General features: G+C 42.3%; 5 protein-coding genes across 23 annotated transcripts; all 5 read right to left on the bottom strand.

Annotated features, from left to right (window-relative positions):
* Window positions 1-16,559: 16,559 nt before the first annotated feature.
* Window positions 16,560-18,299, bottom strand: LOC139574473 (fibroblast growth factor-binding protein 1-like). The gene is made up of 2 exons (XM_071399092.1): window positions 18,210-18,299; window positions 16,560-18,060 (listed from the first exon to the last, which is right to left on the bottom strand). The coding sequence occupies exon 2, from the start codon at window positions 18,043-18,045 to the stop codon at window positions 17,374-17,376; it is 672 nt and encodes a 223-aa protein (XP_071255193.1). The 5' UTR covers window positions 18,046-18,060; window positions 18,210-18,299; the 3' UTR covers window positions 16,560-17,373.
* An 831-nt stretch (window positions 18,300-19,130) lies between these two features.
* LOC139574472 (fibroblast growth factor-binding protein 2-like) lies at window positions 19,131-22,052 on the bottom strand. The gene is made up of 2 exons (XM_071399091.1): window positions 21,001-22,052; window positions 19,131-20,804 (listed from the first exon to the last, which is right to left on the bottom strand). Exon 1 carries the CDS (start codon window positions 21,987-21,989, stop codon window positions 21,009-21,011), a length of 981 nt encoding a protein of 326 aa, XP_071255192.1. The 5' UTR covers window positions 21,990-22,052; the 3' UTR covers window positions 19,131-20,804; window positions 21,001-21,008.
* A 2,481-nt stretch (window positions 22,053-24,533) lies between these two features.
* LOC139574471 (prominin-1-A-like) lies at window positions 24,534-138,348 on the bottom strand. 12 transcript variants are annotated; one of them, XM_071399078.1, is made up of 29 exons: window positions 137,758-138,347; window positions 87,512-87,570; window positions 86,855-86,881; window positions 79,512-79,717; window positions 60,712-60,832; window positions 60,410-60,473; window positions 60,020-60,109; window positions 58,751-58,980; window positions 58,574-58,648; window positions 58,397-58,460; window positions 57,944-58,103; window positions 57,071-57,223; window positions 56,624-56,747; window positions 55,888-55,991; window positions 53,949-54,033; window positions 52,423-52,569; window positions 48,182-48,253; window positions 47,119-47,211; window positions 41,733-41,750; window positions 39,822-39,875; window positions 39,579-39,659; window positions 39,423-39,491; window positions 38,639-38,728; window positions 32,080-32,195; window positions 29,257-29,280; window positions 28,761-28,829; window positions 27,365-27,468; window positions 26,763-26,795; window positions 24,534-26,240 (listed from the first exon to the last, which is right to left on the bottom strand). In XM_071399078.1, exons 1-27 carry the CDS (start codon window positions 137,993-137,995, stop codon window positions 27,399-27,401), a joined length of 2,703 nt encoding a protein of 900 aa, XP_071255179.1. In that variant the 5' UTR covers window positions 137,996-138,347; the 3' UTR covers window positions 24,534-26,240; window positions 26,763-26,795; window positions 27,365-27,398. The 12 variants fall into 12 exon arrangements, with proteins under 12 accessions (XP_071255179.1, XP_071255184.1, XP_071255181.1 ...); XM_071399083.1 differs by lacking the exon at window positions 38,639-38,728 and having other exon boundaries at window positions 137,758-138,348; XM_071399080.1 differs by lacking the exon at window positions 86,855-86,881.
* A 4,534-nt stretch (window positions 138,349-142,882) lies between these two features.
* On the bottom strand, window positions 142,883-173,494 carry LOC139574470 (transmembrane anterior posterior transformation protein 1 homolog). 5 transcript variants are annotated; one of them, XM_071399072.1, is made up of 15 exons: window positions 173,268-173,494; window positions 168,624-168,754; window positions 163,956-164,074; window positions 163,364-163,429; window positions 158,230-158,392; window positions 157,739-157,874; window positions 157,366-157,463; window positions 157,215-157,284; window positions 156,495-156,575; window positions 155,489-155,598; window positions 154,402-154,461; window positions 154,216-154,284; window positions 153,869-153,945; window positions 150,067-150,233; window positions 142,883-145,448 (listed from the first exon to the last, which is right to left on the bottom strand). In XM_071399072.1, the coding sequence occupies exons 1-15, from the start codon at window positions 173,458-173,460 to the stop codon at window positions 145,135-145,137; spliced, it is 1,854 nt and encodes a 617-aa protein (XP_071255173.1). In that variant the 5' UTR covers window positions 173,461-173,494; the 3' UTR covers window positions 142,883-145,134. The 5 variants fall into 5 exon arrangements, with proteins under 5 accessions (XP_071255173.1, XP_071255174.1, XP_071255176.1 ...); XM_071399073.1 differs by having other exon boundaries at window positions 163,364-163,396; XM_071399075.1 differs by lacking the exon at window positions 163,364-163,429.
* A 1,299-nt stretch (window positions 173,495-174,793) lies between these two features.
* LOC139574468 (LIM domain-binding protein 2-like) lies at window positions 174,794-283,829 on the bottom strand. 4 transcript variants are annotated; one of them, XM_071399070.1, is made up of 9 exons: window positions 283,532-283,829; window positions 255,413-255,515; window positions 220,920-221,092; window positions 208,726-208,848; window positions 205,802-205,885; window positions 201,573-201,696; window positions 197,900-197,953; window positions 196,366-196,502; window positions 174,794-179,469 (listed from the first exon to the last, which is right to left on the bottom strand). In XM_071399070.1, the coding sequence occupies exons 1-9, from the start codon at window positions 283,661-283,663 to the stop codon at window positions 179,239-179,241; spliced, it is 1,161 nt and encodes a 386-aa protein (XP_071255171.1). In that variant the 5' UTR covers window positions 283,664-283,829; the 3' UTR covers window positions 174,794-179,238. The 4 variants fall into 4 exon arrangements, with proteins under 4 accessions (XP_071255171.1, XP_071255172.1, XP_071255169.1 ...); XM_071399071.1 differs by having other exon boundaries at window positions 196,372-196,502; XM_071399068.1 differs by having other exon boundaries at window positions 196,366-196,515; window positions 197,901-197,953.
* Between the last annotated feature and the right edge of the window lie 4,529 nt (window positions 283,830-288,358).

Here is a 288,358-nt window from a genome sequence, read left to right as displayed (position 1 = left end):
AGGGTTTGGCCGGCAGGGATGTCCTTGTCCCATCGCACACTAGAGACTCCTGTGGCGGGCCGGGCGCAGTGCACGCTGACACGGTAAAACATTACCAGGCTACTAGATACCTATAACATGTCAAATTACTTTAGTGTTTTACAGGTTGCTAGACACTTTCATAGTATGACACCAGCACACTCAATCATTCACTTATTCCTGCAAGGTTCAAGCTGTGAACATTCTTTCATGTTTTGGTTTTGCTGCAAGGCTGGTAGTTTTTTGTCTTTTCAATTTCTTGTAGCTTCTGCAACTGGCTGGTAACATTCTTTCACCCCTCATTCTGATACATGCTATTCTATTCTGAAAGATACGTATACAATAGTCCTGTGTTGAAGTACTGTTTGTCCATTTGTTGTGGTTTCGAAGTTAGCCTTCACAGATTTGTTTTAGTTTTGTTACATGCCACATTATTTGTGGTAGTTTTAACAAAAATGGGTCTGATACAGTCGTTTCTTGTCATGCGTTGAGCAAGTGGGAGAGGGAGGCCAGCGACATCTGCAGTATTATATATAGCTCTGTATGTACGAATAAGGCTCTGTCAACAAATTAGCACTATCTATAACCATATACCAAATGCCATTTGCGATCGGGTGATAGTTGTACCCTTTTCTGACACCATTATTACGTAGGAGAGACTAGGGTCAGTGGTCCTAGCAGTGGCTTGGGGAAGGGGACTTGAATGACGGTTCAGGAGTCCAACTGGAGAAAGGTCCAACTGGAGAAAGGTTGGCCTGACTTTGAGAAGTCTACTGTCTGGATTATGACCACTGAGGAATTCATAGGTTTAGCACAGTGGTGGTCAATCCTAGTCCTGGAGGACCGCCTTGTGTATATGCTTTTGTTTCAGTCCTGCACTAATACATCGGATTAGAAAAATAATAAGTATTCCATTTAGACCATCCTTGAGCTAGCATTTTGTAGTTGCCATTTGAATTGTATTATGAACAATTGATAGGCCTATCGTCATTATTGAAATGATCAATTTAGGATTGCATGATTAGTTTACGTTTCATTAGTTGTTTACTTGTTCAACTGATTCAATCATTCAAGACGTCATCACATGCCTAATGCCCTTCAACAGATACCCTCTCTAATCCACATTGTATTGTACTACCCTACTCTGGTATGAACACATTTCATTGTACACCTCACACACCAACAATGAATTGTTTGTAGGCTGTAATAATTCCTGGTAGTCATGAGTACAGCGGCCCCAGCCCTAAACCTATTTATTAACCAACCAACCCCCTGGCTGGCAAACGCACACACACACACCATGCTCCAAATCTCCTGCTTGGGTGTGTTCTTTATGTTTGGGGTTGCTCGAGGCCTCATTTGTCAGCCAATCAGGGACCAGGGGGAATCAGGCCACCTCAGTCCAAACCAATTATGTATATAATCCCACACAGGAACAATACAATATGCTCCGCCCACCAACAAGCACAGCAGGAAGTGGACATGTCCTGGGTTGGTGGGCAGCACGTGAGATTTGGCAGGCGGTGGGTAATGTTCCCAAATTTCAAGATGTGGGACCGACACGGAAAGGGTGGGAAGGAAAGTGTTTCTTAATCTCATTCTGGTAAATTGTATTATGTGGAAGTATCTAAATGTTTCCATGGTAGTTCAGTATGAAATAGACAATATAGAAATATATCATTCTGTGAATATATGCCAATGCCGTTGGGGTATAGGACTAATCTCCTTTATTTTAAAGAGAACGAGTAGGCCTGCACAAACACTTGTTGAATGAAGTGGCTCTGAAATGATTTGTTGAGCAATGGTAGCATGTATTGATAGTGAATAATGTCACCTTTTCATATGATCAGTTATGAGAGAAATGTGAATACACTGTGATATACCATACAGCCAGGAATGTGAGCCCACCTGTAGAGATTTCTCTATATGCGTGAATCTCTAATCCGTGCTTTAGAACAGCCTGTCAAGACATTGTTTTGATGACTAACTACATGTACTGTACAATGTACAGAATCAAAGCACTGCATGACTGAGGCAGCAGACACTGTAAATAAACAGCTGTGCCAAGATAAAAGAGTTGGGTGGGACAGTCATAGTACCGCATCCATATATATATATTTATATAGCCTATGGCTCTGGTGGTTAGAGCAGGCATGTGAGGTTCTTACTGTAGATCAAAGGCATGAGGAAGGATTCATGTATAGCTCTATAGATCTGAGGAGAGGAGAAAGGGATGTTAATGTTAGGTGAAGCCATGGATGAAGTAAATGTCTACTTAACTTGTGTACTGTGAAACAGGTGGGATATGGACTCTATGGGAGGCATGGCATTGCGGTCACATCATGTCTCACAACATTCTGTTCCTCAGAAAGAAAACATTGTTCACTGGCTGCTATTGAGTTTCTAGATGCATTATGGTGCCCTGTGAGGCATAACAATGACAAAACGTTACCGTTGACTCCCGGTAAATGAACCAGCTTGGGACTCTGAGAGATCAGAGGGAAGGATTTCTATCCAAATCTATTCAATTTTATCTGTATCCATAGTGAGGGAGTATCCTCACGGATCTGCCTTACAATTAGGTGTGCCAGCTGTGGTTCAACTACTGAGGGAATGTGCTTCCTGTGTTGTGTCATGCCACAATGCAATCGTGCGTATCAAATCAAATTCACTGGAACATCCTCCTCAGTCTTTCTTTCTATAAAGCATTGACAGGTCAAACAAACTTTACAAGACCAGACGACGTTCAAAGGCACTTGGGTACACTGGTGATATTCTACCACATTACTGTGGCATACATATATATTTTTTAATCTGATTTCCGCTAAATCACGATGACATTTTTTTTCTGCAATCCTGAAAAGGAAACTATGTCTCATCGTAAAACAACGTTATTTGTTTTGGTTAATCACTAACCTAAAGGTGGTTTCAAAGCAAAGACTAACATTGATTTAATTGACTATCAAGATGGATGAATCATATTGCAAATAGCACGGTGATAAAGAAATCACACTTGAGGAATCTCCTTTGAAGAGATTGAATGGGATCTTAAGCACTTACAAATTCATAACATATCATCCGAATTGCAGGAAAACTACATTTTTGGGCAGGACGTAACATATCATACAAAATGGATGACATTGTACAATTGTGCAACATTTTCAGGGACCTGTTTTGGCTCATACTTTCAAAACTACCGGCAGAAATGATCCAAAACCTTTAACGCATATTTTTCATTTTTCCATCCTCTCAGCAGCTATTTACCTGCTGTTTGAAATCATGTGGCACCCAACTTCTGCTTTTCAACAAAAGTGGTATCTATCTGGTGACAAATGGTACGTAACTGTGTTTATTTTAATTAATCATTAATAAATAGAGTAATCACTTAATTATTACGTAAATGCCCTTTTACAATTTGATGTCTAGATAAATACCAGATTATAAGTAAAACAACAAATAACAGAGTTGTGTCCAGGACTAGTCTGTATGATTCGCCTTATCCTACTCTTCTTTTTTGCATATCTGATTCCAATCAAATCTTTTTCCTGCATTCTGAAAAGCCAAAAAGCACATGGAATCGGATATTTTCCAATCAGATTCAAACCACATTTATAGGTGGTTTGAAGTCAGATACAAATCCAATTCCTGGCAATGCGACTTGTGTTTGAATTGACAAATCGGATTTATTTTCACTCAAGTGTTTTATATTTTCACTCAAGTGTCTATTTGGCATATCTTGTTGCATGCTAACTACTCTGTTGACAGTTTGACAAGAAAATGTGGCAACTAAATAGCTTGTTTACAAACAAAGTACTAAGTTTCTCGTGCTAGCAAGCTAAACAGCTAGCTAGCTTGTTGACTACTGAGGCTAGCCAAAAAGTATTTGTTTTGAAAGTTGGATCATCTTATCCTTATCCTTATCCAGGTACAACCCCAAATGCGTAAACACGGGCACCCTCATAGATATCATCCTAACCAACTTGCCCTCCAAATACACCTCTGCTGTTTTCAACCAGGATCTCAGCAATCACTGCCTCCTTGCCTGCATCCGTAATGGGTCCGCGGTCAAACGACCACCCCTCATCACTGTCAAACGCTCCCTAAAACACTTCAGCGAGCAGGCCTTTCTAATCGACCTGGCCGGGTATCCTGGAAGGATATTGACCTCATCCCGTCAGTAGAGGATGCCTGGTCATTCTTTAAAAATGCCTTCCGCACCATCTTAAATAAGCATGCCCCTTTCAAAAATGTTGAACCAGGAACAGATATAGCTCTTGGTTCTCTCCAGACCTGACTGCCCTTGACCAGCACAAAAGCATCCTGTGGCGTTCTGCATTAGCATCGAATAGCCCCCGTGATATGCAACTTTTCAGGGAAGTTAGGAACCAATATACGTACACAGGCAGTTAGGAAAGCTAAGGCTAGCTTTTTCAAGCAGAAATTTGCATCCTGTAGCACAAACTCAAAAAAGTTCTGGGACACTGTCCATGGAGAATAAGAGCACCTCCTCCCAGCTGCCCACTGCACTGAGGCTAGGAAACACTGTCACCACCGATAAATCCACTACAATTGAGAATTTCAATAAGCATTTTTCTACGGCTGGCCATGCTTTCCACCTGGCTACCTCTACCCCGGTCAACAGCCCTGCACTCCCCACAGCAACTCGCCCAAGCCTCCCCCATTTCTCCTTCCCCCAAATCCAGATAGCTGATGTTCTGAAAGAGCTGCAAAATCTGGACCCCTACAAATCAGCCGGGCTAGACAATCTGGACCCTCTCTTTCTAAAATTATCTGCCGAAATTGTTGCAACCCCTATCACTAGCCTGTTCAACCTCTCTTTTGTATCGTCTGAGATTCCCAAAGATTGGAAAGCTGCCGCGGTCATCCCCCTCTTCAAAGGGGGAGACACTCTAGACCCAAACTGTTACAGACCTATATCTATCCTACCCTACCTTTCTAAGGTCTTCGAAAGCCAAGTTAACAAACAGATTACAGACCATTTTGAATCCCACCGTACCTTCTCCGCTATGCAATCTGGTTTCAGAGCTGGTCATGGGTGCACCTCAGCCACGCTCAAGGTCCTAAATGATATCATAACCGCCATTGATAAGAGACATTACTGTGCAGCCGTATTCATCGACCTGGCCAAGGCTTTTGACTCTGTCAATCACCACATTCTTATTGGCAGATTCAACAGCCTTGGTTTCTCAAATGATTGCCTCGCCTGGTTCACCAACTACTTCTCTGATAGAGTTTAATGTGTCAAATCGGAGGGCCTGTTGTCCGAGCCTCTGGCAGTCTCTATGAGGGTGCCACAGGGTTAAATTCTTGAGCCGACTCTCTTCTCTGTATACATCAATGATGTCACTCTTGCTGCTGGTGATTCTTTGATCCACCTCTACGCAGACGACACCATTCTGTATACTTCTGGCCCTTTTTTGGACACTATGTTAACTAATCTCCAGACGAGCTTCAATGCCATACAACTCTCCTTCCGTGGCCTCCAACTGCTCTTAAATGCAAGTAAAACTAAATGCATGCTCTTCAACCGATCACTGCCCGCACCTGCCAGTCCGTCCAGCATCACTACTCTGGACGGTTCTGACTTAGAATATATGGACAACTACAAATACCTAGGTGTCTGGTTAGACTGTAAACTCTCCTTCCAGACTCACATTAAGCATCTCCAATCCAAAATTAAATCTAGAATCGGCTTCCTATTTTGCAACAAAGCATCCTTCACTCATGCTGCCAAACATACCCTCGTAAAACTGACCATCCTACCGATCCTCGACTTCGGCGATGTCATTTATAAAATAGTCTCTAACACTCTACTCAACAAATTGGATGCAGTCTATCACAGTGCCATCCGTTTTGTCACCAAAGACCCATATACTACCCACCACTGCGACCTGTACGCCCTCGTTGGCTGGCCCTCGCTTCATACTCATCGCCAAACCCACCGCCAATTCCTACTTCGGTTGCCTTTCCTTCCAGTTCTCTGCTGCCACTGACTGGAACGAACTGCAAAAATCCCTGAAGTTGGAGACTCATATCTCCCTCCCTAGCTTTAAGCACCAGCTGTCAGAGCACCTCACAGATCACTGCACCTGTACATAGCCCATTTGTAAACAGCCCATCCAACTACCTCATCCCCATACTGTATTTATTTATTTATCTTGCTCCTTTGCACCCCAGTATCTCTACTTGCACATTCATCTTCTGCACATCTACCATTCCAGTGTTTAATTGCTATATTGTAATTACTTTGCCACCATGGCCTATTTATTGCCTTACCTCCCTTATCTCACCTCATTTGCACTCACTGTTTTCTTTTTTTCTACTGTATTATTGACTGTATGTGTAACTCTGTGTTGTTGTATGTGTCGAACTGCTATGCTTTATCTTGGCCAGGTCGCAGTTGCAAATGAGAACTTGTTCTCAACTAGCCTACCTGGTTAAATAAAGGTGAAATGAAAAATAAAAAACAATAATAATAAGTCCTCCAAAGCAACTGGGAAACTTCCATGGCAGCCATTGTTGTCACCTTACAGTAGCTTGCTACACAACAACTTCTGAGTGAAAGGAAGCACCACCCCCAATCATCCTACAGTACACCACCGTGCACACACTTGTCATTACTATGACAACTAGCTTAGCCTTGTTAGCGAATGACTGCTGTCTGAACACACACAAATCTAAATTGGCCACTTGTAACTTGCTAGTTTGACAGTCAATATTCCAAAACGGATTTGAAAAACAAAACTGATTTGAGTGCAGTTTGAACAAAGTTTTACTCCTACTATCCTAATCCTCTTCAGATTGTATTGCATGATCACAAAAACAAATGCCCCCAACAAATACCCACATATTTTATTCCATTTGACATTTTGTCGTATGATCCCATGCTAGAATTAATTGCACAACCACCATTGACTTTATTCCAAGAAACCCATTTGAACCAAATCTAGAATTGTTATAAAAGTGTGACCGATTTTCACTCAACAGAACACATTTTCCCAGTGACAGAATTAAACATTCAGTTTTGATAGTTCATTTAGCACATTTGATCATGATGCTAGTTACTCTGTAAAAAGAGTAAAAAGAGACTTTCCACCCGCTCACCTGATGCATGTTGAGTATTAGCTATGTGTTGTGATTGACTTCTGCTTATTGCTCCTTCAGGTGCTACACAGTAATATTGCCATGAATGACTTATATGTTGCTAGATAAATAAAGCCTTGGCGTGTTCCTATCTACATGTACCTTTTACCATGTGTCCCTCCAACATTTCTGGAATGTTTTGGGTGGGTCAAACATGAATTATCTATTTTAGTGAAGGGTGACTGGGTACTCCTTCATGTAATTACATAATTCACATCCAAGGTATATTATTTGAATGCAGGAATCCGTTTTTCCTGAAGAACATAAGCTTTTTATAGATTTGTGAAGTACAGTTCAAGCTCAGGTCAGCCTGATAAACAATAAACAACCATCTATAAGGTTATTCCGTTAATAGCTAGTAGTTCGTAAATAGCTAATTATAGGCCTGGCCTATGGCCTACATGGCTTGGACAGTTAACAGAGTTCCATGGTAAAGTACACCAGTGAAGAACACCTTGTGTCCGGGGGGACATAGGTGGAAATTCAATCCAACAAGGGTAAACAATGTACAACCGAAATAAACCTTTTGCCGTTATTCAAGAGGAAGGTAGCAAACTACTGTACTTCAGGGGTGCACTAAAACATTTTGTGTGACAGATTGCTTTAATTACTGATAAAGAGATATGGAACGTCCTCCTTAAGAGTCCATTGACGCGCCTGTGCATCAATCTAAGTAACCTTAAAAAAATATCCATCGAAATGCTAGTTTAACCTAGAGATATGTCTCGATCCACCGCATTGGCCTTCCGCATCTGCGGGGGAAGGTGGCCGAGCTGCAGACCATGAGACAACCTGAAAATCGGTCTTCTCATGAAAATGTCTGTAGCATCTGAATGGTTTGTCATCTCCCGTCTGGATTACTGCAACTCGCTGTTGGCTGGGCTCCCTGCCTGTGCCATCAAACCCCTACAACTCATCCAGAACGCCGCAGCCCGTCTGGTGTTCAACCTTCCCAAGTTCTCTCACGTCACCCCGCTCCTCCGCTCTCTCCACTGGCTTCCAGTTGAAGCTCGCATCCGCTACAAGACCATGGTGCTTGCCTACGGAGCTGTGAGGGGAACGGCACCTCAGTACCTTCAGGCTCTGATCAGGCCCTACACCCAAACAAGGGCTCTGCGTTCATCCACCTCTGGCCTGCTCGCCTCCCTACCACTGAGGAAGTACAGTTCCCGCTCAGCCCAGTCAAAACTGTTCGCTGCTCTGGCACCCCAATGGTGGAACAAACTCCCTCACGACGCCAGGACAGCGGAGTCAATCACCACCTTCCGGAGACACCTGAAACCCCACCTCTTCAAGGAATACCTAGGATAAAGCAATCCTTCTGCCCCCCCCCCCCCCCCCCCTTAAAAGATTTAGATGCACTATTGTAAAGTGGCTGTTCCACTGGATGTCATTAGGTGAATGCACCAATTTGTAAGTCGCTCTGGATAAGAGCGTCTGCTAAATGACTTAAATGTAAATGTAAATGTAAATGTTTGGCCTACTAATATGACCACTCTATGGAAACATGACTCTCAAGAACGTGGTGTTCTCCATTTTGCTGTACGATCCCCCACAAGTGTCACTAGACTCGTCTGCAGTTGGTATCGCCAATGAGCCAAATTTTGTCTGTAGCGTCCGAACGGATTTAGCTACAAACTAATATAACTACGCTTTGATAGATTTCTTATATCTCCTACAGTGGATATAGGACAGATACTTCAAAGCCTTATTCCTTCTGATAAATGTTTTGACTAACACCCCTTCCCCATTGATCCGTGGTATGACCATCTTAAAACAATTCCATATGTTAGCTTAGTAGAACCCCCCCCCCCCCCCTGAAAGACTTTGACTTTTAGAGGTTTAAAGCAAAATAGAGCTATGGAACTGTATCAAAGTGTTTTATTACAGTGGCACCAGAACTGCCTTATTATAAAACTATCTGGTGGGCCTACTGTTTGAGGATGGCCACAATGTTAGCAGTGACTGAGAACATGTACTGTAAGGGCATTGTAGAGCTTTCAGACTAAGCTACAACTTACAGTTTAAATTAAAGTCAAAAAATGGATCAGGCACATCACTTGATAGATCTTGGTGTCAAGTATAATATTCCTCAGCCTTGGCAACAGTTACCCAAAGCACTGCAAGGAATGCAAGTGATGCAGCAAGTAGCCTTGTTGGTTTAGAATTTTGTAGGCTTTTTGATGGGTCTCAATGGCCCTCTTATTCAGATCTTATACGAGAGACTACCTTCTATGGGTTTCCAGTCCTACTATCAGTCTTTTACTATCTGGCTTTTTATTTTATTACCCATGGTTTTTCTTTTGACACATGAGTCTACACATGGACACCATTACACCAACTATTTTGGGGATCAATTCAACACAACTTTCTCTGCACCCCTGTATAATTCTACATTTGTTGGCTCATTTCCATGTATACTAAATAGTGTACCTACCATTCCTCTCCCATCTAATGAGCCCAACATGCTGGGAGAGGAAATGTGGACAAATATCAGAATCTCCTATAGTTTACTCATGCCTCCGGTCCCAGACATGCCCGTTAAAAGTCTGTTGAAGATTGCCAAAAGTTTTACAATATAAAAAGGCACAATCTGTAAGATGTTGTGCTGGTCATTTAAACAAGGTATGTTTATCATGTTGATCTCACAGACCTTGCATCCATAGCTCCTTCTAAGAATTTGAGAGTGGTTATATTTCCCCCGTTTCCATTTCTCTGCTTACCAAACAAAGTGACTGGGTAAGGCTGCTGAAATTGCAGATTGGGCCTTTAAGAAATTACACAACTCTGGAGGGCTAATTTGAACCACATCCTAAAGTACACATGTATTATATACTCATGTCTACATGAAGCGCTGTACTAGATTAACTTTTGTACCTTTTCTATGTTTTTCCAGGGAGCATGACAAGGGATTGTCAAGTGCTGGTTGTGGGTCATGTAGGTGCTTGTCTGAGTGTGTGGTGCAGTGTGGGAGTACCTGTAGTGAAAGAAAAGTCTTAGAGATAATGACTCCTAAAGAGAGAAAGGGTCTCTGCTTCACCTCTGTTTTTTTCTGACCACATTTTTGGGGGTTTTGTTATTTTTTGTAGGGGGGGTTACAGATACATGATGCATTTCAAATAAGTTTAGAAAACCTCTACCCGTAGGCTGACACTCAAAAAAAATAAGAGTAAGTGGAAAAAGTAGTTTAATAATCAATAATACATTCAGTATAAACAGAAAAAAAAAGAAAAAAAGTGGACCTCCACCCCCAACCCCACCCAGCCAACATGTCTTCATCCAACCCTCCACACTACACTTCTGGTAACCATGTCTCCCACCCACCCCCTAGCAACCAGGGTTGCTCATCTGCCCTCCCTAACCCAGACGACGCTAGGCCAATTGTGCGTCGCCCCATGGACCTCCCGGGCGCGGCCGGCTACGACAGAGCTTGGGCTCGAACCCAGAGTCTCTGGTTGCACAGCTAGCACTGCGATGCAGTGCCTTAGACCACTGCGCCACCAGGGAGGCTTGTTTTAGAGAATTTGACAGTATGTCCATCCGGCTTTACATCCGCAGACCACGTGTAATGACGCCAGCCCAGGACCTCCACATCCGGATTCTTCACTTGCGGGATTGTTTGAGATCATGCACCCAGGCAGCTGATGAAACTGAGGAGTATTTCTGTCTGTAATAAAAGCTATTTTATGGGGAAAAACTTCCAAGTGGGTGGGCCTATGCCCTCCCAGGCCAACGCATGGCTGCGCTCCTGCCCAGTCATGTGAGATGCATTAGTGTCACATCCTGATCTGTTTCACCTGTCCTTGTGATTGTCTCCACCCCCTCTCCAGGTGTCATCCATCTTCCCCATTATCCCCTGTGTATTTATACCGGTGTTCTCTGTCTGTCTGTTGCCAGTTTGTCTTGTTTGTTCGTGTCAACCAGCTTTTTGTGTCTCAGCTCCTGCTTTTTCTAGTCTCTCTTTTCTTGCCCTCCCGGATTTGACCATTGCCTGTCCTGACTCTGCGCCCATCTGCCTGTCCCTCTGGCTCCCTCTGGATTACCGACCTCTTCCTGCCTTGACCTGTCTACTGCTTGCCTCTGTTGGAACTTGAAACCATTGTTTATTCGACGTGGTCTGCATCTGGGTCTTCCCTTCATACCTGATACATTAGAGCCTAATGAATTTATTTAAATTGACTAATTTCCTTATTTGAAATTTAACTCCGTAAAATTGTTGCGTTTTTATGTGTGTGTGTGTGTGTGTGTACACACATGTTTGTATATATGTGTTGGGCTTTAGCCGAGATTATTCTTTAGAGTCAAGTATATTTGTCCAGGCCTCAATTTTTCCTTAACTCGTACCATTCATTCTTGCTGTTGATAATTCTGTTGTAACTTCTAATAGTAACTGTATCCACTGGTGAATTGGGAGAGAGTGAGGTGATTGCCAGCTAAGATATATTTTTTTAAATCTTTTTTTGCAGCAGTGCTGCCTGCCAGCAGTAATCGCCTCTGATTGAGAGATGCAAGGCGCTATCATCGTAAAGTTGCAAAGCATTTAATATTTATATTCATGCACTTCAAAAATAATTTTGTAACTTTGCCCAAGAAGTATTTAACTGCAGAGCACTCCCATCATGTGGAGGAGTGTGCCTACCTGATTTAGGGGACACAGTGAACAGTTGGGAGTTGGGGCCAATCACATAGTAAAACGTTTCCTTTGTGTTAAATACAGTCTGTGAACAAACTTCAAATGTATAAATTGATGTTTTGGATTACGGAATGCCAAGGTCATATTTTTCCATATTATTTTCCAGTTAAAAGGTTGTTGCAATTCAATTAGTATTGTGGACCATACTTTAATAGCTAGCTCAGAATCTGAGCTTTCCAAGAGTTGTTTATATATTATAGAGATCAGTGCTTTTGGGAGCCCAGATAATGTATTTATTATTTATAAATCCCATCATTACATAGTTCGGTAGTTGGGTTTCCCGAGGGACTTCATAGGCCAGCATAGCTGACCTAAGTTGTGCATAAATAAAAATAGATTTGTCCGGTAATTTGTATGTGTCTTTCAAATCTTGGAATGTTCTTGAACCATTACTGTCCATGATATGAGCAATGGTACGGATTCCACATTTGAACCATTGGGGATGCAAAATACCACCCTCCAGATCACACGGCATTATTGTGAAATATTGGAGTGGGCATGCCATTTTGGTTCCCAGTTACATTGTTTTTTAATTTTACAAGTTGTGTGAGCAACAATAGGACCAACGCTTAGCAGTGTTGAAGAGATACAATATATCAGTGAAGATCCCCTCTTCCAGGGCAATAGGAGACACCATATTTCTCTATATACTCAGCCAGAGTGTGGAAAAATCATGTATAAACCAATTTAGGATGGGACGAAATGCTACTGCCTGAAAATAAAATTTTAAGTTTGCTACTGGTAGTCCTACGTCTTTCCCCCATTTGCAAGTTTGTTCATTTTAATTTTGAAACAGTACTATGGATTTTATCCCAATAGCCAGAAGGGGGAGAGAAGGGAAGCATTGAACTACAGAAATTCAGCCGTGGCAACATTCATTTTGACATTAGATATTCGGCGGGTTAAAGCAGCTGGGATATTAGTCCATCTATTGAGGTCGAATTTAATTGATTTGAGCGTTCTGCTAAAGTTTCTGGCAATGGTTTTATCTGAGGGAGGAAATATCTATTCCCTAATATTTCAAAATGGGAAATGATTGGGATTAGATAAGTAGAGATTGAGTCCTCCTTCAGGGTCTTGAGAGGCAGTGGGGCAGATTTGGTTAGAATAATTTATTTTATAACTTCAGACAGAGATTAATTTGTCTACGATCTTCAGGACAGGTCAGTACTACTAAGATACTGACCGGTTGCATCCTCTACAACCAATGTGATCATCTTGAAGAACAATCTGGCCTTAAATGGCCATGTACTCTTATAATCTCCACCAGGCACAGCCAGAAGAGGACTGGTCACCTAGTGCCTGGTTCCGTCTAGGTTTCTTCCTATGCTCCTGCCTTTCTAAGGACTTTTTCCTAGCCACCATGCTTTTACATCTGCATTGTTTGGGGTTTTATGCTGAGTTTCTGTATAGCACTTTGTGACATCTGCTGATGTAAAAAGGGATTTATAAATATATTTGATTGATTTTGAGGGTTTGAGATACCTTACCTTATCCAGACAATGTATCGTGAGCGTATAACAAGATAACGTGATTTGTTGAATTGAGAGATATTGATGGAATTTCTTTCGATTGTTGAATTGCCTGGGCCGAGGGCTCCATAGACAATAGAAATAGCAGAGGTGTGATTGGATCACCCTGCCTCCTACTTCTAGTTATTCTGAACAGAACAGAGCAGGTATTGCCTGTATTCCTGCTGTATCCCCAGCAGGAATACCAAACTAAAAAAAGAGTCTAACAAAGAGTCACTGACCAACAACCAAAACGAAACAGGTGGGGTTTTAGAAGGGGTTCTGAAAGACACTCATGGGGGTGTCCACTGAAAGTTTACTAGCAACAACTGGAACATAAAAAGACACCCACCATGAGCGCTCACTAAATTTGCCCAAGAAGAGGCAAACAAAAGAAAAGCCCACACCAAACTTAAAGACAGGAAGCAAACAAAAAGGGTGGAGAAAAACAAAAATCAGGGAAATCAGATAAAGGATTGTTTGTCTAGAACACAAAATGGGGAGAGCCAACTAAAGGTGTAAAACCTCCGCATCTATCAAGAGCACTGGGCCAGCCACTCTTAAATAGCACCTGGGCCAGCACAGGTGAAACACCTTCCCACTAACGAGACGGCAACAAGCACAGGTGTAACACATACTGACTTACGAGCTGACACCCATCGGTGCGCCCTACGTGCTAATGAGCTATACATCCAACCTCAAAACATAAATGGAAAAACCAAAGCCTGTAACAACTATGGCTGAAGGACTGGCATATAGTACTTTAATCATATTAATAAAATTGGAGCCAAGTCCCATATGTTCCAAAACTGACCATAGATATGATCATTCAAGTCATATCAAAAGCTTTTTCTGCATTCTTTATAGAAACGAGAGAATCTTTGGTTAATTCATTTTGGTTCTCATAGTAATTCACCTGATTCAGACTCAATAGTTGCAATATCCGCTAATTGATCATTACTCCGAAGCTTGTTAGCCAGTAGACGACTGGGTTGATAAACATTGAAGCAATGGTTGAGTCTAACTCGATGGATTGCAAATTCTGCTGTCTGTCATATCAATAGATTTAGTTGTGTCTTGACTTTGAAAAGAGTAGTCGCTACCTTGTCTGAAAAAAGTGTTTGTTGAGAACACTGTCGTCAACAACTTTTCCAATTCTAATATCTTCTTTCATTTTGACAAACATTTCCAAACAGTTCAGTTAATCAGTAAAACCTTTCATACATTTATTTAAAATGTACCGCCCACATAATTTTGTGTTTTTGTCAAGCAAGTCTTTTCTTGTTTGGTAACCTCAATATTTGAATGACCCTTTTGACAAGCTGGGTCAGAATGATGATGGCTGTCAATGTCTTAATAATACAGGTGACACACAGGTGTGCCCTCTACTTCTAGCCCCATATTAAAACATTGGTAATAATTCCACTACTGTTTGGGTCATTATGTGGGTGGAGACACGGCTTCAAATACTATTTGAAATCATGTTAATACTTTGAGCATTTGTTTTAGTCTGCCTGGAGTGCTAGGTGGGTGGGGTTTGCATTTTTGGGACTTTTCTATTGGTTCCATTGCAACTGGCAAGCTCAATTGAGCACAGCTAAAGTTTTTGAAATCATTTAATATAGTATTTGAACTCAGGTCACTGTGGGGGATGTCTCGTCAGCAGTTTTTCACATGGCAGTGACCATTTGACCTCCAACCCATAGATCAGTCAAAAAGAACAGCTGGCCAGTAGCAAGAAGCCAGTTAAAGAAGGCCAGTAACTGGAAAATTACATGTTACATGTGGCATGTTTGTAACTGGCTTTGTCAATAGACCTAACTAATTAACTTTATGGACCCAAGTTATATCACTGCACTCTATACTCCTCTGTAAACTGGTCATCTCTGTATACCTGTCGCAAGACCCACTGGTTGATGCTTATTAATAAAACATTCTTAGGCCTCACTCCCCTCTATCTGAGATACCTACTGCAGCCCTCATCCTCCACATACAACATCCGTTCTGCCAGTCACATTCTGTTAAAGGTCCCCAAAGGACACACATCCCTGGGCCGCTCCTCTTTCCAGTTCGCTGTAGCTAGCGAATGGAACGAGCTTCATCTCTTCATTCAGACTCAATAATGGACACTCTTACTGACAGTTGTGGCTGCTTCACGTGATGTATTGTTGTCTCTACCGTCATGTTTGTAACATGTTTTGTGCTGCTACCATGTTGTGTTGCTGCCATGCTATTGTAATGTTGTCCCCGCAGGAGGCCTTTGGCCTTTTGGTAGGCCATCTTTGTAAATAAGAATTTGTTCTTAACTGACTTGCCTAGTTAAATAAAGGTTAAATAGAATATATGCATATGGGTTTATGAAAATACTAGGAATCCGAGAACCTTGTAGTATAATGACAATAAAAATACCAAGAAGGATGATTAATGAAAAGTTATTGGACCAAGACTAAAGAACCATTGAAGAGTAAATTATATCGTCAATGAATAGGGTTGGGGTTCATTCCATTCAAATTCCTCTCAGTTCAAAGAATGATTGAAGTCCAATTAATGGAAAGAAAAATGTATTCAAAGTATCTCCCCTTGATTGTCTGACAGCAATACTATTATAGTTATATCAAAAAGATCCATTAGCTATCAAGCACAGTTATGTAATTTCATAGACCTCATGATTGTGTGTTGTTGTAGTGTTCTATATGAAAGGCGTAGCTAAGTGTCATGGACCAGTATTTAGAACATGTAAATTGTATTTCACCTTGTAAAAAGACCATGAAAATCCAGTAGTCAGTGAAGGAATGTAGGAAAAATCTTCTAAAGGAACACTCTAACTGACTTGGTATAATTACAGAGTAATTACCCAACATGCTCAAACTCCTTATCTTTGGGCAAATGCAGTGGAGTTTGCACAACAGGTGTGTGTGTATGTGTGCGTGCGCGCATGAGCATGCGTGCATAAGTGAGTGCATTGCAGGGTGGTACGGAATAATACTCTGTCTGCCAAGTAGTAGTAAATTATATAATAAGCGTTGGTCATTCGAAAATAATGAGTAATGAGTAATGCTATACAGCATTGAAAATAATAATGACCTAACTCCTGTCCACCCCCCTAGAAAGAATATGCTGCAGAAATGCTTCAACTACAAGTGCATATAAGATGAAGAGAAGAGTTGAGTACATAGTATACAAAATATTTATTAAGTAGGCTACTGTAGCTTTACAATGAATACAACACATAGCAAAAACATTTCAAAGGAAAAAGTGGTATGGATGATATGAGTGCGGTTACATGCACACAATAATGTGATTATTGTGGTTAGTCATATTAATATAATGGTTCGATTAAACCGTTTACATGCTTTGCAAGAAGAACGAATTCCCTAATAATCCTGTTTACATGGACACATCTGAAATAGGGCTATCCGATGGCACTGATAAATGCAGCATATCGCCAATCAAAATAAACGTTCTACCACAGCGAACATTTTATTTTGGGGAATCATATTTGATTCTGAATTCGAACGTATAAAGTTTGTATGTGAAAACTACTTCTAAGATACATACATTCAGTTGTTCCAAACACACTCCGCTCACACTAAAAAGGGAGGCTCGATCGGCCTGGTGCTAGCACATTCTCAGATCAAATACACCGCTGGAACACCGAGTAAAGGTGTTTACATGTCCTAATAATTCGAAAGATTGCTCAGAAAACAATGTGTTTTAATTGGCGTATGTTGACTTAGATTTTACGGCGACTAAAACAAACAGAGTAAGGGGGTTGAGTGACTATTGCAAAGTCTGCCTACTGCCATAATCAGTTTCATATCGAATTATTAGTGTGCATGTAAATGTACTCAAAATCTGTCTTTAAACTCCCCTCACAATCCATCAAAATGCATTCATCTTCACCATGAGAAGTAGCAACAAGCGCTAATTAATTTGTTTATGACAACCAATGGGGAGAGTGGAAATGTAAACGCATTTCTTTTACGTTCAACAATCATCATTCTGGACCATGGAGAAAAAGAAAGTACACAAACTCGACCACGAACCCGCGCAATATTCTTCCGCCAGTCTCTTCTTATCAACTGTGCAAGATTTGGCACCCGATGGGGAGACATAAGGAGAAGAATGTGTCTGAATGGTAGTCCTTGGAACAATAACATCTCTGGGTGTATTGTTAAGTTTGAAATGGGCGTCCTTGGGAGCTTTTCTGCACATACCTGCTTTAATCAAAGCGGTGGAGTCCAAACATAATGTCTTCTGTTTCTTTAGAGCACGCGCAATCTGTTTCCAGTAGGCTTTGGCGTTGGACTCGTACCCAGGGCAAGTGGCTGGTTTGGCCACATATTTGCAGTCGAAACTTGTTTCCCCTTTTTTGCAGTTCACTCCAAGCACAAAGGAATCATCACCTGTCGCAACCCAAGTGCACTGCGTATTGTCTTTGGCGGAGAATTTGCCCTTGACCACACCCTTTCCTCTGGGGCTGCTGTCTTTATTCGCTGGAGACGGGATGGAGGGCTTTGGTTGCTCTCTGTCCTTTGGTCCCTCTTTTTCTTTCTTCTTCATCCCGCTTTTTTTGGATCCTTGACATTTAGCAACCATAAGCTCCTGAGATATGCAGGCAATAACCAGCAAGACGGCTAAATTGGTAAGGAGCGCCATGTCCCGCTAAAATATCTGCAGAAATGGCATAGTTATTAGTACAGTAGGCCTCCAATTCAAATAATTGGTACTGTAGCCTGTTACAACATGACAGCAGAAGATTTATGGAGGATAATCGCAGATAATATTTAACACAACATTAGTGGTTATTTTAGTCAGCTCACCTGTGGATTTGGGAAGATGGAAATGATTCAATTTCGTTATGACACCTGGGGAACGTGCATGTGGCATTTATAGAGCACAGACACACCCACCACCCCCTTATTTCCTCACGCCACACACATGGAACATGGGCCTAAACACGCACGCACGCACGCACGCACGCACGCACGCACGCACACACACACACACACACACACACACACACACACACACACACACACACACACACACACACACACACACACACACACACACACACACACACACACACACACACACACACACACACGCGTTTGTTTTACAATTGATTCCCATTCAAAATCCTATTTTTCCTAACCTTAACCCTTAACCTAACCATAACAGCAACCCCAAATTCCTAACTCTAATTGCAACCCTATCCCTAATTGTAAACCTAACCCCTAAACCAAAAATAGTAATTTTACCTGTGCTGTCTGGTTTGCCTAATATAAGGAATTTTGAATTATTTATACTTTTATATTTTAACAATTAAATGTACTTTTAAAACTTAAGTATATTTAAAACCAAATACTTTTAGAATTTTACTCAAGTAGTATTTTACTGGGTGACTTTCACTTTTACTTGAGTCATTTTCTATTAAGGTATCTTTACTTTTACTCAAGTATGACAATTGGGTACTTTTTCCACCGCTGGTATATGCACCCATTAACTGTTCTAGTAAAAGTGCAGTGAGCAAAAAATTAAAATAAAAATATATTTTAATGAAGTTGATACAACAGCGTCACTTACTGGGGGAAAAAGAGACACAGCACCTCTAAAAGGGTTGTATTTAAGACAAAGACAAACATTGTAGTCAAAAACGTTTTGCCTGCTGGTATTTAAAAAATAGTGAGAGAAAGGCTTTGAACCTAAAGCAAGGCATTAAGGAACACAGACACACAAAAAATAATTAAGAACACACATTTATTCATTACATACACATGTCGACATTCATTCATTGATTGTGACCTTTCAGTCCAATGAACCAGTGGCAGAGCTGAATATGCCACTCTACTATGTAAATGACACAACCTTATGCATTTCAATACATGGTTTATGGTGATACAAACATACACATAAACAAACATACAAAAAAGGCAAAACCAATGGCGTATCTGCCTTAGGAGAGTCCATTATAGGGTATCATAGGTTTGTCTGACACAAAAACCAAACTGTAAAAAAAACTGTCACCAACAGTAAAAACTGTCACCAAAATGAGTACCATGTGAAAGACGATGGATTTAACTATCTGTCCATACCCGTGCTTTTAGTTGTCATCGTGACCCTTGGAATTATGTTTTTGGTATTGGTCTCGATGAAACTTAATATTAAGTAACTGGTTTCACAAGTTTTTTGTTGTTTACAAAATGTTTTGGTCAAAGTGTTACCTGAAATGAATTTTTTTAGTTGGCACAAACTTACCTCCAAAAATTAATCAATTTAAGATTGTGTTGCTCAAATTGTCTCATATCTTAATTCAACTAGAACTTATTATTTAGGTATCTTAACTAAAAAAGGCTGTGGAACTATTTGCAACAACTTAGATATTTGACACACATGATGACATTGTGCATGTTCATTTATACAGTAATTCATATTCAACATGTGGGATTTGAACTCACAACCTCTTGGTTCACAGCATGCCAATCTTCCTGCTATGTCACCATGCCTGTCAATGACTGATTTCACCTGTATTGGAACACTTTGCACTTCAGTAAGTAAATATCAGATCTGTTAAAAGTACATTTGAGAAAAAATATTTTATTTATCAGAGTGATTAAGGAGTAACTTGCTCCAGAGTGGTGCAGTGGTGTCTGTTGCCATTGTAAATAAGAATTTGTTCTTAACTGACTTGCTGAGTTAAATAAAGGTTAAATAAATAAAAACTTTAAAACAGAGTAACATGCACCACCAACATTAGACAACTATACAGAAAAACATACAATTGCTGAAATAACTAAGTTAAATCAATGATGAGAGAAAAGTCAGATGAACTGATAACTGACATTGACATGGTGGCAGAGCAGGAAGATAGGAATACCAAGAGGTTGTGAGTGCAAAGCCCAGGAGAGGACATGTTGAATAATAATGACTGTACAAATGAACAATGTAATGATGTATGTCAACGTGCATCAGATATGTAAGTTGAAAACATTGTATGTTAAAACGACTGTGTGTAACCAGTTGCACACCTTTATTAGTTAAGATTCACAATAATTTATACTTGAATGAACATATGAGACAAGTTTTCTAGAGTTGGAGCTAAGTTTGGGCCAACAATTTTTTTGTTTCTTGAGGTAACACTTGGACTGAAAAGTTCAGTAAACTAAAAAAGACTATGTAACTAGTTACTTAATAATAATTTGTTGAAACAAGTAGATTTTTGTATTACAGTGCACAAATCATGGTGAAATGGCAGGCTGGAAAGTTGTTTGATTGACAGCAGTGTCAGCATGATCATTTCCACGAAGAGGGTGTTAGAACTCTCTTCTACCATTTATCAAAGTCATTTTCTGGAAAACCACTCTGAGCACCTCTTTAGTCAGACTTTTGAAGTAATCTTCAAAAGAAATCTAAATCTGGGAAAGAGGGAGCAAAAAGTAAATATAGTGAATAGGTTTACGTTTTCTACACTCAAAATACTTTTTACAGACCTGAGTTAATTTCAGATATTTGATCGACAGACATACCATTTCATACAAATGATCATCATGATAATATACAATGCTATGACTACAATTAAGAAAATATCAACAGCCAACTTTTTAAACTCACCTTCATTATTAGTTCTGAAACCAATCAATGACATAGGAACAGATGCCTTGGAGTGACCGCCAACAATACTCTTGTGCCAGCTGTTTGGCATTGCTCTTGACAGTGGGCTTGGTTGGTTTCAGAGCGGTTGGTTTGGGGGTCAGAAGCTTTCTTAGTCCAGCTGTCTTGTTCACTGCTGGCTTGACTGGTTTTGCGCCTGCTGGTTTTGAAGCTGCTGGTTTAGCTGCTGCTGGTTTTGCAGCTGCTGGTTTTGCCTGCTCAGGTCTAGATTGCTGTGGCTTTGTAGGTGCTGGTCTTGCTTCTGCTCTGGCTTTTTCAGGTTTTGTAGGTGCTGGTCTTGCTTCTGGTTTTGCTGGCTCTGGTCTGGCTTTCTCTGGTTTAGTTTGCTCCGGCCTTGCCTGCTCTGGTCTTGCTGATTTAGCTTCAGGCTTGGTTGTGGCTGGCTTAGCCTGCTTGGTGAATGGTACCTTGGGGGTCTCTGGTTTTGCCTGGTTTGGCTCTTGGGCTTTCTCTGGCTTTTCAGGGATTACTGCTGGTGCGGCTTCTGGCGTGGAGGAAGCAGAGAACACCATCTGGGCGTCTTCCGGTGCCCTCTTGCACATTTGAGGCTTGATAGCTTTGGGTGCCTGGCAGGCGTTCTGGAGTTTCCTCAGGTCCCACATGATCTGGGTGAAATAGTGGTGAGGGTTGTTGTTGTAGGGACGGCACATCTGGGGCTTACCCGTGTACTCGCACCAGTAGGTTCTCTCGGCACCCTGGCACGATATCCTCAGCCTGGTGACATTTCCCTGGCCAGTGACGCTCATGGTGCAGAAGTCCTTTGCCTTGTTGTTGAACTGGATGGGGTCCTCCCAGACACTCTTCCTGTTCTCTGCAGCAGCAGTAGCAGCACCACCATTGCCTGCCCTTGTGTTGCCATTCTCATTCTGTCCCTCCACTGCCCAGAGACAGCAGGCGAGGAGCAGCAGTGCACTGGCCCGAGTCCACATGGTTATACCAGATGCTTGAGTGTGAGAGAGGGAGTGAGATTGGGACTGTAGAAGCTGAGGGTCCCTCTTGCTATTTATGGGCTTTGCACACAAAGAGGGCATTCAGGTGAAAAAAAGTCTGGGTTACAAGAGCCCTCATGAAGAGGGGAGGAGAGTAGTGCCCCCCTCTGCAATGTGACTATAATTTATGCTTGTCTAGCCACTGTCAATGAAAGCCAGGGCCACATGCAAAACCAATTGGGATGAAGCAAAATAGGCCGGGAACATTGATGCCCACACGTTTAACCAGGTTTTATATAATCACCCATACTACAAATGTTTAATTGAGAAATATGTCAAGCACGACTTTGTGGACTTTATTGCTTGAGAACAATTCCCCAGACTGCCATTAATTTTGAGAAGCTTGGCGCACTGATGCCAACATAATATTTATCTAATCGTCCACCACGCCACTTTAATCATTCACCACGCCAATTTTTCCCCCTCAGTTTTAGATACTGTTCAACTCAATACCACAACGTGTCTTAAAATGCTATCCTGCAAGGACATGTTGAATTGTTCAAGGTTCATTGCTGTTTTAAAGGTAGTTGAGGTTTACAACCATACAGCACAGCCTATAATTTCCTTCCAAATATAAACACAATAAAATCTGAAACTGGAGACTGGGGAGAAACTTGAGGAAAAAAATCCAAGAAGTTCCAAACAAATATGCATGTGGGTGGCGGTAGGTCAATCTAGCGTGTCACACAGGAAGTAATTACTGTGCCAGTTAAGAAAGAACAAGAATAACCCATAATAGAGTTGCTGACTCGAGACAACGGTATGTATGTAACATGGCTGTTCAGCGAGTGTGTGTGTCTGTGACATAGCAAGGGGGTAGCAGCACATGCCTCTTGCAGCTTTATTTTCCTAGCAGTCAATCCTAACGGGGAAGAAAGGGCTCCTTGTGAGTGACGCGGAATCTGTAATGTAAACATCCGGTGCAGGTTCGCTTCACTTTGTGGAATCAAAGGAAGGGTCAGGCATTTATCCATCCCACTCTCTCCCTCTGCATGTCAATGGCTAAAGATGGGGTGGCAGGTAGCCTAGTGGTTAGAGTGTTGGACTAGTAACCGGAAGGTTGCAAGCTCGAATCCCCGAGCTGACAAGGTAAAAATCTAAATAAGAACAAAATAAGAATTTGTTCTTAACTGACTTGCCTAGTTAAAATAAATAAATAGATCCTTTGCAGAGAGTACAAAGAATTGCAAAGGTGGTGAACCAAAATCACTGCAGACAGCCTGAGGAATGATGACTTAGGGTTGTAAAGGGAGGGTATATTACTGGGAACTTTTGAAGTTTACCAGTAAACTACCAGAATTTTGGTATCTTTCAAAGATTTCATGTAATCTATCACAATACATCTAGTGGCCCTTTTGGGTACTTCAGATTATAACAGGTGTCTGTCATTATCTCTGGACCTGTGTGGCCTTATCACATCTAAAATATATGAAATAAGATTTTTAAAATTATTACGACAAAGCTGTGAAACATTATCCTAAATATAAACCATAAACTAAGGGAATACCATTGCTGTTTAATATGAGGGTTTCAGCATTAAATATCCTCTACTTAATTTTTTACACTTAATTATTTTACTATTTCAATATGTATTTGTTGTCAATGTTTTGTTGTCAAACTGGTGGCAGTTCTGAAGAAAAGTGGCTACTGTAGTTGAAAGAGTTGCAGAGTTAATTTAAAATAATGCCATTGTTGATTAGATGCTTTTTCATTAATTAGGCTATTTTCTTTTGAACAATATGGTCTCTCTACTAGAAACTCATGGACAATATGGACACAGATATAAAAAATGAATACTATATATACTTTTTTTAAGTTATTCAAGTATAAATGACCAAAGTTACGATAGATTACCATAGATGTTCTGTTAATAACAAAATTATAGAAGATTCCAGTAACTTTCGTAAATTACCAGTAGCTTTGCAACCCTAGCTACAGTTAAGAATCAAAATACAATTCCCTAAGATTTTAAATAGAATCAGCTTGAAAGTATCCAATGACTCCCTCTAAAGTATAAACGCATTACCCAATCTTCTTTAACCAGTTGCACATTTAGGGTGAGGGAGAAGTGGTCATGTGGTATGTGCAGACTAGAAAATGTATATCTGGTCTCCACAGATGTAGGTGTGGTTGCCAAATGACTGTGAAAAATGTCCTCCTAGCCCACTGGAAAAGATGATAATCTCCTTTTCAAAATAGCGGGTACGTAATGGAGTACGCCATGTTCTATATCCGACAATGGAAACATATAAGACTGTGGTCTTTTTGGTAATATCTCAAATGTGTCAGCCCACTGTCTCATGTCAAATGTTCCTGATCATATGTAGATAACGTTTTACATAAGACAAAGGACATGGTGTCCAAAATAGGAGACCCCTTGCCCTTAAACACTTCCCGTAACCTGTGTTTTTTCAATTCGAGAATGTTTGGTTTCTCCAGCAGTCACTTGGTGAGACACATTTAAAAAATAATTGTGTACAAGAATGAAATTGAATGTTTTATTCACAATTTATACACGTTCAGATCACCATCATGGACACTCATTTCCAATGGGCACCAGCAGTGCCCCACTGTCCAGTGCCAACATGACAGTTTTACCCTTAAAACAACCAGTAAACATTGCACCCACTATCTAACCAGATGGTGCATACAAAATGTCTGTCTTAAGCACTCAGTAAAATAGCGTGTGATGTAATAATCATACACAGGTAAGCAGTCTGCAGGCATGTACTTAAGTAATAGTTATTGGGAAGTGAAGCTTCTGTCTGAGACGCAATGGGCAAGATCAGTTATGCAAACCATTAAGAAGTCCTCACTCCTCTCATCAACAAACCTCTACTGGCTTAATGCCATTTGATTGACAGCAAATAGTAGTTAAGTAGGCTAATGACCCCCATCTTTACGAGGCAGACAGTGGTGGAGAAGGAACATAACCTGTAAACAGTTAAGAACAGATGGGTGATATTATCGGGGTGGCATGTACAGTACAGTATGTTTTTCAGCATAATCCATCCGGGTGTCATCATTCACTTTAAGCAATACATCTCTTATATACAAACAACTCTTCAATACATTTACCCTTCTGTAGTTCCATAGGTACCAATAGCTATTGTGGGATAAAAAAATTATAATATTGAAACAATATATTATGCATAACTGTTAAACAACTAAAGACCTGAGACCTACAGTAAGAATAGAATTTGGCTTCAAATAGCAGTTCTCCACTTTAAGGTTTGACCACTACAATAGCCTAAAAAATATCTTGATTAACATGCCGTGTTAGTTTACTCAACATGATACTTTGCATTATTGTTAATAAATTAACAAACTAAGGAATGTTATAGTCTCCTGACATTTCTGTTCAGGTTCATGTGATATTCCACCTGTTATGCACTGATATGAGATATTTCCTCATATCTTACAAAATGGTGGTCATCAGTCAAAATGCTATGGTTAAACAGGTCTAACAGTCATCTGTCAGTATGCCTCAGCAAGGACAACAACCTCTGTCTGTCTTCTAATGTTGCAAACATACAAAAGTCATGCTATTTTGTAATTGTCCTTATATTATTCAAGCACAAACATATAGGCCTACGATCCACGACCTTCAAGTCTGTTTCCACACCGAGGTTGTGTTTCAAACATCTCTCCCCATCAGTTAGTAAAACATTATTCAACTATGACAAGAAATGGCAATGTTCTTGTAACAGCTCTACATAACCTTCAAAATACATTTTCAGCTGCTTTTTACAAAACACAGAAGAGGTACAAAAGGTTTGAGAGTACACAGCCCTCTGAATTGTTGTTGTGTCTGCAGTTTGAACTTAGCCTTGGCTCAGACTAATGTAAACACAGGCACAACAGACAGCTGTGTGTGGTGAAGGATGAAGGTCAACCGACACTGTCTCAGATATACACCTTCCTTATTGTTCCCCAGGGAAAATCAAAGGAAGAGTTGATGACAACACCTTGTGTAGTGTCTGAGGGGGTCCTATTGGACACTGGATATCCAGAAGAGGTTGTGACTGGGCAGGGCGATGTTGTCAGTAAATAGATCCGTGGAGATTGAGGAAGAGAGGGCCAGGGGAACACATACAAAAGACATCAGCTTCTTGTTAGGGGCTTCTTCTGCCAGTAAGGACATATTTTCTGAGCTTTGTCTTGTTCAAGGGGTGGGAAGTGGATGGGGTCCTAAAAATAGATTAAATATAATTCAACACTGAGTAATAATGCACTGATGTAAAATTATCTACATGGATAGCCAATAATGTGGTATATTTCTACACGGATAGCCAATAACGTGGTATGTTTCTACACGGATAGCCAATAACATGGTATATTTCTACACGGATAGTCAATAACATGGTATATTTCTACACGGATAGCCAATAACGTGGTATGTTTCTACACGGATAGCCAATAACGTGGTATGTTTCTACACGGATAGCCAATAACGTGGTATGTTTCTACACGGATAGCCAATAACGTGGTATATTTCTACACGGATAGCCAATAACGTGGTATGTTTCTACACGGATAGCCAATAACGTGGTATATTTCTACACGGATAGCCAATAACGTGGTATGTTTCTACACGGATAGCCAATAACATGGTATATTTATACATGGATAGCCAATAACGTGGTATATTTCTATGCTAAAAGTGATCGTAGAAAAGACTAACAGTATATAAAACATATAGTGGAAACGTACAATCTAGTGTTTCAGTTCCAGTTTCTGATGGCCCTGTAGAAGAGAAGATGCTGTATCAGAAAACATTTACATTTAATTGCATCAGATTTAATTGGATAATTCAGAAGCTTATTGCTTTAGCCATTGCGAGACTCAAGGGAGAAATGAAAGCAATGAAATGTGAGTTTTGAAATGAGAGAAGTGAGACTTTAGTCTTAAACTGTATAAGTCAATAGGAATAGCAAACACACACAGCGGGTCTGGTCTACAGTAAATTTACAAGTGGTTAGACACAAATACCATCAAACCATATGCGGTTTAAGGTTTATAAGTGATTCCAAAAACAGCAATCCTCACCGTGAAGACTTTCTGCAAAGTCAGTGAAGCAGACATGCAAGCGCTAAAACAAGCTGTGAAGAGGGGGTAGCATAAGAAAAATAAAGAAGAAAAAAATTATAGTGTCAAGCAAAGGATGAGACAAGGGAGAAGAGACTGTGGAAGCTCTGGAGGTTTTTCAGAGTGGCAATGCTATGCAGACAACCAGCAGGTTATGGCATGAAGAGAGAACAAGGCGGGGAGGTGGCTGGAGAGACGTCGTCCCAGTGATCAGTGGTTCTCAGTACCTTTCTGGAGCCGGTCAAAAAGCACGGCCTTCTCTCACCAGTCGATATGCCTAGGGGGAGCTGAGGCCCTTGGGAACCTAGTCATAGTGTCATAGGCAGGGATGCTAGAGGCACAGGGGTACAGAGATGGGGGACAACATCAATGGCAGGAAAAGGGAATATTCGAGGGTCGACCATTTTGTAAGGCCCTGCCTCTCGCTTCCAGGTCCTTCACTTGACGAGAGCAACGGGGCAGGCATTTCCCAAGACACAGAAAGCAGAACCACTCCATCGACACTTGCTGAGGGCTTGAGGCCAACCAGGGATGGCATGATGCATGCAGTCACCATACACATGCTGCATATGCACTGAACTGGAGGAATAATAACCACTCTATCCAAAATTATTTTCTATTGACTTTGAGACAAGACAACCATGGTGAATTGCTGATTATTGGGTCGGTTGTAATAAGACAAGCCAACCATGGCGAATTGGTGATTATTGGGTCGGTTGTGATAAGACAAGCCAACCATGGTGAATTGGTGATTATTGGGTCGGTTGTGATAAGACAAGCCAAACATGGTGAATTGGTGATTATTAGGTTGGTTGTAATAAGACAAGCCAACCATGGTGAATTGCTGATTATTGGGTCGGTTGTAATAAGACAAGCCAACCATGGTGAATTGCTGATTATTGGGTCGGTTATAATAAGACAAGCCAACCATGGTGAATTGGTGATTATTGGGTCGGTTGTAACAAGACAAGCCAACCCTAATAAGACAAACCCTAGGTGTCAGGTTGGTTATTGTTCTTTTCCCTTTTCAGTCATTCTGTGGATATGCTCTCTGTGTCTGGACACTGTTATAGTTTAAATATGTTGGCTGTCCACATTTCAATGAAAACCATGCCGTTAGAACGAAGTTAGTCACATGAGCAGTTGTCTCAGTACCACACCAAAGCAGACATGCTTGCCTCTCTTTTAGCCTCTCTTTGAGCAAAAGGATCACGCGTACATTCACAGCAGTTTTCCCAATTCTAAAGAAGACAAGACATGCAAGGAATTTTATGTCACTTGATCAAGTCATCGTGCACAGAGCATGCAGTGGGTAAGTTAGTAATGCTCCAAAGGTCATGCCGAACCCAAAACACACAAGCCATAAACAGTGGCCTAGCTACCTTGCTCACAACCTCCCAATGCTGGAGCCGCAACAAAGCAGAAAGAGTCCAGCTGACCTCCAGATGTGTCTGAGGGGCTAGCCAAACCCCTAGGGCATGCAGTGTCCCATCCACCTTATTTAACCATCCCACTGGGTGACTGACTGCCCCCAGGCCAACATGCCGCCCCTGCCCCCGTCCCTCCCTGAAACATGCCATGCAAATTGATTATTTCCGTAGGCCTGCTTTATATTTAGTTTACCTTGTCATTACAGGGTTTTGGATACCTTGTAAACACTCATTATGATAACCATTATTACCAATTTCCATACTGAAACAAAACATTGCATAAAATAAACATGAGGTAAGAGACATGGCATGCTATCAACCCTCGGCAATAAAAGGCTTTTCTCTAAATAGGAATAGGATTCTAGACATAAACAAATGTTTCCATATAGAAAGTTGTGAACGTATAAACCACAGCATTTTATCTTACATCTTAACTTACAAAAACAGAGGTGGAATTTTGCTTTTGTAAGATAATGTTGTAAGAGCCCTTAATGATCAACAAGGGTCATTTCTTCAAGATAGCACACAAAGGAAATCCAAAATGATCCACCAAGAGATGCATTTCATAGCTAAAAATGTAAAACCAGCACCATGAAATCTATGTACAAAATCGACAGAAAAGCACAGATGTACCAATGAGATATACTGGAAGGAGAAAGGAGAGGTAAAATGGGTAAAATGAATCTTACGTTTTCATGGGAATTGTCTCAATGCTACAAAGATACAAAAAAGCAAAAATGTTAATGAAATGCTCGGTAATTGAAATGCACTAGAATGTTTTGGGCACAATAGTACTGTTCAGGTGACATCGATACACGTCATTGATCAAGACACTTGGTGACTTGTCTATGGCCTTTATTCACTACTGTAAGTGCCTGGGCGAGGCGAGGGCGACTGAAGGATGCATAAAACAACATGAATAGCATTCCACAACTCTTAATACGCTGTTTGTTTTCTTACAGTGCAAAGTGCTTGACAGAGAGAAATTAAATGAAAAATAAGGATGAAGAATATGGAAATAGTAGGAATGGTTATCACAAAGTAAAATGCCAAGTTCCAGAAACAGATGAACTGCAAGGGAAAAGAGAGCGAGACAAAGAGAGAGAATGAAGCAGTAGAAAGAGTTAAGTTACTGTAACTTGCTACTCCTATTAATACTACTTACTACTAAGTTACTACTATGTAGAGGTCGACCGATTATGATTTTTCAACGCCGATACCGATTATTGGAGGACCAAAAAAAGCCGATACCGATTAATCGGCCGATTTAAAAAAATTGATTTGTAATAATGACAATTACAGCAATACTGAATGAACACTTATTTTAACTTAATATAATACATCAATAAAATCAATTTAGCCTCAAATAAATAATGAAACATGTTCAATTTGGTTTAAATAATGCAAAAACAAAGTGTTGGAGAAGAAAGTAAAAGTGCAATATGTGCCATGTAAGAAAGCTAACGTATAAGTTCCTTGCTCAGAACATGAGAACATATGAAAGCTGGTGGTTCCTTTTAATATGAGTCTTCAATATTCCCAGGTAAGAAGTTTTAGGTTGTAGTTATTATAGGAATTATAGGACTATTTCTCTCTATACGATTTGTATTTCATATACCTTTGACTATTGGATGTTCTTATAGGCACTTTAGTATTGCGAGTGTAACAGTATAGCTCCCATCCCTCTCCTCGCCGCTACCTGGGCTCGAGAACCAGGAACACATTGACAACAGCCACCCTCGAAGCAGCGTTACCCATGCAGAGCAAGGGGAACAACTACTCCAAGTCTCAGAGCAAGTGACGTTTGAAACGCTATTAGCGCGCACCCCGCTAACTAGCTAGCCATTTCACATCGGTTACACCAGCCTAATCTCGGGAGTTGATAGGCTTGAAGTCATAAACAGCGCAATGCTTGAAGCATTGCGAAGAGCTGCTGGCAAAACACACGAAAGTGCTGTTTGAATGAATGCTTACGAGGGTGCCTACCATCGCTCAGTCAGACTGCTCTATCAAATCATAGACTTAATTATAACATAATAACACACAGAAATACGAGCCTTAGGTCATTAATATGGTCGAATCCGGAAACTATCATCTTGAAAACAAAACATTTATTCTTTCAGTGAAATACGGAACCGTTCCCTATTTTATCTAACGGGTGGCATCCATAAGTCAAAATATTCCTGTTACATTGCACAACCTTCAATGTTATGTCATAATTACGTAAAATTCTGGCAAATTAGTTCGCAATGAGCCAGGCGGCCCAAACTGTTGCATATACCCTGATTCTGCGTGCAATGAACGCAAGAGAAGTGACACAATTTCACCTGTTTAATATTGCCTGCTAACCTGGATTTATTTTAGCTAAATATGCAGGTTTAAAAATATATACTTCTGTGTATTGATTTTAAGAAAGGAATTGATGTTTATGGTTTGGTACACGTTGGAGCAACGACAGTCCTTTTTTGTGAATGCGCACCGCATCGATTATATGCAACGCAGGACACGCTAGATAAACTAGTAATATCATCAACCATGTGTAGTTATAACTAGTGATTATGCTTGATAGATTTTTTTTTATAAGATAAGTTTAATGCTAGCTAGCAACTTACCTTGGCTTACTGCATTCGCGTAACAGGCGGGCTCCTCGTGAGGCAGGTGGTTAGAGCGTTGGACTAGTTAACCGTAAGGTTGCAAGATTGAATCCCTGAGCTGACAAGGTAAAAATATGTCGTTCTGCCCCTGAACAAGGCAGTTAACCACCGTTCCTAGGCCGTCATTGAAAATAAGAATGTGTTCTTAACTGACTTGCCTAGTAAAATAAAGATGGGAAAAAAAGAAGGAAAAAAATCGGCAAAATCGGCGTACAAAAATATCGATTTCCGATTGTTATGAAAACTTGAAATCGGTCCTAATTAATCGGCCATTCCGATTATTCGGTCGACCTCTACTACTATGTACTACTAAGTTACTACTATGTACTACTAAGTTACTATTATGTACTACTACTGTAAAGCTATAGACATAAGAGGGGGAAAAAGATAGTAAACAAGAAAGAAAGGAGTAGCTAGCACCACAGCACAGAAGAAATCCTATAACCTCGTATTTAACTTGTCGGTTGTGGGACTGAATCAAATTGTGTTAATTACCACTTTGTAATCCTGACTCCTCCCCATTTCAGTCTCTTTAATGCGTATAATAAGGGTCTAAAAAGTCAGTGTTTGCCCTAGATTATTTTCGAGGTGGGGCGCAAAGTCCTCAAATCAACTGTATGGCCTCTTTAACCAAATAGGCAGGGGGAAAGTGCTAGGTGTGGTGGGCCATTGGCAGGGAAGAAGGCTGTAATAAGGATCCCCATACATCAAACTAATCACTGGGTTGCACTACAAATTAACAACAGGGAACTTCCAAACCTCAGCTATAGTTGAATTAAGGATGATCCAATGGTTCTTTCCAGATATGACAAACTGTTTGTGATAGCATAATATTAAAAGTGGAGTAGAGATACTCACTCATCGTAAACATCCTCTGTGTCCATTCTACGGTAAAACTTTGCCAGTTTTACTGACAGGATGATGCTAGGAAGGAGGAACAGGGCACAGCAGCCTAGGCCAAACCAGAATGTGTTCTGAGAAACAGAGAAAACAGAGATAATGCCGTGTCAGTGGATCCGATATCCAGGCATAAAGCAGCCCTGTGTTCGCTTCATGTTCTCTTTAGATTTACCACCACCAAAACGTTGAGTAAATTATCAAGACATATGGTATACTGGTTTATGAAATAAAGTATAGCAATGGTTAGGTAGAACAAAATGTTAAACATATGAATAATTGTATATTTCATTACTGGGTAACTTTTCAACACTGGAGCCTTAGGTATGAAGTACAGCACCATACACTGCCTACACTTCTCAGCCCTGTAGATTCATTAAGGACTTTCCATCATTTTGGACATCAATGTCTGCAGAGTGTGTATCTGTGTGTGACTGTGCATGTTTGTGTAGAGGGGGCAGTTTAGCCAGCTCTAAATGAGAAAACCACTGAGTCATAAAGTCATCATAGCTATGACATAACAGCGCGTAACAGCCTCATAGTCTGTTTTAGAGAATGAACACTGTCATGATACATTTGGCTCCCTTCCAATCCCACTGATAGTCAAAGCGTCACAGCTTTGCTCTGTTTCCATGTTAGGTAACCAGCTCCATTCCTCCATCCTTACCAGATACACTGTGCTGTTGACTCTTCTCTACTCTATAGACTCAGTGTGTAAACTATTGTGGTGCGTAGCTATTGTGGAATGACTAGAAGCACTAACTCTTTCCTGTGTTCCTGTACCTTTGTTTCCTTGACACTAGTAAAATTACCCATTGAGCTTTAACAAGCGCTTTGGTCGGTGCTGAGTGTCCAGAAACATCCTGTTCCTAGTCCAAGTCAATTAGCTGGCGCTGGAACCTATGGAGTTCCTAAGTGGCTATTTGTTCCACTTCACTAGTGGAGGCAGAGATGCTTCCTGCCATTGGGAGTGTGTTAGTAACAAGGCCCCATGCCGACAGGACAGATGTCGGGATTATGTAAGGCTGGTTTTATTTCCTTCTTCTCTCTTTCTCTGTCTCTCGCTCCCCATCTCTGCAGCACTCTGTAGGGTGCCCCACTGCGCGCTGCCAGGTCTAACTAGCTCTCACTGATCATGTGCTGGAATTCGGGGCCTGTACGTTCTAAATCAGGCGAGGTTGGGGGTAATGGTGTGTAGGTGTGTGTGATTGGAGGGGGGTGAGTAGTCAAAGTACTGTAGCCATCTTTTGCCTTAATGACAGCTTTGCACACTCTTGGCATTCTCTCAACCAGCTTCATGAGGTAATTACCTGGAATGCATTTCAATTAACAGGTGTGCCTTGTTAAAATTTTATTTGTGGAATTTCTTTCCTTCTTAATGCGTTTGTACCAATCAGTTATGTTGTGACTAGGTAGGGGTGGTATACAGAAGATAGCCCTATTTAGTAAAAGACCAAGTCCATTGTGACCCGAGGCGTATATCGCAAGTCATGAATTCACAGGAGAGCCTTTTGAACATATTTTTAAAATAAAAAAAAATACGTGCAGAAATGCCTTCTTGAACATGTGAACTTTCATGTGCCTTAATATCAAACTTGTATGTCATCTGTAAATACAAATACAATTGTTAAATTACGAGCCTAGTTGGCTTTGCCACAGAAAAAGCGAGCAACCTTCCAGCTAGCCGTGATTGGCTGAGATAATGAGTGGGCTGGACATTGAGATGAGTTTGGATTGGTCGGTGTTGCATCTTGTGTCTATAAAATGAGCTGCTCGTAATGCGTAAATAATCGCTTCTACTGCAGTTTTTGTTCTAAAGATATTATGTTAGCCATGGAGAACTGCAAATATGTTGCTACTGCTCCCAATAACATTGCTGCCCTGAATTTATCAGGCTCTATCGACAAAGGTCAGTGGGAAAAGGTTATGATGGACTACTTTCTGGATGACGATCGTGCCATGCAATGCTGACTCTCTCATTTCATAACACGTTTTGAAATCAGTGGAACACAATGGGTCAAACAAGCTGTGCAAACTAAACGGAAACAACACATGATGTCTTATGAAAGGGGTTCCAGTCTGCCATGAAGCTTTCATCCATGTATACAGGTAAGAATCTTGCTACAGATTCAGATATTATACGGTTCTAATTTTGTCAGAAAGTTGTTTTCATTGCAAGCTAAAGCTTGCTGTTAGCTAGCTAATGTTAGCTGAGGTTAGGTGGCTGGCTTGGTAGCTAACATTAACTTATGTGTATGAAGTGTGTGTAACGTTAGTGATGTTTTCTCAGAATGCCATTTCGCATTGCTAGTTATAGCCTAATGTTAGCTAGCTAACATTGAACTTATTGCTTAACTTTAGCTAGCTATGACAATCGGTTTGTATTGCTAGTTAAAGCTTGCTGTTAGCTAGCCAGCTGACATTAGATGGCTGGCTTGTTACTGTAGCTAACATTACCTGTATGAACTGTGTGTAGTAATGATATCTCAGAATGCCATTTTGCATCTATTGTATAATAATGCTAAAAAATTTGTATCTGGAATTTGTCTTTCAACATTATTCAGTACACCATTTCTCCAACTACGGATTTGGGAAAACACGTGTGGACCTGAATTGTGATAACTGCAGTGGCCAAAACAAGAACAAGTTTGTGCTCTGGTATGTGCCTGGTGGACCATGCACAAGCTCCACCACAATCTGGACCTTCACTTCCTGATCACAGGCCACACCAAGTTTACCCCTGTCTTGTGCTTCGGCCTCATCAAGCAGCGATTCAGAAAGACCAGAGTGAACACTTTGTCTGAGATTGCTGGTGTTGTGAAGGACAGCACTGTGGCAGGGGTCAACATCCCACAGCTGGTTGGACTAGATGATGGTACGGTGCTGGTGGAAAGCTATGGCTGGCAACAACACCTGACTCTGTACTTTAGGCCGCTGCCACAGATCAAGCAGTACCAGCACTTCAGGTAAAAAATAATTTTCTTTGTATGAGGTTATTCTTATCTAAACTTGGGATGTCAATTGATGTTGTGCAGGGTTGTAATGTCTTCAGATTTTTTGTTATTCCCTGTTTTACAGCTTCGATGCTCTGGAGCCTGGTGTTGTCGCCAAGGAGCGTTCAGACTGTCAAGACCAGGTTTCAGCTGCTGTGCAACGCTGACATCCTTCCTCCCATAGATGGTCTGCCTGTAAAAGCACCACCTGGACTGGACACAGCTAGACAAACTATCTTTTTGACAAGATCAGGGAGTTTTGAGACTAAGAGGCTATGGACATCACATGTCCTGCACCAAAGTCAAGGGCAGGACAGAAACAGGCTCTCCATATATAGACTCACTTGTTCATGCATGGTTTGGATGGTCCAGTCATCAGCACTATCTGCAGTGCCTCTATTCACATGACTCTCTCCTAACACACACGCCATACGTTGCTGCTATTTTCTTTTTTATCCTGCTGCTCAGCCATTTTACTCCTGATTGTATGCATATAACTACCTCGTCTATCACTGATATCGTTATTGTACATACTGTATATTTTATTTATAGACACTAACTATTTCTGATATTGCTACTATGCAAGTAACCATTTGACTGTACAGTTTACACCTTCTGTATAGACCATCCACTTAGCAAGACTTAGCAAAATATTGCTATATAAAATTAATATTGATATGTGTGGTCGTAACATGATTTTGTGACATACCACAACAATATCATGTGACCGTATCAAGTGTCCACCACTTAAATATATGGAGCATGCATCTGTTTATGTACTGTACATGTGCACCTCACTCAGGTTTCAACTCAGGTTGCATGGCCTTAACTTATGTATGGAATACTGTGTGATAAGTGCAAGTGTAACGGTATATAAAGCATGCTAATGTACTGGTGTGAAGGCATTTGGGCAGTGATGTAAAGTACTTAATTAAAAATACTTTAAAGTACTACTTCAGTAGTTTTTTGTGGTATCTGTACATTACTTTACTATTTATATTTTTGGCAACTTTTATTTCACTACATTCGTAAAGAAAATACTGTACTTTTTACTCCATACATTTTCCTTGACACCCAAAAGTACTTGTTACATTTTGACAATGAAATTGTCCAATTCAAACACTTATCAAGAGAACATCCCTGGTCATCCATACTGCCTCTGATCTGATTTGTAAATGATGTCTGAGTGTTGGAGTGTGCCCCTGGCTATCCATCAATAAAAAATAATACAATTGTTTAGTCTGGTTTGCTTAATATAAGGAAGTTGAAATGGTTTATACTTTTACTTAAGTACATTGTGCCCCTGGCTATGCGTCAAATTATATTTTTATACAATTGTGCCATCTGGTTTAATATAAGGAATTTAAAATGATTTATACTTTTACTGAAGTATGACAATTTAGTACTTTTCCCACCACTGGATGTGTCTGACGGTTATAACATTTTTCACATGACCCATCAATTTAGACAACTGTATCTGGGTAAGCGTCATCTAATATTTATAAATATTTTTATCTGGACACTTTCTGTTTACCTGGAATTTTTCCTTATTGTGTACTACCACTTTTAGTCTTCAGCACATGACCTTATGTGAATCCTTAAAGAGATGGGTGGGGCTGGCTTAAGAGGGTGTAAACAATGCTGAATGGGTGTAGACAAAGGAGAGCTCTTTAGTAGGTACCAAAACATTCAAAGGCCCCTTTCTCAAAAGTGAGTTTACAAGTGTATCAACTTTGAAAGTAGAATTACGTTCCTATTGTTTCTCAAAAATGCTATGTATGACATACCATTTTGTAGCTCTGAGTCTCTAATTAAATCCAATGTAAAAAACTAAAGTAAAAATGTTGCTACATAAGACTAAATCCAGGTGGTGAGTCACATATTATGGCAAGAACAGCTCAAATAAACAAAGAGAAACAACAGTCCATCATTACTTTAAGGCATGACGGGCAGTCAATTCGGAAAATGTCAAGGACTTTGAAAGTTTCTTCAAGTGCAGTCGCAAAAACCTTCTAGCACTATGATGAAACTGGCTCTCATGAGGACTGCCACAGGAAAGGAAGACCCAGAGTTACCTCTGCTGCAGAGGATAAGTTCATTAGAGTTAACTGCACCTCAGATTGCAGCCCAAATAAATGCTTCACAGAGTTCAAGTACCAGACACATCTCACCATCAACTGTTCAGAGGAGACTGCGTGATAAAAAAAATAAAAAAAATTCAACCTTTAACTAGGCAAGTCAGTTAAGAACAAATTATTATTTACAATGACGGCCTACCCCAGCCAAACCCTAACCTGGACGATGCTGGGCAAATTGTGTGCTGCCTTATGGGACTCCAATCACGGCCGGTTGTGATACAGCCTGGAATCGAACCAGGGTCTGTAGTGACACCTCTAGCACTGAGATGCAGTGCCTTAGACCGGCTGCAACTAAGGCGCAAACACATCACTACTAAAGGACACCAATAATAAGAAGAGACTTGTTTGGGCCAAGAAACACGAGCAATGGACATTAGACCGGTGGGAATCTGTCCTTTGGTCTGATGAGTCCAAATGTGCGATTTTTGGTTCCAACCGCCGTGTCTTTGTGAGATGCAGAGTAGGTGAACGGATGATCTCCCCATGTGTGCTTCCCACCGTGAAGCATGGAGGAGGTGGTGTGATGGTGCTTTGCTGGTGACACTGTCTGTGATATATTTAGAATTCAACGCACACTTAACCAGCATGGCTACCACAGCATTCCGCAGCGATACGCCATCCCATCTTGTTTGCGCTTAGTGGGACTATAATTTATTCTTCAACAGGACAATGACCCAAAACACACCTCCAGGCTGTGTAAGTGCTATTTGACCAAGAAGGAGAGTGATGGTGCTGCATCAGATGACCTGGTCTTCACAATCACCCGACCTCAACCCAATTGAGATGGTTTGGGATGAGTCGGACCTCAGAGTGAAGGAAAAGCAGCCAACGAATGCTCAGCGTATGTGGGAACTCCTTCAAGACTGTTCACCTGGAAAGTATTCCAAGTGAAGCTGGTTGAGAGAATGGCCAAGGGTACGCAAAGCTGTCATCAAGGCAAAGAGTGGCTACTTTGAAGAATCTAAAATCTATTTTAATTTAACACTTTTTTGGTTACTACATGATTCCATATGTGTTATTTCATAGTTTTGATGCCTTCACTATTATTCTACAAAAAATAAAGAAACATTATTGAATGAGTAGGTGTGTTCAAATGTTTGACTGGTAGTGTATATCAAGCCATTAGGGGCCGCTAAAACCTGGGGCCCTCAGAAAGAACCCCGCCCTGTCTTCCGGGCCTTGGGAGCTAGTGGGTTTTGGAGGTGAACACTGAGGGGGCTGTGTGAATCCATCCCGGTAGAATGCACATGGTTGTGTGAACATAGTGTTCCGGTATAGTAACGTGATCCTTCTCCAGAGACCAACCTGCCTGCCTGTCTGTATACCAACCACCCAACTGACGTTTCAGGCATGTTTTCAAAGGACCCCTTATATTGCTTTTTTATTTACCAACGAGTCGACCAAGAAGCTGCAGGCTACGATCTCCACTGTGTCCACGATGTTGCTGAAGGGTTTGCAGGCTGCTACCTCCATGGTCAGCTGGGTAAACCATGCAGACAAAGGGCAACTGTTACAGTTATACCATTGGCGAACAATTACGAAAGTTGTCGGTTGGAATTTCTGGAAAATGAATGGATGTTATAGCTTTACACATGGACGATTGATGACTAAGTTGATTGCAAACAAGTCAGCAGAGCTGTTATTTTTGGCACAATTCAATAAAGTTGTGAAAAGCAGTCTTTTCAAACAGTACAACAGTAATTTACTAGCACTCAGTACTGCTTTATCTAATTTCCTCCTTATGCTACAGGGTTCAAGGCTCAACAGGGGAAAACAAGGTTCAAGGCTCACAGGGGAAAACAAGGTTCAAGGCTCACAGGGGAAAACAAGGTTCAAGGGTCACAGGGGATACTAGGTTTAAGGCTCACAGGGGGAAACGAGGTTCAAGGGTCACAGGGAACATTTTGGTTCAAGGGTCACAGGGAAACCAAGGTTCAAGGCCCAGAGGGAAAAAAACAAGGTTCAAAGCTCACAGACGAAATTCCAAAGTTGGTTTCCATTTGTGTTCTTTCTATTTTTAGACCCCAAAGTCTTAACATTCTCAGAGAATGAGCAGTTGATAAGCTGTATGTCAACATAGTTTGGGAGCTAACACTAGTTTATCGTCTACGTCATAATTCTAATATAAGAACTGTAATAGGCATTCAAAAACTGTTGGGACACAAATACTTACGGAGGTCCTGACCCACTCTATGTATTGCCTGAAGTAACCAACAATGGTTTGCTTGTACTTTTCTGTTTCCTAATGGAGAAAGGGATAATATGTTACCTACTGTGTTTTATCCTAGCACTGAAATGTAAACAATGACTGGGAAGCCATCTTAGTCACCTGGATGGCGACATGTGTTGCATTCTGGGAGATGAGATACTGGGCCGCTTCGATGGTCTTCAGCACATCAGTGATTTTGTTCTGGACAGGACACAGCATGAGAATGCTCAAGATGCTTTCATAACAGTCTATGGAGCTGTTACGTAGTCTTTATTCAGTGTTTATGGATGCATTACGAATGCTTGATGTTGATTGAGACAGTGTGAACTGTTAGGGTAGATGGTTTGTAGGAGGCCCACTTACCGGCAGATCTGAGGCAGTCCTTTCGAGTAGTCTGATGCTCTGATTCAGCGTACTCTTTTAAGGGGAAATGCACAACACAAGTTAACACCCCAGAGATAAAAGGTCAGGGATTAGAGACAGTAATAACTCCTAAAACACACAACACTGAAACACAGGGGAGACTAGACAGGCACAAGCATCACCATGATGCTTGAAGACACGGTTCTAGTTTTATCACACATGGGGAAAGAAGAGCGGCATGGTTCCCACTGGGAGGAAAATGCTTCATATGAAACTACAACAACAACAACAACAACAACAATGGCTATTTCATGTGGATTTTGGTCATGAGGAATGTGTTGCAAAATACAGTACTAGACCAAAAGTATGTGGACACCTGCTCGTCGAACATCTCATTCCAAAATCATGGGCATTCATATGGAGTTGCTGCTATAAATTCCTCCACTCTTCTGGGAAGGCTTTCCACTAGATGTTGGAACATTGCTGCGGGGACTTGCTTCCATTCAGCCACAAGAGCATTAGTGAGGTCGGGCACTGATGTTGGGCGATTAGGTCTGGCTCGCAGTCAGCGTTCCAATTCATCCCAAAGGTGTTTGATGTGGTTGAGGCCAGGACTCTGAGCAGGCCAGTCAAGTTCTTCCACACCGATCTTGACAAACCATTTCTGTATGGACATTCCCCAAACTGTTGCCACAAAGTTGGAAGCACAGAATCGTCTAGAATGTAATTGTATGCTGTAGCATTAAGATTTCCCTTCACTGGAACTAAGGGCCCAGCCCGAACCATGAAAAACAGCCCCAGAACATTATTCCTCCTCCACCAAACTTGAAGGTTTGGTTGGCACTATGTATTCGGGCAGGTAGCCTCATCCTGGCATCCGCCAAACCCGGATTCGTCCGTTGGACTGCCAGATGGTGAAGAGTGTTTCATCACTCCAGAGAAGGCGTTTCCACTGCTCCAGAGTCCAATGGCGGCGAGCTTTACACCCCTCCAGCCGACGTTTGGTATTGCGCATGGTGATCTTAGTCTTGTGTGGCTGCTCAGCCATGGAAAGCCATTTCATGAGGCTCCCGACAAACAGTTCTTGTGCTGATGTTGCTTCCAGAGGCAGTTTGAAACTCGGTAGTGAGTGTTTCAACCGAGGACAGGCTATTTTTACGCGCTACGCGCTTCAGCACTCAGCGGTCCTGTTGTGTGAGCTTGTGTGGCCTACCACTTCGCGGCTGAGCCATTGTTGCTCCTAGACGTTTCCACTTCACAATAACAGCACAATAACAGCAGCTCTAGCAGGGCAGACATTTTACGAACTGACTTGTTGGAAGGGGTATCCACATACTTTTTTCCATATATTGTATGTAGAAACCACAAATACATTTTTTCAATACTATTTGAACAAGTGATAACCAATACGTGGAAAACATGACAAAGGATTAAATCCATGCTGGTATACGTACATGGTAATTAGTCAGCACATGCACCAGATTTGAAGTATAATTGCAGGATTAACAAATTACACACAGACTAATCTACAAATCCTAAAGACTGATTTATTTTTTACATAGCCTGTAAAGGACCTAATCTTGCAGTTTTTACAATCATGTCATTCGGGTCTGAATCTCATTCATGAATCTCTACCATGGCCTGAAAGAGAATGGAAGTTCATGGTAATGGTCAGGGCATGCCAGGGAAGCCCCTTGGATTCGAGGTACAAGGAACATGTATAACTTATTGTGGGCACCAATACTGTAATTTGATATGATATCGATATCGTTTGATATCGATATTAGCAAGGCATAGGCTTTCATTTATTTGAAAATAAAAAGTCAATATGAGCTTTACATGATGGGAGAATGTAGCAGAGCCCTCGACAGTACAGACGGACAAAGATACATTTTGGAGACACATGCTTACCCTCGCTCTAACATATTTCTTGGCAGCCATTAATTGAAGTAGAAGAGTTACAGGAGAAATATAGAAAGAAAAAGATAAGACAGATCTCTAAAACTCAGCATTTCTACGTGATATGAATGTAGTACTAAGAATGACTTTGAATATTTATGGGGATATTATGGTATTTTGGGAGAAACATATGTGCGCTACTGTGATGTCATGTATATATATGTACAGTCGTGGCCAAAAGTTTTGAGAATGACACAAATATAAATTTTCACAAAGTCTGCTGCCTCAGTTTGTATGATGGCAATTTGCATATACTCCATAATGTTATGAAGAGTGATCAGATGAATTGCAATTAATTGCAAAGTCCCTCTTTGCCATGCAAATGAACTGAATCCCCCAAAAACATTTCCACTGCATTTCAGCCCTGCCACAAAAAGACCAGCTGACATCATGTCAGTGATTCTCTCTTTAACACAGGTGTGAGTGTTGACGAGGACAAGGCTGGAGATCACTCTGTCATGCTGATTGAGTTTGAATAACAGACTGGAAGCTTCAAAAGGAGGGTGGTGCTTGGAATCATTGTTCTTCCTCATTCAACCATGGTTACCTGCAAGGAAATACGTGCCGTCATCATTGCTTTGCACAAAAAGGGCTTCACACGCAAGGATATTGCTGCCAGTAAGATTGCACCTAAATCAACCATTTATTGGATCATCAAGAACTTCAAGGAGAGCAGTTCAATTGTTGTGAAGAAAGCTTCAAGGCGCCCAAGAAAGTCCAGCAAGCACCAGGACTGTCTCCTAAAGTTGATTCAGGTGCGGGATCGGGGCACCACCAGTACAGAGCTTGCTCAGGAATGGCAGCAGGCAAGTGTGAGTGTATCTGTACGCACAGTGAGGCGAAGACTTTTGGAGGATGGCCTGGTGTCAAGAAGAGCAGCAAAGAAGCCACTTCTCTCCAGGAAAAACATCAGGGACAGACTGATATTCTGCAAAAGGTACAGGGATAGGACTGCTGAGGACTGGGGTAAAGTCATTTTCTCTGAAGAATCCCCTTTCCGATTGTTTGGGGCATCCGGAAAAAAGCTTGTCCGGAGAAGACAAGGTGAGCACTACCATCAGTCCTGTGTCATGCCAACAGTAAAGTATCCTGAGACCATTCATGTGTGGGGTTGCTTCTCAGCCAAGGGAGTGGGCTCACTCACAATTTTGCCTAAGAACACAGCCATGAATAAAGAATGGTACCAACACATCCTCGGAGAGCAACATCTCCCAACCATCCAGGAACAGTTTGGTGACGAACAATGCCTTTTCCAGCATGATGGAGCACCTTGCCATAAGGCAAAAGTGATAACTAAGTGGCTCGGGGAACAAAACATCGATATTTTGGGTCCATGGCCAGGAAACTCCCCAGACTTTAATCCCATTGAGAACTTGGGGTCAGTCCTCAAGAGGCGGGTGGACAAACAAAAACCCACAAATTCTGACAAACTCCAAGCATTGATTATGCAAGAATGGGCTGCCATCAGTTAGGATGTGGCCCAGAAGTTAATTGACAGCATGCCAGGGCGGATTGCAGAGGTCTTGAAATAGAAGGGTCAACACTGCAAATATTGACTCTTTGCATCAACTTCATGTAATTGTCAATAAAAGCCTTTGACACTTATGAAATGCTTGTAATTATACTTCAGTATTCCATAGTAACATCTGACAAAAATATCTAAAGACACTGAAGCAGCAAACTTTGTGAAAATTCATATTTGTGTCATTCTCAAAACTTTTGGACACAACTTTACACTACTGGTCAAAAGTTTCAGAACACCTACTCATTCAAGGGGTTTTCTTTATTTTTACTACTATCATGTAGAAACCAAAAAAGCGTTAAATCAAAATATATTTTATATTTGAGATTCTTCAAATAGCCACCATTTGCCTTGATGACAGATTTGCACACTCTTGGCCATTCTCTCAACCAGCTTCATGAGGAATGCTTTTCCAACAGTCTTGAAGGAGTTCCCACATATGCTGAGCACTTGTTGGCTGCTTTTTCTTCACTCTGCGGTCCGACTCATCCCAAACCATCTCAATTGGGTTGAGGTCGGGGGATTGTGGAGGCCAGGTCATCTGATGCAGCACTCCATCACTCTCCTTCTTGGTCAAATAGCCCTTACACAACCTGGAGGTGTGTTGGGTCATTGTCCTTTTGAAAAACAAATGATACCCCACTAAGCCCAAACCAGATGGGATGGCGTATCGTTGCAGAATGCTGTGCTAGGCATGCTGGTTAAATGTGCCTTGAATTCTAAATAAATCACAGACAGTGTAAGCATCCCCACACTATCACACCTCCTCCTCTATACACACTCCTCCTCCCCACACTATACACATGCGGAGATCATCCGTTCACCTACTCTTCGTCTCACAAAGAAATGGGGTTGGAACCAAAAATCTCCAATTTGGACTCCAGACCAAAGGACAAATTTCCACCGGTCTAATATTCATTGCTCGTGTTTCTTGGCCCAAGCAAGTCTCTTCTTATTATTGGTGTCCTTTAGTAGTGGTTTCTTTGCAGCAACTCGACCATGAAGGCCTGATTTCACACAGTCTCCTCTGAACAGTTGATGTTGAGATCTGTTACTTCTGTTACTTCTGTTACTCTGTGAAGCATTGATTTGAGGCTGAGAATTCTAATGAACTTATTCTCTGCAGCAGAGGTAACTCTGGGTCTTCCATTCCTGTGGCGGTCCTCACGAGAGCCAGTTTCACCATAGCACTTGATGGTTTTTGCGATTGCACTTGAAGAAACTTTCAAAGAACTTGAAATGTTCCATATTGACTGACCTTCATGTCTTAAAGTAATGATGTACTGTCGTTTCTCTTTGCTTATTTGTGCTGTTCTTGCCATAATATGGACTTGGTCACCAAATATGGCTATCTTCTGTATACTCCCCCTACCTAGTCACAACACAACTGATTGGCTCAAACACATTAAGAAGAAAATAAATTCCACAAATTAACTTTTAACAAGGCACACCTGTTAATTGAAATGCATTCCAGGTGACTACCTCATGAAGCTCGTTGAGAGAATACCAAGAGTGTGCAAAGCTGTCATCAAGGCAAAGGGTGGCTATTTCAAGAAACTCAAATATAAAATACATTTTGATTTGTTGAACACTTTTTTGGTTACTACATGATTCCATGTGTTATTTCATAGTTTTGAAAAACCCTTGAATGAGTAGGTGTTCTAAAACTTTTGATCGGTAGTGTATACAGTATGTCTTTTAAGGAGCCAAATACAGGTGCGAGGTATAGCTAAAGATATGATTGATTTGCCCTGGTGAATGTATACATATGCATATATAGTGCCTTCGGAAAGTATTGAGACCCCTTGACTTTTTCCATATTTTGTTAAGTTATAGCCTTGTTCTAAAATGTATTAAATAAAAATCTACAAACAATACCCTATATAATGACAAAGTGAAAATAGGGTTTTAGAAATGTTTGCAAATGTATTAAAAATGTAAAACAGAAATACCTTATTTACTTAAGTATTCAGACCCTTTGCTATGAGAGTCGAAATTGAGCTCAGGTGTATCCTGTTTCCATTGATCATCCTTGAGTTGTTTCTACAACTTAATTGGAGTCCACCTGTGGTAAATTCAATTGACTGGACATGATTTGAAAAGGCACACACCTGTCTATATAAGGTCCCACAGTTGACAGTGCAGTCTGTAGAGCGCCGAGACAGTATTGTGTCAAGGCACAGATCTGGGAAGGGTACCAAAGAATGTCTGCAGCATTGCAGGTCTCCAAGAACACTGTGGCCTCCATCATTCTTAATTGGAAAAAGTTTGGAACCACCAAGACTCTTCGTCGAGCTGGCTGCTGAGCAATCGGGGGAGAAGGGCCTTGGTCAGGGAGGTGACCAAGAACCCAATGGTCACTCTGACAGGGCTCTAGAGTTCCGCTGTGGAGATGGGAGAACCTTCCAGAAGGACAACCATCTTTACAGCACTCCATCAATCAGGCCTTTATGGTAGTGGCCAGACGGAAGCCACTCCTCAGTAAAAGGCACATGACCGCCCGCTTGGAGTTTGCCAAAGGGCCCCTAAAGGACTCTCAGACCATGAGAAACAAGATTCTCTCGTCTGATGAAACCAAGATTGAACTCTTTGGCCTGAATGCCAAGCGTCACGTCTGGAGAAAACATGGCACCATCCCTACGGTGAAGCATGGTGGTTGCAGCATCATGCTGTGGGGATGTTTTTCAGTGGCAGGGACTGGGAGACTAGTCAGGATCCAGGGAAAGATGAACGGAGCAAAGTACAGAGAGATCCTTGATGAAAACCTGCTCCAGAGCACTCAGGACCTCAGACTGGGGGTGAAGGTTCACCTTTCAACAGGACAACGACCCTAAGCACACAGTCAAGACAACGCAGGACTGGCTTTCAGGACAAGTCTCTGAATGTCCTAGTGTGGCCCAGCCAGAACCCGGACTTGAACCCGATTGAACATCTCTGGGAAAGACCTGAAAATAGCTGTGCAGCGACGCTCCCCATCCAACTTGACAGAGCTTGAGAGAATCTACAGAGACTGGGAGAAACTCCCCAAATATAGGTGTGCCAAGCTTGTAGCGTCATACTGAGTAAAGGGTCTGAATAGTTATGTAAATTTGATATTAAAGTTTGTGCAAACATTTCTATGTGGCATTGTGTTTAGATTGATGATTTAAAATGTTTTTTTTAATCCATTTTAGAATAAGGCTGTAACGTAACAAAATGTGGAAAAAAATCAAGGGGTCTGAATACTTTCCGAATGCACTGTATGTCAGATATGCTGCACTTGGTTTGGTTTGCCCGGCACAATGCAACCAATGGAGTTAACCATCAGGAGGGTATCTCTCCAGGAATAAGGTTGGAGAGCCCTGGTCTAGCTCTATATTCTAGAGGCTTGAGTGAGAGATGAAAGCTACACTGAGGTTGCATCGATGTCTGACAATGACGTGTCAAATTCCTCCCGCATGTAAAGTTCAGAGAACACACACACACACACACACACACACACACACACACACACACACACACACACACACACACACACACACACACACACACACACACACACACACACACACACACACACACACACACACACACACACACACACACACAAGCATGTATGTATGTACATATTTGTGCACACACGCACACACACACACACACACGGGTTCTCTTATGAGGTCAGCTGAAGAGCCCTTTTAGGTTCTAGATATAGCACCTTTTCTTCTAAGAGGGTAGAGCATGGCCATGGCCATTTCTGCTAGTCGGGTGAAGCTGAGCACTGATGGGCCCAGACATGGATGTTAACCTAAAAAATAATGATTGAAGATAGTTGATTACCATGGCCTGCTCCATAGGGATGACCAGCTGACTGTGGATCTGACGGAGACTGTTGGCGTGGCCCTTCAGAGAGGTCTGGAGGGGCCCTTTGGGCTAAGGACACACACATAGACAGAGGTTCAGACACACATACAAAGAGGTAATAATCATTATTAATTTGGGGGGGTGCTAATATTTGTCCTGTTACACACTTGTGGGTGTTCCTTGTACAAGTGTGTCACAGAAATGTGTTTATTTCATATCCAAAGTGCCCCCGAGACACCCGCAGGGAGTGGGGTCACTACCAGGGTCACCATTGTCCAGAGTCCCTGGACATACATTCATGTACAGAATGTATACATTTACAAATATTTAGAGCAATGTGCAATCAATCTGTGTAAAACTCTATAGTACACAGGCCTACACACAGCAAACCACTTAGTATAAGAGACTGGCTTAATTAATGAATGTAATGCAGCATAAAAACTACATATTGAACCCATAGAATTACATGTAGAATCAAGTCATTTATATTATCTATATATGGGTGAACCATTCTCAGTGTCCACCGTGTGTGTGTTCCCAATGCCAACAGAACATGGGGCACCAGGACAGATGGGCACCAGATGAATACTAGGGGGGCACAGGCAGGGGCACATATCACCCCACAGAAGACCACTTTAAACTGGCTCCAATGCCTCCGAGCCCATGGCAAGTGGTGGAGGACCCAGAGGTGGCCCAACATTTTGGGCCATGAATGGGGAGCTTGTGTGAGCTTCCAACCACTAAAAGCAAGGCAGAACATTAAAAAGTGATTTCAGAGACGGCTTCAGTGTGTGTTTGTGTGTGTGTGTGTGTGTCGATAGCAAACCGCCGCAAGGCTATGCAGTTGATGAAGACACGAGGAGCTTTCACATAGTTTTAGATCTGAACTCCCATTCCATTGGCTCCCTGTCTTGGATCGTGGTGTAAATAAAGCTTCAATCTACTGGTACACTGAGAAAACATTGTGTGGTTGGTTGGAGCCGTGTTGTTTTTTCAGTATGAGGTTTTTATTGGACGGTTGGTCATATGTTGTTCTCACCATAAGGTCTGTCTGTGCCTCAAGCTCATTGGCGTACGACAGTAAGTCCACCTGAGTCACCCCTTTGTTGACCTGCAAATGAACAGAAATAGGATTATAATGTATTATGATGGTGTTATAATGCATTATAAGACTTGTCATAAGCATGTATGACCCCCTTCGGTCTTTTCATCTTATAATTACAGTTGTGCAACTGTGCACATAGAGACATAACAACAGTAACCTTAATAAGCCTTATAATATCACACTCTAAAGGCTCATAGAGGCTTATAACAAGTCATAAAACATTATAGTTGTCGGTTTTAAGTAAAGAGTTATACAACCTGCAGTAAGAGGCCATAAGACAATCATGTTCCTTAGAAAACTTAATGTCCTCCCCCATTCAACAGATTATGATAGAGAAGACGTACAGTTGAAGTCGGAAGTTTACATACACTTAGGTTGGAGTCATTAAAACTCGTTTTTCAACCACTCCACAAATTTCTTGTTAACAAACTATAGTTTTGGCAAGTCGGTTAGGACATCTACTTTGTGCATGACACAATACATTTTTCCAACAATTGTTTACAGACAGATTATTTCACTTATAATTCACTGTTTTACAATTCCAGTGAGTCAGAGGTTTACACACACTAAGTTGACTGTGCCTTTAAACAGCTTGGGAAATTCCAGAAAATGTCATGGCTTTAGAAGCTTCTGATAGGCTAATTGACATAATTTGAGTCAATTGGAGGTGTACCTGTGGATGTATTTCAAGGACTACCTTCAAACTCAGTGCCTCTTTGCTTGACATCATGGGAAAATCAAAAGAAATCAGCCAAGACCTCAGAAGAAAAAACTGTAGACCTCCACAAGTCTGGTTCATCCTTGGGAGCAATTTCCAAACTCCTGAAGGTACCACGTTCATCTGTACAAACAATAGTACGCAGGTATAAACACCATGGGACCACGCACCGTCATACTGCTCAGGAAGGAGACGCGTTCTGTCTCCTAGAGATGAACGTACTTTGGTGTGAAAAGTGCAAATCAATCCCAGAACAACAGGAAAGGACCTTGTGAAGATGCTGGAGGAAACAGGTACAAAAGTATCTATATCCACAGTAAAATGAGTCCTATATCGACATAACCTGAAAGGCCGCTCAGCAAGGAAGAAGCCACTGCTCCAAAACCGCCATAAAAAAGTCAGACCAAGGTTTGCAACTGCACATAGGGACAAAGACCGTACTTTTTGGAGAAATGTCTTCTGGTCTGATGAAACAAAAATAGAACTGTTTGGCCATAATGACCATCGTTATGTTTGGAGGAAAAAGAGGCTTGCAAGCCGAAGAACACCATCCCAACCGTAAAGCACAGGGGTGGCAGCACCATGTTGTGGGGGTGCTTTGTTGCAGGAGGGACTGGTGCACTTCACAAAATAGATGGCATCATGAGGATGGAATATTATGTGGATATATTGAAGTAACATCTCAAGACATCAGTCAGGAAGTTGGGTCTTCCAAATGGACAATGACACCAAGCATACTTCCAAAGTTGTGACAAAATGGCTTAAGGACAACAAAGTCAAGGTATTGGAGTGGCCATCACAAAGCCCCGACCTCAATCTTATAGAAAATTTGAGGCAGAACTGAAAAAGCGTATGCGAGCAAGGAGGCCTACAAACCTGACTCAGTTACACCAGCTCTGTCAGGAGGAATGGGCCAAATTTCACCCAACTTATTGTGTGAAGCTTATGGAAGGCTACCCAAAACGTTTGAGCCAAAGTCAAACAATTTAAAGGCAATGCTACCAAATACTAATTGAGTGGATGTAAACTTCTGACCCACTGGGAATGTGATGAAAGAAATAAAACCTGAAATAAATAATTCTCTACTATTATTTTGACATTTCACATTCTTGAAATAAAGTGGTGATCCTAACTGACCAAAGACAGCGAATTGTTTCGAGGATGAAATGTCAGGAATTGTGAAAAACTGAGTTTAAATGTATTTGGCTAAGGTGTATGTAAACTTCCGACTTTAACTGTAGTCTGAAGTCTATATCTCTGTGCTTTTGGAAAGAGTAGCTATAAACTAATCAACCTCAAGAGATCCATCAGTGTTTCCCCTATATTCATTTAGCAGCAGCACATCGCCACTGCTAAATTGTTTCCGCCACTGAATATTTTTTTTTAGCTATCTTGTAATCCTGAAAGTATAGCCAATCCTATTAATAGATGTATAGATGTACAGTACCGGTCAAAACCGGTCCGCAGAGATCATCCGTTCACCCACACCACGTCTCAGAAAGACATGGCGGTTGGAACCAAAAATCTAAAATTTGGACTCAAGACCAAAGGACAAATTTCCACCAGTCTAATGTCCATTGCTTGAGTTTCTTGGCCCAAGCAAGTCTCTTCTTCTTATTGGTGTGCTTTAGTTGTGTTTTTTTGCAGCAATTCGACTGTGTCTTCCATTCCTGTGGCGGTCCTCATGAGAGCCATTTATCATAGCGCTTGAAGGTTTTTGTGACTGCACTTGAAGAAACTTCTTGAAATCCTCCGTATTGACTGACCTTTTCATTTTAAAGTGGTGGACTGTCGTTTCTCTTTGCTTATTTGAGCTGTTCTTGCCATAATATGGTCTTGGGCTTTTACCAAATAGGGCTATTGTAACGGTATTTGTCGTCTGAAGAAGAGGAATCATCGGACCAAAGCGCAACGTGGTAAGTGTTTATGCTTGTTTTATTAATATAACTATAACAAAAATAAACAAGAGAATAACCGAAACAGTCCTGTAAGGTGAAAACACTAAACAGAAATTAACTACCCTCAAAAACCATGTGGGAAAAAGCTACCTAAGTATGGTTCCCAATCAGGAACAAAGAAATACAAAACATAGGAAAAAAAACATAGCATGCCCACCCAAATCACACCCTGACCAAACCAAAATAGAGACATAAAAAGCTCTCTACGGACAGGGCGTGACAGCTATCTTCTGTATACCCCCCTACCTTGTCACAACACAACTGATTGGCTCAAACGCATTAAGAAGAAAATAATTTCCACAAATTAACTTTTAACAAGGCACACCTGTTTAATTGAAATGCATTCCAAGTGACTACCTATTGAAGCGGGTTGAGAGAATGCCAAGAGTGTGCAAATCTGTTATCAAGGCAAAGGGTGGCTTTTTGAAGAATCTCAAATATAAAATATATTTTGATTTGTTTAACACTTTTCTGGTTACTATATGATTCCATATGTGTTATTTCATAGTTTTGATGTCTTCACTATTATTCTAAAATAATAATAAAATAGTAAAAATAAAGAAAAACCCTTGAATGAGTAGGTGTTCCAAAACTTTTGACCGGTATTGTATACCCTAGGAAAACCCTTGGAAGACCTCAGGAAGACCCAAGGAAGACCCTAGGAAGAACCCAGGAAGACCCCAGGAAGACTCCGGGAAGACCCCGGTAGGACCCCGGAAAGAAATCAGGAAAACCCCAGGAAGTACTCAGGAAGACCCCAGCTAAATCCTGGTTAGCCATAACAGAAGCAAATCCTAAATCCATCGTGGTATTTCATCTTAAATGTACACTCCAAAATTAGATAATATATGATTTGACAGTTAAGTTAGGATGTTCTGTAATACCTACCCTGGTTAGTATTGTATCTTCCATTCAAAGATAAGTCACTAATGCAGGATATTGCTTGGAAGCAGGTTAGTGTTTGAAATTATAACTATCTTCAGTGATGTGTCATACAAGTATACTAGTGTGTCTTTTGAAGGTATATCTGAAAAGTCTACAGTGGCTTGAGATGAAGGAGAGGAAGCCAAAGTAGGCTATTAAGACGAAAGAGAGAAGAAGAGTCAAGGAGAGGAGGCCACCTTAGACTATTGAGATAAGGAGAGGAGGACACTTTGAACTATTTAGATAAGGAGAGGAGGACACTTTGGACTATTGAGATAAGGAGAGGAGGACACTTTAAACTATTGAGATAAGGAGAGGAGGACACTTTAAACTATTGAGATAAGGAGAGGATACTTTAAACTATTGAGATAAGGAGAGGAGGACACTTTAAACTATTGAGATAAGGAGAGGAGGACACTTTAAACTATTGAGATAAGGAGAGGATACTTTAAACTATTGAGATAATGAGAGGAGTAGAGTAGAGGAAGTCACTTTAAACTATATAAATGAACGATAGGCGACCAGGGGGGAAAGTATTTATAGATTGAGATGTCCCCTCGATGCCAGTACTCTACCTCCTCCAGATACGCTGCATAGTTGATCTCCGCGACGCCAGTCTCAGAGAAGTCAATGAGGCTCTGTTTCCCCTCAGACTCCAGCAGGACAATACCTCTCAGGTTAATCTTCACACTGTCAAACATATTCGCCACTTCCTCGGTGTACTGGAAACACAGGGAGAATTGTCAGCTACATCGATAAAGATAAGCAATAGCTATGAATGTGGTATATATTGGTAACAAATGTGGGTTTATGAAGCCCTTATGTCAATTTTACACATTCAAACATCCTCACCACCACGTTGTACTGGAAACAGAGAGGGAGCCTAGTTACATTTCATATGTAATGGATGGGTTACGAATGTGTTATGATATCCTTATGTAGGTACCCTTCAAGTTACAGGCGCAAATCTGTTTGTTTACACCAATCTTCATTGCACATGGTTGTTACAAGAGCAAAAATGTGTGTTTGCATTTGTGCAAATGGTTTGTTTTCCAACACTATTTTAGTAGCCTCTACTTTAGTAGCCTCGACCTCGGTGTTGAGGTCTGGTACCGCGAGAGTCCAGAACATAGAAATAGAATTCTATGGTCAAGACTATTTAGAGAGCCTAGAACAAAATGGTAATCAAAACAAAGTTGTTTACTTTCATCGTTAAGTAAACAGATGGGTTTGTTATTGATTTCCTTAGTGGTGGTGTGGGGTGGAGCGGTACCATAGACCAGGGACAGGGTAGGCCCCTCTTAATTCAAAGAGGGTCTTCCTGCTTCCTAGGTAACCCCATTCATTGATACAAAGTACAGATTAAGACGGCCTGTTTTCTTTCCGTTATGTCTTCTACACACTCATATAATAGAAGAACAGTTCGAGCTAAAACACAACAAATCCTCACTAGCTAAGAGCCACATTGAAAAACAATAGATAAACTGTAGAACAAAATAAATAAAATGTCAAAAACATAAACCTTTTTGTATTTAGTCTATATAAAAAAAACTCCTAATTTGTGTAACCTAGCTAAACTTATGCTAGCCAGCTCTATCCATCCCTAACCCTAACCTAGCCTAACTTATGCTAGCCAGCTCTATCCATCCCTAACCCTAACCTAGCCTAATGTATGCTAGCCAGCTCTATCCATCCTTATTTATTATTCAATAAAAGAGGCGAGCTAATCTTGCCAGGAGGCTGGCTAATGCTACAGTTCACTGGCCTGCTTTTTGTTTTGGCAATAACTCATTTTGTTAGCTAATGCTCATGAATCTAAATGTGGAAATGCAGAGTGTTAGCTAAACACTTGATTTAGCTTGACCGGTGTGAAGTATAGGCATAGTTGACACTTTTGGGATTATTCCACTGGTTACATTGTTTTTGGCAAGTAAAATCAAACATATCTCAATTACTTGAAAAAAAGGTCTGATTCGGTGTGAGTGTGATTACAGTAACTAAAGCGTATTATATCCATGTGCTACTATGTGCAGGTATGCAGAATACAGTAAGTATCCTACAGTGAGTGAGTGCACACTGCACAATGCATGTGGATACTGACCAGGCTGGAGTTTAGCAAGGTTGTGACATTGAAGACTTTATCCAGGCGCATGGCAGAGTAGAGACTTCTGTTATTTTTGCAGTTACTGAGAGAGAGAGAAATGTCAATATTATCACTTCCATTCCATTCAATTCCTTGGTTAGTTAGCTCTCTCTGCTGCCACCCAGTGAATAAAGTTGTAACTCTATTCAGCTCTGTATCGCTGCCTTCCGGTCATTTTATAAGCAGTGTTCTCTCAAATCACTTTTAGAAAACTTATCCAACACAAAGTATTAAGTCAGCATGCATGACTCATATTTCCCATTTAGGTCCATTGTTTGTAGTTACATAACTGAACACATTCAATGGTCACGTGGGAGAGTGAAGTAAGGGTAAAGGAATGGTCATGTCTGTACGCACTATGTCATGGCTAACTCCCTGACTAGGCAGTAGCTGAGGCGACAAGTCTCTATAAGGAAACATAACGCGATGGTCTTAGAACAAAGCTTTGCTGCCTGTTCTAATCGAGAGATGATGAAAGTTGATGAAATCTGAGGCATAAAAGATCACTAAGCAATTCACGTACTCCTCTCCCTAGTTTCAATCCTTTACATCATTTATTATAAGCAATATCGGATGGAATGTGAGGAGGTAGAATATTGACACAGACATTAGCCTGTGACATTTATTTAAATCAAACGCTGCCACAAAACAGGAATATCTAGAGTTATGACCTGGTTCTATCCATAAGTAATCAAGTTAAATTCTAAACTCAGCAAAAACAGAAACGTTCCTTTTTCAGGACCCTGTCTTCCAAAGATAATTCATAAAAATTCAAATAACTTCACAGATATTCATTGTAAAGGGTTAAAACACTGTTTGCCATGCTTGTTCAATGAACCATAAACAATTAATGAACATGCACCTGTGGAACGGACACTAACAGCTTACAGACGGTAGGCAATTAAGGTCACAGTTATGAAAACTTAGGACAAAAAAAGAGGCCTTTCTACTGACTCCGAAAAACACAGAAAGAAAGATGCCCAGGGTCCCTGCTCATCTGCGTGAACGTGCCTTAGGCATGCTGCAAGGAGGCATGAGGACTGCAGATGTGGCCAGGGCAATACATTGCAATGTCCGTACTGTGAGACGCCTAAGACAGCGCTACAGGGAGACAGGATGGACAGCTGATCGTCCTCGCAGTGGCAGACCACGTGTAACAACACATGCACAGGATCGGTATATCCGAACATCACACCTGCGGGACAGGTACAGGATGGCAACAACAACTGCCCGAGTTACACCAGGAACCACAATCCCACCATCAGTGCTCAGACTGTCCACAATCCCTCCAGCATGACAATGCCACCAGCCATACTGCTCGTTCTTTGCTTGATTTCCTGCAAGACAGGAATGTCAGTGTTCTGCCAAGGCCAGCGAAGAGCCCGGATCTCAATCCCATTGAGCACGTCTGTGACCTGTTGGATCGGAGGGTGAGGGCTAGGGCCATTCCCCCCAGAAATGTCCAGGAACTTGCAGGTGCCTTGGTGGAAGAGTGGAGTAACATCTCACAGCAAGAACTGGCAAATCTGGTGCAGTCCATGAGGAGGAGATGCACTGCAGTACTTAATGCAGCTGGTGGCCACACCAGACACTGACTGATACTTTTGATTTTGACCCCCCCTTTGTTCAGGGACACATTATTCAATTTCTGTTAGTCACATGTCTGTGGAACTTGTTCAGTTTATGTCTCAGTTGTTGAATCTTGTTATGTTCATACAAATATTTAAACATGTTAAGTTTGCTGAAAATAAACGCAGTTGACAGTGAGAGGACGTTTCTTTTTTTGCTGAGTTTATATAGACGATCAAGTCTATGTAAAACATAGGCCATCATTAAAATACACAGAAATGAATCCCCAGTAGTAAGTGCTACATCCATACATCCAGCACAGTATTACCTGTAGAAATTCTCCACTGTCAGATCCAGTTCTGAGTCGTTGTACATATACCCTGGGATGAAGTTCCTCCACTCAGGGTTCACCAGGTGAGGAGTGTCCAAAACCTTGGACACAAATGACCAGTAAGACCATTATACTGGTGTAACTCTAGACCATGATTGTACAGTAAGACCATCATACAGTTCTAGACCACGATTATACAGTAAGACCATCATACAGTTCTAGACCACGATTATACAGTAAGACCATCATACAGTAAGACCATCATACAGTTCTAGACCACGATTATACAGTAAGACCATCATATAGTTCTAGACCATGATTATACAGTAAGACCATCATACAGTTCTAGACCATGATTATACAGTAAGACCATCATACAGTTCTCGACCATGATTATACAGTAAGACCATCATATAGTTCTAGACCATGATTATACAGTAAGACCATCATACAGTAAGACCATCATACAGTTCTAGACCACGATTATACAGTAAGACCATCATACAGTGCTAGACCATGATTATACAGTAAGACCATCATATAGTTCTAGACCATGATTGTACAGTAAGACCATCATACAGTAAGACCATGATTATACAGTGAGACCATCATACAGTTCTAGACCATGATTATACAGTAAGACCATCATATAGTTCTAGACCATGATTATAGAGAAGGACCACATACACTACCTAAACATTGTCACCTTAAGAGTTATCACATCATAACTTGCCTTGAAGAGCTCCTTGGTGTGGAAGGGTTCACAGACCAGCTTCTCCACGTTGCCTCCGACCAGGAAGGTGGCGGTCACCACTCCCATCAGTATCCAAGAAAAGAGGAAGCTGAAACCCACACCGCTGTGGAGACACACATAGATAGAGCATTCAATCAATCAATCTACACACTCACACTCTTAGTGCTCTATATACTGCAGAAAGTGCAGAAAGTGCAGAAAGTGCAGACAGACAGACAGACAGACAGACAGACAGACAGACAGACAGACAGACAGACAGACAGACAGAGTAGATAGACAGACAGAGTAGATAGACAGAGTAGATAGACAGACAGACAGAGTAGATAGATAGATAGACAGACAGAGTAGATATATAGACAGACAGAGAGACAAACAGATACCCAGCCAGCCAGAGAGACAGCCGGCCAGCTGGCCAGAAATACTTACGCCATGAGAAGGGTGCCGCCGGTGTTGGAGACACAGCCCCGTGTGGTGGGGGAGGCGTGCTTGTCATATCCCATGGTGCCACACAGTATGGCCAGGAAGTTGAAGGCCAGGATGAGAACCACCATGCAGCAGAGGCCAGTACAGCAAATCCACCTGTAGAGGAACATTGGAGTCAGTACACCATTACACCATAACAAGTTACAACCAACCACTACGTTAGGATAAGATGCCATAACAAGTAACAACCAACCACTACGTTAGGATAAGATGCCATAACAAGTAACAACCAACCACTACGTTAGGATAAGATGCCATAACAAGTAACAACCAACCACTACGTTAGGATAAGATGCCATAACAAGTAACAACCAACCACTACGTTAGGATAAGATGCCATAACAAGTAACAACCAACCACTACGTTAGGATAAGATGCCATAACAAGTAACAACCAACCACTACATTAGGATAAGATGCCATAACAAGTAACAACCAATCACTACATTAGGCTAAAATGCCATAATAATGGAGACTACAGCAGGTCTGTCTCAGGGCTCAATCAAATGTACTGTGTAATAATCACAGCTGGAGGGCCATACAGGGGCCATGTATGCAGGGTCAGGTCCAGGGTACACCTAAAGGCTTACTGACTGATTATACTCTTTATTCATTATTACATTATGTCACAGTGACCTGTGCTGATGAAATAACTCCAGATGATATTCAGTAACAACAGATTGTACTCTCTTTACGTAAATCTACCACAGACCAGGCAGGTGAAGATATTTATTTATTCTAAACCCTGAGCACATCATGGGCCCTGGTCAAAAGTAGTACACTATATAGGGAATAGGGCCCCAGTTCCTGATTGTACCTGTAGAAGTCTATCTGATCGATCTCAGGGTAAGAGTCTTCTATCTTGGACTGTGTGTGACTGATGAAGTTGGTGAAGTTGGCCAGAGAGCTGTGTACAGGGAACACCTTGGAGAAGCTGCTGATGTTGGTGCTGATGACATCCAACATGCCCCGGGCTCCTGGGAGGGAGAGAGTGGATATATTCAGGGGCATTAGTGAAATAATGGAGTAATACAACGTTATATTTTGGGGTATTGGGGTACAACAGTTCAGGTGTAGGTAGATAATTGGAATATGGCCATTGATCTTATTTGGGCGTATAAGACATTACCGTCAATGAGTATTCATACCATATTGAACATGACTGACTTGGCAATGCAAAGTTGAACACTCAAAATGATATAACCCTTCATTTAGTGTATTTTGAAACCTTTTGGGGAGCATTAAATGAGGTTAAAGAGATGCCACTCACCCTCGACTACGTTCCTCATCTGGTCACTCACCATGCCTGGAGTGTCATTGAATGAGGAGAAGCCCTGTTTGGAGAAGGAAATACAAAGGCAACATTGATGATACAGTATCACAAATATCAAAGAAAACCTCACAACTTATACAGTACCTAAAGTTTATGCAACATTTCTAGACTCACCTTTTGAATGATATTGCTGAGGTCCGTTTTCAGCACCTGATTCACACTTTCCAGCTGATTGTTCACATCAGGTAACTGCAACACATCACATACAACATATACTTATATTGTGCTATATAAATCTAATTATTACAGTATGACTATTATTATCATCTTTAATGAAGTGTGACAGCATACCCGGGTGAAGTTGGCGCTGACGTGGAGCTGTGCCAGGGAGCTATGGATGGAGCGGCAGAGCTGGGCGGTGGTGGCATCCGAGTCCTCGTCGCTGCAGCCCGGATCATTGAGGGTTCTGTTCAGGCTAGAGCGCACCAGGCTCAGGTTGAAGTGGAGCTTCCCTGTCGCCTCCTGGAGAACCTCCAGAGACACACTCACGTTCTCCAGGGCCTCCTTGGTCTCCCGCATGGCTGGGGATGGGGATGGGGATGGGGACGGGGTAGGATGGACAGGTGGTGAGTATTTGGTATTTTATTAGGATCCCCATTAGCTGTTGTGAAAGAAGCAGCTACTCTTCCTGGGGTCCACACAGAACATGAAACATGACATAATACAGAACATTAATAGACAAGAACATCTCAAGGACAGAACTACATACATTTACAGTGTGTGTGAGAGTGCACATAGTAAAGAAACACACATGTATGCACACGGTAGATTCACAAAAACACTCAATGTATGCACACACAAGCACGCACACACAAACCAAATACACACACATGCACATCCATACCCTGGCATTGATAACACACAAAATAACACACACATATTCACATGAGGGAAGCTTTTAGAATTGAACAGGTGAACAATAGTTGCAGGTTCAATCCACTGTTGGAGCAAGGTTGGAACTTGGGAGGCCATATACTTAATATATCCATATCGATTCATAATTAAGATGGCACACAAGGTAGGTTTGGACAGTTCCAAATAGAGGCAGGTAGTGTATTGTACACACACAGGGATGTTTAGCAATTTAGCCTGGTCCCAGAACTGTTTTTGCTGTCTTGCCATCTCCTATAGTCATTGTCACGCCAATGGCACAAACAAATCTTGGACCAGGCTACATACAATTGGCTCAAGAGCCAGGAGAACCACAAGGGGACCAATCACAAGAGTGACACGAGGGTGAAGTCTCAAGGTCAAGGGGTCACCGGTCAAGGTTAATTTACTGTTACCTTTAATGGCCCTCTGAACTTTGACTTTATGACAACAAGTAAAAAGGAAAGAGAAGGATGTCTACTTAAGCCATTAAAGTACACCTTGTTATGAGCTAATTAACAAGATATTTCTGTAAGAACTACAATGCTACTGTACTATATACAGTATATTCTTAAAAGATCCTTATAACTTGTGTCCAATTTGAGGACAGTATTGTCAGTGTGGTAGAGAGTAAAAACAATTACAGCATCTGCCTGAAAGAGGAAATGACATCATAAGGACTGGACTTACCTCCAGCCATACGGAGCACCCCGTCCAGTGCAGGACGCACCTCTGTGCCCAATTCCACATGAATATTCCCTCCAAGCAGAGGACCCACATCTGAGGATGGGGACATTGCATTATTATGTATCAGGGTTGGGGTCAATTACATTTCAATTAAGTTAATTCAGGAAGTAAACAGACGTTCAAATTCCAATTCCAATTTCTCTCATAGAAAAGCAATAGAGAAAAATTAGAATTTCAGTTGACTTCCTGAATTGACTGAATTTAACTGAAATTGACTCCAACTCTGTTATGTATCTAGGGGACCTGATATGGCCATAGATTCATAGTTTTCTGCAACAGACAATAGACTGAACAGAGACAATATGGAGATGTGGCCTCAGGCACACTACTTACTATCTAGGTCAGAAATGACTGTGTACTTGGCAGTGGCGTATTGTGCTATTAGGTAATCAATTTGCTGTGAAAAGAAGAGCAGAATAAAGTTACTGAAACGCAGGACTCTTTTTTTAGTCAGAGATTGTGTTACTCTGTCAGCCTCTCTCTATCACGCACGCACGCACACACGCACGCACGCACGCACGCACGCACGCACACACACGAGGACGTTTAATCTATCCATCTCTTACATTCTCTACTTAGCCTTGTGTGCACACCTACAGTTAACTGTCATTGAAGCTACCGTAAAAAGGCTGTACCGTTGGCGTCTCATTGGCAAAGGTCTGCAGGTCGTTCAGGTTGCTGCTAACCAGTCTTTTCATGCCTTCCAGCTGGGAGCTCAGGTTCTGGTTAGCTGCATACGCACACAGTACTCCAGCCCTGCAGACAGACAACAAACACAGCCACACAGAACATTAAAAGTGATATAGGCTAGCACACACTAAGCTAAGAGCGTTTTAAATATTCTAATCCAGATATTTTAAGCTTTATGGCTACATTTATACAAATCTAATTTTATTGGTCACATACACATATTTAACAGATGTTATTGCGGGTGTAGCGAAATGCTTGAGGCAGACCAATTCTGATATTTTTCCACTAATTGGTCTTTGGAAAAATCAGATCAGCTCTTTTGCCAATAATTGGGCAAAATATCAGAATTGGGCTGCCTGTGTAAACACATTCTTATGATTTTATTGAAAGAGAATTCATGTCAAGCTTTCATTCACATCTTCTGTCAGTTGTGAATACTACACAGTCCTCTAATCAGTTTACAAATACCACAACTAATCATTGGCGTTTAGTTGTAGTTGTTACTTTGAACTAATCCATTTAGCCAGCCAATGACTGTAAATGTAGTTTTATGCTGAATGGACGAAACGACCCAATGTGTGGCATTCCACTCAAGACCTCGTCGTTTGATGGGGAGACCATGATTGGTTAGGTTTTACCTGTTCTGACCTGTTCAAACTCGGTTTGTGTGTCAGATATTATCTATCCGAACTGCAATTGGTAATAGAACAGTGACTGTGTGTGTATGTGTTCACAGAAACATGTATGGAGCCAGCACATAGAGACTTGCAAGATGATGTGATGAAGTCCAGACTGACAGACGGGCTTGATACTGATGTCTCTAAATGGAGGGAGACCTGGCACTCAGCATTATTATTTTACTAGACACAACTTTTACTTGTATTGTCTTTTTAAATTATTGAATTGAATGGTATCAGTCAATATGTGGAGGGAGAAACCCTGTCTATTCTGCAACAGGATCAGGGAACTCCTGTTGTATACGGGACACCACACAGGAAGGTATGACCACTCTGACATGTTTGCCAATGTAGCCCCATTACGACCAGACAAAATGCAGATAGGCACAGTATCTGTATCAGCTGGGAATGACAATGGAAGTAGAACATTGTTATATTAGCAGAACACTGCTTCTATGGTATTATGTAAAAGGTTATGTAAAAAAAAGTACATGGACCTGTTACTACATTTGAAATATATCAAAATGCTTAGTTTAGAATATCTACATAAATTCAGCAATTGCATTCTTTTCATATTACTCTACAAGCTACTGACCTATTCAAAGCTTCCTCCGGCATCTCACCAAACATCTGCCTGTACTTATTGAACTCAACCTGCAGGAGGTTTGCTAGTTGTGATTGAGTGGGGGGAAACCGCTGCAGGCAAGGTTCTGGCAGATGGGTGTGTCTTTGTGGTAGCAAGGACACACCCAAGAAACACCCACAACAAACCACACCCCCAAGCCAACTCACGTTTGGCTTCTGTCATGGCCGCCAGCATTTCTTGAGGAGCAAGCCAAAAAATGAGGCCAAATCAGTGGGTGCAGTTCCCCTTTAATGGAAGCCTTGTATGATCACAGCAATAACATGAATGCCAGCAGGTGGCAGTACAAGGTGCTTACAGAAAAACCCTTATCTGTTCCACAAGCATCATAGGAATAGCGTATAGGGCCTTCAACTGAATACAGTCTAACTGACCAACAGAACCTGCTTATGTTCCCCCTTTCTCTGGTAAAGTTAACTAACAAAATATGAAAAATGAAGACTGAAATGGTTGAATGTGATATGCTGTGGCTCACAACTTGTATATCACACTCTTAACACAAGTGAAATGATTTGAGATCTATGCCTTACACTCTCTCATGTAGCCCATTGTCTGTAACCGTTCAGGCAGTAAACATGCAAAACACATTACTGCATATTATTAATAACTTACACATTTAAATAAGTCACTTCTGTAATTCAAACAGTCTGTACAGTGGCTCTGTGTGTTGTTCTAGTGTTAGTTAGCTCTAGGAACATCAAGTGGAATCTGTCCATGTATTAAGTCTTAATTTCAATGACTCATTCTATTCCTCCTGAATACTAATACTACAGTAGTTTCTGAAATGGTCAGAGTTGATGAATACTAACACTAGTTTCTAAAATGGTCAGAGTTGATGAATACTAACACTAGTTTCTAAAATGGTCAGAGTTGATGAATACTAACACTAGTTTCTAAAATGGTCAGAGTTGATGAATACTAACACTAGTTTCTAAAATGGTCAGAGTTGATGAATACTAACACTAGTTTCTAAAATGGTCAGAGTTGATGAATACTAACACTAGTTTCTAAAATGGTCAGAGTTGATGAATACTAACACTAGTTTCTAAAATGGTCAGAGTTGATGAATACTAACACTAGTTTCTAAAATGGTCAGAGTTGATGAATACTAACACTAGTTTCTAAAATGGTCAGAGTTGATGAATACTAACACTAGTTTCTAAAATGGTCAGAGTTGATGAATACTAACACTAGTTTCTAAAATGGTCAGAGTTGCTAGGTACTGTAGTGAGAGGGGTGCTAATAAGTAAAGGACTTGAGAAAAGATAATGGAAGTCTCTCTCTATGCAGGTTGGACTACACAACCTATGTGCTTTTGGGCAAAATGTTAACATATTTTTTTTTCTTTCTTCCAAAAGGGATTCTATTCCCTATATAGCCTAGTGCAGAGTAGAGCATAGGGTGCCATTGCGGACGCCTGGTCAAAGTGCATTACACAAACAATATTGTACTGTATCTCATCTGTAGAAATTGTAAATGTTTTCTAATAAATAGCAAACAGTTAAATAAACAGACATTCTGACACATTTCTATGTGAGTCTGTTTTCCTATGGGTTTTGAATGTTTGATCTATTGAGAAGAATCAGTGCATATTGTAAAATTTGGAGTGTGAGCTTCATGTCTGTGTTAGGACATTGAGAGCAATTAGAATGGATATTTTGAGTCACTCATAGGTGTGTACTGTACAGTGTGTTTGTGTGTGAGTGTTTTTGTGTGTGTGTGTGTGTGTGTGTGTGAACATTGTACACTGAACAAAAATATAAACGCAACATGTAAAGTGCTGAAATAAAAGATCCCACACATTTTCCATATGCACAAAAAAGGCCAGTTTTGTCACAAAACACAATTCCACAGATGTCTCAAGTTTTGAGGGAGCACGCAACTGGCATGCTGACTGCAGGGATGTCCACCAGAGCTGTTGACAGAGAATTGATTGTTAATTTCTCTACCATAAGCCGCCTCCAAAGAAATTTTATAGAATTTGGCAGTACGTCCAAGTGACTATTGGCTAACATGTAGGTTGTATGGACATTATGCTACTGTACTAGGGCAAGGCAGTAGGCATGGAGGCATGCGGATCAACGGAGAATCAAAATGGCTACCAGATGACAAAAGCCTCTTGTGCAACTCTCTCTCGATCCTTCCCTCATTCTCTCACTCTAATTTCCCCTCTCACGTTATTCTCTCTCTCTTTCCGTCTGTCTCCCCAATTCATTCTAACTCTCTAACTCTCTTTCTCTCTCCAGCTCTCTGTCAGCGTTGTCCAGCAAGGTCAGCGGAATCTCTACCGATGAACAAAGGGGCTTTGAAGATGGCAGCAAGTGAATTCCCAACTCATTGTGAGTGAGTGTGGAAGAGAATGGACCCTGATCTAGTGCCTAGATTATAATCTGAAACTGTAGCTCTCACCAGAGCAGGGAAACTGACAATAGACTACATGGTGCTACCCCATTCAACGAGTCAACAAAACAAATATTTCAGTCGGAATGAGAAAAACGGAAACTCATCTTGAGATAATTAGCTATACAGCAACTTGACAAAATATGCTGTGTGAAATAAATGCCTACAAGAGCAACAAAGTCAATGAGACATGAAAATATGACCACAGGAAACAAGTTATGATAACTGTGAAAACAAACAGTGTAGCGCTACCTATTAGCCTATAGAAATTAATATAGGCCAGTACTCTGAGCAGTGTAGCATTACACGGTCTAGTGGCTCCATGGCTTTGCTTGGCCTAACAATGGCCTGTATTCAGCTGTGTTGTGCTAGGACAGGACAGTGCTTTCTCAGTCCTCTCTTTATCTCTCTCCAGTCTCTAGAGACCCCATTCCCTATTCTCTGTGAATGACAGGGGTGGTCAACACTCAGGATATGAAGCCCTATGCTCCAGCTAATTGAGCCAAACAAGATACTGACGAATAGCTGATCAACTGAATCGGGTGTATTAGAGCAAGGCTGGAGAAAAAGCCTGCATACCCAGATAGTTCTCCGGGAGGAGGGTTGGCCATTGTTACTCTACATGTAGGACTTCTTAACAGGAACTGACCCATAGTCTCACAAACTGGTCTACAAGATGTAGCACAGAGTAAGATGCACCACGGAGTAAGCTGTAGCACGGGGTAAGATGTAGCACGGAGTAAGAAGCAGCATGGAGTAAGTTGCAGCACGGAATAAGATGCAGCACAGAGTAAGATGCAGCACGGAGTAAGATGCAGCAAGGAATAAGATGCAGCACGGAGTAAGATGCAGCACGGAATAAGATGCAGCACGGAGTACGAAGCAGCACGGAGTAAGTTGCAGCACGGAATAAGATGCAGCACGGAGTAAGATGCAGCACGGAATAAGATGCAGCACGGAATAAGATGCAGCACGGCGTAAGATGTAGCACGGAGTAAGGTGTAGCACGGCGTAAGATGCAGCACGGAGAAAGATGTAGCACAGAGTAAGATGTAGCTTTTTCATATTGTGCTCAGAGGTTAGAGTACCCACTAATAATAGGCCATAAAATAACAGCTGTGTAACGCAATACAAGTTAGATTGAAATCAATAGGTCTTGGTTTTGTTGATGATGTGATGTCTGGTATTTTGAAGCCGGATCACATGTATAATAAATAGCCAATAAAGTATTCTTCTTCTTCAATGTCACATGTACTGATATGACCTTTAGTCGAAAGGGTCAAACAAACAGCAAAACAGTGTAGCACCATGCTTTGTGGTGGTATTTTTGGACACCGATTTTGCCGGTGTCCAAAAACTAGGCAAGTCAGTTAAGAACACATTCTTATTTTCAATGACGGCCTAGGAACGGTGGGTTAACTGCCTCGTTCAGGGGCAGAATGACAGATTTTCACCTTGTCAGCTCGTGGGATCCAATCTTGCAACCTTACAGTTAACTAGTCCAACGCAATAACGACCTCTCGTTGCACTCCACAAGGAGACTGCCTGTTACGTGAATGCAGTAAGCCAAGGTAAGTTGCTAGCTAGCATTAAACTTATCTTATAAAAACAATCAATTAATCAATCATAATCACTAGTTAACTACACATGGTTGATGATATTACTAGATATTATCTAGCGTGTCCTGCGTTGCATATAATCTGACTGAGCATACAAGTATCTAAGTATCTGACTGAGCGATGGTAGGCAGAAGCAGGCGCGTAAACATTCATTCAAACAGCACTTTCGTGCGTTTTGCCAGCAGCTCTTCGTTGTGCGTCAAGCATTGCGCTGTTTATGACTTCAAGCCTATCAACTCCCGAGATGAGGCTGGTGTAACCGAAGTGAAATGGCTGGCTATTTAACGCGCGCTAATAGCGTTTCAAACGTCACTCGCTCTGAGCCTGTGGTTGTTTCCCTTGCTCTGCATTGGTAACGCTGCTTCGAGGGTGGCTGTTGTCGTTGTGTTCCTGGTTCGAGCCCAGGGAGGAGCGAGGAGAGGGACGGAAGCTATACTGTTACACTGGCAATACTAAAGTGCCTATAAGAACATCCAATAGTCAAAGGTTAATGAAATACACATTGTATAGAGGGAAATAGTCTTATAATTCCTATAATAACTACAACCTAAAACTTCTTACCAGGGAATATTGAAGACTCACTTATTTGAGGCTAAATTGATTTTATTGATGTATTATATTAAGTTAAAATAAGTGTTCATTCAGTATTGTTGTAATTGTTATTATTACAAAAAAAATAAAAAAATCGGCCGATTAATCGGTATCGGCTTGTTTGGTCTTCCAATAATCGGTATCGGCGTTGAAAAATCATAATCGGTCGACCTCTAATATGAATGGATACTACTGGTTTAGAGACACACACAGCCTGCCCTACATACCACAGAACTGGGCTGAGTGACTGCTATCATCTTTCAAAATGATTTAACCTTTAATAGCATTATCCATTTTGTTTTCATTAAAATACACTTTACTGTATGAAGGACCTGTATAAAGTGGTGCTATACTTCATGAGCTAGTAAACTATCTACTAGGCAAGAGGTTTTATGATTAATGGAGATTAATAAAATTACATCGTGAATGGCACAGTATGTCACTATTATCACTACAGACAACTATATATAAAGGCAACAAGCACTCACACACATACCCACACTACAAATTATATCAGGGGCCGGGCTACAGGCGGCCCGCGGACTAAAAACTATTTTGATCACCAGGAATTCAGTTTAAAATGTGTTAATTCAGGAAATCTGTTCCCAAGTATTTCCACAAATGAAAAAAAGAGATATGTGATCATGTCTCAATGTAATCAAGGTGTGAAATGATGGTTATTTTCAAATACATTCTCTTTTTGGGCTTAGTTGTGGTCAATTTTGTAGTGTACACCCCCGAACATCCGTTCCGATATAAATCAGCCCGTAGCTGTATCTAGTTGCCTACCCCTGAATTATATCAACTATATTCATTTACAAAACATTTATTCTTTACTTTTGAGCACATTACTTTGGAATTCCAATTTCGAAAATAACAAAAGGTCACACTCAAAACCTGAGCGCAGCTCAGCAACATCTTCAATAAAGAATTAATCAGCTAGTGAATACATAATTCAGTGTTATGGTAGCTAAAAAGCTTTCACACTGCAACATGCAATTTAGCCCCCTAGTGTCGTGTCATGTAAGGACACATTGTCAGTTCAGAGCACCTAACACAAAGTAAAGTACACAGTAAAATAGGTATGTGTGTGTGTGTGTGTGTGTGTGTGCAGTGCACCTACAGGAAGCATCACATTCCTTACCCTACAAGGACCCTGGGTAGTCATACTGTATAATGAAAGACAATGGGCATTTCAGGCCTTGATATATAGTCTTAGACTGCAAGACTGACACCAATGCTAGCATCCATGACTCCATACCAAGTATCCTTGGTGGTTGGTTGCTCAAGGTTGTATAAGAGTTGTATCAACTCCTGTCCTAATTACAAATCCACTATTGCATATTGGTACCATCATAATGCATTACTTACCAGACTTGTCATAAGCACCTATGGTTCTCTAATACTGTCTTACTATCATAGTGAAAAGGGGCTTTAGTGTGGACATGGGGTGACCAGACTATTTACTTAGTCCTTATTAGGTTATTATCCCCAGCTTAACAAAGCTAATTTTGTGCAGACATACAATAGCAGCTGCTAGCTTAGCTTGGTCATGCGTCTTCTCTATCGGTAAGTCTAATGGACAACACACAAGCAAAAGTAAAGTAAAGACTTCTTGAAACAATGGTGTTAACACTGCCGACACCACATGTTACAATAGGGTTAACACTACCAATACCACATGTTACAATGAGGCTACTTAACACAACTGACACCACACGTTACAATAAGGTTAACACTACTGATACCACATGATATAATAGGGTTAACACTACATGTAACATTGGTGTTACTTAACACTACCAACAGCACATGTTAAATTAGGGTTGCACATCTATCACTCCAGTGTTAATGCTAAATTGTAATTATTTCGCCTCCATGGCCTATTTATTGCCTACCTCCCTACTCTTCTACATTTGCACACACTGTACATCGATTTTTCTATTGTGTTATTGACCGTACGTTTGTTTATGTGTAACTCTGTGTTGTTGTTTTTTTTAAAACTCTACCTACACCACATGTTACAATGAGATTAACACTACTGACACCGCATGGTATAATGGGGTTAACACTGCCGACACCACATCTTTACAATGGCGTTAACACTAATGACACCACGTTACAATGGCGTTAACACTACTGACACCGCATGTTACAATGGTGTTACTTAACACTACTGACACCACATGTTACAATGGGGTGAACACTACTGACACCACATAGGACAATGGGGTGAACACTACAGACACCACATGTTACAATAGGGTTAACACTACTGACACCACATGTTACAATTTTTTTATTTTTTTTATTTAACCTTTATTTAACCAGGTAGGCTAGTTGAGAACAAGTTCTCATTTACAACTGCAACCTGGCCAAGATAAAGCAAAGCAGTGCGACACAAACAACAACAGAGTTACACACGGAATAAACAAACATACAGTCAATAATACAATAGAGAAAGTCTATATACAGTGTGTGCAAATGAGGTAGGATAAGGGGGGTGAGGCAATAAATAGGCTATAGTGGCAAAATTATTACAGTATGGCAAATTAAACACTGGGGTGATAGATGTGCAGAAGATGAGTGCGCAAGTAGCGGTACTGGGGTGCAAAGGAACAAAATAAAGAAAATAAATAACAATATGATGATGAGGTAGTTTAATGGGCTATTTACAGATTGGCTATGTACAGGTGCAGTGATCTGTGAGCTGCTCTGACAGCTGGTGCTTAAACACCCCATGTTACAATGGGGTTAACACTACTAACACCATGTTGCAATGGGGTTAACACCACCTACACCACCTACAATAGGGTTAACACTATTAACACCACATGGGACAACGGGGTGAACACCACATGTTACAATGGGGTTAACACTACCAAGACCACATGCTACAATAGGGTTAACACTACTGACAGCACACGTTACAATGGGGTTACTTAACTCTACCAACACCATATTACAATAGGGTTACTTAACACTACCAACACCATATTACAATAGGGTTACTTAACACTACCAACACCACATGTTACAATTGGGTTAACATTACTGACACCACATGTTACAATGGGGTTAACACTACTGACACCACCTACACCATGTTACAATAGGCGTAACACTACCAACAGCACATATTACAATAGGGTTAACACTACTGACTACACATATGACAATGGGGTGAACCCTACTGACACCACATGTTACAATAGGGTTACTTAACACTACCAACACCACATGTTACAATAGGGTTAACACTACTGACACCACATGTTACAATGGGGTTAACACCACCTACACCATGTTACAATAGGCTTAACACTACCAACAGCACATATTACAATAGGGTTAACACTACTGACTACACATATGACAATGGGGTGAACCCTACTGACACCACATGTTACAATAGGGTTAAACACTACTGACACCACATGTTACAATAGGGTTAACACTATTAACACCACAGGTTACAGTGGGGTGACCATCACTCACACCACATGTTACAATGGGGTTAACACTACCAACACCACATGTTAGAATCCAAGATTCTATTTCAATGGAGCAGATCCTCTGTGTGCATGAAAGGGTTGGGAATTGTGTTTATAGAAAAGCCACAAATACACACTGTCTCTTTAAGACTGTATTATAAAACATAAAGAATAAGTTAGCTATCTAACTTACAAAGCCCAAGACATAACTATATTGCTGTAATTCCAATAGCACTGTAAATTAGATCAGAAATCACAGCATGTAGCTACCGTAGGGATAGATCGGTGGATTGTAATGTAATAACTAGTGCACTGTTCTGAAACATGCAGTGTGCTGACAACCAGATAGTGTACGGTGCATTTAGTGTGAAATGTCTCTTTTCATAAGAGAAAGCACACACACACACACACACACACACACACACACACACACACACACACACACACACACACACACACACACACACACACACACACACACACACACACACACACACACACACACACACACACACACACACACCACACACACACACGGTCCCTAAGGTTCCCTCTCTCCAGTGAGAAGTCCCTCCTAGTCAAGCGGAGGACTGGTGTCACTGTGATGTGGTCGATGGTCATTCACTGGGCCAGCCAGAGCCCAGTATAGCCGCACGCAACCACACATACAGGCAAACATGCAGGCCTAATACATTCACGTTAGGAAATTCCTGCCACATACAGTACCGTTCAAAAGTTTGGGATAACTTAGAAATGTCCTTGTTTTTGAAAGAAAAGCAAAAAAAATGTGTCCATTAAAATAACATCAAATTGATCAGAAATACAGTGTAGACATTGTTAACGTTGTAAATGACTATTGTAGCTGGAAACGGTGCCCATTATCAGCAACCATCACTCCTGTGTTCCAATGGCAGGTTGTGTTAGCTAATCCAAGTTTATCATTTTAAAGGCTAATTGATCATTAGAAAACCCTTTTGCAATTATGTTAGCACAGCTGAAAACTGTTCTTCTGATTAAAGAAGCAATACAACTGGCCTTCTTTAGACTAGTTGAGTATCTGGAGCATCAGCATTTGTGGGTTCGATTACAGGCTCAAAATGGCCAGAAACAAAGACCTTTCTTCTGAAACTTGTCAGTCTATTTCTTGTTCTGAGAAACTGAAGATCTCGTACAACGCTGTGTACTACTCCCTTCACCGAACAGCGCAAACTGTCTCTAACCAGAATAGAAGGAAGAGTGGGAGGCCCAGGTGCACAAGTGAGCAAGAGGACAAGTACATTAGAGTGTCTAGTTTGCGAAACAGATGCTTCACAAGTCCTCAACTGGCAGCTTCATTAAATAGTACCTGCTAAACACCAGTCTCAACGTCAACAGTGAAGAGGCGACTCCGGGATGCTGGCCTTCTAGGCAGAGTTGCAAATAAAAAGCCATATCTCAGACTGGCCAATAAAAAGAAAAGATTAAGATGGGCAAAAGAACATAGACACTGGACAGAGGAACTCTGCCTAGAAGGCCAGCATCCTGTGGTCACCTCTTCACTGTTGATGTTGAGACTGGTGTTTTGTGGGTACTATTTAATGAAGCTGCCAGTTGAGGACTTGTGAGGCGTCTGTTTCTCAAACGTCTTTATCTACTATACAAATGCTGCTATTTCAAGATCACAAGTCCAACTACCCATCCACCAAGAGCTACTGTCACAGTCTTGGGTGCAAAACACAGGAAACAAATCATATCTGTATTTTCTTAATAACATTACAATATCTCTATCATCCATAATGCTCATCCATTTTTCTCCATTCCCTCAACTTGAGAGTGTAAACAAGGGAACATTAAGCAACAATGCTTTTAAAACCATTATAACTTGTCAGGACATGACTGCCTCATTATTTTTTTATATTACCTTTATTTAACCAGGTAGGCCAGTTGAGAACAAGTTCTCATTTTCAACTGCGACCTGGCCAAAATAGAGCAAAGCAGTGCGACACAAACAACACAGAGTTACACATGGGATAAACAAACGTACAGTCAATAACACAATAGAAAAGTCTATATACAGTGTGTGCAAATGTAGTAAGATTAGGGAGGTAAGGCAATAAATAGGTCATAGTGGCGAAATAATTACAATTTAGCAATTAAACACTGGAGTGATAGATGTGCAGAAGATGAATGTGCAAGTAGAGATACTGGGGTGCAAAGGAGCAAAAAATAAATAACAATATGGGGATGAGGTAGTTGGGTGGGCTATTTACAGATGGGCTATGTACAGGTGCAATGATCGGTAAGCTGCTCTGACAGCTGATGTGAAAGTTGTGTGAAAGTTCAATAGTTCAAAAGCTAGTGATGTTATAATAATCATTATCACACCATAATACACTATCATTTAATAGCAGTAATAATATCTCTCCTCAGTCTCCTGTGATGACCTGTCTGGGGCTTATCATTTTGGGCCCTGATATTATTAGCTTGGGTTTTGAAGACAATTTGCGCTAAGATGTAAACATTAGGTCCGATGTTTATTTTTAGGCTTAACTGGATCTGAAGTTACTTTGAATATGGTTCTTATTTTGTTAAATTAATTCAGGGACATCTCAACTCCATACAACGGTCTCATTGTGTAAATGTTGTTTCAATAGTCTGAGCACTTTCCCAGGTTAATTTCAGGTCTGTAGAGCAGTGTCCCAAAAAATGGTGGGTCAAAGCCAACTCTTAAGCGGTTGCAGTTCAAGATAAGCCTGATATTCTGTGCTTCAATATTTGTCTGATCTCAGTTTAGTTCATGATTGGGATAAGGCTAGAATGAGCCTCTCAAACTCCTGTCCTGGAGAGCTACTGGGTGAGTACAGGCTTTTGTTCCAGTCCAGTGGTAACACATCTGTATTCCAACACATACAGTGGTCCTGTTCAGCCCTTTATGTGACCAGGGTGTTACCGTTTGGAACATTCAGTGGTCCTGTTCAACCCCTAGCCTTATTAGCTTGGGCTTTAATGACAATCTGCGCTAAGATGTAAGTTGGGCCCTCCCCTGTCTGTCTGTCCGTCTGTCTCCCCTGTCGGTCTTGTCTGTCTGTGTGCCTGCTTGCCTGTCTGTACTGTTTGTCCGTCTGTCTGTATCTTGTTAAAGCAGGTGCTTGGCTCTTAGCGCTACAGTACAGTGGTGCCACTCTTTCATATCACTCCCCCATGACAACAAGGCCTAACGGCAGGAGTTTAGTGCCTTGGCAACGGCTTCTGGGGAGCTCTGTTGCCGAGGTGCGGTGTAGTAGAATCTCCATGTTGGCTGAGAGAGGTGGCTGTGGAGGAATATAACCATCTGACAAAAAAGCAGGGAGAGGTAGTGTGTGTCACAGCCATACTGTTCTCTGTACATATCATGTGAACGATCCATATGTTATATTTCATAAGTGAAACTCTATCAAATATGTGAATGGGCGCAAATAATGATTAAAATATGTGTGTGCTTGCGCGCATCTATGTGTGAGTGTGCGTGTCTGTCTGCCTGCGTCTGTGTGTTCAGCTCACCATGGCGTGTGACACCACAGTGACAGTGTTCTGTGCACCCGGAGAAAGCAGGGCAGTGATGAGAAGTTGTTTCCACATATTAATTGGGTCACTTCGTCAATGATTCATCATCAGCACACACAAGGTAGAACGAGGCACCCCATACTGTACAAATCAGATAACATCAGTCTATGTTAATACTTCTAGACAGGGAGAGATGGATACTTGGGTCAAATACATGATCAAATACTAGAGGCTGCACTTTTGGGACTATTCTATTGTTCCCATAGTACGGGGGAAACTGTCTATTAATAGATTAGTGGATCGCATCATTGGTCCATTATGAGACAGGGTATATCTTTTACTGCAGTACGGATAATCATCTTTACACTGAAAGGTTACTAAAACCATAGTTTGTAGTGATACTTTTCTTTTGTAGTCCTAACTTTAATCTGTAATCTACATCTGTTGCATTCTGAACAATAGATTAATTTAAAATGTAAGGCAAAAGGCTTGCTGCTGTGTTCTGCACAGTAGCCTATGAACTGTCATGTGGCATGACGTCCAATGACATAACAGAACTCATTAGAAAGTTGTGGCGGCTGGAACTGATATTGGAAACGACATAATTCAAACATTTACAAAGTTATTAAGAATGTATGGTGAAGGCTTGACAGTGCTGCTCTATTTCAAGCATGAGATAAATATGAAATGGATAGGACAGTACACAGACAGTACACAAGGATAATACACAGATGATAATACATAGATGATAATACACAGAGGACAGTACAGAGAGGATAATACACAGAGGACAATACACAGAGAACAAGCTTTCCTATCCTCTTCATCCTCTAGCATCTTTCCCTCAAATGTCTGTCTGTCTGGTCAGATGTGTGGCTTTAGACGAAACATTGAGCTCACTGTCCCCTCAAATCTTTTATATCTGTGTCACGCCCTGACCTTAGAGAGCCGTTTTATTTCTCTATTTGGTTAGGTCAGGGTGTGATTTGGGTGGGCATTCTATGTTTTCTATTTCTTTGCTTTTGGCCGAGTGTGGTTCCCAACCAGAGGCAGCTGTCTATCGTTGTCTCTGATTGGGAATCATACTTAGGCAGCCCTTTTTCCCACCTATGTTGTGAGTAATTGTTTATTTTCTGTGTGTGTTTGTGTGCGCCACGGTTGCGTCATGTTTGTTCCTGTTTACCTGTTATTTTTGTGAAGGTTTCACTACGATTAAAATAAATGTGGAATTACATGCACGCTGCGCCTTGGCTCATCTATGACAGGGAGTTTGAAGACAGTGAACGTGACAATCTGAACCAGTCGAACCTCATAATAGTGATACAACTAAAGGCAAATAGGAGCATTGTACCTAAAACATACACTACATGACCAAAAATCATGGGTATTCAAATGGAGTTGGTCCCACCTTTACTGCTATAACAGCCTCCACTCTTCTGGGAAGGCTTTCCACTAGATGTTGGAACATTGCTGCAGGGACTTGGTTCTATTCAGCCACAAGATCATTAGTGAGGTCAGGCACTGATGTTGGGTGATTAGGACTGGCTCGCAGTCTGCGTTTCAATTCATCCCAATGGTGTTTGATGGGGTTGAGGTTAGGGCTCTGTGCAGGCCAGTCAAGTTCTTCCACACTAATCTCGACAAACCATTTCTGTATGGACCTCGCTTTGTTCACGGGGGCATTGTCATTTGTCATGCTGAAACAGGAAAGGGCCTTCCCCAAACTTTTGCCACAAAGTTGGAAGCACATAATCGTCTAGAATGTTATTGTATGCTGTAAGGTCTCCCTTCACTGGAACTAAGGGGCCTAGCCCAAACCATGAAAAACAGCCCCAGACCATTAGTCTTCCTCCACCAAAGTTTAGTTCGTACGACTGCCAGATGGTGAAGCGTGACTCATCACTCCAGAAAACGTGTTTCTACTTCTCCAGAGTCCAATGGCGGCGAGGTTTACACCACTCCAGCCGACACTTGGCATTGCACATGGTGATCTTAGGCTTGTAGGCGGCTGCTCGGCCATGGAAACCCATTTAATGAAGCTCCCGACGAGATAAAATAACAGTAGCTGACGTTGCTTCCAGAGGCAGTTTGGAACTCGGTAGTGAGTATTGCAACCGAGGACAGACAAATTTTTACGCGCTACACTCGGCGGTCCCGTTCCGTGAGCTTCTGTGGGCTACCACTTCGCGGCTGAGCCGTTGTTGCTCCTAGACGTTTCCATTTCACAATAACAGCACTTACAGTTGACTGGGGCAGCTCTATCAGGGCAGACATGTTACAAACTAACTTGTTGGAAAGGTCGCATCCTATGACGGTGCTATGTTGAAAGTCACTGAGCTCTTCAGTAAGGCCATTCTACTGCCAATGTTTGTCTATGGAGATTGCATGGCTGTGTGCTCGATTTTATACACCTGTCAGCAACGGGTGTGGCTGAAATATCCCTTATCTACTAATTTGAAGGGGTGTCCACATAGGTTTGTATTTATAGTGTACCTTACAAACCACAATGTGATGCTACACCTAAGTTTCGAAGACATCTTTGGCATACCAACCTATAATCCATACCAGAAAGCTTTATAGGCCTACACCTTAAAAATACACTTTCACATTCAATCAAACAGCTCTTGGAAATAGTGTAATACACCACCCATGTCAATTTTATGTCTCACACTCTCTCTCCCTCTCTAATAATGTGCCTGCACGCCTTGTCAGCGATTGCGCTCTTTTGGTAATACCCTGTGTGTGTGTGTGTGTTTGTGTGTGTGTGAGTACTATGTGTATGCGCTGTACGCACGCATGTGCCCTATGGGTAACACACTCCCTGTCCCTCAGCTCGAGAGGTGGTCTCCTCATCCCTGTGCCCAGTGTAATTGCTTCATTAGAATCGTTGTGGAGTCTTCGCCTGGTGGCCGGGGAGATTTAATAAGAGCTCTGGGTGGTTTCTCTCTCTCAGACACTTGTCTCCGTGGAGCTAGGATTCCCCTCTGGAATTTGTAATAATGCAGCACTCTCTCTGCAATAAAGCCATAAAGACAGGAACATCAAACAAAGAACAGAAGCTTGGTGAATCCTCTCTCCTCCACCGTAGAGCCAAAGGCAAGCCACAGATACTGTCTATATTGCGTCTGTATATGGCTATTTCTGCTGCCTAGACAATAATGTGCTGTAAGTACATTTGACCATTTGTTTCTCACAATCACCACTGGATATCTAAAGTGATGCAAGTCAGTAGGTGATGTACTGTGTTCGGGAAAAGATGCTGAGGGAGAACACTGAAGCAGGAACAGCATTAATTGAGTCAAAAGACTCTTGAATAGAGACACTATAAAAAGGCATATTATGTAAAGTATAAATACCCCTTGACTTATTCCCCATTCTGTTGTGTTACAGCCTGAATTCAAAATGTATTAAATATATCTCACCCAACTACACACAATACCCCATAACGACAAAGTGAAAACATGTTTTTAGAAATTTTTCCAAATGTATTGAAAATTAAATACAGAATTATATCCACACCCTTGAGTCAACACATGTTAGAATCAACTTTGGCAGCTATTACAGCTGTGAGTCTTTCTGGGTAAGTCTTTAAGAGCTTTGCAAACCTGGGCCCAGATTCACAAAACCTTCTTAAGAATAAATGTATTCTTAACTACCATTTTTCCATTAACTATAGACATAAGAAGAAAGTGAAGCAAAGTTGCTATTCCTCAAAAAGGTTATTGAAATTTTTTTTGTGTTATTTCTTATACATTTACATTACATTTAAGTCATTTAGCAGACGCTCTTATCCAGAGCGACTTACATGTTTCTCCTTAAGCAAAAAGTTAAGATGAAATTAGATTCTTCTTTTTTTTCTTAAGAAGCTTGTTACGTTTTTGCGTAAGAAGTGTTTTGTGAACCTGGGCCCTGGATTGTACAATATCTGCACATTATTATTTTTACAATTCTTCATGCTCTGTCAAGTTGGTTGATGATCATTGCTGGACAGCCAATTTCAAGTCTTGCCATAGCTTTTCAAGCCGATTTAAGTCAAAATCGTAACTAGGCCACTCAGGAACATTCAATGTCGTCTTGGTAAGCAACGCCAGTGCAGCCTTGTGCTTTAGGTTATTGTCCTGCTGAAAGGTGAATTTGTCTCCCAGTGTCTTTTGGAAAGCAGACTAAACCAGATTTTCCTCTAGGATTTTGCCTGTGCTTAGCTCTATATCCTAAAAAACTCCCTAGTCCTTGCCGATGACAAGCATACCATACCATGATGCAGCCACCACCATGCTTGAAAATGTGAAGAGTGGTACTCAGTGATGTGTTGTGTTGGATTTGCCACAACATAATGCTTTGTATTCAGGACATAAAGTTAATTTCTTAGACACATTTTTGGCAGTTTTACTTTAGTGCCTTTTGGCAAACCGGATGCATGTTTTGTAATATTTTTTTTTCTGTACAGGCTTCCTTCTCATCCGAAGTGTAGTTAATAACTTCACCATGGACAAAGGGATATTAAGCACTATTATTGCACACAGAGTGAGTCCATTCAACTTTCTATGACTTATTAAGCACATTTTTAATCCTGAACTTATTTAGACTTTCCAATAACAAAGGTGTTAAATACTTATTGACTCAAGACATTACAGTCTTTCAGTTTTAATTCATTTATAAAAATGTCTAAATTCAGAATTCCACTTCAAAATTATGGCGTATTATGTGTAGGCCGATGACACAAAATCTAAATTTAATACATTTTAATTCAGACTGTAGCACAACAAACTGTGGAAAAAGTAAAGGGGTGTGAATACTTTCTGAAGGCACTGTGTCTATGTAAAATGTCCATTCCACCTTGTTTATAAATGATCATAAAAAACGTAGTAGTTGGCCTTTTGAAGAAGATTTCCAGGGGGGTCTCTTGATATAAGCTGTGATTAATGTGTGGTTGTATTGTGTTACATTTATAGTAGGAGGACTGAGGTAGCCAAGGCGGGCTCAAACCTTCTAGTGTAGCCTTCATATTTACCCAGTGTTTTCCCTAGATTATAATCCGGACGGAGCACAAAGACACCCTAAAATGATATCCAAGGCCTGTTTGAACAACATTTTCAATTGAAAACCATTTAGGTCCAATGCTTTTAAGCAGAAGGGGACCAGAACTAAGTGAACACTTCTGCAGATTTAGTTGACTTTCACCAGTGAGTATGGTTACATGCACACATTAACAGGATTATTGTGAATAATCAGATTAATATAATAGCTCAAATTAAATGTTTACATGCTTTGCAAAAATAACAATTTCCCTAATAATCTTGTTTACATGGACACATCTGAAACCAGGCTACCTGATGATCGGACACAGATACATGCAGAAAATCGCAATTCAAAATAAACTTTCTACCACATGTTATTTTTGGGGAGCCTATTTGATTCTGAGTTCGGACATATAGAATTTGTATGTGAAAACAATTTCTAAGATACATACTTTCCAAACTCACTTCACTCACGCTAAAGATGGAGGCTTGTGCTGCTGGTGAGGGTAGATGCACAGATCAAATACACAGCTGAAACTCTGATTAAGCTGTTTACATGTAGAAAGATTGCTCAGAAAACCATGTGTTTTAAACGGCGTATGCTTACTTCGATTATGACCTTACGCTGATTAAAATAAAAAATAAGTAAGGAGTAAGGTGTTTACATGACTATTGCAATACCCGGCCTACTTCCATTATCAGTTTAATTTCGAATTACTAGTGTGCATGTAAACGTACTCGGTGATACATGAAAGTAAGATATTAACGGATGTGGACTCACGTGATGATGAGCGAGGTGGCGAAAAGCAGTGTGGTGAGCAGGCCCCGCTGGCAGTCAGCGTTCTTGCGCTGGCGCTGGTGCATCTCGCCGCCGCAGTTTTCGCAGCAGCGGCACAGGCAGAAGAAGAGGCCAACCAGGGGCAGTAGGACAATGAAGAGCAGGCCGAGCACGGCACACACCATGAAGCCTGTCTCATAGTAGATGGCCTGGAGAGAAGAGGAGGAGTAGATGGGAGGAGGGAGAGGGTGAAGAAGAGAGAGGGAGTGAGGAGAGGGGGACAAGTAGAGAGGGAAGAGTAGATGATTCCAGAATGATGATGAGAGCCCACAGTTGGCATTGACACTTTCCTTAAATGTAATTTCATACAGTACATAGTAGGCTACTCCATGGCCATGTTTGACAGCTTTTGCAATTTGGCCCAATTTTCTTTTCACCTTTATTTAATAACCAGGTAGGCCAGTTGAGAACAAGTTCTCATTTACAACTGCGACCTGGCCAAGATAGAGCAAAGCAGTGCGACACAAATAACACAGAGTTACACATGGGATAAACAAACATTGATGTCTGTGGAGATATTATCTTCAAAATCAATGCCAAATGTGTGACACTTTAAGCCAGTAGGTATGTCATTTCTGAATCAGTGTGATTTTGATACTATTTGCATACTATGCTGCAAAAATGCAAACGATAACAGGAATAACACCATAAACCAGGTTTTCCCAACCGACGGCCAAAGGGTGGTTTTATTTCACCCGCAAGATTTCTGAGCAAAATAAAACTAAAACAAATACATTTTCATTGTTGGACATAAAAGACTGTAAAAACACCTGGAAATCAGCTCCAAATGATTTTAATTTTGGAAATCTCTTCCCAAGTATTCTCAAGCATTATAGTGTATACAAATGAAAGCAAGGTTCGAAATTATTATGTTTAAGTCAAATATTATATCTGTTTGGGAATCTTGTGGTCAATTGCAGTATACAAATGATTTGTAATTATGTTCTGGCCCCCCGACATTCAGCTCCAGAAAAAAATTGGTTGAATCTATACTACCATTCAAAAGTTTGGCTCACTGTTTCCTTGTTTCCTTGTTTTCTTGTGCACATTTTTGTCCATTAAAATAAAATAGATCAGAAATACAGTGTAGACATTGTTAATGTTGTAAATGACTATTGTAGCTGGAAACGGATGATTTTATATGGAATATCTACATAGGCGTACAGGGGCCCATTATCAGCAACCATCACTCCTGTGTTCCAATGGCACGTTGTGTTAGCTAATCCAAGTTTATCATTTTAAAAGTACCCGCAAAACACCAGTCCCAATGTCAACAGTGAAGAGGCGACTCCGGGATGCTGGCCTTCTAGGCAGAGCAGCAAAGGAAAAAACATATCTCAGACTGGCCAATAAAAAGAAAAGATTAAGATGGGCAAAAGAACACAGACACTGGACAGAGGAACTCTGCCTAGAGTCGCCTCTTCACTGTTGACGTTGAGACTGGTGTTTTGCGGGTACTATTTAATGAAGCTGCCAGTTGAGGACTTGTGAGGCGTCTGCTCTCAAACTAGACACTCTAATATACTTGTCCTCTTGCTCAGTTGTGCACCGGGGCCTCCCACTCCTCTTTATATTCAGGTTAGAGCCAGTTTGCGCTGTTCTGTGAAGGGAGTAGTACACAGCGTTGTACAAGATCTTCAGTTTCTTGGCAATTTATCACATGGAATAGCCTTCATTTCTCAGATCAAGAATAGACTGACGAGTTTCAGAAGAAATATATTTGTTTCTGGCCATTTTGAGCCTGTAATTGAACCCACAAATGCTGATGCTCAGATACTCAACTAGTCTAATGAAGGCCAGTTCTTTGCTTCTTTAAACAGAACAACAGTTTTCAGCTGTGCTAACATAATTGCAAAAGGGTTTTCTAATGATCAATTAGCCTTTTAAAAATATAAACTTTGATTAGCTAACACAACGTGCCATTGGAACACAGGTGGTTGCTGATAATGGGCCTCTGTACGCCTATTTAGATATTCCATAAAAAATCTGCCGTTTCCAGCTACAATAGTCATTTACAACATTAACAATGTCTACACTGTATTTCTGATCAATTTGATGTTATTTTAAATGGACAAAAAAATTGCTTTTCTTTCAAAAACAAGGACATTTCTAAGTGACCCCCAAACTTTTGAACGGTAGTATATATAGTTGATGATCCCTGCCATTAACAATGTCAAATCAATAGAAACATACATTGCATGACATTTTGCATCAACAATTGCTTTAAATGTGGGAACATCAACACAAAGGGCATGCATGTAATCAACAAAAAAAAAATAAGACAAATGTTTAGTTCAATAGGTGCAATTAGTTTAACGAATATGAGACTAATTCTAGTGAAGGGCAAAGAAAGAATTAGTGCTTCTAATGTTGCTTCAGAAATAGCAATGCTACTTCAGTTAGCTACACTCTTAGAAAAAAGGGTTTTGGTTTGATTTGATAAGATCCCCATTAGCCGACGCCAATGGCGACAGCCAGTCTTACTGTGGTCCGACACATAACGAAAAATACATTACAGACAAAAAAACGTACTTTACAATTTACAAAAGGGTTCTTCGGCTGTCCCCATAGGAGAACCCTTTTTGGTTCCCAGGTAGAACCCTTTTGGGTTCCATGTAGAACCCTCTGCAGAAACGGTTCTACATGAAACCAGAAATAGTTATTCAAAGGGATCTCCTATGGGGACTGCCAAAGAACTGTTTTAGGTTCCAGATAGCCCTTTTTTTTCTAACAGTGTAAGCTACAGTGGGGGTAGCTAAGTGAGATGGAGTAGAGGTCATGACCATAGAGGATTAAGTACATGGGCCAAACTTTAGAGCACTCAATAGGCTGAACTTTAGAGAACTCAATGGACCAAACTTTAGAGCACTCAATGGACCTAACGTTAGAGCACTCAATGGACCAAACTTGAGAGCACTCAATGGGCCTAACGTTAGAGCATTCAATGGACCAAACTTGAGAGCACTCAATGGGCCTAATGTTAGAGCACTCAATGGACCAAACTTGAGAGAACCCAATGGACCAAACTTGAGAGAACCCAATGGACAAAACTTTCGAGCACTCAATGGACCAAACTTTAGAGCACTCAATGGACCAAACTTGAGAGCACTCAATGGACCAAACTTTAGAGCACTCAAGTTATCATGTCAGTTATCATGAACACTGTCTCCCACCTCCCCTTATTATATAAGGTCCCTGTCCCACTTATCTCCTCCTATCTCAACTGAACTAAGCGAGGGTGTTAAAAATTTTGACATTTTTATAGGAATTAGTAATTCCCGCTCTGTATGTAACTTGTCACAATGACAGTATGCTGCTTCATAATATGAAAAGGGTGAAAGGGGCAGCTATCAAAACGTCTGAATGACTCCTCTCATGGCTGCCCCTACTGATTTACAGTAATCTTAATCTTCTTAACCCAGCGACCCTCCTGCACTGGAGACCTGCTGCTTTGCTATTTAGCACTCTCCAGGACTCTCTTGAAAAATAGATTTCAAATCTCAAAGAGCCCTTCCTGGTTAAATAAAAGTTAAATCAAAAATGTAAAAAACTCAGACTCAAATCTATTCTGAACTTTTTTTCCACCTCTTCTCCTTTTCTCTTCTGCTCGTTATGATAACTTTGGGCAAAGTTTCTAAATCTCTGGCTGCTTAGTTAATCCAACTTCTAAAGCTACTCTTGGCTGAGTAAGGCTCACTGGGTGTCAGTCAGGTAGTTCCTGGAGGCTATGGATGAAGAGAAATCCTGTCTTAGCTAAAGCCCCCTCGCCCTGGCTTCTTTCTCTCCACATTGTCAGAGGTGGTAAATCTCAGAGTCGGAGGGAATGTGTGACTTTTACTATAATGAACAAAGCATCCATCCATGTCTGACCAGTTCTTTGACGGCTTGGCCTTTTCTTTTGCCTTTACACGGTTCTGTTTGTCTTTGTTAAGGGTTCTGCACATCCACCACAATCGCTGTTAAATAGATTTTTCATCAGATGCTTCCCACAGCTGTTTGAACTGGGTGGCAACTTGCAAGGGCACTTTGTGTACCTCAATGCTACGTGATCGGATTAATTCTCAAGGTTAAGATTCCAGGTGGGCCGTCCGCTACTCACTTTCTACTGGCATTCGTCCAATTAGGAGAGAAAACACACACACAGCCATTCTCTCAGTGCATAACAAGGAGAGAAAAGGTGACTTTTCTTTCCAGAATATCTGTCAGATTGCGAGAGGTTGTATGATGGGATGGTATTGGTAGCAGCAAACTGTCATCTCTGTCCAATCCTTATCACAAGGCATATAATCCCTTTACATGGTTAAAACATCCCTCTAAAGACTGCCCTTGCCCGCTCCTATTTCACTCCAGTAGCACTCACTTCACGAGGTCAGGGCATGCCCAGTCCAGCATGCATTTGTAGTCTACTTGTGTGCTACTATAGCCCCTTGCTTTAGCTACTGTCATGGAGTTCACAAAATATTTCCATAAAGAAACTGATAGAACACACAGGTGCCAAATCAAGGTGACTTACAAAGATGTGGACCAAGAGCAAGAGTGGGAGTGTGTCGATGTAGTGTCCACATCTAAAGAATCATTGTGGAATCTGAAAAGACACTTATCCCGAAAGCATGATTGTGTACTTACTACGTGCACATGCTAAAAGTAAGGAACGAGGTGGGTAGAAAACTAAGTGTGTCATTGTAGCAAAGTATTTATACAAAACAAATCAGATTTCTTAAACATTTCGTTCATTTTTGTTTTATTATCTATACAAGAGGCCATCATTAATTTTGGCCCAATAGGCCTGGCATATTCCCACGTTCAAGAACGTTTCCGTTTTGAATGGGTTATTTTGCCTAAAAACCTTTAGGCCTACCTATAGAAAATGTTTAAAAACAACTCTGCATCTCTGCCCAGCCTGGCAAGAGTGACCTTATTCTAAAATGGATTAAACTGTTTCCCCCCCCCTCATCAATCAACACACAATAGCCCATAATGACAAAGCAAAAACAGTTTACAAACACTTTAATATCACATTTACATAAGTATTCAGACCCTTTACTCAGAACTTTGTTGAAGCACCTTTGGCAGCTATTACAGCCTCAAGTCTTCTTGGGTATCACGCTACAAGTTTGGCAAACTTGTATTTGGGGAGTTTCTCCCATTCTTCTCTGCAGATCCTCTCAAGCCCTGTCAGGTTGGATGGGGAGCGATGCTGCACTGCTATTTTCAGGTCTCTCCAGAGATGTTCGATCGGGTTCAAGTCTGGGCTCTGGCTGGGCCACTCAAGGACATTCAGAGACTTCTCCCAAAGCCACTCCTGCATTGTCTTGGCTGTGTGCTTAGGGTCGTTGGCCTGTTGGAAGGTGAACCTTCGCCCCAGTCTGAGGTCCTGAGTGCTCTGGAGCAGGTTTTCATTAAGGATCTCTCTGTACTTTGCTCTGTTCATCTTTCCCTCAAGCCTGACTAGTCTCCCAGTCCCTGCCGCTGAAAAACATCTCCACAGCATAATGCTGCCATCACCATGCTTCACCGTAGGGATACTGCCAGGTTTCCTCCAGATGTGACACTTCACATTCAGGACAAAGAGTTCAATCTTGGTTTCATCTGACCAAAGAATCTTGTTTCTCATGGGCTAAGAGTACTTCACGTGCCTTCAGGAAAACTCCAAGCGGTCTGTTGTGTGCCTTTGACTGAGGAGTGGCTTCCATCAGGCCACCTTCTGGAAGGTTCTCCCATCTCTACAGAGGAACTCTGGAGCTCGGTAAGAGTGACCATCGGGTTCTTGGTCACCTCCCTGACCAAGGCCCTTCTCCCCCGATTGCCCAGTTTGGCCAGGCGGCCAGCTCTAGGAAGAGTCTTGGTGGTTCCAAACCTCTTCCAGAGGCCACTGTGTTTTTGGGGACCTTCACCGGTGCAGAAATGTTTTGGTACCCTTCCCCAGATCTGTGACTCGACACAATGTTGTCTCGGAGCTCAACGGACAATTCCTTCGACCTCATGGCTTGGTTTTTGCTCTAATATGCACTGTCAACTGTGGGACCTTATATAGACAGGTGTGTGCCTTTCCAAATCATGTCCAATCAATTTAATTTGCCACAGGTGCAGTCCAATCAAGTTTAAGAAACATCTCAAGGATGAACAATGGAAATAGGATGCACCTGAGTTAAATTTTTTCGAGTCTCATAATTTTAATACATTTCCAAAAATGTCTAAAAAACGATTTTTGCTTTGTCATTATGGGTTAGTAATAATTTAGTCAATTTTAGAATAAGGCTGTAAAGTAACAAAATGTGGGAAAAGGGATTGACTACTTTCTGAATGCACTGTATGAAAATCAGTATGACCCAACCTCTCCAGTCGTATGGGAATGTGATATATGAGGTTCTTTACGGACTATGACTATACTGAATATATCAGTGTCTCGGGATTTAACTGGAGTTCTGGCCTCAGCAGCACAGCTAGTGCTCAAGTGAGGCTCAGCATGGAAATGGTTTGACTGGCTGGGAGAGAAGAGAAAAATCACACTGCAGAGGACTCAGCCTGACTGAATGGTTGCCATGGAAATCCCTGGTCCTAAACACATTTGACCCTTTTGGAGATTGCTCATACACAGATATGAATTGTGCCTGTCATCGTATGACTGGTATGATCACATCAGAGGAGGCTGGTGCAATGAGCTATAGGAGGACCGGCTCATTGAAAAGGCTGGAATGGAATCATTGGAATGGTACCAAACACATCAAACACATGGAATCAATGAAAATGTATTCCATTCCCGCCATTACAATGAGACAGTCCTCCTATAGTTCCTCCCACCAGCCTCCTCTGGATCATTTAACACATTACAGTAAAAGCCCATATAAACCCATTGGTTATATCCTGACTGTCATAGAACTTTGAATCGAATTCCAATGATGACCATTTACCTTAAGTAGTTTCTAGGACCCTCACCCCAGCGGACAACATTTGTCATGGGAATAGACAGTCAAGTTATGAAATCTGGTTTTCTGGTTGAAGAGATGTCAGATAACCATATTAGAAACAGATAGAGGTATTTTTTTTTAAATAGTTGCTAAAAAAGACATGTAAACAAAATGTCCTTTTGCCATGAGTGTACAACCTCACGTTGTCATTGCAACATCTGATCTCATTGCAATGAGTTTTGTCCGCTGGGTCACTTCAATAAATGTGATGGCAGAGTGAGCTAAAGATATGCTAGATGGGTGAGGGGTAGTTGGGGAAGGACTGGGACCATACAGGTGGATGAAGGTATAGGAGGCTAGGTAGTGTGCAAACTTTACCTGGAGCGTCAGCACAATGTTCTCTGGCTGAGGATTGCCCAGTCAGATGAAGAAGGCATGCAGAAGACAAAGGCAACGCAGAGTCAAATAAATAATGTGGATGAAGCAGAAAATCAAACTTAAAATTCACATGCATATTCAGACAGTTGTACATACAGACAAAGAGCATCTATAGGCTCTAATGTATAGTACATTCCATCTTTGATGTCGTTTTAATGTTTTGACCTGCAATTGACTGGAGGCTTCAAAACGGTTTGATCCTGATCAATAAATAAATGCTGTCTGGAAACATTCAAACACTTTTCTTCTGAAGATTCAGGAGAAGCCTAGATCTTCAAAGAAAAAATGAGTTGTTAATTAAAGGTGTTTATTAGACAAAAACACGACTGATTTCTCCCTCTGTTTGCTGTAGTACACATTGCCAGAGGCAATAACTGTTCTTCCAGCGTACTAACACATAGGAAGGTCTCGCCTTGGATTACAAAAGCAATTAACACATTGCTTTAGAATAGATAGGGTGGTGCCAATCGCACAACATCTCAAATATGAGTCATTTCCGTATCATAAATAACTGCGTGACACTAGTGAGAAAGTCAAATCATAAAAATCTATGAACAAGCACAGATAAACATTAAGTGTGTACACAAACAGACTCACCTTCTGATACTCCGACTGAATGGCTCCAAATTTATCCTTGGCGACTTTGACGACGAGATCTGAAACGACATGGAGGAAACAGACACAGTGTGAGGTCCGCTTGTCGCAGTTCAGCGCTGTCACAGTTTGTTACGCAACATCATGTTCCCCCATAAGTACAGTACAGAAACCTTCACAACACCATCCCCTGAGGACCACCTTTCAGCTCTAAATTGTACAGTAGTAAATGACTTACAGTACTGCGATGCTATAGTACACAGAGAACCAGCTACACAATATGATGGCTAATAATTTGTTATTTACAGTATATCATATCCATGGGGGTTCAGCCAGAGATACATGATAGTGTTCTATTTAATTGTGTGTGTCCAGCAAAGCTACCCACTGATCTAGAAACCGGCTATTGCATCTTCAGTAGTGGTGGATGACACCGTATAGTAGAAATGTAGAACTCTAGACATCTAGTGGGCAGTAATATTTGATATATATATATACAGTATACTATATACTGTATACACATCACATGCGACTCGTAATAAGACTAAGCCATTAACCTACTCAAATGTTTATCTGACTCCATAAAGATAGGAATATGCAAGAGACTATGGTTGAGTTACAGTAATAGGCAGTGAAGAAATGTCTGAGAATGGAATTCTAAATACAAGTGTATTTAATTACTTTGTAAAATGAATGGATTCACATACAAGGCATGAAGCTTAAGTTACAAAGCATTAACAAGCATTACAAGGCATTATTCTAAGCATGGTCAGAGACAAAGAGAGAGAGACAAAGAAACCATGGCTTGTGCCATGGCCCATAGCTCATGGGAGAAGGAGATAAATAGTGTAGGTATCTCACCACAGCAGGTCAGGAACATAAGAGAAAAAACAATGAATATTTTCTAAACATCTCAGTTGTTTGGATTCAAAATCTGAGTTGTTGACCAATACTACTACTGTAAAGTTAACCTCCAATCAGATATCAGACCTACATGATGTAAACTCTCAGAGGTGTGACAATGGGGGTTGGCAAGATCAACACAGAGAATGCTGAATTCTTAAGACAACACAGAGGAAATTCTGGCATACAGTTCATAAAACGAGACACTTTGGGGGCTGGGTTGCCCTACATGGACATGTTGAAGTAAACATGTTCTTTGCAGGTCAAATCTGAACACATATACAGGACCTAGTTGTTCATATTGGAAAGCAAAAAACAAAGCCACTGATTATATTTTGTCAGACTGACACGAGGTAAAAGCAAAGTCATGAGGTGAAAGGGTCAAGCACCAAGCTTTCATGAGGTGAAAGGGTCAATCACCAAGCTTCCATGAGTTGAAAGGGTCAAGCATCAAGCTTTCATGAGGTGAAAGGGTCAAGCACCAAGCTTTCATGAGGTGAAAGGGTCAAGCACCAAGATTTCTTGAGGTGAAAGGGTCAATCACCAAGCTTCCATGGGGTGAAAGGGTCAATCACCAAGCTTCCATGAGTTGAAAGGGTCAAGCACCAATATTTCTTGAGGTGAAAGGGTCAAGCACTAAGCTTTCATGAGGTGAAAGGGTCAAGCACCAAACTTCCATGAGGTGAAAGGGTCAAGCACCAAGCTTCCATGAGGTGAAAGGGTCAAGCACCAAGCTTCCATGAGGTGAAAGGGTCAAGCACCAAGCTTCCATGAGGTGAAAGGATCAAGCACCAAGCTTCCATGAGGTGAAAGGGTCAAGCATCAAGCTTCCATGAGGTGAAAGGATCAAGCGGACTGAAAATACTGCGACAATATTGCCACTTCTTAAACCCTCTTGACACTCTCTCTGTGTGGCATATTGGGAATGTGGTGGAACATGGCATGTAGCACTTTTCTCATCAGTTGTGTTAATTTCTCACAAATGATGATGACAGTGGCGTAAAGCGGCCTGGAATGCAAAAAAAGAGACAAGGGGCTTGCTGCAATGCAGTTTTTTTTCACAGGCAAGAATAGCCAAAAATGTTAATAAAGACACCCTAAGGAGGGAGGTAATCGATGACAGGCACTTTTTTAGTGAAGATGGACCATCTATTACTCAAAAGATGGACTGTGATTGAAGAGAAGAGGTTTCCTCAGGCTTCTCTTTCACCCAATTATTCTTGCTTTTATGAAGATCATTGCGGCTAACTAACACATGTTCCATGGAAAACCAACTTCAATATCTTTGTCTTGACATTAAATTGTGTTGAAAGGAGGACGTGCTTGCATATGGATGGCTCGTACATGCCAGTCCTCACCAGAAAAGAGTACTTAGTAAAAAATTATTTTGACACATAATACAATTAGCAGAAATTGCTCACACCTTTCACCCATTGGTTCCCCCAGGGTTGAAAATTCATCAAAGAAAGACCACTGGTTTCACTTTTCTGACAGTTCAATTTGACCTTGAATCGACCACTGTCAATATCCCCTCACATTCTGAGAAAGAGAGGTACCAGGATAGTGGGTTTTCGCATCAGAAGATTACTTACAGCTACCCTCTGTGAAATCACATTAGCTAGCAACAAACAGTATGGGACTAGAATAAAAGAAGAATGTATTCAAATCACGCTGCGCCAAATCACTACGACGAACATGACAGTTACTATTATCTCTGTGCTTCACTGAACCTAATGCTGTGGGAAGAAGAGGAGGCATGCAATTAAAAAAGGTGACAATGTGACCAATATTACTATTATAATGTTCACCCAAATAATTCCAAGTAGCATGTATAAACCCATGTCAGCCGCTGTGCTGCTAGCTGACTTGTATTAGATCGAGGGGACTCTCGAACACTAATAGAGAGGAACTGGCCTGCCACCTTTACCTGTTGAAAAGCGTGAGACACACATGACCATCAACAAAGTAATAGTTCCTCATGTATTTCCTGTTCCAGCTTGTGCAATGGAAAATCGTCTATTTTGGCAATGCACACAGAGACGGGCAGTTATTGGAGGGCCATGTCTGAGAGTCTCTCGTCTTCATTTTGACCTAAAACATTGTACTGGTCTGCTCTGTATACTGACTTGGAGTTTTATTTTAGGATGTAAATGCTTGTGTATGAATCAAAAACAATAGGTGTTTTTAGGTCAGTCAAAGATGGTGGGTGGGTGCAGGAGACTTCACCTTGAAGCGTGAAAGCCTCATGGCAAAGACAGTACAGCAGAGTTTGTCAACTATGTTTTGCCTCCTGCCAAATGTTTTCTGAGCTAATAGTTGGCGGACCAGAACATAATTACTATATAGTATTAGCACAATACATTTTCCTACACTACAAATTTAACAAAATGTTTAACAAATCTGAATAGTACATAATACATTCAGTGACAATAACATAATCACTTCAATCTGAATACACTTAAAATCACCATGTCTCTATTAAATTATTATTTTTGCCTATTTCTCTGTGCATTGATTGGTGGGAAAAAACAGGTTTACGTAGCCTACAGTAGGCTACACAACTTTTTTTTACGTCAACATTCATTCAACACAATTAGCTTGATAGCAAGAGAAAATGTCGCTCTCAAAAAGTATTTAAAAAAAAGGTGGATAATGAAAATCGAAGTTTCAGGGAAGAATGTAGAGAGATATGCGTTCATCTTACCATATTTTTCCAATGCCAAGCCAGTGTGTCTTATTTGCAATGAAAATGTCGCTGTTTGCAAATAATTCAATCTCAGACGTCATTGTGAATCTAAGCATGGAACTTTCAAAGTGGCCTTCCCACCCCAGATTCCAGACGCAGAAACATTTTTGTTAACTGCAAGCTACACACACAGCTTTTTTGGCTGACATATTGTCACTAAAATTGGTTAAATTTCCAGTTACAAGGAAGAGGGAAAACGGTCGTGGACATGGTGGAAAAACGTAAGGCCTTTACTAGGAAGCTTGAGTTGTTTGATTTGGACTTGACATCTGGAAGGCTTCTGCACTTCAGCACACTGAACAAACGACAGGCCACAGCATGGAAGATTTCATCAAGCAGCTGAGGGACAATTTCTCCACCAGATTTGAAGACTACAGAATGCCCAAAGATATCATTGTGTTTGTACGTGATCCTCTCAGTCTGCCCAGGTGGAGAATTCTCCTCCCTTGCTAAGAAAACGATACCCTCGCTGGATGAGGCCGCAATTCAAACTGAGCTGACTGAATTTGAGACATCGAGACAAATCAGGGATGCGCACAGGAGTGCCGAGTCCTTGTTTGTGTTTTGGGTGGCATGCTCAGAGGAATACAGCCAATAAAGAAACTTGCATTTTATGTGCTAACAATGTTAGGATTGACTTACACCTGTGAGTCCTCACTTCCTCTATGAACGCAATATAGACTCACGACAGTAACCGGCTTTCACATAAGTCAATGGAGGACTGCCTGCGCATCAAAATCACAACCCTCTCACGCGACATCCACAAGATCGTGTCCGAGGGGGGATGCAACTTTTCCCATTGAGTAAGTAACGTAGTGTCCTATATGACTGTAATTAGTAAATACTAACATTATTGTGAGTGCTTATCCAGGGATATTTAGGTCTCAAGCTGACAGTTTGTTCTGTCGTTACAGGAGCAGGCTATTCCGATACAGACATTCAGACAGAGATCACATTTTTTTCTTTAAATGTATTGTTTTATGTAGGTTGCTACATTTTTGGCAAGTTGCAATTGTAAGTAGGCCTAATAAATAAAAATTAGGCCATATATTTTTTGATTGTGAAAGATGCTGTTTAGCCTTATAGCCTACCCCAGCCAGTTGTTATTTTATATATGCCTAGGCTCAGAAGAAATAAACTCCATTTAAGCTCTCTTGTTGTTTGTAAAGTAAAATTAAAATGAAGATTATTGATGAAATGAATTACTCGACTTGTGTAGGTTCAACTCCTATTGATTGCGCTGTGGTTGCAGCTTTACGTTTCAGCGCCACAAAATGGTCTGCTGCAGGCTTTATTAGTTGACTGTGTCCTGCATTCTCTCTCATGAATGAAGTTAAAATGTAACTTTTGCATTATTTAGGTAGTGTAACTTCCTTCTTGGGACATTGCATTTGGGAGTTTTTGCATCTCGGGTCCGATAATCTTTCATTATTATGTTATTTTTTTAAATGAAAAAAATATTCATTCATTTGGGGGGCCACATAATATTGTTGGCGGGACAGATTCGGCCCACGGGCCGCCAGTTGGGGAACCCTGCAGTACAGTATGAAGATAGGCAGAAACTGCTTCTCCAATAGAAATCGCGATCACGCTTGTGGGTGATGTCCCTACCCTGTGCTTTGACCTCTTTCTCCCCTCTCTCTCCAGATGAAATCTCGCGTCTTGTGACGGCCGGCCGCCCAACAACCTGCCCGCTTGACCCTATCCCCTCCTCTCTTCTCCAGACCATTTCCGGAGACCTTCTCCCCTACCTCACCTCGCTCATCAACTCATCCTTGACCGCTGGCTACGTCCCTCCCGCCTTCAAGAGAGCGAGAGTTGCACCCCTTCTGAAAAAACCTTCACTCGATCCCTCTGATGTCAACAACTACAGACCAGTATCCCTTCTTTCTTTTCTCTCCAAAACTCTTGAACGTGCCGTCCTTGGCCAGCTCTCCTGCTATCTCTCTCAGAATGACCTTCTTGATCCAAATCAGTCAGGTTTCAAGACTAGTCATTCAACTGAGACTGCTCTTCTCTGTGTCACGGAGGCGCTCCGCACTGCTAAAGCTAACTCTCTCTCCTCTGCTCTCATCCTTCTAGACCTATCGGCTGCCTTTGATACTGTGAACCATCAGATCCTCCTCTCCACCCTCTCCGAGTTGGGCATCTCCGGCGCGGCCCACGCTTGGATTGCGTCCTACCTGACAGGTCGCTCCTACCAGGTGGCGTGGCGAGAATCTGTCTCCGCACCACGTGCTCTCACCACTGGTGTCCCCCAGGGCTCTGTTCTAGGCCCTCTCCTATTCTCGCTATACACCAAGTCACTTGGCTCTGTCATATCCTCACATGGCCTCTCCTATCATTGCTATGCAGACGACACACAATTAATCTTCTCCTTTCCCCCTTCTGATAACCAGGTGGCGAATCGCATCTCTGCATGTCTGGCAGACATATCAGTGTGGATGACGGATCACCACCTCAAGCTGAACCTCGGCAAGACGGAGCTGCTCTTCCTCCCGGGGAAGGACTGCCCGTTCCATGATCTTGCCATCACGCTTGACAACTCCGTTGTGTCCTCCTCCCAGAGCGCTAAGAACCTTGGCGTGATCCTGGACAACACCCTGTCGTTCTCAACCAACATCAAGGCGGTGACCCGTTCCTGTAGGTTCATGCTCTACAACATTCGCAGAGTACGACCCTGCCTCACACAGGAAGCGGCGCAGGTCCTAATCCAGGCACTTGTCATCTCCCGTCTGGATTACTGCAACTCGCTGTTGGCTGGGCTCCCTGCCTGTGCGATTAAACCCCTACAACTCATCCAGAACGCCGCAGCCCGTCTGGTGTTCAACCTTCCCAAGTTCTCTCACGTCACCCCGCTCCTCCGCTCTCTCCACTGGCTTCCAGTTGAAGCTCGCATCCGCTACAAGACCATGGTGCTTGCCTACGGAGCTGTGAGGGGAACGGCACCTCCGTACCTTCAGGCTCTGATCAGGCCCTACACCCAAACAAGGGCACTGCGTTCATCCACCTCTGGCCTACTCGCCTCCCTACCTCTGAGGAAGTACAGCTCCCGCTCAGCCCAGTCAAAACTGTTCGCTGCTCTGGCACCCCAATGGTGGAACAAACTCCCCCACGACGCCAGGTCAGCGGAATCAATCACCACCTTCCGGAGACACCTGAAACCCCACCTCTTTAAGGAATACCTAGGATAGGATAAAGTAATCCTTCTAACCCCCCCCCCCCCCCCCCTTAGAGTTAGATGCACTATTGTAAAGTGGTTGTTCCACTGGACATCATAAGGTGAATGCACCAACTTGTAAGTCGCTCTGGATAAGAGCGTCTGCTAAATGACTTAAATGTAAATGTAAATGTAAATGATGTCATGGAGACGTTGGCTAGCTAAGCTCAAGCGCAGATACACGTCATCAGGTCTAAAGGCCGTCTCTCGTGAACTGCGTATGTGCATGCCGTCAAATCAAAGGCACTCCTTCACTATAACGTAGTTATTGACAAAAATGTAAACGTGTCAGTTTGTCACTTTCACGAGATTGGAGTAATAACATGTTCAACTACTTAAGACATTGGCTAGAATCTAGGTTGTGCCATTTGATTTTGCGAAAATGAACAACTAAGGAATAGATTTTTCACTTCTCTCATTGACTTCTCAAACCCCAAACCCCAGCCTGGTGTCCTCGGTCTGCTTCGCAAGCCTTCCCGGAAGTCTCGTGTTGTTGCGCCTCTGGGTTTTGAAACTCTGTGCTCCCGGCATGGGTAACACAATCTGCAGCTGGTGTTGACAGTTGTAGTGACACGGCCTCAAACTGACCACGCAGAAGTAATACAGTCTGCCTTGACCTCCCATTGAACCCAAAATGAGCTCGACAGTTACTAAACACAAAAATGTAAACTCACAAAACATACTGTAGTAGGTGAACTGTTTGAAAAGCTTACATCTACACTGGGATTGTTATGTCTGGTTAAATATCCCAAAGCAACATTGTTTTTTATCTTCGGTAAACAGTGATTAGGCATAATGAGGTTTTATTTTATTCATGCTTATAATAAACCAAAGAGAAAATGATAGTTAAAATATAGGACATGTTCAGCATATGTGTCAGTTTTCCAAAGTTAGAAATCTAGGGGATAACTCGCTACTTAAACACTATAATGTCATGAAGCATTACAATAGGCATGCATAGATACAGCTTGTAGCTTGTGAACAGTATAAGCATGCTCTTGTGGGCTTGTCAACAAGCTAGTTTACTGACCTAAAATGCTGCTCATGTTTCAGTATCTGTTCTCATCATAATCATAAAGAGTCATGACAAGATCAGTTGTGCCTGACTTATTGTGACAACTATTATAAAGACTGAAAGGTAGATGAAACGCAGATGTCATAATATCGGGGTAAAGGATAGGCAGGAGGGGAAGAGATCCAATGTGTGTTGGGGTTAGGAGGACATAGTGATACTAGGGCTATAGAAACAGGTCAGGAGGACATAGTGATACTAGGGCTAGAGAAACAGGTCAGGAGGACATAGTGATACTAGGGCTATAGAAACAGGTCAGGAGGACATAGTGATACTAGGGCTAGAGAAACAGGTCAGGAGGACATAGTGATACTAGGGCTATAGAAACAGGTCAGGAGGACATAGTGATACTAGGGCTATAGAAACAGGTCAGGAGGACATAGTGATACTAGGGCTATAGAAACAGGTCAGGAGGACATAGTGATACTAGGGCTAGAGAAACAGGTCAGGAGGACATAGTGATACTAGGGCTAGAGAAACAGGTCAGGAGGACATAGTGATACTAGGGCTATAGAAACAGGTCAGGAGGACATAGTGATACTAGGGCTAGAGAAACAGGTCAGGAGGACATAGTGATACTAGGGCTATAGAAACAGGTCAGGAGGACATAGTGATACTAGGGCTATAGAAACAGGTCAGGAGGACATAGTGATACTAGGGCTATAGAAACAGGTCAGGAGGACATAGTGATACTAGGGCTAGAGAAACAGGTCAGGAGGACATAGTGATACTAGGGCTAGAGAAACAGGTCAGGAGGACATAGTGATACTAGGGCTATAGAAACAGGTCAGGAGGACATAGTGATACTAGGGCTATAGAAACAGGTCAGGAGGACATAGTGATACTAGGGCTATAGAAACAGGTCAGGAGGACATAGTGATACTAGGGCTATAGAAACAGGTTAGGAGGACATAGTGATACTAGGGCTATAGAAACAGGTCAGGAGGACATAGTGATACTAGGGCTATAGAAACAGGTCAGGAGGACATAGTGATACTAGGGCTATAGAAACAGGTCAGGAGGACATAGTGATACTAGGGCTAGAGAAACAGGTCAGGAGGACATAGTGATACTAGGGCTAGAGAAACAGGTCAGGAGGACATAGTGATACTAGGGCTATAGAAACAGGTCAGGAGGACATAGTGATACTAGGGCTATAGAAACAGGCCAGGGGGATATAGTGATGCTAGGGCTAGAGAAACAGGTCAGGAGGACATAGTGATACTAGGGCTATAGAAACAGGTCAGGAGGACATAGTGATACTAGGGCTATAGAAACAGGTCAGGGGGATATAGTGATGCTAGGGCTATAGAAACAGGTCAGGGGGATATAGTGATGCTAGGGCTATAGAAACAGGTCAGGAGGACATAGTGATACTAGGGCTATAGAAACAGGTCAGGGGGATATAGTGATGCTAGGGCTATAGAAACAGGTCAGTAGGACATAGTGATACTAGGGCTATAGAAACAGGTCAGGGGGATACAGTGATACTAAGGCTATAGAAACAGGTCAGGAGGACATAATGATACTAGGTCTATAGAAACAGGTCAGGGGGATATAGTGATGCTAGGTCTATAGAAACAGGTCAGGAGGATATAGTAATACTAGGGCTATAGAAACAGGTCAGGAGGATATAGTGATGCTAGGGCTATAGAAACAGGTCAGGAAGATATAGTGATGCTAGGGCTATAGAAACAGGTCAGGAGGATATAGTGATGCTAGGGCTATAGAAACAGGTCAGGGGGATATAGTGATACTAGGGCTATAGAAACAGGTCAGGAGGATATAGTGATGCTAGGGCTATAGAAACAGGTCAGGAGGATATAGTGATACCAGGGCTATAGAAACAGGTCAGGGGGACATAGTGATGCTAGGGCTATAGAAACAGGTCAGGAGGATATAGTGATACCAGGGCTATAGAAACAGGTCAGGAGGATATAGTGATACCAGGGCTATAGAAACAGGTCAGGGGGATATAGTGATGCTAGGGCTATAGAAACAGGTCAGGAGGATATAGTGATACCAGGGCTATAGAAACAGGTCAGGGGGACATAGTGATGCTAGGGCTATAGAAACAGGTCAGGAGGATATAGTGATACCAGGGCTATAGAAACAGGTCAGGAGGATATAGTGATACCAGGGCTATAGAAACAGGTCAGGGGGATATAGTGATACTAGGGCTATAGAAACAGGTCAGGAGGATATAGTGATGCTAGGGCTATAGAAACAGGTCAGGAGGATATAGTGATACCAGGGCTATAGAAACAGGTCAGGAGGATATAGTGATGCTAGGGCTATAGAAACAGGTCAGGAGGATATAGTGATACCAGGGCTATAGAAACAGGTCAGGGGGATATAGTGATACTAGGGCTATAGAAACAGGTCAGGAGGATATAGTGATGCTAGGGCTATAGAAACAGGTCAGGAGGATATAGTGATACCAGGGCTATAGAAACAGGTCAGGGGGATATAGTGATGCTAGGGCTATAGAAACAGGTCAGGAGGATATAGTGATACTAGGGCTATAGAAACAGGTCAGGAGGATATAGTGATACCAGGGCTATAGAAACAGGTCAGGAGGATATAGTGATACCAGGGCTATAGAAACAGGTCAGGGGGATATAGTAATACCAGGGCTATAGAAACAGACACACAATGGAGGTCAGACATCTGCTGAGCTATCACCCTCCTATTCTGCCACCCCTCTGTGCGATGATGTTCCAAACCCAGCTGACCTGGATTGAATAGTGTGGCTGAATTCCCATTCCTCAAGCGAATGTAAACAGTCCCTTAGGCCCAGCGGTAAACAGGAGAGCTGTGTCTCTCACTGACTTAACAGGAAGAAGAGCCAAGGGGGCTAGGGTTCTATTACACAATAAGACAGGTAGGACTCAATGTCAGTAGGGGTATATTGGAAGGCATATATTAAATCAGTGATGGGAAAACACAGCAATGCAGGTCTCTTCTGAGAGCGATATGATACATACAGTGCCTTCGGAAAGTTTTCAGAAACCTTGACTTTATTCAAATTTTCTTACGTTACAGCATTATTCTAAAATTGATTAAATAAATAAAAATTCTCAGCAAATTACTCACAATACCCAATAATGACAAAGCGAAAACAGTTTTTTGAAAAAAATATATAATTCTGTGAGACTAAATTAGCTCCGGTGCATGCTGTTTCCATTGATCATCCTTGAGATGTTTCTACAACACAACTTCAGCTTCCTATTCCATCTGTAGCCTATGACTGAAGAACTCATCATGGTAAAATAGGAAATAGGAACACATTAGTGCTGCACTTAGAGCACACTATATTTTGATGACCATGTTAAAAATGTGTGTTTGAAGGCGCTGCGCTCGCTCACGAGCCAACAAAGCTTCACGAGCCAACAAAGCTTAGGAGACAGTCAGCAAGATGGCGGACTAAACACAGCTATGTAGACCAGCTCAAGATAAAAACGTAATATTTAATATCGGTAAATTGGACTAAATATTAGCACTACACAATCTGGTGGGTAATAATCTTCAATCTGAATAACAACACAAATCATAAGACTAGAGAAATGTATTGTCAAATATTACGAAAACAAGCAACGCCCAAACATGACGGAGAGTAAGACAGGGGAACCTATTTCAAAACGAAAACATGACTCTTCTACAGACACAGGCAATTAAATTTTTTCACCACCGATCTGGTAAAGGTCGAAACCGATTTGTTAAAATCAATAAATGACAAACTGGGTATACTTGAACTAGTCAGTAAGGATATAAAAGAGTTGAAGGCAAGCCTCGGGATGAGTGATGAAAAAGCTGCGACATTAGAGAAAGACACAAACAAGCTAAAAGGGACAGTCAATAAGATTGAAACTGAAGTTAATGAACTTAAAAAGGAGAACATTGTTCTGAGAGTAGCCTTACTTGACATACAGACTAGATTCATGAGAGAGTATCTGCTACTTACAGGTATCCAAGAGAAAGAACAAGTTGTTCCTGAATCTGTAGTTAGAGACTTCCTCCTTACAGCGCTTCAGATCCCACACGAAGCTATCAACAAAATCCAACTTAAACGTGTACACCGCTTCGGACAGAGAGGGCAGAGGTATGAATGCCCAATCATTGCCAAATTTGCTTTCTTTAAAGATAAAATAATGGTTAAAAGCCTGGGTATAAGACTTGCTGGCACGAAAATAGGCATGAATGACCAGTTCCCGAAGGTAATTGCAGAACGGCGTAAAGTTCTGTATCCAATTTTCAAGGAAACAGATTGAAATGGAAACGCGTAGCTCTCGTGATTGATTAAACTGTATATTGATACCCAGTTGTTCAGAGACACAAAGAGACTCCATGGCTATTTAAAAAATTACAAAGTTCTCATAGAGGCAAATAATGAAACACACAATTCTAGCCCTGTTATGGATTGTAATAATATAACAAAAATATATAGTTTTTCTATTTATCTTCAAATGTAACTAATTCAACATGGTGGAGATAAAAACATAGTAAACAGAAGGCACAGTATGTGTGGATGGATGGTGTGGTGTGTGTTTTTTGGTGTTTGGGAAAGTGTGGCGTTGAGAGAGAGAGGAAATGGTTGTATATCCCAGAACCAATGTATTTCTATGAGCAGGGGTTGTGAGAGAGCTTTCAATGTTGTGCAGATGAGGGATATGCATTTTATAATGAATTATACATCTTGTTTATTTATTTGTTGTCCAATCATGGTGGAACAGCATTTTAAAATAAATTATACATCTAATTTATTTATTGTCCTATCATGGGGAATTACATTTCTCAAATAAATGATACATCTAATTTATTTATTTATGGTTCTATATTGACGGAAGGGTCCACAACCCTATACCCTAGACACCCACCTGAACGACCCAGATACTAAGGAGAAGTCCCGATCTGTTTTATGAGCCTGCTGTAAGCGGCCTGTATGCAGCCAAAATGCGGTCAGAGACCTTCTAGAGCAGCACCGTCCCCTCAAGATTCTGAGCATGCTTGGCAGGCTTGGTCCTGCAAAGCCAAAGCCCCCTGATGGGAGAGCATAATATACAAGGAGATTTTCAAAGCTGCTAATGAGAACCTTGACGACCTTGTACTTAGCCGGTGGGGATTCCGGTGGTGTGCCCCCACCCAGGCAGTGGCAGTGCTGGTAAATGTTACAATGGGACTAACACTACTGAGAGGGGGGGGGGTCAAACTCGGACATTCAGAGAGGGGGAATATTATTGTGGCCCTGGTGGCACAAAATCAAAGGTCTGACTGCACGGCGATGTTTGGGAATACGGTCACTACGAGGGACCATGTTGTGGGTGTTTCAGGAGAAGGGGATATATCTGACCTCCATCATCTAGGACTTGACAATGGTTAATCAAATTTTCCAATTTCTGCGCAGTGTTGCAGGCCTTCTCATACAGCTGCAACTGTATATGCATTCGTAAATCAAGACCTTCCTTGAGTTGGGCTCTGAGATGGTGCAACTGTTGAGAATCTGAGTCTATGGTTGTTGTGGGGGAAAGGGGTTGAGTGTGTGTTGTGTGTGTATCCCACAACTGTTGCGAAGGAGTAAAAGATGTGCGGGACAATATAGGATGATTCACAATAATTGTTTGCCAATATAATAATTGCTTGCCATAATGTAATTTTGGTAATGGCGAGACTGGTGAGAGGTAAAATTCCTTTGCATAAATTGGCAACATTACTACAAATATTAATAGCTAATTATGGAAAAAAAGAAACTAGATTTTTAAGAGGGGTCGGGGGTGGTCTGCCGGGGATTGGGATGACAACCCAACTCGGGATGAGGAGGGCTTTTAGCGGGTGGAATAGTGGGGACCAATTGGAGGTTTACTTAGTAGCAATGCAAATATCATTGTACAGCTATATAGACACTCAATCATGTTACTTTTTAATGGTACGTTTACAAACATATATTTTGATAAATAGAATTTAAACTTTTGTCTCATTATGGTAAGTGGTGAAATAAGTATAGCCAGTTATAATTGTAATGGCTTAGCATATCACCGCATGGTACGGCAACTGCTCCGCCCACAACCGCAAGGCTCTCCAGACGGTAGTGAGGTCTGCACAACGCATCACCGGGGGCAAACTACCTGCCCTCCAGGACACCTACACCACCCGATGTCACAGGAAGGCCATAAAGATCATCAAGGACAAGAACCACCCAAGCCACTACCTGTTCACCCCGCTATCATCCAGAAGGCTAGGTCAGTACAGGTGCATCAAAGCAGGGACCGAGAGACTGAAAAACAGCTTCTATCTCAAGGCCATCAGACTGTTAAACAGCCACCACTAACATTTAGTGGCTGCTGCCAACATACTGACTCAACTCCAAACACTTTAATAATGGGAATTGATGGAAATGTATGTAAAAATGTATCACTAGCCACTTTAAACAATGCCACTTAATATAATGTTTACATACCCTACATTACTCATCTCATATGTATATGTATATACTGTACTCTATATCATCTACTGCATCTTGCCATCTTTATGTAATACATGTATCACTAGCCACTTTAAACTATGCCACTTTATGTTTATATACCCTACATTACTCATCTCATATGTATATACTGTACTCTATACCATCTACTGCATCTTGCCTATGCCGTTCTGTACCATCACTCATTCATATATCTTTATGTACATATTCTTTATCCCTTTACACTTATGTGTGTATAAGGTAGTAGTTGTGGAATTGTTAGGTTAGATTACTCGTTGGTTATTACTGCATTGTCGGAACTAGAAGCACAAGCATTTCGCTACACTCGCATTAACATCTGCTAACCATGTGTATGTGACAAATAAAATTTGATTTGATATAATAAGAAAAGACAATCAGTATTTACCTGGCTAAAAGAGAAGGAATATAATATCTATTGTTTACAGGAAACTCATTCAACAACTTTAGATTAAGTTTTGTGGAAAAAGGACTGAGGGGGTGAAATATATTAATATACTGTCATGACGTTGCCTGTTTAGGTACATAAAGCCCATCCCCCTCTCCCTGCCACTCCCTGCCTCCCCCTTTCCTCATTCAACCCATGCTGTGGTCACAGAGAGACGTCGTAAATTCCTGAGAATCTCCTCATGGCCAAACAGTATTAGAGAGAGGGTAAACGTTCAGGACAAAGGGGTTTCTTCCACCTCACAGAACTTGAGGTACGAACAGATTTCATGTTCCGGAAAAAGTATAAAAGATCGGTGAAGATTCCAGCTATTAACATGTCCGTTTGTCACCACGTGGGAAACTCATGGGAGACTGTGTGGCTACATTACCATACCGCTGTTTATATAATAACCTCAGATATGAGGTTTACATCTGATTGTTGTATAAAATGAATGAGTGCGTATGATACTGTTTGTATAATTGTGTAATATGATTTTGGACTGTTTAATGAAGAAAAATACAAATCCCTTTTGATTTGAACTAAATCCGAGGACCCGCCCCTGAGCCAGTTGGGTCAGACATCCTGGGACAGCCCCTCTCTGCAATCCGAATAAAAACCCAACTCTGAGAAATTATCAGTAGACCATGTTTTTTCTCCATAGGAGGAGAACGAAGGTTGAGTACCATTGCTGAATCTTTTAACCACACCACGTGGTTAAACTCAAAGACTATACCGACAGAATAAGAACAAGTCTTTGATATTGACTACTAGTCTGCATCTAGGAATTCGGTATTATTGAACGCGAAGAACGACAACCGCCGAAACATCCATTCTATAACGAATGTCACTCTGAACTATCCACAATAACCAAGACAGAGACGGACGAATCTCTCCAACAGAAACTAACTTTTCTCCAGCGATCAAGACGACACACTGAGCGTAAATATATATATATTGATTGCAATTGTTCCCGAATGAGTGAGCGTTCATGTGTAAAGGATTAGCATGTCAATTGTTATAATTATGAACTCTGTAGTGACTTCTTGGTCGACCCCCAATTTTCCCTTTGTCTAACAAGCCGCCATGCCGGTTCAGCCCACTAGGGCATATTTCTCCCATCATTTCATGTAACCATTTTAAGTTTGTTTGTTTATGCATTTCTGTGAATTACTTAGTTAGTAATAAATAAATGATTTAAGACAATTGATGTATGGATGACTCAGTGAAGACTGGGTTCGTGCAGATAACAAACAATTTACGACGTTTGGAATGAGACTAACGTGAGGTAAAAATAAATAAATCATTAATCAGAAGACTATTGATCAGATATGAAAATATCTGAAAGGTTATATTGGGAAATTATAACTTTGTAATCTGACTACTTTCCCTGTTGCCCCCGAATTCATAGTTAATTAGTTACGTTATTAATCAGTTGATCGCGTAATCCCTAATTACAGGAATCTTTGATATAAACTATAAGTATTCAATTTAATGATAGCAAAGACACGACAATACTAATTTATTTAAATATATATACACTGCTCAAAAAAATAAAGGGAACACTTAAACAACACAATGTAACTCCAAGTCAATCACACTTCTGTGAAATCAAACTGTCAACTTAGGAAGCAACACTGATTGACATTAAATTTCACATGCTGTTGTGCAAATGGAATAGACAACAGGTGGAAATTATAGGCAATTAGCAAGACACCCCCAATAAAGGAGTGGTTCTGCAGGTGGTGACCACAGACCACTTCTCAGTTCCTATGCTTCCTGGCTGATGTTTTGGTCACTTTTGAATGCTGGCGGTGCTTTCACTCTAGTGGTAGCATGAGACGGAGTCTACAACCCACACAAGTGGCTCAGGTAGTGCAGCTCATCCAGGATGGCACATCAATGCGAGCTGTGGCAAGAAGGTTTGCTGTGTCTGTCAGCGTAGTGTCCAGAGCAATGAGGCGCTACCAGGAGACAGGCCAGTACATCAGGAGACGTGGAGGAGGCCGTAGGAGGGCAACAACCCAGCAGCAGGACCGCTACCTCCGCCTTTGTGCAAGGAGGAGCAGGTGGAGCACTGCCAGAGCCCTGCAAAATGACCTCCAGCAGGCCACAAATGTGCATGTGTCTGCTCAAACGGTCAGAAACAGACTCCATGAGGGTGGTATGAGGGCCTGACGTCCACAGGTGGGGGTTGTGCTTACAGCCCAACACCGCGCAGGACGTTTGGCATTTGCCAGAGAACACCAAGATTGGCAAATTCGCCACTGGCGCCCTGTGCTCTTCACAGATGAAAGCAGGTTCACACTGAGCACGTGACAGACGTGACAGAGTCTGGAGACGCCGTGGAGAACGTTCTGCTGCCTGCAACATCCTCCAGCATGACCGGTTTGGCGGTGGGTCAGTCATGGTGTGGGGTGGCATTTCTTTGGGGGGCCGCACAGCCCTCCATGTGCTCGCCAGAGGTAGCCTGACTGACATTAGGTATCGAGATGAGATCCTCAGACCCCTTGTTAGACCATATGCTGGTGCGCTTGGCCCTGGGTTCCTCCTAATACAAGACAATGCTAGACCTCATGTGGCTGGAGTGTGTCAGCAGTTCCTGCAAGAGGAAGGCATTGATGCTATGGACTGGCCCGCCCGTTCCCCAGACCTGAATCCAATTGAGCACATCTGGGACATCATGTCTCGCTCCATCCACCAAAGCCACGTTGCACCACAGACTGTCCAGGAGTTGGTGGATGCTTTAGTCAAGGTCTGGGAGGAGATCCCTCAGGAGACCATCCGCCACCTCATCAGGAGCATGCCCAGGCGTTGTAGGGAGGTCATACAGGCACGTGGAGGCCACACACACTACTGAGCCTCATTTTGACTTGTTTTAAGGACATTACATAAAAGTTGGATCAGCCTGTAGTGTGGTTTTCCACTTTAATTTTGAGTGTGACTCCAAATCCAGACCTCCATGGGTTGATAAATTTGATTTCCATTGATAATTTTTGTGTGATTTTGTTGTCAGCACATTCAACTATGTAAAGAAAAAAGTATTTAATAAGAATATTTCATTCATTCAGATCTAGGATGTGTTATTTTAGTGTTCCCTTTATTTTTTTGAGCAGTGTATATTAAAATACTAACTGATTTTAAAAAATCATATATTTTATGATAAAAAAGTTAAGTATAGTTTTTGAAAATGATATCATAAATAGGACTGGTGGAGTTATGTCACACATGCAGCTAACACAGACATATGGAAATGTCTGCTCTACCCAAAATTACAACCAACTAATTGCAGCATTACCACAAAAATGGAAGAGGCAAGTAGAAGGGGGAAAAAGTAAGGAACTTGTCTGTCGGCCCTGCATTAACCATAAATAGTTAAAGAAAATTGTGATAAATAAAAACATATACCAATTTCATTTAAGGACCAAAAAATTAACAGCTGTTCCATATAAATTGCAAAATAGTTGGGAAGAGATTTTCAATGTACCGATTCCATGGCACATGGTTTATGAATTCACACGCAAAACAACAGCGGAGTCAAAACTTAACTCTGCAGATTTTGCTGCGAGGAGGCAGAGTCATTCGATAATTTATTTTGGTACTGTCCATACAGTATGTAGCTCATTTTTGGTCACAGGTCCAGGAATGGCTGAAGAATTGCAACATTGAGCTAGAACTAATGCTGCAGATAGCAATAGTGGGTGATTTGAAAAGTCATAGTCAATCAATCAATCAATCAATAATATAATAATTATTTTAGCAAAATTTTTTATCTTTAATTTACAATCTGTAGAAGCTATGAGAATAGAAATGTTCAGTACTTTTGAGAAGCATCACAGCACAGTTGAAAAATATATGGCAAATAGAAATCCAAAATGGATGGTGTTAAGAGAGATGGGAGGGGTTGAAGGGTGGGACTAATAACAACAAGATAACCGGGGTCTGTAAAATGTATACAAGTTCAGAAATGTTGTGAAATAGCACAGTTACAAATAGAAATCAAACTGGATGGACATTAGAAATAGAGGAAGGACTAAAAACAAACAAAATATAACTATTGTAAAATAGATTGTGTCTGTAAAATGTGTATAATATGTATAAACTGAAGGTAGAAGCCTAAGTGTTATTGTTTATTAGTTTACTCCAATTGGGAGAGGGGTGGTAGGGTTTGAAGGGAATAATAAAGGTATATTCAAAACAAAAAAAACACGTATGTATGTATGATGTTTTTATACATATATATGGGTATGTATGTGGATATACAGTGAGGGAAAAAAGTATTTGATCCCCTGCTGATTTTGTACGTTTGCCCACTGACAAAGAAATGATCAGTCTATAATTTTAATGGTAGGTTTATTTGAACAGTGAGAGACAGAATATCAACAAAAAAATCCAGAAAAACGCATGTCAAAAATGTTATGAATTGATTTGCATTTTAATGAGGGAAATAAGTATTTGACCCCTCTGCAAAACATGACTTAGTACTTGGTGGCAAAACCCTTGTTGGCAATCACAGAGGTCAGACGTTTCTTGTAGTTGGCCACCAGGTTTGCACACATCTCAGGAGGGATTTTGTCCCACTCCTCTTTGCAGATCTTCTTCAAGTCATTAAGGTTTCGAGGCTGACGTTTGGCAACTCGAACCTTCAGCTCCCTCCACAGATTTTCTATGGGATTAAGGTCTGGAGACTGGCTAGGCCACTCCAGGACCTTAATGTGCTTCTTCTTGAGCCACTCCTTTGTTGCCTTGGCCGTGTGTTTTGGGTCATTGTCATGCTGGAATACCCATCCACGACCCATTTTCAATACCCTGGCTGAGGGAAGGAGGTTTTCACCCAAGATTTGACGGTACATGGCCCCGTCCATCGTCCCTTTGATGCGGTGAAGTTGTCCTGTCCCTTTAGCAGAAAAACACCCCCAAAGCATAATGTTTCCACCTCCATGTTTGACGGTGGGGATGGTTTCTTGGGGTCATAGGCAGCATTCCTCCTCCTCCAAACACGGCAAGTTGGGTTGATGCCAAAGAACTCCATGTTGGTCTCATCTGACCACAACACGTTCACCCAGTTGTCCTCTGAATCATTCAGATGTTCATTGGCAAACTTCAGACGGGCATGTATATGTGCTTTCTTGAGCAGGGGGACCTTGCGGGCGCTGCAGGATTTCAGTCCTTCACGGCATAGTGTGTTACCAATTGTTTTCTTGATGACTATGGTCCCAGCTGCCTTGAGATCATTGACAAGATCCTCCTGTGTAGTTCTGGGCTGATTCCTCACCGTTCTCATGATCATTGCAACTCCACGAGGTGAGATCTTGCATGGAGCCCCAGGCTGAGGGAGATTGACAGTTCTTTTGTGTTTCTTCCATTTGCGAATAATCACAGAAACTGTTGTCACCTTCTCACCAAGCTGCTTGGCGATGGTCTTGTAGCCCATTCCAGCCTTGTGTAGGTCTACAATCTTGTCCCTGACATCCTTGGAGAGCTCTTTGGTCTTGGCCATGGTGGAGAGTTTGGAATCTGATTGATTGATTGCTTCTGTGGACAGGTATCTTTTATACAGGTAAGAAACTGAGATTAGGAGCACTCCCTTTAAGAGTGTGCTCCTAATCTCCGTTCGTTACCTGTATGAAAGACACCTGGGAGCCAGAAATCTTTTTGATTGAGAAGGGGTCAAATACTTATTTCCCTCATTAAAATGCAAATCAATTTATAACATTTTTGACATGCATTTTTCTGGATATTTTTGTTGTTATTCTGTCTCTCACTGTTCAAATAAACCTACCATTAAAATTATAGACCGATAATTTCTTTGTCAGTGGGCAAACGTACAAAATCAGCAGGGGATCAAATACTTTTTTTTGAGTGTATGTGAATGAGTGAGTGAGTGAATAATGAGCAGCTCTGGAAGGGTGAAAGAAGAGAGTGAGTGAGAGAGATAAAGGGGATGTAATTGTGGAAGGGATCCAAGCCCGGGCCCAGTGAATAGAGACATCTAATCCTCGTCCATCAATGGTAGAACAGCAGCTCACATTTACCTCTGATTATGTTTCCCACCCACGCCACTTCTCTCCGTCTTCGTTAACTCTATCTGCGCTAAGTGTGTGGAAGCCAGCTACCATCTCACCGCCTCCGAGCCTGAGTAAGTGAGAGACTGATTTGACCGCAGCAAATCCCATTCTCAGATGATATTAGCCTTGGAGATAAAGAAGAAAACTTTGATAAATATTTCATTGGGAGATTTCCCAGAGGTAGCCCCTTAAAATGCACAGCTGAGAATATCCTAAGAATCAAGTCTAATACTTTCTTTGTTCTGCTTAGGATCAGTGTGCAGCATCAACTGGTTGAAGTAGATAGGCTCTAACAAATAAAGAGCTCCTATAGCACTGCACTATGGCATTGCATCTCAGTGAAAGAGGCGTCACTACAGTCCCTGGTTCGAATACAGGCTGTATCATATCAGGCCGTGATTGGGAGTCCCATAGGGCGGCGCACAATTGGTCCAGCGTTGTCCGGGTCTGGCCGAGGTAGGCCGTCATTGTAAAAAATAATTTGTTCTTAACTGACTTGCCTAGTTAAATAAAGGTTAAATGTTTAAAAAAAAATATATATATATATATACAGTGGGGAGAACAAGTATTTGATACACTGACGATTTTGCAGGTTTTCCTACTTACAAAGCATGTAGAGGTCTGTAATTTTTATCATAGGTACACTTCAACTGTGAGAGAAGGAATCTAAAACAAAAATCCAGAAAATCACATTGTATGATTTTTAAGTAATTCATTTGCATTTTATTGCATGACATAAGTATTTGATACATCAGAAAAGCAGAACTTAATATTTGGTACAGAAACCTTAGTTTGCAATTACAGAGATCATACGTTTCCTGTAGTTCTTGACCAGGTTTGCACACACTGCAGCAGGGATTTTGGCCCACTCCTCCATACAGACCTTCTCCAGAATACGGACTTTCGGTTTCCAAAGATTTTCTATTGGGTTCAGGTCTGGAGACTGGCAAGGCCACTCCAGGACCTTGAGATGCTTCTTACGGAGCCACTCCTTAGTTGCCCTGGCTGTGTGTTTCGGGTCGTTGTCATGCTGGAAGACCCAGCCACGACCCATCTTCAATGCTCTTACTGAGGGAAGGAGGTTGTTGGTCAAGATCTCGCGATACATGGCCCCATCCATCCTCCCCTCAATACGGTGCAGTCGTCCTGTCCCCTTTGCAGAAAAGCATCCCCAAAGAATGATGTTTCCACCTCCATGCTTCACGGTTGGGATGGTGTTCATGGGGTTGTACTCATCCTTCTTCTTTCTCCAAACACGGCGAGTGGAGTTTAGACCAAAAAGCTCTATTTTTGTCTCATCAGACCACATGACCTTCTCCCATTCCTCCTCTGGATCATCCAGATGGTCATTGGCAAACTTCAGACGGGCCTGGACATGCGCTGGCTTGAGCAGGGGGACCTTGCGTGCGCTGCAGGATTTTAATCCATGACGGCGTAGTGTGTTACTAATGGTTTTCTTTGAGACTGTGGTCCCAGCTCTCTTCAGGTCATTGACCAGGTCCTGCCGTGTAGTTCTGGGCTGATCCCTCACATTCCTCATGATCATTGATGCCCCACGAGGTGAGATCTTGCATGGAGCCCCAGACCGAGGGTGATTGACCGTCATCTTGAACTTCTTCCATTTTCTAATAATTGTGCCAACAGTTGTTGCCTTCTCACCAAGCTGCTTGCCTATTGTCCTGTAGCCCATCCCAGCCTTGTACAGGTCTACAATTTATCCCTGATGTCCTTACACAGCTCTCTGGTCTTGGCCATTGTGGAGAGGTTGGAGTCTGTTTGATTGAGTGTGTGGACAGGTGTCTTTTATACAGGTAATGAGTTCAAACAGGTGCAGTTAATACAGGTAATGAGTGGAGAACAGGAGGGCTTCTTAAAGAAAAACTAACAGGTCTGTGAGAGCCGGAATTCTTACTGGTTGGTAGGTGATCAAATACTTATGTCATGCAATAAAATGCAAATTAATTACTTAAAAATCATACAATGTGATTTTCTGGATTTTTGTTTTAGATTCCGTCTCTCACAGTTGAAGTGTACCTATGATAAAAATGACAGACCTCTACATGCTTTGTAAGTAGGAAAACCTGCAAAATCGGCAGTGTATCAAATACTTGTTCTCCCCACTGTATATATACAGTTGAAGTCGAAAGTTTACATACACTTAGGTTGGAGTCATTAAAACTCCTTTTTCAACAACTCCACAAATTACTTGTTAATTAACAAACTATAGTTTTGGCAAGTCGGTTAGGAAATCTACTTTGTGCATGACACAAGTCATTTTTCCAACAATTGTTTACAGACAGATTATTTCACTTATAATTTACTGTATCACAATTCCAGTGGGTCAGAAGTGTACATACACTAAGTTGACTGTGCCTTTAAACAGCTTGGAAAATTCCAGAAAATTATGTCATGGCTTTAGATGCTTCTGATAGGCTAATTGACATAATTTGAGTCAATTGGAGGGGTACCTGTGGATGTATTTCAAGGCCTACCTTCAAACTCAGGGCCTCTTTGCTTGACATCATGAGAAAATCAAAAGAAATCAGCCAAGACCTCAGAAATAAAATTGTAGACCTCCACAAGTCTGCTTCATCCTTGGGAGCAATTTCAAATGCCTGAAGGTACCACGTTCATCTGTACAAACAATAGTGCGCAAGTATAAACAATGGGACCACGCAGCCGCCATACCGCTCAGGAAGGAGACATGTTCTGTCTCCTAGAGATCAACGTAATTTGGTGCGAAAAGTGCAAATCAATCCCAGAACAACAGCGAAGGACCTTGTGAAGATGCTGGAGGAAACAGTTAAAAAAGTATCTATATCCACAGTAAAACGAGTCCTAAATCGACATAACCTGAAAGGCCGCTCAGCAAGGAAGAAGCCACTGCTAATGAAACAAAAATAGAACTGTTCGGCCATAATGACCATCGTTATGTTTGGAGGAAAAAGGGGGAGGCTTGCAAGCCGAAGAACACCATCCCAACTGTGAAGCACGGGGGTGGCAGCATTATGTTGTGGGGGTGCTTTGCTGCAGGAGGGACTGGTGCACTTCACAAAATAGATGGCATCATGAGGATGGAAAATTACGTGGATATATTGAAGCAACATCTCAAGACATCAGTCAGAAAGTTAAAGCTTGGTCGCAAATGGGTCTTCCAAATGGACAATGACCCCAACCATACTTCTAAAGTTGTGGCAAAATGGCTTCAGGACAACAAAGTCAAGGTATTGGAGTGGCCATCACAAAGCCCTGACCTCAATCCTATAGAAAATGTGTGGGCAGAACTGAAAAAGCGTGTGCGAGCAAGGAGGCCTACAAACCTGACTCTGTCAGGAGGAATGGGCCAAAATTCACCCGACGTATTGTTGGAAGCTTGTGGAAGGCTACCCGAAACGTTTGACCCAAGTTAAACAATGTAATGCCAGTGCTACCAAATACTAATTGAGTATATGTAAACTTCTGACCCACTGGGAATGTGATGAAAGAAATAAAAGCTGAAATAAATAATTCTCTCTACTATTATTCTGACATTTCACATTCTTAAAATAAAGTGGTGATCCTAACTGATCTAAAACAGGGAATTTTTACTAGGATTAAATGTCAGGAATTGTGAAAAACTGAGTTTAAATGTATTTGGCTAAGTTGTATGTAAACTTCCGACTTCAACTGTATATATATTAATACATATATATATATATATAAGCTACTGTATTCATGAGGTGGGTTAAACAAGGTATGCTGCCTGCAACAGACCCGGCAAGAATGTAGCAAGTCGGCATCCTCAGGGGCTGGCTGAGTTACCTGTGCTAATTCAAGTTCAAGTCTGTTCCCTTTCCTAAGAGGAAAAGACGTATGAGTGGAATTATGATACACTGTCCATAATTGCCAGACTTCACCAAATGGCGTCTCCACAGAGCTACAAAGTTTCAGTGGCATCACATAAGAACTCACCTTATACTGTACTGCACCACTAGACCACCCTTTAAGGCCTACAGGGTCTATGAAGCCTTTATTAGGCATAGGTTTACCTTAAAACGTGTTGGTTGTTTAAAGTGGTACTGTCTAATTGATGCCAATAGAGAATGACTACACCATCTAAACTATGATCACATCTCTCCAAACACCCCCAATGTGATGCTAATCCTCAGTCTCAGCCCCCTGGGTGTCCATGTAAAACAGAGCGATTAGCGCAGCGCTTTAATTTATTTGAGTGAACGTCGAAGCCCACGCACTGGGGCACACAATACAACATGTACCCAATTCAGCAGCGCATGAATCATCTCGAAAGATAATCTGAAGGGAGCCTGGGTTGGTGATACACACAGAATGACGTAAACACACATTTATAATCAGTCTTTCTCATTTGAATGAACTGTAATAACCATGGGGAGTGTTCTGGCACAAAATGGATACTGAATATCACCCAACTGTGTAGATAAGATGAGTGAACCGTGTACTGATGCGCTGTGGGATCTTGGGATGCAAGGCACCACATAGACATACAGTATTATCTTCATCATCATGCGACTGCGGTAGGATCTTGTGTGACACTGTCTCTGAAATACCTGCACTCAAGGGAAATTAGAATGGCCAATTTCACAAAAATACATATAAATGAATGTGTTAAAAATGTCCGCCCACTCCACAAGGGGTTTTATTTTGAGGGCATTTCCCTACAGTGAAATTATAATGATGAGAGTGGCAAAAACGAAAATGAAACACATTCTGTGGTAGTTTTTGTAGTGCAAAGGTTTATATGTAAGTGATTCCTGTTCAACCGAGTATTAGTGCTGCAGAATGAAAACAAATTCAAGACAAATATGCCAGACCCCTGTGTTGGCCACCGACATAAGGGCAATATCCAAAACCTGCAATTCTCTAGCTGGTCCACCGTTGGACATAAGCATTAAACTTATTTTTCAGAATCAGATGAGCATCATTGAGGAGGCAGGAAACAAACACAGATGGGAAAAATGTACTTTGCTTCATTAATGTCTCAGAGAAGCGTACAGAGGGAAAGTGTATGTGTGTGAGAGAGGGAAAGAGAGAGAGAGAGGGATATAGTGTGTGTCTGTCAGAGAGAGAGAGAGAAAAGAAAAGAAAAAGAAAGAGCACATATGAGACAGGGAAAGAGTCTGTCAAGTCAAGTCCCATCACTGGTGTTTACCCATGAAGGCACTGTAACTGAATGGACCTTGGGTTACAATAAAAAAACGAATCAATGGACTACAAAAGCCAGCCGCACCGACAATATTCTAATATTACTCCAGCTTAAACCTTCTTACCCATATAGGGGGGGCATCCATATAACAGGCTTACCGGTGGAAATGGTATACTGCATATCTGTGATATAGGCCTACATTTCCAAGGCACTCTTCAATTCGCTTGACTCCTCCCTGCTTGTATGGCAGAGGAGAACGCAATGTGATTTTCTGGGACAGGGATGGCTTTAACAAACTTCTGCGTTCTCCCAAACAAGGCTATTTGTGAGCAAGCAGAGCCTAGTTCAGTGAAGTAAGCACAACCCGAGGTGTGGAGTGCAATAGAGATTGCGCTCCACACTGCCCTTTCCCACCTGGACAAAAGGAACACCTACATGAGAATGATGTTCCTTGACTACAGTTCAGCGTTTAACACCAGAGCCCTACAAGCTCATCAATAAACTAAGGACCGTGGGATTAAACACCTCCTTCTGCAACTGGATCCTGGACTTCCTGACGGGCCTCCCCCAGGTGGTGAGGGTAGGCAACAACACATCCGCCACGCTGACCCTTAACACGGGGGCCTCCTGTACTCCCTGTTCACCCACGACTGCTTGGCCGCGCGCGACTCCAACACCATCATTAAGTTTGCAGACGACACGACGGTGGTAGGCCTGATCACCAACGACAATGAGACAGCCTACAGGGAGTACAGAGATCTGCCAGGAAAACAACCTCTCCCTCAACGTCTGCAAGTTAAAGGAGCTGATCGTGTACTACAGGAAACGGAGGGCTGAGCACGCCCCCATCCACAGGGATGTAGTGGAGCAGCTTGAGAGTTGAGTACCTCGGTGTCCACATCACTAAGGAATTATTATGGTCCACAAACACCAACACAGTTGTGAAGAGGGCACGACAACGCCTCTTCCCCCTCAGAATGCTGAAAAGATTCCACATGGGCCCTCAGATCCGCAAAAGGTTCAACAGCTGCACCACTGAGAGCATCTTGACTGGCTGCATCACCGCTTGGTAAGGCAACTGCTTGGCATCCGACCGCAAGGCGCTACAGAGGGTAATGTGTACGGCCCAGTAGATGACTGGGGCCAAGCTCCCTGCCATCCAAGACCTCTATACCAGGCGATGTAAGAGGAATGCCCTAAAAATTGTCAAAGGCTATAGCCACCCATGTCATAGACTGTTCTCTCTGCTACCGCACGGCAAGCGGTCTGGAACCAACAAGACCCTGAACAGCTGTCACGCCCTGGCCTTAGTTATCTTTGTTTTCTTTATTATTTTCGTTAGGTCAGGGTGTGACATGGGGGATGTTTGTGTGTTTTTGTCTAGTCAAGGGTGTTTGTATTGTCTAGGGGGTTTTGGTAGAATTGATGGGGTTGTGTTCAGTGTAGGTGTTTAGGTATGTCTATGGTTGCCTGAGTGGTTCTCAATCAGAGACAGCTGTCTATCGTTGTCTCTGATTGGGAGCCATATTTAAGGCAGCCATAGGCATTAGGCAGGTTGTGGGTAATTGTCTATGTCTAAACGTTAGTAGCGTGTGTCTGCACTTTCGTTTTGTAGCGTCACGGTTGTTTTTTTGTTTTTTTTGTTAGTTTGTAAAAGTGTTTCGTTTTGTGTTCATCTTCTCAAATATATTAAAGTAAGATGTATTCGTATCACGCTGCGCCTTGGTCCTCTCTTCCACATAAAGACGATCGTGACAACAGCTTCTACCTCCAAGACTGCTAAATAGATAACCAATATCTACCCGGACTAACTATTTAACTATCTACATTGACCCTTTTTGCACTAACTCTTTTGACTGACATATGCTCCTGCTACTGTTTATAATCTATCATGTTGCCTAGTCACTTTATCCCTACCTACAGTTGAAGTCGGAAGTTTACATGCACTTAGGTTGGAGTCATTGAAACTCGTTTTTCAACCACTCCACAAATTTCTTGTTAACAAACTACAGTTTTGGCAAGTCGGTTAGGACATCTACTTTGTGCATGACACAATACATTTTTCCAACAATTGTTTACAGACAGATTATTTCACTTATAATTCACTGTATCACAATTCCAGTGGGTCAGAAGTTTACATACACTAAGTTGAGTGTGCCTTTAAACAGCTTGGAAAATTCCAGAAAATTATGTCATGGCTTTAGAAGCTTCTGGTAGGCTTGGCCATAATGACCATCGTTATGTTTGGAGGAAAAAGGGGTAGGCTTGTAAAGCCAAAGAACCCCATCCCAACCGTGAAGCACGGGGGTGGCAGCATCATGTTGTGGGGGTGCTTTGCTGCAGGAGGGACTGGTGCACTTCACAAAATAGATGGCATCATGAGGGAGTAAAATTATGTGGATATATTGAAGCAACATCTCAAGACATCTGTCAGGAAGTTAAAGCTTGGTCTTCCAAATGGACAATGACCCCAAGCATTCTTCCAAAGTTGTGGCAAAATGGCTTCAGGATAACAAAGTCAAGGTATTGGAGTGGCCATCACAAAGCCCTGACCGCAATCCTATAGAAAATGTGTGGGCAGAACTGAAAAAGCGTGTGCGAGCAAGGAGGCCTACAAACCTGACTCAGTTACACCAGCTCTGTCAGGAGGAATGGGCCAAAATTCACCCAATTTATTGTGGGAAGCTTGTGGAAGGCTACCCAAAACATTTGACCCAAGTTAAGCAATTTAAAGGCAATGCTACCAAATACTAATTGAGTGTATGTAAACTTCTGACCCACTTGCAATGTAATGAAAGAAATAAAAGCTGAAATAAATCATTATCTCTATAAAAGCTGTCATCAAGGCAAAGGGTGGCTACTGTGAAGAATCTCAAATATAAAATATTTTTTGATTTGCTTAACACTTTTTGGTTACTACACGATTCCATATGTGTCTTTTAATAGTTTTGATATCTCCACTATTATTCTATAATGTAGAAAATAGTAAAAATAAAGTAAAACCCTTGAATGAGTAGGTGTCCCCAAACTTGTACTGACTGGTACTGTACATATCTACCTCAATTACCTCTTACCCCTACACATCAACTCGGTATTGGTACCCTGTGTATATAGCCAAGTTATTGTTACTCATTGTGTATTTATTCTTTGTGTTATTCTTTTTCTATTATTTCTATCTCTGCATTGTTGGGAAGTTAAAGTAAGCATTTCACTGTTAGTCTATACCCGTTTACGAAGCATGTAACAAATACAATTTGAAAGGTGGGACACAAGGCAAATGTTCTTAAGATTAGGCTATGTTTCAATTGCTGTCTTTATTAGATAGATATGTGTATGGGGTCCCCACAAGAATATTTAACGAACAGAATTGTGACAAACTGGGGATATTTTGTTAGTCCCCACAAGGTCAAATTCTATTTCTAGTTGGTTTAGGGTTAAGGTTAGAATTAGTGTTAGAGTTAGGTAAAATAGGATTTTGAATGGGACTGAATTTTGTGTCCCCACAAGTTTAGTTGTACTAAACAGTGTGTGTGTGCGTAGCGCGCGCGCGCGTGTGTGTGTGTGTGTGTGTGTGTGTGTGTGTGTGTGTGTGTGTGTGTGTGTGTGTGTGTGTGTGTGTGTGTGTGTGTGTGTGTGTGTGTGTGTGTGTGTGTGTGTGTGTGTGTGTGTGCACATGTGCGTATTTAGCTATATGCTGTTACAGTAGTAGTGGATCAGGAGCTCTTGTGTGAAGCTGCAGGCAAACAGAGGTCTTAGAGGCAGCAGAGGATCTTGGCCGCATCTGCCATGTCCCGACTAATGCTGTCTATGTGCCAACACACAGTATTACTCAGGCAATCAAATACGTACAATATGTATGGTACAGTATGCATGTTACAGTATGGTACAATGTGTTACAGTATGTATGGTACAGTATTTGTTACCGTATGTACAGTATGTATGTTATAGTACAATGTGTTACAGTATGTATGGTACAGTATTTGTTACAGTATGTACAGTATGCACAGTATGGTACAGTACGCATGTTACAGTATGTGGTACAGTATGTATGGTACAGTATGTGCTACAGTATGTACAGTATGTATCTTACAGTATGCATGTTACAGTATGTACAGTATGTATGGTACAGTATGCATGGTACAGTATACATACACACATCAGAATAGTGACCGTTTGCAGTTTGAAAGAACATTGGAGAGAACACACAGAAATAGGACACATGTACGAGTTGAGAAAAACACACAGTGACAGACAGACAGGCAAGATTGAAGTCAGGCACATCCTGTTTTCACCATGCAGATGCATTCTTGCATACAATAATTAAAGTATTTTCTCTCTCCTTCCCTCCCCCTCTCCTCCTTTGTCCCTTTTCCCCCAAGCTTGCTGAAGGAAACAGTAAACCAAGCTGGGTCTTTTGCCTTTCTCCTGCTAGGGACACATTTCACCTACATAGCTCATCAAATGTCATCTAGTTGGGGCTTTGGTGATCAAGGAAATGTTTTCCTTCATGTTTTCTCCACTCAATTGATTTGAGGGTTCCCCCCAGAGGCAGTGTCATAGACAACATTTTCCTAATTACTCCTTCTTTATATCCTTATTAAGAATAATCATTATGATCAACTGTGGTGGGTGGAAGGAAGGGTAACAGGCCACAGAGAACAGAGCTTGATGGTAGAGTTCATTTTAGGAGGAAAAGGGGAATGGTTTCAGTCTAGTTTTTATTTGTGGGGATATGACCTCCTGCTTGGTTTGCTACATGATTCACTCAAAGCACTTAAGTAAAACCAAAAGGAAGTCTGGGATTTTAAGATTGCCATGTAATTGGAATGGTTCTTTCAACTACAGCATTGTTATGGCATTATAATATAATTCTGTAATATGCATCTAAAAGGCAGAGCAATCGAGTTAAAGCACAAAGATGTGTTTACACATGGCAATGTGGAACGCTTTCATTTAATGGACCCAGACATAAGATGTGATACAGAACTGGATGAAAGACCATCAAATTTGTCAAACTAACATGAAAGCTCTTTGTTACACTACACGACCACACATGGTTCTGTTGGGATTGGACCCACAGTAGAGTACAGTCAAAGTGTCACGCCCTGACCTTAGTTCCTTTTTTATGTCTCTATTTTGGTTTGGTCAGGGCGTAAGTTGGGGTGGGCATTCTATGTCTGGTGTTCTATGTTGTCTATTTCTTTGTGTTTGGCCGTGTGTGGTTCTCAATCAGAAGCAGCTGTCTATCGTTGTCTCTGATTGAGAACCATACTTAGGTAGCCTTTTCCCACCTGGGTTTGTGGGTAGTTGTTTCCTGTTTTGTGTTTTTTCACCTTACAGGACTGTTTCGTGTCGTTCACTCTCTTTGTTGTTTTTTGTCATTCAGTGTTCAGTTTATTTGATTAAATTTACTATGAACACTTACCACGCTGCGTGTTGGTCCGATGATTCCTATTCCTTATCATCAGACGAAGAGGAGGAGTGTTACACAAAGGGTTAGGCCTGGGCCTACTGCAAGATTTGGAGCATCACACATTCCAAGTTTAGCCTAGTTTTTAGGATTTCCACTAGGGCTGGGCGATATTGCCTAAACAGTTTCTCTCTAAATAAGATTTGTTGTACAATTAAAGGTCAAGTACACTGCATTTCAAACAGTCAGCAATAATCTAATGAATTCAGGGTTTGCGAAATTATACTTAGGCTAAATAAGCCTTCCACAACCATAAGACCCACTAATAATTTTATGATTTGATCAAAACCTGTTTTTTTTGCATTAGGGTTAACTGATCTGGCTTTCAAGTCTGTCTATTAAAATTACCTTTTAACCTGAACCATGAATTTAACCTGAACCATGCATAATGCATATTCACTAATAATGACTAACTTCTTCTAGCAGGCACTATAGAAAATGAACACGTCTCATAAACAATCTGTGAAGCACAATCCCACGTGAGTATCCAGCTAATCTTTAGAGGATCTATTTGCTAACTAACAGTTGAATTGTTATGAACACACTATTTTGTCTATCTCTAACCGTTTGAACAGCATGCTAGCCTGTCCACTTTGTTCAGGTGTTGAAATCAAGTGGCCTACCTTATTTCTCTGAATGAGTTGCCAGTTCTTATATAATTGTGTTTCATGCTCATTGCACATTTATAAAACACAGACTAGACAGCTAGTATAACAGTCTTTGGCTAAAATGCTGCTAGCGGTATGTGGTACCGCAATGCCGCGCACCACAAACGGAGCAATAATTTTTCAGGAGCTAACACCAGTGTCATGGCGACAATGACGGACAGTCAACTGTAACTACAGAGGGTGGGGGCCTATTGATCAGAGGAGGCAAGCTAAATCTAACCCACTCTGCCAATAAGACAGACAGAGCTGTGTCATCATATGTTGCTTGCTGTCAGGAGCACAGGTCTTAAACAAGGGGCAATTTTCTGTCCGCCATCTGATTTAAAGTGTACCTTACTTGTGGTCCCATCAATAGGCTGACCTTCCAGATTGTTTGACATTTCATGTCAGGAAAAAAATTATAAAAATGCAGAGAAGTACTGCACTCAGTGTCCGTGTGGAAAAACTCCTTGATGGGCTAAGGATAGTTAGGCTGGGCCCTTAACCAATCAGCATGAAGATTGGTTTTCCAAAGACATATCCCTGACATCAACCAATCCCTGTCCTCAAGAGCTAAATGGCATGCTCTTAACTTCTTATGGCTGCAGGGGCAGTATTGAGTAGCTTGGATGAAAAGTGCCCAGAGTAAACGGCCTGCTCCTCAGTCCCAGTTACTAATATATGCATATTATTAGTATTGGATAGAAAACACTCTGAAGCTTCTAAAACTGTTTGAATGATGTCTGTGAGTATAACAGAACTCATATGGCAGGCAAAAACCTGAGAAAAAATCCAAACAGGAAGTGGAAATTCTGAGGCTGGTCGAGTTTCAACCAAGATCCCATTGAAATCACAGCGAGATATGAATGAGTATTCACCTCCCACGGCTTCCACTAGATGTCAACAGTCTGTATAACTTTGTCTGATGACTCTACTGTGAAGGGGGGCCGAAGGAGACAGGAATGAGTCACCACTGCCATGATGTGAACATTCTTTGACCACGCACGCTCACATGAGAGGCAGCTCCGTTCCATCGCTCATCTGAAGTCAATGTAATTCTCCGGTTGGAACGTTATTCAAGATTTATTTTAACAACATTCTAAAGATTGATTCAATACATCGTTTGACATGTTTCTACTGACTGTTACGGAACTTTTGGACATTTCGTCAGGTTTTAGTGAACGTGCTTCGTGACTTTGGAATTGTTGACCAAACGCGCTAACCAAAGTAGCTAATTGGACATAAATAACGGACATTATCGAACAAATCAAGCATTTATTGTGGACCTGGGAGTGCATTCTGATGAAGATCATCAAAGGTAAGGTAATATTTATCATATAATTTCTGGTTTCTGTTGACTCCAACATGGCGGCTAATTTGACTATTGTTCTGAGCTCCGTCTCAGATTATTGCATGGTTTGCTTTTTCCGGATAAAAAAAAAACAATATGACACAGCGGTTGCATTAAGGAGAGGTATATCTATAATTCCATGTGTATAACTTGTATTATCATCTACATTTATGATGAGTATTTCTGTTGAAACGATGTGGCTATGCACTATCACTGGATGTTTTTGGAAATAGTGAATGTAACGCGCCAATGTAAACTCAGATTTTTTTATATAAATATGAACTTTATCAAACAAAACATACATGTATTGTGTAACATGAAGTCCTATGAGTGTCACCTGATGAAGATTAGTTAGTGATTAATTTTATCTCTATTTGTGCTTTTTGTGACTGCTATCTTTCGCTGGAAAAATGGCTGTGCTTACTGTGGTTTGGTGTGACCTAACATAATCGTTTGTAGTGCTTTCGCTGAAAAGCATATTTGAAATCGGACACTTTGGTGGGATTAACAACAAGATTACCTTTTAAAATGGTATAAGACACATGTATGTCTGAGGAATTTTAATTATGAGATTTCTGTTGTTTTGAATTTGGCGCCCTGCACTTTCACTGGCTGTTGTCATATCATCCCGTTACCGGGATTGCAGCCATAAGAAGTTAACCTCGCCCCTGCATTGTGACATGCTCTTAATCTCGCCCCTGCATTGTGACATGCTCTTAACCTCGCCCCTGCATTGTGACATGCTCTTAAAACTTCTTATAGATAGGGGGCAGCATTTTCACGTTTGGATGAAAAGCATGCCCAGAGTAAACTGCCTGCTACTCAGTCCCAGTTACTAATATATGCATATTATTAGTAGATTCGGATAGAAAACACTCTGAAGTTACTAAAACTGTTTGAATGATGTCTGTGAGTATAACAGAACTCATATGGCAGGCGAAAACCTGAGAAAAATCCAACCAGGAAGTGGGAAATCTGAGGTTTGTAGTTTTTTAAAGCTTGGCCTATCGAATACATAGTGTCTATGGGGTCATTTTGCACTTCCTAAGGCTTCCACTAGATGTCAACCGTCTTTAGAAACTTGTTTGAGGCTTCTACTGTAAAGGAGGGGCTCATGGGGGCTCTTTGAGTCAGTTGTCTGGCAGAGTGCCACAAACTCTTGACGCTCGTTCATGTGAGAAGTAGCTCTCGTTCCATGGCTTTTCTACAGACAAAAGGAATTCTCCGGTTGGGACATTATTGAACATTTATGATAAAAACATACCAAAGATTGATTCTATACATCGTTTGATATGTTTCTACGACCAGTAATATAACTTTTTGGAATTTTCGCCCGACATTTCCGCTGGACTTGCCCGCGCCTCGTGAGTTTTGATTTGTTTACTAAACGCCCTAAGAAAAGGAGGTGTTTGGACATAAATTATGAACTTTATCAAACAAATCAAACATTTATTGTGGAACTGCGATTCCTGGGAGTGCATTCTGATGAATATCATCAAAGGTAAGTGAATATTTATAATGCTATTTCTGACTAATGTTGACTGCACAATATGGCGGATATTTCTTTGGCTGTTTGGGCTCTGAGCGCCGTACTCAGATTATGCTTTTTCCGTAAAGTTTTTTGGAAATCTGACACAGCGGTTGCATTAAGGAGAAGTTTATCTAAAGTTCCATGTATAATAGTTGTATCTATTATCAATGTTTATTATGAGTATTTCTGTGAATTGATGTGGCTCTCTGCAAAATCACTGCATGTTTTGGAACTACTGAACATAACACGCCAATGTAAAATGAGATTTTTGGATATAAATATTCACTTTATCGAACAAAACATACATGTATTGTGTAACATGAAGTCCTATGAGTGTCCTCTGATGAAGATCATCAAAGGTTAGTGATTAATTTTATCTATATTTCTGCTTTTTGTGACAACTCTCTTTGGCTGGAAAAATTGCTGTGTTTTTCTGTGACTTGGTGGTGACCTAACATAATTGTTTGTGGAGCTTTCGCTGTAAAGCCTTTTTGAAGTCAGACACTGTGGCTGGATTAACGAGAATTTTATCTTTAAAATGGTGCCTAATACTTGTATGTTTGAGAAATTTGATTTATGAGATTTCTGTTGATTGAATTTGGCACCCTGCAATTTCATTGGCTGTTGGCGAGGGGTTCCGCTAGCGGAACGGAACCCCATTCCCAGACAGGTTAACCTTGCCCCTGCATTGTGACATGCTCTTAACCTCGCCCCTGCATTGTGACATGCTCTTAACCTCACCCCTGCATTGTGACATGCTCTTAACCTTTCCCCTGCATTGTGACATGCTCTTAACCTTGCCCCTGCATTGTGACATACTCTTAACCTTGTCCCTGCATTGAGACATGCACTTAACCTCGCCCCTGCATTGTGAAACAGTCCATCTGTGATCAATTTAACTTTGCTCTCTCTCAAATGTAGTAAGGCTAAAAGCATCCTCTAAAACAGCATGAGTGGCACTGAAGCTGATGCCACGCAGAGTGGGTAGTCCGAGTAGTCATCTCTGGCTTTGGCAGGCTGACCCTTAATGTAGCACATCTGCAATTACAACTCACCATGTCCCTAGTGCCAGCTCCCAGTAGGCACGGTTGCGCCCGCCCATGAAGCAGAACTAAACGACGGAGAGGAAACATGGCATGCCATCCATTCACCAGGAGAGCGGCATGCTCGCCTGCTCAGCTTCCAAGGCCTGATCCATATGACGTGCCCGAGCAAGACATAGCCCCAACAGTCTCTTCATGATGTGTCAGCTCTCTCTATTTCTCTCTCCAACACGCTATCTATTTCATTCTTTGTCACTCTTCTTCTTTCACTGCCTCTCTTCATCTTTAAATTTCTCTTCCTCTTTTATCTCTATGTACAGTTAGGTCCATAAATATTGGGACATTGACCAAGTTATTATTATTTTAGCTGTCTACCACAGCATATTGAAATTAAATAATGAATATGAGCTGAAAGTGCAGACTTTCAGCTTTAAATCGTAAGAACGGGGTAGAAATTACAACATGTTTTATATGTGGTCCCCCCTTTGGACAATTGGCTGCTCAGCTGTTCCATGGCCAGGTGTGTGTTATTCCCTCATTAATTAATTTACAAGGAAGCAGATAAAAGGTCTAGAGTTGATTTCAAGTGTGGCATTTTCATTTGGAATCTGTTGCTGCTAACCCTCAATATGAAGTCCAAAGAACTGTCACTGCCAGTGAAGCAAGCCATCATTAGGCTGAAAAATCTAAATAAACCCATCAGAGAGATAGCAAAAACATTGTATGGCCAAATCAACTATTTGGTACATTCTTAAAAAGAAAGAATGCACTGGTGAGTTCAGGAACACCAAAAGGCCCGGAAGACCACGGAAAACAACTGTGGTGCATGACAGAATAATATTTTCCCTGGTGAAGAAAAACCCCTTCACAACAGTTGGCCAGATCAAGAACACCCTCCAGGAGGTATGCGTATCTGTGTCAAAGTCAAGAATCAAGAGAAGACTTCACCAGAGTAAATGTAGAGAATTTACCACAAGATGTAAACCATTGGTAAGCCTCAAAAACAGAAAGACCAGATTAGAGTTTGCCAAAAAACATCTAAAAAAGCCTGTACAGTTCTGGAACAACATTTGATGGACAGATGAGACAACTTGTACAAGAATGATGGGAAGAGAAGAGTATGGGAAAGGGAAGAAACTGCTCATAATCCAAAGCATATCACCTCACCTGTGAAGCATGGTAGAGGTAGTGTTATGGAGTGGGTATGTATGGCTGCCAATGGAACAGGTTCCCTTGTATTTATTTATTTGCAAGTATTAAAGTATTAAAACTCAAAATTGAATGTACGATTATGTTAGTTTGTCCAATTACTTTTGAGTCCCTAAAATTGGGGAGCTATATATAAAAAATAAAATAAAAATCCTACACGGTTCATACAATACTTTTAAGAATACACTTAAAGCATATCTTGATTGTTTCCTTTCAAATCCATTGTGGTGGTGTACAGAGCCAAAATGATGCAAAATGTGTCACTGTCCAAATACTTATGGACCTGACTGTATGTCAGTGTTTTCCATTAGTGCCAGCTGGTTATAGCTGGTTACAGATTTTCAACCGGATACTTTTTACACTTCATATATATTAACTAGGCTACCTTTAATTTAAAAGTTTCAATTCGCTAGTCCGTTGAGCCCTCTCCTGCTAGAATGAACGATATGCATCTTCTAGCGATCTATTGATAGGACAGGCGCCGGTCAGTCACAAAACCAGCGATGACGGGGAAACGCAGTCCGCTGTCTGTCCCGCCTCCCAGCACAATATTTGTGCACTGTGGTTGGTTGCAGTCGCATTTCTTTACACATGACGCTTGTGAATTTGCATGTCCCATGTAATGGAAGAGGTAACAATGAGTCAAAATCCACTTAGCCTAATTATTGTTTTCTGGCACATTTACTTATTTGTTTTGCACGTTTCACATAGTCACCCATGCAGTCGTGGCCCATAGGCTATTTACTGTGCTTTGATTGACAACTGAAGAGCAAGCGTTGACTAGTTTATAAAAGGTGTCGAACTTATTGAATAAAGTCGATCTCCTATATCTATATTATATCTATATTAAATATATCTATATTAAATATATACCTATATTTTCCATTTATAAATCATGCCACACAGTTATATGTCCATGGTATCGCATTGGGACAAGTAAACCAAAGGATTTCCTAGGTTTACTTTCCTAGGATGTCGGGGCTTGCCAGACACTGGGTAGTCACTAGTTACCACTAGTTACCACAGCCACAAAGTCAGAAACCCCAACTATTTCTACAATTTCTTAAGATGCGATTTTAAACCTAACCTTAACCACACAGCTAACCTTATGCCTAACCTTAACCTTCAATTAAGACCAAAAAGCATGTTTGCGTTTCCATGGATTTTTTCGGTGTAGTCAATTTCAACTTCGTGGCTGTGCTATCTGGTGGAAACCGAAACAGTCAAGCTAAAGTGAGTGACTCTGGTCTCATCAGTCAGTGTAGCCTACCGAATCACATCGGTGAGAGAGTCCCTAAACATGGTCTCCTGATGAGGTTTAAGCACTGTTGTGGACTTAGATTTAGAGCATCCAATTTGTATTTTTTTTTATTCAAAAAGTGTTATTTTGAGACCGAAAACCTGAAGGAATTTTTTTAAAAAGGAAACCTAATGACCTAGGCAAAAATAATGACCTACCTAAAGATATTTTATTAATAATTTAGGCTATGTAAAATCTGAACGATATAATACTTAAGACTGATATAGCCCTTGTATTATTTCCATTGAACCTTTAAATGTATTTTTCAAGATAATGTGGGCTATTTACTTCATTTGGTCTGTTTTAATAAAATACATAATTTGAAGAACAAACATCATTGTGGCAATTCATATCTTGCAGTAAAACTGCAAATAAGACTAATATCAAGAGAAGACGGTTTAAATGTTCTCTTAGTCTGGTCACATAGGCCTAGACGATATCCAGAACAACTAACAATACACTGATTTCATACATTTTCAGTCATTTAAATTGGAAAGTCATGTCTTTCTACACAATACCGCAACACATTTTTCCAATCTGGGAGGTAAACTCAATAAAGTATTCACTATGTATTCCAGATGGAATCAAGGCATTAGAACGTACCAGAGGCCACCAAAATGGAGCTCCTTCAGTAAAACATTTAGAATCCTCCAGGGGCACCTGGCTGGGTACTTTTTCTATTTGGCTGGCTACTCTATGCGGAAACCATGGCTATGTTTCTTTTCCTGTCTGGTTCTTTGACTGTTTCACTTCCTATCTTTATGTGGATTTCCTGCCTTTTTTATGTGTGGTTCTCTCTCGGTCTTTCCATCACACTCCATTTCTAAGCTCTTTGGCAGATTGAATTTATGCAGATTGAAGCGCTGGTGTCATTATAGCATTACCTGAAAGCCTCAAAGTCCCAGGCCATCTTAATGCCATATCTCTTATCATCTGTTCTAGAGGTCGACCGATTCATCGGAATGGCCGATTAATTAGGGACGATTTAAAGTTTTCATAACAATCGGAAATCGGTATTTATGGACACCGATTTGGCCTTTTTTTTTTTTTTACACCTTTATTTTTCTAGGCAAGTGTAACGGCGTTCCTCCTCCTCTTCATCCGAAGAGGAGGAGCAGGGATTAAACCAAAATGCAGCGTCTTGATATGACATAATTTATTTAAGAAAAGACGAAAACACGAACTTCACTTGAAACTAAACAAAACAACAAACGGAGTAGACGAACCTGAACATAAGAACTTACATAACACGAAGAACTCACGAACAGGAAAATGACTACACAAAACGACGAACGAACGAAACAGTCCCGTATGGTGCAAACAAACACAGACACAGGAGACAACCACCCACAACAATCAATGTGAAAACACCTACCTTAATATGGCTCTCAATCAGAGGAAATGAAAACCACCTGCCTCTAATTGAGAACCATATCAGGTCAACCATTAACAAACATAGAAACACATAACATAGACTACCCACCCAAACTCACTCCCTGACCGTCAAACACATACAAAATAACAGAAAACCGGTCAGGAACGTGACAGCAAGTCAGTTAAGAACACATTCTTATTTTCAAAGGAACGGTGGGTTAACTGCCTTGTTCAGGGGCAGAGCGACAGATTTTTACCTTGTCAGCTTGGGGATTCGTTTTTGCAACCTTCCGGTTACTAGTCCAACGCTCTAACCACCTGCCTTACATTGCACTCCAAGAGGAGCCTGCATGGCAGGCTGACTACCTGTTACGCGAGGGCAGCAAGAAGCCAAGGGCAGCAAGAAGCGAAGGTTGCTAGCTAGCATTAAACTTATCTTATAAAGAACAATCAATCTTAACATAATCACTAGTTAACTACACATGCTTGATATTACTAGTTTATCTAGCGTGTCCTGCGTTGCATATAATTGATGTGGTGCCTGTTAATTTCTCAACGAATCACAGCCTACTTCGCCAAACGGGTGATGATTTAGTACTGTCGTTGCCATAACATCAATGCCTTTCTTTAAAATCAATACACAAGTATATATTTTTAAACCTGCATATTTAGTTAATATTGCCTGCTAACATGAATTTCTTATAATTAGGGAAATTGTGTCACTTCTCTTGCATTCCGTGCAAGCAGTCGGGGTATATGCAGCAGTTTGGGCTGCCTGGCTCGTTGCGAACTGTGTGAAGTCCATTTATTCCTAACAAAGACCGTAATTAATTTGCAAGAATTGTACATAATTATGACATAACATTGAAGGTTGTACAATGTAACAGCAATATTTAGACTTAGGGATGCCACCCATTAGATAAAATACGGAACAGTTCCGTATTTCACTGAAAGAATAAACGTTTTGTTTTCGAAATGATAGTTTCCGGATTCGACCATATCAATGACCAAAGGCTCGTATTTCTGTGTGTTATTATGTTATAATTAAGTCTATGATTTGAGCAGTCTGACTGAGCAGTGGTAGGCAGCAGCAGGCTCGTAAGCATTCATTCAAACAGCACTTTCGTGCGTTTGCCAGCAGCTCTTCGCAATGCTTCAAGCATTGAGCTGTTTATGACTTCAAGCCTATCAACTCCTGAGATTAGGCTGGTGTAACCGATGTGAAATGGCTAGCTAGTTAGCGGGGTGCGCGCTAATAGCATTTCAATCGGTGACGTCACTCGCTCTGAGACTTGGAGTAGTTGTTCCCCTTGCTCTGCAAGGGCCGCGGCTTTTGTGGAGCGATGGGTAACGATGCTTCGAGGGTGGCTGTTGTTGATGTGTTCCTAGTTCGAGCCCAGGTAGGGGCGAGGAGAGAGACGGAAGCTATACTGTTACACTAGCAACACTAAAGTGCCTATAAGAACATCTAATAGTCAAAGGTATATGAAATACAAATGGTATAGAGAGAAATAGTCCTATAATTCCTAAAATAACTACAACCTAAAACTTCTTACCTGGGAATATTGAAGACTCATGTTAAAAGGAACCACCAGCTTTCATATGTTCTCATGTTCTGAGCAAGGAACTTAAACATTAGGTTTTTTACATGGCACATATTGCACTTTTACTTTCTTCTCCAACAATTTGTTTTTGCATTATTTAAATCAAATTGAACATGTTTCATTATTTATTTGAGGCTAAATAGATTTTATTGTTGTATTATATTAAGGTAAAAGAAAAGTGTTCATTCAGTATTGTTGTAATTGTCATTATTACAAATAAATGTTTTTTTTTTTTTTAAATCGTCCGATTAATCGGTATCGCCTTTTTTTGGTCCTCCAATAATCGGTATCGGTATCGGCATTGAAAAATCATAATCGGTCGACTTCTAATCTGTTCCATTCTCATGTTGCTATTATGCAAACCTGCCATTTGGTATGGCAAGATTTAATGAGATACAGCTTGCCTCTTGGATCAGAATTTCAGGAAATACCTTTTTTTATGTACTTTAATCAATTTGTGCCACTCCTGTTGAAGAGCATCCTCCTACATGCAGATTTGCTGGCAAATTGAATGGTCATTCACTTTACAGAGAAAAAGGTTTTACGTAACACATATTCTGGGGGCAATTAGGAGTCTTTCAGCACTGGGCACTCTCTGAGTTCAGCTCTTTGTCTTGCAGCTTGGACCAAATCCCATCCAAGGCTGTGTGAAAGAAAGTAGCTCCACTAAAAATAAGCATTTCATTCAGTACTAGCATTTTGGCTGCCTTCCCCTCGGGGGAATCGAGTACCTGCAGGGGTTCCGTCTTATATTCTTTAATACCACACTGATGTGGAATACTATGCAAAGCTTTTTTTCTGGATGGTTCAAATACAACCGTCACAAGGGGAGGGGCATGAGCCTGTACCTCAGACTTAATCTTGGATTCTCCAGCGTTGGCTTAAAGTCGAGGAGAAATTAATGTGTAGGCCTAGTTAGTTATAAACTGCATGGAAGAGAAGTGTTCTGCCTTCAAACTGCTTTGAAAAGTGGAGAACCGTGCCAATGAATTGTGTCTGCAAAAAGGAGTGGCTTTTGATTCCAGCGTTATTTCTGAAAGTGAGGAGGTGGTTTACTCAACCTCCATCTGATCTTTGAGTGTCATTGTATTTGAATGGGAGGAGTGACAGAGAGTTGATTTCAGGCAATATTGTAAATCATGCATATCAGATGTTGGCAGACTGGGCTTATGAATATATGCTATATTGCTGCTGGCCTCAAGACAGTTTAAAAGCCCGGCAGAATAGGCCTAATGCTTACTAGTCCAACGCTCTAACCACCATCACCTGCCGCCCCATGGTGATGGTGGCACTAAAGGAAAGAGCGATGGTGGGGGGTTTTGGCATTTGTGACCCGATTCAGGAAACTTGGCATATGTCGCAAGTCACGACTTCACAGGAGAGCAGTTTGAACATAAAAAAATATGTTTTATCAAAATCAATTTTTGGGCAGAAATGGCTTCTTGAACATGTGAACTTTCACGTGCCTTAATAACAAACTTGTATTCCATCTGTAAATACGAATACAATTGTTAAATTATAAGCCTTGTTGGTTAAGCCACATAAAAAGACAGCAACCTTGCCACTAGCCATGATTGGCTGAGATGAGTGGGCTGGACATGCCGAGAGATGAGTCCCGATTGGTCTGCCATATAGAAGGCTTTTGTCTATTTGAGCTGGTCAGTCTGTGTTGGTAATCAAGGTGAACGTGGCTTTTTTTTAAATGTAGCTGCATAAGTGTTGCTCTCCACTTTCTGGAGGATCAAGTTTTGAAATCAGTGGAATTAGAGTATGATAGCTAAAGAGATGGGAAAACACCTGTTTCCGGATTACGTTTTCAAACTAAGTGCATTTGTGGCATGGAACGTGACAGGGAGACGCGTCCACCATGCATGATGATGTATACGGGTAAAATAGTCTAGCTAGTTACATTTTCAGATATTTCACGTTTCTGACAAAGTGGTTTCATTTCAAGCTAAAGTGTACCGTTAGCTGGCTGGCTCCCTAGCTAACGTTAGGTGGCGTGATGTGTGTGATCTTACATGTTGTTTACCTAGCTAGGTTCATTGTTTACCTAGGTAGCTAGCTACATGTCTTAAGCTTAAGTGTACAACACCTGTTGAATATGGCCGGGGTCAGTAAACGTCGGCAAAAAAGCATAATGGAATTGTTGCCAGCAGAGCTGGTTAGGCTGTTTACATGTTATCCAGTGGTAAACAAATCATCGGCCAGAGCGTCAAGTGTGCGCTCTGAACGCAAGGAGATGGGTGGGGCTAAAGCTTAAGAGAGTGTGAACGAAGCTGAATGGGTGTAGACAAACAGGAGCTCTCACCGAAACACTAAAATGTCATTTTCTCAAAAGTGAGTTTACAAGTTTATAAACTTTCAAAGCAGAATGACTTTCCCATTGTTCCTCAAATACAGTGCATGATATACAATTTTGTAGCGCTGAGTCTCTACTTTTATCCAATGTAAAAAACAGAAATTCAAATTTTGCTACATAAGACTGAATTCAGGTGGTGAGTCACATTTGCTTTGTACAGTAGGAAGAAAATAACTCCTGCTTGGCTATTAGTGATGGTCCGCGTCGCCATGTCCTCATTTCAATAAATTTAATCCATTACAAATAAATGCCCTCTCTGCAGTAACACACATAAAGCAAGAAGCTCATAAAAACAAAATGAACACTAACAGCTCAAAAGAAGTAGACTCAATGTAATGGGTCACCATTTATAATAGCTGTTCCAGTTGTGTCCCATCCAGAGCACCTTTAGTGTTGAGTTGACTTTAAATACAGTATGGCAAGACAAGCCAAAGTAGTCACAAATCAACTTGACCAGATTTAGGCCTAAGTCATCCGAAAGGAAAGTAATAACTCCAAGCACCTGTCCCAGCCTTTGTTGATGTGTGAGTGACTAGTTTCCTCACACTATCCGATTCTATGATTATCTATCATTATCTTCTTGAAGTTATTTAGTCAATTGGTTTGGCAGTATATCAGGACCACAGTGAAAACTATTGTGTTATTTTGATATCAACGATGTAGTCACACCTGCTCCTACACAATGGAGTGGCAATAGCTAGACTGAAACACTAACTGCACATAATGATAGGCTCTGAATGACAGACAATGTCAGAATAATGGAGATCTAGTTGTGCTCATATTACATAATATGCACAGTTTGAGGCTAATGGACAGAATGTCCACGTTAGTCACTTAATACTCTTTGTCAGCCTGTTTCAAAACGTGGCCTTATAGACTACTTCAGATGGCATAAAAGTACATTAAGTCTATAAACAAAGCATAATGTAAATCATAAAACATATACATGAAATGACTCAATAGGGTGCAGGAGAATACATAGGCCTACTAAGCTACGTGACAGAGTGGCACTTTGCCACAGGCGTTCAGCTGGCATTATGTTAGGCTATGCCCATGGCTGTCTTGGAGCATTACCACGCCACGGGCACCCCAGTCACCACAGTGACATGACTGTTTGTGACAGGCATATACACACCAGACAAACAGCTCCATACATCCAGCCCACTCACATCTTGACTTCCTGTTACAGTAACAGTAAGCAGAGCTATAGATACAGATATTCCTACATGTAATAGTGATATGCAGGTGACAGATGTTTTGAATGCAACCCACTCACAAAGGAGCGTTATCTGAATGTGAAGAGCAACAGACTGACATGGACAGGATGTACCATAGTAGGACTTTGATGTACAGTACTCGGGAAGTAGGCTATTATCGCCATTTCAGACCCACAATGCAATGCAACTGGGAAAAGGGGGCATGTTGTTTTCAGTCAGTAAATAAAGAGAAAATAGTGACGGACAAAGATGCATGCTCCAGCTCCATATGGATGGATGAGTCATAGGCTCATATTTGTAGCTTCCTGCATAGGCTACGTCTCACTCAACAGTGTCTTATACATACTGTTAGTACACTTAGTAAACAGTACGTACTGTAGCAGGGCCATTCAGACACAACCATGATGTCCTGAGAGGATCCGGCAGAGCCAAGGGAGGGGATCTTTGTGAGGAGAAAACCACAGATGATGCCCATTTACAATGCCATCTGTGACCAATCTCTGCCCCTCTAAATTCCCCATCATCCCACAGCTGCCGTTCACATTCACAAAAACATAACTGCCATTTCAGACACAGTGCCTTGTAGTGCACTGTAGAAGCATGACATACTGTTTGTAGTGTAGCGTATCATGTGTGAAGTAGGATTAGCCCCTGCTATCACCTAGGCCTATACAAAGAGAGCTAAAGAGGATATTAGTGTTTAAACCCATTATCTGTTATGGTTTAAATACCAGGCTCCTCTTCCCTAGTATGTCGTAAGGCCAGAGGCTACTGATATGTAACACTTTCTCCTTCCATGGGTTAAACCAAAAATCCATCATGTCAATGGAAACAATGTATTCTATAGAGACACGCAATACTGGGATTGAAAGGTGCTGCTTCTCTCAGCGAAGCACCTCCAGCACAGTGGAAATATGGTTTGCTAAAACCGCTAAAATGCAGTAATTGCCTCCAAACTCTGTCTCAGTTCACGCTACATATTACACGATCGTATGCAGACATATGCAGGGCAAAAAGAAGGAAATCAAAAATACATTGGCTACCATGCCTGCCAGTGCGTGTGTTTCCCTGGCAACTGTTCCCTAGCCTTAACTAATGCCTGTTTCTCGCCGAAGCGCTGTGTCCATGGAGTCAATATTACACCTGTCATAGCTACTTCGGGGAGAGGGTAGTGCAAGCAGACGTGGCGAATTGAGCCGTTGATGAGAACTTTCTATTTGTCACAGAGCACTTTTCAACTGGAATTTGCATGGCTGTAGTTAGTATAATCCCTCTAGCCTCACACCAACAGACTTGGGATGACAGCAGGAACTGCATAAGAAAATCTTGTCTCAAGTGTAGGGTGACTTATGTTACATAACAGTACTATTACCATAAGTCAAATGGTTTGAAACGACAGTAAATGGAGGAACAACATAAATGAGTAATTTGCTTTACTGGTTCTATTGCTGTGTGACTATGTGTGGGTGATGTGCATGTGTTTGGTCATGTGTCAGATAGCCTAGCGCTTGGTTGCATGAGTGGGTGGGAGTGATAGACAACTTGACAACTGTTGCTATATTGCTAATAACAGCTCTTACAGGTTGGCGGGCAGTAAAGAAAAGCTGTCATTAACAACTGAATGATAACATCTTGCAGTTTAGCAGTGTGTCGGCAATTCCATAAATCCTAACAAAATGATGGATGTTTTGGAAATTCGCCCTTATCGTCTCTTGCAGTTGTCACAGCACCAGTTGGTGATGGAAAATAAATACTTCCTTTTTTTATTGTCACATACTGTACACCGGATAAGTGCAGTGAAATGTTTTGTTTAACAGGGTCAGCCACAGCAGTACGGCGCCCCTGGAGCAAATTAGGGCTAAGTGCCTTGCTCAAGGGCACAGACAGTTTTTCACCTTGTCGGCTCGGGTATTCGAACCAGAAACCTTTCAGTTACTGGCCCAACACTAACCGCTAGACTACCTGCCGTACTGTGTAACTGTCAGACCCTGATCTGTTTCACCTGTCTTTGTGATTGTCTCCACCCCCTCCAGGTGTTGCCCATATTCCCCATTATTCCCTGTGCATTTATACCGGTGTTCTCTGTTGGTCTGTTGCCAATTCGTTTTGTTCGGGAAACATACCAGTGTTTTGTTCCTCTGCTCATGCCTGTTTCTTGCTCCTGTTTTCTAGTCCTTCCCGGTATTGATCGTTCTGCCTTCCCTGACTCTGCCTGCCGTTCTGTACCTTACCCCACCTTACTGGATTATTGTCCCCTGCCTGGCCTGACCCTGAGACTGCCTGCCGTTCTGTACCTTACCCCACCTTACTGGATTATTGTCCCCTGCCTGGCCTGACCCTGAGACTGCCTGCCGTTCTGTACCTTACCCCACCTTACTGGATTATTGTCCCCTGCCTGGCCTGACCCTGAGACTGCCTGCCGTTCTGTACCTTACCCCACCTTACTGGATTATTGTCCCCTGCCTGGCCTGACCCTGAGACTGCCTGCCGTTCTGTACCTTACCCCACCTTACTGGATTATTGTCCCCTGCCTGGCCTGACCCTGAGACTGCCTGCCGTTCTGTACCTTACCCCACCTTACTGGATTATTGTCCCCTGCCTGGCCTGACCCTGAGACTGCCTGCCGTTCTGTACCTTACCCCACCTTACTTACTGGATTATTGTCCCCTGCCTGGCCTGACCCTGAGACTGCCTGCCGTTCTGTACCTTACCCCACCTTACTGGATTATTGTCCCCTGCCTGGCCTGACCCTGAGACTGCCTGCCGTTCTGTACCTTACCCCACCTTACTGGATTATTGTCCCCTGCCTGGCCTGACCCTGAGACTGCCTGCCGTTCTGTACCTTACCCCACCTTACTGGATTATTGTCCCCTGCCTGGCCTGACCCTGAGACTGCCTGCCGTTCTGTACCTTACCCCACCTTACTGGATTATTGTCCCCTGCCTGGCCTGACCCTGAGACTGCCTGCCGTTCTGTACCTTACCCCACCTTACTGGATTATTGTCCCCTGCCTGGCCTGACCCTGAGACTGCCTGCCGTTCTGTACCTTACCCCACCTTACTGGATTATTGTCCCCTGCCTGGCCTGACCCTGAGACTGCCTGCCGTTCTGTACCTTACCCCACCTTACTGGATTATTGTCCCCTGCCTGGCCTGACCCTGAGACTGCCTGCCGTTTTGGACCCCTTGCACCCTCTGGATTATTGACCCCTGCCTGCCTTTGACCTGTCGTTTGCCTGCCCGTTTTATATATAAACTTTTGTTTCTTCGACACTGTCTGCATCTGGGTCTTACCTAAAAACGTGATAGTAACCAAGAGAAGACTGTCACAGAAATGAGGGTTTACTCTAATGTGCTAGGGAGGAGGACACCCCCTAACCACACCTTTGCCAGTGCAAGAAATGTTTCCCTTACCATTACTAAGACTTGGTGGGCTCCCCTACCAGTAGTTTCTGTTGGCTCCCACCTGAACTATTTGGCCTTCGAATGGGATATTTTGGAAGTTTACAGCCCTGATTGTTGATTTTGGAGCCCTGGCGCACCACCAAGAAATGAATAGAGAAAAACAGTGGTACAATAGATTTTATATGGCATTAAGAAATTAGTTTTGGTCCAATACATTTCTCTCTGAAAATTGCACAATGCCACACTAAGTTTTATGTTTTATGGCAGTCACAACAGTGATACAGGGATGCATAGGGGCTGGTACACTGTGTAGCCCTGAAAGTCCCACACGGTTTTTCCATAACAGCCTGTCCCCTCTAATCAAAATAGGCCTGACAGATTGCTGGATTATCAAGCTAAATCTCCATGCGTGCATTATATTGTCCCAATTAAATTGGCGAACACGTGGCTATAAAGTCGAGGCAATTCGGTTTCCCAGAATTTAAAAAAAGTTCAACATAAGATGAATTTGAAAAAATGATGGAACCCCCTACAGTAATATGTCTGGATGTCTAAAATATATTTAGCTAATTGGTCACGCACACAGTCTAATTCATGGTCATATTATTAATTTGGGTGTTCAATTTAACATTCATAAAACCTTTTTAATGCACTGTCCAGAAGAAGCCAGATTTTACATTGCAAACCTCATTATCTCTAACATGGGATTTCAACTTTCCTTCAAGATTTCTAGGTATTACTGCACTGTTGGAGCTAGAAACAAGAATTTCGCTGCACCTGCAAATCTGTGTAAATGACTAATACACTCATTTGAGATGTGTAATAGAACCCAAAAGTTAAATTATATCCAATGAACAAATTGAACATCTATTCCATTGAGTAAGTGAGTTCGAGCTATATCAATTAGTGACTGACAATCCTGTAAACTAAAAGCACAGCAACATATGGCATTCCAGATTATGGGATTATCTAATTAAATCTGTGATACAGGGAGCTACTCCTAACCTCCAGATTTACCAATTGATTATGAACACAGATATGGGGTAGTCTTGTCTACTAACCCCTCTATTCAAGTGACCACCCAATACTCACTTTAAAGACATCTTATTTGAGTATATGGAAAGTTAGTCCTAATGCATTCAAATTTAAATTGGACAAATGGACCACCTCCCAACCCATTTTATGGCGTTTTCTGGTGCATTGGGTGCTCAAACTATTTAATGACCTGTGACCACATGATGCACAGTCAGCAAGAGGTCAGTAACATTTTAATTATGTTGACACAGGCTCTGGGCAGTACACTATAGACAAAATACTGCATTCAAGTAGACTGTCGGTTGTGGACACATACTGTACATGCATGAATGAATTTAAGGCACAAGATAAATATTATGCAAATAATGACAGTTTTAAAGATTTGATGGGCATGTTTTGCATAAACCAGTGACATATTCACAGCAGCCAAATACATCAAGTGTTTCGTGGCATGATTTGAAAATCTCATACAGAATAGCTTATTTTGCCATTTCCAAACATTACAAACGACAAATGACAGTGTTGACGCTAAACGAGGAAACGTTTTTACGAAATCTTAAGGGACAGCTCAATGGGCATCAAAACAACATTGCACTAACGATGCCTTACCTTCAGGGAAAGGGTTGGGCTGCACGACGTATAGAAAAGCGTGCACCATGTGGAACAGTATCCCTATTACTCCAGGTTCGTAATAGGCGAGGGTTTTGTAAACTCCCTGGGGCACATAGCCAAAATCCAACTTTCCCGACGGTGGTTGATTTCGGGGCTCCGGCTCCGTTGCTTCTTGCTGGAGTTCACTGGATGTTAATAGTCCCCAAAAGAGGAGAAGGATCCCGGTTTTCCACATCGTGTCAAGACACTCTAACCTTAATGTACGGGGTTAAAACGATCAAAGGGAGAGATAGTCTACAAGGGAGATGGTACAGAAATTTAGCTAACGTTAGGTCCGTATCTCTAGAGGTGGAAATAAAATGGGAAGGGGTGAGCAGTGGGATTGCAGGTTAAGTCCTTCTGTCCGGGGAAGAATTCGTGATTATCATCGTTTCCACGGTCAGTGGTTCCTCATACCGCTCGGTTCGAACCGCTCCGTTCCCCTCCGAAATGAGAACAACTGACAAGTTGGCTCGCGCATCTGTGCGGGAGTGCTGCTGGAACGATTGGCTGCCTGCTGCTCAGTGCTATCTGGGATCATTTGGACGTCTTTTACCCCCCCCCCCCCGAAACCATATCTCTAACCTCCTAACCCTTGCCTTAACCATTTTACATGTCAACTTCAATCAGGTAAGGGACGTCCCAAGGATCCCATATAGCACATGTAGCGTGGAAGCGCGCGCATTCGGTCTACTGAACGTGGGAGCCCCGGGAAACAGTTGGTCCAATGGGAAGCGCTCCGCCTGTCGGGGGAAGGAGGACTGGAAGATTCTCGTTGAAAAGATGGAACATGACCTTTCATTTGTTTTGAGATGTAGCCTAGTATGATGTAGGCTCTCTTTCATTCCTTTAGTTGGTTACCCTAATATTCTCAAAGAATATTTTTTTTTAGAACAGTTGTATTGCACCAAATGAATGCATAATCTCCAACAACCATGGAATATGTATTAAGATTTAAAAAATATGAGTAGACTATTTTTGACTGTATAGCCTACCAATGATGTAGCCTACCCATGGACCAATGTCCTAACCTACACCTAAAGTGTCCACTTTCAGATAAACAGATGCCAAACTGTCTTGAACCCCCCCACCTCTCTGCCCCCACATCACAGGTGTTCAATGAACCCCCAAACTCTGACACTGCCCCCACCTCCCCACCCCTAGAGGGTAGACACAAGATACTTTGACACCACAGCCCACAGATCTAGAAGCACTGTGATTGGTGGAGCAGAACCCAGGTAGGCTCACACCCAGCGTCCCCATGCACAATGCGGTCCTTGTTGATGTCCCAGAATGCGGCAGGGCCCCTCTGGACAGGCTCCATGTGGGCAGGGCTTTGATCAGGGCTACAGGACTCCATACTTCAGTGCATTCACAACACTCATTAGATCCGCACTGAGAGAAGCAAACCAGATCAGGTGAATGAAAAAAGCCTTTGAATAGGGGTATGTGTTCTATTTCAAATGTGGTCCCTGAGTAGGCAAATACAGGGGGTCAATGTTGTGTAACTACAGTAAATGTTTTTTCTTCACATCAGGTAAATGTGGAGATGTTGTCAGTGCTCTGCTGCATATGATATGTAGATTAACTCAATTTAAGAAATGCCCAAAACGCCATGTTCATAAAGTGGGATTGGTTATGTACAGTAGCCGGTATTCAAGTTGTTTGAGGGAATTGCTGCCAGAAGACTCCCACTGGTCCACTGGAATGAGAAACAGTGCAGTCTTTGGCAGATAAATGTACAGTCATCCTTTCATGTTGTTTAGACAATATTCTACACTGAACAAAAATATAAATGCAACATGCAACAATTTCAAAGATTTTGCTGAGTTCATATAAGGAAATCAGTCAATTTAAATAAAGTCATTAGGCCCTAATCTATGGATTTCCCATGACTGGAATAAAGTTAAGCATCTGTTCAGATTCCTTAAAAACAAGCTAGGGGCCAAGATCATAAAACCAGTCAGTATCTGGTGTGACCACCATTTGCCTCATGTAGCGCGCGCGACACATCTCCTTTGCATAGAGTTGATCAGGCTGTTTATTGTGGCCTGTGGAATGTTGTCCCACTCCTTTTCGATGGCTGTGCAAAGTTGCTGGATATTGGCGTGAACTAGAATATGCTGTCGTACACGTCGATCCAGAGCATCCCAAATGTGCTCAATGGGTGATCTATCTGATGAGTATGCAGGTCATGGAATTTTATTCAGCTTCCAGGAACTGTGTACAGATCCTTGCAACATGGGGCCGTGCATTATCACGCTGAAACATGAGGGGATGGTGGCGGGTGAATGGCACAATGGGCCTCAGGATCTCATCACAAGGTCTCTGTGCATTCAAATTGCCATCGATAAATTGCAATTGTGTTAGTTGTCCGTAGCTTATGCCTGCCCATATCATAACCCCACTGCCACCATCGAGCACTCTGATCCCGCAGGTGAAGAAGCCGGATGTGGAGGTCCTGGGCTGACATGGTTACACATGGTCTGCGGCTGTAATTTTGAGAGAAATAAGCTTTTTGTGTGTATGGAAAATGTCTGTCAAAGGTTTGGACACCTACTCATTCAAGGGTTTTACTTTATTTTCAATATTTTCTACATTGTAGACTAATAGTGAAGACAAACTATGAAATAACACAAGGAATCATGTACTAACCAAAAAAAGTGTTAAACAAATAGAAATATATTTTAGATTATTCAAAGTAGCCACCCTTTGCCTTGATGACAGCTTTGCACACTCTTGGCATTCTCTCAACCGACTTCATGAGGTAATCACCTGGAATGCATTTCACTTAACAGGTGTGCCTTGTTAAAAATTAATTTGAGGAATGTCTTTCCTTCTTAATGTGTTTGAGGCAATCAGTTGTGTTGTGACAAGGTAGGGGTGGTATAAGATGGTCCTATTTGTTAAAAGACCAAGTCCACATTATGGCAAGAACAGCTCAAATAAGCAAAGATAAACGACAGTCCATCATTACGTTAAGACATGAAGGTCAGTCAAGACGGAACATTTCAATAACTTTGAAAGTTTCTTCAAGTGCAGTCGCAAAAACCATCAAGCGCTACGATGAAACTGGCTCTCATGAGGACCGCCACAGGAAAGGAAGATCCAGAGTTACCTCTGCTGCAGAGGATAAGTTCATTAGCGTTACCAGCCTCAGAAAATGCAGCCCAAATAAATGCTTCAGAGTTCAAGTAACAAACACATCTCAACATCAACTGTTCAGAGGAGACAGAGTGAATCAGGCCTTCATGGTCGAATTGCTGCAAAGAAACCACTACTAAAGAACACCAATAAGAAGAAGAGACTTGCTTGGGCCAAGAAACACGAGCAATGGACATTAGACCGGTGGGAATCTGTCCTTTGGTCTGATGAGTCTAAATTTGAGATTTTTGGTTCCAACCGCTGTGTCTTTGTGAGTAGAACGGATGGCTATTTGACCAAGAAGGAGAGTGATGGAGTGCTGCATCAGATGACCTGGCCTCCACAATCACCCCACCTCAACCCAATTGAGATGGTTTCGGATGAGTTGGACCACAGAGTGAATGAAAAGCAGCCAACAAGTGCTCAGCATATGTGGGAACTCCTTTAAGACTGTTGGAAAATCATTCCTCATGAAGCTGGTTGAGAGAATGCCAAGAGTGTGCTAAGCTGTCATCAAGGCAAAGAGGGGGTTACTTTGAAGAATCTCAAATATAAAATATTTTTCTTTTTTGGTTACTACATGATTCCATGTGTTACTTCATAGTTTTGATGTCTTCACTATTATTCTACAATGTAGAAAATAGTAAAATTAAGAAAGGTCCTTGAATGAGTAGGTGTGTCCAAAAATGTGACTGGTACTGTATATATTAAATCTCCACCACCACTAATATGTTTCCAGCAAATGTTGCCTTCTGTTAAGTCAACACAAATTGCAACAGTTCATTGTCAAAAAGAATACAGGAAATCCCCAAATAGCCAGAATAAGTGTGACAAACATGGTTGCGGAAAATAAACTAGCCTTCTTTCAATGTTGTACTAAAGTCCTGCTAAACCAGTGTCCTTCAGGGACCATTACAATACAAAATATAAACTAGAAGACTGCTTCTTGGGACACTAAAGACATACTGTATGTCAAAATATATCAATTCTTGTTTGAAAAGGCAACAGCAGTTTGAGTCAACATCTTGAGGATCAACACAGCATCTTTATCAGGACTAAAATAGATTGTCATCTGTAATCGTTGTGTGCAGTTGTTTTCATTTGATGAACATTAGCCTAACCTCAGCTGAGTCCACTGGTCTTGTACAGTCACACTCTAGGACAGACAGGTTTCCAACTAGCAGCTATTTGGCCCCCCCCCCAAAAAAACTGTAGATTTTTTTTTATTGTTGAAAACAAAAGGACTGTAAAAACATCAGAAAATCAGCTACAAGTGTTTTGAATTTTGGAAATGTGTTCCAAAGTATTACCATGCATAATAGAGATGTGATCGTATACAAATGGAAGTAAGGTTTGAAATGATCGTTTTAGTCAAATATATCTGTTTGGTCTTCTTGCTGTCTACAAATTATTTGTAATTAAGTTCTGGCCCCTGACCATCTGCTCAAGAAAAAAAATTGTCCTGTGGCTGAATCTAGTTGATGACCCCTGGTCTAGAACTAAGGTTGCTCTAGCGTGAGATTATACGTATACCTTGTCATCACTGGTCCTGCTCCAGCCAGAACACTACCAGAGGACTACTTACCTCAAGCCTGAAAGAAGGCATGGACCGGCTCAGCCTCCAAGGTAAGACGCTTAGCCCTCTCAGACATGCTTGGCTGGGGGTGGATTTACACTACCTGTCTGAGTCAGCGCCCTCTTCTTCTGTAGAAGGTAAGGTCATTACTGGTGTGAGCGTGACAGTCAGCTTACCTCAACTGTAAACCTCTACAGGGGCTTGCTGGTAACAGAAGAAAAGGAAGGGAGTATGGAGGAGCAGGAATGAGTGGAGGGGCTCAACTCAGGCTTGGGATCATCTGATGAGAGAGAGGACGAGAGACAGTGAGAGAGAGCGAGAATCACCCCTCAAACTGTAGATGTTGGACAACGACAACAGAAGTACAAAATAACTTTTATTCATCATCACCCCAAAAAGAGGGCCATTTCATATCACGGTGAAGTTCTTATGAACCAAACAGATGAGATTAAGTGAACAGTTTTTCATCATTGCATCAGAACAGTACAAAACCCCTGGAGATGGTTCCGTGGAAGTTCTACGCGCAAAATACTATCAAATATTATAAAGTCTACACCTGTTGTATTCAGCACGTGACAAATACAATTGGGTTTGATTTGACCTGGCAGCTCCAAAAATAGAACAATCTTCCTTATAACAATGGTAATGACCATTAAAAACAGCTATTTCTTCAAACAAAGTATGATCAATGCTGATATGCGTGAGTATGTTACACTTTACATATTTTCATAATAGCGAGAATAAAAATGGCATCCCTTTACATTACATAGGGCTTATACCAGAGTACCTACTGTACCAGAGGAAACATAGCTGTCATTAATATCCTGTAAAAGTTGTGCAATACCTACCAGGGTTGGAGTCAATTCTGTTTTCAATTCAGTCAATCCAGTTCATGAACAAACTGAATTGAAAATGGAATTAACCCCAACCCTGGTACGTACCATTTACAGTAAGCACTCACTTGTTTTACTTGGAATACAGACAGCAGTGGTAACTGCTTGTGCTAACATACTGTACACCATGTAAAGTGTTGCCTAAAGACCCTAAACAGCAAGACCAATGAAGTGCTATGTCACTTTGCATCATTTATTGATTTCTACTCTGTTCTACTCAATTGAGGTTCAGTGGCTTCCATTTCCCAACACATATAAGCACAGCAGCTGTAACATTATGGCCAGGTGTTTAAATATAGTATAAAATGATACAATATGCTAACTAAATAAAACATTATGTTTCACTTATCACATTCTAATCAGAATCAGGCTGGTCTAATATACATTTTGACCACTGGTATAGCAAAAATACCAGTGAGTTTATAATTAACTGTAGCAATAAAATACAAAAGGCCAAATCAAAGCAAAACAACTTCCCTCAAGGCATGGTAAAATAACTGAATTAAAAAAGCATGGGCAAAAATATATGCACTATGTTTTGGATATATTGCTTCTGAAATGCTCGGGAAGTAAACATTAAAACATTGCATGGCCGTGAAATGAAGAGAAATAGCTAGAAAACCTGTCATATGTAGCATATTTAAGACAATACGGTACATCAGTGCAACATTCATAACAAAAATCCCCAAAGGTTTGACAACTCAGAATACAGCAAAATAGGGATTATTGTCATCATAAAATGCTATTATGAACTTTCCACAATTTGTATTTATTTATTTTACCTTTATTTAACTAGGCAAGTCAGTTAAGAACAAATTCTTATTTTCAATGACGGCCTAGGAACAGTGGGTTAACTGCCTTGTTCAGGGGCAGAACGACAGATTTTTACCTTCTCAGCTCGGGGATTCGATCTTGCAACCTTTCGGTTACTAGTCCAGCGCTCTTACCACTAGGCTACCCTGCCGCCCCAAAGGAAATATGTGTAATAATTGTAGTAATGGCGAACATAAAACCCTCAAATGAAGGGTACCCTTGGCTATTTTAAATCAAACTGAAGGATATTACAATATCTGTAAAAGAAAGCTCTACATAGTCACATGTATAGATGTTCTTCCCACTACCAAATGGAACTCGTACCAAACGGGATATTTCATAACACTAAATTCCAATTATTCGGGTAAAGCTTTTTGATGAGCAAATAGTTTATAATTTCAGTCATTTCGATCTAATATGTCCATATTAAACAGTATAACATTGACAGATAACTAATTTAACATGGTATTGTTTTCCTGTAAACCATAATGATCCAGAAACCTCATTTGCAGTTTGATTTTAGTTTGTTCATCTTTTGCTGGATGTTTATCTGAGAAGAGGCCCCATTTCTCATGTTTCACATTCGTGTCCGTGCACGCACACGCGCACACACAGGTGCACGACTGGGTTGTCATGGAAACAACAATACCGCTCAAATTCTTCCGTCGCCCAACCAACTTAGTTCTCCTTGTCGGCCCCCAAAAAACAACAGGTCGACTTAAATTAAACAGCCAATCCCAGAGTCCACAATAGCTTACTGTATGGCAATAACTTACTGTCTGTCTAGCTCAATAAATACATGTTGCTTCCGCTGGCTTTGGCTAAGAGAGCCGAAGTGCTGGCGTGCGTCCAGCTCACCGCCTCTCCTGAGTGATTATCACTTTTTTGGGGAGGGGTCAATAGAAGGGGTCAATCGATGCGGTTCCCGCATATAGTGAAGCGGTCAACATCCAGCAGGTCCTTTTTAGGGGTCCTATGCTTCAGCTCTGTGCCTTCCATCCCTTCCTCCTCTTTCTGCTCAGGAGTGGCAGGGGGAGAGGGGGTGAGGGTGTCAGGGTCCGGGTCTGGCTCTGGGATGGCTGAGGTTGTGGAAGTAGTGGGGGGAGGCGGTACGGTCTCTGGCCGCAGGGTGGGGCTGGCAGTGGGGGTAGGCTGGGCGGTGATGGAGGTGCAGGAAGGACTGGATGGGGACCGCTCGGACCACGGATCACCTGATGGATCACCTGACGGGACAGAGAGACAGACAGAGAGATTTAACACAAACATGAACAATACTTGGTAATTTGAGGATTGGAGAAAAGTTAGTAACACACACTTACAGATAATAAGCAAGTAAACAAGAACATCGCAAACTTAGTTTTTGATTAGATTTGACTGTAGAGATACAAAATAAACAGGAAAACCAACTAAATTAATTTATAGGAATAAAAACTCCTACTATATATGGTTGGGTCAAAGAGACACAGCTACATTAATACCAGTAGATTTCTCAAGCTCCACTAATCCTGGCCTTAAATACCAGTCTTCAGTGTAAATGGCGTTCACAAGTTTGGTCGGCCAAACAGAATAATTCATGACCTCTGATATATTCAAATAAAGTTGAGTGAAGCAGCAGCAGCATATCAGCACATGGGTTACTACTCTACGGAGACAGCCATTTGCCCAGGGCGCTGACATGCCTCACTTGCATATAAAAGAGTGGGTTGCAAATTAGACTTTACCAGGCGAGCAGCAATCAAGTGTGTATTCGCCAGACTGCATGAAATAAATGTGTGCTCCTTTACAGGCAACAACACAAGGGGATACAGCAGACCTACTTTAGAAACTGCATTGTGGTACTGAACCAGTGGTATAACCAACATGCATTTGTGGTCTTTATCCATTCTTTCCTCAACTAGCCATATGCTTTCACCAGAAGCTTCCATGACACAGCCTGAGGGAGACCACAGTTGCTCATCAGTATATTCTCTGCCTCAGACAGTGACCTATGGACATATGGCACCTCCAATTAGATCTTCATCCAAATGGTTATGAAGAACGAGAGACAAACCAGTCTGTTAGTATGGTACGGCATCCATTGGAACCTGTGGGCTAAAACTAACCCATTTCTCCAAGGTGTTCATTAGGCACCAAACGGAATGAAATAGAGGACTAGTGTTGTCACAATACCAACATTTTACTAATGATACAATAACATGCCAAGTATTATGATACAGAGTAGTACAATTTTGGGGGAAAATTCAGAGCGACATAGCATCCCGTTCGCCCCTGTCCCCCGCACGCTTGTTTCCGTTTTCTAAATGTTATTCACGTGCTACGCAAAAAACCTGTCACTGATATTCCCATTTCTAGTCAATACAACACATTTGAATTAACTTAGTAGTAACTTAATAGAATACTGCATAGAATTACTGATTGCTCATATTTGCAAAGGCCTACCTGTGATTTGGCTGGAGGAATGGGAGGAAGGAATATACTGTAAAGGCATAATTATCTGCATGTCATTGGGTCAGTACGGGGAAAAACTTCTTTACTCTTCAGTTAGCAAGGGCACACTCCCTCCCTCCTGTCTGTCCCACACTCAGTCTCCCTCCGTTCCGCCGTCTCCGTCCCACACTCTCCCCCAGTCTCCGTCCCCCAGTCTCCGTCCCACACTCTCCCCGAGTCTCCGTCCCACACTCTCCCCGAGTCTCCGTCCCACACTCTCCCCGAGTCTCCGTCCCACACTCTCCGTCCCACACTCTCCCCGAGTCTCCGTCCCACACTCTCCCCGAGTCTCCGTCCCACACTCTCCCCGAGTCTCCGTCCCACACTCTCCCCGAGTCTCCGTCCCACACTCTCCCCGAGTCTCCGTCCCACACTCTCCCCCAGTCTCCGTCCCACACTCTCCCCCAGTCTCCGTCCCACACTCTCCCCCAGTCTCCGTCCCACACTCTCCCCCAGTCTCCGTCCCACACTCTCCCCCAGTCTCCGTCCCACTCTCCCCCAGTCTCCGTCCCACACTCTCCCCCAGTCTCCGTCCCACACTCTCCCCCAGTCTCCGTCCCACACTCTCCCCCAGTCTCCATCCCACACTCTCCCCCAGTCTCCGTCCCACACTCTCCGTCTCCCTCTCACTCCTTCCGTTCCTCTCCCTCCTTCCGTCCCCCTCCGCATCCCTCCCTCTCCCACAAACACATACACACTGCTCCCAACTTGAAAAACGTTAGGCAACAAACAGAATTTAAGGAGCACCAGAAAGAGACAAAAAAAATGTTAAATACAGTTTAGTTTTACATTAGGCCTATATGAATCCTACCTTTGAAGTACATCTCATGAGTAGCAGACCCTTTTCCTTTCATTCCTTACCAATCAAATGTCTAGACTTTCAAGTTGACCGGTTGTTAGCTAGCTAGGTAACATGACTGAACAATGTTTGTTAATATCAAACCACCAATTAGCGACCCGTGATTAGTTTAAAACAGCCTGTGAGATGGTTTGTGAAATTTTATAAATGCGCGCAAAATTGCTCAGGAAGAAAAAAAGGGAGCTCTGGTAAAATGGGTCACTTTTTTTTTTTTTTACTGTTTCGCCTAGAGACACACTGTTATTTTTTGCTGTAAAGCTGTAAGCATGCCTGTCCATTTTCCAATCTGGCACTCCGAGGCTGCGTGACAGCGAACTTTCAATTGCAAAGCCTACTCAGACTGGCCTGTGCTCTATGTTATACCAGGCGATGAAATTATATAACGTATCTACACTGCTCCAGTGTTACAACAGAAGACTCATTGGGGTCTGCATCCCTGCTCGCCATCACCGCTAAATTAGATTTAAAAACTGATGGAGGAACAGATGAGCAGGAAGAGCGGACGGAGAGAAGCAGGTGAGTGATGGCTGGTAGGATGGACAGAGAGAAGCAGGTGAGTGATGGCTGGTAGGGGATGCAGCTGGCTGATCACAGCTGCCACACGTGAGATGTGCATGAAAGTGAAGTGTATATTATTGGACTGGCGCATACTAGAGACTAGTTGCTTTTGCTTAATGTTTTTTACTAATTGTATTAACAAAACTGACTTTATAAACATTGTATAACAGGCACCAGTTGGTTCTTTAGATCGGTAGCATCCCATGAGACTGTACTAGGGTATTCTATATTGACGTTTTGGTACCATGATATTACCGTGGTACCAGTATACCGTGCAATACTATGAGGGAGTACCTGAACTCGTCCAATAAGAGACGCTTGTTTTCCAACCCAAAACATTTTGCCCTTATGAATGCAGCCCAGAAGAGACAGCCGGGTTGAGTACAGTAGTTACAGATGGGCTAATTAAGAATAGCAGCGGAAGCGTTCAGGCTTCAGAGACCTTCTGATCCCACATGATATGGTTTGGTGCTTTAACATGTCACATACTGTACTACTGAATCTTTTCTCTGAAAATGGCGGTTCTGTATAAACACAGGAGTGAGGAAGATCTCTGAAGTGACGACGTGGCGCCGCTTGTCGCTCTAATGCTCTCAGCTTAGCGCAGCAGGCTCGTCTGCCACGCTGAAGATCCACACACACGCGCACGCAGAAACACACAACTAACTATTTATCTCTGTCCCGTGCATTGAATTTCAATAGCAGTTTCGATGTGGATGACAGAGATTGTGTGTGTGTGTGTGTGTGGCACTGCGTGAGTTCAATTACCCGAGTCGGAATACGCATCTGCTCGCTTGAGGCTGGGTTTGGCAAGCTGGGATTGCTAAGAAGAATGAGTAATTTAATGTAACCAAGTGTCTTATTGAAGCTGGGTAGGCTGTATGTGACTGACTGGGTTCGAATCTGGGTCTCCTGCATGCCATAATAGTGTTAGCACACTAAGCAAAACCCTAGGCATTAGCTCAGGAAGTCTTCATGGTCTTATGCAAGGTTTGTACCTGTTCCCAGGTCATTATTGTAAATGAGAAGCTGTTCCCTCCCTGGTAAAATAAAGGTAAATTAAGATAAATACTAGGGTATTGTCTGTCGTTGGGTAATACTAGGGTATTGTCTGTCGTTGGGTAATACTAGGGTATTGTCTGTCGTTGGGTAATACTAGGGTATTGTCTGTCGTTGGGTAATACTAGGGTATTGTCTGTCGTTGGGTAATACTAGGGTATTGTCTGTCGTTGGGTAATACTAAGGTATTGTCTGTCGTTGGGTAATACTAGGGTATTGTCTGTCGTTGGGTATTACTAGGGTATTGTCTGTCGTTGGGTATTACTAGGGTATTGTCTGTCGTTGGGTATTACTAGGGTATTGTCTGTCGTTGGGTAATACTAGGGTATTGTCTGTCGTTAGGTAATACTAGGGTATTGTCTGTCGTTGGGTATTACTAGGGTATTGTCTGTCGCTGGGTAATACTAGGGTATTGTCTGTCGTTGGGTATTACTAGGGTATTGTCTGTCGTTGGGTATTACTAGGGTATTGTCTGTCGTTGGGTATTACTAGGGTATTGTCTGTCGTTGGGTAATACTAGGGTATTGTCTGTCGTTGGGTAATACTAGGGTATTGTCTGTCGTTGGGTAATACTAGGGTATTGTCTGTCGTTGGGTATTACTAGGGTATTGTCTGTCGTTGGGTAATACTAGGGTATTGTCTGTCGTTGGGTAATACTAGGGTATTGTCTGTCGTTGGGTATTACTAGGGTATTGTCTGTCGTTGGGTAATACTAGGGTATTGTCTGTCGTTGGGTAATACTAGGGTATTGTCTGTCGTTGGGTATTACTAGGGTATTGTCTGTCGCTGGGTAATACTAGGGTATTGTCTGTCGCTGGGTAATACTAGGGTATTGTCTGTCGCTGGGTAATACTAGGGTATTGTCTGTCGCTGGGTACCTGAGGGGGCTGTACATCTGGATGTTTTCCTGGTTCTACTAGGCGTCTTCCCGGGGGCGGCTGTGGAGGGCCTCTCAAACAGTTTGTCCTCCATGTTGGCTCTCTTCACATACACACACGACTTCCCCAGTAGCACGATACTGTTCAACACCTTCAGGGTCACCATCCTACACAGGAAAAAGAGGATCAGTAATGATATTCACCATCCTACACAGGAAAAAGAGGATCAGTAATGATATTCACCATCCTACACAGGAAAAAGAGGATCAGTAATGATATTCACCATCCTACACAGGGAAAAGAGGATCAGTAATGATATTCACCATCCTACACAGGGAAAAGAGGATCAGTAATGATATTCACCATCCTACACAGGGAAAAGAGGATCAGTAATGATATTCACCATCCTACACAGGGAAAAGAGGATCAGTAATGATATTCACCATCCTACACAGGGAAAAGAGGATCAGTAATGATATTCACCATCCTACACAGGGAAAAGAGGATCAGTAATGATATTCACCATCCTACACAGGGAAAAGAGGATCAGTAATGATATTCACCATCCTACACAGGGAAAAGAGGATCAGTAATGATATTCACCATCCTACACAGGGAAAAGAGGATCAGTAATGATATTCACCATCCTACACAGGGAAAAGAGGATCAGTAATGATATTCACCATCCTACACAGGGAAAAGAGGATCAGTAATGATATTCACCATCCTACACAGGGAAAAGAGGATCAGTAATGATATTCACCATCCTACACAGGGAAAAGAGGATCAGTAATGATATTCACCATCCTACACAGGGAAAAGACGATTATTAATGCTATCCAAGGTGAAGGGGACTATTTGTCATTTGCCCACAACAGCAGAATACTGTAGTCATTGAGTGTTTTCATTGTGGACAGGTCTAGATTTGATTGTATACTTAAATACAGATAAGGTATACTGGTATAACCTTTTTGGCACATATTTGATATTCAATAAAAAATTGCCAATTCAAAGGGTTAGCTCAAAATCTCACCGTATTAGGGAATAGCAACATTACCCACAAAGTATCCATACTACCCACACTGAGTATGAAGGGCTTTTACTGTGGAACATTTAAGTTAGGCACCCCAAAAATACACAAACACAAAGTAATTGGCTTTATAACACTCAATACATGGACAAAAAATGTCATTATTAACCAACAGCTTTAGGACACACTAGGCTTCTGCATATCTGAAGCCTATGATGCATTTGAAATCCGATGGAGAGAGACAGCAGCATCTATGTCTGTGGACCAAACGCCCTCAGAGGGTTTTTGCTGGGCTCGTGCTAGCCGTACTGTGGTCTTTGCACAGACACCAGCATCCGTTGGGGACACAGCTATTTTTAAAACGGACGTGAGGGGGTGGGTGGGCACTGGCGATGACAATGTTGTATTCCACCTCAGGATAACTGTTCAGTGGTCTATACCCCAGGGATGCAAACTTGAGTGCCCAAAAAGGTGACACTTTTTTCTCTCTCTCTGAAACATGCAAAAAATCCCTGCTAGGGGTTAATGTAGGTTTTAACTAATTAAACAACAAAATAATATGATCTACATAATCAGTCTCTGTGTGTAAAATAAAAAGTGGGTAATGTGAAACTAACTCACAGCTAAAAAATGTAAGGAAAGCAATTCGATGTTATTTGTTGCCTAGACTTTAAATGACACTCAAGTCTTGAGAAAAAACAATACACTAATATTGCAGTAAGCCATGACAGCCTTTATAATAGAACACTTGTGACCACACACACACATCTAAATATTGCACTACATCTCAAGTAGAAATAGAATGAAACAAACAGGCATTCTATTTTTGCTCTATTATAGTGGCCACTATAGTAGACATCGATCAAGTGTACAAGGCTACATGTGTGCAAAAATAACATGAACTGAGTAAAACATTTAATAATCCCCCCTCACTCACACAAAAGGGTTACTATCAAGTTCAACACAACAAAAGCAATATCTTTGGGCTACACTGCACGTTATTACATTGTTCCCTTTCTGCCTGTGGACATCTGTTCTACAATGTGCCAGCAGAGCATGATACCCTTTGTTGGCATAATTGATCTCTTTCAGGCAGAGAGTACACCTGGCATACCCCTTCTTAATTCACTGTATTGAAAGAGGGAAAGTGTGTGGCGTTTCTTTCACCTCTATTGGCCTACAGCATAAATCAGGCCCAGCTCCAGCTACACTTGATCCCTGAATCCACTTGTTTAACAAGCAAAGCCTAATTTTCACCCAATTCTCTCATTCTGAAAATTAACCACACGCTGTAGAGGGAAAACATTAGCTCACAGACAGTAGTTAGTTCGTTAGCTAGATAACATTTCACAGATTGCCAGGGTCCAGTAAGCAACTAACACGTTTAAACCTGAGGAACGGCAAGGAGTCGTATACCAGTTAAGGTTAATACTGTAATGAAACAGGCAGGGAGCAGGTCTCGAACCCTCGACCTTCTAGCCCGAGGTCCGGCGCGCTATCGACTGTGCCGCAAAAGCATGCTCAAGCGGCAGAGTCGATTTCCGCGCTTATAAACCCAGGGTCGTTACACTACTCCCTCCTTTCAAAGAGCGCGTCCTCGCGCTAGCTTGCGACTCTACGTCTTACAGGAACGCGCTCACCGGCCAAGCACACGCACTGTCGTGGATGCAAGGTCCGATCCCACTTCTGACACCAATGTAATGAAACAGGCAGGGAGCAGGTCTCGAACCCTCGACCTTCTAGCCCGAGGTCCGGCGCGCTATCGACTGTGCCGCAAAAGCATGCTCAAACGGCAGAGTCGATTTCCGCGCTTATAAACCCAGGGTCGTTACACTACTATAGCGAAATGGTTAGGTTACTAACGTTAGCTCATCTGATGTTGTAACGTTCGCAAGCTAGCTGTCTGACTTTATTAGCTAGCTAATTTTCACACAATAAACTCAATAATTTGATCAGCTAAATTGGCTAATGTTGCTCAACTTTTATCTGGCTAACTTAGCTAATGGAGAATTAGATCCAGCTAAGTTACTATAGCAAGATACTTAAGAACACTTTCTCCCTCACCTCAAACTTTACAAATGCCAGTTGTTTTTTGGTTACAGTTCGTGAAGTATGCTTCATCACCTTCTCAATCCCGTTCCTGGTCAGACTTCTCATCTACCTCCTCGTTATCATTCAGGGACGAGCTGCTGTAACTAGCAAACTGCCTTTGCACCCTACTGCTGTCTTTCCAGAGCCCTCGTTGAATCTGTAACTAGCAAATATCTTCAATCGCGTGCTGCATTCTATTGTTATGTGAACGATTGGCTGAGCCTTGGACACCGACAGTATTCCTCCAAACGCGCATCACTGTTCGCTTACAGCCAGTAGTGATCTAAAGCCACCACCTCCCAAACCTTTCTCATCGGATCTACACGGTTCACCTAGGTCACCTATTTTGGATTCAAAACGGAGAATTTCGCCGAAAGGTGACTAGTTTGCATCCCTGATACCCACAGGGTGAGAAAAAGAAAAGCCCTATCAAAGCCAAGCAGAAGGCTCATGCTAACGTAACTCAATAGGATCAGACTGGCACGAACATCCACATAGAAAATACACATGGCATAAAGTGGGACTACTTTGCTAACAAGTAATGCTACCTGTATTGCATGACTGACACAGCAAGTTAGTCTAGGAAACGTGTAAAGTGAGTACATTTACGCGGTGGAAGAGGTGCTATGTAAATGAAAATCATAATATATGACAAATAATAATAACTTGATTTGCTCTTACCCCAAGTAGAAGAGCAACAGACAGGAGTAGGACAGGGCTCCCTGTACATTCACTGAACTCATCACCACGCGGATTAGCTGTCAATTACAATAGAAAAGAAAAGCTTCAGGAGAAACATTGTTGCATGTGACAGTGGTATGGAAGTAGTCCATTTAATACAACAAAATGGAGTTCTAAGTCAACTACACTGTCCTGAAACTAATAAACTATTTCATACAACAAGGAACTGTTCCTTGATTGATAGCAATAAAACAAAGCAAATAATTAGTGCCGAGTTGCACACTGTCCATCAACATACCCCTACTATTGTAACACTACACTGGACTGTTGTACAAAGCTGATCTTACCAGGACTGCAAGAGGAAGAGGAATGAAGCCCATTCTTCTGGCTACAGAGTCGCTGTAGTCTGTGCAGGCCTGCCCATTGCCAAAAAAAGACTCAATTACACCAGTGAACAAAACCCATTGATTAAAACAGCAGGGATAATGTAATGGGATGCCTAATCACTGTGTTCAAGAGATGCTACTATGTACGTTTTTCTGCCGACTGCTGACGAGATCGAAGGCCAGGCTGGCTCTGTACTCACTGTATACCTGTGGAAGAAAACAGCATCGTCATTATCACAGAGACACACCCTTATAGTTATAGTTTATTATTATACTGTATCGCTATGGTTATGTTGTTTGATATGAAACCTGTAACCATCTGCTATGGCTGAGAAACAAATTGATGACACTAGACCACAAGTGACCGACTGGATTTGAAGACCCTATTAGTCGGCAGAAATGAAGCCTAGGTCATTTTCAGGTCTCAGGGAAGGTTCCTTATCACGCGAGCATGGTTCCCCCGAACCGCAGCCGTTACACTCCTCCCCCCTATGACCAACTCCTCCTCGCAGAGTCACGGGACCAATGTATCCGACTGGATTCGAATCCGGGTCTCCTGATCGCCACAGGACTGTGTTAGCCCTCCGAGCTTCAGGTCTTAGGCAAGGTTTCTCACCACACAAGAGCTGGGAATGGGTCACAATTGACGGTGGGATATGGAGCAGCTATAATCCAGTTGATGAGGCTGAGGATGTGGCTGGCGTTTGGTGTGCTAGCCCTGTAGGCCTACTGGGGCATAATGTGACGTGTTGTGATTTAGAAAGAGGGCAGAGGAGGGGAGGAGACCCCGGCACGCCAAAGAGTTTGAGGCACACAGCAGAGAGTGAGGACGACTGGCTAAACATTTGCTGCCTAAGCCACCGTGAAATCCAAAAAGGGCCAACCAACTAATCCTTCAGACTTGAACAGAGCAGACCCTCTCCAGTGAACATCCGTACAATTCACAGTCACACACCCATGTGTGTTTTCCGCAGGGTTGAGGTCAATTATGTTGAAATGTAATCAATTTATTCAGTAGATTAATTCAATATCCATTTAAGATTTTTTTTTAAGCGCCATTTATTCCTAATGGAGATTGTCGTTGTGAATGGGGAGTTTCAATTCACTTCCTAGATTGACCTCAAAATACACTGTTCCCTCTTGGTGTGTAACTGCGAACTGTATTAATTGTTTTCAGTTCATTGAACTCCCACTCATCAAATCATTAATGATCATCTCTGTGATCCGTTCTTACATCTGCCGTGATCTCGTTGAACTTGGTGATGAAGGCGTGTTTGATGATGTCCACGGCGATCTCGGAGGCGATAACCATGAAGACGTCAGGTAACAACACCCAGAGATGATCTGGAAACACACAGGGACAAGACAACTGACTTGTGAAGTGAAACTAAATCTCTGGGTGGATAAGAACATTGAGCTGAATTCTAAATGTACACTATTCTTTCATTACCTTACTGAATGTCTGGTCTTTCTTTTTAATTGACTCAATTGTACATTTCATGATTTCTTGGTTTAATCATGCATCTTGTTTTAGGCTTAGTACAAATACGTTCCGTCACAGGAAGAAAAAGTATTTGATTTGAACACAAGACACAGTACAATCTTCATCACACTCACATCTGGGTCTGCAAGTCTGCCCAAATGTTTTTGGATGAGGTCTAGGTCATACCATAAGGTCAGACCCGGTCAGTGTACGACATTAGCATCATGACCACTGCTGACATTGGGAGGCTTTGGCTGCCGAGGGGGAATGACAGGGCCAGCTGACTAGATTAAGAGAGCGCTCAGAAAGTGCAGCCTTACTCTCATCATCATCATCACAATGACTTATCCACTAGGGAGTGGATGAAACGCTTTTAAAAAGGGTACCAGGATTTAGGGTGATTGATGGTAGCAGTAACCTAGTGTTATAGAAATCATTTCTTAGTTCATTACAGACTGTAGCCTACATGCTACAACATTGATGAAAAATGCACCTGTTCCTGTGAACATAATAAAATAGATCCAAGCATTATTGTTGCATGTTTATCTGGTTTTGAGTGGATGGGATACAGCTTTTCATAGCAGGTTAAGAGAACTTACACAGCAGGTTAGGAGAATTAACATAACAGGTTAAGAGAATTAGGTTAAGGTAAGGTTAGGGTTAGCTAAAATGTAAAAAAAAAATTAAAAAAAAAACATTTGGCAAAAGCTGTATTCCTTCTAGGCATGACCCGTTTAGCTGTGTGTGAAATGGTTACCTGGGTTCCATGAGAACTGCTCCATGTTCCTGAGGCAGACGATGAGCAGGAGCACATAGTTGGTGAACCGTTCCTTGATATCTAAAATGAAAAAAATAAAAAGGCATATTGGTTACTACTTATTACTTAGAATCACGTACCAACATAACAACAGTGAATATGGACTATCAACAAATAAGGTATCCATTTTCCAATGTACTTTCAAAGTTACACATCATTTGGCATAAATATCATATATTAAATCGGAAATCATGTGTGGTCTGGAACCAAGTGTAACTTGCTAAATTGACGGATCTTCAAAGGTGTGAGCAAATTGCAAGAGGGGGAAATGATTCAAGCTTATTGTCGGGTCCTTTCATTCGTGCAGAATGACAGCGACAAAGATGAAAACATGCAGCCAGCAGGCACAAAGAGACAGTTCAGAAAGCATTAAATCCATAGAGCATCTCTTCTGGGTTATCAAAGCTGAATTAACAGCTCTGATTGCTGCTTCAAAATGTTAAAAGAGAGGAGGAAGAGCGGTGAGGAGGAGGTTTAACCCTTCGCTTGCCACTGGGTTTTACCCTACAGCATAGAAAGGCTCAGAGCACCGTAACAGGCTCAGAGCACTGTAAAAGTTGGGTGTTTTGAACCGGAGAACTAGCTAAGTGTTAAATATACTGTCCATAGCACACTTAAATGTTCAGTAAAATGCATATGACATGTGTTACAGTAACTCACCACTGTTGGACATCTGAAAGAGGTTGTTCTTCTCAAACTTCTTGAACACACTTCCTTTGATCTCCACAAACTGTTCATGCAGGAAACAGAGGAAAAGGTATTGTAGTGTCCTCTAAATGTTAGTACTACATGTTTGTGTGTGTGTACTCACGTTGTTAGACATCATGATGGTCAGCAGGGACTTATTGTGAGAGTTGAAAGCCACGTTGAGTGTTGACGCCTGGACCATGATGAGAATGGCATGCAGGACTGAGACAGAGGCTCAGGAAAACACTGAACATGGTGGCAAGAGCATCAGCTGCAGTAAGGGGTGTGTGTGTGTGCTCACATTGTTAAAGAAAAGGAGAGCTGCACACTCTAGGGGCTCAGATTGTTGACATATCATTGATAGTGGACACCTTTTCCAATGACAAAATAACACTAACTGAAAAGTGATACATGCGTGAGGATAGAAGTTGAGAGATCACAAATTCCTACAGCAGAGTACTTCCTGTGTATACTTCCTAGTTCTCCATTAAGGATACAGACATAGAACACAGCCATGATGAAATGGGGGATGACCCCTATGCTGTCTCTCTTCCTCTCTTTGGGCTCCGTGGCCGTCCAGTAGAGCGCATCAAGGATGTCTTGGCCAAATGACGAGAACAGTCTGTCGGCAACCTAAAGAGGGAAGGTAAGTAGTTAAGTCAAGTTCAGCATGGGTTAATGAAGTGACTTTCAACCTGTAAGTGATATTATTGGTGGTAGACTATGACAGATTACATCTGTAACACTTCTCTAGGCCTTAGTATGGTTTATATCAGCCTAACAACTCAAACTAGAACCATGTTTTATAAGAAGACATCACCTGCTCCATTTCAGATGAAATAGGGTATCTGAGGCCCTAATCAAATACTTCGGCTAATACTCATTCCTCTTCCTTAAACTACTCTCTGACCATACATCAGTGAGAGCTATAGAATGGAACCATATTAGATCAGATTAGTACAACAGCTCTAAATCCAACCCATTGTACCTCCAGCATGTTGTAGATGATGTAGAGTTTGATGACGGACTGTCCCCGGATCAGGTGGTACATCATGCTGTAGTCCACGTAGTGCATCATGGAGTAGCACAGCACCATTATCAGTCCCTTCAAGATGTCACACACCTGGGCCGGCTGCAGCAGGAGCGAGCCACTGGCAGAACACACACATTACACATAAAGCCTAGTCATACACACACACACACACACACACACACACACACACACACACACACACACACACACATTACACATAAAGCCTAGTCATACACACACATTACACATAGAGCCTAGTCACACGCACACACACATAGAGCCTAGTCACACGCACACACACATAGAGCCTAGTCATATCTATATGTATGCATGCACATGTATACACACAAATCTAATTTATTCGTAAGCTTACTGTTAGTGGTCACACCGGTGTGCGATATGACATGGGGGGAATCTCAATTGCATGCTCTTCTCAAAATCCATTGGAGTAGAAGGTCAGATGGGAAAGACCTTTGGCTTTCTCATCCAATGGGTTTTGAGGAGTTGAGGAGAGAGAGGACGTGAGGAGTATGTAATTGAGATTCTCCCACAGTGAACCTTGGGATGTTGGTTGACTGACAGCTTCATGCACTATTAGGCTATAGAAAGTCAGCGTGTCATGTGTGAGTCAAAGGGGTTTAATAACCCCAGGAGAATGACTGTCCAGTTATTTTGAACATAAATGACAATTTTTATTAAACAGCATTAACAATATGAATATGAAACGTGTGTGTACTCAGGTTGATCAAGGTAGGATCAAACATTCAACACATAAGTAGACGGTTGCGGTTGGGGGGGGTGAAGAATGAAGTAGCTCACCAAATCTGTCACATGAACACATGCACAGTTTAATATTATTCATATAGCCTGCCTTTTTAATGTATGTTACAACCATAATGAGTAGGCTAAATGAAAGGTAATGGCAGGCAGAATGAGGGCATGTTAGGGGCTTGATTCTCTGTTAGGAAGTAGGTCAAGACGTAGCTGGTGAAAGGCTACTAAATAGACTGATCTACTGTACGTCTAAGCTAATAACTACAGTATACTATTAGTACCCACCACTCAACTACTCATTATTCAAACTAAGGGCAGTATTCAAACGATTGCAGGTGGTGGATTTCTGAATAGTGTTTTCAAAAGTGTGTTTGATTTGTACAGCAGCCTGTCCCTAATGGAAGGAGTTGACAATGTGATATGCAGAAATCCACTACCGGCGATAGACTGAATAATGGCATAAGACCCCACGAATGAGACTATCCATCACCACCCTCACCTTAGTGAACTTAAAGAAGTTAAAAAAGCATAATTTCAAGGGATTGAAAAAAAAAAAAAAAAACTTTTAAGATTCATCAATACTTGCGTTAAGACTTGGAATAACTTAAGGAAACTGCTATAGAATGGCTAAAGCATCCCAAGGAGAACGGCAGGGGAGGTGCAAAACAGCTCAATATCTCAGGCTGTCTGTCAGGAGGTTATTTTGGGAGGGTGGCAGTGACGCTGCGATGAGACAGAGGAGCTCGAGTTTAGGAAGTGCAAATTAGAATCCTTAATCAAGTGTCTCGTCCACTTCCCAAATAGTGCGCAGTTAGGTATGAAAGGAAGCAAACAGCATTTTTTATCATAAAGATTATGGCAAGATGGACTTAAGATCATTGTTGATAAATATTGGAGGCCAGGAAGATTTGCTTAATCATCTAGACCAGGGTTTCCCTAACTCGGTCCTGGGGCCCCCGCTGGGTGCACGTTTTGGGTTTTTCCCCTAGCACTACATAGCTGATTCAAATAAGCAATTAGTCATCCAGGTTTGATTCTTTGTATCAGGAATCAGCTTTGTAGTTCTAGGGCGATAAACAAAACATGCACCGGGGGGCCCCAGGACCGAATGTGGGAAACCCTGCTATAGATGACTGAATAAGTGAAAGCAAATCTAATAAAGATCAGCCTCAAGGAGAGAAAGAATATATTATATGCCAACTCATACAGGGGTATGAACAAGATGAATTCACTGCTTGTGCTCTAGCACCATCTACTGGCGGGTCTCAGACATAGCAGTCAACCACATTCTATTGGATCTTTGCTGAGGAGTGGCCAGTGAGTGACCCATAACATCACACTGCTGAAGCTGTTCAAGTAAAATGTGTACTCTCTGTCCTGCCAGTGTATGCCAGGCCCTGTGCCACCCCGCCCCCACCAACCAGCACCATGAATCTGATAGCCCTAGCTGACTGACTGCAGCTCAGGCCAACAGGTGTGTGTGTGTGTGTGTGTGTGTGTGTGTGTGTGTGTGTGTGTGTGTGTGTGTGTGTGTGTGTGTGTGTGTGTGTGTGTGTGTGTGTGTGTATAAAGGTCAGTCATGCTTTGCTGCCATGCAGACAGACACAAAGGGCATGCAGCATCATCAAACGGATCCCACAAAGGCTACAGCCATCAGCGTTGAGCTGTACTGTGTGAGAGGAGCAGAGTTCTGGACAAAGTCCTGGTATACTGTTATTGGCATACAAAATGTGGTTGTTCTCGGAGGCGTGAAAACAAAAACAAACAAAAAAACTTTCTCGGGGCATCACAAATTTGAAAGTTTCAGTGTGTCGACACAGTTGTTCCTCAGTTACGGCAACATTATCTTTGGACTACTATTGAAATTACAATACATTACCTTTGGCCTACTACGACTTCCAAAAAAAACGGCCAAACCCCCAAAAACGACACTCAAAGATCCATAGGAGTGGACTTGGCAAATAACCTATGCAATTCATAGGCATTTTCTGTATGGGGTGAATCAGGTTAATTTGTTCTGATGTTTTCAAGCTAAGGCTTTATAAACCATGAAGGAGTTCAACAACATCCGATCCTCAACTCTGGAAGCTTATTTGAGATGTGGTAAATAATTATCACATAATTATCAGATGTTTTCCAAGAAAAGACTTCAATAAAGCTAGCAGTCAGTCACAGTGCCTGATTACGACTTCTGTGTTCATGTGGGGATGGAGAAAGTGAGGGTGCTGTAACGAGGTTGTAGAGATCTCAAGCCATCTGTCGACGCATTGTCTAACTGAGCATCTGCAGTGCACAGCTATCGCCCATCCACTACCACAGCACCCCCGCAAGCTGCAGGCCTCCATTCTCAAATCAGCCCTTCAGTTAGGCCTACATAATATTCTGCGTACCGTACACACTCTGGATATAAATCTTTCACACAGGAGTCCTCAACCCAACAAGGACAACTTCACATTGTTGGTGTGTTGTAATTTGATGTTGAGCATTTCAATAAGGCAGGAGCTTTGTTAGGCCTATACCCTGGAAATCAGTTTGATGGGCCAGTCTTGTTGAAGAATGTCCACTATGTACATGGCCTATAAAAAGTCACATCCCCTTCAACTTTTTTCACATTTTGTTGAGTTACAAAGTGGGATTGAAATATATTGAATTGCCATTTTTGTCATCAATCTACACAAAAAACTCCATCATGTCAAAGTGAAAAGAAAATTCTACACATTTTTACAAATTAATACAAATTCAATAACTAAAATATAGTCGTTGCACAAGTATTCACCTCCTTTGTTTAAACAAGCCTAAATGAGTTCACAAGTAAAATGTGGCTTAACAAATCACATAAGTTATTTGGACTCTGTTTGAAATAATAGGGGTTGACATGATTTTTGAATGACTAACCCTTCCTCTGTCCCCCATACATACAACGACTGTAAGGTCCCTCAGTCAAGTACTGAATTTCAAGCACAGATTCAACTACAAAAGACAAGGGAGCTTTTTGAAAGCATCATAAAGAAGGGCAATGATTGGTGGATGGGTAACAATAGCAAATCAGACATTGAATATAAGGTATCTTTAAGCATGGTCAAGATAATATTTTATGCTGTGGATGATGTATTAAACCAACTAGACACATCAAAGATGCAGTCGTCCTTCTGAACTGAGCTGCAAGGCAGGAAGGAAACTGCTCAGGCATGTTACCAAGAGGTCATTGACGATTTTGAAACATCTACCGAGTTCAATGGCTGTGATGTGAGAAAACTGTGGACGGATCGATGGACTCCACAATAATGACCTAAATGAGAGTGAAAAGAATAATACAAATATACAAAATATTCAACAAGGCACTAAATTAATACTGTAAAAAAACATGTCAAAGGAATACACTTTTTGGCCTAATTGCAAAGCCTTATGTTTGGGACAAATCCAACACATCACTGAGTAATGTCTCCTTATTTTCAAGAATGGTGGTGGCTGCATCATGGTATGAGTATGCTTGACATTGCAAAGACTGGGGAGTTTTTCAGGATGAAAAGAAACAGAAAGGAGCTAAGCACAGGCAAAATACTACAGGAAAACCTGCTTCAGTCTGCTTTACACCAGACACTGGGAGAGGAATTCCTCTTTCAGCAGGACAATAACCTACAACACAAAGCCAAATCTACACTGGAGTTGCTTACCAAGAAGACAATAAATGTTCCTGAGTGGCCAAGTTGCAGTTGACTTAAATCTGCATGGCAAGACTTAAATTACTCTCTAGCCATGATCCCCAACACTTTGACAGAGCCTGAAATTTTTTGAAAATAATTAAAATGGGCAAACATAGCTCTTAAGAGACTTACCCAGAAAGACTCACAGCTGTAAATCGCTGCAAAAGATGTTTCTAACACGTATTGACTCAGGGAGGTGAATACTTACCGAATCAAGGTATATTAGCATTTTATTTTTCATTAGTAAAAAAATTTATAAAAAAATGACATTCTTCCACTCTGACATTACAGTAGCTTGTGTAGATCTTTGACAAAAAATAACAATTCAATCCATTTCAATCCCACTTTGTGACACTATAAAATGTGAAGAAATCCAAGGGGGGTGTAGACTTTCTATAGGCCCTGTATCTGGGCCCTTGCAGGGAAATCGTACAATTTAGTATACGTGTTGCCGTGGCTAGCACAGCCCTGTTTGTGAACACTACTAATAGTGGCTTTTGCATGGAGCATGAAGAATACAGCACAAAGCTGCATATCAGGACAAACAAGATGGAGATGGTGAAATCATAAATATAAGTGATGAAGCTGTGGCAGGCGTGAGACAAGCATACCTGCTCCGATTGCAGTAGGGGCATACGTTTGCCCTGCAGGGAAAGAAGGCAAGGGAAGAGAGTGATCTTTGTACAGACCAGTCACAGGCAAACTGAGTGAGAACAATACTTACTGTGGAGTATAAACCTAGATAACGTACGGATCAGTCTCCAGACAAGCCGAATCCTAACTAGAGACATGAGCAAACTCCGGTTTTCATGCAAATCTCATTGATATCAGGGTGTGATTTCTGTGAACGTTTGAGTTAAACACTCAAAGTTAGGATTATGCCCCACTTGGGGAACTAGGCCTATTTTGGGGGGAAACTGGGTGAGATAGTCCTATACATATTGCCCTATTAACCCCTTCTGTTGTAATAAATAATCATGTATGTTATAGATAGATATGGTAGTGGTCACGTAGCACCCTTAACTCAAATGTTATCATGCAGTGTTTTTTCGGTACGTTCAACAGAGCACACATTTACGAAACATTCAGATAGAAATACATTTGGTAGACTAGACATGTATTTCATATCTATTCACGGCATTTCTATCGCGACCCAGCGAGTCTGTGTGTGTGTGTGGGGGGGGGGGGGGGGGGGGGGCTCACCGGAGGCCGCAGCAGGGCAGGGTGAAGAGGTGTAGCAGGGCCAGCAGCACCCGGAGGGGCAGCAGAGTGAACACGTAGAGGAAGGCATCCAGACACAGGAAGAAGCCAAAGATCATCAGCTGGAGGGTAGAACACAACACACACACAGGTAAAACATGACTGCTCAATCACACCTACAAATAGAGCAACTGTGTGTGTGTGTGGGCTATGTGTGAGTTTAAAAAGCTTCAGTGTTTGTTGGTCGCTCTATACAGAATGGCACGTTTTCATTTTCACAGGGCAAGCCATATAGTAGATTTTGAAATAGTATTTTCATGTTTACTGAACTAACTACTATAATACTATAGTATGCGCACACATACACACAGGTTAAACATGGCCACTGTATGTGTGTCTAGAGTAAGCGTGGCATATTTTCATTTTCACAGGTTATCGGCATGTTCAAAGATGACTTGGGTTGTGCTACTTTGAATGTAGTGTAGAATTTCCTGGTATGAGACAGCAAGATTGAGGCAGGCTACAGGCTAAAACACACACACATTAGGCTAAGTATTAAGCCATTTGTTTGGCTGCATATTATTCTATGATAATCAAAAAACATTGGTAGAGGTCATACGTCAATACCACACATCAGACTTGACCCACCGGTTTCTCTCAGACGTTTGCATTTTACGAGGAGAGGAATACGCTAGAAAAAACAAGCCATTTCAATCCCATTTTTACAACAAAAAAATCTAAATGTAATGATTAGCTTTCAGCTTGAAAGGAATTGTCACAGTCTACACATCACACTTAATACAATGTTTGAAGAGAAATGAAAATATACACCTAAGATGCAACTTTTGAGGAAGCAAGGTTAAAAGGGCAAAAAGCCTGCAAACATGAACCCCACACATACCTTCTCAAATAGCAAAGACCATCTGAGACCAGTCATCTCATGATGAGGGAGGTTATTAAGCGCGTGCCAGCTTCAGTAAGTCCTGCGTTAGCCTCACAAACAGCAGTAGTGATGGTGTTGCAACAATTCCCGTTTCCCACCAGGAAGTGAGTAGTGGGGGTTGGGTTGGTTAAAGAGAGTCACAAGTCACTCTTTCATTGGTCGGTCCCTGACTGCTCTCTTCAGGTATTGTAGCCTACTTCAGGCAGAGCTTCTAGACCTAGATCTGTTTACACACATTCCTCAGATCTCCAGGGCATGGAATGCTATGGCTAACCAGTGAGGGTTGGAGTGAGGACGTAGATTAAGCAAGGTGATGACTGATCTACACTGATGTTCAGTCTCAGTGTGAAGGTCTGAGAGCGCACTGTTGCCCGAGGGCAAATTCCAAATGAAAAATAGCAATCATGTGAAGGTTATGGTCCATTTGATATTTACAGTACCTTCAGAAAGTATTCATACCCCTTGACTTTAATTTCTACCCCTCTCCAGTGAATTTCAAACCCACATTCAACCACAAAGACCAGGAAGGTTTTCCAATGCCTCACAAAGAAGGACAGCTATTGGTAGATGGGTAAAAAAATTAAAATGAAAAGCAGACGTTGAATATCCCTTTGAGCATGGGGAAGTTATTACACTTTGGATGGTGTATCAATACACCCAGTAACTACAAAGATACAGGCATCCTTCCTAACTGCTGGAGAGGAAGGAAACAGCTCAGGGATTTCACCAGGAGGCCAATGGTGACTTTAAAACAGATACAAAGTTTAATGGCTGTGATAGGAGAAAACTAAGGATGGATCAACAATATTGTAGTTACTCCACAATACTAACCTAAATGATAGAGTGAAAAGAAGGAAGCCTGTACAAAATAAAAATATTCCAAAACATGCATCCTGTTTGCAACAAGGCACTAAAGAAATGCACTTTTTGTCCTGAATACAAAGGGTTATGTTTAGGGCAAATCAAATACATGCACCTGTTAAGAAATGAACTGTGAAAACTGTTAGAGCCTCTGGATTTATGATTAATTGAACAATTGTGTAGTTCAATTTAGAACAACAATTCCATTTCGTGACTATCCCTGCCGGCATGTTCCCCATTCAACACACCTCAGGTTGAGCTTACCTCACTGAACTAGTCTCTGCTTGTCCACAGTTAGCATTGTTCCAGAAAACGCAGAAGTTTAGCAAAGCCATCCCTGTCCCAGAAAATCACATTGTGTTCTACTAGGACTGTGGCGGTCATGACATTTTGTCAGCCGGTTATTGAAGGGTCTGAATAGTTATGTGAATAAGGTATCTGTTTTTTATTTATAATAAATTAGCAAAAATGTCTTAAAACCTGTTTTCGCTTTGTCATTATGGGGCATTGTGTTGAGATTGCAGTTTTTTAAAATGTAATCCATTTTAGAATAAGGCTGTAGAATAACAAAATGTTGAAAAAGTAAAGGGGTCTGAATACTTTCCGAAGGTACTGTATGCATATGCATAAGCTCTAATATACATATGGATGTTTTTAATTAATCGTCACCTTAGAAAGCACGGCCCATTTCCTTGTGTATCTTTGAAACATCCACAACGACCATATTTTCCACTCAGTTTCCACCGGTTGTTGAACTTCTTTCTTTAAATTGATCTATCAAAGTGAGGCGAGTTTTAAAAGCATGATACTGTTTTGATGATAAGTGTTTGATGTGATGTGATTGGTTAAAATATGATAGTTGGAGCTGTATTGTTAAATTTCAGTGCAGCCTTTGATGTTATTGATCATTATTTGTTATTGAAGAAACTCACTTGCTATGGCTTTACATCACCTGCCATAACACGGTTGGAGAGTTATTTATCCAATAGAACCCAGAGAGTGTTCTTCAATGGAAGCTTCTCTAACATCAGATATAGTTTATTAAAAGTAGTCCCAGAATAGTAGCTATCTCAGAGCACACACACGTGTCTTCTCAATGGTTGGGGGTTTTGAGGAGAGAAATAAAGGCATGGGTAAATGTACCTATTTCTGGTATCAGAATTTAGTGCAGAGGTTTATTATTCCCAGGTGAGTTTACAGAGGTGAATTTATGGGAATCTTTAACATATTCCATTCAAAATGTAAACAACACCACCATCTACTGGTTCGATAGAGACGCTGCATCATGTTATCAATGTAACATGTTACACCACCATCTAGTGGTTGTATAGAGACACTACATCATACTTATTAAATAAAAATCGATTCAAATTGTATTTGTCACATACACGTGTTTTGCAGATATTATGGGTGTAGCAAAATGCTTGTGCTTCTAACTCTGACAGTGCAGTAATATCTAACAATGGCTGTGTTCGAATACCCATACTAACATACTACATACTTAATGAGTATATACTACATACTATTAGTTCATTTTAGTATACTGTAAAAGAACGGTATTGTTTCAGTTGAGTGGACGCTTTGGCCCGAGGAGTAGGGTTAATCCGAGCGTTCAACGGCAGTCAAGCACCCAAGCTAACTGGCTACCATTGGCTAGCTACTGTAACAGTATAACTTTAAACCGTCCCCTCGCCCCGACACGGGCGCGAACCAGGGACCCTCTGCACACATCGACAACAGTCACCCACGAAGCATCGTTACCCATCGCTCCACAAAGGCCACGGCCCTTGCAGAGCAAGGGGAAACCCTACTTAAGTCTCAGAGCAAGTGACGTAACTGATTGAAACGCTACTAGCGCGTACCCGCTAACTAGCTAGCCATTTCACATCCGTTACACTCACCCCCCTTTCAACCTCCTCCTTTTCCGCAGCAACCAGTGATCCGGGTCAACAGCATCAATGTAACAGTACAACTTTAGTACGTCCCCTCGCCCCGACCTCGGGCGCGAACCAGGGACCCTCTGCACACATCAACAACGGTCGCCCACGAAGCATCGTTACCCATCGCTCCACAAAGGCCACGGCCCTTGCAGAGCAAGGGGAAACCCTACTTAAGTCTCAGAGCAAGTGACGTAACTGATTGAAACGCTACTAGCGCGTACCCGCTAACTAGCTAGCCATTTCACATCCGTTACACTACTTCCAGACACAAATGAGAGAACACCTCACTCTGACCATTTTACACACCATAGCAGAGCTGGTTAGGCTGTTTTCATGTTATCCAGGGCTTTGGTGACTGTAACTGTGCTACAGGCAACAATTTATTAAGATTTTTTCCCCAGACGTTTACTGACACCGGCCATATTCAACGGTGTGCGAGAGGGCTCTGAAATCGGAATAGGTACCCAGAATAAACAATGTCCATTGAAACGCACAACAACTATACCACTTCGCTAAGAATGATGTGAATAATCAAGTCAATAAACGTTGGTTAGTTAGTTAGTTAATATACTGCCTGGCAAGTTCGATGTATTAGTATCCAACTAACGTTAGGTAACTAGCTAACATACCGGTACATATTGCTGGAATGCTATGCGGTTCGTAAGGATAGCGTAGCTAATACATTGTCAGCCAACATACTGTGGTAGGCCTACACACTATTCTCTGTATATCAATTTGTGTCAACTCTATAAAAAATGTGATATGAATATTAATACGAAATTAGAATATTAATTTCACTGGAAATACCAGATGCCCCAGAACATTAACAAGGGCAATGCTAAACAAACACTGTTGAACTGTCCTTTTTGTGTGGTTATCTGTGTGTGTGTGTGTGTGTGGTTCCCAGGGGGCCTCTACTGTACCTACCTTTTCCAGTTCTCTGGGAATGCGCATGCATGTGTACACTCTCTCTCTGCGCTCGGTGTATTTTGCTTCGTTGTGCTCCAGGAAGTAGCCCCGGGTCAGCTCAGCACACAGGAAGCGTGCCAGCGACGGATCTGGAAAAACATTATGACAACACAACGCTCTGTTACCACATGGCTATTGTCCCTCCACAGTCACTGTTCACACTCCTGGTGATCAACTCAATGGCCAAAATACATGGCAGTGTTCTAACTGTGGGAAGCTCTGACACAGAAAACAAAATATAGCATGAATGAAAATGTGAGGGAAAGGAAATTTCTCTTTTGAAAATGAAAGAAAGAATTTGACACACCAATCATTGCCTAAATAAGACATATAGGACTGGTGGCGACCCATCATTCAGGGCAGAGCCCCACCTGTTTTGAGCCCAACATTTTTAGCAAAAAATAAATAAAGAATACAAATATTATTATTTTCTTTTGGGGGGGGGGGGGCTTGCCTGTTTTGCATGTTTTTGTGGCATTAATACATGTCACATATCAGTTTGCAAACAAATGTAAAAAAAAATATATATATATATATATATATATTACACAACCGATCAAAAGTTTGGGGTCACTTAGAAATGTCCTTGTTTTTGAAAGAGAAGCAACTTTTTTGTCCATTAAAATAACATCAAATTGATCAGAAATACAGTGTTAATATATTGTTAATGCTGTAAATGACTATTGTAGTTGGAAATGGCTGATTTTTAATGGAATATCTATGAATGCTATTCCATGCAAGAAATTGCCAAGAAACTGAACATCTCGTACAATGCTGCGTACTACTCCCTTCACAGAAAAGTGCAAACTGGCTCTAACCAGAATAGAAAGAGGAGTGGGAGGCCCCAGTGCACAACTGAGCAAAAGGACAAGTACAGTAGAGTGTCTAGTTTGAGAAACAGACGCCTCACAAGTCCTCAACTGGCAGCTTCATTAAATAGTACCCGCAAAACACCCGTCTATATGTCAATAGTGAAGAGGTGACTCCGGGATGCTGGCCTTCTAGGCAGAGTAGCCTTTTAAAATTATAAACTTGGATTAGCTAACACAATGTGCCATTGGAACACAGGAGTGATGGTTGCTGATAATGGGACTCTGTACACCTATGTAGATATACCATTAAAAAGAAAATGTTTTTAAATCAGCCGTTTCAAGCTACAACAGTCATTTTTTACAACATTAACAATGTCTACACTGTATTTATGATCAATTTGATGTTATTTTAATGGACTAAAAAGTTGCTTTTCTTTCAAACGGTAGTGTTTATCATTGAGTTAATAAATCCGCATACAAACATGGTCTCTTTTTTGTTTTCTTGAGCAAGGCAGCTCCACAATGCAGGTGTTTCAGCCTAGCTCAGTGCTTTCTGTGTTGGCGGGGCAAGCCAGCAGAAAATACAGAGCGTTGCACCGTGATTGGCTCAGTGTTCTGTCACTCATGGGGACACTATGTCACCGCCAAGTCTAAGGGTAGAGCTAGAAAATTGGGTGCTGCCATAGAGTTATATTGGAAGTGCCCATCCAAGAAGGCTCAAGGTCATTGGCCACAGATAAAATTACATCAAATCACATTATATCTACAATAACTGATTGGACTGATCATGTCAACATCATACTTACAACTCTTAGCTAGCAGTCATCATCATGAATCAAGTCAACAATCTACTGGCAAATCCTTTTTAATCCTTGTTTCATGAAGAGAAATAATGAAGGGAAATTATAGATAAAATGTATCAGTGCTCATCGGCCATTGGACATAAACATTACACAACAAGTTGGAAATCGGAAATTCAACAATGAGTGGTTTGGAAGAAATCAGTGACAGTGGCTAACTACAAGCATTGCAAAGCAAACATTAGCCTGCTATTCAGTGCAGTGGCTGTGTGGTCCCAAATCTGGGATTAATGGGCTCTTTTCCATGTTTAAAATGATAAACATTCAACATTGGCCTTGCTGTGAATGAAGCATGATTTGTGCCGCGGTCAAAACAACTTAACTCGGAATTGCAAAAACTTGACTTCAGTAAGTTCAAGACAACTGGGAAGTTGGGAATAAATGAGCTCCGACTGGGAAAATACGCTTTGAACGGTCATCCAACTCGGAATTGTTTCTCAAGAGTTCCCAGTTATTTTGAAAGCACCATAAATTCAGAGAATGCCAGACTCTGATGACAACATTTTCCCACGAAGGACCACAGCGCCACCTTCCTGTTCAAGTCAGCACAGCACAACAAGGTACATCCAAAAATGTATTGTATGCTGCTGCATAAATTATGTAATATGACTGGGAGATATGTATACTGTAGCTAAGAAAGTAATGCTAAAGTGTATGTTGTGTAGTAAGATGTTAGTAGACCATGCGCCTCACCCTAATAATTTGGTCTATTTACCCTTCTTAATTTCGCCTACTGTTCTGACTTGGTGGTGCACATGTAGCCTATAACCTGTTTTAGAGAAATGTAATCACTGAATATTGTAAGAGCGTTCATTGTCTGCTTATATGCCCCTTTATTTATCCTACAGTTCTGACTTGGTGTACAGGGAGAACACTGTAAGAACAGCCCATGTTTTGAATTCTGTCGCTATACATTTAAAAAGTGCTAAACAAATAGTTATATTGACTACGTCCGTTCTAGCTCGCTCATTAATGTCTTAATCAAAATTACGGATTGCCTCTTATCCGCTTGTAGTCCTCTTATGCCATAGTTTGTACATCTCAATTGTCATCAGAAACCACATTTGTTTGAGCAAGTCAGCCATATCAGCTATGTTTTTTTAAAGGCAGTAAATGAGGCTGATTGAACTGTTTCGCTGGAAGAAGAGGCTCCGCTGATGTGTAGGTGTAACAGTGGTAAGATGTTGGGACTGCTGTTGGGACAACTTTATGTAGGCCGTTTGTGGGCAGTGTTTGTCACCGTTATAGTGCAATTAATGTATTGTTTTGTGTCGTGTAGTGGCTTTGCTGGCATGCATCCCACTTTTTTTTTTGCCCCACCAAGATTGACATGCTATAATTTCCACTGTATAGGCCGTCATTGTAAATAAGAATGTGTTCTTAACTGACTTGCCTAGTTAAATAAAAGTTCAATTAAAAAATTCAATAAAAATAGGACCTGAACCAACTGAATTGAATTGGTCAATGGATGCAGCTTTTCTCAAATTGACATCAAAAGTATAATTTTTTACAAATATTTTAGCTAACCCTAACCTATTTCTCCTAACCTACTACGTTAATTCTCCTAACCTGCTGTGTAATTTCTCCTAAACCTGCTATGAAAAGTAAATCTTGACAATAGCTGTATTCCTTCTAGACAAAACCAACTGAATTTGAAGGCCACTTTAACCCTAATGGATTATCTAATACACTTGCTCCATACGACTTTTGTTATGAGGAAAACTTTCTGAGCTACAATGGCAGCACAATTATTTACCATCCCACTTATGACGTTTTGGAGTATAGTAACTACGAGTATGCTGTGCTGTTAAATATACATAACAGCAGAATTCATGCAGAATTTAAAACAGTCTCACATGAGTGAGCAGAGACTGTTCTTGTTTGTTGATGTGAAGCAAAGGTTCCCGCTCCCTTTTTTACATTGACTTGAGGGCGTTACCCGAAATGACCCCATACAGTCTTGAAATATTTTACAGTCGGTTGGAAATAGTGAGAACCTGTCAAACATGATATATTGAAAACAAAGTTGATTTCCAACAGAAATAATTGTCTATATTGAACGGATTCCACAACGTTTTGTAGAAAACTCGGCGCCCTACAGTTACAGTATGCATTGATGCATGCAAATAGAAAAGGCAGCAAGCTAACGTTAGCCCAAACATTGACTTTATAGGTAACGTTAGCTAGAGAAACATTAACCTGTGCTAAGCAAAGAACGTAGCTACCTAATGCTAGATACTGTAGTTCACTATCTTGCTAGCTAGCAGGGTCTATGCCGACTTCAGTGACTGTTGCCCCCTCCACGTAGGCTAGCCCAATAATGTACTAGTTCGCGTCTATGAATGGGGTACGTTAACGTAGACGTCTCGTGCCTTGGCGCGGTTCGTGACATGCAGGCAAATTACCAGGAATTAAAACGTCGTAAGTATTTAGTCGCTAAATGACAAATATTTGTAATGATCAGTTAGCATAAATATATTTGTCAGGGGCTACTAATATAAAGGTGAGAAAGCCTAACTGAAAGCCTCTATTGACAAACAATCTTGCAAATCAGCTTGTTAGCTATGACAACAACACCGTTTGACAGCTAGACAATCCAATGGCGTGCTTTGATTGGTTGTGCATTCTGTCGGGACAGCCCACCGATAACAGAAAATTGTTGTGCCACTATTTACATTTACATTTAAGTCATTTAGCTGACGCTCTTATCCAGAGCGACTTACAAATTGGAAAGTTCATACATATTCATCGGTCCCCCCGTGGGAATGAACCCACAACCTGGCGTTGCAAGCGCCATGCTCTACCAACTGAGCACACGCCCTATGACGTCAGCTTCCAATGCATTATTAATATACATATTAAAGAGGTCAGATAAAATGATATCTAAACGATACCGCTTTGATCTGCGCAAGAGATCCAGGGAAACCCACCTGAGTTTTCGCGTTCACGTTGCTCCCGTCTGACAGCGTTTATATCGTAAAAGCCCAATGTTTCCGCCAAATCTGGAGTTCTAACGATTTTCTCCGACTTTGGTATGTTATCCCATGGCCGTTTCCCCTCCTTCTTGTCCTCATTTTCGGATTCTTTTTCATCTGACGGCCCGGTCCCCAACAAGTCCGCCATCTTCAGTATGCCGCCGCGCTGGTAGCAACATTCAGAGACCAACGCAACGTCATCACATTCTCACGCAGGGATTGATTCATAAAATATACAAACATATAAATATTTATCAAACAAACATTATCCACACCGATTATAGACCCACAAAATTCACCACATATATGTACAACAGGTATGTGATTTGTAATATTTTGCCTTATCCAAAATAAGTATCACATAATCATAGGCTTTTGCAAAAAAAATAAGGTGACAATTTCAATTAAATCTCAATTAATTTAACCGCAATATTCAATCAATGGGAATAATAACATATTGATGTGACTGTCAAACCAAATAGGAATATTCTATTTGGATAATCAATGTTCTTTCAAAACCTCAAGATGGCGACAAAGATCCATCCAAATAGTTCACACTTGGGGTGCGTTCATAAATTCCCTCTGGAGTGCCAGCCTGCACTCAGAGTGTGCTCTTGGCGTTTGTAAATTCAGAACATTGTCAGATTGTCCATTTGTAAATTCAGAGCATTTCGCTCGTTCAGTGCGCACACAGGACGCTCTGGTCGAGGAGTAGGGTTGATCCGAGCGTTCTGACCTCACAACGGTAGTCAAGCACCCAAGCTAACTGGCTAAAGTTAGCCAGCTTGTTAGCTACTTCCAGACATAAATGAAAGAACACCTCACTCTGACCATTTTACTCACCCTAGCAGAGCTGGTTAGGCTGTTTTTATGTTATCCAGAGCATTGGTGTCTGTAACTGTGCAGCTGGGAATAATTGAATTACTATTTTTTGCCTATGTCTACTGACCACCGGTCATATTCAACGGGTGTCGAGCGTTAGTAAATTCATCAGTTATTCTGCGCTCTGGCACACAGACGAGAGTGCTCTGAAATCGGAGTAGATAGCCATAGTGAATTTACGAACGCACCTTTGATATCCTGCTGCTTCTCTGCCTTTAGTAACTGATGCCTGAATGATTGATTTCTGTCTTGATTCCTGTTCAAAGAGAAACAAATGGATTGATGAACCAGTTGACCCCATGACCCTAAATAACTCATTATATTGATCAAGGATCTAAGAAGGGGTGGCTGACATTAGCCACATTAGAAATTGGTCATAAAATAGGTTATTGTCCATCAATCTGTCACATTGGAAATACGTTAGGATACAGCACAGTTACGCTGTAGTAACATCATATCGTATTGGCTACCTATTGATAGACACGAGGACAGACAGACTAGAATAAAGGTATAGGAAAACAGATTAATGGAGAAACAGACATGCATGAACACAGAATGCACAGTAATCCATACAATTTCTGCAGAAACCCAATCGGAGCAATCTTTAAGCACGGTTTATTGGCACACATAATGGCAAAGCATACATACCAGACATCAGATATGACACAAAACATCTCTGCGATATAATGTACAAATTGTGCAGAGTTCTAATAATACCAGGTTCAAACCTATTCCGAAATGTGTTAGCTTCCTTACAAATGCACAAATAAATACACAAAAGATCCAAACGTTGTCTTCTTGCCTTTAAGAAACAAAATCTAACAGAAGAGTAGACTAGAGGAGATCAGGGGGGAATCATAGTCAAAGAACAACTGGTAACACTAAAGCAGGGGTTTTAAAACTGCATTTCTGTAGGGCCTTGAGTATGCTGGTTTTTGCTCAATAATTTGCAAATGATGTATACTGAACGAAAAAATGTATGCAACATGCAACCATTTCAACGATTTTACTAAGTTACAGATCATATAAGTAAATCAGTATTTTTGAAATAAATTAATTAGACCCTAATCTATAGATCTCACATGACTGGGCAGGGGCGCAGCCATGCGTGGGCCTGGGAGGCATAGGCCCACCCACTGGGGAGCCAGGCCCATCCAATCCGAATGAGTTTTAAAGCCCACAAAAAGGCTTTATTACAGACAGAAATACTCCTCAGTTTCATCAGCTGTCTGGGTGGCTGGTCTCAGACTATCCCGCAGGTGAAGAAGCCAGATGTGAAGGTCCTGGGCTGGCGTGGTTACACGTGGTCTGCGGTTGTGAGGACGGTGGAACGTTCTGAAATGAACATTCAATTCTCTGGCAACAGCTCTGGTTGACATTCCTGCAGTCTGCATGCCAATTGCACACTCCCTCAAAACCTGAGACACCTGTGGCATTGGGTTGTGTGACAAATTTTTGTGGCCTTAATTTTCTCCAACACAAGGTGCACCTGTGTAATGATCATGCTGTTTAATCAGCTTCTTGAAATGCCACACCTGTCAGGTGGATGTATTATCTTGGCAAAGGAGAAATGCTCACTAATAAGGTTGTAAACAAATTTGTGGACAAAATTGGAGAGAAATAAGCTTTTTGTGCATATGGAACATTTCTGGAATCTTTTGTTTCAGCTCATGAAACATGGGACCAACACTTCACATGTTGTTGTTATATTTTTCAGTATATCTTTAATATCACTCCAATGAGACTAAAATGTTGTTTAAGATATGATTTCTGCATTAATTAAATGACTGAATATAAACAAAATAATAAATATGCTGCTTATAGCAGCAGAAATCGGTCAGACAGACAACCAGAATCCAAAATGCCCTATAGAAATTTGAAACTCATAAATAAAAAAGCTTGTCTAAACAGCTGCCATGTATAGTACAAAATGGTTTCAGAATGGTGGCTAATCTTAAATGGATAAAATTGTAGTTCACACTTCAATTTACAGAGCACAGAGCTAGTTAGAGGACTCATCCTTATATCTGTGCCATTATAGAATCTGTGACAGCATGAGCAACCCATTGAGGCTACAACCCATAGAAATCCCTACCTAGTTGACTACTTTGACTACTTTAAAATGAAGGAAGCTGGAAGGCCTCAATGGCGTTGCTCCTGGTAAAACGGTCTCTATCATTCTCTATGTTACAGAGCTAGAAACCTTGTAACAGTGTTCCCAAACTGATGAATAAAATGTCTGTGTCACAAAAAGGTACATAATATACTGTATTTATTTATTTATCCTTTATTTAACTAGGCAAGTCAGTTAAGAACAAATTCTTATTTACAATGACGGCCTACCAGGGAACAGTGGGTTAACTGCCTTGTTCAGGGGCAGAACGACCGATTTTTAACTTGTCAGCTCGAGGATTCGATCCAGCAACCTTTCGGTTACTGGCCCAACGCTCTAACCACTAGGCTACCTGCCTCCCTGTACTGTACAGTACAGTACCAGTCAAAACGTTTGGACACACCTACTCATTCAAGGATTTTTCTTTATTTTTACTATTTTCTACATTGTAGAATAATAGCGAAGACGTCAAAACTATTAAATAACACATATGGAATCATGTAGTAACGAAAAAAGTGTTAAACAAATCAAAATAGATTTTACATTTTTCAAATAGCCACCCTTTGCCTTGACGGCTTTGCACACTCTTGGTATTCTCTCAACCAGCTTCACCTGGAACGCTTTTCCAACAGTCTTGAAGGAGTTCCCACATATGCTGAGCACTTGTTGGCTGCTTTTCATTTACTCTGTGGTCCAACTCATCCCAAACCATCTCAATTGGGTTGAGGTGGGGTGATTGTGGAGGCCAGGTCATCTGATGTCGCTCTCCATCACTCTCCTTCTTGGTCAAATAGCCATCCGTTCTAATCTGCATCTCACAAAGACACAGCGGTTGGAACCTAAAATCAAAAAATTTGGACTCATCAGACCAAAGGACAGATTTCGACTGGTCCAATGTCCATTACTCTTGTTTCTTTGCCCAAGCAAGTCTCTTCTTCTTATTGGTGTCCTTTAGTAGTGGGTTCTTTGCAGCAATTCAACCATGGCCTGATTCACGCAGCCTCCTCTGAACAGTTGATGTTGAGATGTGTCTGTTACTTGAGCTCTGTGAAGCATTTATTTGGCCTGCAATTTCTGAGGCTGGTAACGCTAATGAACTTATCCTCTGCAGCAGAGGTAACTCTGGGTCTTCCTTTCCTGTGGCGGTCCTCATGAGAGCCAGTTTCATCATAGTGCTTGATGGTTTTTGCGACTGCACTTGAAGAAACTTTCAAAGTTCTTGAAATTGTTAGTATTGACTGACCTTCATGTCTTAAAGCAATAATGGCCTGTCATTTCTCTTTGCTTATTTGAGCTGTTCATCCCATAATATGTATTTGGTCTTTTACCAAGTATGGCTATCTTCTGTCTACCACCCTTACCTTGTCACAACACAACTGATTGGCTCAAACGCATTAAGAAGGAAAGAAATTCATTTTTTAAAAACTTTTAACAAGGCACACCTGTTAATTGAAATGATTTCCAGGTGACTACATCATGAAGCTGGTTGAGAGAATGTCAAGACTGTGCAAAGCTGTCATCAAGGCAAAGAGGGGCTACTTTGAAGAATCTCAAATATAAAATATATTTTGATTTGTTTAACACTTTTTGGTTACTACATGATTCCATATGTGTTATTTCATAGTTTTGATATCTTCACTATTACTATACAATGTAGAAATAGTAAAAATAAAGAAAAACCCTTGAATGAGTAGGTGTGTCCAAACGTTTGACTGGTACTGTATATCAAACAAACAAAATTAAATCATGCAGGAAAAAACTTTAAACATCAGTTTGGGAGTAGGTCATTAAAGGGAAAGAACGAATTCCAAATGTGAAAGGCCTACTGATTGGCAAAGTACAAACATGATTGTAAAGTATTTTGGGGAGAAGCAAAAGAACACCAATAGACTACAAACACAATCAAACAGGTTTGCATGAAATAACAATTGGTGCTGATGCAGTAATTCTGGAAAAGCAATCATGGAACACGTGTCTCCCCATTTGAAGCTGTCCTTAAAGGTGAAACAGAGTCACTTTCCTTTTCATTGAAAATCCAACAAAAAACAACAATGTAAACAAACCAACAGCCAAATGAATTTCCAATAAAAAGGCAAAAGCTCAAGATGGCGACGTCTCAGCCATCGCGGATGCAGTTTGGTGGCTCTATATGGGCTGAGTATAAACCTTGCCGGTTAGTTCTGATTGAGGCTGATGTCCTTAAAGGAGCCATTTTGTTTTTGATGTTTTGTTTTGACTTCCCCTGTCAACTGTCCCAGAGGTGTTGCAACCTGCAAATCAAAGGTCAAAAGGGCAACAACCACAGAATCGCACTACAGTTAAAGCTCAAGGACTGAGAAGGTGTCCATGAAGGACAATTCTTATGAACACCTGCATTGTGTCATTCCCAGAGCTATCCCAACTCTCCTAAGACTGTGAATTCCAACCAAATCCAAACAGAGGAATTCTAAGAAAAATTGAAAAAAGAAAACCCAGTATTGTTTACGTCATCATTGCAATGCATACAACCTGTATGTATTTAGGTGAAAAAGCAGTGTTATTCGTATGGATATTGCTGTGCAATGTTAGTCAGTTCTCTGTCTCTCTCCTCGATGTTACAGTGAAGTCGGAGAAGAATTGTTCTGATATTTGGTGAAGATGATCGATCATGATGAGTGACAGTGACACCGTTGACCACGACGTGAAAAGAATTGCCAACAGGGTTCAATTCAGTACAATGTGAGGTTTTAGAGGGCGCCGCCCTAATGTGCCAAATAGGTACAGTTTTTTAATAATTATTTTCCCTCTTTGTTTTACTGTGAGGGCAACATGGTCTCATTAGAATATGTCCAAAATAGTAACATTCAACCATTGAAGTTAAATGTCAGCTAAGCGGACATATGAAGGTTGGAGCACTGACTGTGCTCTCGGTGGCCTTGGTCTCTGTGTGTTCTACTGTGACGACTGTGGCGCTGTGCTCTCGGCCTTGCTGTCCTGGTTGTTGAGCGGCTTGCTGCCCCACGGGCTGTTGTTGCCGAGCGCTGGCGAGCCGTTGAAGTCATCCTCGCCATCCAATCCGTTGGTGGCGTCGTACTGCGTGTTCTCCAGACGTGTGATCAGACGCTCGTCCTCGTCCCCGAACTCCCCGCCCATCAGGGTGGGCTCACCAACCACCATCACGTCCTGAAAGGAGAGAGGTTAAGGACCAGACATTAAGGACAGGTTAAAGGTCAGAGGTCAGAAATGTTGAATGACACATTGCTGCATGTGTGAGAAATGCATGACATTCTGAGAGATAATACATGTAGAATTGATAATATATTGATTGTACTACAGTACCAGTTAAACGTTTGGAAGCACAAACTCATTCAAGGGGTTTTCTTTATTTTTACTATTTTCTACATTGTAGAATAATAGTGAAGACATCAACACTATGAAATGACGCAAATGGAATCATGGAGTAACCAAAAAAGTGTTCAACAAAACAAAATATATTTTAGATTTTAGATTCTTCAAAGTAGCCACCCTTTGCCTTGATGACAGCTTTGCACACTCTTGGCATTCTCTCAACCAGCTTCATGAGGAATACTTTTCCAACAGTCTTGAAGGAGTTCCCACATATGTTGAGCACTTGTTGGCTGCTTTTCCTTCTCTCTGCGGTCCAACTCATCCCAAACCATCTTAATTGGGTTGAGGTCGGGTGATTGTGGAAGCCAGGTCATCTGATGCAGCACTCCATCACTCTCCTTGGTCAAATAGCCCTAACACAGCCTGGAGCTGTGCTTTGGGTCATTGTCCTGTTGAAAAACAAATGATGGTCCCACTAAGCATAAACCAGACGGGATGGCGTATCGCTGCAGAGTGCTGTGGTAGCCATACTGGTTAAGTGTGCCTTGAATTCTAAATAAATTACAGACAGTGTTACCAGCAAAGCACCATCACACCTCCTCCTCCATGCTTCATGGTGGGAACCACACATGCGGCGATCATCCGTTCACCTACTCTGCGTCTCACAAAGACACGGCGGTTGGAACCAAAAATCAAAAATTTGGACTCATCAGACCAAAGGACAGATTTCCACGGTCTAATGTCCATTGCTCGTGTTTCTTGGCCCAAGCAAGTCTCTTCTTCTTATTGGTGTCCTTTAGTAGTGGTTTCTTTGCAGCAATTCGACCATGAAGGCCTGATTCATGCAGTCTCCTCTGAACAGTTGATGTTGCGATGTGTCTGTTACTTGAACTCTGTGAAGCATTTATTTGGGCTGCAATCTCAGGTGCAGTTAACTCTAATGAACGTATCCTCTGTAGCAGGGGTAACTCTGGGTCCTCCTGTGGCGGTCTCCATGAGAGGCAGCTTCATCATAGCGCTTGATGGGTTTTGCGACTGCACTTGAAGAAACTTTCAAAGTTCTTGAAATGTTCCGTATTGACTGACCTTCATGTCTTAAAGCAATGATGGACTTTCATTTCTCTTTGCTTATTTGAGCTGTTCTTCCCATAATATGGATTTGGTCTTTTACCAAGTTGGGCTATCTTCTGTCTACCACCCTTACCTTGTCACAACACAACTGATTGGCTCAAACGCATTAAGAAGGAAAGAAATTCCACAAATTAACTTTTAAGAAGGCACACCTGTTAATTGGATTGCATTCCAGGTGACTACCTCATGAAGCTTGTTGAGAGAATGCCAAGAGTGTGCAAAGCTGTCATCAAGGCAAAGGGTGGCTACTTTGGGTGGCTACTTTTTAATCTCAAATATTAAATATATTTTGATTTGTTGAACACTTTTTTGGTTACTACATGATTCCACATGTGTTATTTCATAGTTTTGATGTCTTCACTATTATTCTACAATGTAGAAAATAGTAAAAATAAAGAAAAACTGAATGAGTTGTGTCCAAACTTTTGACTGGCACTGTGTATTGATCATATATGTTTTATGGTGTGATATGCAGGTTATACTAACTCTTAATCTATGGAAATATTCATTCAGCGCAGTTCATGTCAAAGCATAAGTCAAAGCCTTTAGACGTTCATTATAACTGTCGATGACTATACATGCAAAGTGTATTGGTCATACTGAAATTAAGCTTAAAACTGTCTTTGTTCCTGCTTATTGCTGTACTATGGCCACTGACAAGTGTCCACTCTAATCTGTATGGATGATAGTTCCTACCACTGCAATGAAGGCCCAAAAGCAAAAACACTAGAGAACATTGGGTCTCATCAAGACCAGTAGCCTTCCCCTGAGCTTCTAATCCTGAATGGAAGCGTGGGTTCAGATCCAACTTCTGACACCATGCGTGGGTTCAGATCCAACTTCTGACACCATATGTTGGTAAGGAGATGGGACACCATTCTGTTATAGCTACAAGAACATATTTACTAAGGCTGGGATTCAATTCAAAGCACAGCACACTAGACAGTTGACAATGCAGACTTTAAAGGCATTTTCCCCGACGTTCATGGAGATCATATTTACGGTTAACGCTGCAGATGTCGGTTCAATCTGAAATTACCAATAAATGTCAAGCGAGCTATAATACAGATCTAATGCGGATCGGATTGAATCCCAACCTAGTATAAAACCTGATATGTTATACAGATCATTATCGGTACTGTAGTACATAATGCTACAACCCATAAACTGCCCATGCTATCACAGTCTTTTGTGGCAAGTGAGTGCTCTATCCATCTCTATGACAACTACTCATGGGCTTCTAACCCCATTTACCCAGCTAACCCATCTAATCCATCTAACCCTTCTAACCATCTAACCCATCTAATCCATTTTACCCTTCTAACCCATCTAATCCATTTTATCCTTCTAACCCATCGTACCCTTCTAACCATGTAACCCATCTAACCCTTCTAACCATCTTACCCTTCTAACGATTTTACCCATCTAACCCTTCTAACCCATTTGACCATTCTAACCCATCTAATCCATCTAACCCTTCTAACCATCTGACCCTTCTAATCCTTCTAACCCATTTTACCCTTCTAACCATCTTACCCTTCTGACCATCTAACCCATCTAATCCATTTTACCCTTCTAACCATCTAATCCATTTGACCCTTCTAACCATTTGACCCTTCTAACCATTTGACCCTTCTAACCATTTTACCCTTCTAACCCATTTGACCATTCTAACCCATCTAATTTGTCTAACCCTTCTAACCATCTGACCCTTCTAATCCTTCTAACCCATTTTACCCTTCTAACCATCTTACCCTTCTGACCATCTAACCCATCTAATCCATTTTACCCTTCTAACCATTTTACCCTTCTAACCATTTTACCCTTCTAACCATCTAACCCATCTAATCCATTTGACCCTTCTAACCATTTGACCCTTCTAACCATTTGACCCTTCTAACCATTTTACCCTTCAAATCCATTTTACCCTTCTAACCCATTTACCCTTCTAATCCATCTAACCCATCTAATCCATCTATCCCTTCTAATCCATCTAACCCATCTGACCCTTCTAAACATCTGACCATTCTAACCCTTCTAACCCATCTAATCCATCTAACCCTTCTAATCATCTGACCCTTCTAACCCATCTAATCCTTCTAACCCATTTTACCATTCTACCCTTCTGACCATCTAACCCATCTAATCCATTTTACCCTTCTAACCATCTAATCCATTTGACCCTTCTAACCATTTGACCCTTCTAACCATTTGACCCTTCTAACCATTTTACCCTTCTAACCCATTTGACCATTCTAACCCATCTAATTTGTCTAACCCTTCTAACCATCTGACCCTTCTAATCCTTCTAACCCATTTTACCCTTCTAACCATCTTACCCTTCTGACCATCTAACCCATCTAATCCATTTTACCCTTCTAACCATTTTACCCTTCTAACCATTTTACCCTTCTAACCATCTAACCCATCTAATCCATTTGACCCTTCTAACCATTTGACCCTTCTAACCATTTGACCCTTCTAACCATTTTACCCTTCAAATCCATTTTACCCTTCTAACCCATTTACCCTTCTAATCCATCTAACCCATCTAATCCATCTATCCCTTCTAATCCATCTAACCCATCTAACCCTTCTAATCCATCTAACCCATCTAACACTTCTAACCCATCTAAACCTTCTAATCCATCTAACCATTCTAATCCATCTAACCCATCTAACCCTTCTAATCCATCTAACCCTTCTAACCCATCTAACCCTTCTAATCCATCTAACCCTTCTAACCCATCTGACCATTCGAATCCATCTAATCCATCTAACCCTTCTAATCCATCTAACCCTTCTAATCATTCTAACCCATCTAACCCTTCTAATCATTCTAACCAATCTGACCCTTCTAATCCATCTAACCCTTCTAACCCATCTAACCCTTCTAATCCATCTAACCATTCTAATCCATCTAACCCTTCTAATCCATCTAACCCATCTAACGCTTCTAATCCATCTAACCCATCTGGCCCATCTAATCCATCTAACCCATCTAACCCTTCTAACCCTTCTAATCCATCTAACCCTTCTAATCCATCTATCACTTCTAATCCATCTATCCCTTCTAATCCATCTAACCCATCTGACCCTTCTAAACATCTGACCATTCTAACCCTTCTAACCCATCTAATCCATCTAACCCTTCTAATCATCTGACCCTTCTAACCCATCTAATCCTTCTAACCCATTTTACCATTCTACCCTTCTAACCCATCTAATCCATCTAACCCTTCTAATCATCTGACCCTTCTAACCCATCTAATCCTTCTAACCCATTTTACCATTCTACCCTTCTGACCATCTAACCCATCTAATCCATTTTACCCTTCTGACCATTTTACCCTTATAACCATCTAACCCATCTAATCCATTGTACCCTTCTAACCATTTTACCCTTCTAACCCTTCTAATCCATCTAACCCTTTTAACCCATCTAACCCTTCTAATCCATTTTACCCTTCTAACCATTTTACCCTTCTAACCATCTTACCCTTCTAATCCATCTAACCCATCTAACCCTTCTAATCCATCTAACCCATCTAACACTTCTAACCCATCTAAACCTTCTAATCCATCTAACCATTCTAATCCATCTAACCCATCTAACCCTTCTAATCCATCTAACCCTTCTAACCCATCTAACCCTTCTAATCCATCTAACCCTTCTAACCCATCTGACCATTCGAATCCATCTAATCCATCTAACCCTTCTAATCCATCTAACCCTTCTAATCATTCTAACCCATCTAACCCTTCTAATCATTCTAACCAATCTGACCCTTCTAATCCATCTAACCCTTCTAACCCATCTAACCCTTCTAATCCATCTAACCATTCTAATCCATCTAACCCTTCTAACCCATCTAACCCTTCTAACCCATCTGACCCTTCTAATCCATCTGACCCTTCTAATCCATCTAACCCATCTAACGCTTCTAATCCATCTAACCCATCTGGCCCTTCTAATCCATCTAACCCATCTGGCCCATCTAATCCATCTAACCCTTCTAACCCATCTAACCCATCTAACCCTTCTAACCCTTCTAATCCATCTAACCCTTCTAAACCATCTAACCCTTCTAATCCATCTAACCCTTATAATCATTCCAACCCTCCTTATCCATCTAACCCATCTGACCCTTCTAATCCATCTAACCCTTCTAACCCATCTAACCCATCTAACCCATCTAACCCTCCTAATCCATCTAACCCTCCTAATCCATCTAACCCATCTGGCCCATCTAATCAATCTAACCCTTCTAACCCATCTAACCCATCTAACCCTTCTAACCCTTCTAATCCATCTAACCCTTCTAAACCATCTAACCCTTCTAATCCATCTAACCCTTATAATCATTCCAACCCTCCTTATCCATCTAACCCATCTGACCCTTCTAATCCATCTAACCCTTCTAACCCATCTAACCCATCTAACCCTCCTAATCCATCTAACCCTCCTAATCCATCTAACCCTTCTAATCCATCTAACCCATCTAATCTATCTAACCCATCTGACCATTCTAACCCTTCTAATCCATCTAACCCTTCTAATCTATCTAACCCATCTGACCATTCTAATCCATCTAATCAATCTAACCCGTCTAATCCATCTAATCCATCTAATCCATCTAACCCTTCTAATCCCTCTAACCTTTCTAACCCATCTGACCCTTCTAATCCATCTAACCCTTCTAATCCATCTAACACATCTAACCCATCTAATCCATCTAACCCTTCTAATCATTCTAACCCATCTAACCCTTCTAATCATTCTAACCCATCTAACCCTTCTAATAATTCTAACCCATCTGACCATTCGAATCCATCTAACCCTTCTAATCATTCTAACCCATCTAACCCTTCTAATCATTCTAACCAATCTGACCCTTCTAATCCATCTAACCCTTCTAACCCATCTAACCCTTCTAATCCATCTAACCATTCTAATCCATCTAACCCTTCTAACCCATCTAACCCTTCTAACCCATCTGACCCTTCTAATCCATCTGACCCTTCTAATCCATCTAACCCATCTAACCCTTCTAATCCATCTAACCATTCTAATCCATCTAACCCTTCTAACCCATCTAACCCTTCTAATCCATCTAACCCTTCTAACCCATCTAACCCTTCTAACCCATCTGACCCTTCTAATCCATCTGACCCTTCTAATCCATCTAACCCATCTAACGCTTCTAATCCATCTAACCCATCTGGCCCTTCTAATCCATCTAACCCATCTGGCCCATCTAATCCATCTAACCCTTCTAACCCATCTAACCCATCTAACCCTTCTAACCCTTCTAATCCATCTAACCCTTCTAAACCATCTAACCCTTCTAATCCATCTAACCCTTATAATCATTCCAACCCTCCTTATCCATCTAACCCATCTGACCCTTCTAATCCATCTAACCCTTCTAACCCATCTAACCCATCTAACCCTCCTAATCCATCTAACCCTCCTAATCCATCTAACCCATCTGGCCCATCTAATCCATCTAACCCTTCTAACCCATCTAACCCATCTAACCCTTCTAACCCTTCTAATCCATCTAACCCTTCTAATCCATCTATCACTTCTAATCCATCTATCCCTTCTAATCCATCTAACCCATCTGACCCTTCTAAACATCTGACCATTCTAACCCTTCTAACCCATCTAATCCATCTAACCCTTCTAATCATCTGACCCTTCTAACCCATCTAATCCTTCTAACCCATTTTACCATTCTACCCTTCTGACCATCTAACCCATCTAATCCATTTTACCCTTCTGACCATCTTACCCTTATAACCATCTTACCCTTCTAATCCATCTAACCCATCTAACCCTTCTAATCCATCTAACCCATCTAACACTTCTAACCCATCTAAACCTTCTAATCCATCTAACCATTCTAATCCATCTAACCCATCTAACCCTTCTAATCCATCTAACCCTTCTAACCCATCTAACCCTTCTACCATCTAACCCTTCTAATCCATCTAACCCTTATAATCATTCCAACCTTCCTTATCCATCTAACCCATCTGACCCTTCTAATCCATCTAACCCATCTAACCCTCCTAATCCATCTAACCCTCCTAATCCATCTAACCCTTCTAATCCATCTAACCCATCTAATCTATCTAACCCATCTGACCATTCTAACCCTTCTAATCCATCTAACCCTTCTAATCTATCTAACCCATCTGACCATTCTAATCCATCTAATCAATCTAACCCGTCTAATCCATCTAATCCATCTAACTCATCTAACCCTTCTAATCCCTCTAACCTTTCTAACCCATCTGACCCTTCTAATCCATCTAACCCTTCTAATCCATCTAACACATCTAACCCTTCTAATCCATCTAACCCTTCTAATCATTCTAACCCTCCTTATCCATCTAACCCATCTGACCCTTCTAATCCATCTAACCCGTCTAACCCATCTAACCCTTCTAATCCATCTAACCCTTTTAACCCATCTAACCCTTCTAATCCATCGAACCCATCTAACACATCTAATCCATTTAACCCTTCTAACCATTTTACCCTTCTAATCTATTTTACCCTTCTAACCCATCTAATCCATCTAACCCTTCGAATCCATCTAACCCTTCTAATCCATCTGACCCTTCTAACCCATCTAACCCATCTAACCCTTCTAATCCATCTAACCCTTCTAATCATTCTAACCCATCTAACCCTTCTAATCATTCTAACCAATCTGACCCTTCTAATCCATCTAACCCTTCTAACCCATCTAACCCTTCTAATCCATCTAACCATTCTAATCCATCTAACCCTTCTAACCCATCTAACCCTTCTAACCCATCTGACCCTTCTAATCCATCTGACCCTTCTAATCCATCTAACCCATCTAACCCTTCTAATCCATCTAACCCTTATAATCATTCCAACCCTCCTTATCCATCTAACCCATCTGACCCTTCTAATCCATCTAACCCTTCTAACCCATCTAACCCTCCTAATCCATCTAACCCTCCTAATCCATCTAACCCATCTGGCCCATCTAATCAATCTAACCCTTCTAACCCATCTAACCCATCTAACCCTTCTAACCCTTCTAATCTATCTAACCCTTCTAAACCATCTAACCATTCTAATCCATCTAACCCTTATAATCATTCCAACCCTCCTTATCCATCTAACCCATCTGACCCTTCTAATCCATCTAACCCTTCTAACCCATCTAACCCATCTAACCCTCCTAATCCATCTAACCCTTCTAATCCATCTAACCCTTCTAATCTATCTAACCCATCTGACCATTCTAATCCATCTAATCAATCTAACCCGTCTAATCCATCTAATCCATCTAACTCATCTAACCCTTCTAATCCCTCTAACCTTTCTAACCCATCTGACCCTTCTAATCCATCTAACCCTTCTAATCCATCTAACACATCTAACCCATCTAATCCATCTAACCCTTCTAATCATTCTAACCCATCTAACCCTTCTAATCATTCTAACCCATCTAACCCTTCTAATAATTCTAACCCATCTGACCATTCGAATCCATCTAACCCTTCTAATCATTCTAACCCATCTAACCCTTCTAATCATTCTAACCAATCTGACCCTTCTAATCCATCTAACCCTTCTAACCCATCTAACCCTTCTAATCCATCTAACCATTCTAATCCATCTAACCCTTCTAACCCATCTAACCCTTCTAACCCATCTGACCCTTCTAATCCATCTGACCCTTCTAATCCATCTAACCCATCTAACCCTTCTAATCCATCTAACCATTCTAATCCATCTAACCCTTCTAACCCATCTAACCCTTCTAATCCATCTAACCCTTCTAACCCATCTGACCCTTCTAACCCATCTGACCCTTCTAATCCATCTGACCCTTCTAATCCATCTAACCCATCTAACGCTTCTAATCCATCTAACCCATCTGGCCCTTCTAATCCATCTAACCCATCTGGCCCATCTAATCCATCTAACCCTTCTAACCCATCTAACCCATCTAACCCTTCTAACCCTTCTAATCCATCTAACCCTTCTAAACCATCTAACCCTTCTAATCCATCTAACCCTTCTAATCATTCCAACCCTCCTTATCCATCTAACCCATCTGACCCTTCTAATCCATCTAACCCTTCTAACCCATCTAACCCATCTAACCCTCCTAATCCATCTAACCCTCCTAATCCATCTAACCCATCTGGCCCATCTAATCCATCTAACCCATCTAACCCATCTAACCCTTCTAACCCTTCTAATCCATCTAACCCTTCTAATCCATCTATCACTTCTAATCCATCTAACCCTTCTAAACCATCTAACCATTCTAATCCATCTAACCCTTATAATCATTCCAACCCTCCTTATCCATCTAACCCATCTGACCCTTCTAATCCATCTAACCCTTCTAACCCATCTAACCCATCTAACCCTCCTAATCCATCTAACCCTCCTAATCCATCTAACCCTTCTAATCCATCTAACCCATCTAATCTATCTAACCCATCTGACCATTCTAACCCTTCTAATCCATCTAACCCTTCTAATCTATCTAACCCATCTGACCATTCTAATCCATCTAATCAATCTAACCCGTCTAATCCATCTAATCCATCTAACTCATCTAACCCTTCTAATCCCTCTAACCTTTCTAACCCATCTGACCCTTCTAATCCATCTAACCCTTCTAATCCATCTAACACATCTAACCCATCTAATCCATCTAACCCTTCTAATCATTCTAACCCATCTAACCCTTCTAATCATTCTAACCCATCTAACCCTTCTAATAATTCTAACCCATCTGACCATTCGAATCCATCTAACCCTTCTAATCATTCTAACCCATCTAACCCTTCTAATCATTCTAACCAATCTGACCCTTCTAATCCATCTAACCCTTCTAACCCATCTAACCCTTCTAATCCATCTAACCATTCTAATCCATCTAACCCTTCTAACCCATCTAACCCTTCTAACCCATCTGACCCTTCTAATCCATCTGACCCTTCTAATCCATCTAACCCATCTAACCCTTCTAATCCATCTAACCATTCTAATCCATCTAACCCTTCTAACCCATCTAACCCTTCTAATGCCATCTAACCCTTCTAACCCATCTAACCCTTCTAACCCATCTGACCCTTCTAATCCATCTGACCCTTCTAATCCATCTAACCCATCTAACGCTTCTAATCCATCTAACCCATCTGGCCCTTCTAATCCATCTAACCCATCTGGCCCATCTAATCCATCTAACCCTTCTAACCCATCTAACCCATCTAACCCTTCTAACCCTTCTAATCCATCTAACCCTTCTAAACCATCTAACCCTTCTAATCCATCTAACCCTTATAATCATTCCAACCCTCCTTATCCATCTAACCCATCTGACCCTTCTAATCCATCTAACCCTTCTAACCCATCTAACCCATCTAACCCTCCTAATCCATCTAACCCTCCTAATCCATCTAACCCATCTGGCCCATCTAATCCATCTTACCCTTCTAACCCATCTAACCCATCTAACCCTTCTAACCCTTCTAATCCATCTAACCCTTCTAAACCATCTAACCCTTCTAATCCATCTAACCCTTATAATCATTCCAACCCTCCTTATCCATCTAACCCTTCTAATCCATCTAACCCATCTAACCCATCTAACCCATCTAACCCTCCTAATCCATCTAACCCTTCTAACCCTCCTAATCCATCTAACCCATCTGACCATTCTAACCCTTCTAATCCATCTAACCCATCTAATCTATCGAACCCATCTGACCATTCTAATCCATCTAACCCATCTAATCCATCTAATCAATCTAACCCTTCTAATCCCTCTAACCTTTCTAACCCATCTGACCCTTCTAATCCATCTAACCCTTCTAATCCATCTAACACATCTAACCCTTCTAATCCATCTAACCCTTCTAATCATTCTAACCCTCCTTATCCATCTAACCCATCTGACCCTTCTAATCCATCTAACCCGTCTAACCCTTCTATTCCATCTAACCCTTCTAATCCATCTAACCCATCTAATCTATCGAACCCATCTGACCATTCTAATCCATCTAACCCATCTAATCCATCTAATCAATCTAACCCTTCTAATCCCTCTAACCTTTCTAACCCATCTGACCCTTCTAACCCTTCTAATCCATCTAACCCTTCTAATCCATCTAACCCTTCTAATCCATCTAACCCTTCTAATCCATCTAACCCTTCTAATCCATCTAATCCATCTAACCCTTCTAATCCATCTAACCCTTCTAACCCATCTGACCCTTCTAACCCATCTGACCCTTCTAACCCATCTGACCCTTCTAACCCATCTGACCCTTCTAATCCATCTGACCATTCTAATCCATCTAACCCATCTAACGATTCTAATCCATCTAACCCTTCTAATCCATCTAACCCATCTAACCCTTCTAATCCCCCTAACCCTTCTAACCTTTCTAACCCATCTGACCCATCTGACCCTTCTAATCCATCTAACCCTTCTAACCCATCTAACCCATCTAACCCTTATAACCCTTCTAATCCATCTAACCCATCTAACCCTTCTAATCCATCTAACCCTTCTAATCCATCTAACCATTATAATCATTCCAACCCTCCTTATCCATCTAACCCATCTGACCCTTCTAATCCATCTAACCCTTCTAACCCATCTAACCCATCTAATCCATCTAACCCTTCGAATCCATCTAACCCTTCGAATCCATCTAACCCTTCTAATACATCTAACCCTTCTAACCCTCCTAATCCATCTAACCCATCTGACCATTCTAATCCATCTAACCCATCTAATCCATCTAATCAATCTAACCCTTCTAATCCCTCTAACCTTTCTAACCCATCTGACCCTTCTAACCCTTCTAATCCATCTAACCCTTCTAATCCATCTAACCCTTCTAATCCATCTAACCCTTCTAATCCATCTAACCCTTCTAATCCATCTAGCCCTTCTAATCCATCTAACCCTTCTAACCCTTCTAACCCATCTGACCCTTCTAACCCATCTGACCCTTCTAACCCATCTGACCCTTCTAACCCATCTGACCCTTCTAATCCATCTGACCATTCTAATCCATCTAACCCATCTAACGATTCTAATCCATCTAACCCTTCTAATCCATCTAACCCATCTAACCCTTCTAATCCCCCTAACCCTTCTAACCTTTCTAACCCATCTGACCCATCTGACCCTTCTAATCCATCTAACCCTTCTAACCCATCTAACCCATCTAACCCTTATAACCCTTCTAATCCATCTAACCCATCTAACCCTTCTAATCCATCTAACCCTTCTAATCCATCTAACCATTATAATCATTCCAACCCTCCTTATCCATCTAACCCAACCCATCTGACCCTTCTAACCCATCTAACCCTTCTAACCCTTCTAACCCATCTAACCCATCTAATCCATCTAACCCTTCGAATCCATCTAACCCTTCTAATCCATCTAACCCTTCTAATACATCTAACCCTTCTAACCCTCCTAATCCATCTAACCCATCTGACCATTCTAACCCTTCTAATCCATCTAACCCATCTAATCTATCTAACCCATCTAACCCATCTAATCCATCTAATCAATCTAACCCTTCTAATCCCTCTAACCCTTCTAACCTTTCTAACCCATCTGACCCTTCTAACCCTTCTAATCCATCTAACCCTCCTTATACATCTAACCCTTCTAACCCATCTAATCCATCTAACCCTTCTAATCCATCTAACCCTTCTAACCCATCTAACCCTTCTAACCCATCTAACCCTTATAATCCATCTAACCCTATAATCCATCTAACCCTTCTAATCCATCTAGCCCTTCTAATCCATCTAACCCATCTAACCCATCTGACCATTCTAACCATTCTAACCCTTCTAACCCATCTGACCATTCTAACCCATCTAACCCATCTAACCCATCTAACCCATCTGACCCATCTGACCATTCTAACCCTTCTAACCCATCTGATCCATCTGATCCATCTAACCCATCTAACCCTTCTAATCCATCTAACCCTTCTAACCCATATAACCCTTCTAACCCTTCTAACCCATATAACCCTTCTAATCCATAAACTGGTGTGGTTCAAATGTTGATGATGTGTGTTTGTTGTTTCACCAGAGGGGTAAAGCCCAGAGCATTACCCTTGGCCATGTGTTTACCTTGTTTCGAAACAACACCCTGCTGCTCCTGCAATAACAGTTGGTGCATGGTGAGATTTTAAGGAGTGTGTGTATGGCTGGTGTGTATGGCGAAGCACCGTGAAGGCGGTGAACCCGTATGTACACGGTCAACCCCTGTCGGTGCACTTTGAGCTAATGAAGCCCCCTCCCACTGATGAAGTGGACTATCCTTCCCTTCCTGCCCCTTGCAGACCAATCAATTTGGGAGGCAGGTAGCCTAGCAGTTAGAGCTTTGGGACAGTAAGGTTACTTGCTCAAAACCCGAGGTGGCAAGGTGAAAAAATCTGCCGTTTTGCCCTTGAGCAAGGTAGTTAACCCGCACAACAACTGCTCCCTGGCCGGCGATAAAGTGGACTTCGATTAAGGCAGCCCCCGCACCTCTCCGATTCAGAGGGATTGGGTTAAATTCGGAAGACACCCTATTTCATTTGAATGCATTCAGTTGTGCAACTGACTAGGTATCCCCGTTCCCTTTCCCAATAGTGATCATGTCGGACATATTTCTATGATATGACCCCTAGCGTTGACGTCACATGAGAACATAGTGAGCTTTTTTCTGTGGTTGATTCTTTATTCGCAATGTGAGGGAATTGAATTGGAGGATGCTAAATCTCTATTTTGATAGGTACAGGTATAAAACTAACAGTGAGTATCTTGGAGATGCAATTGAATAATTTAAGCAATGTTAGATGATTGATTACCAGTAGTTATGTGATCAAATCGACTATGTTAGGATAGTATTGGTTGTTCTAGGCAGGTTGAGTTGTATATCTCATCTCCCCTGGTCTGCTAAACCCTCTTTCTCCTCAGCAGCCCACAACCTCTCACTGCATCTCGGGAGGAAGTCACACAGTTAAATGAAACACATGCTTCACTGCCCATGTGTGTCGATGTGGCGTGGCATGGTAGTTCTCACTACCCTCCTCTGATGTGCAGATGTGTGCACATGTATGAACACACACACACACACACACACACACACACACACACACACACACACACACACACACACACACACACACACACACACACACACACACACACACACACACACACACACACACACACACACACACACACACACACACACACACACACACACACACACACACACACACACACACACAAACACAAACCAAAGAGGATCAGGATTGGGGGGGCAACGTCTCTCAAACCCCCAAGCTACCGCCTCTACACCCTACTATGCCTTAATCACACTAATTAATTTAGGTGAGCTTTTTGACTAAATGACAATATCCACACTGATTTGTCAATTTGCATAGCTAATTAAGTCATTAGCTCAAAACGTGCTGATTGCCAACAAGCCTTGAATTCGCCATCTGTTCCTGCGGGGGTGGTTGTCAATCTACCTCTGGCCAGTTTGGGTGGTCAGACTTGGATTGGGGGAGTGTTAATTGTGATCTAATTAATAATGTTTGATCTACTCATCTCATTATCTTTAGCATTAGCTAGCCAGTTATCCCTGAATGGGCCTATGGGCTGTTAAGACAGCTACAAATGTTCCTTTTCTGATCGTAAGTTAGTGTATTAGCATACTTTTTGAGATATTAGACAACCCCCTTCCCCTTTCCCCTACTTCTTCTGTGTTTGCAGATCTGAAGGAACTGGACAGGTGTAAGCAATATGGTAGATGCTCCTCTATGTCCATTGAAAGGCTGGGCTGAGCCTTCAGCATAAACCTATCTAGTCTCTTAAGATCTGCACATACAGAATGTGTAGGTAAGGACCTATGAGGTGAAATGTTCAGAGGGATACAGATAAAGCGTAACAAATAGAGCTAACAACACATGTTGAGTCACACATGTTCACACATTTTCTACCTGACAGACAACCATATCTGTTCTACACAATCCATTTATATCTGAATGTTCCCAATGAATCCCCCAGCAAACACATAGGAGTACTCTGCATGGTTTCATAGTAGCACTCTACATGGTTTTCAATGTCATTTCAGCCCAGCAACCAGTAGAGGTCCCTGTTGAACAACACTACAACCCACTCCCCCTCCTTTCTCTATGCCCCCCATTCACCCACTCCCTCCCTTTCCTCCTTGTCCTCTCCTTATTGTCATTGGGCTCACGTAGGGCCTGTGCTCAGCCAACGAACGAACAACTTCTCAGACAAAGCTAGCAGGCGTGCAACATATGTAACCAGCATGTTACCGCCACTGCTCTTAAAGACGAATGTCAACATTAGCCATAGGAAGTGTGTGTTCTTAAAGAAAGGAAGGGGGGTGAGGAGGGAGAGGAGGTTATGTGTGGGAAGAAAAGGAGAGGAGAAGGGGGGTGTATACAGATATACTGATAATGAGTGATGGCACAGAGCCAAACAGCCTCCCACTGAGAAAACAATTTGTGTGTGTGTGTGTGTGTGTGTGTGCGTCCGAGTGATTGAGTAAGAGATAGAAGAGAGTGAGAGGTAGCTAGAGTTGGAGAGGGTGTGTGTCTATTTGTGTGTGAGAAAGGGAGAGTGAGGGAGAGTGAGGGAGAGAGATCGAGAAAGAGCAAGAGAGAGGGGGGAGCTTGAGTTGGAGAGGGTGTGTGTCTATGTGGGTGTGAGAGAGAAAAAGAGAGAGACATAAAAAATATATACATAGAGAAAAAAATAGAGACGCCTTGGGAATTAAAAAGCATGACCTGCGGCACCGTGAGGAACAACGTAACCCAAAACAAAGAGGGTTCACAGTTCCCCAGTCTCCCTCCCCACTCCCTCCCTCCCTGCCTCCCTCCCTCCTAACCCCCCCCCCCCCCCCCCCATCCAAAGTGACTACAGTACTAAGCAGTCAGTATGACTCCTAACAGTCCATACAGCAAACGCAGGGTGTGATAGTGAGAAAGTACTATAGCCTGTCCAAACAATTGAGGCGCAATAGCACTTTATCCCCCGGGGTGATGTGAAGCGCGAGGTGTAACACTCAGTGGTTTAAGTAGGTGTTTAACCTCAAACTGTGTCAAGTGGCCCCATTGTATTGACATGTCGAGGAAGAAAATATGCTATGCATGGGATAGACTAGAGCCATGGAGTGCCAGATGATACAGCACTCTCCAGAGCAGAGGGTATGAAGCAACAGGAGAGGATCATTCTAGATGAATACTTGAATAAACATAAACATATTATGATGGTAGATTGATAGTCCTATAAATTAATTGTTGTGTTTCATTACATGCCTTCCTGCCTACGTGTCTATAGTAGCTGTGTAGAAGGGGTGTATAGGGGTGTATAGTGGTGTAAGAAGGTATAAGAGGGTGTATAGGGGTGTATCGTCTTGTAAGAAGGCACAAGATGGTGTATAGTGGTGTAAGAGAATGTATAGTGGTGTATAGAGGTATATAGTGATGTAAGAGTGGGCCAAACCCAGTAGATCTGATGCTTACAGGTACCTGACTGGAAAGGCTGAAGTTGCTGGCAGGGCTTCTCTTCTTACTGTTGGCATTGCCCACGCTGCTGTTGGCACTGCTGGCAGAGTTCTTCCTTTTCCTCCTCTTCGTCGTCGTCTGTCTCGTTGGCTCAGCTTTGGCACGACCAGCAAAGGAAACAAGAGCCATGGCGGACAACATAATGCATACACCAAGGTGGGGGTAATTCATAAAGAAGATATGTGTATATTGACATGCACACACACGCACCCATGCAAGAATGCACAAACAGACAGACAGACATACATACACACGCACAATACGTACAACACGCAACAACTAAAAAATGATCCATGCTTTGTTAATATCAGAGGTGAAATCAAAAGGCGTTAACATCTCCCAAGACATGCACTAGTTGGAAAGATCCCATGTTTCATTTGTATAAATGCTCAACAATAGAACGTGCTGCTTGACTTAATGTGAATGCCTTAAGGACCTTGGTGTTGTACAGTTCTCAAAAGCCTGCCCAACTTAAAACTACACTACTGTGAGAGATAACACCATCTTTTATAAAATGACTCTACTGTGAGAGATAACACCATCTTTTATAAAACTACACTACTGTGAGAGATAACACCACCTTGTCACGCCTACTCCCGTTCCCTCGCTCCTGCGCTCGACGTCGCCGGTCTACTAACCACCGGTCCTGGCAACCCACATTACGCATACCTGGCAACCATCATTACGCACACCTGCTCCCCATCGCTATGCACACCTGGACTTCATCATTTACTTGATTACTTCCTCTTTATTTAGCCCTCAGTATCCTCTGTCTTCAGGCAGTATTGGTTTTGTTTTCTCTCACGTTCTGGACGCTTCTCATGTTTGTTCATCTGTATCGTTTCTTTATTAAACTCAATTTCTGCACCTGCTTCCTGACTCCCAGCGTATACGTTACACACCTTTTATAAAACTACTCTACTCAGAGATAACACCATCTTTTATAAAACTACTCTACTGTAAGATAACACCATCTTTTATAAAACTACACTACTGTGAGAGATAACACCATCTTTTATAAAACTACTCTACTGTAAGATAACACCATCTTTTATAAAACTACTCTACTGTAAGATAACACCATCTTTTATAAAACTACTCTACTGTAAGATAACACCATCTTTTATAAAACTACACTACTGTGAGAGATAACACCATCTTTTATCTTACTGTATCTATATTTGTAATTTATTATTATATATTTGTATTGCTGTGATTTGTCTTCATGAGTCAGATTGTTTGTTTGTTTGCGTCACCATATGAAGCGGTGATGCACAGTGTGGTGTCTTAGCAAACATTCATAGTGACTTAGCATGAAATACTGAATGTGACATGCAGTCATCTAATTTCGTCTTTAGGCGGTTGTTGAGCATTCATGACAAAAAGTACACAACAATGTATTTCATGGCATTCTGTTCAGAGAGAGAATAAAATACAATCTCCTAGACTACTTCGCTCTTTATTGAAAACTACAGGAAGACAGAAAAGGTACCTTTTTTGTGATTTGTGGGGAATATTTCCGTTTTGAAATTCTGTGGATGTCCAGCTGAAACCAGAATCAAAATGAGTTTTGTTTATTGAAGGGATTCATTATTTTAAGTAATTAAATATCAGAGAGAGAGAGCGAGAGCAGAAATTACAACAGAGAGAATGTAAGAGAAAAGATAGCTGTACATTCACTGCAATGCACAGACAAATATATTGTCTAAATATTATTACTGTTGACTAATATTTCGAAAAACATTATTTCTAAGGTGTACAATTCTGAATTTTTTTTTTTTTCTAATTATGAGCCACACATTTCATGAATTTATCAATAAAATATTTAATAAAATAAAGGGTATATCCTTGATCATTATTCTTGTGTAAAGTAATAAGATAGGTTAAGTAGAGATCTTAGCAGTACTTATATCTGTTTCTGATGTACATAAATTATGGATTTAGCTATTTTCACCAAGTGTTTGTAAGAGAGAATGTTATTCCTCTGAATGTCAGTGTGGGAAAAACAACATTTCTGTGATCTTCAAAAAGATATCTGAAAACTAAATACATTTCTTATACTAATCACACCAAGGGAGATGCTTTAGTATTCAAAGGCAACCAGCGACGTATAATTTATCTGAAAAGATAACATAACTGAAGAACATACAGTGCATTCGGAAAGTATTCAGACCTCTTGACTTTTCCCACATGTTACGTTACAGCCTTATTCTAAAATCTATATTTTTTTTTTTAAATCCTCATCAATCTACACAAAATACACCATAATGACAAAGCAAAAACTGGTTTTTAGAAAGTTTAGCAAATGTATTAGAAATACAAAACAGAAATACTTTATTTACGTAAGTATTCAGACCCTTTGCTATGAGACTCAAAATTGAGCTCAGGTACATCCTGTTTCCATTGATCATCCTTGAGATTTTGCTACAACTTGATTGGAGTCCACCTGTGGTAAATTCAAATGATTGGACATGATTTGGAAAGGCACACACTGTCTATATAAGGTCCCACAGTTGACAGTGCATGTCAGGGCAAAAACCAAGCCATGAGGTAGAAGGAATTGTCCGTAGAGCTCCGAGACAGGATTGTATCAAGGCACAGATCTTGGGAAGGGTACCAAAACATTTCTGCAGCATTGAAGGTCCCCAAGAACACAGTGGCCTCCATCATTCTTAAATGGAAGAAGTTTGGAACCACCAAGACTCTTCCTAGAGCTGGCCGCTCGGCCAAACTGAGAAATCGGGGGAGAAGGGCCTTGGTCAGGGAGGTGACCAAGAACCCAATGGTCACTCTGACAGAGCTCCAGAGTTCCTCTGTGGAGATGGGAAAACCTTCCAAAAGAACAACCATCTCTGCAATACTTAACCAATCAGGCCTTTATGGTAGAGTGGCCAGACGGGAGCCACTCCTCAGGAAAAGGCACATGACAGCCCGCTTGGAGTTTTCCAAAAGGCACCTAAAGACTCTCAGACCACGAGAAACCAGATTCTCTGGTCTGATGAAACCAAGATTGAACATTTTGGCCTGAATGCCAAGCGTCACATCTGGAGGAAACCTGGCACCATCCCTACGGTGAAGCATGGTGGTGGGAGCATCATGCTGTGGGGATGTTTTCAGTGGCAAGGACTGGGAGACTAGTGAGGAGTAAAGTACAGAGATCCTTGATGAAAACCTGCTCCAGAGCTCTCAGGTCCTCAGCCTGGGGCGAAGGTTCACCTTCCAACAGGACAATGACCCTAAGCACACAGCCAAGACAACGCAGGAATGGCTTTGGGACAAGTCTCTGAATGTCCTTGAGTAACCCAGTCAGAGCCCGAACCCAATCGAATCTCTGGAGAGACCTGAAAATAGCTGTACAGCGACGCTCCCCATCCAACCTGACAGATCTTGAGAGGATCTGCAGAAAAGAATGGGAGAAACTCCCCAAATTCAGGTGTGCCAAGCTTGTGCCATTGAAGACTTGAAGCTGTAATCACTGCCAAAGGTGCTTCAACAAAGGGTCTGAATACTTATGGAAATGTGATATCAGGTTTTTTAAATACATTTGCAAAAATGTATAAAAAACAGTTTTTGCTTTGTCATTATAGGATATTGTGTGTGGATTGATGAGGGAAAAAAACGATTTAATCCATTTTAGAATAAGGGTGTAATGTAACAAAATGTGGAAAAAGTCCAGTGTTCTGAATACTTTCCGAATGCACTGTACACCTTTTTTTAATCATAACTGTAATCTCTGCACCCAGAACCAAATAAACTTCTGTATTGCTAGTCAATTGTAATGTTTAAGGTTGTCACGAGAAACTATCAAAACGGTGACAAGTCTATTACCAATTCCCATCCACTACTTTGACAAACCCAGGAACAGGAACATGATGTCCATTGTCAGAAACAACCATCTCTGGCATCACAACTGTTTACGTCGATGTCGAACAAATGACGCACTAAAACTTGTCCATTTCCATCAAAAATACTTATCAGTGCATAAATGCATCCGTGCTTCCTTCCTCGCTAAAACAGAACCATTTTCCAGGTCTGAGAAGAATTGGAGGAAAGATGAAAAACTTGACTAATAAGGAAACCACAATTACACAATTATTAGACCAGCTTAGTTCAGTTTGGCTTCCTTTAAAAACACAGGCAGACAGACGAACTGTAGTGGCACACGAAAGATTTATTACCAGCAAAACTGATCCTAGATCTGTGTCAAATGATAAAAGCTACCATTCTAATAATCTGGCTATACACCCAATACAATGTTAAGAATAAAGTCCACTAGTGAAACAGGTATTGAGTAAAGGCAATATGTAAAGACATATACAGAGGGTTCTGGATCCCAAAGCTGCTGTCAGCTCCTATACAGCGTTTGGCACCTTACATTTTTTTTCACTGAACCCTGATACTATACAACATGAAATTGAACAAAGGTTTATCTCCTTGTGCACAATTACACATTGACAGTTCAACTTCTCCTTTTCCAAAGCGTCTGTTCCAGATGATTCTACGCTCATTGACAGTGAGAATTCAAACCTCTTGGGAGCTATCAGCGAGGGAGTTGGATCTTGTAGTTTGATTACACCAGGCACCCTTAATTAAAGTTCAGAAGCCTTGCACATTACACAGGTCTGAGTCAAAGGGTTTCTACTGGTGTTGCTTTTTTAAGACGTCTTGTCATGCCCTGGCGAACATTGCAGTAATTTGCAGCCCTTGAATATGTCAAAAACTCCAGCTTTAATATTGCACAGCCAGTTTAAGCCAACTATTTTTTAAGAACCACCCTTCCAACATCAATCATAAAACCCTGAAATGGCCGGTTACAGTCTATTCAAATAAAAATTCCAGAGGAAGTCCTGATAAATTTCCTGATTCCTGACAGGGAGAATAAATTTGAGGTATTTAGAGGTATATTTAGAAATACAAATAATGTAATAACAATTGATTACATTCTCTGTTTTTTCAACATGGTCTCTAGAAATTAGACAATCTAACCATTGTCATTATATCACCTCAGCTCTCCTATTACTATAGTCACTATAATAACATTGGTTGTGTCCCATAGGGCACTGGTGAAAAGTATTGCACTATACCGGGAATATGGTGCCATTTGGAACACAGTATTGATAGTTGCAGAACAGTGTGTTTGGTTAGTAAAGCCGTATAAACGTTACCTGGCGGGGCCACCATTCTCTGCCACTTCTGGAACAGGCATGTCTTCAGACAGTCCCTAGGGCTGAGGTTGTAGGTCTTGTGCCTGGACATGAGCTCCTGCATGGGCTCCAGGATGACACACAGCTGCAGATGATGGAAAAAACGAACACACACACGCAAATGTTAGATTTGGTAGTATAAAAACGCAAATGCATATATAGTACATATACACATTGTTTTCCATGTTGGTGAAGATGGATCTGTAATTGTTGTGTGAGCTTCGCTCTAAAGGGTATAATTTCTACATACTGTATCTGAAACTCTGTATTACAGAATCCAACAAGGAGAATCCTCAAGTGATCTATGAAGTCATCACAAAGAGGACACGTGGGCCAGTTTGTCAGTTTAAATAGGTAAGACACTCACAGCTGTGTAACTTTCACATGTGGCAAACAGCCTCCCTCAACAGTTATCTTAGGCAGCAACAAACATCAAAATGCTCGTCCCTGCTGTCACACCAAAGCATTGTCATGCAGGTACACAGACCCTTCAAATTAGTGGATTCAGCTATTTCAGCCACACCCTTTGATGACAGGTGTATAAAAAAGATTACACAGCCATGCAATCTCCACAGACAAACATTGGCAGTAGAATGGCCATACTAAGGAACTCAGTGACTTTCAACGTGGCATCATCATAGAATGCCACCTTTCCAACAAGTCAGTTTGTCAAATTTCTGCCCTGCTAGAGCTGCCCCAGTCAACTGTAAGTGCTGTTATTGTGAAGTGGAAACGTCTAGGAGCAACAACGGCTCAGCTGTGAAGTGGTAGGCCAAACAAGCTCACAGAATGGGACCACCGAGTGCTGAAGCGCATAGCGCGTAAAAATTGTCTGTCCTCGGTTGCAACGCTCACTACAGAGTTCCAAACTGCACCGGCTCGAGTGGTGTAAAGCTCGCCGCCATTGGACTCTGGAGCAGTGAAAACAAGTTCACTGGAGTGATGAATCACACTTTACCATCTGGCAGTCCGATGGACGAATCTGGGTTTGGCGAATGCCAGGAGAACTCTACCTGCCCCAATGCATAGTGCCAACTGCAAAGTTTGGTTGAGGAGGAATAATGTTCTGGCGCTGTTTGTCAAGGTTTGGAAAGGGAAATCTTAAAGCTATAGCATACAATGACATTCTAGACAATTTCTGTGCTTCCAACTATATGGCAACAGTTTGGGGAAGGCCCTTTCTTGTTTCAGCATGATAATGCCCCCGTACACAAAGCGAGGTCCACACAGAAATGGTTTGTACTCATACAGGTGTAGGATCTTAATTGGATCACAACTGTTGAAGGAGAACCTTCCAGCAATGCAGGAAATGTCAAATTTGTAGTGTATTTGATGTTTAAAAGGCTTCTCGAGTTAGTAATTTCCCCTTTTGCCTTACTAAAAATGTATAAACCCATACAAAAAATGTCCATTAATTATAATCCACATAATAATTCACATTTCCTGTTGCTGCAGGATTTGTTTTCCTGCTGTAGCAAACTGGCTCAAATTAAGATCCTACATATCTAGGCCTATCAAAACAGACCTGGATGTGTAAATAGGATCAGTTTAGCCTTTTAGATCATAAGGAATAAGAGTCACTACTACTACAGATCTATTTCCTAATGCCATTGGACGGTATGCAGGCGAAGAGAACATGCATGTAACACATGTAGCACACTAAGCCCATGTTGTTTCTCTGTTGCTGTCCTCTTGACACGGCTATATCCCCCCTAGCTCAGGGAACAATCCCTGGATTTGACCCTGAAAACAAGTGCTATTTTCAGGTTGAATGGTAGGAAGTCTGCTGCACGGCTCTAACACATGGAAAGGCTTAAATACAGTGACCAAAAAAAAAGCTTGTTTTGACCCTTGGCCAGGAAACCGTCAGTCTCTTTGGGAAGAACTGATAGATGGTAGGAAATGCATGGGCGCCGTTTGAAAGACAATAAAGACTCCATTTATGTGAGGAGAGGGCGTATTTTATTTGAACAGCGACACTCTAAGATAGCAAGAGAGGAATCATTACGGCTCACTGTGACGTGAGGCAGACCGATGATATTTACTCAATGTACAGTATGAAATTGACCCCACCTCCAAAAGTCAGCCAATTCCTAATTTGCCTCATAGCCAAGACTAGGATTTGTTGGTGAAAAATTACAAGAGGTATTTTGTTTGGGATAAGTTAGGTAGGTTGTGGGGTGTCATAAAAATGAAAACTCAAAGGAATAGCCTAGTAGCGTTACACTAACGGCCATTAGCGAAATCTCCTATAGGTAATGGATGACATATTGTCATTAACTGTAAAGCAAGTCTGTCTGTGTAATTTGAGTTATGCAAAATAACTAAATAATATACTGTAGGTGTGTTATGGCGCACACCTCTCCAAAACTAAACTCAATGTATTCCATATGATCATTCCATATGCTTTCCATAATTATTTTCATGGTATGCTGCAAGAAATCTTTAAAAAAAACATGAATCCAACAAAATGTTAAGAACGGTCATTCAAAAATCTACCCAAAAGCCCTCTGTCTCTGTCTCTGTCTCTGTCTCTCTCCCCTCTCTCTCCCTCCCCTCTCTCTACACATTCTTCATAATAAACAGCGGCTAAGCTCTTCGCCGTCTCTCCGTGCTGCATTTCACAATTATGAGTCAACAGGGAGCATTCATTAATGTTATGCTAATTTTCTCAATCCAATTAATTCACTCCCTCTCTCTTTTCTCCCTCACTCTTCTTCTCTTGTTCTCCCATTTGGAAATCGGAGCTGTCACTCAATCTTGGAATGAAAAGCACAAACAAAAGACATCTGAAATACTGACTAATGTATTCTGGTGCAGACTGCTGAGAAGTCCACTAAGTTTATGTTATAAATACACTGAGGACTGGAACCAAAAAGTAAAGAAGAACATACATATAGGTGGATATTCACTGATGCATTTATGTATTCAGAATAATATAACATTGTAATAGCTCTCAGTACTGTTTTATATATTCAGATTAAAATAATTTATTGTGATAGCTGTCAATACTGGTTTATGTATTCAGATTAAAATAACATATTGTGATAGCTGTCAGTACTGTTTTATGTATTCAGATTAAAATAACATATTGTGATAGCTGTCAGTACTGTTTTATGTATTCAGATTAAAATAACATATGTGATAGCTGTCAGTACTGTTATGTATTCAGATTAAAATAACATATTGTGATAGCTGTCAGTACTGTTTTATGTATTCAGATTAAAATAAAATGTTGTAATCGCTGTCAGTACTGTTTTATGTATTCAGATTAAAATAACATATTGTGATAGCTGTCAGTACTGTTTTATGTGTTCAGATTAAAATAACATATTGTGATAGCTGTCAGTACTGTTTTATGTATTCAGATTAAAATAACATATTGTGATAGCTGTCAGTACTGTTTTATGTATTCAGATTAAAATAACATATTGTGATAGCTGTCAGTACTGTTATGTATTCAGATTAAAATAACATATTGTAATAGCTGTCAGTACTGTTTTATGTATTCAGATTAAAATAAAATGTTGTAATAGCTGTCAGTACTGTTTTATGTATTCAGATTAAAATAACATATTGTGATAGCTGTCAGTACTGTTTTATGTATTCAGATTAAAATAACATGTTGTAATAGCTGTCAGTACTGTTTTATGTATTCAGATTAAAATAACATATGGTGACATCTATCAGTACTGTCTGTGAATGGAATTATGTTATATATTCCATCTTGACATTTTATAAATATTCATTTTCAGGTACCTAACAATTACAAATTGTGGAGGGTATGGTATGGTACCTATATCAAGGTGATTGATGGACTGAATAGTGTGTGTGTGTGTGTGTGCGTGTGTGCGTGTGTGGTGTGTGTGTGTGTGTGTGTGTGTGTGTGTGTGTGTGTGTATGTGTGTGTGTGGTGTGTGTGTGTGTGTGCACATCTTTGTGTGTGTGTCTATGTGAAAGGGAGAGAGAGAGCAACAGAAAGCAACAGAAAGACCCACACAGACACAGCCGGAGAGAGACAGACAGAGAGACAGACACAGACAGACACATAGACACAGACAGAGAGAGACAGAGAGACAGAGACAGAAACTGAAGGACACAGACAGAGACAGCGAGAGACAGAGAGACAGACACAGAGAGACAGAGAGAGACAGACACAGAGAGACAAACAGGAGACAGAGAGCTCTTACCCTGAGGTAGTTGAGGGTGAAGTTGGTCAGCCCCATGCGGGTGATGTTTTTGGAGAGCTGTTCCAGAACCTGGGGGTCTTGTGCCTAAGGGTTGAGGGGGGGGGGGGGGCAACATACAGTTTGCATTAATATTAACTACTAATATTAATTTGTTAGAACTCTTTTATATAATAGAAGTCTTCAGTCTGAAAATGCTGTGTATTGACAAAACAAAAGACAGATGAGAAGCCTAGCCTGGCTCTGCTTCCATTCAAAATCAAAAACACACTAATTCCCAGTTGAATCTTGGTGTAGAGAAAGTCAGGAAAGAAGGACGATGGAAAAAAACACACTTTAAAATCGGTTTATCTTAGAGTATGATTTGAAATTGGAAACTAAATATCAATATCAAGAAGCCACCTGACTACAGCTTAGTGTTGTGAGAACCTGTGACTCCAAGAGATGTCAAATACTTTCTCAACTATGGTCATCAACAACTACATTGAATACCCATTCAAAAATTCAGTGTCAGAATACACGAGCCTTGAAATACCCACAAAGCTGTCCCACTGGGCAGACGTCAGCTCAACGTCTAGTTTTGATTTACATTTGGTTGAGTTGTCAACTAACGTGAATTGAATGTGAAATCAAAAAATTATTTCATAATTTCATTGAATTTAGGTTAAAAGTTGTGTGGAAAAAATATGAAATGGGCCTCCCGAGTGGCGTAGCAGTCTAAGGCACAGCATCACTGTGCTAGAGGCATCACTATAGACCCGGGTTTGATCCCAGGCTGTATCACAACCAGCCGTGATCGGGAGTCCCATAGGGAGGCGCACAATTGGCCTAGCGTCATTCGGGTTAGGGGAGGGTTTGGCCGGGGGGGCTTAACTTGGCTCATTGCGCTCTAGCGACTCCTTGTGGCAGGCCGGTAGCCTGCAGGCTGACCTCGGTCGTCAGGTGAACGGTGTTTCCTCTGACAAATTGGTGTGGCTGGCTTCCGGGATTAAGTGGGCGGTTGTTAAGAAGCGCGGTTTGGCGCTTCTTAACAACCTTCGCCTCCTGAGCCGGTTGAGAGGTTGCAGCGATGAGACAAGATCAAAATTGGGGAGAAAAAGGAGATAAAATACAAATCTGTTTTCAAATCCAATTACTTTTCCACATTGATTCAACACCATCACATTTTATATTTTGTATGACATGATGTGAAAACAACATTGATTCAACCAGCTTTTGCCCAGTGGGGTGAAACTATGAAATACCCACAACACGTATTTTTGTCACGTTCCTGACCTTATTTCCTTGTTTTGTCTTTATTTAGTATGGTCAGGGCGTGAGTTGGGGTGGGCAGTCTATGTTATTTGTTTCTATGTTTAGGTTTGTTCGTTTGGCCTAATATGGTTCTCAATCAGAGGCAGGTGTTTGTCATTGTCTCTGATTGGGAACCATATTAAGGTAGGCTGTTTTCAATGTTTGTTTGTGGGTGATTGTTGCCGTGTCTGTGTTTGTTCGCCACACGGTACTGTTTTCGTTCGTTTGTTCACGTCGTTTATTGTTTTGTATTTTGTCAAGTGTTTTTCGACTTCGTTCATATAATTAAATCATGTATTCAAACCACGCTGCGCTTTGGTCCGATCCTTGCTCCTCCTCAGACGAGGAGGATTACGACGAATGTTACAATTTTTCCAATACAAAATGTGTGCTTTTACAAGAAATTAATGTTTGAGCAAAAAAAATATGTTTAGAATTTTATAACAAAGCCTGCAAAATGTGTGTGTGTTTGTGTGCGTGTGAGCACATACAGTACATCCATGTGCATGTGTATATGTGTGTATGTGTGTGTTTGTGTCTATGTCTGTGTGTGAATGTCTGGGGGCAATGTGCATGCACACACGAACTAGCACAATTGTGTCTGTCTAAATTCAGTCTTCTCACTTCCAGTCCGGACTCTCTCTACACTTTTCATTAGTCGAGGCTATGATCAAAAGAGCTAACTCACTTTTACACATCACTCGTATGCCTGTGAAATATCCGTCCAAGGCCCACAATACCCTACTCTCCTGAAATTAGTGGGAATACCCACAGGGGCCAATTTAATCGTGTGTGAATTTCATATAAAGACTTGGCAAAAAGAAGGAGGCTGGCTATTCAGGGAAAAGTACTTAAATACACCTTTAGGCCCACAGGGCTGAAGTAAAAGTTGCAGTGTTGCACACTTTGAGGTAGGTGTGTTTAGGTTATGATAGGTGACATGCAGACAGGGAATGTATTTGATGCAAACATATTCATGATATTAGAGTATGACTAGAGTATGACTGTGCACTACTGAATATAATATACAATGTATAACGTATGGAACTATGACAACCTATAAGTTGCTCACTTCACTGCCATTCCCTCTGTGTGACTATTATGTTCATTACACTGGAATTAAACAGATTATTCATTTGACCTTGTTATTTTTTTTGCTCAGGCAAGGGCCCTCTTTCATCCAAGCCTTCCTTTGATGTCTGCAAATAAATTGGTTTTTAAAATCCCTCCAAATTGGGACACTTTCCAAACTGCTTTGTATAGCTTTTAAATTCATATGCTTATGAATAGCGTCTAAGTGTCTTGGTGGAGTTGGGCCACTTAAGAGCCTGAGGAAGAGGACTCTCATTAACAATCGAGAATAGGATACACCTGGATGGAAAATGGGTGGGTGGTGGTTGGCGCATGTTGATGATGTCAAACCATAGAGTTGGATAGAGGGTATATGTTTGCATCTTGCCATAATGGCTTCTGTGACAGCATGGGCATCACCCTCTATCCAGCATAGGCATCACCCTCTATCCAGCATAGGCATCACCCTCTATCCAGCATAGGCAGCACCACCTATCCAACCCTAAGTGGTAAATTTATGTCGCCGTGCAGTCAGCCCATGTTGATGATGTCACACCACTCACGTGCATGGCCAGGATGCTGCGGGGGATGAGTTCTCGGTATTGCCGGATGGTGAAGTGCCAGGTCTTGATCCTCATGAGGTCGTCAAAGGCAAATTCAAGAATCAGTCGGCCCTCTGTGCATACCTGTCCAACAACAAAGATGGGGAACACTTTATCTGAAGGGGGTACACATAAGGCATTCATAACATCTGCATGAGAACAGGCATGACACCTTTATGAGTCTTGTAGTATTATTCATAACAACCTTTGTAACAAATGTAGGCCTATAGTATTCAGCTTCATTCAAAAGCGCTTTTCAAAATAAAAGGCCCTTGGGATATAGTATACTACGGTTTACTTCACCTTCAAAATAATTCCCCATATTGATGTATTTCTTTTACGATCAGTCATTTTTAGCTAGCTGGCACGCGGCCGTCTGTTTATTTGGGTAATCATTACAGGGATCGATTCTTAATACTCAGCAGGATGTCATTCACTTTGGAATACATTGAAGTTGTTTGGAATTGGGCAGACTATTATTTACTCTGTCCTTATTCAGCTGGTCTGTCCTTGTTCCTCTCATTCCTCACACTCTCTTGAAGATGATGTTGAGAGTAGTGTGTTTACGGCAGAGACACAAGAACTTTGGGTCAGAGAGAGTTGCCAATTAAGAGAAAGAGAGAGAGAGAGAGAGAGAGAGAGGGAGAGTGTATGAGAGAGAGAGTGAGAGAGAGAGAAAAAGACAGAGGAGGAGTGTGCAAGAGAGCGAGAGAGAGAAAGAGAGAGAAATGGAGTGTGCAAGAGAGAGAGAGAGAGAGAGAGAGAGTATGTGTGTGGACGAGTATGAGAGAGCCAGAAAAAACACACACACATTCGCCCCTTTAGCCGAATTCAGTGTTGTCAGGGCTCTTGCAGTTCCCAATGTTTCGTTGCCGTGGCAACCGGAGGGAGGGATAGAGCGAGCAGCAAAAAAAAAATCAGCTGATTAGTTGGCATGGCAACAGAAAAGATGTAATCCCACCAGACACTCTAATCAATGCCCCCAGCACAGATGGTCTCCCGAGGATCAACAAGAAAGAGGCTGGCGGGCATACAGGCCTGGTCACGTGGTATCACTCCGCCACACTGGAAAAAAAGAAAAAGTAGAGAAAAGGGGAATATTTTTTCCTCTACTAGCTCCTACCATTGAATATATGATTTAGGGCGTTCTGGGGATGTAGTATAGTCTATGCTACATGGCTAAAATGTGACGATGTTTCTGTGTGCCTTGATAGTGTATTCATGAGTTATTCTTACTATTGGGATTAAGAGTCGGAACTACTTTTTGATAGTTATCGAGCTTAACGGTTAGTCGTTGGAGGGATGCTGTTCAGGCCGATAATGTGTATGTTTTTAGATAGATTAATGAGGATTAGACAGAAGCAATGTTTTTTTAAATTATCATAAGTGTTTAATGGACAATGGAAAGGGCTTTCATTCTAGTTTGAAAATGATTCCAGCTGCTTCTCATACTATTGAACTCCAGCCACAGTGCAAAAGTATGAGTTTAACAATACTGGCGACAGAGCTAAGTGAAATTCTGTATCGCTTCCATTGGTATTAACACAAAGACCTACACATGCTAAAATATTTTTTTAAACATCATGAAACCTTTTCACGGGAGTTAAACTATACGGATTGTTTGCCACTGGGGGTACCCTTGAGCCAAAAGGGGTCCCCTAAACGGACAGAAATATTGTCCAGAAGAAATGTATGAATATTATATCATATGTGTACATAAACTGTACAGCAAACATTCAAGCCAAAATGTGATGGAAACTATTAAAAACGACACCTCTATGATATCGGTTGGCTAAAGTGGCTTGTTAACAAAACCTTCAGTCTTACAACACGACACTTCACAGGACCGTACGAAAAGTATGGGCAACGGATGAAAATCCTGGTCAATAAAAACACTGTCCATAAAAAGGTAAGGCCCCTTGGAGGGTCCCCATTGATTTAAGATGCCTGTAATAAATCTTGTGCACATTCGCTTAGCTAAGGGATCTCAACCACATATTCTGAGAGTAACACAATATCCCATCATTCTCTACTGTATAGGGTGCAACTGTAGGCCTTATTCATAATGGATTAGGTTTATATATCAATATTACTGAAAGATTATTCATTATGAATAAGGGCATAACAGAGCATTAATAACACACCTGTTACATGTAGTTACAATATAAAACATCATACATTCATTGTGTATTAGGCTGTAATACAGTTAATAACAGGAAATACATTCTATAGTCAAGTGTTCATTGTATTAGGCTGTAATATACCGTTATTACACTGATATTATGTACCAATTCATCAACCATATCAATTCAATTCAATTTGCCTTTTGCTTAAACAGTTTACACAATTAACAAATGAAAATTAAACGGAGAGAGATTGAATCAGTGCCTGATAAACTAGGCTGGCTTTTTTTCTTCTGTCCCCACAGGTAGCGATGGTCCACTGGGCTACAGTAACATGGACCTTAGCCCAGATGCTACGATGCTACATCCACAGAGCCCCCACCTGGTTCTTCTGTCCCCACAGGTAGCGAGGGCCCACTGGGCTACAGTAACAAGGACCTTGGCCCCGATACTACGATGCTATATCCACAGAGCCCTGGTATAGTAGGACCTGCTGGGTGTTGAATGGAGGTACTGGGACACCATAGGGGTACAGCAGGGGGTACCATCATCCAAAAACCGGCACTCCCGCCTCACACGCACACACACACAAACATGCACACATACTTCGGGTTTACACATCCAGATTACTCCCAGTGGGATTGTGGGGGCTTTTCCCTCTGGGATAGGGAAGCAGACCGGGAATGATTTCTCCAGGGATGAGGAATCGGGGGATGGAGGGAGGGGGGTGGAGGAGAGGGAAGAGGGAGGAGGGAGGAGGGTGGAGGAGAGGGAAGAGGGAGCGAGGTAGAGAGCTCATTGAGATTCAGCGCTCCAGAGCCAGAAGCCTGGATGGAAGCTCCCGGAACGTGCTCTGTTAGTGGGATTTATTTTAATGAACAAAATTTCCCCTTCCTGATTTTGTTAAAGCTTGAATGGGGTGGTTGGCTGAGAAAATGTCACTGCAATGAAAAAAGGGTTCCAAAAGGGTTCTTCGGCTGTCCCCATAGGAGAAAGGGTTCTACCTGGAACCCAAAAGTTTTCTACCTGGAACCAAAAGGGTTCTACCTGGAACAAAATTGGTTCCCCTATGGGGACAGCCGAAGAACCCTTTTGGAACCCTTTTTTCTAAGAGTGTATGGTATACACCTAACATGGTGGCCAGGTTATATGATAACACTGTATTATGGGTAAAATTGGGCCAGCCTTAAAATCATGGTGTGTGCTTCAATGCAGTGTTTATTCAGGGCACAAGGAATTTCTGTAGCTATTCTCGCGAGCATGAGCCTCACTTTAAATTCAAAAGACAGTCTGCAGAACCAGATTCCAATGCAGTTTACCATCTGAATCAAGTAATGCTAGATACTCCTGTTAAGAGACACGCCCAACATGCACTATATTTCCTTCAGATTTGTGAAAAATAATTTTATAAATGTTTAAAAAAATACTCGATGGCATAGATACGAACTTGAAATAAATATTTCAATTTGATAGTGAACTTCATAAAATCACATAAGATCTTGGTGTTTTGGTCACAATGACAGCCTTGCATTGTATACAGCCTTGCATTGTATACAGCCTTGCATAAGTCACAATGACAGCCATACAGATACAGGAAAAAGTAGTCATGGCAGGGGCTGAACAGGGTATAACATTACGTTTGCCAACTTGGTCTCATAGACTAGATGTAACATAGTAAACGAAAATCCGGGACGCTGAAATTAGTATGATATGTTACGTTTGGTATGGTACCATAAGACAGAAGGTTACTTAAAGGAGAATTTCCATATTTGTGAAATAATCTAAATGTTTTATGTAAATGGTTTGTTATAGAAGGGTCCAGACACTTTTGGCTTGTTTTTGAGAAACTTATCCCAGCTGCGATTCACTTCCTCATTGCTCGTTGTGCAGTATCAGGGATCAACTTACATCCCTATACTGAGAGCGTGTCCATTTCTAAAAGGACATATTTAGATGTTTTTGGAGCTTGTCTTTGGCGTGCCCTGATACTGTACAACGTGCAATGAGGCTGGGGAAAGGTTCTCAAAAACAAGCCAAATCACAAAAAAGGATGTGCGTATAATGCGAATGTCTAGCAACCCAAAAGTTGAGAGTTCAAATCTAATCAACTTTAGCATTTTAGCTAATTACCAACTTCACAACTACTTACTACTTTTTAGCTACTTTGCAAATACATAGCATGCTAGCTAACTCTTCCCCTAACCTTAATCCTTTAACCTCACTCCTAAACTTAACCCTAAACCCTAGCCTAGCTAACATTAGCCACCTAGCTAACATTAACATTACACCATGCCCAAACCGGACGTGCGCGTACGCCATCGTGCGCAAATTGATTTTGTCCCCCCACCACAAAGATGATCACGACACACCAGTTGAAATATCAAAACAAACTCTGAACCAATTATATTAATTTGGGGACAGGTAAAAAACATTAAACATTTATGTCAATTTAGCTAGCTAGCTTGCAGTTGCTAGCTAATTTGTCCTATTTAGCTAGCTTGCTGTTGCTAGCTAATTTGTCCTGGGATATAAATGTTGAGTTGTTATTTTACCTGAAATGCACAAGGTCCTCGACTCCGACAATTAATCCACACAGAAAACGGTCAACCGAATCGTTTATAGTCATCTCTCTTCCTTCCAGTCTTTTTCTTCTTTGGACTTTATATGGTGATTGGCATCTAATTTTCATAATAAAAGGTGTATTACCTCGACCTCAGTTAATCTTTCAATCACCCATGTGGGTATAACCAATGAGGAGATGGCAAGTGGGTATATGCTTCTATAAACCAATGAGGAGATGGTAGAGGCAGGACTTGCACCGCGTTCAGCGCCATGAATAGAACTGACTTCTATTTTAGCGCTTGGCAACGCAGACGCTCGTTGGCGCGCGCAAGCAGTGTGGGTGATTGAATAACATGTATGTGCAAATTTTATTTTGCAAAACTCCCGCACGCGACGCGAGCGGTGTGGTCAGCATGTTAGACACCTAGCTAACGTTAGTTACAACAAATTGGAATTTGTAACATACCATACGTATTGCAACGTGTTGCATAGTTACACATTGAAATTCGGAACATATCATACAAACTGCAATTCGTAACTTATCATATGAATAGTAATTCATAACCTATCATGCCAAATGGATGATGGACATCCACAAAAACATACCATTCTAAATGGAGTGTCCACGGATTTACATACAGAATAATTCAAAATGCTGCCTGCAGCAGCATGCGCTCAAAAGAAAAGGAAATGCTTTTTAACTATGTTATTAAATGAGTCTGTTTTCAACAAATTGACTGTTTTAGACTATTGTATTTTAATCAAGCAAGAGAAATAAATGTGAAATCACTACTGAGTGAATGAACAAAATCATTTTGGAACAAACGCTTTCAGACATTTAAATTCTCTGTCGAAATCAATGTGTTAAAAACACAAGTCATGACGTAATGGTTAAAGTTACCGCTTGTAAATCAGAATATTGGGTGTTCGCCTCCCGGAGATATTATGCCCTCATCCTATGGCAAAGTTTCCCAAACTCAGTCTTGGGCCCCCCCCCTGGGTGCACATTGTGGTTTTTGTCCTAACACTACACACCTGATTCAAATAACCTATTCATCATCAAGGTTTGATTATTTGAATCAGCTGTGTAGTGCTAGAGCAAAAACCAAAACGTCCACCCAGGGTGGACCCCAGGACCAAGTTTGGGAAACCTTGCCCTACAGTACTGCCCAGCGACACAGTGATTTATGGCAAAGTGGTGGATTGTGGGCATGCGCCTGTCATGGAGAAATGCAAACACCAGCTGGTTGACAGAGCGCTGGGCCATCTCTATGCACTTGTTGATGTCCTCCTCACACTAGAACATCCAACTCCTCCACTGTGTCATGTCAGAGTAGACCACCGTTGTCACAGGGAACATTCGGACTACCTCCAAATCAACTCTCATCTGACACGCCAGGGCTGTCCCCTCTGTGTGTCCCAAGTCGTTTCCACTGAGGTGGATGAATATGATATATTCACGATCACACCTCGCCTTGGCGAGAGAGAATATTTCAAAACCCTTTCACGGAGAACAGCTCATCCATATTTCACACTCCTGTAGTCATCTAGCCAGCTCCATTGTTTAATCGCATGGTAAATATTTGCTTCAGTCTTTGTTTCCTTGCTCTCACCAATTTGCTTTGAGCAATGATCAGTAGGATTATGAGCTGGGATCTTATCAATAAATAAAACCAATAAAACCCACAACATTGTGAGGGTTCACAAGGAGAGCACGTGTTAAACTGTATAATAATGTTACATAATCACCTTCCACGGAAATTAAAATAAATTGTAAAAAAATCACATTAAAAACTAAAAAAATATGTTATAGGTGAGAATAGGCATTGGTCCAAAGCTGAAAAAGTAAGGAAATTCACATGAGCACTACAATGCCTATTCCACCCATGCTCTACCAAGATTCTTCAGCACACAGCTTTGAGCTACTACAGTAGCTATGTTGGTATTATACTTCAAACTATGTGTAGGCAGGTTGTTTAGGATTCAAACCATCTCAAACAGCCTAATTCATACTCAGAGGGATAATGAACTTTACAGTGTCCTGCTTTTATAATTATGTACACTGGTGTGTACACTGGTATATATATATATAATATATATATATTATGTACATGTAACCGATGTGAAATGGCTAGCTAGTTAGCGGTGGTGCGTGCTAATAGCGTTTCAATCGGTGACGTCACTCGCTTTGAGACCTTGAAGTAGTGGTTTCCCTTGCTCTGCAAGGGCCGCGGCTTTTGTGGAGCGATGGGTAACGATGCTTCGTGGGTGACTGTTGTTGATGTGTGCAGAGGGTCCCTGGTTCGCGCCCGGGTCAGGGCGAGGGGACGGAATAAAGTTAAACTGTTACATACACTGGTGTATATATATAGTAGCAGGTTCAAGGGTGTGGGGTTTCCACATGACCAAGTTCAATAACCAAGGAGTACAACTAGAACGCAAATGGAGAGTTTATCAGGGAGTTTTGCACACTGGGGAAAGGAGGGGAATTCACCAACCATTTCACAGTCCACAATCCGTTCTCGTTGTCCGTTTCATTCTCCAGAGGTAATCCTAAAACTCGGGTCCTCAGCCAAACCGGTTCAGTACACAGTGGGGTAATCAGGCAGTCCAGGTCACAACGGGAAATCACACAGATATTTCTCTCTTCATAACACACGCTTCCCTCTCCGTTCTCTGCCCCTTTGTGCAGTCCGTTTCCTCCTTTATCCCCAAGTACTCCCTGACTTAATGATCCACAGGCTCACCTCGTTGGGGCAGGAAGTCCATATAAGGCTCGGGGGTGGAGCCAGCGAGCTGCAAGATATCTTCCTTCAATAACCACTCCCCTCTCCCTGCTGTCCACATCACCTGGGCGGGCAGACAGCTCCTGGTCAGATTGTCAGGGAGCTGGCTAGGGAGGCAAAGTGGGGAATAAATCTCCGGTAGTAACTAGTCAACCCCACAAACGTGCGTACCTGCTTCTTGGTGAGGGGGCGGGGTCAGTCCCGAATTGCCTCCACTTTCTTCACCTGGGTTTGACACATCCCCTCCCAATCGTGTACCCCAGGGACTCAGCCTCCTGCAGGCCGAGCCGACATTTCTTTGGGTTCGCTGTTAGCCCCGCCAACTGGTTTAGATGTGTCTCCCACTCGCTTTCATGGATAACAATATCATCGATGTAGGCTGCCACGTACTCACGATGGGGACGGAGAATCCGGTCCATCAACCTCTGGAAGGTGGCCGGGCCCCGTGCAGCTTCTTGTAATGGAACAGCCCGTCAGGGGTGGCGAAAGCAGTTTTCTCTCGTGCCTCAGGAGTTAAGAGCACCTGCCAATAACCCTTCGTCAGCTTGAGTGTGCTGATAAATCGGGCGGTCCATAGCCGTTCGATTAATTCATCAATTCGGGGCATGGGTTAGGATTCGAACTTTGAGATTTCATTTACCTTTCTAAAATCATTACAGAAGCGAATAGTGCCGTCTGGTTTCGGCACAAACACTATGGGGCTACCCCACTCACTATTCGACTCTTTGATTATATCAGCTTTTAACATCGTTTTTACCTCAGTCCTGATAGCCTCTTTGCTTCCGGTATGCGGTAGGGTCTCAACTTCACATTTATCCCGGGTTCGGTGATGATGCTGTGCTGTACCAGATTGGTGTGTCCTGATTCACTGGAGAACACATCCTGGTTCCGGCCGACCAACTCCCTCAGCTCCTGATTCTGTGCTTGGCTCAGCTGCTCCCCCAGTGGCACCTTCGCCGGCTTGGTCTCTGTGGTAGCCTTCTTTGGGGAAATAGAGTAGATCACGTGCATTCCCTTTCTTTAGCAAATTCACATGGTAAATCTGGGTCATATGCCTATGTCCCGGCTGTCTGACCCTATAGTTAACCTCCCCCACCTTCTCAAGGACTTTGCATGGCCCGTTCCATTGGGCCAAAAACATTCTGAGGTGGGGACTAACACCAACACTTTGTCTCCTGGCTAGAAGTCCCTTCGTTGTGCCCCTCTGTTGTACACCCACGCATGGGCCTCCAGCATATGTTCCCTTACCAGGGACCACAGAGTTGCCATCCGGTCTCTCATGTCTTCCACGTGCTCCACCATGGTCCGGTGGGGCGACGGTTGCTGCTCCCAGGCTTCTTTAGCCACATCCAGCAGTCCTCTGGGTCGTCTCCCGTACAGGAGTTCGAAGGGAGAGAATCCTGTTGACGCTTGGGGCACTTCTCGGATCAAAAACATCAGGTAGGGTAGCAGCTGATCCCAATTCTTTCCGTCCGTCTCATCACCTTCTTTAGCATCTGCTTCAGGGTTCATTTGAATCTTTCCACCAACCCATCGGTCTGCGGGTAATACACTGAGGTGCGCACCTGGGTTATTTTCATTAGTTTGCATAGATCCTTCATGATTCGCGACATGAAGGAGGTTCCCTGGTCGGTCAATATCGCATTGGGGATGCCTACTCGGGAGAACAGCATGACTAACTCACATGTGATTCCCTGGTGGCCATGGTGCGCAGGGGAATGGCTTCCGGGTACCTGGTGGCATAATCCAGAATCACCTCAGTTGCCCTCGGTTGCTCTTGGGTAGAGGTCCTACCAGGTCCATTGGGATCCTGCTGAAAGTGACTGAAATAATGGGTAGGGAAATTAAGGGGCTGCGAAAGTGGTTTTGGCGCCACCAGCTGGCACTCCGGGCAACTGCGGCAGTAATCTTCCACTGCTCTCTTCACCACCGGCCAGTAAAATCGTGCCTTGATCCTGTCTGAGGTCTTCTCCACCCCTAGATGAGCCCCAAGAAGGTGGGAGTGCGCCAAAAGTTAAATAACCAAACACGCACAAGGAGCACAACTAGAATGCAAATGGGGAGTTTATTAGGGAGTTTTGCATACTGGGGAAAAGAGGGGAATTCACCAACCATTTCACAGTCCACAATCTGTTCTCGTTGTCCGTTCTGTTCTCCAGAGGTAATCCTAAAACTCGGGTCCTCAGCCAAATCGGTTCGGTACACAGTGGGGGTTATCAGATAGAAAACACGATCATATTTGAAACACAAGTGGTTCTGAGCTTAATTCAATATTACACAAGTAAACAAACAGTTACAGAAATCAGGAATGCAGACAGGCTCTACCTATCTGAGCAACTGTGTCCAACACACCACCACCTATTGTTATGTTGGGCACCAATTTACCAAAAAATGATGTTATTATGATAAAAAAATTTTTTTTTACATGTTTGCTAATATAGGCATGCACCACATTACTATAAGGCAAAACATCTAAATCAAGCCTGATGGTCTGGTAAGTATAAAAGCAAAGCATTTAAAAGCAAAGCACCTTTCATTTATAAAAAAAAGCATGAAATGTTAGCGTAATGGGATAATGTCTTACTGTGGTGTGTGAAGAATCCAATACATTACCTTGTATGCGGTACAAATCATATTATTGTGGAAGCACCTCATCTAAGAGTATGAATTAGGCTGTTTGAGAAGGTTTGAATGCTTAACAACCTGCCTACACATAGTTTGAAGTACAATACCAACATAGCTACTGTAGTAGCTCAAAGCTGTGTGCTGTAAAACCTTGGTAGAGCATGGGTGGAATAGGCATTGTGCCGCTAATGTGAATTTCCTTACTTTTTGGGCTTCAGACCAATGCCCATTCTCACTTAAAAAGTAGTTTTTTTGTTTTTAATTGTGTACAACATTGCATAGGTTACAATGACAGGTTTGCATATATTTTTTTAACTAGGCAAGTCAGTTAAGAACATACTCTTAATTACAATGACGGCCTAGGAACAGTGGGATAACTGGCTTGTTCATGGGCAGAACGACAGATTTTTACCTTGTCAGCTGGGGGATTCGATCTAGCAACCTTTCAGTTTCCGGACCAACACTCTAATCACTAGGCTACCTGCCACCCCAAATTACAGGGTTTAGGACCGCGGCGGACCGCCCATTAGGACGTTAGGGGCGGTGGCCCACTTGTGATTGGTAATTTATAATTTTTTTTACTGTATATTATATAATTCATGGATTATGTTTTAAATTCTCAGAAAATTGCGGTAAATGTGTACATTTTCCTGTTTCAAAAATATATTGTTCAAAACAGGCTGTGGTTACTTACTACTCTGCCCCTTAGTGACTGCCAGCAGCAGCAGCTCCACCTCCGTGGGTGCACATGCCATGCCAACATGGCTTGGACTTTCTTGCTATGAGGGGAGCTGCCCCAATGAAATTGCAGGATACCATAGCATAAATTACAACCGTACAAAGTAAATGGACCGTCCTTAGGCACTCAAATGTGCGTCTGCTCAGTCAGAACTTCTGGGTCTGCTCTAGTCTCCTCCCAGTGAGTCTCTCGTGCCGGACGGCTTTTTTCCGCACTTGAGACTAGATCTGCTCTATCAGGTACAGATGGTGCTAAAGCAAAAAGCTAATTATAATTAACTTGTGAATAAATAATCATAACAGCCATGGAAGCCTGGGACCTGATAAACCGGACAACTACATCCAACAAGAGTCGAAGGACAGAGGGATACACAAGCTAGAACCTTCTCATTGCGTATCTGGTAGGACAAAAAAGCATGGCCAATTTTGTTTCCCACCATGTTGTTCATCATGTTCAATTGTAGGTGACAAGGCAACGTGTTGTGTGGACTAAAACAGCATAACACCTTGTGTATCACAAAGCTTGATCAAATTAATTAGCCAGCTACAGTTATTTTGAGAAACATTGAGAAATAGTTTGAAATATTTTTTGGTCAAATTAACCAGTTATCTACCTTTGATATTTGGTAGCTTGCTAGCTAGTTAGCTCCCATGCCAATGTCAAGTCTTTCTAAACTAATATCTGACAAACTCGGAAATACGAAGTTATGAAAGTTAACTGGCTAGCACACCATGCTTTGTGATACTATCCTAGCTAGTTATCCCAAGTTAGATAATGTGTTTTCACTTATTGTATCTGAATGGTTATTGCGTTCTCCCTGGTTTCCACTAGTTACCACAGCCACAAAGTCAATATCTATATTGTAAAAGGTCATGAAAACATTTAAGGTGAGGGTTAGGCATAAGGTTAACAGTGTGGTTAATGTCATGGTTAAGGTTATGTTTAAAATCACATTTTAAGAAGAGAAATTGTAGAAATAGGTGGGCTTTATGACTTTGTAGCTATGGTAACAAGTGACGACCGTTCTCCCTGGTGAACTCGTTCGATCATGAGCTGGCTGCTTGTTCTAAATAGCGTAATCTGATCTGTTCAAAACACTGGCAGCATGTGCAGCAGTGGTAGCAAAAGTGAAATAGGTGCATTTATACTGTTGTTCAAATGCACAGATCGCTTTATATATCTTCTCAAAGAAACTACCGGTAGTTCAAAAACGTGGCATCATATTTCTGTCATGCTGCTTTGTTGACAACTCCAACCACCTCGCGTCCTGGGTATTCAGCCAATCAGAGGCAGCCCCTGGGTTAGGATTACAGACCTTACCTTTGTAAACATTGGCTTCCCATACTGGGTGACCATGGTGCACTGATCACAGTCCACAGTGATGCAGGAGTTGTGGAAAGACTCCTTGGAGTGTTTGAGGATGTAGTACAGGTCAGTGACTCCGCCCTCAAACACTGTGCTGAAGTAGCGCGGGATGAGCGTTCGTCCGATAGCTGAGAAAAAGAAAAAAAGAGAGGGGAAATTATTCATAGTTGAAATATGAGACTAAAGTAGTGAAGGGTGAGTGTTTGTCCAATTTAAAAAAGGGAAAAATAGGAAAAATACATAATTCCCTCATCAAGTAATTGATTCATTTGTAGACTTGAGTTTTTAACAAACTAGCTTTTGTAGGATAGCCATGATCTATTATAATGTGACCAAGACCAAATATACCTGACCAAGTTTTAGTCATTACTGATCTGCTTTCCTTCTCTTGTTGTGAAGTGTCCACACAGTAACAAAACATTTGTTTTGCAAAATACAGGTTCCTTTACTTGTTTGCCTGTTTAGTGAGGGATTGATTCCAAGCAATCAAAACCTGGACAGTCTGGTGAGAAAGCTACAGGAAAGCTGTAAGTGTTTACTAGAGAATGCTAAAAGAACTCAAAGCGCAGGAACGCCGTGGATTTAGAGTTTGACAAAAACAAGAGAAAGAGAGAGAGAGAGAGCACGGGAGGAAGAAGTATGTCAGTGTCTTTTGCCCTCAGGCTTCCTTTCTTCTCTCCCCTCTGTTCTCTGTCAACTACTTCTCTGTTTAAAGGAATATAATGGAGGATATGAAAGGACGATGCTGTAGGATACACTGTGACTATGCAAAACAGACAGGATATCTCTTCATCACGATATCACAAAACTATATCTCTTCATCACATTATCAGTTTGTCTGGGAAGTGAATGTGTAACAAGGAAAGGAGACAATGTATCTACAATAAAGTATACTGTATATACTTGTTTGTGTTTATGTTCGAAGCAGCCATATTGGAAGGGAGAATGGCTAAATATGAGTTCTTATTTGTGTTTGGGTTCCAAAGCAGCCATTTTGGAAAAGAGAAAAAAGACTAAGGAAGAGAAGAATCTGAATTTCCACTTTTGAATCAAAAAAAGCCCTGCATGTTGGAAATCCATCATCCTACTCTCTCTCCCTCTGTGAAACAAGCTTGTGATACTCTGGATTTTCTCTCTGTCAAATCTTCACTCTGTTGTGTGGAATTATGTTACTCTGTTCCCCAGAGGGAGCAAAGTTAGGGAAATAAAACTTCATTTAGAAATGTCCCCCAAAGACGGTAGTGGCTGAGGCTCCTGAGGTTATGACACTGCAGAGAGAGAGAGACAAAGAGAGAGAGACAAAGAGAGAGAGAGAGAGGGAGCGGGAGAGAGGGAAAGGAAGTACCCGTGACTGGCATGTTTTTTGAAATTCAATAATACCGGGCATGACTAAATAAAGATATAAAATGTTTGGCAGTGTGTGAGCAGTGGCTGGAGGATGGAGGGAGGAAGGGAGAGAGGGAAATGAGGGAGGAAGAAGGAGGGTGAGCAGTGGCTGGAAGAGGGAGGGAGGGAGGAGCTGCAGCCCCAAGTCGCTGTGTGTGTAAATGACGCTCTCCCCTCATAGTTGAAAAAGAAAGTGAGCACCAGAAGCGGAGCTGACTGCTAAGGAGATGGGAGAGAGACTTAGAGGGAGAGAGAGGCAATGGGAGAGAGGTACAGGTAGAGAGAGGAGATGGGAGAAAGAGGTAGAGGTAAAGAAAGGAGATGGGAGAGAGAGGTAAAGGGAGAGAGGAGATGGTAGAGAGAGGTAGAGGGAGAGAGAGGTACAGGTAGAGAGAGGAAATTGGAGAAAGAGGTACAGGTAGAGAGGAGATGGGAGAGAGAGGTAGAGGGAGAGAGGAGATGGTAGAGAGAGGTAGAGGGAGAGAGAGGTACAGGTAGAGAGAGGAAATGGGAGAAAGAGGTACAGGTAGATAGGAGATGGGAGGGAGAGGTAGAGAGAGAGAGAGGCAATGGGAGAGAGAGGTACAGGTGGAGAGAGGAGATGGGAGAGAGGTAGAGGGATAGAGAGGAGATAGGAGAGAGAGATGTTAGAGAGAGGTAAAGGGAGCTAGAAGAGATAGGATAGAGAGGAGAGAGAGGTAGAGGGCGAGAGAGAGGCGACGGGTGAGAGAGGTAAAGGGAGAGGAGATGGGAGAGAGGTAGAGGGAGAGAGGAGGTGGGAGAGAGATAGAGGGAGAGAGAGGAGGTGAGAGAGAGGAGATGGGAGAGAGAGGAGATGGGAGAGAGGTAGAGGGAGAGAGAGGAGATGGGAGAGAAAGGAGGCGGGAGAGAGAGGAGAAGGGAGAGAGAGGTAGACGGAGAGAGAGGAGAAGGGAGAGAGAGGGAGAGAGAGGAGATGAGAGGAGATGGGAGAGGTAGGAAAGAGAGATACCCAGATATGTTTCTAGCACACATGACCTACCCAGAGGCTTCAGTAGAAGCTTTGCATGAGGAGCCTCAACCAAAACATATCCCACAAAATAACACTGCACACCCCACCAAAGACACACTGATAGAGCGTGTAATGGCAGGCGTGTAATGGCAGGCGTGGTAAACAGTTTACCATTTCAAGCTCCATAGTCCAATGTTTCCCCTTCATATTTTAGGCGGAGTGCAAAGAGATCCAAAGCATCTGAAGCTATTATATTGGGGTATGGTGGGGTTGTGGGTGGTAACAGAGCTAGGCTGTGCGTGTGTGTGTGTGTGTGTGTGTGTGTGTGTGTGTGTGTGTGTGTGTGTGTGTGTGTGTGTGTGTGTGTGTGTGTGTGTGTGTGTGTGTGTGTGTGTGTGTGTGTGTGTGTGTGTGTGTGTGTGTGTGTGTGTGTGTGTGTGTGTGTGTGAGCGAGAGAGAGAGAGAGAGCAGGTATAGGTGTGTGCATATTTATTTTTTGGTACTATTCAAAATGAATGGGTCAGGGACATGGTGAGAGTCTTTACAAACCTCAAGGTTATTCAAATGATGACCTCTTACAATTAACACCACTACAGTGACGGAAACCTCAAGCTCACAATTGGTTTTGAAACAATTCCTTCCCCTTGTTTCTCTCTCTCTCTCTCTCTCTCTCTCTGTCTCTCTCTCTCTCTCTCTCTCTCTCTCTCTCTCTCTCTCTCTCCCTCCTCTCTCTTTCTCTCTCTCGCTCTCTCTCTCTCATCTCTCTATCTCATCTCTCGAGCTCTTTCACTCTATCACTCATCTCTCTATTCTCATCTCTCTCTCTCTCATCTCTCTCGATCTCTCATATTCCCATCTCTCTTTTTTATCACCAAGTTGATTGGCCCATCTTCAGAGGCGGGCACTCGAGAGATAGGATTAGCTGCCGCTTGTTTGGGTGAACATGACGAGCAACATATGTCTCTCAAGCAATGTGTACCCAAACACGCAATTTACAAATAATTAACGGCATGTTAATTAGCCACATTAATTCATGCCACTTTGTGGGATTGTTCCCCCCGTGAGTTAGTCCCCAGGACCGCTGCCAGGATCCTGAGCCAACAAGACGTGAGAGAAACAGTTTGGGCTCGGAGCAGAACGAGGGGTGTCTGGAAGGGGGCCACTGGCTGGCTTTCTACTAGAAAGGGGGGGTGTATGTGTGTGTCTCTGGGTGTATGTGTGTCTGTGGGTGTACTGTATGCTGGTGAGAGGGATGTGCTGAAAATGGTGAGAGGGATGTGTTGAAGGTGGTGAGAGGGATGTGTTGAAGGTGGTGAGAGGGATGTGCTGAAGTGGTGAGAGGGATGTGTTGAAGGTGGTGAGAGGGATGTGCTGAAGGTGGTGAGAGGGATGTGTTGAAGGTGGTGAGAGGGATGTGTTGAAGGTGGTGAGAGGGATGTGCTGAAGGTGGTGAGAGGGATGTGTTGAAGGTGGTGAGAGGGATGTGTTGAAGGTAGTGAGAGGGATGTGCTGAAGGTGGTGAGAGGGATGTGTTGAAGGTGGTGAGAGGGATGTGTTGAAGGTGGTGAGAGGGATGTGTTGAAGGTGGTGAGAGGGATGTGTTGAAGGTGGTGAGAGGGATGTGTTGAAGGTAGTGAGAGGGATGGGCTGAAGGTAGTGAGAGGGATGTGTTGAAGGTGGTGAGAGGGATGTGCTGAAGGTGGTGAGAGGGATGTGTTGAAGGTGGTGAGAGGGATGTGCTGAAGGTGGTGAGAGGGATGGTCTTAAGATGGTGAGAGGGATGGTCTTAAGGTGGTGAGAGGAATGGTTTTAAGGTGGTGAGAGGAATGGTCTTAAGGTGGTGAGAGGGATGGTCTTAAGGTGGTGAGAGGAATGGTCTTAAGGTGGTGAGAGGAATGGTCTTAAGGTGGTGAGAGGAATGGTCTTAAGGTGGTGAGAGGAATGGTCTTAAGGTGGTGAGAGGAATGATCTTAAGGTGGTGAGAGGGATGGTCTTTAGGTGGTGAGAGGGGTGGTTTTAAGGTGGTGAGAGGAATGGTCTTAAGGTGGTGAGAGGAATGGTCTTAAGGTGGTGAGAGGAATGGTCTTAAGGTGGTGAGAGGGATGGTCTTAAGGTGGTGAGAGGAATGGTCTTAAGGTGGTGAGAGGGATGGTCTTAAGGTGGTGAGAGGAATGGTCTTAAGGTGGTGAGAGGGATGGTCTTTAGGTGGTGAGAGGAATGGTTTTAAGGTGGTGAGAGGAATGGTCTTAAGGTGGTGAGAGGGATGGTCTTAAGGTGGTGAGAGGAATGGTCTTATGGTGGTGAGAGGAATGGTCTTAAGGTGGTGAGAGGAATGGTCTTAAGGTGGTGAGAGGAATGGTCTTAAGGTGGTGAGAGGAATGATCTTAAGGTGGTGAGAGGAATGGTCTTAAGGTGGTGAGAGGAATGGTCTTAAGGTGGTGAGAGGGATGATCTTAAGGTGGTGAGAGGAATGGTCTTAAGGTGGTGAGAGGAATGGTCTAAAGGTGGTGAGAGGAATGATCTTAAGGTGATGAGAGGGGTGGGAGTTGCTGGAAAGGAGAAAGGTGAAGTCCACTGTGCAACACATATAACCCTGCACAGAGGGACTGTAGTGGGAGCATGCTATATGCTAGATTTCAGTATCCCTTCTTTATATCATTGGGATCTCCTGGTTGAATAAAGGGCTAACAGAAAATGACCATGAACCATTAATCAACCACTAACCATAATACAATTGACTAACTGGTCATTGAGTCCATGTGATATGTAATACCTCCTATTTCCGAAAGGGTCAACCATTCAGTTGACTTGTGGAGGAGGCACAACAGCTCAATAGAGTCTGCCAATAACTATTATTAAAGATTCTAGTCCACTGCTTTGTTTTTTTTATTTTTTTTTATTTTATTTTTTAATTTTTATCCCCTTTTCTCCCCAATTTTTTTTTTTGTGGTATCCAATCGCTAGTAATTACTATCTTGTCTCATCGCTACAACTCCCGTACGGGCTCGGGAGAGACGAAGGTCGAAAGTCATGCGTCCTCCGAAGCACAACCCAACCTAGCCGCACTGCTTCTTAACACAGCGCGCCTCCAACCCGGAAGCCAGCCGCACCAATGTGTCGGAGGAAACACCGTGCACCCGCCCCCTCGGTTAGCGCGCACTGCGCCCGGCCCGCCACAGGAGTCGCTGGAGCGCGATGAGACAAGGATATCCCTACCGGCCAAACCCTCCCTAACCCGGACGACGCTAAGCCAATTGTGCGTCGCCCCACGGACCTCCCGGTCGCGGCCGGCTGCGACAGAGCCTGGGCGCGAACCCAGACTCTGGTGGCGCAGCATAGCACTGCGATGCAGTGCTCTAGACCACTGCGCCACCCGGGAGGTCTCACTGCTTTGTTTTACAGTTAACAGTATAGTAACTAAGCCAACATTTTGCCATTTCACCTAGTAAGCATTTACATAAAATACAACAAATTATCATAAACTTGACTGAACTTTAGTTTCAGTGTTGTCACCCGTGGTCGCCTCATTCCTACGAGCTGCCTCAGCACGGACAGTAAGGTGATGAGATAGAAGTCATAGGAGGAGTATCCCACAGACTCAGGGCAAATTAAAAAGGGAAAAAGGTGAGAAAGTGGAGAGATACTCAAAGGGTGATTATGCATAAAATGCAGCTTTCCTCACTGCAGACAAGAACACATTAGGGAGAAATGGTAGACACTTAACAAACTCTAGAATATATCATGTACAATTTCTATTAGAATTGTTGGAAGCATTGCTTGGGTAACTAAAATGACTTCAAGTTGAAGTGGATGTAAAGTATAAATATCCAAAGTGCTTGAAAGGTTATCCATTGATTCAATGGACCGCATGTTACATATATAGGATCTTTAAAATAATCCTGCAACAACAGGAAATGTGAATTATTATGTGAATTATAATTAATGGACATTTTTGTAGGGGTTGATAAATTCTTTGCAAGGGAAGATCAAGTCTGAAGCCTTTTGACACCTAATACACTACAAGTTTTAAATGACCTGCACTGCAGGAAAGTTCTCCTGTAACAGGGTGATCAAATGTAGATCCATCTGTATCTGTATAAAAGTTCAAAGTTATAGCATATCGACAAGGCCACCAAAACAACAAAAGGTATCAACACACACAAGAAAAAACATGTATTCATTAATGTATTCATATTTTCTGAGTTTGTAATCAATGATTGATGAGATCGGTGCTTGCCGACTTAACAAAACAAACAAACTGGTCTTGATATTGACCTTTGTCTTGTCTGACTGTATCTGGCTCCAGCAGCAATAATCCTTGAGATTATGCAACGGATGTCGGAGTGTACACGCCAATATAACCTGTCACTGCCGTCACTGCTGGGTCAAAGGTTAAGGTCCATGGAAGGAAAGGGAACGAACACCATGTGGCATAAAATAGACTTTGATCAATTAAATAAACATAATCAACATCAGTTCATCATTTGTATAAATTTATTATTTTTACAATACCATTTGTCACAAAGGGATTTAAAGTAACTAGACCCCTATAGAGCAAGCAGCAGCAGCACAGTAACAAGGACAAACTGTCTGGTAGAAGTTCAAAGGACAGGTTGAGATACTCAAAGGACAGAAGATATGATGTACTCTAAATGTGCCAATATTCACAATTCACAATTGTGATCTTACTGACAAAATACACTGACAAAAAAATAAACGCAACATGTAAAGTGTTGGTCCCATGTTTCATGAGCTGAAATAAAAGAACACAGAAATGTTCCATATGCAAAAAAGCTTATTTTTCTCACATTTTGCGTACACAAATTTGTTTACATCCCTGTTAGTGAGCATTTCTTCTTTACCTGCCAAGATAATCCTTTCACCTAATAGGTATGGCATATCAAGAAGCTGATTAAACAGCATGATCATTACACATGTGCACCTTGTGCTGGAGACAATAAAAGGCCATTCTAAAATGTGCAGTTTTGTCACACAACACAATGCCACAGATGTTTCCAGTTTTGAGGGAGCGTGCTATTGGCATGCTGACTGCAGGAATGTCCACCAGGGCTGTTGCCAGAGAATTGAATGTTAATTTCAACGTTGTGAACAGAGTGCCCCATGGTGGTGGTGGGGTTATGGTATGGGAAGGCATAAGCTACAGACAACGAACACAATTGCATTTTATCGATGGCAATTTGAATGCACAGAGATACCATGATGGGATCCTGAGACCATTGTCGTGCCATTCATCTGCTACCATCACCTCATGTTTCAGCATGATAATGCACGGCCCCATGTCTGTACACAATTCCTGGAAGCTGAAAATGTCCCAGTTCTTCCATGGCCTGCATACTCACCAGACATGTCACCCATTGTGCATGTTTGGGATGCTCTGGATCAACTTCTACGACAGTGTGTCCTAGTTCCCACCAATATCCAGCAACTTTGCACAGCCATTGAAGAGGAGTGGGACAACATTCCACAGGCCACAATCAACAGCCGCATCAACTCTATGCGAAGGAGATGTGTCACACTGTTGGTCACACCAGATACTGACTGGTTTTCTGATCTATGCCCTACTTTTTTTTTTAAAGGTATCTGTGACCAACAGATGCACATCTGTATTCCCAGTCATGTGAAATCCATAGATTAGGGCCTAATGCATTTATTTCAATTGACTGATTTCCTTATATGAGCTGTAACTCAGTAACATCTTTGAAATTGTTGCATGTTGCGTTTATATTTTTGTTCAACGTAATGGTATATACAGTATAATAATATAATAGTGTCTTGTTATTAGTTAAGCTCTTGTCAGTATAGATGGAGTTCAGAGAGGAATGGGTTAACGACACACATACTGTATGCGAGCATCCATGCGCACACATTAAAATGTGCACATGCACATACTGTATGCACCAACACACATGCACGCACGCACGCACGCACGCACGCACACACATACACACACAGACACACAGACACACACACACACACACACACACACACACACACACACACACACACACACACACACACACACACACACACACACACACACACACACACACACACACACACACACACACACACACACACACTGCTAGAATGTGGGAATCACTTCCCAGAACATTAAAGATTCACCAGTCATAAAACTTTAATTCAATCTCTCTCTGTGCTCTCTCTCTGTGCTCTCTCTCTTTCTCTCTGCTCTCTCTTTCTGCTCCCTCTCTCTGCTCTCTCTTTCTGCTCTCTCTCTTTCTGATCTCTCCGGTCCTCTCTCTCTCTCTTGCTCTCTCCCTCTCTATTGCTCTCTTTCTCCATACTCTCTCTGCTCTCTCTCTCTCTTTCTCTCTTTCTACTCCCTCTATCTCCATACTCTCTCTGCTCTCTCTCTCTTTCTCTCTTTCTACTCCCTCTATCTCCATACTCTCTCTGCTCTCTCTCTCTCTTTCTACTCTCTCTATCTCCATACTCACTCTATGCTCTCTCTCCTTTTTCATATCTCTGTATGTTTGGGGATTTGAATAGTACCACTCTAGGTCTGTTTCTTTGTGTGGCGAACACTTCTACTAAAGCCACTCAGATTATAATTAGTGAATTCATTAAGATCCTAACACAATTGTCAAAACACATTAGCGAAGGAGCATCATTAAAAAGTTTTGTACATTTTAAAGAGAGGTAACCGCAGAGCCATCTAACTGTATTCTTTAAACTTGAATATTCAGGACTGAGTTATAGTGGTTTTAAACAAATACTATTTACAGGGCGGAGTTATAGTGGTTTTAAACTTGAATACTATATTCAGGGCTGATTTATAGTGGGTTTAAACTTGAATACTATATTCAGGGATGAGTTATAGTGGTTTTAAACTTCCATACTATATTCAGGGCTGAGTTATAGTGGGTTTAAACTTGTATACTATATTCAGGGCTGAGTTATAGTGGTTTTAAACTTGCATACTATATTCAGGGCTGAGTTATAGTGGGTTTAAACTTGAATACTATATTCAGGGCTGAGTTATAGTGGTTTTAAACTTGAATACTATATTCAGGGCTGAGTTTATAGTGGTTTTAAACTTGAATACTATATTCAGGGCTGATTTATAGTGGGTTTAAACTTGAATACTATATTCAGGGCTGAGTTAGTGGTTTTAAACTTGCATACTGTAACGGCAGTCTATTTCGTCCTCCTCATCGGACGAGGAGAGGCGAGAAGGATCGGAGGACCAATGTACAGCGTGGTAAGTTTCCATGATTTAATAATATGAAAACAATATACAATTACAAAATAACAAAACAAACGAACCGTCACAGTCCCGTGTGGCACAAACACTGACACAGAAAACAACCACCCACAAATCCCCAACACAAAACAAGCCACCTATATATGATTCTCAATCAGGGACAACGATTGACAGCTGCCTCTGATTGAGAACCATATTAGGCTGAACACAGAAACAGACAAACTAGACACACAACATAGAATGCCCACCCAGCTCACGTCCTGACCAACACTAAAACAAGCAAAACACATAAGCACTATGGTCAGGACGTGACAGTTTCCCCCTCCTGAGGTACGGACTCTGAACGCACCCCTAAAACTCAAGGGGAGGGTCTGGGTGGGCATCTGTCCGCGGTGGCGGCTCCGGCGCAGGACGAGGACACCACTCCACCATTGTCTTTGTCCCCCTCCTTAGCGTCCTTTGAGTGGCGACCCTCGCCCCCGAGATTTAGGAGACAGCTCAGGACAGAGAGGTAGCTCAGGACAGAGAGGTAGCTCAGGACAGAGACGTAGCTCAGGACAGAGGGGCAACTCCGGACTGAAGGGCAGCTCCGGACAGAGAGGCAGCTCTGGACTGAAGGGCAGCTCCGGACTAATGGCAGCTCCGGACTGAGGGGCAGCTCCGGACTGAGGGGCAGCTCCGGACTGAGTGGCAGCTCCAGACTGACTGGCGGCTCTGGCAGCTCCTGACTGGCTGGTGGCTCTGGCAGCTCCTGACTGGCTGGCGGCTCTAGCGGCTCCTGACTGATGGGCGGCTCTAATGGCTCGTGACAGACAGCTCAGACTGCGCTGGGCAGACGACCGACTCTGACCTGCTGAGGCGCACAGTAGGCCTGGTGCGTGGTGCCGGAACTGGTGGTACCGGACTGGAGACACGCACCTCAAGGCTAGTGCGGGGAGCAGGAACAGTGCGTACAGGGCTCTGGAGACGCACAGGAGGCTTAGTGCGTGGTGCCGGAACTGGAGGTACTGGGCTGGAGACACGCACCACAGGGAGAGTGCGTGGAGGAGGAACAGGGCTCTGGAGACGCACTGGAAGCCTGGTGCGTGGTGTAGGCACTGACGGTACTGGGCTGGGGCGGGAAGGTGGCGCCGGATATACCGGACCGTGAAGGAGTACACGAGCTCGTGAGCACCGAGCCTGCCCAACCTTACCTGGTTTAATGCCAGGCCAGTGCGGCGAGGTGGAATAGCCCGCACTGGGCTGTGCTGGCGAACCGGGGACACCATACGTAAGGCTGGTGCTATGTATGCCGGCCCGAGGAGACGCACTGGAGACCAGACGCGTTGAGCCGGCTTCATGGCACCTGGCTCAATGCTCAATCTAGCCCGGCCAGTGCGGGGAGGTGGAATAACCCGCACCGGGCTAAGCACACGTACAGGAGACACCGTGCGCTTTACCGCACAACACGGTGTCTGCCCGTACTCTCGCTCTCCACGGTAAGCCCGGGAAGTTGGCACAGGTCTCCTACCTGACTTCGCCACACTTCCCTTTAGCCCCCCCCCCCCCCCCAATACATTTTTGGGTAAGCCTCTCGGGCTTCCAGCCGCTCTCCCTTGCTAGCGCCTCATAATGCCGCCTCTCCGCTTTTGCTGCCTCCAGCTCCGCTTTGGGGCAGCGACACTCCTCTGGCTCTGCCCAGGGTCCTTTACCGTCTAGAATCTCCTCCCATGTCCATTCCTCCTGGTACCGCTGCTGCTGTCGCTGCTGCCCGTTGCCACGCTGCTTGGTCCGGGTTTGGTGGTTGGTTCTGTAACGGCAGTCTATTTCGTCCTCCTCATCGGACGAGGAGAGGCGAGAAGGATCGGAGGACCAATGTACAGCGTGGTAAGTTTCCATGATTTAATGACATGAAAACAATATACAATTACAAAATAACAAAACAAACTAACCGTCACAGTCAGGGCTGAGTTATAGTGGTTTGCCCTTTTCCATCACTCAAATTGTGTATTTAGACATGGACAAAAAATAATAATAATTTGGGCAAACCTACCAAGGCCGAAGTATGAACGAGGATGAGATGTTGCTAAGAAATGTCTGCTATTTATTGGAGGTTAAAAAGCAAGTTACTTTTCCTATATAAAGTATTTGACAATACAACACAACTCTGTAAAACCCTTTTCCGTCAAGATGAAAAGTGGAGGATGAGTGCAACACATCTGACAAGGATCATGACAATTGCCCTTAATGCAACACAAACAGGTAAGTATGCCTTGTGTTTTGTGTCATTTTTCTACTTAAAACCCAAAGAGTACCAAAACACTTGAACTCATTATCAATTCTGAGAGGGCATCATGTTTTTACAATCTGCTTCACTGCAGCTTTAAAATGTTGCATCACCAAACAACACAGCCTTCAATAGTGGGCTGAAACCTTCAAATGCTTTGAATAATCTTTTCATTCCATCTGTGTGTTCATAATGTGTTTATTCAACCACGGCTGTTATATGTTTGTTTGCTGTTATGTGTGAGGTTTACTGTGGAGGCATGCCTCCTGTGCTGTGAGCCAAACTAATCATTTCATTATCTAAAACGTCATTTCTTGATGGATGCAAAAATAAACTCAACAATATATTGATGAAAGATGAATTCCCACAGTCATGGAAGACCTTTTGACTCTCTCCATAAGCATCTGGATTCTGCTTTTGATTGAATACAACCCTTAGTGTTGGAGAGAGCAATTATTTTACTTTCTCAGCTACAAACAGATAGTGGGAAGAGACAGATATATATATATAGAGAGAGAGATAAAGAGAGAGAGAAAACAAGTGTGTGCAAGAGAGAGAGAGAAAATACATTGTATTTTGTAAATACAACCCATATTTATGCTTATTTATCTTCTCTTTTGTACTTTAACCATTTGCACATTGTTACAACACTGTATATATACATAATATGACATTTGTAATGTCTTTATTATTTTGGAACTTCTGTGCGTGTAATGTTTACTGTTCATTTTTATTGTTTATTTCACTTTTGTATATTATCTACTTCACTTGCTTTTGCAATGTTAACATATGTTTCCCATGCCAATAAAGCCCCTTGAATTGAATTGAATCGAGAGAGAGAGAGAGAGAATATAAAAGAGAGAGAGCAAAAGAGAGAGAGAGTGTGTAAGAGAGAGAGTGTGTAAGAGAGAGAGAGACACAAGAAAGCGAGAGAGAAGCAGCTCCAGTCACCCTCATCCAGCAGCCTTCAGCCACGCCTGAATGCCGCCGGGAGTGGGGGGAAGGAGGAGGAGGCGGAACTGGGGGGAGGAGGAGAAGGAAGAAGAAGAGGGGGGGGGGGGGGGGGGGGGTATACATCCCCCCCACCCCCTGGAGGCCAGTCCTCTTCCCCTCTTCACCTCCATCCATAATTCAGGAGGGGCTGCTCCAGGCCGGGCCTCTCTCTCTGCTCCCCCCAGAACAAGGCCCGTGTGGAGGCTGAAGCATGCTCCGGGAGCCCCTGGGGCTGCCACCACCACCACCACCTTAGTACATAGACTACCCCCAACACTAGCACAACACTCGTCTGCTCGAGCCTGGTTTAAGGTTTTACATCAAAATACTTTGCTTTCAATAAAGCAGAGATTTAGATGTGAGCGAAGATATAAATGCATATGAATGCTCTTAAATAAGAGTTAATTTTGTCAATCTAACTATGACGTGCCACTATAGCTCAATAGCAGCAATGAAGGTGGAAGAATATGGTTGGAACAAGACCAGCCGAGTTGATGAAATGAGGAAAGATACCAATTTTAGTGAATGACACTAAATTCTAAAGTTCATAGAAATCATTTAAGATGACTGTTCAATATTATTTACTAAATATTCCATTAATCACAGCAGTCAGCTTCATTCACTTTCCTTAAAGATGTATCCTCCTTTCTGCTACATGATCAATTCAAATGACATTCACTGAGTCTCTGTGTCCCTTCTGAGTGAATTAACGCCACACACGCACGCACGCGCATGCGCGCACACGCACGCACACGCACGCACACACACGCACACACACACATACACACATACACACACACACACACACAAAGTGTGAGTATTGCTTGTACACACAAAAAGCATCTTGCTATCCAGCTGTGTTTGTTTTAAACAACTCCACATCTCATGTGTGGTTTATTCCTGTGGTGTTACTCTCACGACATCTCCTGTGTGGTTATTCCTGTGGTGTTACTCTCAGGACATCTCCTGTGTGGTTATCCCTGTGGTGTTACTCTCAGGACATCTCCTGTGTGGTTATCCCTGTGGTGTTATCTCTCAGGACATCTCCTGTGTGGTTATTCCTGTGGTGTTACTCTCAGGACATCTCCTGTGTGGTTATCCCTGTGGTGTTATCTCTCAGGACATCTCCTGTGTGGTTATTCCTGTGGTGTTACTCTCAGGACATCTCCTGTGTGGTTATTCCTGTGGTGTTACTCTCAGGACATCTCCTGTGTGGTTATCCCTGTGGTGTTACTCTCAGACCATCTGCTATGTGGTTAGTCCTGTGGTGTTACTCTCAGGACATCTGCTATGTGGTTAGTCCTGTGGTGTTACTCTCAGGACATCTCCTGTGTGGTTATCCCTGTGGTGTTACTCTCAGACCATCTGCTATGTGGTTAGTCCTGTGGTGTTACTCTCAGGACATCTGCTATGTGGTTAGTCCTGTGGTGTTACTCTCAGGACATCTGCTATGTGGTTAGTCCTGTGGTGTTACTCTCAGGACATCTCCTGTGTGGTTATCCCTGTGGTGTTACTCTCAGACCATCTGCTATGTGGTTAGTCCTGTGGTGTTACTCTCAGGACAATCTGCTATGTGGTTAGTCCTGTGGTGTTACTCTCAGGACATCTGCTATGTGGTTAGTCCTGTGGTGTTACTCTCAGGACATCTGCTATGTGGTTAGTCCTGTGGTGTTACTCTCAGGACAATCTGCAGTGTGGTTATTCCTGTGGTGTTACTCTCAGGACAGTGGTGATTCACCCCAGGTAGGTGAATGAAAGCCCAGCGGGACCAGGTGAGATGCTATCAGAGCATGTTTAAGATCCAGCCTCAATTATCAGAGGCCACGCCGAGAGAACAGAGTACCGGTCATTACCATTGATTTGGCCTGCAGTCAAAGACAGACAACAGGAGTTGAATGGACCCAGTCTAAGAGAGTGTGTGTGGGTTGGGGGCGAGTGTGTTTGAGGGTAGGTGGGTGGAAATTGTGTGTGTATGTGTGTGTGTGAGTGAGTGAGAAAGATGAAAAAGTGCCACATAAACATGCAATACATTAAGTTAGGCAGAGAGCAGGGCAGAGGAGTCTAATGCAGTGCTGTTTTAGTATTGGCTGATATTTCTACACCCACATGGATTATATATGAAGGTATGGATTTCTGTATGTAAGTGTGTGTTTGTGTGTGTGTGTGCGTGTGTGCGTGCAGATAAACATGTCCCTCTGTGTGTTTGTGTGTGTGTGTGTGTGTGTGTGTGTGTGTGTGTGTGTGTGTGTGTGTGTGTGTGTGTGTGTGTGTGTGTGTGTGTGTGTGTGTGTGTGTGTGTGTGTGTGTGTGTGTGTGTGTGTGTGTGTGTGTGTGCGTGTGTGTGCGTGCGTTCGGGTAAACATGTCCCAATGTGTGTGTGTGATTATTCTGTGTATGTAACCCAGGTTGAGTTCTTCTGCTCTCCCGTGTGGAGATGACAATCTGTTTCATTATTCAGAATATTGAAGACTCTCTCCAATGTGCGGCTTGTTGACTTCTCTGGAATGTTCAGAGTTTAAAAGTGCATGTTACTCTTCATTTCTTCATGAACTCACATGTTTTGTCGTTTCACTTGCAACCTGATTTCACTACACGCAAGAAAACAAACACAAGATGTATAACAACGTGATTTATGAACAAGACATTACTTTTGATATACTGTATATACTGTAATTATACTGTAATTAGGCCTACCGAGTGGCGCAGCGGTCTAAGGCACTGCATCACAGTGCTAGCTGCGTTACTACAGATCCTGGTTCGATTAAAGGCTGTGTCGCAGCCGGCCGCGACCGGGAGAGCCATGAGGCGACGCACAATTGGACCAGCGTTATCCAGGTTAGTGGAGGGTTTGTCCAGCCGGGATGTCCTCGTCCCATCGCACTCTAGCGACTCCTGTGGCGGGCCGGGCGGATGCACACTGACACGGTTGCTAGATGTACGGTGTTTCCTCCGACACATTGGTGTGGCTGGCTTCCGGGTTAAGTGGGTATTGTGTCAAGAAGCAGCGCGGCTTGGTTGGGCTGTGTTTCGGAGGACACACGGCTCTCGACCTTCGCCTCTGCCAAGTCCATACGGGAGTTGCAGCGATGGGACAAGACTGTAACTACCAATTGGATATGACAAAATTGGGGAGAAAAGGGGGGTAATTTTGTAAAAAAAAATATTAGGGATGCACAATATATTGGTAAGCATATCGGAATCGGACGATATTAGCTAAAAATGCCAACATTGGCATTGGCCTGATGTCTAGTTTAACGCTGATGTGCAAAACCAATGTCAAAGCTGACGCGCATACCTATATAATCTAGCTAGATGACATAATGACGCCATGATAAATATAGCACTACACGTGCCACACAGCATTCCTAACCTAGCCCACAATGTCTGCTGTGTGGATCAATCAGTCAACAAGTCCAGCAGTCATTTGAAAGAGTAAGAACATTTCAGCGAGACAACTGAAAGGCGAAATCCATTAAAGCCAAGATAATGGAATTCATTGCCCTTGACAATCAACCATTCTCTGTCGTGGATGATGTTGGCTTTCGCCGACTGGTCGAGCAACAGTACACACTACCAAGCATTGCTATTTTTCAGATGTTGCCCTACCGGAGTTACACAGCATCCATAAGCATTTGAGAACATGTTTGAAACTTGTAAACATGAACACTCCTAGCTTCATTCGAACAACTGACTCGAGAAATAAGCTCATAAACTGTGTCTGCAGCAGACGTGATATCCTCTGTCATGGCATTGAAACGCCTGCTCAACAGAAATGCTCTACTAGAGACTGTAAACAAGCGATTCGGTGGCGTTCTCTCTGAGCCTTTAGTGTCGCCACCATGCTCGATGCTAGGTACAAGAACCTTTACTTTGATGCAGACAAGAAATAGGGTTTACGTGAAATGTTACAGACACAGCTGGACAAGATGGAAATGGACACAGTGACAGTGTGCACCGAGGAAGGGAGGCCACAGACAGAAAGAGCTAAAACTTCACTGCTTGACAAGTATGATGAAATCCTGGTTGAGACTGAATAAATGAACAATGAAACAGCACAGCAAGTAAGTGAAAGAAATAAGTTCTAATGATGTTTTACTGGTAATGGGGACATACGTAAATGCAAACAAAATAACTTTTTGGTCAGTGTGTGTGTGTGTGTGTCTCAACTATTTAACTGTACTAGAATGCTTAAAATTCTGCAAAAAAAATGTATATCGGTTATCGGTGTTGGGTTTTTTTTGACAAAGAAATATCGGATATCCGTATCAGTCAAAAATGTTATATCGGTGCATCCCTAAAAATAATAATAATAAAAATTTGTCAAACACGTTTCAAATAAATTATGATGTGAGGGTATGAAGGCACTGTCTTTACCATGACAATGATGTTGACATAGCATTGCATTTGAGTTACTAGAGAAAACAAATCTAATAATGTATATTCAATTTAGAATATTCAATATATCTAACCATTAACTATTGCCATCATTCTAACATTTGTGTCTGCAAACAGAGCGCACGCACACACGCACACACACACACACACACACACACACACACACACACACACACACACACACACACACACACACACACACACACACACACACACACACACACACACACACACACACACACACACACACACACACACACACACACACACACCACTCCCCCACCACCACACACAGATGCAACCAAGCCTAAGGAGGAAGCTCAGAAAGCGGCAAACACAAAAAAGGAGAGGGAAGGGCCTGCTGTTGCTTTGCAGGCAGTGTGAACGACAAGGAGAGGGGGGGGGCTGCTGTTGCGTTGAGAGGCAGTGCAAATGACAAGGAGAGGGAGGGGCCTGACGTTTCTTTGAGAGGCAGTGTGAACGACAAGGAGAAGGAGGGGCCTGACGTTGCTTTGAGAGGCAGTGCAAACGACAAGGAGTGGGAGGGGCCTGCCGTTGCTTTGCAGAGGCAGTGCGAACAACAAGGAAAGGGAGGGGCCTGCTGTTTGCGAATGCTATTGTTTTCCAACTGGGAAGGGAAGCGGGTTTGTTGGGTTTGTTTTTGTATGGGAGAAAGTGATGAGAAAGCAGGATGATAAGAGACTTGCCCATCCTATATGACAGCTGGTGCCCTCGGATAGGTCTCCCCCTTTTCCTGTTGCCCTGTGTTCAATGGTTCCCACCCTGATCTGATCATGACAACCTGTCTGAAAAGGACCACTCCCCAAGCTCAGTATACTGCTATGTGTTGAGTGGTGTGTGCATCATTGTCTGAGTTCTGCGTTGAAGTGAAATATGTCTATTGTAAGTATAAGCAGTACACACATTTTGACCCCTAACCACAGATCTAGGATCAGTTTACCACACCCAGATCTTAACCATTACAGGGATACAAATGAGCCTGAATCAGTTTGGAGTATGAACTTCTACTGTCTACTCCTCATTTGTTTAACAGACATCTTCTCTTACTCACCAATACAAATGGTGAGGCATGATACACTGTCATACCACCACACATCTACTCTCTCAATTGAATTCAAATCAATTCAAATATGTTTCATTGGCATGACTGTTCAGGGTGGAATATTGCTGCCAAAGCAATTGATAGTGGTTTTCTCTCTCTCTCTCTCTCTCTCTCTCTCTCTCTCTCTCTCTCTCTCTCTCTCTCTCTCTCTCTCTCTCTCTCTCTCTCTCTCTCTCTCTCTCTCTCTCTCTCTCTCTCTCTACTCTCCTTTGCCTTACTCCTACTGAAACTATTAATTTCTCTCTCTCATGCACAGACAGACACACAAGCACAAGTCCCCTCCACACACACAAACACAAACACACCTCTCCACCACACACACACATCTCCCCATCACACACACAACTCCCCACCACACACACACACCTCCCCACCACACACACACACCTCCCCACCACACACACACACACACACACACACACACCTCCCCACCACACACACCTCCCCACCACACACATCCTCATTCTCTTTCACCCGCTATCATTTTCTCACTCTCTTCCTCGCTTTGCCTCTGTAGCCAATCCGTCGTCGCCGTGGTTCCCAGGCCCGCACGGCTGTCAATCAAACGGAGTAGGCACCTCCAAGCTGCAGCTGAGCCAAGGCCACATCGGCCCACCTGTCAATCACTCTCTGCCCAACATCCCTCCTCCCCTCCCCCACCAATCCCCCTGTCCATCTCTCACTCAGATACCCCCTAACATCAGCAGACACCCATGCAGACCCCCCCCCCATATCAACATCAACAGCCTCAACCCCCTCGCCGCACCCCCAAACCCCTGTTCATTTCTCAACCCCCCACTATCAACATCACACCCCCCCATTCTGTCATTGCCCCCCACAACACCAGCCCTACACACGTTTAATAATACAATCCCTCCCCCTTCGCTGGGGCATCAGAGGATTCTATACCTCTCGCTCTCTCTCTCTTTCTCTCTCTTGCTCGCTCCATTACTCTTTTATTCAATTCAATACAGAGGGAGTCTGATCACAAGACTAAACGTATCAGACCATATCATTCCCCATTCATGATGATGTCATTATGATGCATTATAACAGTTATATGTAGGCCTTATTCTCGCTGTCTGCAAAGTGTCTGTAAAATCATGGCTAGGACTTTTTATGACATGGTAATGTCGGGCAGGTAGCCTAGCGAGTGGCAGGTAGCCAAGTGGTTAGAGCGTTGGGCCAGTAACTGAAAGGTTGCTAGATCGAATCCCCGCGCTGACAAGGTAAAAATCTGTTGTTCTGTCCCTGAACAAAGCAGTTAACCCACTGTTCCTAGGCTGTCATTGTAAATAAGAATTTGTTCTTAACTGACTTGCCTGGTTAAATAAAAATGTTTTACAAATGACATATTATGATGAGGGCTGGGAATTGCCAGGGACAGGGACCATCCAATATTATCACAATACTTAGGTGCCAATACGATACTGTATGTATTGCGATTCTCATGATTCTCACGATTCTATGTGTATTGCAATTCAATACTGTGATTTTATTGCTCACCTACCATAGGTCTGCTGCAGAGGGACAAGAGGGAGCCATGAGAAAACATGTCTTGATCAGTCATGGAAATAAAACTTCTGAAAACAAATTGGCTCCCTATTTAAAAAGAAGATGGAGAACAAGCTATGAAGGAAAAATACTGGAGTTTTGGTATAGCCAACTAGCGCAAAAATAATATTGCGAAATTGTCAAAATTATACAATACGATATATCGTAGAAAATAATATCTCGATATGTAACTGTATAGATTTTTCCCCCATCACTAATTATGACGCATTATAACAGCTAAATGAAGGTTATTCTAGTTTGGCTAATAATGTGTGATCCTATGCATAGTAACGAGCCACCGTAAAGTCAGATGATGATATTTTATTCATTTCTCATTATTTTTTCACACATTTTCCTTCTTTGAACTGCTTATGTTAAGGTTTCACTGAGATCCGCTGTGGAATATTTTTTTAAGTACCGATTGCAGTGAGATTACATCATGTTGTGGAACTTTCATAACATTTCTTCTATATTGCAAGAGTCTAAGAGAAATTGGGGGATATTTAGGTCATGGGAAGGGAGCACCAATTCTGGAAGCATTGCTGCCTAATGAAAATACTTTAAGGCATTGGCAACAAATGGAAAACAGCAAGACATCTACTAAACTACTAAAAAGGATATTGTGTTAAACACACAAAAGCCCTTAATGTCTACGATACTGTTGATCCAAGCAATTTGCATACTGTAGGATCCTTATGAACATGTTATGACTACTGTATTTACCTGTAATTAATGTCCACTATCACAAGTGTGACAATCTATGCAAACAACACTAAGCAAAACAATATAAACCAGTTCATCAGAGATACAGTGACCAGGCATGAAAAAAGTATATTCTTCAGGATGGACGCTGGAATGAGAATGAGAGAGGGTGAGGAGAGGGGAGAGAAAAAAACAAATGTGTGGGGGATGGGCAGAGAAAGCGAGAGGAGAAGAGAGAGAGGCATTTTGGAGAGAGAAGGTGAAAGAGAAACAGTGCAAAGCACCCTTATTTTAAACAGTACAGGCTAAAGACGTCAAACTCAAATCTGGAAATCAAAGCCAGTTGCACTGCTTATTGTCATTGTTTCCCACTAATCAGGGACTGATTTAGACCTGGGACACCAGGTGTGTGCACTTAATTATCAGGTAGAACAGTAAACCACCAGTAGTCCGGACAATTTCTGTGTTTTGAGAGAGTGCTTGCGGCTGAGATTGGATAGAGTTGGAAGTAGGTGCCGATTATACAGTACAGTTCAGATAATCATGGGCATTGTAGTCCAACATGGGAACAATAGACAGCCATCAACCCTCTGAGCTACTTGTCGAACTACATATCAATTACACCTTACCAACACATTTATAAAGCATCCATTATGCATTAGTAAGACTTTTGACATGTGCTTAATGTGTATAGCAGTCTTGCATGAATGATGGTTCAGCCAGTGAGGCATGAAACACACTAAGTATTTAAGTGTAATGCTGTTAAACTGTCCCAATTCCAATACATTATTTTACGTAAGACACGCCATAGATCTACAGGCACTGGTTTAGTGTACACTTTCACTATAGTCCCAAGCCATTGAATACTATATATCAGGGGTGGACTAGAAAAGCAAAGACAGTGTCATTATTTTCAAGCTTTCCATAGTTTTTGACTGACAGCTACTTTTTAATACATCTCATGTCATGTCTGTTTATAGCTTGTGAGACAGCTTTTCCTGCATTCGTATCAATGTAACTTCGTTCCATATGTGTGCGTGTATGTATTTGTGTGTAGGTGTGTGTATGTGTGCATGCATGCGTGTGTGTGTGTGTGTGTGTGTATGTGCGTGTATGTGTCAGTCTGATAACTTGAAATGAGAATGTTTCTGACTGGCGGTGAGTCATCATCGTCATGGCGTTAAACTGTCCATTCCCGAGGGAACCAGGTTACCGTCTCAACACCGTGGGGGTTTTGAATATTTACATTTGAAAAGAAAAAGCAGCGCACACACGCATGCACGCACATACGCGCACACACACACACAACTCCTACTCGCCTCCATCTCTCGGCTAAGTCACACACACTCTGTACATGTTTTTTGTACACACACCGCAATGTATTTCAAAACAACAGCGAACATGCATATCAATATCTATGCCCGTCTGATATTCAAAGAGCTGTCGATATCAAAAGGCAGCCTATCTAGCCTAGGCAGATGAGCAGAAACACCAATAGTGCCAAGCCCACTAGCAACTACCCATGCCATAGGACATGGTGTGATCTAAATGCAACATATCTGAGAATTTGTGTGTCGTTGTAAACGGTCTTTAAATATTGAGTATCAATATGAAATGTTTATCAAAATGTAACCAGTCTTGATAAAAGTCTAGTGACGCTTTTGTGTCAAAAGCAAGTCGTTACTCAAACACATTTCTGAAGCAGGTACAAGTTAAACGTTTTAAGTCCTTTTAGAAATGGTTGAATGAATCTAGTTTATTTGGAATTTTTGTATGTATTGTATTTGATATTCTGTTTATTTAAATGTGTCCACTTGTGTTGGTGTAATGTCAGGTATTGTGCTGGTGTAATGTCATGTATTGTGTAGTGTTGGTCTGATGTAAGGTATTGTGTTGGTGTAATGTAATGTATTGTGTTGGTGTAATGTCAAGTACTGTGTTGGTGTAATGTCATGTATTCTGTTGGTGTAATATCATGTATTGTGTTGGTGTAATGTCATGTATTCTGTTGGTGTAATATCATGTATTGTGTTGGTGTAATGTCAAGTACTGTGTTGGTGTAATGTCAAGTACTGTGTTGGTGTAATGTCAAGTACTGTGTTGGTGTAATGTCAAGTATTGTGTTGGTGTAATGCCAAGTACTGTGTTGGTGTAATGTCAAGTACTGTGTTGGTGTAATGTCAAGTACTGTGTTGGTGTAATGTCAAGTACTGTGTTGGTGTAATATCATGTATTGTGTTGGTGTAATGTCAAGTACTGTGTTGGTGTAATGTCAAGTACTGTGTTGGTGTAATGTCAAGTACTGTGTTGGTGTAATATCATGTATTGTGTTGGTGTAATGTCAAGTACTGTGTTGGTGTAATGTCAAGTACTGTGTTGGTGTAATGTCATGTATTGTGTTGGTGTAATGTCATGTATTGTGTTGGTGTAATGTCATGTGTTGTGTTGGTGTAATGTAATGTAATGTATTCTGTAGGTGTAATGTAATGTATTGTGTTGGTGTAATGTCATGTATTGTGTTGGTGTAATGTAATGTATTCTGTTGGTGTAATGTAATGTATTCTGTTGGTGTAATGTCATGTATTGTGTTGGTGTAATGTTAAGTACTGTGTCGTTGTAATGTCATGTGTTGTGTTGGTGTAATGTAATGTAATGTATTCTGTTGGTGTAATGTAATGTATTGTGTTGGTGTAATGTCAAGTATTGTGTTGGTGTAATGTCATGTATTGTGATGGTGTAATGTCACGTATTGTGTTGGTGTAATGGCACGTATTGTGTAGTGTTGGTGTAATGTCACGTATTGTGTAGTGTTGGTGTAATGTAATGGATTGTGTTGGTGTAATGTAATGTAATGTGTTGGTGTAATGTAATGTATTGTGTTGGTGTAATGTAATGTATTGTGTTGGTGTAATGTCAAGTATTGTGTTGGTGTAATGTCATGTATTGTGTTGGTATAATGTCATGTATTGTGTTGGTGTAATGTCATGTATTGTGTAGTGTTGGTGTAATGTCACATATTGTGGTAATGTAATGTCACGTATTGTATTGGTGTAATGCAATGTATTGTGTTGGTGTAATGTCATGTAGGTGTTGGTGTTGGTGTAATGTCATGCATTGTGTAGTGTTGGTGTAATGTAATGCATTGCGTTGGTGTCATGTCACGTATTGTGTTGGTGTAATGCCATGGATTGTGTTGGTGTAATGTAATGTAATGTAATGTATTGTGTTGGTGTAATGTCATGTAGGTGTTGGTGTAATGTCATGCATTGTGTAGTGTTGGTGTAATGTAATGCATTGCGTTGGTGTCATGTCACGTATTGTGTTGGTGTAATGCCATGGATTGTGTTGGTGTAATGTAATGTAATGTAATGTATTGTGTTGGTGTAATGTCATGTATTGTCTTGGTGTAATGTTATGTATTGTGTTGCTGTAATGTCATGGATTGTGTTGCTGTAATGTCATGGATTGTGTTGGTGTAATGTAATGTATTGTGTTGGTGTAATATAATTTAATGTCATGTATTGTGTTGGTGTAATATATAATGTAATGTCATGTATTGTGTTGGTGTAATGTCGTGTGTTGTTTGTGTAAAAACAAGATTAGCTCTGAATTAAACTAAAGTTATTCACACTATGTAACCCACAAGGTTACTCTGTAGTTCAGTTAGTAGAGCATGGTTCTGTGTAGTTCAGTTAGTAGAGCATGGTTCTGTGTAGTTCAGTTAGTAGAGCATGGTCCTGTGTAGTTCAGTTGGTAGAACATGGTTCTCTGTAGTTCAGTTGGTAGAACATGGTCCTCTGTAGTTCAGTTGGTAGAACATGGTTCTCTGTAGTTCAGTTAGTAGAGCATGGTTCTCTTCACTTCAGTTAGTAGAGCATGGTTCTGTGTAGTTCAGTTAGTAGAGCATGGTCCTCTGTAGTTCAGTTGGTAGAGCACGGTCCTCTGTAGTTCAGTTGGTAGAGCATGGTTCTCTTCATTTCAGTTAGTAGAGCATGGTCCTCTGTAGTTCAGTTGGTAGAACATGGTTCTCTGTAGTTCAGTTGGTAGAACATGGTCCTATGTAGTTCAGTTGGTAGAACATGGTTCTCTGTAGTTCAGTTAGTAGAGCATGGTTCTCTTCACTTCAGTTAGTAGAGCATGGTTCTGTGTAGTTCAGTTAGTAGAAAATGGTCCTCTGTAGTTCTGTTAGTAGAGCATGGTCCTCTGTAGTTCAGTTGGTAGAGCATGGTTCTCTGTAGTTCAGTTAGTAGAGCATGGTTCTCTTAATTTCAGTTAGTAGAGCATGGTTCTCTGTAGTTCAGTTAGTAGAGCATGGTCCTCTGTAGTTCAGTTAGTAGAGAAAAGTGATTATTCTCAGGATGGAACATTTGTAAAATACCGGGAAAATATTCTTCCCCAGTCTGGAGCTTATTCTTTAGATGTTTGGGGCTGCTGGTGAACCATGATGTGCAGGCATAATCAGTGACACCGGACTAGCTTACTTGCCAGAGTCTTAATGGTGTCCATAGATTTCCATCCAATTTGCTACAGATTTTCATGTTAATATTCTAAAATCTGCATAGAAACAATATACACATTTCAGGGTTTCCTTTAAGAAAATGTGACTGGGAAGATTTTAATTGACCAGATATTTGAGAAATTTAGCGGACATCTATATGCATTCAGATCAGACTTGGCGCAGCCAGAGCCATCAATAAACAAGGAGGGTTGGCCTTAAAAACAGCTTATTGTCACACCCTGATCTGTTGCACCTGTCTTTGTGCTTGTCTCCACCCCCTCCAGGTGTCGCCCATCCTCCCCATTATACCCTGTGTATTTATACCTGTGTTCTCTGTTTGTCTGTTGCCAGTTCGTTTTGTTTCGTGAAACCTACCAGCATTTTGTTCCCCTGCTCATGTCTGTTCTTGCTCCTGTTTTCTAGTCCTTCCCGGTGTTGACCGTTCTGCCTGCCTTGACCCTGAGCCTGCCTGCCGTTCTATACCTTGCCCCACCTCACTGGATTATTGACCCCTGCCTACCCCGACCCTGAGACTGCCTGCCGTTCTGGACCTTTTGCACCCTCTCTGGATTACTGACCTCTGCCTGCCTTTGACCTGTCGTTTGCCTGCCCCTGTACTAGCAATAAACGTTTGTTTCTTCGACACTGTCTGCATCTGGGTCATACCTGATAGTACGAACTGGCCATGACTGACCCAGCAGACTCGGTCCAGCTCCGCAATGCCCTCTCCTCCCAAGGAGCCATCATTGGAAGGCACAAGGAGTTGCTTCGTGGTCTCATGGAAGGATTCCAGACCTTGGCCAAACGCCATTCCCGGGGAGTACCAGGACCTCCGGGAGGTGTTCACTTCGCTGTTGCCGCACCGACCATATGACTGCGGGACTGATCTTCTCCCAGGCACCACTCCGCCCTGGGGACAACTGTACTCTCTGTTGGGTCCGGAGACCAAGGCTAGCTGCTGGGTTCATCCGTCTTCCTCCCCCGCCGGCGCAGGGTTCTTCTTTGTGGAGAAGGACAAAACCATACGCCCGGGCCACCGTGTTCTCCAAGATGGACCTACAGAACGCCTCCCACCTAGTGTGGATACGGGAAGGGGACGAGTGGAAGACTGCCTTCAACACGGCCAGCGGTCACTACGAGTATCTGGTCATGCCATTTGGCCTTACCAACGCCCCTGCTATGTTCCAAGCTCTAGCTAATGATGTTCTCCGCGACATATTGAACCGGTTCGTCTTTGTCTACTTTCGACAACATCCTCGTCTTCTCCCGCTCCACCCAAGAACACGTGCTCCACGTCTGACAGGTTCTCCAAATGCCTCCTGGAGAACCAGCTTTTGTAAAAGCAGAGAAGTGTGAATTCCATCGCTCCACCATCCCCTTTCTGGGTTACATCATCGCTGCAGGGAGTGTACAGATGGAGAGCGGTGGTGGATTGGCCACAGCCTACGTCCAGAGTACAGCTGCAATGTTTCCTGGGATTTACCAACTTTTATCAACCCTTTATCCAGGGCTACAGCACCCTGGCTTCCCCCCTGTCTGCACTCACCTGGAGGCCGATGCTTCGGATGTCGGAGTAGGGGCTGTCCTGTCCAAGTGGTCTGCCCTGGTCCTCAAGTTACATCACTGCGCCATTTCCCACCGCCTCAACGCCACAGGGGAACTATGATCTGGGGAATCGTGGGGGGGGGGGGGGGGGCCCAGATAACTGGATGTTTGTTCCTGATGCGGTCCGCTCCTCGGTCCTGGAGTGGACCCACTTCTCCAGGCTTGCCTGCCACCCGGGCTCCCGTCGGACCCTGGCTTTGTGCGACAACGCTTTTGATGGCCTACCATGGTTCCTTACGTCTCCGCATTCGTCGCCGCTTGCACAGTCTGTGCAGAGAACAAGACTCCTCGGTAAGCTCTGGCTGGTCTCCTCCAACCTCTGCCTGTCCCTCACCGTCCCTGATCTCACATCTCCCTGGACTTTGTCACGAGTCTCCCCCCATCTGATGGCAACACCGTCATCCTGATCGTAGTTGATCGGTTTTCCAAAGCCGCCCACTTCATTCCTCTCCCCAAGCTACCCTCTGCTAAAGACATGGCCCAGCTCATGGTGCAGCATGTCTTCCAGATCCATGGACTGCCAGTAGACATGGTCTCCAACCGGGGTCCTCAGTTCTCGTCCCGGTTCTGGAAGGCGTTCTGCATCCTCATTGGGCCATCGGCCAGCCTGTCCTCTGGGTTCCACCCCCAGTCCAACGCCCAGTCGGAGCGAGCCAACCAGGACCTAGAAACTACTCTGCGCTCCCTGGTCTGGAGCCAGCAGCTTGTGTGGGTTGATTACACCCGCAACACCTTTCCATGCTCTGCCATGGGTCTATCACCCTTTGAGTGTTCCCTGGTGTATCAGCCCCTGCTTTTCCCTGAGCAAGAAGAGGACGGCATACCTTCGGCCCAGATGTTTGTCCGCCGCTGTCGTCGTACCTGGAGGAAAGCCCAGTCGGCCCTCAAGACCACCTCCAGGTATCAACGACAAGCGGATCGCCACCGGACCCTGGCTCCTCGGTATCGTCTCAGGCAAAAGGTATGGCTGTCCACCCGGGATCTTCCCCTCCGGGTGGAATCCCGCAAACTCTCCCACCGGTTTATTGGCCCTTTTCCCATCTCCAAAGTCATCAGCCCTTCTGCTGTTCGTCTTCTGTTGCCCCATACCCTCCGTATACAGCGTACCTTTCATGTGTCCAGAGTTAAACCCATGTCTCCCAGCCCTTTGTCTCCTGTTTTCAGGCCCACCCCTGTTCCCCCATCTCATCGATGGCCAACCGCATACACGGTGAGGCGTCTCCTGAAGCTTCGACCTCGGGGCAGTGGGTACCAGTACCTGGTTGACTAGGAGGGTTATGGCCCGGAGGAGAGGTGCTGGGTCCCCACTAGGGACATCCTGGACCCAGGCCTCATCGTGGATTTCCAACGCCGGCACCCTGGTCAACCAGGTATGTGCACAGGTAGGACGCCAGGTGGCGCCCCTAGAGAGGGGACTACTGTCACACCTTGATCTGTTTCACCTGTCTTTGTGCTTGTCTCCACCCCCCTCCAGGTGTCGCCCATCTTCCTCATTATCCCCTGTGTATTTATACCTGTGTTCTCTGTTTGTCTGTTGACAGTTCGCTTTGTTTCGTAAAACCTACCAGCGTTTTGTTCCCCTGCTCCTGTTTGTTCTTGCTCCTGTTTTCTAGTCCTTCCCGGTTTTGACCGTTCTGCCTGCCCTGACCCTGAGCCTGCCTGCCGTTCTATACCTTGCCCCATCTCACTGGATTATTGACCCCTGCCTGCTCTGACCCGGAGACTGCCTGCCGTTCTGGTCCTTTTGCACCCTTACTGACCTCTGCCTGCCTTTGTCATTTGCCTGCCCCTGTACTAGAAATAAACTTTTGTTTCTTCGACACTGTCTGCATCTGGGTCATACCTGAAATCTTATACCTATAACAAATTGCAAAAACACTATTCCTTGTGTTTCGATGTAGCATATGCCAAATTCTATAGCCTATTCATGTTTTTTAGGGTACTTTCCCATAACAATAATTGTCCACCTCACGGTTCAACTGTCAGAGATTTGAGCACTAAATGCATCAGGGCATTGCATACATAGACCTATAGGCTTAGGTGTCCACTGTATGATATTAATATTTAAACTAAGACTATATGAAGGAAGAGAAGCTTATGGCTAGCCTCAGAAAGATAGAGATATGTTGGCGGCATGCTACGACACCAACATGCATTTCTTTATGTCAGGTGGCTAATGCGTCTGCTATACAGACATAGACGTACAGAAGGAGGGTAATTCGTTAATTTTCAATCCAAATATTTATATAAAGATGAGCATTATATTAGATTATAGGAGCAACTCTGGAAGGCCTGAAACATTATTACTCACCTTACGTTCAACTGTCTGAGTCAGTTTGAGCACGGGTGCACACTGCCTTCATATCATAGGCTTGCAGTATCTAAAGCTTAATAATAGCCACACAATCTTCACAAAAGTTTTTAAACTTGTAACCCGTTTCAGGAAGCTAGGCGTATGTCGCAAGTCACTACTTCACAGGAGAGGCTTTTAAATGTATTTGTTTTTATCGAAATGTGTTTTTGGGGCAGAAATGCCTTCTAGAACATGGTAACTTTTATGTGCCTTAATAACAAACTTGTATTCCATCTGTAAATACAAATAATACATTTTTATTATGAGCCTAGTTGGTTTAGCCATGGAAAAAGTCAGGAACCTTCCCCCTTGCCATGATTGTCTGAGATAATGGATGGGCTGGACATGCAGAGAGAAGTTCAGATTGGTCTGCCATGTAGCATGCTTCTGTCTATAACGTGAGCTGCTCTGTATGTGTATATGATAATTCATACCGCGGATGTTTTGAAATATATAACATTAACGATCAAGAACTACAGAAGTTTTGCTACTTTCCTCAACATTGATGCCCTGATTTTAGCAGGTGCTATCGACAGATCAGTTGGAAAAAGTTGCGATGGGCTACTTTCGGCACACCCCACGGTCAGTGTGAACCGGAGTGACTTGACACAACACTGGCCAAACAAGATATATCTACAAACAACACAGAGTTAAATGGTCTAGGTATACGGGTAAGAGTCTAGCTACATTTTCAGTTATGTGTATGATCTGTGTAGTAATATTATTCAAAGTCAGATTTTGATATAGGCCAAGGACTGGATGAAGTGAATTTTTACCCAGAGTTTTTCCTTATTATAGGCTACTACTTTTACCCCTTTTAGTCTTGAAATCTTTGGTTGTTTACTACACTGCCAACTCTGTTTAGCACATGCCCTCACATGTGAATCCTTAAAGAGATGGGTGGGACAAAAGCTTAAGAGGGTGTGAACGATGTTGAATGGGTGTAGACAAAGAAGAGCTCTCCAGTATGTGTACCAAAATATTCAAGGGACATTTTCTCAGAAGTGAGGTTACAAGTTTATCAACTTTCAAAGCATAATTACTTTCCCATTGTTTCTCAACTGTAGTGTATGATATGCCAATTTCTATCTCTGAGTCTCTGCTTTTATCCAATGTAAAAAAACACAAATTGGTTATATAGTACTGAATCCAGGTGGTGGGTCACATATCAAAAGTAAGTCAAGCAATTGTTTATAGGGAAAATATGAGCAGGCTATTATATTGCTGCAAACACAACATTACAGTGGCTTGTGAAAGTATTCACCCCCTTGGGATTTTTCCTATTTTGTTGCCTTACAACCTGGAATTAAAATGGATTTTTGGGGGATTGTATCATGTTATGTTTTTTTAACCTTTATTTAATAACTAGGGAAGTCAGTTAAGAACAAATTCTTATTTTCAATGATGGCCTAGGAACAGTAGGTTAACTGCCTTGTTCAGGGGTAGAACGACAGATTTTTACCTCGTCAGTTCAGGGATTCGATCTTTCAACCTTCTGGTTACATAACCAACACTCTAACCACTAGGCTAGCTGCCACCCCACAACACAACTTACACAACATGCCTACCACTTTGAAGATGCAACATATTTACTATTATGAAACAAACAAGAAATAAGACAAAAAAACTGAAAACTTGAGCGTGCATGACTATTCACCCCCCATAGTCAATACTTTACTTTTGCAGCAATTACAGCTGCAAGTCTCTTGGGGTATGTCTCTATAAGCTTGGCACATCTAGCCACTGGGATTGTTGACCATTCTTCAAGGCAAAACTGCTCCAGCTCCTTCAAGTTGGATGGGTCCTGCTGGTGTACAGTAATCTTTAAGTCATATCAGAGATTCTCATTTCGATTGAGGTCTGGGCTTTGACTAGGCCATTCCACTTAAATCACTCGAGTGTTGCTTCAGCAGTATGCTTAGGGTCATTGACCTGCTGGAAGGTGAACCTCCGTCCCAATCTCAAATCTCTGGAAGACTGAAACAGGTTTCCCTCAAGATCGTCCCTGTATTTAGCGCCATCCATCATTCCTTAAATTCTGACCAGTTTCCCAGTCCCTGCCGATGAAAAACATCCCCACTGTCACGCCCTGACCATAGAGAGCCCTTGTTTCTCTATGGTGTAGTAGGTCAGGGCGTGACTAGGGGGTATTCTAGTTTATAATTTCTATGTTGTGTTCTAGTTTATATTTTCTATGTTGGTGTTTTGTATGATTCCCAATTAGAGGCAGCTGGTAATCGTTGTCTCTAATTGGGGATCATATTTAAGTAGCTATTTTTCCCACCTGTGTTTGTGGGATATTGTTTTGTGTTTGTGCATGTGCACCACGTAGTCACGGTTAGTTGTTCGTTTATTTGATATATTTTGTTTTGTTTAAGTTTCTCTTTGAATTAAATATGTGGAACTCAACATCCGCTGCGCCTTGGTCCCGTTCTTACGACAGCCGTGACACCCACAGCATGATGCTGCCACCACTATGCTATGGGGATGGTGTTCTCAGGGTGATGAGAGGTGTTGGGTTTGCTCCAGACATAGTGTTTTCCTTGATGGCCAAAACGCTCAAATTTAGTCTCATCTGACCAGAGTACCTCCTTCCATATGTTTGGGGAGTCTCCCACATGCCTTTTGGCGAACACCAAACGTGTTTGCTTATTTTTTTCTTGCCACTCTGTCATAAAGCCCAGCTCTGTGGAGTGCATGGCTTAAAGTGGTCCTATGGACAGATACTCCAATCTCCGCTGTGGAGCTTTGCAGCTCCTTCAGGGTTATCTTTGGTCTCTTTGTTGCCTCTCTGATTAATGCCCTCCTTGCCTGGTCTGTGAGTTTGGTGTGCGGCCCTCTCTTGGCAGGTTTGTTGTAGTGCCATATTCTTTCCATTTTTTAATAATTGTTTTAATGGTGCTCCATGGGAAGTTCAAAGTTTCGGATATTTTTTTATAACCCAACCCTGATCTGTACTTCTCCACAACTTTATCCCTGACCTGTTTGGAGAGCTCCTTGGTCTTCATAGTACCGCTTCCTTGGTGGTTCCCCTTGCTTAGTGGTGTTGCAGACTCTGGGGCCTTTCAGAACAGGTGTATATATACTTAGATCATGTGACACTTAGACTGCACATAGGTGGACTTTATTTAACTAATTGTGTGACTTCTGAAGGTAATTGGTTGCACCAGATCTTATTTAGGAGCTTCATAGCAAAGGGGGTGAATACATATGCATGCACCACTTTTCCGTTTTTTATTTTTTAGAATTCTTTGAAACAAGTTATTTTTTTTCATTTCACTTCACCAATTTGGACTATTTTGTGTATGTCCATTACATGAAATCCAAATAAAAATCAATTTCAATTACAGGTTGTAATGCAACAAAATTGCAAAAACGCCAAGGGGGGTGAATACTTTTGCAAGGCACTGTACAGTTGGAACTTCATTTTGGCAACAGAAAATGTCTCAACAGAATGAAACAAAACACTTGTGAACTGGTTTAAACCTTCACAAAAGTTATGAACAGGATATATTGCAGCAATTACCAGCAAGTCAAGTGCCTACTATAACCAACAAATGACAGAAATATGCTAATTATACTTATTTTACAACAGACATACTTATAACCTATCTTAAACTAAATTTGGAGCACACAATTAAAAATGACAGATTGAATTTAATTTAGTCAATGAAAATGTATAGACAGCCTCTCCTCGACAATTTGGCCTGCTACAATTTTATTTACTTGCTTTTATTTTTTCATTGACCAAAAGCTGCAATAAGGGAAACCCTGGAGGATTTTCCCATCAGAGTTGTGTTTCCATCAAATGTACTTGTTGCAGATAAAAGTCTGTGTATAAATACGTAGTGAACATAAAAATACTTTTTGAGGTAAAATTCCCATGTACCGAATAAAAAATACAAGTTAAATGGATTTCCATCGCATTTTCAACTCTTGGCGTACTGATGGTTTTGTCATAAAAACTGTTGCGTAGGTATAGCGAATGTGCCAACTCTGGTATTGTCACGTGCACTCTGGCCAACAGCTTGCAGACACAGTGCAGTTATAGCCTACTACATGATGAGATTATTATTGACAAAAGTGCAAGATAATATGTATTTGTCAAATGGCATCCAAGCATTGATCATCACATCACCAGAACAAAACCCTAGATATAGGAGCGTGTGTATGCTTACAGGAGACTTTGGAAGTAGCCTAATCAGATTAAAACATTGTGACTGGTTGTGTTAATACCACATATAAAAGTTAATATTAAAAAGTTATATTTAGGCTATATTGAAGCGTTCTAGGTGCATGAGGAATAGCCGCTAGGATTGTAGAGGAGGCAGAGCGTGTGTTAAGCTTTCCTGAATAACTGGGCCTGCTGGGAGCATATGTGGCCACATTATTATATGACGACTTGGGAGAATGATGATCTGCAACAGACAGCGCATCTCAGTATCAGAAGTAAAACTACAGCCAGACTGGCCTACTACTGTGCCTTCCTAGACCTAACACATTGTCCAGAGTAGACCCACAACTGATCCAAATCAAATGAAACATTCAAATAGCACGGCTTTTGCGCCGTTACTCAAATGACATTTTCATTGCACCCTAGAGTAGGCTAGAATGTTGTACTCACTTGAAAACAATAATTAAATTGTTCATTGCATTATTGTGTTGTAGTCTAGTCTAGGTAGGATGATTGTACTGTCCCTAAACAATATTCTTTTGCTTTGTCTCATGCCTTCACTGTTCTTTCATGCGCAATGATGCACCTGGTATCTCCGCTGTCTATCAGCTATTCCTATTTATTCTTGTCGATTCCTTTAAAAAAATTATGTAGCTTGTAATATTTTTTATGTGTGGTATGATTGCAAGTTAGCCTACAGCAGATCTGGACAACGATCCACCTACCACTATTGTCACTATGAATGGTGGATGGAGGGCAGGATAGATAGTTAGACTGGTAGACTATACTGACCTGTGGAATAGTAAAAGTTAGTACAGGGAAAAGTATAGTGCATAAGGGAAGTACCAAAACACCTTGACATAGGAAAAGGTGCATGCAAGCAGATTAGGAAATGTGGCTAGGATGGAAGAAATATATAGCAAAATCTGCAAAAGAGCGAATGTAAACCTTGGGAAAAATGCACTACCCTCCCCTGTGCCCAATTTTTTAAAAACACAACCCTCTCCAAAGCAAAAAACCCTTCCCTATTTTGGAACACACCTCCCCCCACTAAATTGCGATCTGTCCCTTACGCTAGAGAAAGGCATGACAGTAGGTAGGAAGTGAGCTACTGAACAGAACAGGGGACAGTTGGTAAAGCAGGTGGGCAGTGTAGTCTTACTGTATCTCTTTGGTCCATCCTCCAGGCAGAAGGAGAGGGTCAGGGTGGCGTCCTCCTCAAAGAACTCCGTGGCAAACGCATCCCACCACAGACTGTCACTCTCCTGAAAGAGAGCGAGAGAAGAAAGTTGATCAATAATTGAAACAGTTCTAATATTATCATACAATTTGCTTTGTTTCACAGAACATATTATATGGAAACAACAGATTCTATACTATCTACGTATTCCCCCAAAATCTCTTTTCTCCATGATAAGTACATCACGCATCAACCCAGGACATCCACCACTGTACACAACAACATGATATTGAAATCACTTTGCTATCACTAACAGCCAAAACGTTGTACCCTTCCACCTGCCACTCCGGGGAACATGACACCATCATTTACCAGATAATGTACCGTAACCGCGGACAACCCCATGTGACGCGTGATGTTGATTTCACCAGACATGTTAGGACAGATTGAGAGGCTTTCCTTCGTTGCTCCACTGAGGGATCGCTAGACCCTTCCAGATTTTTACAATTATCCATGTCAATGTCGCCTAGCGTCAAGTCCAATATGTGCTGACCCCAAGGACCTCGAAGAACAACTCAATGTGCTTCATATCTGCAGGTCTTGAGGTGTGTGTGTGTGTGTGTGTGTGTGTATGTGTGTGTATATGTGTGTGTGTGCGTGTGTGTGATATAGGGAGGAGAGGGAGGGGAAAGAGGGGATGGAGGGAGAGAGGGAGGGGATAGAACTTCTGCAGTTCATTTTGAAGGTGAATCAATACGTGATTATGACCTGGGAATAGAGTGTCCGCTGGTGAAGTAGCATCAACATCCCTGGGTCATAGATTAGTGATAAACCTAGGGATAGGCCTATGATACCTTAACGGCTGGGATTCAATCAATTACAGATTGAGTTAAACTGTACTGCTGTATCGGAGGTGTTAACAATGTTGTAGCCAACACACGCTAATCTGATTCTCATTGGATATTGGATACATACTAGAAGTGCGGTTTTCTCCTATGAAAAATTATACACTCTCATCTGTCCATTTCTGCACAGTCACATATTTGTTATCTTTGCTGCATCACCACTACCCAAATTTAGAGCAAGCAAACTATGATTCTTAATTCTGACCCAGATACGCCCACTGCTGCACCATCATTGCATTCTACTAGCACACTGGGAGTAGTGATGATTGACTCAACAGGAGTCCCTGAATGGTGTGTGTGATTGGGCTTGTGCCAGGCAACTGTCAGCGGATTGAGTCCCCCAGGGGACAGGAGGACAGGGTGGTATGGTGGTGGGATAAGGGGCATGGATGCCTAGCGCAGCAGGATTCCACTAGAGTAGAGGTTACCAAACTTTTATAGTCCCGTACCCTTTCAAACATTCAACCTCCAGCTGGGTACCTCCTCTAGCACCAGGGTCAGCGCACTCTCAAATGTCGTTTTTTGCCATCATTGTAAGCCTGCCACACACACTATACGATACATTTATTAAACATAAGAATGAGTGTGAGTTTTTGACACAACCCAGCTCGTGGGAAGTGACAAAGAGCTCTTATAGGACCAGGGCACAAATAATAATATAAGAATAATCAATCATTTTACTCTTTGTTTAGCCATCTTACATATAAAACTTTATTTGTTCATCAAAAATTCGGAATAACTCACCACAGGTTAATGAGAATGGTGTGCTTGAAAGGATGCACATAATTCTGCAATGTTGGGTTGTATTGGAGAGAGTCTCAGTCTTAAATCGTTTTCCACACACAGTCTGTGCCTGTATTTAGTTTTCATGCTAGTGAGGGCCGAGAATCCACTCTCACATAGGTCCGTGGTTGCAAAGGGCATCAGTGTCTTAACAGCGCGATTTGCCATGGCAGGATACTCTGAGCGCAGCCCAATCAAGAAATCTGGTAGTGGCTTCTGATTAAATAAAATGTATCACATAACCGCTTGTTGCAATTTCGATGAGGCTCTCTTGTTCAGATATCGGTAAGTGAACTGGAGGCAGGGCATGAAAGGGATAACGAATCCAGTTGTTTGTGCCATCCGTTCTTGAAAGTACCTGCGTAATTTCGCACACAACTCAATCAGGTGCTTCGCTAGATCACATTTGACATTGTCTGTAAGCTTGAGATCATTTGCACACAAAAAAATCATACAATGACGGAAAGACCTGTGCGTTGTACATGCTAAAAGCAGACAGAGAAGAGCTCCAACTTCATAATCATAGTCTCAATTTTGTCCCGCACGTTGAATATAGTTGCGGAGAGTCCTTGTAATCATAGATTCAGATCATTCAGGTGAGAAAAACATCACCCAGATTGGCCAGTCGTGTGAGAAACTCGTCATCATGCAAGCGGTCAGACAAGTGAAAATGATGATCAGTAAAGAAAACTTTAAGCTCGTCTCTCAATTTTAAAAAAAAACGTGTCAATACTGTGTCAATCCTCTCCTGTTGTCCTGGTTTCCAGTGTTTTGCAAAAGAGGGTGTCTTCCTTAATTGACCCCCCATAAACGTAACAGACATATACCAGGAGCTGTGCCAGGCCCACCACGTCTGTTGACTCATCCAGCTGTAACACGTAGAATTCACTGGCTTGTATGCGAAGCAGTAATTGTTTCAAAACATCTCCTGCCGTGTCATTGATGCATCGTGAAACAGTGTTGTTTGATGACGCAATTATCTGTATAGTATTTTTGGCCTTTACCCCAGCATTGTCCCAGCCATATCCGCGGCAGCAGGAAGATTTAAGTACTCCACAATAGTATTGGGCTTGCCTGTTCTAGCCACTTGGTAGCTCACCATATAAGACGCTTCTAGCCCCTTCTAATTAATGGTATCCGTTGGTTCTATACATGTCGTACTACTCATAAGTTTATAAGGCTTATTTTTGAAATTGGAATGTTTTGTTTCTAAATCTCTTCCCAAGACTGAAGGTTTCATCGAGTTGTGAGATAGTACTTTTGCACATATAACACACTGTGGTTGAGGAAAGGCACTACTCCCAATATAAGTGAACCGCAAATCAATGTAGTTCTCATCATATTTGCGCCTCTTCGACGGTCCAACGTCCCTGTCAGTTGTTCGGTGAGGGGGCAGTAGCTCTTCAGCTGCATCAGATTCACAACTGTCAATGTCCATGCTAGCTGGGCTAACAACAAATATAGAATTACTGATGCTAGCATTGGATGTGCTCGTGGAAGCAGAGAGACTTGTGTCGTCGACACAGGTGTAGTACTGCTGGTAGTAGCAGTACTACCAGTAGAGCTGGTATGTGTCTCTATGGCCTTACTTCTTTTAACCATTCATCAATTTTCGAGCAAACGGAATGAGCAGCAGCTACGTTTGGCTACACACGGACTGTTAGTGGAATTTATTTGACATTGTGCTGTTATTTCGCTGAACACTAGATGGTTTAATTATATTTTTGGCAGTGAAACAAGGCTACTCAGGCAAGAAAACCCCCCAAATGTATAGCCCCGTTGGAAAATATAAACAGAAAAATGAGAAGAAATTATATATTTTTTTATATAAGTAAAAAATAAAATCTCATAAAAAAAAAATGTGAATCACATTTTTATTTGGCATACCCCCCACGGCATTGCGCGTACCCCAGTTTGGGAATACCTGCACTAACAACAATGGTCACACACGTGACTGACGAGGACTCCACTGGGACAGCACTGGATGAGCTGGTTGAGAAATGTGTATGTGTGAGAGAGAGAGAGACAAAGAGGGGGGGACAGAGAGAGAAAGAGAGGGGGGGGGCAGAGAGAGAGAGAGAGAGACAGAGAGGGGGGACAGAGAGAGAGAGAGAGAGAGGGGGGCAGAGAGAGAGAGAGAGGGGGGGGGAGAGAGAGAAGGAGACTGAGATAGAGAGAGAGAGAGAGAGAGAGAGAGAGAGAGATTGTTTTGAAACTTCTGTATGTGTAATGTTTACTGTTCATTTTTATTGTTTATTTGACTTTTGTATATTATCTACCTCACTTGCTTTGGCAATGTTAACACATGTTTCCCATGCCAATAAAGCCCCTTGAATTGAATTGAATTGAATTGAGAGAGGGTGGGGAGAGAGAGAGAAGGAGGGGGAGACAGACATAGAGTGAAAGGGAGGGGTAAGAGGGAGAGAGAAAGACAGAGAGAGAGAGAAGGGGGGAGAGAGGGATAGAGAGAGGGGGAGAGAGTGAGTGAGGGAGAGAGAGACAGGGAAAGAGAGAGAGACAGAGAGTGGGAGAGAGAGACACACAGAGAGAGAGAGAGAGAGAGAGAGAGAGAGAGAGAGAGAGAGAGAGAGAGAGAGAGAGAGAGAGAGAGAGAGAGAGAGAGAGAGAGAGACACACAGTGAGCATAGCCTTGCTATTGAGAAAGGCCACAGTAGGCAGACCTGGCTCTCAAGAGAAGACAGGCAATGTGCACACTGCCCACAAAATTTGGTGGAAACTGAGCTGCACTTCCTAACCTTCTGCTAAATGTATGACCATATTAAAGACAGATATTTCCCTCAGATAACACAAACCCACAAAGAATTCGAAGACAAACGCAGTTTTTATAAACTCCCATATCTATTGGGTGAAATACCACAGTGTGCCATCAAAGCAGTAAGATTTGTGACCTGTTGCCACAAGAAAAGGGCAACCAGTGAAGAACAAACACCATTGTAAACACAACCCATATTTATTTTCCCTTTTGTACTTTAACTATTTGCACATAATAATTATATTTTTGGCAGTGAATCAAGGCTACTCCGGCGAGAAACCCCTCCAAATGTATACCCCCCGTTAGAAAATATAAATGGAAAAATTTGAAGATTTTTTAAATTATATATATATAAGAAAAGTCTGAAATGTCTTTATTTTTTGGAACTTTTGTGAGTGTAATGTTTACTTTTAATTTTTTTCTTGTTTATTATCTATTTAATTTGCTTTGGCAATGTAAACATATAATTTTTTATTTAACCAGGTAGACAGTTAAGAACAAATTCTTATTTACAATGACAGCCTACCGGCTGCAGAACAACAGATGCTTACCTTGTCAGCTCAGGGATTCGATTCAGCAACCTTTCAGTTACTGGCCCAACGCTCTAACCACTAGGCTACCTGCCTAGTGGCAGGTAGGCACCAGGCCAATAAAGCCCTTCAATTGAGTTGAGTTGAATTGAATTGAGAGAGAAAGAGAGAGCGAGAGAGAGAGAAATTGCATGGCTGTCTAAAGCTTTGTGCATTTCTTTTTGGTGTGTGTGAGTACTTGCACGCGTGTGTGTGAGACCGATTCTGATTAGTCGCACTCAGCAGGCTGAATGACCTCAGCAGATAATCCTGTACTGTGAGGGGCCTACAGGGAGTGAGAGTAGAACCAGGGTCAACAAGGCACTATCTCCCCCCCTCTCTCTTTCTCTCACACACTCTCTCTCTTTTTCTCTCATTCACACTCTCCCCATCATATGTTAACATTGCCAAAGCAAGTGAAGTAGATCATAAACAAAAGCGAAATAAACAATAAAACTTAACAGTAAACATTACACTCACAGAAGTTCCAAAAGAATAATGTCTATATACAGTATTGTAACGATGTGCAAATAGTACAAAAGGGAAAATAAATAAACATAAATATGGGTTGTATTTACAATGGTGTTTGTTCTTCACTGGTTGCCCTTTTCGTATGGCAACAGGTCACAAATCTTGCTGGCTATGCTCACTGAGTCGATACATAGTCAAAGCATTCCTTAAGTTTGAATCAGTCACAGTGGTCAGGTATTCTGCCACTGTGTACTCTCTGTTTAGGGCCAAATAGCATTCTAGTTTGCTCTGCTTCTTTGTTAAATCTTTCCCATGTGTCAAGGAACCATCCTTTTGTTTTCTCATGATTTGGATGGGTCTAATTGTGTTGCTGTCCTGGGGCTCTGTGGGGTCTGTTTGTGTTTGTGAACAGAGCCACAGGACCAGCTTGCTTAGGGGACTCTTCTCCAGGTTCATCTCTCTGTAGGTGATGGCTTTCTTATGGAAGGTTTGGGAATCGCTTCCTTTTAGGTGGTTGCAGAATTGAACGTCTCCTTTCTGGATTTTGATAATTAGCGGGTTCAGCCGAATTCTGCTCTGCATGCATTATTTGATGTTTTACGTTGATCAAGGAGGATATTTTTGCAGAATTCTGCATGCAGAGTCTCAATTTGGTGTTTGTCCCATTTAGTGAATTCTTGGTTGATGAGTTTAGAAATGGTTGGTGAGCGGATATGGGCTAGCTAAAGCATTAGTAAGAATAGATATTTGGGCTAGATAAAGTATTAGTTGGACACTAGAGTGATGATAGATCAATGGGCTAGCTAAAGGATTAGTGGGACACCATACCGAGGATAGATCTATGGGCTAGATAAAGGATTAGTGGGACACCATAGTGAGGATAGATCTATGGGTTAGCTAAAGGATTAGTGGGACACCATAGTGAGGATAGATCTATGGGCTAAGTAAAGGATTAGTGGGAGACCATAGCGAGGATAGATATATGGGCTAGCTAAAGGATAAGTGGGACACCATAGTGAGGATAGATCTATGGACTGGCTAAAGGATCGTGTGGATAGATCTATGGGCTAGCTAGAGGATTAGCAGGACACCATAGTGAGGATAGATCTATGGGCTAGCTAGAGGATTAGCAGGACACCATAGTGAGGATAGATCTATGGGCTGGCTAAAGGATCGTGTGGATAGATCTATGGGCTAGCTAGAGGGTTAGCAGGACACCATAGTGAGGATAGATCTATGGGCTAGCTAGAGGATTAGCAGGACACCATAGTGAGGATAGATCTATGGGCTAGCTAAATGATTAGTGGGACACTATAGTGATGATAGATCTATGGGCTGGCAAAAGGATAGTGAGGATAGATCTATGGGCTAGCTAAAGGATTAGTGGGAGACCATAGCGAGGATAGATATATGGGCCAGCTGAAGGATTAGTGGGAGACCATAGTGAGGATAGATCTATGGGCTAGCTAAATGATTAGTGGGATACCAAAGTGAGGATAGATATTTTGGCTATTTTTAGGATTAGTGGGACACCATATTGAGCATAGATCTTTGGGCTAGCTAAAGGATTAGTGGGACACCATAGTGAGGATAGATCTGTGGGCTAGCTAAAGGATTAGTGGGACACCATAGTGAGGGTAGATCTTTGGGCTAGCTAAAGGATTAGTGGGACACCATAGTGAGGATAGATCTGTGGGCTAGCTAAAGGATTAGTGGGACACCATAGTGAGGGTAGATCTTTGGGCTAGCTAAAGGATCAGTGGGACACCATAGTGAGGAAAGATATTTAAGATAGCTAAAGGATTAGTGGGACACCATAGTGATGCTAAATCTTTGGGCTAGCTAAAGGTGAGTGAGGATAGATCTACGAGCTAGCAAAAGGATTAGCGGGACCAAATAGTGATGATAGCTCTATGAAATAGCGAAATGATTAGTGGGACACCATAGTGAGGATAGATCTATGGGCTAGCTAAAGGTTTATTGGGACACAAAAACGTGGATAGATCTATGGGCTAGCTAAAGGAATAGTGTGATGCTGTTGTGATTATGGATCTATGGGCTAGCTAAAGGATTACTGGGACACAAAAGCGTGGATAGATCTATGGGCTAGCTAAAGGATTAGTTGGATGCTGTCGTGCTTATGGATCTATGGGCTAGCTAAAGGATTAGTGGGACACCATAGTGAGGATACATCTATGGACAAGCGAAAGGATAGTGAGGATAGCTCTATGGGCTAGCGAAATGATTAGTGGGACACCAAAGTGAGGATAGATCTATGGGCTAGCTAAAGAATTAGTTGGACACCATAGTGAGGATACATCTATGGACAAGCGAAAGGATAGTGAGGATAGATCTATGGGCTAGCGAAATGATTAGTGGGACACCAAAGTGATGCTAGATCTATGGGCTAGATAAAGGATTAGTGGGATACCATAGTGAGGATAGATCTTTGAGCTAGCCAAAGGATTAGTGGGACACCATAGTGAGGATAGATCTATGGGCTAGCTAAAGGATTAGTGGGACACCATAGTGAGGATAGATCACTGAGCTAGCTAAAGGATTGGTGGGACATCATAGTGAGGACAGATCTATGGGCTGGCTAAAGGATTAGTGGGACACCATGATGAGGATAGATCTGTGGGCTAGCTAAAGGATTAGTTGGACACTATAGTGTGAATAGATCTATGGGCTAGCGAAAGCATCAGTGGAACACCATAGTGAGGAAATATAAATGGGCTAGCTAAAGGATTAGTGGGAAACCATCGTGAGGATAGATCTATGGGCTAGCTGAAAGGAGTAGTGGTACACCAATGTGAGGATAGATCTAATGCGATCTAAATGATTAGTTGCACCCTATAGTGAGGATAGATCTATGGGCAAGCTAAAGGATGAGTGGGACACCATAGTGAGGATAGATCTATGAGCTAGCTAAGGGATTAGTGGGACACCAGAGTGAGGATAGATCTATGAGCTAGCTAAAGCATAGTGAGATTAGATCTATCGGCTAGCTAAAGGATTGCGAGGATATATCTATGGGCTAGCTAAAGGATTAGTGGGATACCATAGTGAGGATAGATATATGGCCTAGCTAAATGATTAGTTGGACACTATAGTGAGGATATATCTATGGACTAGCTAAAGGATTAGTGGGCTACCATTGCGAGGATAGATCTATGGGCTAGCTAAAGGACTAGTGGGACACCAGAGTGAGAATAGATCTATGGGCTAGCCAAAGGAGAGTGAGGATAGATCTATGGGCTAGCAAAATTATTAGTGGGACACCATAGTGATGATAGCTCCATAGGCTAGCGAAAGGATTGTGGGACACCATAGTGAGGATAGATCAATGGGCTAGCTAAAGGATTAGTTGAACACTATAGCGATGATAGATCAATGGGCTAGCTAAAGGATTAGTGGGATACCCTAGTGAGGATAGATCTTTGAGCTAGCAAAAGGATTAGTGAGACACCATAGTGAGGATAGATCTATGGGCTAGCTAAAGGATTCGTGGGACACAATATTGAGGATAGATCTATTGGCTAGCTAAAGGATTAGTTGGACACCATAGTGATGATAGATCTTAGGGCTAGCTAAAGAATGAGAGGGACACCATTGTGAGGATAGATCTATGGGCTAGCTAAAGGATTAGAGGGACACCAAAGCGTGGATAGATCTATGGGCAAGCTAAGGGATTAGTTGGATGCTGTCGTGATTATAGATCTATGGGCTAGCTAAAGGATAAGTGGGACACCATAGTGAGGATAGATCTATGGACAAGCGAAAGGATCAGTGGGACACCAGCGTGAGGCCAGCAAAAGGATGGGCCAGCAAAAGGATAGTGAGAATAGATCTGGACACCATAGTGAGGATAGATCTATGGGCTAGCTAAAGGATAGTGATGATAGATCTATGGGCAAGCTAAAGGATTAGTTGCACACTATAGTGAGGATAGATCTATGGGCTAGCTAAATGATTAGTGGGATACCATTGTGAGGATAGATCTATGGGCTAGCTAAAGGATTAGTGGGACACCATAGTGAGGATAGATCTATGGGCTAGCTAAAGGATAGAGAGTATAGATCTATGGGCTAGCTAAAGCATTAGTGGGATACCATAGTGAGGATAGAATCTAGGGGTTGCTAAAGGATTAGTTGGACACTTTCGTCAAATCAAATCAAATATATTTTTATTGGTCAAATACACATGGTTAGCAGATGTTAATGCGAGTGTAGCGAAACGCTTGTGCTTCTAGTTCCGACCATGCAGTAATATCTTACATGTAATCTAACAATTTCACAACATCTGCCTTTTACACACAAGTGTCAAGGAATGAAAAAGAATATGTACATATAAATATATGGATGAGCGATGGCCGAACGGCATAGACAAGATGCAGTAGATGGTATAGAGTACAGTATATACATACGAGATGAGTAATGTAGGGTATGTAAACATTATATAAAGTGGTATTGTGTAATGTGTCTAGTGATACATGTATTACATACATTTTTAATTATTAAAGTGGCTAGAGATGAGTCAGTATGTTGGCAGCAGCCACTCAATGTTAGTGATGGCTGTTTAACAGTCTGATGGCCTTGAGATAGAAGCTGTTCTTCAGTCTCTCGGTCCCAGCTTTGATGCACCAGTACTGACCTTGCCTTCTGGATGATAGTGGGGTGAACAGGCAGTGGCTCGGGTGGTTGTTGTCCTTGAGGATCTTTTTGGCCTTCCTGTGACATCGGGTGGTGTAGGTGTCCTGGAGGGCAGATAGTTTGCCCCCGGTGATACGTTGTGCAGACCTCACTACCCTCTGGAGAGCCTTATGGTTGTGGGCGGAGCAGTTGCCGTACCAGGCGGTGATACAGGCCGACAGGATGCTCTCGATTGTGCATCTGTAAAAGTTTGTGAGTGTTTTTGGTGACAAGCCAAATTTCTTCAGCCTCCTGAGGTTGAAGAGGCGCTGCTGCACCTTTTTTACCACGTTGTCTGTGTGGGTGGACCATTTCATTTTGTCCGTGATGTGTACGCCGAGAAACTTAACACTTTCCACCTTCTCCACTACTGTCCCGTCGATGTGGATAGGGGGGTGCACCCTCTGCTGTTTCCTGAAGTCCACGATCATCTCCTTTGTTTTGTTGACGTTGAGTGTGAGGTTATTTTCCTGACACCACACTCAGAGGGCCCTCACCTCCTCCATGTAGGTCTCGTCATTGTTGGTAATCAAGCCTACCTGTGGTATCGTCTGCTAACTTGATGATTGAGTTGGAGGCGTACATGGCCACACAGTCATGGGTGAACAGGGAGTACAGGAGAGGGCTGAGAACGCACCCTTGTAGGGCCCCAGCGTTGAGGATCAGCGGGGTGGAGATGTTGTATCCTACCCTCACCACCTGGGGGCGTCCCGTCAGAAAGTCCAGGACCCAGTTGCACAGGGCGGGGTCGAGACCCAGGGTCTCGAGCTTAATGGCGAGTTTGGAGGGTACTATGGTGTTAAATGCTGAGCTGTAGTCGATGAACAGCATTCTTACATAGGTATTCCTCTTGTCCAGATGGGTTAGGGCAGTGTGCAGTGTGATTGCGATTGCGTCGTCTGTGGACCTATTGGGGCGGTAAGCAAATTGGAGTGGGTCTAGGGTGTCAGGTAGGGTGGAGGTGATATGATCCTTGACTAGTCTCTCAAAGCACTTCATGATGACGGAAGTGAGTGCTACGGGGTGATAGTCGTTTAGCTCAGTTACCTTGGCTTTCTTCTTGAACAGGAACAATGGTGGCCCTCTTAAAGCATGTGGGAACAGCAGACTGGGATAGGGATTGATTGAATATCTCCGTAAACACACCAGCCAGCTGGTTTGCGCATGCTCTGAGGATGCGGCTAGGGATGCAGTCTGGGCCGGCATCCTTGCGAGGGTTAACACGTTTAAATGTTTTACTCATGTTGGCTGCGGTAAAGGAGAGCCCGCAGGTTTTGGTAGCGGGCTGTGTCGGTGGCACTGTATTGTCTTCAAAGCGAGCAAAGAAGTTGTTTAGTTTGTCTGGCAGCAAGACATCTAGTGATGCTAGATATATGGGCTAGCTAAAGGATTAGTGGGACACCATAGTGGGGATAGATCTATGGGCTAGCTAAAGGATTAGTGGGACACCATAGTGAGGATAGATATATGGGCTAGCTAAAGGATTACTGGGACACCATAGTGAGGATAGATATATGGGCTAGCTAAAGGATTAGTGGGACACCATAGTGAGGATAGATATATGGGCTAGCTAAAGGATTAGTGGGACACCATAGTGAGGATAGATATATGGGCTAGCTAAAGGATTAGTGGGATACTATTGTGAGGATTGTCACTAAATAACAACAGACCTGGGGCTTTTATTAACACACACTTATAAATGGATGACACACACACACACACACACACACACACACACACACACACACACACACACACACACACACACACACACACACACACACACACACACACACACACACACACACACACACACACACACACACACACACACACACACACACACACACACACACACACACACATACTCTTATTGCTTTTGGCAAACACTCCATGAAGTGAAGCACAATGTCAGTACATTTCAATCTGAAACAATAATATTCCCAGCATGCTTTAGTTAAAGGGTATTTTCTCCTTTTTCTGTTGTATGAGAGAGTGGCCACCATAGTGAGTGGTTGTGTCTGGGGTCTATCCTTGGATAATTAACCTCTGCAATCCCATTCAAATAATGAATGGATCAGACCCTGCCTGTTTCTCTATGAGAATTATACTTCAGAAGGCCCTGGGGATACGAAGCATAATGGCTTAAAGTGCAAATCCACCACTTGTCAACTTCATTTTCATTATCTCCAGCCCTGTGTCTAAATATGTGAAAACAGTGCATTTCTATGTTTTGTAGAAAAAAATATAAAATTCTACCAGATGACATCATAAAAAGTTAAGATATTTAAAAAACGGTAGTTTTCAAATACTATGAGATTTGCAGTGACATAGGGGGTAAGAAAATAACCTCCCTCTGGCTAGAAAATCGTTGCAGGTTTTGAAAATCACTGTTTTTCTTACTTTAAATCCTACCCTGTGACGTCACAGAGAAGTATGTAGACTCTGATTTGGTGCTGGAGATAATGAAGGAGGTTGAAAAGTGGCGGAATTTCCCTTTAAATGTGTGAAAAACATGGTGGTGATGCATAGAGACATTTTCAAGGTTGTGTACATTTCTAAAGTGTATACAGTATAAGAAGTGAAAAGATACTTTCATTATCCAAACTATACTACGAATGGTGCATTATAATGTACTTTAATTCCGTATGCCTGTACAGTTAGCAATGCTGATATATGTTTCTAAAGCTGTTTACCGTGGTACAAAGTAGTAATAAACAGGAATTGTAGGTGCTTTAGGGATACCATCCTTACATTATGCAAATTCTAGAGAAATGCTGTGTCCTTGAAAAGCCACTGTGCTTTCAGATGGCCACTACCCACAATGCATCAGTGGGTCCTAGACAACACATCAGCATGCACTAATTGGACCAATAAACACGCAGCTGGTTGCCTCATCAAACTCAACGCCACTTTTACTCATATCGCTTTGTGAGTATTGTGGTAACATTGGTATAGTGTTTAGTTCATCAGCTGATCTCCTGAAATCAGTGTACATTGTTTTGAGTCAGTGAAGAAGAGCCTAGTGATTATGCCAATACATTTAACTCCAGCTGTAAGCTGTCTTCATATGTTTTTCCTATGTTTCTGGTGGGAATAGTCAGCAGTGTGGTCTTCTGACATATTGACAATTACCTCGCCTGTATATGGCCGTTCTACATAACGGTCATCACCTAATCTCTAATATGTCAGAGAGAATAATTTGCCTTATACAATTGTATGCTATTCGTAATGAACTAACAAGTTAAATTGCATAGAAGGAATCAATTAGGGACAGCCTTGTTTGTGGGCTATACAATACAATACAATACATCATCCACATCCACATTCATCACTATGACCATGAAGTAAAGACATTTATCAAACTGAAAAAAAATGGAACAGGAAGTGAATGGAATAGGTCCCTGTGTCTTATCTATACCCTGGTTGGGACTATGGGAACTGTAGGAAAGTGACAGGAAAAAGGTGGGACCATTGTCCAAGCTTCCTGCTAGTCGGCCCAACACATTGTTTGGGCAAAACCTTGTCTTTTGGAGTTAGACATGTAACTATTATATGGGATCATGGATTAGCATCAGTCTTGGGGTCAAAAACTATTGACCTTTCTCAAAAACCTTTCTTAAAGTATCAGTCGCAATCCAAAGTGGGTCGCAGACATGTTAATGGTGGGTCGTAACATGTCAGAGAAAAAAATATATAAAAAGAAACTCAGCAAAAAAAGAAACATCCTCTCACTGTCAACGGCGTTTATTTTCAGCAAACTTAACATGTGTAAATATTTGTATGAACATAAGATTCAACAACTGAGACATATACAAGCTCCACAGACATGTGACTAACAGAAATTGAAAAATGTGTCCCTGAAGAAAGGTGCGGTCAAAATCAAAAGTAACAGTCAGTATCTGGTGTGGCCACCAGCTGCATTAAATACTGCAGTGCATCTCCTCCTCATGGTCTGCACCAGATGTACCAGTTCTTGCTGTGAGATGGTACCCCACTCTTCCACCAAGGCACCTGCAAGTTCCTGGACATTTCTGGGGGGAAAGGCCCTAGCCCTCACTCTCTGATCCAACAGGTCCCAGACGTGCTCAATGGGATTGAGATCCGGGCTCTTCGCTGGCCATGGCAGAACACCGACATTCCTGTCTTGCAGGAAATCACGCACAGAACGAGCAGTATGGCTGGTGGCATTGTCATGCTGGAGGGTCATATCGGATGAGCCTGCAGGAAGGGTACCACATGAGGGAGGAGGATGTCTACCCTGTAACGCACAGCATTGAGATTGCCTGCAATGACAACAAGCTCGTCAGTAAAGAGCACTTCTTGACAGTCCTGTCTGGTCCAGCGACGGTGGGTTTGTGCCCATAGGCAACGTTGTTGTTGGTGATGTCTGGTGAGGACCTGCCTTACAACAGGCCTACAAGCCCTCAGTCCAGCCTCTCTCAGCCTACTGCGGACAGTCTGAGCACTTATGGAGGGATTGTGCATTCCTGGTGTAACTTAGGCAGTTGTTGATGCCATCCTGTACCTGTCCCGCAGGTGTGATGTTCGGATGTACCGATCCTGTGCATGTCTTGTTACACGTGGTCTGCCACTGCGAGGACGATCAGCTGTCCGTTCTGTCTCCCTGTAGCGCTGTCTTAGGCGTCTCACAGTACGGACATTGCAATTTATTGCCCTGGCAACATCTGCAGTTCTCATGCCTCCTTGCAGCATGCCTAAGGCACGTTCACACAGATGAGCAGGGACCCTGGGAATCTTTCTTTTGGTGTTTTTCAGAGTCAGTAGAAAGGCCTCCTTAGTGTCCTAAGTTTTCATAACTGTGACCTTAATTGCCTACCGTCTGTAAGCTGTTAGTGTCTTAATGACTGTTCCACAGGTGCATGTTCATTATTTGTTTATGGTTCATTGAACAAGCATGGGAGTTATTTAGATTTTTACGAACTATCTTTGAAAGACAGGGTCCTGAAAAAGGGATGTTTCTTTTTTTGCTGAGTTTATTATATACAGTGCATTTGGAAAGTATTCAGACCCCTTAACTTTTTCCACATTTTGTTACATTACAGCCATATTCTAAAATGTATTAAATCGTTTTTCCCCCTCATCAATCTACACACAATACCCAAAATGAATAAAAAATAAAAAACTGAAATATCACATTTACAGTTGAAGTCGGAAGAATACATACACCTTAGCCAAATACATTTAAACTCAGTTTTCACAATTCCTGTGTCACGGCCGTCGAATGAAGTAGACCAAAGCGCAGCGTGGTGAGTGTACATATTCCTTTTTACTAGGATGACGCCGAGAAAAACAATAAACAATACAAAACCAACCGTGAAGCTTAAGGCATATATGCCACAAACAAAGTTAACTTCCCACAAAGAAAGGAGGGAAAAGGGCTACCTAAGTATGGTTCCCAATCAGAGACAACGATAGACAGCTGTCCCTGAAGTGAGAACCATACCCGGCCAAAACATAGAAATAGAAAATCATAGAAAAACAAAACATAGCATGCCAACCCCAAATCACACCCTGACCAAACCAAATAGAGACATAAAAAGGCTCTCTAAGGTCAGGGCGTGACAGTACCCCCCCCCCCCCCCCCCCAAAAGTGCGGACTCCGGCCGCAAAACCTGAACCTATAGGGGAGGGTCTGGGTGGGCATCTATCCGCGGTGGCGGCTCAGGTGCGGGACGCAGACCCCGCTCCACCCCTGGCTCACCCACTTTGGTGGCACCTCTGGTGCGTGGACCCTCGTCGCCGACCCCGGACTGGGGACCCTCGTTGCGGGCCCCGGACTGGGGACCCTCGTTGCGGGCTGGAGGCTCCGGACTGTAGGCCGTTGTGGGAGGCTTCGTGCCGCGACTCCTCACTGGAGGCTTCGTGCCATGGATCATCACTGGAGGCTTCTTGCCATGGATCATCACTGGAGGCTTCGTGCTATGGATCACCACTGGAGGCTTCTTGCCATGGATCATCACTGGAGGCTTCTTGCCATGGATCATCACTGGAGGCTTTGTGACATGGATCCACTGGAGGCTTCGTGCCATGGATCATCACTGAAGGCTTCTTGCCATGGATCATCACTGGAGGCTTCGTGCCATGGATCATCACTGGAGGCTTCTTGCCATGGATCATCACTGGAGGCTTTGTGCCATGGATCATCACTGGAGGCTTCATGTCATGGATCATCACTGGAGGCTTCTTGCCATGGATCCTCACTGGAGTGAGGAGACGTATGGGCAGTCTGGTACGTGGAGCTGCCACAGGGCTCACCAGGCTGGGGAGACATACTGACCTCTCTAAGGTCAGGGCGTGACATCCTGACCTCTCTAAGGTCAGGGCGTGACATCCTGACATTTAAATCTAGTAAAAAATCGCAGTCTTAGGTCAGTTAGGATCACCACTTTATTTTAAGAATGTTAAATGTCAGAATAATAGTAGAGAGAATGATTTATCTCAGCTTTAATTTCTTTCATCACATTCCCAGTGGGTCAGAAGTTTACATACACTCAACTAGTATTTGGTAGCATTGCCTTTAAATTGTTTAACTTGGGTCAAATGTTTTGGGTAGCCTTCCACAAGGTTCCCACAATAAGGGGTGAATTTTGGCCCATTCCTCCTGACAGAGCTGGTGTAACTGAGTCAGGTTTGTAGGCCTCCTTGCTCAAACATGCTTTTACAGTTCTGCCCACAAGCTTTCTATTGGATTGAGGTCAGGGCTTTGTGATGGCCACTCCAATACCCTGACTTTGTTGTCCTTAAGACATTTTGCCACAACTTTGGAAGTATGCTTGGGGTCATGGCAATAGGACCACAGAAACCTACCCACATCCTGGTTCACTCTCTCCACCTGCCCGTTACTGAAAACCCGAGGTAAGGCTGACCAAGACCCCCAGACGTTCCATGAACGCCCTCCAGACCCTTGACGTGAACTGGGGACCTCGATCAGATACTATGTCCTCAGGCACCCCGTAGTGCCGGAAGACGTGTGTAAACAGGGCCTCCGCAGTCTGTAGGGCCGTAGGGAGACCAGGCAAAGGGAGGAGACGACAGGACTTAGAAAACCGATCCACAATGACCAGGATTGTGGTGTTACCCTGTGATGGAGGAAGATCCGTTAGGAAATCCACCGACAGGTGCGAACACGGCCGTTGTGGAACGGGTAAGGGTTGCAACTTCCCTCTGGGCAAGTGCCTAGGGGCCTTGCACTGGGCGCACACCGAGCAGGAGGAGACATAAACCCTCACGTCCTTAGCTAAAGTGGACCACCAGTACTTCCCACTAAGACAGCGCACTGTCCGACCGATGCCCGGATGACCAGAGGAGGGTGACGTGTGGGCCCAATAGATCAAACGGTTGTGGACAGCAGACGGAACGTACAGATGCCCAGCTGGACATTAGGGGGGAGTGGGCTCTGTACGTAACGCCCGCTCGATGTCCGTGTACAGCTGCCACACTACCGGTGCCACCAGCCAAGAGGCCGGGAGTATGGGAGTGTGATCCATGGCCCGCTCCTCCGTTTCATACATCCGGGACAGTGTGTCTGCCTTCGCGTTCTGGGAACCTGGTCTGTAGGATAGGGTGAAAACAAAACGGGTAAAAAACATGGCCCACCTTACCTGGCGAGGATTCAGTCTCCTCGCCGCCCGGATGTACTCCAGATTGCGGTGGTCAGTCCAGATGAGAAAAGAGTGTCTAGCCCCCTCAAGCTAATGTCTCCATGTCTTCAAGGCCTTGACGACAGCCAACAACTCCCGGTCCCCCACATCATAGTTTCGCTCCGCCGGGCTGAGCTTCTTCGAAAAAAAGGCACAGGGAAAGAGCTTTGGTGGCGTACCCGAGCGCTGAGAGAGCACGGCTCCTATCCCAGCCTCGGACGCGTCCACCTCTACTATGAACGCCAAAGAGGGATCCGGATGAGCCAGCACGGGAGCCGAGGTAAACAGAGCCCTCAGCTGACCAAAATCCCTGTCCGCCTCAGCTGACCACTGCAAACGCACCGGTCCCCCCTTCAGCAGTGAGGCAATGGGAGCCGCTACCTGACCAAAGCCCCGGATAAACCTCCGGTAGTAGTTGGCAAACCCTAGAAACCGATGCACTTCATTTACCGTGGTGGGAGTCGGCCAATTACGCACGGCTGAAATGCGGTTACTATCCATCTCCACCCCTGAAGTGGAAATGCGGTACCCTAGGAAGGAGACGGACTGTTGGAAAAACAGACATTTCTCAGCGTTGACGTACAGGTCATGCTCCAACAGCCGACCAAGCACCCTGCGCACCATGGACACATGTTCGGCGCATGTAGCGGAGTATATCAGGATGTCATCAATATACACCACTACACCCTGCCCGTGCAGGTCCCTGAAAATCTCGTCTTCAAAGGCCTGGAAGACTGATGGAGCATTCATCAAACCGTACGGCATGACGAGGTACTCATGGTGCCCTGAGGTGGTACTGAAAGCTGTCTTCCACTCGTCTCCCCCCCGGATACGCACCAGGTTGTAAGCGCTCCTGAGATCCAATTTGGTGAAGAAGCGCGCCCCGTGCATTGACTCAATCGCACTGTCTATGAGAGGTAGCGGGTAACTGTACCTAACAGTGATCTGGTTGATACCTCGATAGTCAATACACGGGCGCAGACCTCCATCCTTCTTCTTCACAAAAAATAAACTCGAGGAGGCAGGTGAAGTGGAGGGCCGAATGTACCCCTGCCTTAGGGATTCAGAGACATATGTTTCCATAGCCTCCATCTCCTCCTGAGACAGGGGATACACGTGACTCCTGGGAAGTGCTGCGTCTACCAGGAGATTTATCGCACAATCCCCACGTCGATGGGGTGGTAATTGAGTCACCTTCTTTTTACAGAAGGCGAGCGCAAAATAGGCATTTTCAGAGGGGATGCGCACGGTGGAGACCTGGTATGGACTTTCCACCATAGTCGCACCAACAAAAAACCCTAAACACCTCCCCGAGCACTCTCGTGACCACCCCGTGAGAGCCCTCTGTTGCCACGAAATAGTGGGGTCATGACTGGCCAACCAGGGTATATCCAGCACCATGGGAAACGCAGGAGAATCAATAAGGGAAAAAATGATTTTCTACCTGTGATCCTCCCGCGTCACCATGCCCAGTGGAGCGGTGGCCTCCCTAATTAGCCCTGACCCCAATGGTCGACTATCTAGTGCGTGAACTGGGAAGGGCATATCCACTGGAACAATAGGGATCCCTAAACTATGGTCAAATGATCTGTCAATAAAGTTCCCAGCTGCGCCTGAATTTACAAGCGCCTTATGCTGGGAATGAGGGGAAAACTAAGGAAAATGAATATACACAAACATGTGTGGGGGGGGGCTCTGGGTGAGCCTGGTGCCGACTCACAGAGGAACCTCTCCAGCACCGACCGGCAGTGTGCCCTCTGTGGCTACAGATGGTGCATGGACCGGCCCCTCCTCCGGTCGCCCTACGTGCAGCACCTCCCAGCTCCATGGGCATAGGAGCTGTGGTGCTTGGGGATGAAATCGACAGACCCCGATCTGGACGTCCACGGGTAGCCAGCAGGTTATCCAACCGGATGGACAGGTCCACCAGCTGGTCAAAGGTGAGAGTGGTGTCCCTGCAGGCCAACTTCCGACGGACGTCCTCGCTCAAACTACAACGGTAGTGATTGCTCAGGGCCCTGTCGTTCCATCCCGCGCTGATGGCCAGGTTCCGAAAGTCCAGAGAGAACTCCTGTGTGCTCCTCGTCCCCTGCCTAAGTTGGACGAGACATGGTCGAAAACTGCCCGGAAACAGGTGAATTCCTCGAATTGGTCCAACACCGCTTCTGCTTCCTCCCAAACGGCGTTGGCCCACTCCAGGGCTTTCCTTGAGAGACAGGAGACGAGGGCGGACACACTCTCACGGCCCGAAGGAGCCGGGTGGACGGTTGCTAGGTAGAGCTCCAGCTGGAGTAGGAACCCCTGACATCCCGCAGCTGTCCCATCATACTCCCTCGGAAGATCGAGCTGAATCCCACTGGGACCGGGTGAAGGAGGGGTGAGTAGTGATGCCCTTGGTGGTGCTGGTGGAGGCGCTGGAGGAACTCCTCTTCTCTCCCAGTGATCCATATTCTGCAGGACGCGATCCATGGCGATGCCAAGATGTTGTATCATGGCCGCATGCTGCTGGACGCGCTCCTCGACCTCTAATCCGGGGGTGTCTGCTCCTGCTGACTCCATATTTCTGGTGCGTGATTCTGTCAGAAGGTGAGTGTAGCTGGTGCATGAAGTCAGGCGCAGGAGAGCAAAATGAGTGAGCAACGTACTTTACTAAAAAATAAAGGCACAAGGTAACAAATACACTTGACCAAATACAAACGGAAAATATTACGCACATGTGAAAACAGCACCCGTCGAAAAACCAGCCATCATGAACCAAAATGAACATAGAAAAAATCACGCACAAAAACATGGGGGAAAACAGAGGGTTAAATACATGAACATGTAATTGGGGAATGAAAACCAGGCGTGTAGAAAACAAAGACAAAACCAATGGTGGATCAGCGATGGCTAGAAGACCGGTGATGTCGACCGCCGAACGCCCCCCGAACAAGGAGAGGGACCGACTTCGGCGGAAGTCGTGACACCCAGTCCCTGTTGCTGAAAAACATTCCCACAGCATGATGCTGCCACCACCATGCTTCACCGTAGGGATAGTGAAAGGTTTCCTCCAGATGTGACTCTTGGCATTCAGGCCAAAGAGTTCAATCTTGGTTTCATCAGACCAGAGAATCTTGTTTCTCATGGTCTGAGAGTCTTTTAGGTGCCTTTTGGCAAACTTCAAGCGGGCTGTCATGTGCCTTTAACTGAGGAGTGGCTTCCGTCTGGCCACTCTACCATAAAGGCCTGATTGGTAGAGTGCTGCAAAGATGATTGTCCTTCTGGAAGGTTCTCCCATCTCCACAGCGGAACTCTGGAGCCCTGTCTGAGTGACCATAGGGTTCTTGGTCTCCTCCCTGACCAAGGCCCTTCTCCCCCGATTTCTCTGTTTGGCCGGGCGGCCAGCTCTTTAAGAATGATGGAGGCCACTGTGTTCTTGGGGACCATCAGTGCTGCAGAAATGTTTTAGTACCCTTCCCCAGATCTGTTCCTCAACACAAACCTGTCTCAGAGCTCCATGGACAATTTCTTCGACCTCATGGCTTGGTTTTTGCTCTGAAATGCACTGTCAACTGTGGGACCTTATATAGACAGGTGTATGCCTTTCCAAATCATGTCCAATCATTTGAATTTACCACAGGTGGACTCCAATCAAGTTGTAGAAACAGGATGCACCTGAGCTCAATGTTGAGTCTCATAGCAAGGGTTTGAATACTTATGTAAATAAGATATTTCAGATTTTTTGTTTTTATTAAATTTGAATATATAATTTGTATATATATACAGTATCAGTCAAAAGTTTGAACACACTTCTACTTTTTCAAGGATTTTCTTTATTTTAACTTTTTTCTACATTGTAGAGTAATAGTGAAGACATCAAAACTATGAAGACATCAGATCTATCAGTTGTGTTGTGACAAGGTAGGGTTGGTATACAGAAGATATACTGTACCTATTTGTTAAAAGACCACATCCATATTATGGCAAGAACTGCTCAAAAAAGCAAAGAGAAACGATAGTCCATTATTACTTTAAGACATGAAGGAAATTTGTCCTTTGGTCTGAGATTTTTGGTTCCAACCGCTGTGACTTTGTGAGACGCAGAGTAGGTGAATGGATGATCTCTGCATGTGTGGTTCCCACTGTGAAGCATGAAAGAGGAGTTGTGATGGTGTGGGGGTGCTTTGCTGGTGACACTGTCTGTGAGTTATTTAGAATTCAAGGCACACTTAACCAGCGTTGCTACCACAGCATTCTGCAGCAATACACCATCCCATCTGGTATGCGCTTAGTGGGACTATCATTTGTTTTTCAACAGGACAATGACCCAACACACATCCCGTCTGTGTAAGGGCTATTTGACAAAGAAGGAGAGTGATGGAGTGCTGCATCAGATGACCTGGCCTCCACAATCACCCGACCTCAACCCAATTGAGATGGTTTTGGATGAGTTGAACCGCAGAGTAAAGGAAAAGCAGCCAACAAATGCTCAGCATATGTGGGAACTCCTTCAAGACTTCAAAAGCATTCCAGGTGAAGCTGGTTCAGAGAATACCAAGAGTGTGCAAAGCTTAGGGTGGCTACTTTGAAGAATCTCAAACATAAAATATATTTTGATTTGACTTCTTTTGTTACTACATGATTCCATATGTATTATTTCATAGCTTTGATGTCTTCACTACTTTTCTACAATGTAGAAAATAGTAAAAATAAGAAAAACCCTTGAATGGGTAGGTGTGTCCAAACTTTTGACTGGTACTGTACTGTATATATATATATATACTTTGTTATGTCAGTCACCAGCAGTCACTCAATTAGCCATGCCAGCTACCATTTTGTAGATTTGTAAGTTAGTCGAGCCAGCTATCTAAACTTGAAGTACTCATGGCCGAATACCAACCGGGCACGCAGGGCACTTACCCAGAGGCCCTGACCTCCAGGGGGTCCCCATTACTTTTGTTAAGTCACTCTCACTCAGATATCAAATTAAAGGGAAAGGGGAATACCTAGTCAGTTGTACAACTGAATGCCTTCAACTTAAATGTGTCTTCCGCATTTAACCCAACCCCTCGCATGGCATAGGTCATCTCAAAATGGTTAGAATTGCAGGACATTTGGTGTAAAACAGCAAAGAAATCTCTGCCCCATGGCAAAATGAGTAGAATTGCATTATAATTTTTTTTTATTGCACAATTCTCTCCCCTCCTCATGGAATAATGTGTAGAATTGCAGAAAACGCGCCTTAAAACAGCAACATTTTCTTTACGCCCCATGGCAAAATGTGTAGAATTACAGGAAATTAACTTTGAAACTTAGGGCCCCAAAAGGGGGCATGTTGTCATGAGATTGGGTCCCCAGAAAACACAGAATTTCTAACTTGGGTCCCAGGTTGAACAAGTTTAAGGTAGTTTAAGGTGGTATTTGGCCGTTTCAGGCCAGGTAGGTACTGATGGACTTACCTAGGTTTGAATTTTGTGTCCTTTTTATGTGCTGCTCAAATCACATGTAAACAGAGCAAGTTTTCCACATACTGGGAATTCCCTTGCATGGTTGAGGATGAAGTGATCTAACTCCGAGAAAAGGTAGAATGTCCTTCCCAGATGGGGACAGTGCAGTGTACAGTAGCCTTAAGCAATGTACTGACAACCATCACCTAATGCTCAGTTCCACATGGACCCCTATCCCCTACCACTGGGCACATCATGTAGATCTGAGAAGAATTAGCAATATGGTAATAACCCCCACTCTGATAGACTGGGAGGGGTGACTTTTTGCCTTAATGCTTATACAGTAGCCAATCCGTTCAGATCTACACAAATGCCTAGGGATTGGGAACAGGGGGCAAGGGACTAGTGGCTGATTTTGGAACAGGCCACCTGATTACATAACAAATAGAAAGTCAGTCAACCAGCAGTCAGTCAACAGAAAAGTAAATGATTTGATTTCACTAAACCCAATTTAACTCAATCCACCTCAGGAGTGCTAAGGTTTGGGCACACTGGCTAAATCGAGGTGAATCTTTTAAATTCACATAACTGCATTCCCAACTGAACACAGTAGATAGATCATGCTGGCCGATATTATTCTAGCACCCTCCATTCACGTAGCCTTGTATGAACCATCCTGATCTCGCGATCTTACATTCTGTTTTGCTACAAACATTCTGTTAAGCTACACACAGAATGTAAGCTCTCGAGATCAGGATGGTTCATACGAGGCTACCACTAAAGTGCTTTTGTTTTCTTCTCTCTCTCTCTCTCTCTCTCTCTCTCTCTCTCTCTCTCTCTCTCTCTCTCTCTCTCTCTCTCTCTCTCTCTCTCTCTCTCTCTCTCTCTCTCTCTCTCTCTCTCTCTCTCTATCTCTCACTCTCTCGCTCGCTCTCTCTCTCTCTCTCCCTCTCTCTCTTTCTCTCTCTCTCTCACCTATAGTTTCTCACTCGTAGCGTTATGCTTCATCCCTCACTCTCCCGCTGAATATTAATGACTTCTACGCTAATGTGCTTACAGCGGCTGAGGTCGAGCAGACCCCTCCTCTGAATGGTAATCCGACTCCTCATTTGCATATCCGCTTAAGTGTCAGATTCCCCCACAACCCCTAAATCACGGCAGTGTGTGAGTGTGCGGAGAGGCTTCATACGGAGGCCAGTGGCCCCTGAGCAACGGTCCATAATCAATGCAGTCGAACCGTACGTTCCGTACGTATACGGTCACATAACAATCAAAGGCTGTTTTGATTGGGAAAGGGAAAGTGAAAGGGGGATACCTAGCCAGTTGAACACTGAATGTATTCAACTGAAATGTGTCTTCCGCATTTAAGCCAACCCCTCTGGTAGGTCAGAAAAGGTTTGCTGTGTAAAATGAAAGGTAATAGGACAATGGCAAGCCGTGTGTTGAAGAACAAGTGATGGGGTTTAGTCGTTAGTAAACGTCCAGTCGTCTATCATAGTGGATTCCTAATACAGTTTACAGTGTGACCTACAGTTGTTCATTCAAAGGTAATCATGATGACAAACAAAAACAGAGATTATGAATGTAAGATGATACAATAGAAACTGTAAGCTTATTATGACTTATTGATGTTTATTCAAATCCATTTATGTTTTTTATGACTGAACCTGATGGGATTATATCAGGGATGAAAACACCAATATGATATCAGCGATAAACAGCATTTAACAGTTGGGCTGAATGTATTAAGAGTCGTAAATGTTGTACAATAAGATGTACTGAGGATTGTCATCTAACAGGTTAATTTTGAATAGGCTGACTTCTCAGCAACATGCTTGAGAAACTGAACTTAATTTGATATCACTTCAGGTGATTAATAGTTTATATAAACTTCATCATATAGCATACCACAATGTTTACTGCATCAACAACCTTAAAGTATGCATGCATAAGTAACATATGAGATCTTCATCCAGCAAAAAGCATAGTTTACCGGAAAAACAACACAACTATTACTTGTCTAAAACAGCTCCATAATGTCAAACAGATGCTACTGAGGTTCAAAGACACTACGATTCAAAATTGCTGCCGAGACTCAAAGTAATGCTGCAGCATATGCTGTTCTCTGGGCCAAATTATTCTCATCAGCTGGGCAGTGCATGGACATTAGTGACTCATATTAGTTGCCCGCCAACAACAACTTAATGTAAAAACTGAATCCCAGCAGACACATGTCTGGGGTTGGTAACTCAACAACAAACATCAATACAGACCAATCAACAAATCTAAAGGCACACCCATCATAATGGTTTCTGTCTGGTAGAGAACATATTCAGAATGGTTGGCATCACTGTATATATATTTACCTTTTCTAAATACAAAATATGGTAGATAAAAAGGCTGATTAATTGTAGGCTACCTGAAATGTTCCTATACAAGCCATATAGTCCTTCTACTGAATAGTGGTTGGCATGATTCAACAGCCATATCCTCACTAATATTTCTGACAGGAAAATGACACAACTGTTCTGAAAAAACAACCAAAAAAACCTATACCCATCCAATTGACCAATTCTTGATGGTTTTTTAAAATGATCAACCAGGACATCATCAGCTAGACAGGAAATGCTTCCACAACAGCTGGCAGGATGTGATGTCGGATGAAATATTAAAGAACAAGTCTAAGACACATATTCAGGGTACACTACTATGAAGGGAATAGGGTGTCATTTGGGACGCAAACACAAGTCCTATTCAGCAATTTTCATTTAATGGCCCATTTTATAAAACATGACAATCAAGGCAAAAAAATAATACCCAACTGAGATGAATCTCACGAATAAAGTCCTTAAGTTTTCATAAACAATCTCTATTGTTTCTGCCTCTTTTATTGTTGGTTGAGAGATTCAAAATGCAAAGTTCTCCAAAATATTATTATCTGGGCCATTTTTGATCTCCATGCATGTAGAACACTTTGTCATTGCCCAGATTTTCCCCATTAAATCCATCATAAAAATTAAGGAAATTAATGCAAACAAAATTATATTTACTACCTTTATGGCTGAAATGATGGCTATGATGACAGTAATATATTGGTTGTATATATATATATATTGGTGGTGTGTAGAGTATGTTCCTGGGAGTTGTTGCAGGCTTGGTATCTGAGGTAGGCTACAGGAGTGGAAGTCCACCGGGGCTTGGACCACTCCTGTTGAATAATTCATGAATGGTGTGCCATTGCATCTCTGCAACATTGCCTTGGTCTTCTTAAAGTTGCAACACCCCTATACACAGGAAAGTCTACATCTACACTGTAAAGCATAACCATTGAACTCACTGAGTGAATTGAGTAAAATGTATTTAAATTGTAATAGTCAAATTGATTGTTTTACGTTGTACTTACACAATTATTACTTGCTCCATTACTTTCAACCATTCTTACAGATATAACCAATATCTATCACCATTGTTATAAAAACAACCAATATCTATTACCATTCTAACAGATATAACCAATATCTATCACCATTCTTACAGATATAACCAATACCTATCACCATTCTTATAGATTTAACCAATATCTATCACGATCTTTACTGTGGTTCAACCATTCGTACAGATATAACCAATTTCTATCACCATTCTTACAGACATAACCAATATCTATCAATCACAATCTTTAGTGTGGTTCCGATTAAAAATCCCAGTGGTCGAGTTAAATGCAGTTGGACAAAACAATGGTGATACTAAAAGGAACTGTGTAACTGGTGTTCAAGTTTAAAATACGAAGACAAGTTAGTAGATTCTTGGTTCTCTCTTCAATTCCCCAAATGGCCAAACAGACTTAAAGCCAACCACTGTCAAATCCTTGCAACTTGACGTCTTCTCAGAACTTCTTATTCATGATCATTTAGCATAATGCTAATTCAGTGTAACCCAGTAGTTTGAACCATAACATACAGTAACATACGGGCAGCAATGCCAGCCATGACAGCCATACCCATAACAAGTAGACATGGGGACTGTTCAGCTTCAATTCTATTCTAAAGCAGCACGGTTTTACTGTGATTGTTCATTATAATTGGCAAACATATCCATGTATGACTTTTTAAACAAATGTATCAAAACAACTACTTCTAAATTAATGTCTTTAACCATCAATCTGTCATGTTCAATATTTGATGCTTCAGTTGAAGTGGCCCAAATCCAAGGTGGCACAAACCTGATTGATGGCCAAGTACATAATTCTTACATGTTTTGAAAAAATATAATTTTTCCTAATTGAACTTTAACTGAACTGATAAAGACAACTGATAAAGACAACCTGACAACTAAAATAACAAACATACATTTTGTTGTTACTAATGATCTATTTAGTAAGTGTTTGTGTTCGAGCCTACTGTTTAATTTTTTTTAGGAATCTTCCAATATCAGTGAAATATGAAACCAAAACTCACTGAACTGAACATATTTCCTTGCTCAGTCATTTTACATGATAGCCCTATCCAAAAAAAAAATAATGTTCTCCTTGAAAATGAAAATGTTATGTAAAATGATCTGTCCTTCATGTAATTTAGGATAATAAAAAACTACACCTAACATGGCTATGACATACTTGGAAGGTTGGACACATCTACAACATTAACACATCTGTATTTACAAATATAACCACTTTCCAGGTTAAACTACTGAGCCGACCCAAACAGCACGAAAACCTGTGCCGCAACACTTCAATTTCTACCCCCAAAACAAACATTCCAACACCTTTAATTAACAGGACAACCCCGTTCATAGCATACACTGAGCAGAACTAACTCACCTCTGTACGAGATTGTAGTCGTTTGTTCATCTCGTAGATCCTATACTCGGGTTGGACCATGTAGGGCGAGTGCCTTCTGTAGAAGGGTCCGAATGGGGAGGAATAGAACGGGTCGTTGGGAGGGTTCGACATGTTGAGTTCTTGCCGCGGTTACAAGCTGCACAGCGCAATTTCAACATCCACGCAACGCACATGGAGTGCGATGCTCTTGAAAGCGCTGTGGTACCAGCCGCTATACAAGGCTGAGCTACTCTGCACGTTGGGCTGACTAGTTCGCTGCTATAGCGGGGAGGTGAGGATGGGAAGGGGGAGGAAGGGACGGGGGACTGGAAGGCAGGGTAGGAGAGAGGGAGGGGGAGCGCATGTTCATTGGACGGGTTTGAGGGCTGCATGGTTCCAGTCTAAGGGTCGTTTCCTGCTTCTATCCTTGTATTGGAGTCGATCCCAGTTCCGATCAGACAGTTTTTGCTTTGGGGACTTTTTTTGTTACCACACAGTAAATGTATCTGAGTAAATGTTACTCAGATTGAATACAATTATACTCTACAAAAGATAAAATTTGGTCCCAGTCTAAAAAGAGTAAAAATTACTCTTGTTGCAGAGTTCAATTTTCAAAGTTATTTCTACTCTATTCAGTGTTTATATTTAACTCTACAAACTGTAATATACTCTATTTAGAGTAACATGGAAACAACTCTACTGCCAATTCACTCAATACACTGAGCAAGGCTGCCGGCCCAGACGGCATCCCCAGCCGCGTCCTCAGAGCATGCGCAGACCAGCTGGCTGGTGTGTTTACAGACATATTCATTCAATCCTTATCCCAGTCTGCTGTTCCCACATGCTTCAAAAGGGCCACCATTATTCCTGTTCCCAAGAAAGCGAAGGTAACTGAGCTAAATGACTATCACCCCGTAGCACTCACTTCCGTCATCATGAAGTGCTTTGAGAGACTAGTCAAGGACCATATCACCTCCACCCTACCTGACACCCTAGACCCACTACAATTTGCTTACCGCCCCAATAGGTCCACAGACGACGCAATCGCAATCACACTGCACACTGCTCTAACCCATCTGGACAAGAGGAATACCTATGTAAGAATGCTGTTCATCGACTACAGCTCAGCATTTAACACCATAGTACCCTCCAAAGAGTACATAGTACCTTGGGTCTCGACCCCGCCCTGTGCAACTGGGTCCTGGACTTTCTGATGGGACGCCCCCAGGTGGTGAGGGTAGGATACAACATCTCCACCCCGCTGATCCTCAACACTGGGGCCCCACAAGGGTGCGTTCTCAGCCCTCTCCTGTACTCCCTGTTCACCCATCACTGCGTGGCCATGCACGCCTCCAACTCAATCATCAAGTTTGCAGACGATACTACAGTGGTAGAATTGATTACCAACAATGACGAGACGGCCTACATGGAGGAGGTGAGGGCCCTCAGTGTGGTATCAGGAAAATAACCTCACACTCAATGTCAACAAATCAAAGGAGATGATCGTGGACTTCAGGAAACAGCAGAGGGAGCACCCCCCTATCCACATCGACGGGACAGTAGTGGAGAAGGTGGAAAGTGTTAAGTTCCTCGGCATACACATCACGGACAAACTGAATTGGTCCACCCACACAGACAACGTGGTGAAGAAGGCGCAGCAGCGCGTCTTCAACCTCAGGAGGCTGAAGAAATTCGGCTTGTCACCAAAAACACTCACAAACTTTTACAGATGGACAATCGAGAGCATCCTGTCGGGCTGTATCACCACCTGGTATGGCAACTGCTCCACCCACAACCTCACAAGGCTCTCCAGAGGGTAGTGAGGTCTGCACAACGCATCACCGGGGGCAAACTACCTACCCTCCAGGACACCTACACCACCCGATGTCACAGGAAGGCCAAAAAGATCATCAAGGACAACAACCACCCGAGCCACTGCCTGTTCACCCCACTATCATCCAGAAGGCGAGGTCAGTACAGGTGCATCAAAGCGGGGACCGAGAGACTGAAAAACAGCTTCTATCTCAAGACCATCAGACTGTTAAACAGCCATCACTAACATTGAGTGGCTGCTGTCAACATACTGACTCATCTCTAGCCACTTTAATAATGAAAAATGTATGTAATAAATGTATCACTAGCCACCTTAAACAATGCCACTTTATATAATGTTTACATACCCTACATTACTCATCTCATATGTATATACTGTACTCTATACCATCTACTGCACCTTGCCTATGCCGTTCGGCCATCGCTCATTCATATATTTTTATGTACATATTCTTATTCATTCCTTTACACTTGTGTGTACAGTATAAGGTAGTTGTTGTGAAACTGTTAGGTTAGATTACTTGTTACGTATTACTGCATGGTCGGAACTAGAAGCACAAGCATTTCGCTACACTCGCATTAACATCTGCTAACCATGTGTATGTGACAAATAACATTTGATTTGATTTGAATATAGAATTAAGTATTATCTGTGCACTATTTCATGCCCTTATAGCCATGTCTGATTTAGAGCAGTTCAGTCAATAATTGCAACACTGACACAACCAACAAATTCACCTAATTGACAATGTAACCTCAAGAGATGTTAAACCTAAGCTGCAAATACATATCTTGACATAGTAAGCAAATATGATCACTGAGTAACCCACAATAGATTGAATATGTGAAAAAGAAAACGGCATCTTTCATGTCACTGTGGATGACACCAACTACATAGCCTACTATTACAACAGCAATCCAACAGACAAAATAGGTAACTTCTTCTGTGTCTAAGAAACTGTCAGTTTGACATGCAGAGCTGTGTGCAATGATCTTTTATTGATTAGATTGCTATCAGATCAATAATACTCAACCTGTACAGAATTTCAACAAGCCCATATGAATTTCAACAAGCCCATATCTGAATGGCCTATTGTGACTTACAAGTCAAGTTGACCAAAATGTCAACATCCTATATAATGATTCCTCATCCAGATTGTGAAGTTTATGGCCCCCTTGAATACTCAGTATAATCAAGTATACACCCTCCACTGCACTGAATACTTTCAGACTACTTGCTTCCCCTCTGTTTTCCAGAGATGCATTGAAAAGCCAGAGATTTTACTTCTTCAATTGACTCCAGCTATATCAACAACATACCAAATACAGAGACAGATAGAGAAATAGACAAACAAGCAGGCCGGCACTCCAGGCAGACATACCCACTATCATCCACCATAACAACTGAATATAACATTAATTGCCCAAGATGGATGAATTAATGTACTGATGCTCCAAAGGTCTTGTATAATTTCAGCCAGTAGTTTTGAAAGTTGTGCTCACAAGCCAAAACGGGTCCCTGAAAATTGTGCACAATTGTGTACTACATCCTCCATTTTGAATGATATGTAAAATATATACAGTACCAGTCAAAAGTTTGGACACACCTACTCGTTCAAGGGTTTTTCTTTATTTTTACTATTTCTACACTGTAGAATAATAGTGAAGACATCAGAACTATGAAATAACACATATTGAATCATGTAGTAAGCAAAAAAAGTGTTAAACCAATCAAAATATATTTTATACTTGAGATTCTTCAAAGTAGCCCCCTTTTGCCTTGATGACAGCTTTACATTCTCTCAACCAGCTTCATGGGGAATGCTTTTCCAAAAGACTTGAAGGAGTTCCCACATATGCCGAGCACTTGTTGGCTGCTTTTTCTTCACTCTGCGGTCCAACTCATCCCAAACCATCTCGATCATTTCTCTCAAATTTGGTTCACAAATTTAGTTACATCCTTGTTAGTGAGCATTTCTCATTTGCCAAGATAATCCATCCACCTAACAGGTGTGGCATATCAAGAAGCTGATTAAACAGCATGATCATTACACAGGTGCACCTTGTGCTGGGAACGATAAAACGCTGCTCTAAAATGTGAAGTTTTGTCACACAAAACAATGCCAAAGATGTCTCAAATGTTGAGGGAGTGTGCAATTGGCATGCTGGCTGCAGGAATGTCCACCAGAGCTGTTGCCAGAGAATTTAATGTTAATTTCTCTACCAATGTCATTTTAGAGAATTTGGCAGTACCACGTGTAACCACACCAGCCCGGGACTTCCACATCTGCCTTCTTCACCTGCGGGATTGCCTGAGACCAGCCACCCAGACAGCTGATGAAACTGTGGGTTTCCACAACCAAATCATTTCTACATAAACTGTCAGAAACCTTCTCAGGGAAGCTCATCTGCATGCTCGTCGTCCTCACCAGGGTCTTGACCTGACTGCAGTTTGGCGTTATAACCAACTTTAGTCGGCAAACGCTCACCTTCGATGGCCCCTGGTATGCTGGATAAGTGTGCTCTTTAAGGATGAATCCCGGTTTCAAATCAAATCACATCAAATTGTATTTGTCACATCTGCCGAATACAACAGGTGTATACCTTACAGTGAAACGCTTACTTACAAGTCCTTAACCAACAATGCAGTTTTAAGAAAATACCAACATAAAAAAGTAAGAGAGAAGAATAACAAACAATTAAAGAGCAACAGTAAATAGCAATAGCGGGGCAATATACAGGTGGTACCGGTATAGAGTCAATGTGCGGGGCACCGGTGTCGAGGTAATTGAGGTAATATGTATATGTAGGTAGAGTTATTAAAGTGACTATTCATAGATAATAACAGAGAGTAGCAGCAGCGTAGAATGGGGGGGGGGGCAATGCAAATAGTCTGGGTAGCCATTTGATTAGCTGTTCAAGAGTCTTATGGCTTTGGGGATAGAAGCTGTTTAGAAGCCTCTTGGACCTGGACTTGGCTCTCCGGTACCACTT

This window comes from Salvelinus alpinus, chromosome 4 (genome assembly GCF_045679555.1).
Source record: "Salvelinus alpinus chromosome 4, SLU_Salpinus.1, whole genome shotgun sequence".
Lineage (NCBI taxonomy): Eukaryota > Metazoa > Chordata > Actinopteri > Salmoniformes > Salmonidae > Salvelinus > Salvelinus alpinus.
The sequence above is the reverse complement of the archived record's forward strand: the minus strand, read 5'-3'. Positions and strand labels throughout refer to the sequence as shown.

Coding starts and splice junctions, on each gene's coding strand:
- LOC139574473 (XM_071399092.1), bottom strand. CDS start 18,045: ATGGCGCTCCTTACCAATTTAGCCGTCTTGCTGGTTATTGCCTGCATA.
- LOC139574472 (XM_071399091.1), bottom strand. CDS start 21,989: ATGTGGACTCGGGCCAGTGCACTGCTGCTCCTCGCCTGCTGTCTCTGG.
- LOC139574471 (XM_071399078.1), bottom strand. CDS start 137,995: ATGTGGAAAACCGGGATCCTTCTCCTCTTTTGGGGACTATTAACATCC. Junction 86,882..87,511: donor TTCAGTCGGAGTATCAGAAG/GTGAGTCTGTTT, acceptor GGCAATCCTCAG/CCAGAGAACATTGTGCTGAC. Junction 56,748..57,070: donor GGCGGCACCCTTCTCATGGC/GTAAGTATTTCT, acceptor GTGTCTCCACAG/CGGTGTGGGTTTCAGCTTCC.
- LOC139574470 (XM_071399072.1), bottom strand. CDS start 173,460: ATGGCGGACTTGTTGGGGACCGGGCCGTCAGATGAAAAAGAATCCGAA. Junction 158,393..163,363: donor CCCTACTGCAATCGGAGCAG/GTATGCTTGTCT, acceptor GTGTTCTGCCAG/TGGCTCGCTCCTGCTGCAGC. Junction 150,234..153,868: donor CTGTTGCTCTTCTACTTGGG/GTAAGAGCAAAT, acceptor TTTCCTGTGTAG/GATGGTGACCCTGAAGGTGT.
- LOC139574468 (XM_071399068.1), bottom strand. CDS start 283,663: ATGTCGAACCCTCCCAACGACCCGTTCTATTCCTCCCCATTCGGACCC. Junction 255,516..283,531: donor GACTACAATCTCGTACAGAG/GTGAGTTAGTTC, acceptor GCTCTCTTTCAG/GAGAGTGACAGTCTGTGGTG. Junction 197,954..201,572: donor GAGAATGGTGGCCCCGCCAG/GTAACGTTTATA, acceptor TTCTGGTTTCAG/CTGGACATCCACAGAATTTC.